Raw genomic sequence first — 264,944 nt, forward strand, 5'->3', positions numbered from 1 at the left:
TGTATGTATCCTGCCCTTGAGGCTGGAGTAGATCAGCAAAAGAATTCCTTACAGAGGATGGAGCCACAGCAGAGACTCCCAGGGGCCTAAGGCTACCAGAATCAACAGGTGTTTGCAAATCATCCGTAGTCTCTTTATGACAAGCACAGATGAATGACAGCATTGCCCTTGTCCACAGCTCTGCCCACACACACCCAACCTCTGAGCTGCCCTGTTCAGCACGCGACACCCTGGGAGCCTGTGACTGCCCTAAGAGCAGACACCTAACCAGAGGCCGGCTCTGATGTGGCCACACCTGGAAAGCTCCACCCAGAGAGAAGTGAGCTGACCAATCAGATTTTCACTCTGGAGAAGCTGAATTAAAAGATGTAAGGAAAATCCAATTACGAGTAGCAGAAACTCAGACAGGTGGGAAGCCAAGAGAAAGGCTGTCACGTAGAACAGAGACCCTGAAAAACTGATATGATGTGCAGACAAAAGTCATGATGATGTGGAAGTCTGGGTATGCAGAAGCTGTGAGGAAGACCATGGACAAGTGAGGGAGTGAATTGTTGGCAGAAAGAGAAGCAGAGAGAATCCAGTCCTTGGACACAGCTTAGCTGTGCTAACAACAGAACATAGTATGGACGCCAACCATTCCTTCCAGGAGGTTCTGCAGGGGCCCTGGATCCCGGCCACGACTGGGGGGCCCGGCCACACTCTGGTTCCTGCTTTTAGATTCCCAGGATATCTGCTTCTCTCTCACTGCCAAGCCCATCCTTACCGTGACACCCTGCCCGCTTCTTTCCCTTTTTGACGTTGTCTGCACAATCCTCTTTTCATTACAGCTAAGAGAGTACTGCTAAAACCCCTATCTCTACACACGTGTGTGTGCAGGGTAATTGGCTTATTTGTGTTTTATAGACTTGGAACTTAATAGATGTGAGAATCTGTGGGCATTTGGAAACCAAGAGGCTGCATGTGTGCCCTACGTGATCAAGGGGAGAGATTATTATGCATGCAGTTGCCTTAGTTTTATCTTTAATTCCAATGCACGCCCTGCTACGTGCTTAGTCGCTCAGTCGTGTCCGACTCTTTGTGACCCCATGGACTGTAGCCCGCCAGTCCCATCTGTGTCCATGGGATTCTCCAGGCAAGAATACTCAAGTGGGTAGCCATTCCCTTCTCCAGGGGGATCTTCCTCATCCAGAGATCAAACCTGGACTTCCTGCATTACAGGCGGATTCTTTACCATCTGAACCACCAGGGAAGCACATGCCCTGGTACCCATGGTTTTTAATTCCACTTTTTTTTTTCATTTATTTTTATTAGTTGGAGGCTAATTACTTTACAATACTGTAGTGGTGATTTCATGTGGTATGTATCCTGATAAGCTCCTTTATAAAACAAGATAATGTACAAATAAATCTTCACAAAGGGGTGATATAAACATCAGGGCCCTTGTGGAAGTCAAGATTCAGCTCAGGTCATTCAAAAAGAGAGATCTGAATGACAGGGCCTCTCAGGGAGGGGTGGACAGAGTTGAGGGAACTGACGAGGGTCCGTGAGGCACCTAGAGATTTGCAAGCGCGGGGAGCCAGCATCTCCCAGGTGACTGGAGGAAGGGTGAACACAGACGGTGTGGGGCCAGGAGGAGGGCGGTGGGGTGCAGTGATGGCAGAACCCCGCTGCTCCCAGCGGGGAGTGGGTCAGGGGAGAAACGCCCGACCTCCTTCTCATCTCACCTCCGGTGTTCCCACTGGCGCTTTACAACCTGACGATTCAGCCTGTGTGGGTCAGCCTCCGGGGCCCAGAAAAATGCTGAGGAAGGCGGGAGAGGGGAGCGGGGGCTGAGTCTGGGCAACTGTGACGGACATGAGTTCACAAACAGGAATGAGACCAGGAGTGGGAGGGAATAGAGCTGAGTGTTCAGGACCGGTTCTGAGGATGGGGAGCTGGCTCTGGGCTCTCCACACGGCGTGACGGCGGTCCCTGTGGCATGGGGCACCTTCCTCCCAGTTTTCTCTGAGGGCTGGGGTCCTGACCTGACTCCACCCCCACCCCCAACCCCCCCCAGAGTCCTGGTGATCACAGGATGCCTGCAATGCTGTCTCCTTCCAAGCCTACACTCCGCACGTCCCAGTTCCCTAGATGCTAGCTGAGGCTCTCAGTTTCACCAGGTCCTGTTGTGCTTTTCACACACTGGAGGAAAGGTGTCTAAGTAACCGCGGCAGCTGGTGGGGAACATGGGCTTTACCTGTTGCCACTCTCTCCTTCTTTGGTCCCTGTGCTTGAGAAAGCCTTCTCAGCTCAGCCAAGTGCCCCGGTGGCCTGGAGGCTGCACTCCCCAAAAAATAGGCTGCGTGGTCCAGAGCTGCAGAATTCAGGGAGAGAACTCCCACCGTGCCTTCTGAGTAAGTTCTCCAGAATCCAGGTCCACAGACTCAGAATTTGTGGAATTGTAGAACCAGGCTCCATTTAGACTTATTTGTTGCCATCCTTAGGAAAACAAGGGGGCTTATCAGAGTAGAAAGCTGATATTCACTGACCACTCATGATGTGATGATAGGTACTTATGTATCCCATTTCATTTCATCTTTATGGTTATTCTGTGAAATGGGCTTTGCAGAAACTGGGGATCAGAAAGGTTTTGCCCAAAGTCTCACTTTTGCTGGCCCACAGATGTAAGATTCAGGCTCTGTCTCTCTGGAGCCAGGGACCATGGTTGTCTCATCAACCCAGCCTGCTGCTTAGCCAAGTGCTGCTCAGGGGGTTGACTGGAGAGAGCAGAAGGGCCTGTCTTCACACAGCAACCTGGTTTATGAAAGCAGGATCTTCTGAGCTCCATTACTTGGTATGAAAATAATAGAACCATACTTCCTAAAATAAGTCTATAATGTTCATTATTTTATTTGTTTGGACAAGATTATTCTACCCTACCTCCCCTGTGCTAGGGAAGAGTAAGTCAAATTCACTGTGGGCACACGTGTGCACACACACAAACCACACACACACACACACACACATAACCACACACACACACAAAACCACACACACACAACCACACACAACCACACACACACAACCACACACATACACACACACAACCACACACACATACACACAACCACACACACACAACCACACACACAACCACACACAACCACACACACAACCACACACACACAACCACACACAACCACACACAACCACACAGACAACCACACACACAACCACACACACAACCACACAACCACACACAACCACACACAACCACACACAACCACACACACACACACAACCACACACACACAACCACACACACAACCACACACACACACACAACCACACACAACCACACACACACACAACCACACACACAACCACACACACAACCACGCACAACCACACACAACCACACACACACACACACACACACACAACCACACACAACCACACACACAACCACACACACACACACACACACACACACAACCACACGCACAACCACCTATACACATACTTCCAGCTACCTCCCTCAAGCCCATCCAACGCCACTGCCTTCAGGGCAAATATCTCATGTCCACCAGGGCCAGAATTCACATCCTCTGATTTGAGTTTCGAAGACAGAGATTTACACAGGATTACAATCTTTTTTTTTTTATTATGGTTGCTTCTGATTTCTATTGTCTGAATCATAGCCATGGAAATAATTGAATCTTTTCCTAGCATAGAATATATTACTCTTGAAATAGTAGGAAATGTTGATAATTGCCTTTTATTGGACTCACAAATAATTTATAAGTTGGTCCGATTTGAAAAAAAAAAAATATCATAGTCTTATTTCTTTGGCTTCTTCCTTGAGGCTAGAAGCAGCCTCCAAAAATAGCTGCCTGTGCAGGGATGGGTCTAGCGCTCCCCCTTGTGGCGACTGTGTGGGATTGCGGACCCAGTAAATGGACCCAAAACTGCAGACACTGGCATATGAATAATTCTTTCTCCCCTAAGTACACACAGAAATCTGATTTATTCTTCACAGTCATGTCTGCATTACAGAGCACTTCTCCTTATAAAGTCCATCTGCTTTGAGGATAAGTAAATGATCAATCCCTCATATATATTATCATGCAGAGAACACTTCTCCGAGATAGTAACAGCTTCTGTGGTTTTACCAAATGTCAGGGAAGCTGAGAGTTTCTTCTTTCCTTAAGAAGATACTGAAAAGAAATACAAATTGACCTTTATGTAACTGCTTACTGAAGGAATTAACAAAAGCGTGAATGTGTATGAGGGGGGAGGGGGTGTTAGACAAGGAAAAAGAAGAAACTGGAGAAATAGAAGACTGTGGGCATGCATTGCTTAGCTTAGAATCCTGGCCCTGCTAAACGGCAACCCACTCCAGTATTCTTGCCTGGGAAATCCCATGGTCAATCCCATGGTCAGAGAAGCCTAATGGCCTACAGTCCATGGGGTCACAAAAGAGTCAGACACGACCCAGCAAAAGCTCAGAATCCCGCCTCTGCTTACAAACTCTGGTAGGTAGGGTCCTGAGATGGCCCTCCACTGGGTAACAGACATATGGGCTCCTTTTTCCCTTCAGCTCGGAGGAAGACTATTTCCTAGCTCACCTTACAACTGGGAGCTACCCACTGAATTCTGGCCAATGGGATGCAAGCAGAATGACAACCCCATTCAGACCTTACTCCTGAAGCTCCCTAGTGATTTTTGACACTGTCTCTGTATCCACACCACCCGAACAGAACATTCCAGGATGTCAGGGTTAGGGAAGTAAGCCAAAACCGTGAGGCATCTGTGAAGGACACTCACTTAGGAAGAGTACTTGATAGCCTTCAAACTGTGACGTGAGCAAGAAATACATTTACATATGCTAAGCAACCACAATTTGAGAGCTGTGACAACAGCCAGTGTTAATTATCCTTCCAAAGCAAGTCACCTCTTTCAGCCACAGTTTTGTCAACTAAAAATAAAGATAATGTGTGAATATTTAATGAAACAATGTATGTGAAAACATTTGGCACAGGCTTGAAGCTCCATAAATGCTGGTTAAAAAGCAGTTGTTTCTCACAAAAGCAATATTTTCATTCTACAAAAGAATTTTTATTGTTATTACACAGGTTTCTATCACAGGAAAAAGACGACCCGACTCCAACTGGCAAGCCAAATGGGGATTTTATCGCCTCCCAGAGCTAGAAATTTCAAGTGTAGATTAAGCCTTAGTGCTAATTTAATCTATCCAACAACTCGAGGACCTGTGTTCTTTGTCTGCCTGGTAAGTTTAATTTTTTGTTATTGAATTGCAATTGATTTACAATGTTGCATTAGTTTCAGGTGTTCTAAACCCCCGCTCTCCTGATGGTCAAAGATGGCTGTCAGTAGTCCCCACTACTACATAATCCTAGTGTACTTTGAGAGCAAGAAGAAGTCTCATTCCAGCACTCTGAGAATCTGACTCCTCTATTTGGACTGGTTTAGATCACATGACCACCACTGAACCAATTGTTGAGGTTGAGGGCATGTACTGTTGGCCTGTCAATCAAGACCCATACCTGGAACTAAAGGTGGGATCACCTCTACTTTTCCCTACATCACTTGGGCTTATGAGGGAAGAACGAGTGCATACATTTCTTGAAGGAATATTTTCAAGCACAAAAAAAGAGGAAGCAGGGGGAAATGAATGCTAGCTACAAAAAAGCGTGTGCTTAAATTGGTATGTTTATTTTCCTTGAAGCAAAAAAAAAAAAGACAAGTTGTAGGAGTAAATGTTATTTTGTGATCACTCAAAGTGATCATCCAACCTTTCAGAAGTCTGTAAGTTAACTGGATGTTATGGTTTTCAACTTCTAAACCTCTGACAATGAGTTCCCTAAAATATCCTCAGATATTGACTTCTTGAAATATACTTGGATATTGACTTCCTGTCTCTCTTGACAGTGCAGTGTTAAAAAAACAAGTCTCTTAAGAATAATTTAGTTTCTCGCCCTTCTGCCTCCTTTTCCTATCTTTATTTCTTTGCACTTTCCTTTGATTTTGTGCAAGTGTTTTAAAAAGACTAAGATGCTATACCATTGGGAGGGGCTGTCCTTTTCATCTGTTCCTCATGCCTAAACTATATCATATGATGCTCAATCATAAAATAATGAGACTGATTTTTAAACAGACTCCTTAGATGTAAGAATGAGTACTGCACTTCTGAGCAGTCACCTAGAGAAGTGATCTTCACATTCCAGTGATGTAACCATAGCTCAGATTGCATTAATTACACCTCGGTTTTGGCCACAAAAGCACAGTGATGTGTCTAACCATACACTTCCTCTGATTGGATTCCCAATCCCCTGTGAGTTTTCAAAAAGGTGAATCTCTTGAGAGTCCCTTAGGCAGCAAGGAGATCAAACCCCTCAATCCTAAAGAAAATCAACCCTGAATATTCACTGGAAGGACTGATGCTGAAGCTGAAACTCCAATACTTTGGCCACCTGATGCAAAGAGCTGACCCATTGGAAAAGGCCCTGATGCTGGGAAAGATTGAGGGCAAGAGGAGAAGGGGACGACAGAGGATGAGATGGTTGGATGGCATCACTGACTCAGTGGACCTGAGTTTGAGCAAGCTCCAGGAGATGGTGAAGGACAGGGAAGCCTGCTGTGCTGCAGTCCATGGGGTCACAAAGGGTGGGACATGGTTGTGACTAGACAACCACAATCCTCCAAAGCAGAGCTGTGCCTTTTCAAATATAGTATCTTGAGCTCTGAAGACAATCAACAGGCCAGAAAATTCCAACCTTATTTTAAATAAATGTAAAATATGAACATCTAGGAGGATACCAGAGTTCCCCACCGGCTTAGTAGGAGGAGAGAGAATCTTGGGATATCAGACTCTTCCTCTACAATGGAGATCATCTGACTACCACCCTCTTTCAGTCACCCTACAGCTGAATTCCCCAGGCCTCCAGGCTACTCTGAGCTCAGCAGACCCTTCAGGCCTCGAGCTGCCGCTGTGTTGTGCTGTGGCCCCTCTGGTCTGCTTTTCTGCCCAGCCTCTCTGATTCTCTCTGCTCCCTGGGAACACCGGCCCCTCTCCTAAAGCCGAGGTCCTGTGCCTGCCATCGCCTCTCCTGGGTGTCCTTTGCCTGCTTTCACTTCATTCTCTCAAGGCTCACTCAAGACCTGACACATCTGTCATCTCCTCCAAGAAGTTTTCTAACCCCTTCCATACACAAAAAAAGGCACTTTGTTACTCTTTCTCTTTTTTTGATCTTGGAAGAAAAAAAAAAAAAAATTTGGCCAGTAGGAGGCATGACCGGAGATAGGATGGGAGGAAGGGAGAAACCAGGCTAATTGCCTCCTTTCTAGAAGCCCCAGGAGGTAAATGTGCCAGTGGCCATTTCTCTGTCATCTCCTCTGCCTGATCCAGCCCTGAGCCCTGATAACATCACCTCCTCTTTGTTATGACAGCCTCGCGGTTCCCAACTTTTGAGAATCTCTGGGTTTCCTTGTAGTCCTCATTTTGGTCCTATTTCTTCCATCCCTGGTATAACCAGTTCTTTGTGTTAAATCCCTTCTGTTTCAAACATTTAGAGTGATTTCAGGGAGGAGCCAAGATGGTGGAGGAATAGGACGGGGAGACCACTTTCTCCCCTACAAATTCATCGAAAGAACAATTAAATGCAGAGCAAACTTCACAAAACAACTTCTGATCGCTAGCTGAGGACATCAGGCGCCCAGAAAAGCAGCCCATTGTCTTCGAAAGGAGGTAGGACAAAATATAAAAGATAAGAGTGATTTCATTTTTCCTAACTGGGTCCTGACTGACCTGAGAATGGTTGGTGAAATGAATGACATCAGTGAATGGATGAACAGACGACCATGTTTATCTGTCATATACAATGTTTACGTTTCTACTTTCTGAGCCACTTTTATGACGCTTCCTGTCACTCTCTTTTTCCTTTTGCCACCCCTAATATTTGTTTTCGAGCCCTATCCACTTTCCCTAGCTGGACTCCCCCACCCTAAACCCCTCGTTCAAGTTTACCCACACTCGAGTCCTGCATGGCCTCTGTGTTGCTGACAGATGGTGAAGACATCGGGTGTAGAGTGAATCATCAGGATGAGAACAGCTGCAGAATCCAGCAAGCCCAGGCTGTTGGCCGGGACCCACAGGACGATGGTGGAGGATTCATAATCTCTCCGCTCTTCAGGTCTGTCTGTGACTTCAGCCAGAGCCAGGCCAATTTACAGTGATTCCCAGAGCCCAGTGCAATTTGCAGATAAAACGGAAGATGCACATTTGTGGCCAAACTGGGAGATTCAAGTATTAGCCTGGCTGCTAAAATGCTCCCCTGTGCGTGAGACCAGCACACAGCCGGATGGTCTCCTCAGCACTGCCCAGACCATCATTTTATTGACATGGTCTGGAGGCCAAGTGAATACTACAAACCAGGCATTTGGAAGGGATCTGGGAGTGGGGCAGGTTAATGCTTCTGCTCCAGGAAGAGGCGGGTGCCACCCAACTTCTTGCCCCCTCCTGCCCCGCACAGCATCTCTCAAATCAGTTTGACCCCACGTGACTTGGCTGTAAATGAGGCTGACCAGCTGTTGGGAAGAAGCTTAATGCTCAAGGGAGAAAAGGAAAATAATACAATTTCATGACATCGCCCCTGAAAGGTAACACATTTATGGAGGAAACATGTATTGTGGGCCCAGCATTCAGTTGGATACAGAGGATAAAAGTGAATAAGAAACAATCCCTTCCCTCGAAGGTGCTCCCGTCTACTCAGTGGAGACAGACCTGGGGAGAAAGGGCCAAAGGCAGTTTATGGGCTGAGCTGGAGCCCCGACAGTCTATGCAGGTCCCCGCTCAGCACAGAGGAATACGTGCCCTGGGTGAGGAGACTGGGCTAATCCCAGCTCACACACTCCCCAGCCTGGTGACCTGGATCTGTGACTAACTTCACTGAGTCTCAGCTTCCTCATTGTTTTTACAATAAAGTTAGTGAAGTTGGAAGAATGAGTTTATACGTGGAAAGTTCTTTCCACCTCGTCTGATTCAAGGTCAGCCTCAGGACACTCCTGGGTGGTGTGGTCACCCTGGGTGGTGGTTCCTCTACCCATTTTATAGGCCCTGGACTTTGCAAGGAGCAGCCAGGGCCAGAAAGGGAGCCCTCAATGGATACCACGTGGTGACTGCAGCTAACTCCATCCTGCTTAGTGGACACCTGAGAAGCCCTTTTTGAAGATTCTCAGACATCCCAGAGAGGTGGGGAGTTTGTAGTGGACTCAGAGATGTTATCTGATGTTTCTACAGGACCAGTTCTGTAGTCACAGCTGGGTTATAAAGCAAATGATGAGGGAACTGTGGGAATGGAGGGTTGAGTATGTCACCATGCCTGAAGTTATCAGGAAAGGCTAGATGCACCTACTCTGGAAGGCTAAAGTGCAGGGGTGCTCAGGTGAATGGCAGGGATGCCAAGGATGGCATTCCAGGTAGAGTAAATGGAATAGGCAAGCATCCAGAAGCGAGAAATAGCTCTGTGGGCCCAGGAATAAACTCTGTATGGCGGCGTGTGGAGTCGAGTGGTGGGGCCTGCAGAAGCTCCACGAGGCCAATTCTGAAGCCTGCGTGTCCTGGGAGAGTGTCTGAGGCGTCGGAGTCAGAGGAGGTTTTTGATGGTGGAGTACATACATGGTCAGAGGGGCTTCCCTGGTGTCTCAGATGGTAAAGAATCTGTCTGCAATGCAGGAGACCTGGGTTCAGTCCTTAAGTTGGGAAAATCTCTTGGAGAAGGGAATGGCTATCCACTCCAGTCTTCTTGCCTGGAGAATTCCATGGACAGAGGAGCTTGGCAGGCTACAGTCCATGGGGTCACAAAGAGTCGGACACGACTGAGTGACTAACACTTTCACTTTCACTATGTGGTCAGATTTGTGATGGGGAAGACCACTCAGGTGCCACTAAGAAAGCTTATCTGATGGGAGGTGGGATGTTAGAGGCAGTGTCATTAGATTAAGAGTCCTGCTTGTTGCTCGCTACTTACAAAATCAATAGAGTAAGTCCCCTACATACAAATGAGTTCTGTTCTAAGAGTGCATTCATAAGTCCAGTTTGTTACAAATCCAACAAAGTTAGCCTAGGTACCCAGATAACACAATTGGCTATATAATACTGTACTGTAGTACGTTTATAATACTTTTCACACAAATAACACATAAAAAACAAGGAAGCACACAAAATATTTTTAATACTGAAGTGAAGTGAAGTCGCTCAGCCGTGTCTGACACTTTGCGACCCATGGACTGTAGCCTACCAGGATCCTCAGTCCATGGGATTTTCCAGGCAAGAATACTGGAGTGGGTTGCCATTTCTTTCTGCATACAGTACGGTAAACTTGCAGGCCAACTAACTTACATGATTGAACATGCAAACACATCTCTGAAGGTTCACAGCATCTTTTCAAGTTCACAACTTGAAGTTTCGTTTGTAGGGGACTTGCTGTATTCACAAAAATTGGTAGCAAAGGAAAAGTGCCTTTAATCACAATGCTGGCAATGTGAGGAGATGGCAGACTCAGTGTCCCCCAAAAACTACCTCCAAAGATTCTGCTTGATCATGAAACTTTTATAGGGAAAGAGGAAGTAATCTCGGTTAAGAATTGAGATAGGGGGTCAGACTTATCACCATCCCCATCTGCAAGCAGGCTTGTTGACTCCTTGTGATCTTCTTTAGATGCTGTCTTGTTCACACAGTTTGTTAGGGAGATTACTGAAGGGGAAGCTAGGGAAGTGATCTGGTCATTTGTTAATTACTTATTCTTCATTCCTCCTTCTTTCAGTCTATGGAAAGAACTGATAAGTTGTTAGGCAAGGTATTATGTGATTAAAAGATTTGAAAGATGTGCTTGGGCTGGAGATGAATAGAGCCTGGGAGTGCCTGGTTTAAAGTTACTTACAATATAACTTTGCTAAAGTGACAGGAAAAAGGGCTTCTACAAAGAGAGATTTCATGTAAAGAGCATCTTACAGCAGGGGGACCACCAGCCTAAGCCTCCCTCCTCCCATAATAGGAACTCAGTCAGTTCAGTTCAGTCGCTCAGTCATATCTGACTCTTTGTGACCCCATGGGCTGCAGCATGCCAGTTAACCTGTCCATCACCAACTCCTGGAGCTTGCTCAAACTCATGTCCCTTGAGTTGGTAATGCCATCCAACCATCTCATCCTCTGTTGTCCCCTTCTCCTGCCTTCAATCTTTCCCAGCATCAGGGTCTTTCCCAAGGAGTCAGTTCTTCCTATCAGGTGGCCAAAGTACTGGAGTTTCAGCTTCAGCATCAGTCCTTCCAATGAATACTCAGGACTCATTTTCTTTAGGATTGATTGGTTTGATCTCCTTGCAGTCCAAGGGACTGTCAAGTCTTCTGCAGCACCACAGTTCAAAAGCATCAATTCTTCGGCACTCAGCTTTCCTTATGGTCCAAACTCACATCCATACATGACTACTTGGAAAAACCATAGCTCTGACTAGAGGGACCTTTGTTGGCAAAGTAATGTCTCTGCTTTTTAATATGCTGTCTAGGTTGGTCACAGCTTTTCTACCAAGGAACAAACGTTTTGTTAAATTTCATTGCTGCCGTCACCATCTGCAGTGATTTTGGAGCCCAAGAAAATAAAGTCTGACATTGTTTCCATTGTTTCCCCATCTATTTCCCATGAAGTGATGGGACCAGATGCCATGATCTTAGTTTTCTGAATGTTGAGTTTTAAGCCAACTTTTTCACTCTCCTATTTCACTTTCATCAAGAGGCACTTTAGTTCTTCTTCACTTTCTGCCTTAAGGGTGGTGTCATCTGCATATCTGAGGTTATTGATATTTCTCCTGGCAATCTTGATTCCAGCTTGTGCTTCATCCAGCCCAGCATTTTGCATGATATACTCTGCCAAAGCCTTTGACTGTGTGGATCACAATAAACTGGAAAATTCTGAAAGAGATGGGAATACCAGACCACCTGACCTGCCTCTTGAGAAACCTGTATGCAGGTCAGGAAGCAACAGTTAGAACTGGACATGGAACAACAGACTGGTTCCAGATCGGAAAAGGAGTACGTCAGGCTGTATATTGTCACTCTGCTTATTTAACTTAATATGCAGAGTACATCAGGAGAAATGCTGGGTTGGAAGAAGCACAAGTTGGAATCAAGATTGCCGGGAGAAATATCAATAACCTCAGATATGCAGATGACACCACCTTTATGGCAGAAAGCAAAGAACTAAAGAGCCTCTTGATGAAAGTGAAAGAGGAGAGTGAAAAAGTTGGCTCAAAGCTCAATATTGAGAAAACTAAGATCATGACATCCGGTCCCGTCACTTCATGGGAAATAGATGGGAACAATGTCAGACAATGGAAACAATGTCAGACTTTATTTTCTTGGGCTCCAAAATCACTGCAGATGGTGACTTCAGCCATGAAATTTAACAAAATGTTTGCTCCTTGGTAGAAAAGCTGTGACCAACCTAGACAGCATATTAAAAAGCAGAGACATTACTTTGCCAACAAAGGTCCATCTAGTCAAGGCTATGGTTTTTCCAGTAGTCATGTACGGATGTGAGAGTTGGACCATAAGGAAAGCTGAGTGCCGAAGAATTGATGCTTTTGAACTGTGATGTTGGAGAAGACTCTTGAGAGTCCCTTGGACTACAAGGAGATCCAAGCAGTCCATCCTAAAGGAGATCCGTCCTGGGTGTTCATTGGAAGGACTGATGCTGAAGTTGAAACTCCAATACTTTGGCCACCTGATGCGAAGAGCTGACTCATTGGGAAAGACCCTGATGCTGGGAAAGATTGAGGGAAGGAGGAGAAGGTGATGATGGAGGATGAGATGGTTGGATGGCATCACTGACTCAATGGACATGAGTTTGAGTAAACTCCGGGAGTTGGTGATGGACAGGGAGGCCTGGTGTGCTGCAGTTCATTGGGTGGACAAGAGTCTGACACGACTGAGTGACTGAACTGAACTGAACTCTTCATATAAGTTAAAAATGCAGGGAGACATACTTTACATACTCCTTTCCAAATTTGGAACCAGTCTGTTGTTGCATGTCTGGTTCTTATGGTTGCTTCTTGACCTGCATACAGATTTCTCAGGAGGCTTGTAAGGTGGTCTGGTATTCCCATCTCTTTAAGAATTTTTCATAGTTGTTGTGACCCATATAGTCAAAGGCTCTTTATGACACCATGGGCTGTAGCCTGCCAGGCTCCTCTGTCCATGGAATTCTCCAGGCAAGAATACTGGAGTGGATTGCCATTCCTTTCTCCAGGGGATCGTCCCAACCCAGGGATTGAACCCAGGTTTCCTGAATTACAGGCAGATTCTTTACCATCTGAGCCACCTGGGAAGCAATGATAGGAGATGGAGAGAAGAAAACTAGCTGAAGAAATGTTTTTGAGTAGTTTTGTCATTTTCTTAGGTGAAACTAGACTGTAAGCCTCCTGAGGGAAAGGACTGTCCGCTTTTGTGCCAGAAAACTTCAACTGCCTCACACCAAAATGAGCACCAAGTAAATACCTGTGAATGTTGCTGAATGAGGCACAATCAACTGCACTTGAAGAGTGAGGATTGATGGGAGGCAGGAATGGCAAGGTTTCGTGAGCTGTTTGTACATTTTGGAGATTAATCCCTTATTGGTTGCTTCATTTGCAAATATTTTCTCCCATGTAGCTCAATATAAAAAAAAAGTCAAATAACCCGATCAAAAAATGGGCAGAAGATCTAAATAGACATTAAACCAAAGAAGACATACAGATGGCCAAAAAGCATATGAAAAGATTCTTACCATCACTAGTTATTAGAGAAATGCAAATTAAAACTACAATGAAGTATCACCCACACTGGTCAGAAGAACCTTAATCAAAAAGTCTACAAACAATAGTGTTGGGGAAAGTATAGGTGGAATATAAATTGGCACAATCATTATGTAGAACAGTATGAAGATTCCTGAAAAAGACTAAGGCTTCCCAGGTGGCTCAGTGGTAAAGAATACACCTTCCAATGCAGGAGACACAGGAGATGTGGGTTCCATCCCTGGGTCAAGAAGATTCCCTGGAAGAGGAGATGGCAGCCCGAACCAGTATTATTGCCTGGAAAATCCCATGGACAGAGGAGCCTGGCAGGCCACAGTCCCTTTCGTCACAGAGAATCAGACATGACTGAGCATGAATCCCTGAAAAACTAAAATACAGCTACCATATGACCCAGGAATCCTACTCCTGGACGTGTATCCTGAGAAAGCTCTAATTTGAAAAGATACATGTACCTCAATGTTCAGCACTATTTATAATAGCCAAGACATGGAAGAAACCAAAATATCCACTGACAGATGAAGGAATAAAGAAGATGTTACATATATATACAATGGAATATTCAGTTCAGTTCAGAGGAATATTACTTAGCCATAAAAAAGAATGAAATAATGCCATTTGCAGCAACATGCATGGGCCTAGAGTTTATCATACTAAGTGAAATAAGCCAAACAGGCAAATATTATATGATGTTACTTACATGGGATATCTAAATTGATGCAAACTTATTTACAGAACAGAAACAGACTCACAGACTTGGAAAACAAACTATTGTTACCAAAGGGAAAGGGGGAGAAGGATAAATTAGGAAGTTGGGATTAACATGTACACACTACTGTATATAAAATAATCAACATGGGCCTACTGTAGAGTACAGGGAACTTTACTCATTATTCTGTAATAACCCAAATGGGAAAATAACTTGAAAAAGAACAGGTATATGTATAACTGAATCACTTTGCTCTAGACTTGAAGCTAACAAAGCATGCACATCAGCTATACTCCAATATAAAGTAAAAAGTAAGGTTTCTGCTTTGGGAAGTAGATGAACTTGATACCGTTTGAAGGGTTTAGGGGATCAAGTCACTGGCTTAGTTATGACTGTGTTGAGTATGGGGTGTCTATGGAATGCCCAGGTGAGCAGTCCAGCAGATAGTTGGATAAGTGGATCAGTGTTGAGTCCTCACTTTATAGAACAGTGCCTAGCTCAACACACTGAGGAGGTGCTCAATAAATGTTTGTGGGGTGAATGAATGAGTGAATGGGTCTGGCATTCAGTTATGACTTAGACTGTTTGACTACCGTCTGTGAAGTGGGGCTCCTTGTTATTGCACCCCTGTTGTTTTCCTTGACAGCACTTATGGTGTGAAGCATCAGATGACGATTCACTGGTTTGTTAAATGCCTGACGCCCTCATTAGACTGTGTGTTTTCTTCTCCACTAATGTCTTGGCCTAACCTAGCTCAGAGTCAAGATGAGGTCAGTATTTTTTTATTGAATGCAGGGCTGGGGATATGGATGTGGACACAGGATGTAGGCAGAAGCTAAGGGAAAGGATGGGTCTTGGTGAGCTGGAGCTTCCAGGTTCAAAGTTACTTGCTTGTAACATTTTTTCTCCAACCTTCTCAATTCCCTCCTCTTCTCCACATGCCACACCCTCCCAATCTAATCCTGATCAAATCCTTTCAGGTCCTTCTCTGAGCTTCTGTTCCCTCATCTGTATAATGGGGATTTATTTTGTGCCCTGGCTGTGAGCACTGAATGAGGTAATTCAATTCAACAAATGTTTATATAGGTGATTAAATGCCACGGTGAGAAGTGTCTTTGAATAAGCATACTGACCTTCACGCTCTGTTCCACCTGGCTTGGGGCAGCCTCCTCTGCTCTGGGAAAGAGTGGGAAACAAGTTCTCTTTGTTACATGTCACCCCCTTCCCCAGGAAGCCCTTTATTTCAACCACAAAAGACTCCATCTTGCAACCTGAACAGGGGCCAAATGGCGTGTCCCATCCAACACCCTTGCTCAGGCTTGATTGAGGTCTTTCACATGGGGCTGTGCAGGCGGGGGGCCCTGGCCGCACCCCACCTCCCTACAAGCTGCTGCACCTGCTTTTGGCAGCATGGAGCCTGAGGTCCTGGCCACTCTGACAATGTAGTTAGTGAGTGAGAAAATAGCATTAGAGCAGAAAAGAATGTGCCATCATGGGGCTGCTTTCCGGGTGATGAAGGGTCAGGAACAGCAACTCCTGAAAGTGGAGACCAAGTTTTTTAAGACTTTTCTCCCCTCTAAAGGGCCTACTTGGGAGGCTTGATGATTGAAGCCAGGGCTTTGCACAAGGCACGCTCTCCCCCTGGACGTCCCCTCCTTGGCCACTCTAGGACTAAGATCAAGACTTATTTTGACTCTGAAGCCTTTTTCCAACCTCTGGGCAGAGATAGATACCTCCTTCTCTATGGAGAGGGAAGAGGGGAGGGAAGCAGCCTTACTGAGTGCCTGTTAAGTGTCAACTACTGTGTGTTATTCTTTATAGTACCATGTACCATTTCATACCAGAACCATCTCTGGGGTTGAGTTTGTTAGACCCATTTTACAGATCAAAAAACTGAGAGTCAAAGACTTGAGTCACTTGGTTGAAGGAAAGCTTGCAATTGGCTGAGCCAGGATTGGTCAAAAATCAAACACCCAGTATATTTGCTTTCTCCATATTTGTAATGGGATATAATTGTGTTTTTAAATAGTTATTTATTTATTTTTATTTTATTTTATTTTTTTGGCTATTCTTGGTCTTGGTTGCTGTGTGGGCTTTTCTCTAGTTGTGGCAAGTGGGGGCTACTCTCTAGGTGCAGTGCGCGGGCTCCTCATTGCAGTGGCTTCTCTTGTGGAGCATGGCCTCTGGGGCGAGCAGGCCTCAGTAACTGCAGCTCAGTAGTTGTGGCACAGAGACTTAGCTGCTCCACAGCATGTGGGGTCTTCCTGGATTAGGGGTCGAACCCATGTCTCCTGCATCGGCAGGTAGATTCCTTACCACTGAGCCACCAGGGAAGCCCTAGTTGTGTTTGGTGGATCTGTTCACAAGTGAGTGCCTCTAGGGCCAGAAGCCCCTTTCATCCATCTCCCCTCCTGCCCCTGCTATATGCTGAGCAGGTCTAGAGGCCTTTGACAACCAGGCCCAGGTCCGCTCAGACCCTTAGCATCTCCTAACCAAGTAGGAGGCTGGTAGAGGCATCCACACCAGCAGGGGAAGGAGGGCTGGGGTTAATCCTGCAGCTCTGGTCTCATGTCCACTGTCTCCTAGGATAGATTTTCTATCACCAGTGTGCTGTTGTGCCTCAGCGGTCTCCCAGCCTTCGCTGTGTGTACCTTCTTCCACTGATGAAACATTTGCCTCTATTCTTGACTTTTACTCATTTTCTTTCCCTCTGTAAAGCCTTAGACCCTAGTCTGCCTGCCCACTGCCCTAATAAATTTTCTAGATGCTGCACCTTCTTTCCCTAGGTGCTGAAGTCTATCTCAGGATGCTGTCAATAATCCTTTAGCTAACTGATACAGTCCCTCTCCTAGAATCACAGTGATGCCACCTTTGAGCTTTAGCTTGGCTATTGCCTATAGCATTGTGATTAATAGCACTTGACTTGACTCCAATAGAACAGATGAATTTGAACCAAATTCTGCCTGTTATAGGCTGTAGAAAACAGAGGAAAAACTCTCAGTCTCTTTGTGCCTCAGTTTATTCATCCATATAAAGGGGATAATGACATCTAATTCCTAAGATTATTGAAAAGACTGAATGGTATATATATTTAATGTACCAAGGAAATTTGATATATGTAGTGACCATTGTGCCTGATACAAAACAAGCACTCAATACATAAAGGATGTCTGTTGTTATTTCTGACAGCCCAGATCATGACATTTAAGCATAGAAATCTGGTCTTCAATTCAATCCTCAAGAAGTTGGCTAAATCCCCCTAAGGATTCGTTTCCTTATTTCCTGACCCAACTCTTGCTATGTTCTCTTCTTTTCCTGCCTGCTCACTGCTGGTTTTACTACAGCTCACTAATAACTGCATTAGTCAGAATAAGATAGGTTGTGCTACAGGAACAAATAACCCCCCTATTTTAATAGCTTTATACAGCAAAGGTTTATTTATATCAAAATCTGATGACTACTGGACAGGTCTCCTTAGAAGCTCTCTTAAAAGAACAGACTTTGGGATCCAGGCTCCTTCTGTCTTGTGATTCCACTCTTCTTAGATTATTGCAAAAGGAGAAAAGAGAAAGTGGACCACTGAGCAGGCAGCCCTACAAGTAACACCTACTACTCTCCCCACATCCCATCAATGAGAACCTGGTCATCCACCTAAATCTAATTGCAAGGGAGGTTGGAAAATAGAGCTTTCTCAGATACTCAAGAAAGGGAGAAAGAATTGGGATTTGGTGAATACAAGCATTTTTCTCTGCTCATCTTACTCCCTTATGGAGGTAAAATAACCTCCATATTATTTAGGTACCAGAAGAGGTAGCTATATCTTAGAACCTTGAGTCTTCTATCCCTCCTCCTCCAGGCTCATCAGTACTGTGAGTCTCTTGTTAATCAGTACTATACCCATGCTGACCTCAGAGGACAGTGCTCTTTATTTAACATTTCATCCCAAATGTAGATAAAAGGTGCTTCCTTTTTCACTATTCCAAAGCTGAGGCTAAATATCAAATTATATTAGATTTTACCAAATACTGGGGAATGATATATGAGGAATAAATACAGAGAAATCTACAGTTGCTAATTTGCTTTTTTATAAATGGATTTTATGCATCTTCAACTGAGTCTTCCATAGGACCACCTCCTGCCACACTCCTGTCCTGCAGCCACAGGTCAGGGGCCATCTGACCCATCCTATCCAGGAATGCCATTCATGTGTCTCAAGCCCACAAAGTATAAGCCTGGCATTTGCGGGGGAGTGATTAGAGGCAGGGGGATGGGTACATGGGTGGAGGAGAGAAGCTATTCTTCCCTAACTCCTTGAAAGGAAAGCAGATCTCTCTCTTACCCTTTGATAGAGCTTTCAAATACATGTAAAATCAGCTAACCCAAATTATGATTCATGAGTCATCTGCCAGTTGACCTGTGCCACTCCTATACCTCAGTACTCTGAGCCTCCGAGTTGCAATCATGTGGTAATCCTTTGCCACATGTGGCATTCCATGTGGTATTCCTATGTTTTCCAAGGAAACATGACTAAAGAGAGACAGAGGGTTTCCTGATAGAATTGCCCACCTGAAGAACCCCTTTTCTGGATGATGGGATTTGCATGACTGATATTGGGAACAATTTCCTACTTCCAGGCAAGCCTTTCTCCTTCCTGCTGAGGAGTGGTATTCCTTTGATCTCTACAAGATAAGCAGATCAGAAAAACATATTAATAATTCATCTGAGTGATGCATACATAATGTAACTGGTGTTAATAGAGGAAGATGGCTTCCTTACAAGAGCCTAAAGGGTTGCTATATCTCCAGCTCCAAGCAAAACCTGACATAAACTAGATGCTCAGATTCTTGATAAAATGCTGTTAAAGGGAAAGCAACTTGCCTTAGTCATGTTTGTTAAAGGGAAAGCAACTTGCCTTGGTCATGTTTATTTAGCATCCTTCAAAAAAGCTCTTACTAAATTATGATATACTATTAAGATGATGACTTAGATAAGCACAAGTTTCAGATGTGAGCTTCCTTCCAGAGAAAAGACAAACCATCTGGCTTGTACAGTTTTCACAAACTGGTAGGAAGGAAGCAGACCCTTTCTTGAACCCACATATCTCCTGACATAATTTGAGGTATTTTACCCTTAAATGATTTCCATTTAGATAATTGCATACCTTGTAGTAATCATCTCATAGTCCACACTGTTCATCAATCCTTTCTGCCTTCCCGTCCACCCTGTCCTCTGTATGGCTTTTATCTTTCTGTTTAATCATCCTTTTTTATTTGGCTCTGTATTGCCCAGTCCTTCAAGTCCTTCTGGGTGCATCATGGAGGGGAGGAAGAAGCCATGGGTAGAGGTACAGTAGAGTCAAAACAGAGAGTCAGACTTGGACTTTGCATGGCCGGGGAATTTGCCTTGACCTTCCTGAGTCTCATGTGCTTCACCTGTCCACCAGAGATAACCTCTTTTCTCTCACCATTGTCCGGAGGAACAGAAGAAAATATACGCAAACCATGTAGCTTGTTATACAATGGATTCTCAATAAATTTAAGTTCCCTTCATCTTTCCTTCTCTCCCTTTTGAAAGTAGTCAGGATATAAATTATACATAAATAAATCACACATTGCACTGGAAATCCTCAGAAATGATTAATGTAACCAATAATAATTTTAATATTAATAATGGGTTGCTTCAGTGGCACATCCTGATTCTGACAATCAATCTATGTGCTCCAGCTTTGTCTTCACATCATGAACAGTGCTCAGAGTTTTACCCTACGAAGAGGTGAATGCACAGCACTTCCCATTTGTGGATATTACTTAAATCTTCCTTTTTTTTTAATATCACAGTATTCTGCTACAAACCATTACTTATGGTGCAAAGTGTAAGCAATATTTTTGCCAAGAAATGAAAAACTGAGACATGAATGGAAACACTAAAAAGCTACAAGTAGCATCCAGGACTGAAAGTAAGGTTTGGAATCATGAAGAACGTGCTAGAAATACCGATTTCTACTGCTCAGTATGCCCAAGAATGGACAAGACCTCATTGGTCCTCAGTGGTCCATTATCCCCACTACAAGGAGGAGCAAATTGAAGCTAGGGGCTTGAAAGACAGTAATACCTATAAGATATGGAGCCTAACTTTAGCCCAAGATCTGCTAAGCTTTCTCAGTGAATGATAAGAGGGTTCAAATAACCTTTCAAGCTCTCAGATTCTGTGTTTATGAGTCTCTATTTCTCAAGGATGCAAGTGGAAGCAACCAGAGGGGTGGTGAGTGTGGGCTCTGGAGCCAGACTGCCTGGATTGCAGTATCTGCTTTCCCATTTGTTAACTGCCTTAGCCTGGATCAGTGACTTTCTTCGATCTGTGGCTCATTTTCCTCCACTGGAAAATGAGAATCACAATAAAATCTAAATAAGGTGACATTTGTAAAGTTTGGGGCACTGTTCTTCAGGAGAGTCTGAACTCGGTCAGTCATTTCCTGCTCCATGATTAAGTGCAGATCACAGTGGGCCACCCACCACCTTGTCGGTATAGGGGGGACCCCACAGTTCTTTCTTTAGTTGAATTATTTTTCCTAAAGTGTTCAGTTCAGTTCAGTCGCTCAGTCATGTCCAACTTTTTGTGACCCCATGGACTGCAGCATGCCAGGCTTCCCTGTCCATCACCAACTTCTGGAGCTTACTCAAACTCATATCCATCGAGATGGTGATGCCATCCAACCATCTCATCCTCTGTCATCCCCTTCTTCTGCCTTCAATGTTTCCCAGCATCAAGGTCTTTTCCAATGAGTCAGTTCTTCTCATCAGGTGGACAAAGTACTGGAGTTTCAGCTTCAGCATCAGTCCTTCCAATGAACACCCAGGACTGATCTCCTTTGGGATGGACTGGTTGGATCTCCTGTAGTCCAAGAGACTCTCAAGAGTCTTCTCCAACACCATAGTTCAAAAGCATCAATTCTTCAGCACTCAGATTTCTTTATGTTCCAACTCTCACATCCATACATGACTACTAGAAAAACTATAGCCTTGACTTGACGGACCTTTGTTGGCAAAGTAATGTTTCTGCTTTTTAATATGCTGTCTTGGTTTGTCATAGCTTTTCTTCCAAGGAGCAAACATCTTTTAATGTCATGGCTGCAGTCACCATCTGCAGTGATTTTGGAGCCCCCCAAAATAAAGTCTGTCACAGTTTCCATTGTTTTCTCATCTATTTGCCATGAAGTGATAAGATCTAAACTTAGATCAAATCTCAAACTTCACATCCCCAATCCCCCTACCCACAGTGTCTCCACTATGAACCTTCTTTTCTGCCTCTCCCCTCCCACGTAAGCATGTGTGAGTTCTCCTACCAAGCTGAATGCAAGGGCCTGCTTACTCATGGGATGGGGGCTCCCGAGCAAACTGGGATGGTTATAGGGAAATTAAAGTGTTCCTTCATCAGTACATCCAAATGTAGCATGTGCATTTTGACAGTGACATAGCCACCATGAATTGAGGAGAAAAGAAACAAGGAAGAGAGGAACTTTTTGGTGCTTATTTAGCAGTAAGCACTGTAGAGGTTTTTGCCTGGCACAGTAATCCTCAAGCCAATATTGTCAGCCCTCTTATCTAGTTGTACACACCAGGAACATACATCCCAGGAGTTTGTTGAGAATCCCAAGGCCAACATCTAGTGGTGAAACGGAGTTTAGCACCTAGAGGATCGTAAGGTAATAACAGGGGATCCTACAGAGTTCCAAGAGTCACAGTTCTTAAGCCCACTTGCAAAACACTCCTAACAGCTACCAGTGAGTAGTGCCCACGACATCCTTTGATCTACCACTGTAACTTGTCCTAAACCAAACCAGAAGTACAGAGCTGTCAGTCCTGCCAGGTCCAGAGAGATGAAAGCCCTTCTGACCTACCTACTCCATCCCTTTGTCTTTGTAGGCTGGCCTGAAGCCACCAGGGGGTGCCCTAGCATTAAGAGCAAAAGGTATTTGGCAGCCTATTTATCACCTGGGGTTGGGAGGAGGGTTCCCTTCCTGAGAGCTTCTGCCCATGATTTCTCATCATATGGTGTAAACAAGTATGCGGAACATCCTTGCCTTTGACCTGAGTGGAGGCCGGGCTTGGAGGGACAGTTGCAGAGAAACTTGGGCTTGTGCCTCATTTAGCTTGAAGGAGTGGTACCCCCATCTGTTGGTGGGCAGAGCCCACACCACTACAGGTGGAGCAAGCTGTGAGTTATGAAATCAATGGAGTGGGTGAGCTGACCGTTGATTTTTTAAAATTAAATAGCACATCGAGGTTCAGAAAATAGGAAATATCAGTGTGATAACACACAGCAAGAGCAATTATTGTTTTGAAAGTTTTTAATTGTAGTGTGTATATGTCTGTGTTTTGACTCATGAGCTAAAAGGTAGACCTGTGAGTCATTTATTATTAAAACACCTTGACCTAAAAATTTGATTAAAATTCAGATTTCCAGCCCTTAGACCAGAAGACGGTGATCCTGTCTTCCTGTCTGCCCTGGGGCCTTGAAGCCTATAGTTTTAACACATTCCCTGGTATCTGTGATGATCAGCTCGGTATGGGAGCCACCTGTTAGAAGAAAGGGCACTTAAGTGAGTTTTCTCACCTGCTTCCCCGCCCCCCTCTTCCTCTGGACAGGGCAGGACAGGCTTTTCATTTCTTGTGAACTTGGCCTAACAAAGCCAGAAGAGTCGCACTGACTGCACTTGAAGCAGAACAAGCTGCCAGCTGCCCCCCCAACTCCAGGACAGCTGTGAGCTCTGAACAACTAGAGACTGGGTTTCCAGGACCAGCTCTGTCAGAAAACAAACAAAAGCGCGCGCGCACACACACACACACACACACACACACACACACACACACACACACACACACACACACACAGCCAGAAAAACAAAATCCTTTTAGAATTAGCCAGACCTGTGTTGAAACCCTGAGCCTTCTCCTTACCACCTATGTGACCATGGAGCAGGTTATTGGATCCTGTTTCCTCCCCTCGTTTTAAATGGAATTATAAGCCTTCCGAGGGCGGGTGGAAGTTTTGGGTAGAATAATGTGTCCACACGCTCGGATAGGGTCTGACCGAAACTGGTACCCCACTCTAACAGCTCTCTTTCTGGCTCCCTGAAATCCCCCGTGAGCTTGGGCGGGCTCTGTCGCCTTTGGGTTTTGGTTTCCCCGTTGTTAACCTGAGGGAAAGCAGCCATCCGCAGGGCTGGAGTGAGGCCGAAACTGTGACCGAGAAAAATTACATTGTATGGCCTGAGGCTTCTGCCCTAACCGGAGCCCGGCCAGCCCCCTTGTTCACCAACTACTCCCACGAGGGCACAACGTGAACTCCCTGCAGGGCGACGGGCGGACCAGCCTGGGAGAGAACAGAGGGCAGAGACGCTGGCTGAGAAGCTCCAGAGTCTGCGGACCTTTGGACGGAAAGATCCCTCGCCCCCTGCAGCTGCCGGGCCTGCGAACTCGGCGGATGGAGGCCGGCGCGCGCCCCGCCGCGGGCGAGAGCGCTCCAACCCCAGCCGAGGGAGGAGCCGCCGCCCGGGTGGGACAGGTGCGCAGCCTGAGCCCAGGCGTTTCCGCACCGGCGGCCAGGGGAAGCGACTGCTCCCTAGCCCGCGCAGGCGGAGCCAAACGCACCGTTGGCCTTAGGATCCAGCACTGGGAAGCCGGGTTTGTCTTTCAGACTCTACCTCGGAAGAAAGTCATGGAAGCGGTAAGTCGTGGTGGGTTTGGCCGTGGGCTTTCTGTGCGTCCAGTTCCTCTTGGGAGAAAGCGTGGGGAGAGGCTGCCTGCGCACCCCGCCTCCTGGAGAGGAGTAAACTTTGATGCCGTCCAGCTCACACTGGCCTGGCCTGGCGGGGGTGGGGTGGGGGGACGGAAGAGGGGTCTGTCTACCTGTCCTGTGCCACCTTGGAGGTCGACGGGCAGGGGTCTCAGGAGGGGTGGTGTGAGGGTCTCTACCTCCAGCTCTGTGAGCTAGGCTTCTAACCTCCGCTCCCCCGACTCAGCCCCCCAGCCTGGGTGACAGTGCCTGTCGGTCTCTGTTTGCTTGTCCTTTTGCCCGTCCTCTCGATATTCGAGAGCTTCCTGGTTGGAGGCTGGGGCTCTTCTGTGGCTTGTGGTTTTCCTGCGGGCTCTGCTTCTTATAAGCTGTATGGCCTGGGGCCAATAAGTTCATTTTCCTTAGCTCCTGGTTCTTCACTGGTAAAATAGGATTACTACTAGAATAACTAGTGAGATGATTGGAGTGTGTTTGTAAAAAAAAAAAAAAAAAAATCTGGGACGTGCCCTGCACTGAGCAGGTGAACATCTCTTCTGCTTGGATGGATGGCCACGTCCTGTTTGCCTAGTTGGAGAGTTTTTTCACTTGACTGACCATATTTTCCTCTTTTCTTTTCTAATTCTCCACTGCCTCCCTGCCTCTCTAAAATTAAAGTCAGTTTCTCTACAAGGGAGCAGAGCAATGATGGGTTTCACCTTCATTGTCTTCTTTATTATACATCTGGAGTCAAGTCATTTTCTTCTGTGAGTCAGGCGCTTCCTTCCCAGAGATTGGTTCTATGTGGGGACAGAGGACCCATTTTAGAGGTCACCGATCAGAAGAAGCTCCCCTTGGTCCCAGGGCAGTGGACACATGTCTCCCTGTGGTTGACCTTCCATTCCAGCTAGCTGAGTTTTGGGAGAGCAAAGGCACACTGGTATGGTTTCTGTCTCCCCTCCTCTGAATTCTCTCCCTATCCTACAGTTTAGCAATTTCCGAGAAACTCCTAATTGATGGGAAAAGGTCAGGTTGAATAGATCCAGTGTGGCTGTGAAAAAAAGAAAGAAACTTATATTTTGCCTTCTCTGATATGCCACTAGCTTCCGTTGTTTCAGTTTATCTCTGTAACAACACAGTGAGGTCTGAGGTCGAGGTCAGTGCTTTCTGCCCCAGTTCTTACAGGGAGGAAACAGAATGTTGTTCATTACTCAATATCACACAGCTGGTAAGCAGCAGAGCCAAAGTGCAGGCTGTAATTTGTCAATAACAAATATTGAGTGCCAACTATAAGCCAGGCAGTGCCGGCAAGGATGACAACTGGAAAACGGGTGGAATGTGAGGTAATTGGAGAGAAAAATGTACCAAAGGACATGTTAGCTCATGGCATTTTTATGGGATAAGATAATGCAATTATGGGATAAGCTGATGTGGTTATGCAACGTTTTCTGCTCAGAGAGAGGGGGGAAAAAGATCAAAAGAGAAATATGGGTTATTTCTTATTTTAAAAGGAAGATTTGTTTTTTTGTAAAGCTAACAAAATACCCACTCCATATACATAACTAAGCACCTGCATTGTGTTTTTAGGCCTGTTTCAGGGGCTGCAGATGCAGCAGTGACCCAGCCAGAAATGCTTGCCTTCATACAACTTCTACTGGTGAAGACACACACACATTAGGTCAAATGGCAGTGAATTCAATGTAGAACCACAGAGTAAGGTAGAGTTTAAGGACTTTGAGGCAGTGAGCAGGAGAGGCTGATATTTTAAATGGGATAGTTTCAAGAAAGGCATCAATACAAGGTGCCATTTGAGCAGAAGCTTGAAGCAGGTGAGGACATTGGTGCTGTGGATCTTTTAGGGAAAAGCACTCTGCAGAGGGATAAAAAAACAAGTGCAAAAAGGCCCTGGGGCAGAAGCTTGTCTGATGTGTTCAAAGGGTCAGTAAGATGCCCAGCATGGAGAGATCAAAGGAGAGCGTGGTAAGAAGCAGAGGTCAGGTCACTTAGGATGCTGGAGGCCATTGTAGGAATTCCAGGTGCTCCTCCGAGTAAGATGGAGAGCTCCTGAGTGTAATGAATGGCAGAAGAGAATGATCCAACTTGCTTTCTAAAAGGATCACCTAGCTGTTTAGAAACCAGATGGTAGAAGAAGCAGGATTAGAAGCTGGCTGGCCAGTTAGCAGGCTCTTGCCTGAATTCAAGCAAGAGACTATGGAAGTTCAGGCCAGAGTCTTAGCAATAAAGGTGACTAGAAATGGTTAGGTTCTGGATATGTAATAAAGGTGGATTTAACAAGATTAACTGATGGATGAAACAAAAAATGTGAAAGAAAGTGACTCCAGGGTGTGAAACCTAAGCACCTTGAAGAATGTGGTTGACATTGAACGAGATGATTTAAAGTGGAACAGGTTTGCAAGGAGACCAGGGGATCAGTTTTAGACATAGTAAATTGTAGGATGAGGGGCTGAGTAGACAGATATTGAGTTTAGAGTTTGAGGGGGAAGCCCAGGCAGGAATATGATTAAGATAAAAAATTTTCATTGCTTGGCATAATGTTGGGTGCAAAGCAGCATTTAGTATATGTTACTGTGATGGTTTTCAAACTTGGCTACACATTCTCTGACATTCCTCCTGTGAAGATGTGGAGTCTGTGTTCCCTTGCCTTGAATCTGGGCAGAATCAAGACTGGTTTGGCCAATAGACTGTGACATAAGTGACATTATGTGACTTTAGAGGCTGTGTCATAAAGGACTATGCAGCTTCTACCTGGTTTGGGAGAACCCTTACTCTTGCAGCCCTTAACCCCTATGTAAGAGGTCTATGGGGACATCTGTCAACCAGCTGCTCTGGTTGACAGTTCCTGCTAAACCTAGCCTTCTAGCATTCCTGCATGACAAAGAACCAGGGCTCTGCAGACCAGCCCATTTACTGGTGAGATACCACTGGGGCAATTTCCTCACCACCCTGTGGAACAAAAGGGTCACCCTGCTGAACCTAGCCCGAATTCCTATCCCAGCTAAATTGTGAGATAAGGAAAAATGGTTATTGTTTTAGGCCACTCAGTTGTGAGGTGGTCTGTTTTGCAACAGTAGATACCGGAACTAGTAATTTTTTCATTCTTTTAGTTATAAAAGTATTATTCTCCCCCATGGATATAAGGCTCTAGGGAGTTCTGTAAAAATATACTTTGTTACATAGTTCAGAGGTTGATGAAGTTCTGCCTTGGTGCCTTCCCTCAGTTGAGTAGTTCCCCAGTCTTGGCAAGAGAGAATCCTAGCATTTTTAAGCTGAGATTGCTTGTCAGTGGGGGAGCTTAGAAAGTGGTACTTCAATTCTTGATGAATGAGCATTGGCATTTGGAGTCGAAATACCTGTATGTATGTTTGCTTCTGCCTCTTACTAGCCAAGTGATTTGAGCCAACCATTGAATAATAAAATGTAGGAGTTGGGAGATTTCTCAAAGACCAGCCAGTCTAATGACTCCGGTTTTAGAGATGGGAAACTCAGAGCCCGGGAGGGAAAGGTCACACACTTTGTAACTACTTCTCTGCTGTGCCTCATACAGAGTGGATGCTCTTAAATGATCTTGTTGTTTTCTGAGAGTAAACTCTAGCATCAGATCATTAGGCTCTCCTCTTGCATTGAAGAAAGCTGAGTGCCGAAAAATTGATGCTTTTGAACTGTGGTATTGGAGAAGACTCTTGAGAGTCCCTTGGACTGCAAGGAGATCCAACCAGTCCATCCTAAAGGAGACCAGTCCTGGGTGTTCATTGGAAGGACTGATGCTGAAGCTGAAACTCTAGTACTTCGGCCACCTCATGCGAAGAGTTGACTCATTGGAAAAGACCCTGATGCTGGGAGGGATTGGGGGCAGGAGGAGAAGGGGACGACAGAAGATGAGATGGCTGGATGGCATCACTGACTCGATGGATATGAGTTTGAGTAAACTCTGGGAGTTGGTGATGGACAGGGAGGCCTGGCATGCTGTGATTCAGGGGGTTGCAGAGTCGCACACGACTGAGTGACTGAACTGAACTGAACTTGCATTGTTCAGCAGAAAATCACCAAACATCTTCTCTGAGCCAGGCCCTAGCTTAGAATTTCTGAGGGGGTTTCTATCATACATGTCTTCTAGTTGCTCAGTTTGGCAGGGGAGAGTGTCAAGAAAACAGACAATTGCAGTATTAATGAAAAGTAGGATAATGAAGAAAGGCTCAGGTTTTATCATGAGTACCAAGAATGGGGACCTAACTCTAAGTGGGACCATCCAGGGTCCGTTGGAGGAGCTGGTATCTGAGATGCATATCAGAGGAAGGATGGAAAGGGAAGGAGGGAGGAGGAAGGGAGGGAGGAGGGACAAGGGAAGAGCCAAAATCCCAAGAAGTAAATCGGAGCCAGATATTGAAAGCATCAGTATCTGGGTAGCATCACCAACTCAGTGGACGTGAGTTTGAGCAAACGCTGGGAGATAGTGAAGAACAAGGAAGCTTGGCGTGCTGCGTGCAGTCCATGGGATCGCAGGGAGTTGGACATGACTTAGTGACTAAACAACAACTGAAGCCCTCAGATACAGATGTACTTCATGCTGGAGACCAAGGGCGTCACTGAGGGCCAGCACCTCCCGGATAGGACTAAACCCAGCCCTGTAGTCTGGTCATGCCCTGACGTCATAGGACTGTCCTAAGGTCATAGGTGACTTATTTCTGACAGTTCTGTCTAGAACCCAGGTTCTGAATGCTAAGTGAGACCACTTAGCAAGCCCTCAAGAATGATTTCAGGGGTTTTTCCTGAGTATTCTGATTCTTAATAAATAGGTCATAGGGCAGGGTACCGTCTGGAAAGGGATGGGCCCACTGAGAACCATATTGCCATGAAGATGGTCTGTTGTTAATGAGCTTGTCCTTGGACAAGTGGAGTGCACAGGGATTCAGATCAGATGGTTGGGTGAAGCTTCTTGGGAGTTCCAAGAGGTGGTTCCAAGACTGGTCGCCTCCCTTCTGTCTTTGCAGAGAAGCTCTGCTGCAGGGGCCTCTTGAACAGTGTTGCTTAATCCCTGACCATGAGACGTGGAGTGACCTGCACAGCTGCAGGGCTGATGTTCAGTCTTAACCAGCAGCTTGTACCCTGGAGTTACCCACTGTTACCTTGACATTGAATCAAGCTTTCTCTTCCCCAAACCAGGCACCCACATCTCTCCACTGGAAACGTGGTTCTAACAGGCAAATTTGATCATGTCATACCCCTGCCAGATCCCCTCAAATTGTCCCCCACTGCCTGTGCAGTAGAGCCCAGGGGCTTCACCTGGCTGACATGGTCAAGATGCTCCCACTCCAGCATCCTGGTCCTGCATCCCTTATGCCCCAGCCTGTTCTGCACCATGCTCATTCCTCTTGCTAGAATCTTACTTGTCACTTCATTAATAGTCAGCTCAGCTATCACCTTCCTGAGAAGCTTTCCCTTACTCCTGGATGGTCATGATTGGTTTTTCTCCAGCTTGCAAGTTCCCAACCCTTTGACTAGCCTCAGGTCTGGACTGTGAGATCCCAACGGTAGCACAGCCTGAGGCTTAAAGGCATGGGCTCTGGGGCAGCCCAACTGATTAAAGTTTCTGGCTCCACCATTTACTAGCTGTTTGTCTTTGAGCAAGTTACCTATCTCTCTGTGCCCAGTTACCCCATCTGTAAAGGTGAGAATAGCATCTACCTCTCAGCACTCAGCTGAGTTTTATATAAGGAGCTTAGGTCAGCTCAGTGAGGTCACAGGGCAGGTAATTCTACAAGCTAAAATAGTGATATGGTACAGTAAAAAAATCCACCTGCAATGCAGGAGACCTGGGTTTGATCCCTGGGTTGGAAAGATCCCATGGAGAAGGGAAAGGCTACCCACTCCACTATTCTGGCCTGGAGAATTCCATGAACTGTGTAGTCCATGGGGTCTCAAGGAGTTGGACATGACTTGGTGACTTTCACTTCACTTCACAGTAATAATACATGGACCATTATGAATTGAACTCTGTCCCCTCCCCCAGTCCCGTACGTTGAAGTCTTAACCCCCACTGCCTCGGAAGTTGACCTTATTTGGAGATAGAGTCTTTACAGAAGTCACCAAGATAAAGTGAGGTCATTAGGGCAGGTCTAAGCCAATATGACTGACGTCCTTATAAAAAGGAGGGATGGACATGGAGATACACACAGAGGGAGGATAGTATGAAGATAAAATGAGGACATCTTGTGAACATGGAGATGGCCGTCCACAGGCCAAGGAGGAGGGAACAGACCCTTCCCTCGTATCCCTCAGAAGGCACCAAACCGATGACCCTTCATCTTTGACTTCCAGCCTCCAGAACTGTGGGGCAACACGTTTCTGTTGTTGAGTCCCACAGTCCGGGGTACCTTTTCAGAGTAGGCCTAGCAAGCTCTTACATGGACCTGACTGGGAAATTAAGGGAACTCACTTGAATACTCAGTGCAGTGCCCTTCTCCCGTCAACCTGGGAAGGATTTTGTGCCATGTTGTTGTTCTGATGATCAAAAAAAAGACAGCTGTGCTTAGCTCTTCAAAGAAGAAATCTGAGAAGTATTTATTAGAACCTGGCTTGGGAAATGGAGTGAAATGATCTCAGGACTGTGGTCAGTATTCCTTTTTGATCACTGAGCCCTGGGTTTGATTTTTCTCATCTGTAAAACTCTAATGTACCCAAGTCTTGGGGTGATTTTTCAAAATGAATACTCATATTTTGTTAGGACATACTAAATACAGGCAAGTTACAAATGATGTGCTTCAGAAAGAATAAGCGGTTTTTGTTTGTTTTTAATTTTTTTTTTAATTGCTAGATCTTCACTACTGTGCCCAAGCTTTCTCTAGTTGCAGCGAGCAGGGGCTACTGCTTGTGGTGGTAAATAGGCTTCTCCTTGCGGTAGCTTCTCTTGCTGTGGGGCATGGCTCTAGAGTACGCAGACTTTAGTAATTTGTGGCACAGGGGCTCAGTAATCATGGTAATTGACCTTAGTTGCTCTGAGGCATGTGGAATCTTCTCAGACCAGGAATTGAACCCATGTCCCTTGCATTGGCAGGCAGACTGTTATCCACTGCACCACCAGGGAAGTCCAGAATAAGCAGTTTTGGATTATAATACTGGAAAAAGTTAGTTTTTATTTCTTATTGCTCACTTTTACTGTTTTCATCTCCTCCATTTTACAGATAAGGCAGACTTAAGATTCAAACTCAGATATATTTGACTCAGAATCCCCATCTTGACCCTTGGTTTGGTTCAAATATGATCATATTGAATGGTTTTTTAGACAGAGATATTTAGAAATTCTTAAAACAGAACGCCTGATCAATTCATGTTGATGTTTAGCAGAAACCAACAAAATTCTGTAAAGCAATAAAAAAAAAAATACACCTGAATTCGAGTCTAGTTCTATCATCCCAATCACTCTACTTCTCTGAGACTCAGTGTTCTTATCTTTGTGTCTAATACCTATTTGATATTTTGTCCATCTTTTGTCCATTACATAAGATAATGTATGTAAAGTACTGTTGTAAATAATAGAATGCCATAAAAATATTCAGAATTGTTGATATTATCACAATTCCCCATTCCAAAGTTTGAGCAGAGGAAACAATAGAATTCAAAGCACTCTACTTTGTGAGAGCCGGTCAAGAGCTCACCTTAAAGATCAGTGTGTGATCTTCAGTAGGAATAAGGAAATCATAGTTGGGAACAATGTTTAACAATTCGAAGTTGATATACAAGAACAAACCAGCATTTTCCCTTAAGTACTTAAAGGATCGGACAGAGGTGCCATCTTCCACACCCTTAAAAATATCACCCCAAAGTCTCCTGTGTTTTATTTTTTACCCAATGCTGTTTCTCAGTACATGCCTAGGGATGTTCCCCCAAGCTGTGGTACCCAGGAAAGGGCACTGAATTGGGAGTCTGAAGATCATGATCTGAATTTAGTTTCTGCCACTCATGCCTGTGTGCACTGAGGCTGCATGGTCTGCCTGGGGGGATGGGGGGGGTCCTCAGTTTCCTCACTTATTCAACTCAGTTACTTAGTCGTGTCAGACTCTTTGTGACCCCACAGACTGCAGCACACCAGGCCTCCCTGTCCACCAACTCCTGGAGTCTACTCAAACTCATGTCCATTGAGTTGGTGATGCCATCCAGCCATCTCATCCTCTGTCGTCCCCTTCTCCTCCTGCCTTCAATCTTTCCCAGCATCAGGGTCTTTTCAAATGAGTCAGTTCTTCACATCAGGTAGCCAAAGTATTGGAGTTTCAGCTTCAGCATCAGTCCTTCCAATGAATATTCAGGACTGATTTCCTTTAGGATGGACTGATTGGATCTCCTTGCAGTCCAAGGGACTCTCAAGAGTCTCCTCCAACACCACAGTTCAAAAGCATCAATTCTTAGGCACTCAGCTTTTTTCATAGTCCAGCTCTCACATCCATACATGACCACTGGAAAAACTATAACTTTGACTAGATGGAACTTTGTTGTCAAAGTAATGTCTCTGCTTTTTAATATGCTGTCTAGGTTGGTCATAACTTTTCTTCCAAGGAGCAAGCGTCTTAAGGTCATGGCTGCAGTCACCATCCTCACTTACTAACCAGGATTAAATGAATGAGATGACATATTGGAAAAAAAAAAAGCTAGCATCAAATATATCTATGTGAAAAATGAAAGTGTTAGCTGCTCAGTCATGTCTCACTCTTTGTGACCCCATGGACTGTATAGCCCACCAGGTTTCTCTGTCCACAGAATTCTCCAGGCAAAAATACTGGAGTGGGTTGCCATTTCCTACTCCACGGGATCTTCCCATCCCAGGGGACAAACCTGGGTCTCCCACATTGCAGGCAGATTCTTTACTATCTAAGTCACCAGGGAAGCCCAATATCCGTGTACTCTTAGTCTAACCTGCTATTCACTTTAAAGCTGGGTGGTGGAGACCTTAAGAAGCACTTAAGATACTTCTGCTTCATTCTGGTGTACATGTCACGGACAAGGACCCCAATGCCTGGATCTATAGCTCTCAGAAACAAAGGAGTTACCAGCTCTGTGCTCTTAATTCCCTTTTAGTGCCGACCCCCATCCCCGCTTAGTGACTGTTCTGTTGACCGATAGGCCAGGAAGGAAGCAAGATAATACTGGGGGAGCACTCACTCTGTGCCACTCCTTGCATCTAGGTGCACTGTTTTGTTCAAACCTCACAAATCGTCTGTGAGAAATACCATCCCCATTTCACAGATGAGAAAACAGAAGTTCTCTGGGGTCACGTGGTTTCACTCTTGTCGTGATTAACAACAGCAGCTGACGCTGACACTCGGTGCTGCTTATGTACTTCCTCTTGGCCGCTCTAGGATGGGCACTGTCATTAGGCGGGAAGGCACTCCCTGGAGGTCCCCAGTATTACGAGAGACCCAGAGAGGGTGGGCAGCTTGCTGAAAGTCACACAGCCGGTTACGGTGGCACTGGATTCAAACCCAGAAGCTGAAGCTTTGAAGAACACATTCTATAAGAGTTTGTCTCTCCCAGAAACTCTCTAAAATAGTGGTGTCAGGGTGTAAAAAGGACAGAGCTAGCTGAAAACGGGAAGGCCTCCCAATGCCAACGCCAGGAAACCCAAGGACACAAGTAGCCACATTCTCTGCTTAGAAAAACAAAAGCATGTTTGACAGTATACCACCCCTAGGGGAAATGGCATAGTCGAAACATTCTTACCGTTCCTCGCGCCTCGCTTTCAGGCAAGACATCTCTTCATAGCATGCATTCACAATGAAAACCAGTGAGAAATCTCCTAGCAGAAAAATAGAACCTGGCTACACCCTTCATCTGAAAAGTTGTTTCTGAATATGTTGTTTTGAGTGCTTTCCAGTTAACTCCTTAAAATATCAACTGGTGAAGGCGTTCATCTTTGCTTCATGGGGTCTAAATCTCCCATATCTTTACTAGTGCCAAAGACAAATTTATACCGACTTTTGGCTTCACAAGTCTGATTTAGGAGAGAATATTCAACTTTTCGACTGTTGGGAACATTTCCTGTGTTTTCCTCCAATCCAGGAATGCAGCGTGAAACGGGACTGTAAAGGATAAGGAATTCCATTATTGCCTTTCCATGCCACCAGCACTGATGAAGAGAGGGCTGCATCCTCCCAGCGGAGGTGGCGTAGTATAGGTTAGGAACCCGGGCAGGGTTCCGGAGGCTCAAGGCTAAGCTCTGCTCCTTGGGACATTAACTCGATGGACCCATTTTTCTTCAATCTGAAAAGTTGGAATAATATCTGGATATATCACATCCTCCACTCAGTTTGGGCTCCCCTGGTGGCTCAGATGGTAAAGCGTCTGCCTGCAATGTGGGAGATTTGGGTTTGATCCCTGGGTTGGGAAGATCCCCTGGAGAAGGAAATGGCAACCTATTCCAGTACTTTTGCCTAGAAAATCCCATGGATGGAGAAGCCTGGTAGGCTACAGTCCATGGGGTTGCAAAGTGTCGGACATGACTGAGCGACGTCACTTTCTTTTTCTTTCTATATCTTATGGAAATGATTCACAGACGTACATGAAATGTCTTTCTCTGCTTCAGTTCTCCCACTCAAAATGTTAGGAAACATGTTGTTTTGAGAAACAGCTTGGCCTTGGGAGGAAATCTATGTAACTGTGGACAAGTCTTCAGTATCTTCATCTGTAAAACAATGGGTGGAATCAGAGTCTTCAGTTACCACTTTGAGACATGTGAAGAATTTCTGGTTCATGGGGGAGGTTAAAAGGATTAGTGATGTTTTTCTTCTTCATTATTGGTAAACCCACTGTTTTATCCCAAGTAGAATCTGAAGCAACTTAATGTTGTTTATGCTTCCTTATGCTTTTGCATATGCTTTATGCATTTCTTTATGCTTCTCTGGCTAATGAACTCCAAATATAGGATTGTAGTCAATACTGAGCATCTAATAGCTTCAAGTGAAACATTCGGTTCAAATTCTGGCTCTCTGACTTTCAAGGCATGTGTTGAGAGGGTGACATCATGAGTGGTGGGTCCCTCAGTGAGCATGAGGAGCAGAGTCGTTACCAGCTCATGCTGAACACGTAGTGTGTGTGTGCGTGTGTATGTATGAGGGAGAGACCCACCCTGACCTTTAGGTTAAGCCACTGAGATTGAGGAGTTGCTTGGTTACAATAAAACCTAGTCTATCCTAAGTGTTGTACACCCCCAAAGCCTTGTTTCAGAGCATGTGTGTGGGTTTCCAGTTGATAAGATCATGGGAGATAAGCGTGAACACGACTGAGTGACAAACAGCCACGCTGTGTCTAGCTCTTCCTTTGAACGTGTGCGCTAAGTCGCTTTAGTCGTGTCCAACTCTTTGCGGTGCTATGGACTGAGCCTGCCAGGCTCCTCTGCCTGTGGGGTTCTTCAGGTCAGAATACTGGGCTGGGTTGCCATGCCCTTCTCCAGGGGGTCTCCCCACCCCCAGAATTGAACCCAGCAGTCCTACATTGTAGGTGGATTCTTTCCTGTTTGAGGCACCAGGGAAGCCCTTCCTTTGAGTAATACAGTCTCATCTGCACAGCAGTCTGGCAAAGATGAGTACCCTTACTGTTTCTGTCTTCAGCTGGGGAGAATGGGCTTCAGTGAGTTTAAGTGACTAGCCCCCCAAACCACAAAACTGTTAAGCTGATCCAGCATTGAATCCATCTGACCCCAGAGATCTTTAATTTAACAGACAAGGTACTGAGGAACCAAAAAGAAAGTTGCTCAGTTGTGTACAACTCTGCAAGCCCAAGGACTATATAGTCCATGGAATTCTCCAGGCCAGAATACTGGAGTGGGTAACCTTTCCCTTCTCCAGGGAGTCTTCCCAACCCAGGGATCGAACCCAGGTCTCCCACATTGCAGGCAGATTCTTTACCAGCTGAGCTACCAGGGAAGCCCAAGAATACTGTAGTGGGTGGCCTATCCCTTCTCCAGGGGATCTTCCCAACCCAGGAATTGAACTGGGGTCTGCTGCTCTGCAGGAGGATTCTTTACCAACTGAGCTATGAGGGAAGCCCGAGGGACCAAAAACTGGAACACAATTTAGGCCTTCTGCAAATTGCTCAGAGTTTAGTAGAGAAGATCTATAAAAATAGCATGTTTTTAATACAGTGTGACAGTTATAATATGAACAATGACATTATGTTCAGATAACTAAGGGAAAAGAGAGAGATTCTTTTAACTCGACTTGGATGAGGCAGAAAAACCTCTCCCAAGGGAGGGAACTTCTGATTTTGGTTTTAAAAGATGAAAAGCGTTCAGCGGGCAGTGGGATATGGGAGAGGGAAAGGCATTCCAGGCATGTGTGCGTGCTCAGTCATGTCTGACTGCACAACCCCATGAACTATAGACCACCAGGCTCCTCTAGCCATAGAATTTTCCAGGCAAGAGCATTGGAGTGGGTTGCCATTTCCTACTCCAGGTATCTTCTGACCCATTGATTGAACCCACATCTTCTGCATTGGCAGGTGGATTCGTGACACTGGGAAGCCCTATTCCAGGCATGGGGAATAGCATTTATGAAAGAACTGAGGCAGAAAAATGGCATATTTGGAAACAAAGAGACATGAGGCAAAGGAAAACGTGGGGACCTGTGTGCCTCTGTTGAAGACTGCATCCTCCATACAGCACTGGATAAATACTGGGTGAAGAGTAGGGTGGGGGATGGGAGGGCAGCAGGAAGAATAGGGCAGATACTGAATTAACTAAGTCCTTCTCCCCTTCCTCAAGCTTATGATCCAGTGGGTATGTGGCTAGAGAACTGCTTGTTTCAAGGTTTCAGATAGAGCTTCAGAGAATCATTATAATGAGTCCTGCTTTAAGCCATTCCTCTCTTTTTACCCCATTCCCCCACCTTGAGGTTTATTCATCTTTTCATTAATTTAGTATCTAGTTTTGAGTATCCACCATGTGGCAGGTGCTGTGTTGAACACTGGAATCCATGCTAATTGCTTCTTCTCTTTGGTAAGCCCATTCCAAGAGTTGACTGCTCTTTCTATCTGGAAAATCCTTTTGTGTCAGATCTATGACATTTATATATATTTAATGTCTTAAATCTGTGTTGCATTCCATTTATTTTTTACTTTATTCAAAGTGTCCTTATAATTAATTTTATATTATATTTATAAGAACTTCACAGGGTAGATAGGATAAATACAATTATTTATATTTTAAGTATCACCCCAAAAGGATGCAATTTTATATCTTTAATTGGTCAACAAGTGTTTTAACTAACTTCCTCAAGCCATGAGAAGTACTGTGAGAAACAGTTTCTATATGGTTGAATAAGATTATGATTAACAAAGTTCATGTATGCATATCCCTTTAGTCAATATAAATTTATTAACTGGTTACTGTGTGATCAGCATCAAATGTTAGACTCGGGATTTCTAACCCTTACAACAAACTTTCAAAATCAAGGGTCCCCTTCTGTAGATGAACAAATTGAAACTCTGAGAAACTGAGGGACTTCTCAAAAATCACAGAGTGACATATTCAATCCTGGGCTGATTCAGATATTATTTTTCTATTCAGTTTGACTTCAACAAGTCAAAAGCTCACACATTCTTCGTAAGGATCCAGGGTGTTACACCTTAAAAATCAGCTAGACCACTTCTCTTCTAGTTATCATATTTCTTCTCTTGAAGTTAAGCAGTTGTCAATGACTATTTTTTGTTTGCCAGCATCATTTGTTATTAAAACCTTATTATGTTCTCTTGTCAATAATCCAAAGAAAAATCTCAGTTAATATTCTATTAAGTGCTACATTCACATCATTCTGCCTTGCAGTTATTCTGCCTGTTTCTGAAGATAGTATCCCCGAGCTAAGTGACAGTCTGACCCAGAAATCATGAGATCAGTACAAGGCTCTCTCCATCTAGTTGGCTGGTCATTTTTTTCCTCGCCAGGTGGCACTAGTGTTAAAGAACCTGCCTGCCAATTCAAAAGACTTAAGAGATGCAGGTTCCATCCCTGGGTGGGGAAGATCCCCTGGAGGAGGGCATGGTAGCACACTCCAATATTCTCCAGTGCCCAGAAAATCCCATGGATGGACAGAGTAGCCTGGCAGGCTACAGTCTGTGGGGTTGCAGAGAGTCGCACAGGACAGGGCACACACTTACTTACTAGAGAAACCTTCAGGACAGAGTGAAATGTGGATTGAGCATAAGTAAAGCCCAACTGAATGTTTGAAGCGTGAGTCTTGTGTTGTCCATTGTTCTGAACTAGTTTCACTGCCTGGGCTGGAGCACAGGTGAAGAATTGTGAGGGATAAGGAGATTGGAGAATCCCGTGGACAGAGGAGCCTGGAGGGCTATGGTCCATAGGGTCGCAAAGTGTTGGATGCAGCTGAAGTGACTTAGCACACACACACGGAGATTTCACAGAATGAGGAGAACTAGAACCAAGGGGTAAAAACCATGATTCTTCAAGTCAGTGAATGCAGAAGAAGAGGAAGATCAAAATGGAAGCATTGTTGGAAATTAGAAGACCACCTATCAGAAATAATGCAATTTTTCATCTGAAACCAGCAGGATGATTAATTCTGTACATATTTCTTAAGCATGTGCTTTTTGCCACAAACATTCATTTCGTCATTGTAAAACTCACCACAATGATTATAGTCATCAACATCAGTGTCCTCTCCCTCCTTCTCTTCATCATCATCATTCTCTCTATTCACATCACAACCCTTCTCATCACAGTGTCATTACTGGAGGCCTGCTTTGTGTCAGGCCCTGGGCCAGTCTTGATGTCCATGGCAGTTCTATGAGGTGAATAGTTGTATCTTCAACTTACTCATCCAGAAATAGGGAACAGAGAACTGAGATAGCTTTGTCAAAGTGACAGAGCCATAATTCATGGAGATAGGGTTTTAAGTTAAGACTCCACCCCAAGGCCCATGTGTTTATCCCTACTACTGCCCTTAAGGTAGCTCTTAGTCTAGGAAGGAAAGGGGAAATGTAGAAGACAGTAATTGTAATAAACACTGCAATTGAGAGAAGTACAGGGTTTCTTGGAGCAGAGAGGAGCCAGCACCCTCACTGAATACTTGTTGGAAGGCTTCCTCACGGAGTTGCAAGTGATCTGAGTCAAGCAATATATATGTTCCAGACAAGGAAAGGGGAGAAGAGAATTCCAAGCAGAGGATGAAATGTGTGCAAAAGCATGGATGCCTTCATTCTTTCAACAAATATTTACTGCCTTCTCTGCTTCAGGTACTGTTAGGAAACCCAAGGGTGAATTAAAAAAGAGGGAACTGTATCCAGTGCAATGGATGCACTGGAGAAGATAAGTCTGAAGCTTCAAGGACAGTAAGAATTTATAGCGGAAAATGAGAAGAAAACAAGCTGTTGATAATATCCTATATTATGATGCCTACAACACTACCTAGCACATAATAGGTACTTGACTAGTGAATGACCGAATGATCTCTGTTGACCTTTACCACAATCCAGTTGCTTACAATAAGTCCCATGAGGACAGAGAACATTTGTTCACCACGATCACCACTTGGATCTGCAGTGGAGCCACCGAGTTGCACATCTCCTGGGGACTCTGTCCGCAGCGTAGCCTTTGTGAATGGTCTGTGTGATCATAATGTGACAAATGCCTCTGGGAGTGTGCAGCTTGGCAGCCTGGGTTCACTTCTGCTCTGGGGGATTCATAATTATTGATTGAATTAGCTAACAAATGAAAAAGGCAGGCTCAACAGAGATTAATGTTCTTCAGCCTCTTAGTTATGTAGAAGGCATTAGTTACTTCTCATGCTGTAAATCAGCATGTCTTATTTCACAGGTGGGGAAGAGATACAGAAAGCCTGTCTCTAAACACACATTTAGGGAGTGTAAGAGCCGAAAGAGGAACCCAGGCTTCCCTTAGTCAGTGTTTTTTCTACTACAGCGTGCAGTTTCTCTGTACATCAGTCGGTTTATGGTTTCCTCCAAGGATGCCTCTTTCTGGGAAGCAGCTGGGTTACAGAGAGCGTCCTTGGCCCCCTCCCAATGGAAAGGAAATTGGGAGCTGTGTCAGGGATCAGTGTGTAACTAATTGCTGCTGTAAACCTCTCACAAGAGGCTCTGACTTCACTAGCTCTTTGAGTAAAGATGATCCTGAGGTTTAGTGAGCAGATTAGTAGAATACATATTTAGAAAGCATAAAGACTGCTGAGCATCAGTTTGAATGAAAAAATTCTGCCCCAGATGAAGGGCCTTGCATACACTCTTCAGTTGCATTTATCTTAACTGTTTTCAGACGAAAATTGAGGCTGCAGTGGTATGCTAGAAAGAACTGGGGGTTGAGGTCTAAAGGTCTAAGTCAGTCTTTTATTAGATCTTTGATCTACTTGGCCCCTCCAGTTTAGTTTCTTCATCTGTAAAATGAAGTTACCCTGTCTCCACTGCAGCATTGTGGGAAACTAAACAAAAGAATATATGAAGAGGGTCTAACCCAATGTAGTGGAGTGAGAAGAACTTGAATTTTGGAATCAGACTTGATTTTTAAATCCAAATTTACCTCTTTAATAATGATGCAAACTTGAACAACATCAGTAACAGTAATAGCAATCATGATAATAGCTAGCATTTATAGGAAACATGCTAGGCATCAGGCACTGTGATAACCTCTTAACAAGGATGGCCTTAATTAATAGGCAACAATAAGGTAAGCTCTACTATTGTCTCCATTTTATTGATGAGAACTCAGGTGATAAAGTTGGACATGGCCTCATTGGTAGTAAAAGGGCACAATCCAAAACAGATTCAGTTCAGTTCAGTCGCTCAGCCGTGTCCGACTCTTTGCGACCCCGTGAATCGCAGCATGCCAGGCCTCCCTGTCCATCACCAGCTCCCGGAGTTTACTCAAACTCATGTCCATCGAGTTGGTGATGCCATCCAGCCATCTCATCCTCTGTCATCCCCTTCTCCTCCTGCCCCCAATCCATCCCAGCATCAGGGTCTTTTCCAATGAGTCAACTCTTCGCATGAGATGGCCACAGTATTGGAGTTTCAGCTTCAGCATCAGTCCTTCCAATGAACACCCAGGACTGATCTCCTTTAGGATGGACTGGTAGGATCTCCTTGCAGTGCAAGGGACTCTCAAGAGTCTTCTCCAATACCACAGGTCAAAAGCATCAATTTTTCAGCACTCAACTTTCTTCGCAGTCTAACTCTCACATCCATACATGACCACTGGAAAAACCATAGCCTTGACTAAATGAACCTTTGTTAGCAAAGTAATGTCTCTGCTTTTCAATATGCTATCTAGGTTGGTCATAACTTTCCTTCCAAGGAGTGTCTTCTAATTTCATGGCTGCAATCACCATCTGCAGTGATTTTGGAGCCCAGAAAAATAAAGTCTGACACTGTTTCCACTGCTTCCCCATCTATTTGCCATGAAGTGATGGGACCAGATGCCATGATCTTAGTTTTCTGAATGTTGAGCTTTAAGCCAACTTTTTCACTCTCCTCTTTCACGTTCATCAAGAGGCTTTTTAGTTCCTCTTCTCTTTCTGCCATAAGGGTGGTGTCATCTGCATATCTGAGGTTATTGATATTTCTCCTGGCAATCTTGATTCCAGCTTGTGCTTCTTCCAGCCCAGCGTTTCTCATGAGGTACTCTGCATATAAGTTAAATAAGCAGGGTGACAATATACAGCCTTGACACACTCCTTTCCTGATTTAGAGCCAGTCTTCCAGTCCATACCCAGTTCTAACTGTTTCTTCTTGACCTGCATACAGATTTCTCAAGAGGCAGGTCAGATGGTCTGGTATGCCCATCTCTTTCAGAATTTTCCACAGCTTATTGTGATCCACATAGTCAAAGGCTTTGGCATAGTCAATAAAGCAGAAATAGATGTTTTTCTGAACTCTCTTGCTTTTTCAATGATCCAGTGGATGTTGGCAATTTGATCTCTGGTTCCTCTGCCTTTTCTAAAACCAGCTTGAACATCTGGAAGTTCACGGTTCATGTATTGCTGAAGCCTGGCTTGGAGAATTTTGAGCATTACTTTACTAGTGTCTGAGATGAGTGCAATTGTGTGGTAGTTTGAGCATTCTTTGGCATTGCCTTTCTTTGGAATTGGAATGAAAACTGACCTTTTCCAGTTCTGTGGCCTCTGCTGAGTTTTCCAAATTTGCTGGCATATTGAGTACAGCACTTTTACAGCATCATCTTTCAGGATTTGAAATAGCTCAACTGGAATTCTATCACCTCCACTTGCTTTGTTATTAGTAATACTTTCCAAGACCCACTTGACTTCACATTCCAGGATGTCTGGCTCTAGGTGAGTGATCACACCATCGTGATTATCTGGGTTGTGAAGATCTTTTTTGTACAGTTCCTCTGTGTATTCACAGATTACCTCATGCTAAAGTGCACACTGTGGCTTTTTATTGAAGTATAGTTGATTTACAATAAATATTACATTAGCTTCAGGTATACAGCATAGTGATTCTTTTGCAAATTTATTCCATTATAGGTTATTATAAGATATTGGGTATAATTATCCAGCTTATACAGTAAATCCTTGTTGCTTATATATTTTATGTGCAGTAGTTTATAGGAGTGCAGATAAATACTCCTAATTTATCTGTCAGCCCTCCCTCTCCCCTTTGATAACCATATTTTCTATGTCTGTAAGTTTATATTTTGTGTATGAATTCATTTGTATTATTTTTTAGACTCTGCATATAGGTAAGTTCAGTTCAGTCGATCAGTCATGTCTAACTCTTTGCGTCCCCATGGACTGAAGCACACCAGGCTTCCCTGTCCATCACCAACTTCCAGAGCCTGCTCAAATTCGTGTCCATCATGTCAGTGATGCCATCCAACCATCTCATCCACTGTCATCCCCTTCTCCTCCTGCCTTCAATCTTTCCCAGCATCAGGGTCTTTTCTAATGAGTCAGTTCTTTGCATCAGGTGGCCAAAGTATTGGAGCTTCAGCTTCAGTATCAGTCCTCCCAATGAATATTCAGGATTGATTTCCTTTAGGATTGAGTGGTTTGCTCTTCTTGCTGTCCAAAGGACTCTCAAAGAGTCTTCTCCAATGTTACAGTTCAAAAACATCTGTTCTTCGTCACTCTGCCTTTTTTACGGTCCAACTCTCACATCCATACATGACTACTGGAAAAACCATGGCTTTGACTATATGGAGCTTTGTCAGCAAGGTAATGTCTCTGCTTTTTAATATGCTCTCAAGGTTGGTCATAACTTTTCATCCAAGGAGCAAGCGTCTTTTAATTTCATGGCTGCAGTCACCATCTGCAGTGATTTTGGATCCCCTAAAATAGTCTGTCCTTTATTTCCCATCTATTTGCCAACTGTTTCCATTGTTTCCCGTCTATTTGCCATGAAGTGATAGGACCAGATGCCATCATCTTAGTTTTTTGAATGTTGAGTTTTCAGCCAACTTTTTCACTCTCCTCTTTCACTTTCATCAAGAGGCTGTTTAGTTTTGCATATCTGAGGTTATTGATATTTCTCCCCACGGTCTTGATTCCAGCTTGTGCTTCATCCAGCCTGGCATTTTCCATGATGTACTCTGCATATAAATTAAATAAGGTGACAATATACAACGCTGACATTCTCCTTTCCCAATTTTGAACCAGTCCGGTTCTAACTGTGACTTCTTGACCTGAATAGAGGTTTCACAGGAGGCAGGTAAGGTGGCCTGGTATTCCCATCTCTTTAAGAATTTTCCAATTTGTTGTGGTCCACGCAATCAAAAGCTTTAGCATAGTCAAGAAAGCAGAGGTAGATGTTTTTCTGGAATTCTCTTGCTTTTTCTATGATCTGACAGATGTTGGCAATTTCATATCTGGTTCCTCTGCCTTTTCTAAATCCAGCTTGAACACCTGGAAGTTCTCAGTCACATACTGTTGAAGCTTGTCTTGGAGAATTTTGAGTATTACTTGGCTAGCATGTGAGATGAGTACAATTGTGTGGTAGTTTGAACATTCTTTGGCATTGCCCTTCTTAGGACTGAATTGAAAACTGACCTATAAGTGATACCGTATACTATTTGTCATCCTCTGTCTGACTTACGTTACTTAGAATGATCATCTCTAGGTCCATCCATGTTGCTGCAAATGACAATATCTCATTCTTTTTATGGCTGAGTAATAGTCCATTGTACATACATATCACATCTTCTTAAACTAATCGTATGTTGATGGACACTTAGATTGTTTCCATGTCTTGACTACTATAAATAGTGCTGCTAAAAAAATTGTGGTGCATGTACATTTTCAAATTCGAGTTTTCATCTGTTCTGGATATATGCCCAGGAGTGGGATTACAGGATCATATAGAAACTCTCATTTCTCAAGGAACCTCCATACTCGTCTCCATAGTGGCTGCATTAATTTAGTTTCCCACCAGCAGTGTAAGAGGGTTCCCTTTTCTTCACACCTTCTCCAGGGTTTATTATTTTTAGGCTTTTTGATGATGGCCATTTTACCTGATATGAGGTGATACTTCACTGTGGTTTTGATTTGCATCTCTCTAATAATTGGTGATCACAGCATGGTTTTTAATCTCCAAACCTCAGCTTTCTTTTCCATAAAATGGGGATAGTAACACCTGCCCAGCCTGGTTAGTAGAAGGTGATATCTGGAAAACACCTGTTGCAGGGTTCCAAGTAGCTTAACATGTGGTATGGTGATGGGGCCGTGGTAGAGGGGATGGTGATACTTGTGAGGATTATTGGTGCTGCAGATCTTCAAGGTGACTTCTATGGCTGTTATTGGAGAGAGAAGATCCTGGATAGACAGAAAACCAGATAGGCGCTGCTATCTCTTCTTTAAAAAACAAAACAAAATCAATGAACACCTGTAAAATTGCTCCCTGCCCCCATCCCTCCATTGCATATAGAATGCTGTTTTTTATTTCTTTTACTATTTGTTTGTGCAGCTGGGACTCTAATATGAAAAGCAAACCTAGGAACTAAAAATGGCTGTGTTGGCGAAGGAGTTTGCATCACATGCTGTAGGGTGAAAGCTTATAAAGTGACTCAAAGAAGTTATTCAGCCCTTCTCTTTTCAGTGTTCAGTAAATTGCTCCTTGAGTAAAACCATCACAATCCAAAGGACACTGAATGGCTGTTCTGCCTGGTGCACGAGAGGGCAGCCCGGAGAGCAGGCGGTGCTCTCAAATAAGGACCCTCTGTGGTCGATTTTCCCAACTTGCCAGCAGTCAGTTTCTAGGGAACTTTCCCTGTTCTAGCCCCAAGTTTGAGTGCCAATCGAGCACGGAGAGTGTAATGAGGAGGCCGTAATGGGGTCGTTCAAGGACTAGTCTACTGGCAGGGTCATACATTTTGACTTCAGGCCCTTATCCCCAGACTATTAACTTAGTCATACGTTAGCCCTTCTGCTGGCATCTGAGGATGTATGATCCAGTTGTCCTCTGAGACCCTCACCCCCACCACAAAATGCCATTAACAACATTTTGGTATCTTAAAGCAATCTCTAGCCCATTGCCATTTTTCTGTTTTGGTTTAGGTTATTAGTTTTTTTTTTTTTTTTTTCTTCTTTTCCTGATTTCGTAAAATGCATCATAACCTTATTGGTTTGAAATGAATAGCTCTCTCCGTTTTCTTCATCCTGAAGGTTTCTGTTCTGCCGTACCTTGAATGAAGGTATGTAACTTGCAAAATTGATCTCTAACTCGGTATTTGCCTGTATAGCCTGTGAAGGTATTTAGAACCATAACAATGCAAACGTATGTTGATGTTTGTTTTTAATGGCTTTCGGGGCCTTTCAGGATGCAGCCTCAGTCCCATTTCTTACCCCTCTTTGCCTCACATTTCAGCCACGCTCCCCCTTTGGAAACCCACACATGCCAGACTCTCAGGCAGCATGCGTGCGTACCTGCTCGGTTACTGCAGTTGTGTCTGACTCTTTGCGACCCTAAGGACTGGAGCCCTCCAGGCTTCTCTGTCCATGGAATTTCCCAGGCAAGAATACTGGAGTGGGTTGCCATACCCTCCTCTAGGGTTTCTTCCCAACCCAGATGTCTAACTTGTGTCTCCTACATTGCAGGTTACTGCTAGGCTACCAGGGAAAAGCCCTTCTCATGCCTCAGGTCTTATAAATGTGTCCTCTACCTAGAATGCCCCCCACCCTTCTGACAGTCACGCTCCTCTTTGTTCTTCACACCTGGGTTTCTCCAGGAAAGACTTCGTACTCATCAAACCTGGTGTGGTTATCCCTCTGTCTGCCCTGGTACGGCCTGGTCACAGTGACCCTGGGTGCTGTTATCATCATTGTTTACTTGTCTGTTCTTTCCAGAAGACTGTGAACATCATGAAGGCAAGTCCTGTGTCTGTCTTACTCATTTATGTTAACCATTGTAGAAGTTCAGCAAGTAATTGCCGAATGAATTTGGGGAAAGACAAATGAAAGCCTGTCACAGAGAAAAGGCATGCTATAGCATTGAGTTCATTTGAAAACATCACAAGGTTTAGCTCTTTCCAGTAGATAAGACATGGAAACAAATGTCTATCAACAGATGAATGAATAAAGAATATGCGTACACACACACACATAGGAATATTAGTCATAAAAAAGAGTGAAAGACTCATTATCAGAGAAATGCAAATCAAAACCACAATGAGGTACCATTACACGCCAGTCAGGATGGCTGCTATCCAAAAGTCTACAAGCAATAAATGCTGGAGAGGGTGTGGAGAAAAGGGAACCCTCTTACACTGTTGGTGGGAATGCAAATTAGTACAGCCACTATGGAAAACAGTGTGGAGATTTCTTAAAAAGCTGGAAATAGAACTGCCATATGACCCAGCAATCCCACTTCTGGGCATACACACCAAGGAAACCAGATCTGAAAGAGACACGTGCACCCCAATGTTCATCGCAGCACTGTTTATAATAGCCAGGACATGGAAGCAACCTAGATGCCCATCAGCAGACGAATGGATGAGGAAGCTGTGGTACATATACACCATGGAATATTACTCAGCCATTAAAAAGAATTCATTTGAATCAGTTCTAATGAGATGGATGAAACTGGAGCCCGTTATACAGAGTGAAGTAAGCCAGAAAGATAAAGACCATTACCGTATACTAACACATATATATGGAATTTAGAAAGATGGTAACGATAACCCTATATGCAAAACAGAAAAAGAGACTCAGATGTATAGAAAAGACTTGTGGACTCTGGGAGAAGGCGAGGGTGGGATGTTTCAAGAGAACAGCATCGAAACATGTATATTATCTAGGGTGAAACAGATCACCAGCCCAGGTTGGGTGCATGAGACAAGTGCTCGGGCCTGGTGCACTGGGAAGACCCAGAGGGATCGGGTGGAGAGGGAGGTGGGAGGAGGGACCAGGATGGGGAATACATGTAAATCCATGGCTAACTCATTTCAATGTATGACAAAAACTACTGTAATGATGTAAAGTAATTAGCCTCCAACTAATAAAAATAAATGGAAAAAAAAAAGAGTGAAAGAATTCTATTTGCAGCAACATGGATGGATCTAGAGGTTATCATACTAAGTAAGGTAAGCCACACAAAGACAAGTATTATAGGTTATCACTTATATGTGGGAATCTAAACTATGACACAGATGAACATATCCACAAAACAGAAACAGATTCACAGAGATAGTGAACAGACTTTGGTTGCCCAGAGCAGAGAGTGGGGAGGGAAGAATTGTGAGTTTGGGATTTAGCAGATGCAAGCTATTATATATTGGATGGATAAACAACAAGGTCCTACTGTATAACCCAGGGAACTGTATTCAATATCCTATGGTAAACTTTAATGGAAAAGACTGAATACACACAGATACAGACACAGACACACACACAGACACACACACAGACACACACACACAGACACACAGACACACATACAAACACACACACACACAGACACAGACACACACACAGACACACACACAGACTTCCCTGGTGGCTCAAATGGTAAAGAATCTGTCTGTAGTACAGGATACCCAGCTTTGATCCCTGACTCAGGAAGATCCCCTGGAGAAGAGAATGGCTACCGATTCTAGTATTCTTGCTGGGAGAATTCCATGGATAGAGGAGCCTGGTGGGCTACAGTCCATGAGGGCACAAAGAGTTGGACATGACTGAGTGACTAACACTTTCACACTTTCACTTTCATGTATATGTATAAACTGAATCACTTTGCTGTACACAGAAAACTTTTAATAGGGTAGTGAGTTTTTTAGGAAACTGAAGGGTAGTTTCTTTACAATGTTGTGTTGTCTCTGCCGTACAACAGCGTGAGTCAGCTCTAAGTATACATATATCCGATCCCTCTGGGGCCTTCTTCCCACCCCCTACCCCATCCCAGCTCCACAGGTAACCGCGGAGCACCAGGCCGAGCCCCCTGTGCCCTGCAGCTGCTTCCTGTTAGCGAGCTGTTTTGCACATTTATGTGTCAATGCCAGTGTCTCAGTCTGTCCCACCCTCTCCTTCTCCTGTGTCCACTTGTCAGTTCTCTACATCTGCGCCTCTATTCCTCTCCTGAAAATTGGTTCATCATGTACTGTAGAAATTAACACAATGTTGTAAATCAACTACAGTTCAATACAATTAAAAATAATAATAATTAAATAAGCTTTAATGTCTGGACTGGGTTCTGCCATTGGCTAAGGTACTCATTAGCTATGTGACCCGAGCCAGCTACAGAAGACTGGGATCCTTGAATTTTTCCTCATCTTCAGGAGCATGGCTCAGAAGCCCATGATGAGGATTAAAATAATTGAGAGGAATACATGTTGTATACACCCTGCCTGAAAGCATGATAACATAATAAGGATTCATTACATCTTTCATATCCTTTTATCTGGAATTACTAACTTTCCCTCAGTTTCCTCCATCTGTAAGTACATCTAAATGCTTTCTAATCAACTCAGTTTAATTCAAAATAACTTGTTGTCCATCTAAACTCAATGTGCCCAAGTGTAGTGAGGCAAGAATGAGTAGAAAAGAATACATGAAGTCAGGTCTGTGACCTTGAGGACCTCACAGTGTGAATGGGATGTAAGTAAAGCAGACATAAATATGGAAGTTTTCTGGTTTTTTAAAAAAATAATTCCAGAATTGTTTATTCCTTATTGAAATTGTTTTAGTAAGTAGCCTTCTGATTCACAAGAAAAATATCTGTGATTTTATTACTCCTTTTTTAGAACCTTTTAGGAGCTCTTAATAAAATTAAATGGGAAAATAGCAGTAAGCTAAATGTGCCACAGAATAGGGATCAGGTACTGCTAGGGGTTCCCTGGTGGCTCAGTGGTAAAGAACCCATCTGTTAATACAGGAGATATGGGTTCGATCCCTGGGTTGGGAACATCCCCTGGAGAAGGAAATGACAACCCACTCTGGGATTCTTGCCTGGAAAACCCCATGGACAGAGAAGTCTGGTAGGCTGCAGTCCTTGGGTCTCAAAGAATCAAACATGACTTAGCAACTGAACAACAACAACAACTTCTAGCCTAAACTAAGAACTGGAAGGAGCTTTGGGGATAGACTGATAACTTGGCTAAATCTCAAAAGATGAATAATTTTAGCCAGATGAAGAAGCATTTAGAAGGCGTTCCAAGAGGGAACAGCATGAACAAGTGCACAGGGCAAGTTACGATTTGCTGGAGGGGATAGATAGACAGAGAGAGTAGGAAATGAAGCTGGTGATGGAGGCAGGAAAAGAACAGAGGGTAGTATGTGGATGGCTAAGGAAGGTCTGATTTATCATGAAGACAGTGGGGAACCACTAAAGGATTTTAGCAGGGAGAGATATAATCAGAATTGTATTTTAGATGCATCATTAGCATTAACTTGATTTGTAAGTCTCTAAGAAAGACTTTTTAAAGAGCATCCCCTCTAGATCATTACCCCTGAAAACCTATTTTTTTTTCTTTTAACATTCAGTAGTCATTTGGTAAGTACTTATTGAGTACTCACTGGGAATAAAGCATCATGCTTTATTCCTGTTGGCTCTATAGAGGTACATATGGTTTTCTACCTGTTGTGAAGTTCACAGACTTTTGGGGAAGATGAGGCATCTACTTGAGTAATTGTGTAGTAGTACATGGAATGTAGTAAGAAGCATAAGACCAGAAGAGATATGCAGGTAAAATTGTTTAGATATGTTTCCCAGTTTATTCCTTGGACCAGATGTAGGCTTCACAATAAGCCCTTTGAAATAATTCATAATATATGGGCTCTCCAGAAATTGTTTTAGTGCAGTAGGTTTAGGATTCCCCAGGACATTCCAGTACACTGTAAGATTTGAGAACCATTGCCAGAAGGGATCTGATGAAGGAGTGGTTACATTTTAAGGGGGGCCAGTGATGAGGGTTTCATGACATAGGAAGCATTTGAGCTGTGTCAGAGAACAAGGAGATGTGGGTTCGATCCCTGGGTTGGGAAGATCCCCTGGAGGAGGAAATGGCAACCTACTCCAGCATTCTTATCTGGAGAATTCCATGGACAGAGGAGCCTGGCAGGTTATGATTCATAGGTCTCAAAGAGTTGGGCACGACTGAGCGAGCTTATCCTTTCCTAGACATATGAGTAGAATTTGGACAGTAGATGTCTGGCAAGGCCATGCCAAGTGGCAAATGAAGCATAGGTTATGGTGGGATTCAGGAAAAGAAAGCACCTGTTGGGAGACCCCCAAGAGTTCTGCACAACTGTAACATAAAGGGGTATGATGGTTGTTTGGGGCCAGATTAAGAAGGCAAAGGAGTTAATACTTTAATTGCTAGATAATTATAAAATATTACTAATTTTTCAAAAATGGAAAGGCATAACCAGAACTATATTTGAGATCTATCAGGTCACTGAAAAAGTATCTAAAGAGGCCAGATGACCTGTTAGGAAGTAATTGCAAAAATCTAAGTAGATAAAGATAACCAGCTAGAAAGGGATGATTGGTGGCTCAGATAATTGGTGGTTCAGTATTTTCACCTGGAGAATCCCTGTGGACAGAGGAGTCTGGCAGTCAACAGTCCATGGGGTCGAAAAGAGCTGGACATGGCTGAGCAACTAGATGACCAGCTAGACAAGGGATAATTATAGTAACAGCTGCTATTCACTATGCTTGGAGTTAGAATAATTGTTGTGTGTTTTTCTTCTTCTATAAGCCTTGAAAAACTCTCAGAAATGAAGAGGAACAAGTCTATGATTTTCTTAACCATAATTCCAAAATCCAATAAACACTAAAAACCAGTGTTTTTTTTTTTTTTCTTTAACTCTTTTGGTGTCAGAATCCTACTTGAATCAACACAAGCCATTTAAAAGTCTTTACTTTTGCCATATTAGATGAACATTAATATGTCTTACCACAGAAACAGTACCATGTTTGATCACAGCCTGCTGCCTCAGACCACATATATATAATTTATAACATAAAACCTTTCTAAAATTGCAAATTTTCTGGATTTCAAAGTACATCTGGACCAAGGGTTTTGTTGTAGAGGGATTGTAGACCAAATTAGTATTGTTTTATAAAGGTGGAAACTAAATCTGAAAGAACCCAAATAACTTTCCAAGGAAAGAGAAAGCAAGGGGCCTGAGCTCCTATAAAGGGGAAGGCACAGATGGAAGAACCTTTGTGAGCTAACCTACAAGATTTCATGCTGAACACAAGGGAGATCGTTATATGTGTTGGTTCCAAAGTACAGTTGAGATTCTGGAATGAAAGGTCAGATGGCTCTGTAATTAGTGATGGTTGAGCAGAAATGCTCTCACGAAGAAAAGGACGTAGGCAGATAAAGGCAGGAAAGCAGTAAGGGGATTGGATACTAAATCCATCAAAAGGCTCTCTGCACCAATATATCATCTCTCTCTTATTGTCCATCAAATGCAACTTAAATTGTTTACATCTTTGAGTGAAAACTTTGCAGCACTAAGTGAGAAGGGCTTCAGGGACAAATAATGACTTTCTCCTTCCACTTCACCTGCTCTATCTACTGGCCTGAAAATTCCGTGGCCCACATGCTTCCCGCCTCGGCCTATACTGTTCCTTTAGACTTGAATGTCTCCAGAGCCCCACCTCTCTCCAGTGAGCCCCCATTTATACCCTTCAATCTTACCTCCTTGGGAAGGACTCCTTGAACGGACCAGTCCAAACTAATTTTTCACTTCACTGTATTTTCATGAATCCCATACATAGACTTTGTGAGGTTATTGTTTAGTAAGTGCCTTCATTATCCAATGATCGAATGTTTTGAATTGGTCTGTTTAGCTAGCCTAGCTATCAACAGAAGATACAGTGATGGGATGACATGGTCTTTGCCCTGGGAAAAGATCGAATTTAGTGGGAGAGACAGACCAGTAAGCAATTATGATAAGCTGGAGTGTGATAAGCACTGAGACGGACGTCAGCAGAGGGAGGCATTTGGCTTGGAACTGGGAGAGGACAGGAAGTTTGGGAAAACAGTGCCACAAATGAGACTTGAGTGCGTAGGGGTTACCTACTGTGTCTCTTTCCTGCTTGCAGTCTTTAGAGGCTTTCTAGTACCTACTGAATAAAATCCTAAATCCTTAACTCCAAGTTCCAGTTTTTATACACTGCAAGGTAGGAGCTACCGTGGGTAACTCTAGGTAAAGATAAAGAGTAGAAAGAGATTAACTCGGGAATTCTAGGCACAAATAATGTGAAATGGGAGGGAAGTAAGAGAGATAATATAATATACTCCAGAGTGATTACAGTGCCCATGCATAGGATCTAATTTGAGTATATGGGGGAAATGAAGACAGCAGGAACGAGTAGACAGGGAAGAAATATTGGGGTCTGAGGATTAATGTGCTGGGGTCAAAGAATTGCTGGAGTTGAGGTACCAGAATAGGCAAGTGGCTAAAATAGGAGGTGGTGATGCAAGAATAGGATACTTGAAATTGACATGTTAGAGATGGCCCAGTTTTGGTAAAGACAAATGAAGCCTAGGGTGTATCCATGGAAACCAGTGGCTGAGGTTGGGTGGAGGACAAGGTCATCAGCAATGAATCCAGGGTATTGAAAGGATTATCATATGGATTCTAAATTTGCTTGTTGTCATGGCTGTCGTAGGGAAGAGAAAGGAGTAAGCCAGCTGCTAAAATCTTCAGTAAAGAAGAGGAATGGCCAGGAGCATTGTAAATGACTTCCATAAGAAGCAGTGGGTTTAGTGTGGTATCCTGTTAGGTGGAGTTGGTATCTCTAATGAAGAAGAATGATCTGGAAGCAGCAGTGAGGAGCTAAGAGAACATTTACCCACCTCCTGGCCCAGGAGAAGAAGAGGGTGGCAAAAAACAGCCACACTTGGGAGGGCGTCAGGGGAAACAGCAGTTTGAGTTAGAGCGAAGAGGTGGAGAGCAGGTTCATAAATGAGATTGAGAACCTGAGGAATTTTCCTAACCACTGACTGTGATGTCCCCAGATTGCTTAATGAAAGGATTGGGGTGGTGAGGGAAGGGTGAGAAATGGGATTCAAGTGGGGACATTATTAATGTAAAGGTCTGTGGGAGATAAGTCCCTGTGTTAATGGACTAGCTTGGCCTTCCGATAATGACCAAGGTAAACAGGGATATAAGCCATGGTGACCTGTTGTTTTAGGAGAAGCTGGGTCATTGGCTAACTATTGCCCACTACAGTTTTCAGGATGATGCATGGGTATAGTGGTGAAGGAAGCAAAGCAGTCTCATTAGGACCCCATGGGACTCTGTGGACTGCTTTTAAAGGCAGCAGTGTCATGGCTGGAGGAGGAGAGGTTTTACAGGTAGTCTGGGGGAGCTCTAGATGCCTCCTTTTTAGCATGCAGCATATGGGGCTGCAACCAGAGGGGGGGCAGTCTTACCAAGAGCGCCGGCCTGGGGTAGACATTTACCAGGCTCTGTTCCCACTTGACTGAAAGCTTACAATAGCTCCATGTCACAGGCATTATTAGCCCCAGTTTACAGATGCTGAGAGATTTAGTAGCTTACTCAAGATTACACATTAGCAGAGCTGGGCTTCTTGCCCATATTTAACCTGAAGGATGAAAAGTACTGACATTACCTATTGGATAATGAGAGAGGGTTTATGCAGGTATTGGTTCTTGTACCTTTATGATGGAAGTTTTAAAAAATTTTTATTTTTTAACTGAAGGAAAATTGCTTTACAATGTTGTGTTGGTTTCTGTTGTACAACAACATGAATCAGCTCTAAGTATACATATATCCTCCTTCCTCTTGAACCTCCCCACCCTCCCCACATCCCATCCCTTTAGGTCATCACAGAGCACTGAATTGGGCTCCCTGTGTTGTTTAGCAACTTCTCACTAGCTGTCTATTTGACACCTGGTAGTGGGCATATACCCTGAGAAAATTGTAATTGAAAAAAGACACATGTACCCCAGTGTCCGTAGCAGCGCTGTTTACAATAACTTGGACATGGAAGCAACCTAGATGTCCATTGACTATGATGGAAGCTTTTAACCTTTTTATTCTGGGTCTGTTCAGAGGGCAGGTGGGAGGACTTTAAACAGCACTTTTATGCTCTGTTATCCCTACCCTTCCTGGGGGGTTTTGGAATCAGTCATTGATATCAAGAACACAGGCCACTTTTTCCCATTGTTAACAGCTCTTGTAGTATTTAATATTGAATTGAAGCCCTTTTATTTGTGAAGGATGACTCAGGTGCTAATATTAATCAACTTTTGCTTCTTTACTTGTTAGGGATGATCTGACAGCTCTTTTCTTGGGCTTATGATTTCTTGGCTTCTACTGCCTTCCCTGTGCTTCAGATTTTGAGTTTGTATTCTCCTTAAGGGTCTTGCATGTTCTTACCAGAAGAATCTTCACTAAATCTGTTGCCATTGATGTTGGTCACTGTTTCTCCCTGTGGAAGGCACTATTCCGCATTTGCAGAATTTGAGGAATGAATTCACTTTTGTTTTTAAACCAGCATCAAAACTGCCTTCTCCCAATATCCTATGACATCCCTTGTGTGTGGAATCTAAAAAGAAGTGATAGAAATGAACTTAGTTACAAAACAGAAACAGACTCACAGACTTCCAGAAGGAACTTTGGTTGCCCTAGGGAAGGAAGGGGGGAAGGATAGGGAGTCTGGGATCATCTTGTAAACACTGCTGTATTTAAAATGGATACCCAACAAGGACTGCATAGCACATGGAACTCTGCTGAGTGTTATGTAGCAGCCTGGATGAGAGAGGGCTTTGGGGGAGAACTGATATATGTATGGTTGAGTCCCTTTGCTGTCCGCCTGAACTGTCACAACATTGTTAATCAGCTACACCCCAATACAAAATTTAAAAAAAAAATTTTTAAACCTGTGTTCTCCTTTGGGAACTTATGTATATTCTGATGGTGACTTCCACTTTCTGAGTCACTGTGAATTCACTGAGCACCTGTAGTCCTTGTTCACTGCAGTTTGCTGTGTGTCGGAATGTATGTCATTGTAGATTAAACTCAGGGAGCTATGATGCAGGAGTGGGTTACCAAGCAGCCTGCCATAGCAGGGCAAAGTCCAGACAGGGTGGAGCAGCTCTCCATACCATGTTTTATAAATCAGAAGTCAGGACATGTGACTTGACACAGAATTTATTCTCATTTGCAGATCTCTTTTGAAAGGGTATTTAAATTGTATTTTGTTATCTGGTTCTGCATTTTCTTATCACCTTTTAAATTACGTTAAGTCAGGACTGCCTTGAAATGCAAGATACATGGACATGGTGTAATATAGTTAAGTGGTTTTTATTTCATTGGAGTATAGTTGATTTATAATGTTTTACTTCTGTACAGCAAAGTGATTCATATATATATATATATATGTAAAATTTGTATATATATTCTTCTTCATATTCTTTCCCTTATGGTTTGCCACAGGATACTGAGTATAGTTCCCTGTACTATACAGTAGGACCTTGTTTAACCATCCTGTATGTAATAGTTGACCTCTGCTAATCCCAAACTCCCATTTCTTCCCTCCCCTCCCCACCTCTCCCATTGGCAACAAGAAGTCTGTTCGCTTTAACTGTATTGTTGATTTGTATTGTATTTTAGATTCTGCACTTAAATAGTATCATATGATGTTTGTCTTTCTCTTTCTGGCTTATCAATACTTGGTACAGTAATCTCTAGATCCATCCATGTTGAGATATCTATGTCTCACATCTTTTCTATCCATTCGTCTGTCAGTGGACATTAGGTTGTCCCCATGTCTTGGCTGTTGTGAACAGTGCTCTGGTGAGCATAGGGGTGCATGTATCTTCTTGGAGCACAGCTTTGTCTGGGTATGTGCCCAGGAGTGGGACTTCTGGATCATGCAGCAACTCTAGTTTTAGTTTTTTGAAGACCCTCCCTACTGTTTTCTATAATGACTGCACTAGTTTGTATTTCCACCAATACTGTAGGAGGGTTCCCTTTTCTTCACACCCTCTCCTGCATTGTTGTTTGTAGACTTTTTAATGATGGCCATTCTGACTGGTGTGAGGTGGTACCTCATTGTAGTTTTGATTTGCATGTCTCGAATAATTTGTGATGTTGAGCCTGTGCCTGTTGGTCTTCTGTGTGTTTTGGAGAAATACCTACTTAGGTCTCCTGCTCATTTTTCAGTTGGGTTGTTTGGTATATTGTTGTCGTTCAGTTAAGTGTCTAAACAGTGCCTGGCCCATAGTGATGTCATGTAAAGCATGTATACCTCAAACAGGCATTTAATGGCTATCTTGGTTATTATTATTATTATCGTTATTCTTCCTTAGATTCCTGTAAAATAAATAGTGAGAGAGGTCTGTTTGGAGTTTCCCCCCCTAGTTTGGCCATGCATATTCTTATAGATATAATAATACCACATATAGAGAACTAGGGCTCAGACTTATAACCATTTCACTCTGTTCTCCCTATTCTCCTAGAATATCAAAGTCTTTGTTTTTCTTGGCTGGTGGCTATGTCCTTGATTCCTTGGTTAATTTCCATATCAAAGGAATAAATCCCTTGTGTTTAGAGGACACCACTGTCTTTTATCTTAGGTTGTTCCTACAATATCTGGAATTGTTTTGGCTTTGCTTCCCCGGTGAGGTATTTGAGTCTTGTTCCATCAGACCAGAAGTGCCAAGGCTGTCTTCCATGGATATTTTCAGGGTTTTCTTCTAACATTATAGCATATAGATAATTTATTTCTGTGTGCATTCTGAGCTGTCTGTGGGGGAAAAAAAATAAAATTCTGTAAAGTTATAGTGCCTGAATTATGTGAACCCACTAATTTTTCTAAATGTTCTCTTTTTTTTTTAACTAATTTATTCATTCAACAGGGCTTCTCTGGTAGCTCAGCTGGTAAAGAATCTGTCTGTAATGCAGGAGACCCTGGTTCGATTCCTGGATAGGAAAGATCCCCTGGAGAAGGGAAAGGCTGCCCACTCTAGTAGTCTGGCCTAGAGGATTCCATGGACTTGCAAAGGGTTGGACATGGCTGAGCAACTTTCACTTGTATTCATTCAACAAGTGTTTGGTGCTCCCTGGGACTGGGACTGGGGGTACCAAGATAAATGAGACACCTTCTCTTGAAAGGATTCTGAAAGACTTGTAAATCAAGAATTCATTCATTCACCTCATTTTTATTGAGCACCTTATGAGTCAAATATGCTTTTGGCCACTGGTGTTATCTCAGTGAACGCATGCTGACAAAGTGTGTGTGTGTGTGTGTGTGTGTGTGCACATGAACGTGCACACACGCACACTATAATGTCTGTTCTCAGAGAGTTTACATTCTGATAGAGGGAGTTATGGGGCTTCCCAGATGGCACTAGTGGTGAAGAACCTGCCTGCCAATGCAGGAAATATAAGAGATGTGGGTTTGATTCCTGGGTTGGGGAGATCCCCTGGAGGAGGGCATGACAGTCCACTCCAGTATACTTACCTGCAGAATCCCATGGACGGAGGAGCTTGGTGCGCTGCAGTCCATATGGTCACAAAGAGTCAGACACAACTGAAGCAACTTAGCACTCACGCATGCACAGAGGGAGACAGGTGGTATATTGGGCATTGATTGGCACTATGAAGAAGCAAAAAACTAAGATGTACTGGTTAGTGGTTTTCATTGTACAAATCTCTGTTGCCAATCTGAGCAGAAAAGTTTTCTAATGGGTTATGTTAGGAATCTCCAAAAGGGCCGAGGATGGGCTTGTATGCTATATCTAAGCGAAATGTCCAACATGGGACCGCTCCAATGGGAACCCATCAATAACTGCTGCCCAGGGCACAACATGGGATGTCTGTCACAACTCCTTCACAGGGGATCCACTGTCACCCTAAGTGGATGTATTCTCATGTACTTGTTTCCCTTGCCCTGTGGGTGTCTGTGCTTGGCAGAATTCAAAGAAATAGAGCTCTTTGCTTTCCAGGATCTGTACTGGTAAGGCTCAGTAGGAAGAAAAATTAATTTAAAACCTTTGGTGGATATTGAATCCCTTTCTAAGTATTCCCCTCTCCTCTCTTTGCCATGCCCGCTTCCTAAAAGAAAAGTTACAGGCATTTATTTTACTCCCTCACCTCCCATTCATCCTGGAAGCCACAGCAGCTTTGCTTCTGCCATGATATTCTTTTGCAGTGTCCATGCAGTGGTTTCCATCTTGACAGGTTCCACCAGACGCTTTTTCATCTTCATCTTACAGAATTTATCCGCAGGCATCGTTCCTCAGGAATACCGCCCAGCCCTTCTCCTTCTCTCCTAACCTCCCACCTCTCTGCTTCTTCTTGGCCTCTGCCATTGTCCCTTGACTCTGATCTCACTGCACATTCTCCTCCATAATCCCCTCCAGTTTCATGGCCTCAACAACCACTTCTAATAGTAACAGCTAGAGTTAATTTAACACTCAATGAGCATTTATTATGCCTTCTAAATGCTTTTTATGTATTTAACGATTTAATCCACACAACAGGTGTGTTAATTTCCTAGGCTGCTTTAACAGATTACCGAGTTTAGTAGTTTGCAGTAACACAGAGTGATTATCTTATAGTTCTGGACATGAGATGCCTGAAATCAGTGTTTGCCAATGGCATTCTTTCTGGAGGCTCTAGAGAAGACTGTTTCCTTACCTTTTCCACTTCTGGAGACTACCTGCTTTCCTTGATATTTCCTTGACATTTTCCATGGACATTTCCTCCATCTTTATGGCCATACATAGCATCTTCAACCCCTACCTCCTTATGTCTACTTCTTCCTTTATGACTCTCCTGCTTCCTTCTTATAAGGACCCTTGTTATTACATTAGACCTATCTGGATAATCCAGGATAATCTTCCCATCTGAAGGTCCTTACCTTAATCACATCTGTAAAGTCACAAGGTAACATAGTCACAGGTTCCAGGAACTAGGATGTGGACATTTCTGAGGTGCCATTGGCTTCCCTGGTGTCTCAGGTGGTAAGGAGTCCACCTGCAATGCAGGAAACTCAGGTTTGATCCCTGGATTAGAAAGATCCCCTGGAAAAGGAAATGGCAACCCACTCTGATATTCTTACCTGGAGAATTCCATGGACAGAGGAGCCTGGTGGGTTATAGTCCATGGGGTTGCAAAGAGTTGTATATGACTGAGTCACTAACACTTTTACGTTTTCTTTCAGTTTATCTTACCTATGACGTCTACCCTTTGAGGAATGCAATTATTATTTCAGATAAGGCAAAAAATATAGTGTAGTTAAGTAATCTGCTCTGAGTCATAAAGCTAATAATTGGCAGAGATGGCATGTAAGCTTATTTGGACTTCAGGGTCCATGCTCTTAAGCTCCATGTGAACCAATAAGCCAATAACTCCAAATCTAAGTTTCTATCTCCCTCATATTTCACATATATCAATGCCTGTTAGATGGCTTCCCTAAAAATGCAAACCATCACATCCCAAACTGGGCTTGCCCTCTCCTCCCGTATCTATATCTCCAGTCCTCAGTCTTAGTGTCAGATACTTGGGTTCATCTCTCAGTTTAGAACCTGGGTATCATCCCAGAGTCCTTCCTCCCATTCCTTCAGACCCAGTGGGGTCCCATATCTGTATCTCTAGTCCTCAGTCTTAGTGTCAGATACTTGGGTTCATCTCCCAGTTTAGAACCTCGGCATCATCCCAGAGTCCTTCCTCCCATTCCTTCAGACCCAGTGGGTCTCCAGGCCCAGGTCATACCACTCACTGCATGTTTGTCTTATCTATTCCCTTCTTCCAAGCTCACCAACACTGCCCAAGTCCAACCTCTCATCATTTTTACCTGACCGTTGTAGTGGCCTCTTTATTGGTTTCTGCTCTATAATCAGCATGAAATATAAGCCTAACCGTGTCATTGCCCTGTGTCATCAGTAGCTCCAGTTACTATGGAAAACTCTTCATCCACTCTGAAAATTAAGCCCAACTACTTAGAGACTTGACATCTACTTCCTTCTCCAGCCTTACATACTGAACATTGGGATTCCAATGATAAGGAATTCTTTTCATATATGTCCTCTTATTTCACATGCTCTGCCTCCTTTGCTGAAGTCCTTCTCTCATCTTAACTGCCATTCCCACTGTTCTTTGCTTGACTGCCTGTTTTATCTGAGGAGTCAACTCCAGGAAGCCTTCTTTGTACCCTCACCCACCCAACTGGCTTCATGATATCTTCTCTGTGTTCTAAGAGCAGACTTTATACCTTGTGTCTAATAACTTTGCTTAATGCTAGAATGACCAATTTGTCCCTGCTTCCCTCATTCAGCAAGCTCTGAAGGGTTAAGGACTGTTTTTGTTCTTTTTTAAATTGTAATACAATTGACACAAAACATTATATTAGTTTCAGGTATGTGACATAATGATTTGATAATTATATACACTGTATACAGTTTATACACTGGAAAATGATCACTTCAGTAGTTTGGAAACATCCACCACCATGCATAGATACAAAATACTTTCCTTGTAATAAGAACTTTTAAGGTTTACTCCCCTGGCAACTTTCAAATATGCAATACAGTGTTGTTAACTTAGTCATTATGTGGTATGTTGCATACCTATGGCTTATTTACTCTATAACTGGATGTTTGTACCTTTTGACTCTCTTCACCAATTTCTCCTACCACCCAGCCCCCACCTCTGGCAACCACCAATCTGTTCTCTGTATCTACAAACTTGATGGAGCTTTTGTTTCGTTTTGTTTTCATATTCCACATTAAGTGAGATCATACAGTATTTTTCTTTCTCTGTCTGACTTATTTCACTTAGTATAATATCCTTAGAACTATCCACATTGTCAAAAGTGTTAATATTTTATTCTTCTATGGCTGAATAATACTCCATGTGTATGTGTATATAACATTTTGTTTATCCATTCATCTATCAACAGGCATTTAAGTTATTTCCATATGTTGGCTATTGTAAATAATCCTACAGTGAGCATGGAGGTGCATGTCTTTTTGAGGTACTGTTTTTCTTTTCTTTAGAGAAATAGTCAGAAGTGAAATTGCTGGAGATCATATGGTAGTTCTATTTTTAATTTTTTGAGGCAGTCTCCATACTGTTTTCCACAGTGGCTGTACCAATTAACACTCCCATCAATAGTACACAGGGTTCCCTTTTCTCCACATCTATTCCGCCACTTGTTATTTCCTATCTTTCAGATAATAGCCATTCTAACAGCTGTGAGATAATGTATCATTGTGGTTTTGATTTGCATTTTCCTGGTTATTAATAATGTTGAGCACCTTTTCATGTACCTGTTGGCCACCTGTTTGTCTTTTTTGGAAAAAGAGCTATTCAGATCTTTTACCCATTTAAAAATTGGTTTCTCTGTTATATTGCAGTTGAATTGTATGAGTTTTTATATATTTTGGATATTAACCCCTCAAGTGTATGATTTGCAAGTGTTTCCATTCCGTTCATTGTCTTTTCATTTTGTTGTTATTTCCTTGGCTGTGCAGAAGCTGTTTAATTTGATGTAGCACCGTTTGCCTTTGCTTTTGGAATCATATCCAAAAAGGCCGCCACCAAGACTGATATCAAGGAGCCTACCACCTATGTTTTCTTCCGTGAGTTTTATGGTTTCGGGTCTTATATTCAAGTCTTTAATCCATTTTGAGTTGATTTTTGTGTATGGTATAAGATAGTAGTTTGATTTCATTCTTTTGCATGTGGTTGTCCAGTTTTCCAATACTGTTTATTGAAGAGACTGTTCTTTCCCTGTTGTATATTCTGGGTATCTTTGTTGTAAATTAATTGCCTGTATGTGTGAATTTATTTCTGGGCTCTCTGTTCTGTTCTGCTGATTGAAATCTATGCTCTTATGCCAGTACCATACTGCTTTGACTACTATAGCTTTGTAATGTTGTTTAAAATTAGGAAGTATGATACTCCAACTTTGTTGTTATTTCTTATTTACTTTAGCTATTTCAGGTCTTCTATGGTTCTGTACAGTCTTCAGAGTTTGTTGAAATTTTTATAGGGATTACATTGAATCTGTAGATTTCTTTGAAATTCTTTACATTTGTACAAATTGTCTTCTTCAATTTCTTTCATTATTAATGTCTTTTTTAAACTTTAATTCTTTTCAAAAAATTTTATTGGAGTATAGTTGATTTACAGTGTTGTGTTTAGTTTCTGCTAACACAAAAAAGTGAATCAGTAAAGTCAATCAGTTATACACATAACTATTGTTTTATAGAGTCTTTCCCCATATAGGCCATTACTGAGTATTGAGTACAATTCCCCATGCTATACAGTAGTTCCCTATAAGTTGTTTATTTTATATATAGTAGTATGTATATGTCAGTTCCAATCTCCAAATTAAAAAAATTTTTTTTAATATATTTAGTTTTGGCTGTGCTGGGTCTTTGTTGCTGCACAGGCTTTTCTCTAGCCTGTGGAGAGCAGATGCTACTCTCTAGTTGCGGTATACAGGCTTCTCATTGCCATGGCTTCTCTTGTTGTGGAGCATGAAGTCTAGGGCATGTGGACTTCAGTAGCTGGGACACAGGGCTCAGTAGCTGAGGCTCCTGAGCTCTAGAGCACAGGCTCAGTAGTTGTAGTCCACAGACTTAGTTGCTCCGTGACATGTGGGTATTCCCAAACCAGGCATCAAACCTGGTGTGTCTCCTGCATCAGCAGGCAGATTCCTTGCCGCTGAGCACCAGGAAGCCCCCAGTCTCCTAATTTATCCATCCCCCTGTTTTCCCGCTAGTAAACATAAGATTGTTTTCTACATCTTTGACTGTATTTTGTAAATAAGTTCATTTTACCATTTTTTTAGACTCCATGTGTAAGTGGTATCATACAATATTTGTTCTTCTCTGTCTGACTTTGCTCAGTATGACAAACTTTAAGTCCATCCATGTTTCTGAAAATTGCATTATTTTGTTCTTTTTTATAGCTGAGTACTATTCCATTGTATGTATGTACCACATTTTCTTTCTTCACTCCTCTGTCATTGGACATTAAGGTTGCTTCCATATCTTATCTATTGTAAATGGTACTTCAGTGAACATTGGGGTGCATGTATCTTTTTGAATTATGGTTTTCTCCAGATATATGCCCAGGAGTGGGATTGCTGGGTAATATGGTAGTTCTATCATTAGTTGTTTAAAGAACCTCCATACTGTTCTCCATAGGGGTCTATCAATTTACATCCCCACCAATAGTGTAGAAGGGTTTCTTTTTCTCCACACATTCTACAGCTTCTATTTATTTTCTGAAAGTTTTTTAATGATGGCCATTCTTACTGGTGTGAGGTCATACCCATTTTAGTTTTGATTTACATTTCTCTGATAATTAGTGATGTTGAACACTTTTTCATGGGCTTTTTGATCATCTGTATGTCTCCTTTGGAGAACTGTCTACTTATATCTTACACCAAATTTTTGACTGGGTTGTTTATTTTTTGTTATTGAGCTTCATGAGCTGTTTGTATATTTTGAAGATTAATCCCCTGTTGGTCACTTTCTGGCAAATATTTTCTTGCCTTCTGAAGGCATTTGTTTGTGGTTTCCTTTGCTGTGAAAAAACTTTTAAGTTTAATTAGGTCCCATTTGTTTCTTTTTATTTTTATTACTCTAGGAGGTGGATTGAAAAAGATCCTGCTGTAATTTATGTCAAAGAGTGTTCTGCCTCTGTTTTCCTCTAAGAGTTTTATGGTGTCTAGACTTGTATATTGGTCTTTAATCCATTTTGAGTTTATTTTTGTAAATGGTGCTAGGGAGTATTCCAAATTCATTCTTTTACATTTAGCTGTCCAGTTTTCCCAGCACCATGTACTGGAGACTATCTTTCCTCTGTTATATATTCTTGCCTCTTTTGTTATAGATTAGCTGACCATAGGAGCATGGTTTTATCTTTGGACTTTCTATCTTGTTACATTGATCTATATTTCTGCTTTTGTGTCAATGTCGTATTGCTTTGATTACTTTGTGTTATAGTCTGAAGTCAGGAGCCTGATTTCTATAGCTTTGTTTTTCTCTCTTAAGACTGCTTTGGCTCTTTGTAGTCTTTTGTGTTTCCATACAAACCATACAGTTATTTTCTGTAAGACATTTGTAAGAAATTTGGTAATTTGGTAATCCCATTGATAATCTGATAGGGAGTACATTAAATCTATAGATTGCTTTGTACAGTGTACTTATTTTGATAAAATTGATTCTTCCAATCAAAGAACATGGTATATCTCTTCATCTGTTTGTATCATCTTGGATTTATTTCATCAGAATATCTCTTATTCCAAGGGTCCTGTAACTTTGACAATCAGTAGTTAGTTCTCATTCACATTAATTCTCTGTAGATTTTTAAAAGTGGTGACAGGTACATAGGTAACCAACATATAGAGCTTATTTGATGAATTTTCATCCTCATTACTATACTATGGGCAACTATTCCAAATCCACTGAGCTCTAGTAGTTTTCTGGTGGCATCTTCAGGATTTTCTATCCGGTATCAGGTCATCTGCAGGGACAGTTTTACTTCTTTTCAATTTTGGAGTTATTATATTTATTTTACTTCTCTGATTGTTGTGGCTAGGACTTCCACATGTTGAATAGAAATGGAAAGAGTGGATACCCTTGTTTTATCCCTAATCATAGAGGAAAAACTTTGTTTTTCACTGTTGAGAATGATATTTGCTGTGGGTTTGTTGTATATGGCCCTTATTATGCCCACTTTTGAAGAGGTTTTTTTTTTTATCATAGATGGATGTTGAATTTTTGTCAAAAGTGCTTTCTGAATCTCTTGAGATTTATATGGTTTTTATTCTTCAGTTTGTTAGTATGATATGTCATGTTGATTAATTTTCATATATTGAAGAATCCTTACATTCTTGGGATAAATCCCACTTGATCATGGTGTATGATCCTTTTAATGTTCTGTTGGATTCTATTTGCTAGTATTTTTTTGAGGATTCATGTGTCTGTGTTTATCAGTGATATTGACCTATAATTGTCTTCTTTTGTGACTTTTGGATCAAGGTAATGGTGGCCTCATAGAATGAGCATGGGAGTGTTCTCTGTAATTTTTTGAAAGAGTTTCTAAATATTCGATAGAATCATCTGGTCCTGGATTTTTGTTTGTTGGAAGTATTTAACCAGAGTTTCAATTTCAGTACTTGTGATTGGCCTGTTCATATTTTCCATTTGTTCCTGGTTCATTCTTGTGAAGTTGTATCTTTCTAAGAATTTGTCCGTTTCTTCTAGGTTTTCCATTTCATTGGCATATAATTGCTTGTAGTTGTCTCTTACAATTTTTTTATTTCTTGTTTCAGGTGTAACTGTTTTAATTTTTAATTTCACTGATTTGAGTCCTCTCTCTTTTTTATTCATGAGTCTTGCTAAAGTTTTATCTATTTTGTTTATCTTCTCAGCTTTAATTAATTTTATTAATTTTATTAATTTCATTGATTGTTGTTGTTTTCTTTGTATCTATTTCATTTATTTCTACTCTGATCTTTATTATTTATTTCCTTCTACTAACCTTGGGTTTTGTTTGTTCTTTTTCTTTAGTTGCTTTAGGTATAAGGTTGGTTGTTTATTTGGCAGTTTTTCTTGTTTCCTGAGGTAATATTATTATTTTTTATTTCCTCTTTGATTTCTTCAGTAATCCATTGATTGTTTAGTAGCATATTGTTTAGTCTCCATGTGTATTTGTTGTTTTTCACTTTATACATTTTTTCTTGTAATTTATTTCTAATATCACATCATTGTGGTCAGAAAAGAGATTTGGTATGATTTCAGTTTTCTTAAGTTTAATGAGGTTTGATTTGTGGTCCAGTATGTGATCCATCCTGGAGAAGGCTCCATGTGCTCTTGAAAAGGAAGTGTATTCTGCTGCTTTCGGATGGAAAGTTCTATGAATATCAATTAAGTTCACATGGCCTAATGTGTTCTTTAAGGCCTGTGTTTCCTTATTGATTTTCTGTCTGGATGACCTATCCATTGGTGTAAATGGAATTTTAATATCCCCCACTATAGTTGTGTTCTGTCAATTTCCCCTTTTATGGCTGTTAGTATTTGGCTCATATTTGTGATGCTCTTAGGTTGGGTGCCTATATATTTACAGCTGTTACATTTTCTTCTTGGATTGATCCCCTGAGCATTATGTAGTGTCCTTCCTTATCTCTTGTAACAGTCTATTTTGTTTGATATAAGTATTGCTGCTCCAGCTTTCATTTGATTTTAATTTGTATGGGATACCTTTTTCTATCCTCTTACTTTCAATCTGTATGTGTCTCTAGATCTGAAGTGAGTCTCTTGTAGACAGTATAGGCAGGTCTTGTTTATGTATGCATTTAGTTAGACTGTGTATTTTGGTTGACACATTTAATCCATTTATACTTAAAGTAATTATTAATATATATGTTCCTGTTGACATTCTTTTAATTGTTTTGGATTTGTTTTTCTAGGTCTTTTTTCTTATTTTCCTTTTGCTCTCTTGTGATTTGATGACTATCTTTGGTGTTGTGTTTGGATTTTTCTTTTGTGTGTGTACGTATCTACTAGATTTTTTTTTTTTTTTGGTTTGATATTCCCATGAGGTTTTGATATAACAGTATAAGTATGAACATTGTTTTAAGGTGCTGGTCTCTTTCCACCTAGAGAAGTTCCTTTAGCATTTGTTGTGAAGATGTTTTGGTGGTGCTGAATCCTCTTAGCTTTGCTTATCTGTAAATCTTTTGATGTCTCCATCAAATCTGAATGAGACCCTTACTGGTTAGAGTATTCTTGGTTGTAGATATTTCCCTTTCATCACTTGAAATATATTGTGCCACTCCCTTCTGGCCTGCAGAATTTCTGCTGAAAAAATCAGCTGATAACCTTATGGGGATTCCCTTGTATATTATTTGTTGCTTTTCTCTTGTTGCTCTTAATACTTTTTGTCTTTAACTTTTGTCAGTTTGATTAATATGTGTCTTGGTATGTTCCTCCTTGGGATCATCACGTATGAACTCTCTGAGCCTCCTGGGACTTGAGTGACTATTTCCTCCCCTGTATTAGGGAAGTTTTTGACTGTAATCTCTTCCAATACTTTCTCAGGTCCTTTCTCTTTTTCTTCTTTTTTTGGGATCCTTATAATACAAATGCTGGTGCATTTAATGTTTTTCCAGCAGTCTCTGAGACTGTCCTCATTTATTTTCTTTGTTTAGTCTTTATTTTGTTCTATGGCAATGATTTCCATCACTCTGAGTTCCAGCTTATTCATTCTGCTGCTGCAGTTATTCTGCTATTGATTCTTTCTCATGTATTCTTCATTCCAATTATTGTATTGTTCACTTGTTTCTTTGTTCTTTAAACCTTTTAGCTTCATGTTAAACATTTCTCGCAACTTCTCAATCTGTGTCTGCTTTTCCCCAAGATTCTGGATCATCTTTACTATGATTACTGTAAATTTTTTCAGCAAGGTTGCCTATCTCCATTTCATTTAGTTGTTCTTACGGGGTTGTCATGTTCCTTCACTTGCAACATGTCTTATGTCAACCTTTCTGTTTGTGGTCTCCTTTCTACATGTTGCAGGATCACAGTACCTCTTGCTTCTGGTGTCTGCCCCCTAGTGGTGAGGTTGGTCCAGGGGCTCATGCAGGCTTCCCAGTGGGAGGGGCTGATGCCTGCCCTCTGGTAGATGGAGCAGGATCTTGTCCATCTAATGGACAGGGCTGTGTCAAGTGGTGTGTTTTGATGTAGCTGTTGGCTCAGTATGGCTTTAGGCAGCCTGTCTACTGATGGGTGGGACTGTGTTCCTGTCTTGCTGGTTCTTTGGCCTGAGGCATTACAGCTTAGAACCTCTAGGTTGTTGGGTGGGGCCAGGTCTTGGTGCCAAAATGGGGACCTCTGGGGGAGTTCATGCCAATCAATATTCTCTGGGGCCTCTTCCACCAGTGTCCTTGCCCTCACAGTGATCTACAGCCAAACGCCACCTCCCAGACCCCTAGTTAGGTCTACCCCAGTTCATGTGGAGGTACTGCTTTGTGCTGGTTCCCAGAGTATGTGAGACCTTGTGTGCAACCTCCAAGAGAGAAGTCTGCTCTCCCAGCCCTGTGGAGCCCCTGCGTGCAGGCCCTGATGGCCTTCAAGGTCAAATACTCTGAGGGTTTTTCGTTTCAATTCCTGACACTCACACTGCCTTGGAAGGCTGTTTTTTATATGGGAATGTCCCTGTGTAGTCTCTGTGTGTTTTATATTTTTTGATGTGAGGACTGTTTTAGTACGGATGTCTACTACCCCTTTCCTCAGTGTATGCTAGCCATTATCCCCTTGATAGGAGATGTGACTGACGTTGTGGTGACCTGAGCCTGTGATGGATATTGAGCAAAGCCCCCCCCCCCCCCTTCTCTGTGTTGTTACTGCCCTGTCAGGGGCAAGTCTGCTCCCTAGCTGTTGGAGTAGAGGTCCCCAGATCTGTCTCTGAGCTGTGTTTCTGATCTGCAGTGTGAGATAGGCAGAGTTGGAGCACTCCCACTGGGAGAAAAGTCACTGTGTTTTCCTCCTCTGGAGCTATTTACCTGTGTGCGTATTCTGTTGTGTCATTTTTCACCTCTTGTGCTGACTCACAAATTACACTATTGTTGGAACTGCTCTCAGCCCCACCTCAACCATGGTTATAGTGGCAATTGTTCCTGGTGTTTCTCAGGCATTGTTTTCACCAAGCCACCAGTGCAGATCCACCAAAGTCATCCCAGGACTGCAGTAGTCATGTGCCTGGATCCACTGTGGGAGTTAATGGAGACAGCTCAGATTCTGACCTGCTTCAGTCCCCTTGTGTATGTGTCCACAAAGCCCACAGCTGCTAAAACCAGACCCATCTCAGATGTGGGAGCATTCATCCATTCAGATATTCTGCAGGTGCTAGGTTTCCAAAGCCAGCAGCAGTGGTGTAAATCTATGGTTCTTGCAGTCATGACAAGAGAATCCAGCTCTTCTTCCTTCGCTGCGTGGCCCCAGGGGCTTCACTGTGGATTCAGCCCCACCTCTGCGTGTGTTGCTCCCACCAGCACCCTGAGACCCCTCTAGGGCCAGTGGGGGTGGAGGCAGCAATGGGCAGGGTGTGCAAGCCCACTGGGGCCAGCAGGCAGAGGAGGTATTGGCAGGAGGGAAGTGGGAGCCTGCTCAGGTGCACGCTCCTCCTAGTGCCCACCGAGGCAGGGGGCAGGGGAGGGGGCACAGCGGTGGCCCTGCCTCTTGTGCACCACTCCACAATGGCACTTTGCTTCTCTGGTGGCCCAGGTTTCTTCCACAAACATTCCTGACTGTGGAACTCCTTAGTCCTGCCCCTTCAGATCTGTCTCTTCACAGCCAGCAGCTGTTCTCTTCCTGAGCCCCCTCTCCAAACCCCACGTTCCAGCACCCAGCCCCTTCCACACCAGTGAACGTGACTCAGGCTGGGGCATGCAGAGCCGCAGCACAGACCATTCATGTAGGTCTTACACTGTCCTGCCTGCCACAGACCAGTTTCTGTATTTCCTCTCTGTCCCAGCTCTCCCCGGGGGAGAGGGAATGGCAAGCTGTTGTCTAATGAATACAGTGCTCCAGTTTTCAAGATGGGAAGAGTCCCAGACATTCACTACAGTGTGAGTGTACTGAACATTACTGTACTATACTACACTTAAAAATGGGCTATGGTGGTAAATTTAAAGTTAAGTGTATTTTACCACAATTTAAAAAATATTAACCACTGAGGTATATACATCTGTCATCTCATGTGAGCCTTGCAATAACCCTGAACTGTTAGTAGTATATCCCTATTTTATAGTGAGGAGCTTAAGGCTCAGAAAAGTGAAGGAAGTTGTCCAAGGCACAAGACTGGAGAATGGCAAAGCTGAGCCTCATCCTCGGATCTCCTGGTTCCATGCCCAATGCTGGCTGCTACCACATCAGGGGAGAGGAAGATCAATGGAATCAACTCGACTGCTGGTTGAAATATAAGAGATTAACTCTTGGCAGTTTGTGAAGAAAGCTATAAATGTGTGTGCAGGGGTATGTATGTGTGCGTGAGTGACAGAGAGAGAGGAGGAAGAGAAGGAAGGGGATGGAGGGAGGGTTGAAGAAAGAGGGAAGAGCATGCAAGCCTGCTTCCAGACACCTGCTTCATAGTCCTTGTTCAATATTCCTCCCTTCCTAAATCTTCAGAGGGCAGGTGTGAGTCAACTGTAAACACAGTGAGAAAAGGTGATCCAACAGTTATTCCTTCAGCAGGCAAAATCTGAAGTTACCTGCATAAAGATTGTATACCTAAAAGTAAGACCCTTAAGATGATTGGGAGAAGTTGGCAGCTGTTACTTCGGAAATGGCTCCATTAGATGTCCTTCTATGCTCTATCTACCCACCACCTCCTCTGAAGACAGAAAATGACAAAATGGATGTACAAAAGCAAATTTAGTGAGGGAAGGGAGGGGTGGGACTGGGAAGAGCACTGCACAGGCATCGAGCCCAATCCCACCTACCTAGACCACCCACTTACAGTACGATCCTGTGTGTATCCCTTCCTCTGCTCCAAGGGTTGGCCTGCTGTTACTACCACCATTTTCATTCACTGGATTTGAACAGAATTTAAAGTAGAACACAGTCTCCCAAGGAGAGTCAAAAGTACAAGAGCATCATCTCATCCCTTTTAAGTAGCTTTTATTTACTATGTGCCAGGCACTGTGATAGACTCTTTACATATGGCAGCCCTCATCCTTCTACTGCTTGCAAGTTATTTTTATGATGAGACTGCATTGATGATACCAAGTTTCCCAAAATATTTGCCTAGATGATAAAGAGTGGAGTCAGAAATGGAAAACATACCTGTCAGGTTCCAAAGATTGCTCTTGTTGCCACCCTATGATATTAAGTTCAATAGCCAGGCAACATGGAGCCAGGGAAGGAGTTAGCCTACCTGTCAGCCACAGGGCAAATCTTGTGGAGAAGGTGGGCATTATTGTTGCAAGAAAGCAGTTGACAAGTAGATAGGGAGATGCATTGGGGGAGCAGGAACACATAAGCAGAGTCAGGGTGGTAGAGAGTATAAAGTTTCTAGAAACTTGTCAATTATCCTTTTGATTTCAGTTCAATTCAGTTCAGTTGCTCAGACGTGTCTGACTCTTTGAGACCCCATGGACTGCAGCATGCCAGGCCTCTCTGTCCATAACCAACTCCCAGAGTCCACCCAAATCCATGTTCATTGAGTCGGTGATGCCATCCAACCATCTCATCCTCTGTCATCCCCTTCTCCTCCCGCCTTCAATCTCTCCCAGGATCAGGGTTAAGTGGTGGTTAAGAATCCATCTGCCAACACAGGAAATGCCAGAGATGTGCATTCAATCCCTGGGTTGAGAAGATCCCCTGGAGGAGAAAATGGCAATCTACTCCAGTATTTTTGCCAGGAAAATCCCATGGGCAGAAGAGCCTGGAGGGCTACAGTCCATGAGGTCACAGAATCAGACACAACTGAGTGACTAAACACACGCACACATGTTGATCTATGGCTGAGATCATAATCCCACAACTTTTGTTCTTAAATGCCGCATGAAGGGGTTTATTTGGACAGGCAGCAGAGAGCCACCAAAAGTTTATATCAAGGGGTTTATCAGTAATTGTTAGTGCTATCTATTTTATAAGCATTCTTTGTATGTTGTGACGAGATTAAGTATGGCTGCAGTATTTCAAAGAGCACATAGTTGTTTTCACTCTGCCTCACATTACTGATACTACTCAATAGATAAGCAATGGCATTATATCAGCACCTAGAGCCTCTTAGCAAGCACAGTGAAGTCAACTAATGGTGCTGCTTTTTTCTTTTCTTTTATGCTCCAGGAAAGATTAAGAAACTTCAAGGAACTTCGAGCCAAATTTCAAAATCTTGATGCATCATCTCTTTCAGGACCTATTAAATTTCCAGCAGATGTTTCTCAAAAGGGAGACTTTGGAAGTAGACAGTCCACAAAGACTTTGGCCAGTGGGAAACCTCCCTCATCCAGCCACAATCAGCACTCACTCAACTGTGCCGATGGTGATCCCCAGCCTCTTAAACCCCAGGAAATGAAGGTGACTCAGAAGAGTGAGACTCAGAAATGTTCTGATTACCTGGAACCTCCAAGTTTTTCTGGTTCTGCAGTAAGTTCACAGAAGGCTTCTCCGCAGTTAGATGTGTATCAGTCAAATGGTGAGATAGCCAGTAAGAAGAAAGTCATGGTGAATGATAGCTTCAGAAACAAGCTCTGGAGCTGGGAGGTTTTATCTCAGAAAAGTGAGACACCATCCGTCTTTCTCCCTGCCAGTTGTGGAAGCAGGGCCTTCCATCTAAACAAGCAGAAAAGTATCAAGCTGACTCCAGAGGAGCCCAGGGAAAAGATGGAAATAAAAGAAGCCCAGTCTCTACCTTCCCACAGGCACCTGATGGCCCAAAGAAGATTGTGTGCCATCTCTGAAGATCCCACCGTTCGACTTTCTCAATGTAGCAGGGAGAGTGGAACAAACTCCAGTCCTGAGAGGAGCCTGACAGGGAGTATCTGTCACCCTGTCTATGACAATGAGCTCACCAGCCAGACCCCAGGTGAGAAATCAAACCCCCACAGGCCTGGGGGAGGGATCACTGTACATTTCTAATTTAGAGCTTACTGGCATGGGTGGGCTCATATGTGGCCTGGGCAGTGTTTGTCCCATACTCTAGCACAGATATTCTAAGTCCATCTGCTAGATTATAATTTCAGGCTTGGATTAAGTGATTAATCCCCTGGAATTATATGGAGAGACAGGTGGAACAAACCTGGATTTGAATCCTTCAGCTCTACTTCTTACAAGATGGCTGAACTGGGGCAGTCTGCTTAACTTCACAAAGCCTGGTTTCCTTTACTATCAATCGATCCATTGCCAGTATTCCTTGTCTTAGTAAGTGGCACAACCACCCTCCTATTTGCTCAGGTCAAAAATCTAGGAATCATATTCTATTCCCCTCACCCACCCCACCTCCCTGTCTCTTTGTTTATAAGTAATCATTGTTTGCAGCAAGTTCTTGGCTCCGTCACCAAAATACGTTCTAAATCTCCTGACTTGCTTCCATTTCCGCCTTCTGCTCAGGTCTACACCACTATGGACCATCCTTTTCTTGGACCACTTCCAGGTCCAGCTGGTCTCCCTGCTTTCACAGCCTTGCCCTCTTGTATTCTATGCTCCTCCTCGCAGGTACAGTGATGCTCTAAAGCATTAATCCGATCATATCACTCCCCTGCTCATTTCAGCTTTAGCTGTCTTACTGTGGCTCATACAGTTTGCCCCTTGCCAACATCTCGTACTCTCTCCTCGTTCACCGCATTGACCTTCTTTCTATTCCTTAGATAGACCAAGCTAGTTCCACCCCAGGGCCTTTGTGCTTGCTGCTCTCTCTGTCTGGAGCACTTTTCCTGTAGGACTTGACATCTCACTCCTTCATTTTATCAAGGTCTCTGCTCAGTACCTCCTGCTGTGTGTGGACCTTGTGGATCACTCTATCTGAAATAGCCACCCACCTTCAACAGTCTTTTTCTTACATTGTTTTCGTTTTCTCTCACTTACCCCTATCTAGTTTGTTATGTATTTGTTTACCTCAGTAAATTATACGTTAAGTGAGAATAAAAACTGTCTTCTTTACCATTGTATCCCCAGAACCTAAAAGAACAAGGCCAGTTTCAATGAGTTCTCAGGAAAGTATTTTTTTGAATAAATGGCTGGCTGGCTGCCTGGCTGGCTGGCTCTCTTGCTTACAATCCTATTTGGTTTCTCTTTCACTCAGAATAGTGTCTAAACTACTTACTACTGACTTCACAGCTCTGCTTCTTTTGGTCCCTGCTTATGTCTCTGACTTACTTCCTGCTGTCTTTCCCTGGCTCACTAGCCTATAGACAACATCCTGGATTTCCTTGCTGTTTTGTGAACAGACTTCATTATGACTCAGGACCTTATGATTTCTGTTCCCTCTTCCTATACAATACTTTGCTTTGATCTTTCCTTTGTTACCTTTAGGTCTAAGTTCAAATGACACTTTCCCAGATAAGCCTTCCCTAGCCAAAGATCTCTATCTAAAGTCCATTACCTCACCACCAAGAATTCACATTCTTTCATATCATTCTGTTTTATTTCCTTTATAGAATTAATAGATTGCTGTGATTTTCTTTTTCTACTTTTTAAAAATTGAAGCATAGTTGATTTACAATGTTGTGTTAGTTTCAGATGTACAGCAAATGATTCAGTTATACATATATATGTATATACATGCTTCTATTCTCTTTTAGGTTCTTTTCCTGTATAGGTTAATACAAGATACTGAGTTTAATTCCCTGTGCTTTTCAGTAGGTCCTTGTTGGTTATCTATTTTATGTATAGTAATGTGTACATGTTAGTCCCCAAATCCTTATTTGTCCCCCATCACTGCCCTATTATGGTTTTCTTATCTGTTTATTTGTTTGCATGTTTATCATCAGCCTCCTCCTATTGGAATGAAAATTCTTGAGGGCAGAACTCTATCTTTTCTTGTCCTTAACTCTAGTTCTAGCCCCTGGAACAATGCTTGGAATGTAGTAAATAATTGTTGATGAAGGGATAGGGACGAAGAAAGGATGAAGAGGAGCAAGGAGAGATGGGAGGAAAGAAAGGTCTAGATAACCTACCTGACAGAGCTGTTGGGAGGATCAAATGGGATAACCCGTGTAAATTGCTTAGCACAGTGCCTGATAAAAATGAGGAGCCCAGTTAGTAAGTAACTGATCTTTCACTTTTACTGTCTTCTCTATTATTTGATAAAGACTAAAATCTCTGACTTTGAAGCTTATAATTCAAGTCTTAAAAGAAAGGAACTTTGGCCCTAACTATGTAACCCTTGCTAGTAGGGCTAGAAAGACACCCCACCCCCTCCTTGACTCCTGAGGATAGCAGGGCTTTGAGGAGGTTGCCCTCATGTTTTTGTAAAACACTAGCCAACTTTCTTTAGTTTTACCATGTGGTCAGCCACTGTATTATGTCAACCAAAAGTCAAGGCACTTGAATAATATAAGATTTTGTGCTGTTTTCAGTGTAAAAAAACATATGCAATATTTATGTATAATGTTGGAATTTCTGCTCATCAGTGCAGAAGAATAAAATACATAAAATTGGGACTGTCCTGGAAAATTACAGGATATAGAATCCACAGGTGCCCAGGTACCACAAAGCCAGCCTTGAAACCTGTTCTAGATGTTGGAGCCCTGGAAATCAAGAGGCCAGTTGTTACTTCTCTTCATGTCCCCCATGTTACTTGCCCATCATGAGCTCTTGTCAAGAATGCTTTCAGGAAATAGTCATTGTCCATCTGTCCACTGTCATTGTGCATTTCTGCTGACGCTGGTCCTGTGCTTGGCACTCAGAGGAGATCACTAGGGCCTAGTCCCTTCGAACCCAGGTCTCCCGCATTGCAGGCAGACGCTTTAACCTCTGAGCCACCAGGGAAGCCCCCCTTCCTTCTAGGAACCTACATTCAGTGGGAAGATAGACCAGCCCTGCTCACATGTCACAGCACTGATGGAGAGGTGGTAACAGTGTGCTAGGTGATACTGAACAAAGAGTGGTTGATTATGAGCTGGTTTTCTGGTAGAAATCTAGACAGGTATCATTGGAGAAGGGTCTTAACGAATGAGTCAAAGTTCACCAAGGGAGAAGTAAGGAAACAGCATACCAGAACAAGAATGGCATGAACAGTTCAGTTCAGTTCAGTCGCTCAGTCATGTCCAACTCTTTGTGACCCCATGAACCACAGCATGCCAGGCTTCCTTGTCCATCACCAACTCCCGAAGTCCACCCAAACCCATGTTCATTGAGTCGGTGATGCCATCCAACCATCTCATCCTCTGTCATCCCCTTCTCCTCCTGCCCTCAATCTTTCCCAGCATCAGGGTCTTTTCAAATGAGTCAGCTCTTCGCATCAGGTGGCATGAACAAAATCTTGGATATTTGAGAACTATTTAAGGCTTTTGAAATCAAATCTGGACTTGTAATAACCTAGAAAAGAGTCAGAAAAGGATCTTATATACATGTAAAAACTGAGTCATTTTGCTGTGTACCTGAAATGAACACAACTTTATACACATATACATGCACACACAAACGTATGGCTCACTATGCCATACAACTTTGTAAAATAACTATACTTCAAATAAAAAATGAATTAAAAATAGAATAAAAATAAAATTAAAAAGTAGAAAAAAAACTGCAAAAAATATTTATGAAATCTGGAAAACTGAGAAGCCAGTGGTGTGAATGAAAGATGTTGGGACTGAAGATTTTTGGGGAAGCAGGATGGTAAAATGTGGTAAGAAAAAAAAAGTGTAGGCTGTGTGGTGTTTTAACACCAGAGGACGGAGTGAGTAGACGGCAGCTGAGGAGATCAAGCTTCATCCTCTGGGCAGCTGGGATGGTGGCAAGCTTGGGTTCACATGTTGATCAGGACACTCTGGCTACTGGGTGGAGAACAGGTGGGAGGGGAGTGAGACTGAGGCCAACCATGAGATGGAAATAATAACCTATATTTTGGACTCTTTGTCCCCAGAGGAACAGCCAGATGTCAGGCATCCACAACTCCCCAATATCAAGCCACTGCCTTCCGTCGAGTCCCTGGGTCCTCCTCCCCCAAAGCCGCCAAGGCCCCCAGTCATGACCCTCCAGGCCTTCCAGAGGCAGGCAGCTGCTCTTTCCAAGCCCGATGGGGAAGGTAAGAAAACACACAGGGCCCGTGCACAGCCAGCCAGGGGGAGTCATGGTTCCCGTGCCCCCATCTTCCCGTCACCTCCCCCCGCTGCATCAACTCCCAGGGGACGGTGCCAAACTGCTTCTCTGTGGGGCTGGACATCCATCACTGCTTATTCTCAAATAGAGGCTGTGGCAGCTTGCCCGTGAAATGACAAATCTGTGGGAATTGGCCCCTTATCGCTCCTGGGCCAGCCTGCTTCCCCTGAGAGCTTTGCGTTTGATCACTGGGAATCTGTCCAAGAGGAAGAAAAAGAAAAGTAGCTGAAGAGGGAGGCAGGGAGTCTGTTTTCCTACAAAGCCTGTGTTGTCAACACAACCAAGAGGAGGAGGAGAGGGGGAGGGAGTGGAGAGAGGAAACTCAGTGTGAACCTGACCGGGGATCATGATGGGAGTCTCCTGGGCCACTGTGATCTGTGTTCAGGAATGAACTGAAGGGCCCCCACCCCTGCCGCCACTATCCTCCATTCCGTAAACTGCAGCATCTTTGGTTGGCAGCATTCTTTCTGCGCTCTTCTGTGTTTTCCTCTGCTATGTAAGGGAACCTTCTCACCCCCACCCCCCACCGTAGCCTGATCCCACTGACACTGTAAACACCTTAGCTTACACCTGCTCTAATGAAACACGAGGTGAACATACACTTTGGGGTGATGTGTGGTGCTGTGCTAGCATTTTTCTTACTGTGGCCACGCGCACCAGTGAACACTACACTGAAAGAGCTAATTCTTCATTCGTTTCTTCTTAGCTTGCTGATTGCTCATTTGACTGCTGTGGGCTACCTCAGGGTGAAATTTCTCTAACTCAGTGGTTCTCAAACATCGGCATGCATCAGAATCAACTGGAGGACTTGTTAGAATACAGCTTTCTGGGTCCGAACCCAGAGTTCTGAGTCAGTCGGTCTGGATTTCTGCTTAGTCGCTCAGTCAGGTTCGGCTCTGCAACTCTTTGGACTGTAGCCAGCCAGACTCTGTCCGTGGGATTTCTCTGGCAAGAATATTGGAGTGGGTTGCCATCTCCGCCTCCAGGGGATCTTCCCGACCCAGGGATCAAACCTGCATCTCTGTCTCCTGCATTCCAGGTGGCTTGTTTACCCGCTGAGCCATTGGGGAACTCCAGTCTGGGTTTGAAGCATTTGAGAATTTACGTTTTTAGCAAGTTCACTGGGAGACACTGATGTTGCTGGTCTGGGGGCCATGCTTTGAGAACCCCTGTTAAAAGTTACATTAAGTCATATCCTAAAAGGAAATTCTGTAACAAGAAATCGAGCTCTTCTAAGTATACTTTGATAATATGGCTATCTCCATATCAAAGAGGGTGAAGTTTGATTTTTATAAACATTGAATAATTCAGGCCTCAAACCATCTCTCCAAAAGAGAAAAAAGTTGTCAGAGAACAGAGGACTAAGTTTTGGGGAATAAAATGGGCTCTCCATTTTATTGAAAATCCCAGCTCCCCCATCACTGGCTATTTAGGTTTGGTCGTGGGACCCACTGAGCTTCATTGTCCTTATCTGTAAAATGGGGATGATAGTAAGACTCCTCTTGTAGGATGGTTGTAAGGAGAAATGAGATGAGGCCTGGGAAGACTGGACAGTGGCCAACACAACAGTAAGCGCTCAGTAAAGGCACTCTTACCATTACCTCAAGCATGTGTTGAGCAGCTGCACTCTTCTTTGCCAGACTCTGTGATACAAACAAGAGATTAGTTAGAAGTGCTGTTAGAGATAATGGACATCCGCAGGGCAAAGGGAAAACAAGAACATCAACCTAGGTCTCATACGATTGAGGAAACTGGGTAAAGAGTATATGGGGTCCCTCTGTGTTATTTCTTACTGCTGCATGTAAACCTACAATTGTCTCAAAGTGGAAAGTTTAATTTAAAAAAAAATTAAAGAAACAAGAAATTAAGAGATAAATCCCATAGGAGTTTCAGGGACCAAGGAAGTCAAAGTCTAATATAAGGAGACTGCAGTCATAAATAAGCACCATAAAGTGTGTGTGAACGCTGCATCCAGTCCCTGACAGTCCCTGGGTGCTGGGGTAGGGTGGGTTGGGGCACAGGTGAGCTGCCTCTCTACATTTTCTCTGGTGGTGGGAGGGAGTCAGGTCATTGCACAAACAGTTCACTTAAACAGACTGCCACTAGCATGTCTTTTTTTCGCCCTGCCTCTTGCTCTTTCAGAAGCTGCAGAAGAAGGCTCCCTGCCTCCAGCGAGGTGAGTACCCGTTTCTTAACTGTGCAGGAGTGCAGCCCATCAACGAGGTTGCTTAGCCTGCCCCAAAGCAGGCAGTAAGCACAGGCCAGGTGTCTGTATTTCTCAGAAGAGTTAGGGGAAGAAGAGAGAACAAACTGCAACCAACTGCAGCTTTCAATTAAATGAGAGATTAAATAAACTGCATTTAACAATCGTGCTGATGTTAAGTTGCAAAGATGGGTCTCTGTGGTCCTTTTATTTACGGTACAGTTGGGCTCAGTAAATTGAAACATCAGCCTCCTAGTAATAAATCTATGATATTAGGAATCAGTAATGGGACAAAGGACTTTCTGGCTTTGGTGCACTCATTGTAATACTTTTGCCATGGAAGTGTCAGTCTATGTATCGTGCCCTCTGATGTGTCATGCGTTGAGCTGACCACTTTATACCGAGGTTCTCATGTCCTCTTCTCAAGAAGGCTGCAAAGTTGCTGGCTCTGTTTCCATTTTATAGCTAGAGATACTTGGACTCAGAAAATTTGCCACTTGCAGAGCCACAATTCTAACCCACGTGTTCCCAAACTATTTTTTTTAAGCTGAGATATAATGGATATGTACAACTGTGTAAGTTTGAAATGCACAGTATGTTGGTTCAGTACACATATTTCACAATATTGTTACTGGGGTAGCATTAACTAATACTAGCTAAGACCTTTATCACCTTACATAATTATCATTTCTTTTTAAAACAGTTAAAATGATAGTCTCTCAGCAAGTTTAAGTTTATAATACAGCATTTTTTCTTTTACTATAGTCCCTATGTTGTGCATTGAGTCTCCAGAATTTATGTTGCAAGTTTGTACTCTTAACATCTCCAGTTTCCCCACTCCTCAGTCTCTGGTAACCGCCATTCTACTTTCTGCTTTTACAAGTTCAGGTATTTTATTCTTTTAAGATTCCGCATAGAAGTGATATCACATAGTAGTTGTCTTTTCTCTGACTTATTTAGCATAATGCCCTTGAGGTTCATCCATGTTGCAAATGGCAAGATAACCTTCTTTTTCAAGGCTGAATAATATTCCACATATATATATATCTTTACATATACACGTCACATTTATAATATATTACATTCATATATCTTTAATATTTGTTATCTATCACATTTACACACATATATATCTACTATATACACATATACATTATATATATATTATATATCTCGCACCTTCTTTACCCATTCCTCTGTTGATAGCCATTTAGGTTGTTTCCATATCTTGGCCATTGTGAGTAATACTGCAGTCTACATAGGAGTGCAGGTATCTGAGATCCTGTTTTCGTTTCCTTTGGGTGTATACTGAGGAATAGGATTTCTGGGTCATATGGCACTTCAATTTTTAATTTTTTGAGGAACCATGATGCAGTATTCCATAATAGCTGTACTAATAGGTATGCCCAAACTGTTTTAAGTGTATCACCTTAATTCCTTCACAAAGATGCTCCTGTTCTCAAGAAGGTCAGTCTTAGAAGGAAAACTAAACCTAAAAATTATCATACTACCTATTCACTCATTAAATGTTTATAATAGTAGAATGTATTAAATTTTATAATAGAGAAAGTTATAAGTTTCAGAGGTTGCAAAAATGTGGAGAGATCACTTTTCCTTGGGAAGTTTTTGTAGAAAACATATCAGTTAGCTATTACTACAGTAATACTACATAATAACAATATAACATCAATAGTATACACAGTGAGTATGGGTTCAGCTGACCTGGGCTAGGCTCAACTGACTGGTTCATATGTTGCAGACTATCCAGGCAATTTTGCAAATACTGAGTTAGAGTAGAACAGTGACACTTTACATGGCATTGGGCAGGGATCCAGGAAGGGATGAAGAATAGAGGCATTAATTCAATCAACATAACAGTGAAGATGCAAAACTTGAAATAAGTATTAAGTATAAACATCTGTCAGAAAACACAGGAAAAGATGTCATAAGCATAACCAAAAAGTGTGGCATATCCTGTCTTCTTTTGGTAACTGAACTAGTTGAGTTAGAGTATAGAAAGTATAGTAAGAAATGGGAAGAAATGTGTTAGAGGGAGATAGTAACCAAGTAGTGGAGGATTCTGTACACCAAGGATTGGATGAGATGGTCTGGTTCAACAAGGAATAAACTGCATGGAGCTAGGTAAAATTCATGTGCTTTAGGAACCCCTAGTTCAATTGCCTATTTGAAAGAGTTCAGTGATGACACAGGGTAAGTCAGCTGCCTTGTATATGCATTTGTGTGAAAGAGAAAAAATTAGACAGCCCAGGAGATGATCTGTACTCTGTACTCTATGAACATGGGCCCCAGTGTCACAGTTTGAGGGGACAATGTACTTCTGCTGGGCTCTAAGTCAGTCCTGGTTCCCTCCTGCATTGAATGCTGTGAGCATCTAGTGTGATTATGAGTGTGCTGTATAGTAGTGTTCAGCTTGATATGCATTTTCTCTACAGCTTGGCTCTGAACTAAGCTGACTTCTCTGGCATTTTAACCATCCATTTCAACATGCGGGGCGGTGGGGCAAACTTACTGTGATAAGCAAGTATTGGGAAACTGTAGTCAGTCTCTGGCGTGACACCTTCTTGCTAAGGGATTTACAAGCACAGTTTCAGTTTGACTTTAAACAGTTTCCTTTGACTTTAAAACTTAATCTCATCTAAAATGAGACTTACTATGCCTCAGTGATGATATGGGCCATCGTGTCGTGAGAGTGAAAGGCAAGAGATGAAGGACCAGAATACTTAGGTGTGGCTTCATGGAAGTAAAAAGAACTTGAAACGCATCCTGTGATGATAGGTCAGGATCACATAGGTTTACTTATTTGTTCCCTTTTGTGAGACTCTGTAACTCAGACTGTAAAGAACCTGCCTGCAATGCAGGAGACCTGGGTTTGACTCCTGGGTCAGGAAGATCCCCTGGAAAAGGGAATGGCTACCCACTCCAGTGTTCTTGCCTGAAGAATTCCATGGACAGAGAAGCCCGGCGGGCTATAGTCCATGGGGTGGCAAAGAGTCAGACATGACTGAGCTGCTAGCACTTTCATTTTCTAAGGTAGGTGAGGGTAGAGTATTATTCCCAGAAATAATAACATTTTTGACTTATAGTAGGTAGATGGAAGAATGGATGGCTGGACAGACTGAAGGACAGACCGATGGATATTCACTATAGAGCTAGGACATGATTGAAAGCAAGGTGGTAGAGAAGAAGGTTGCTATGTGGAAAAGTAAGACATGACATTGAATTCTGAAATACATTAAGTGCCATGCTAAGGGTTTTGAATTTTATCTTGTAATGCTAAGAAATTACCTTGAACAAGTAAATGCCATGATGCTGAGCATTCTTAGATACAAATTCCATGGAAACTGCTGCTTGTTTGGGAAGAACTTCTTCCATGTTCATGGTATTAATCATCAATAAAGATATTAGATTAGAAATAGAGTATGTCAGATCTCATTACTGGAAGGGGACCTGGCAACTATCTGATGCAACAGGCCATATAGCATAATATCAACAAAAATCTGAGCTTTTAATCTCAGTCTTGCCACTTAACATTTATGTAGTCTTGGACAAATGTCTTAACTTCTGAAAACCTCAGTTTTACTTATGTAAAATGGGATATCAGTAGTTCCTAACACATGCAGTTGTGGCATGGGTTAAATGAAATAATAGTTGTAAAGTGTTTAGTGCATTACCAAGTGTCTAGAGAGTGTTCAGTAAAGTTTGCTAAGCTGTTATATAACCTCTCACCAAGGGCAGGGATTCATGTTCAGAACCTTATTCTTTTCAAAAATCCTTTGATGGGGAGCTCATTGCCTCGAGATTTCAGTGTTTTTCTTTTGGGGGGCAGATTTTATTCATTTAACACATATTTGTTGAGGATCTACCATATGCCAAGTCCTCTTATATTGAGAATACATTGAAAATATAGCACTATATAAAACATATCTTACATGTGCCCCCAAACATACTTGTTTGTTTATTTGAAAGTCCTTGAAGTTGGGCTGGAAAAGAAATGACTTCCTTATTCTACACTCTCAATTATCCGTCCCAGATCTATGATTGATACAATGGATGTCATCTCTACTCCTTTCTTTAAAAAAAAATTATCTATTTGGCTGCATTGGGTCTTAAGTTGCAGCAGATGGGATCTTCATTGCATCATGCAGATCTTTCATTTCACTGGACGACCTTCTAGTTTTGGCACGAGGGCTTAGTTGCTCAGAGGCATGTGGGACCTTCGTTCCCTGACCAGGTATCAAACCTGCATCCCCTGAAATAAAGAGCTTCTCTCGGTTTTAGTGTCTGAATCAGAGATCCCCTGACTCAGGACTACCCTCTGACTCTTCTTAATAGGAAAAAACCCATAATTATAGCTAATGAGGATTAGTTATAGCTAACTATAACTGTAGTTATTCTTAACCACTGAATCAGCAGGGAAGTCCCCTTATTTTTTTCTTTATATGATGTTTTTTAAAATATCTAAGGACTACATTCTTCCTTAATCTCAAACTGTCATTGTTTTTAACCACTATTCACAAAACAGGGGTCTGTGTTTTTGCTGTATCTCTGTGGATATATTTTGTAATCCTCTTTTTAGGAACTCAGTGCATTTGCAATAGCCATTTTTACTTCTAAGCCCCTTTATACTGTGTATTGCATATAAGCGGCATTGTATAATGGAGCAAGTACAGGCCCAGGGTCAAATTAGCACGGGTTCAACCCCGCCTCTAATACAAGTCATTGAACAGCTCAGAGCTTTGATATGCACGTCTCTAAAGTGAACATAGTAATATTTACTTCATTGATTGTCACAAAGACTAAATGATATAGATTATATAAAGCTCGGGAGTACACAGAGGATGATCAATGAGTCTTAGTTTCTTCAGCCCTTGGCCTCTCCCTTTCTTCTTCTCCCTAGAATATTAATATCACATTAATGAAATGACTCTTTGGAGTTTATCCTTTGTCATCACTCTTTCACGCAAACCAGGCTAGCTGGCATGCCTCTTGAATAAGCAGCTTCTATTTGTGTGTGTGAGCAAAGCAGGTTAGTCCCAGGGCAGCAATTAGCCCTGGGTCTATGTCAGTACTTAGCAGAGTTGACTGTTGGCTAATATTTTATTCATTAGCTATAACTATGGGTTTTTCCTTATTAAGAAGAGTCAGAGGGTAGTCCTGAGTCAGGAAACCTCTGATTCAGACACTAACGCAGAGAGAAGCTCTTTATTTCAGGAGAATAGATTCAGACAGTACAATGTTTCTCTCATGTGAGGGTCTGTGGGTAGATCTTAGGAGTCTGCCATATTCTCTCCCAAACATTTAATTTTGATTTTCATTTTGACAATAGTCTTTAAAAGATAATATAAGCCTGTTTTCAATGTCTGGATGGCCTCCTTCAACCTAGTACTTTGGAACATACTTTTGTGTTTGTGTTTTGGTATTTCTACCCCACACAGAGTGGGGAATACAAGTGTCTTCTAAGGTTGAGAAGATTATGTGATCGTGTCTAGGGCCTATGTTATGACTAGGAAGAATAGATCCCAGGGAATGAATGCCTTTCCTAAGGCACTCAAGTAAAATAATGATAACAGAGAAATGACACGGTGGTTAAATAAGATATGGCTGTAGTTCTTGAACAGTGGTAAATGCTATGAGGAAAAATATATATATATAAGTTTTAAAGGTTACACTCCACTTACAGCTACTACAAATATTGGCTATATTCCCTCTGTTGTGTAGTATATCATTGTAGCCTACCTTACATCCAATAATTTGTATCTCCTTCTTCCCCACCTATATATTGACCCTCCCCCTACAACTGGTAACCACTAGTTTGTTTTCTGTATCTGTGAGTCTACTTTTATAAAGAAAAAAATTAAAGCATATTAGGATAATAAAATGGGATTGGAAATGAAACCAAGGAGGTGGAGGACCACCGGGAAAAGCCTTCCTGAGGTGTGACATTTGGGCTGAGACCTCAATGATGAGGACCCTGTCATGGGGGGTCTAGAAGATGTTCCAAGGGAGAGACAGCTGGGGTGCATTCTCAAGGAAGAACCACTCTGATGAGTTTCAAGAACCAAAAAGGCAAGGAGTAGAGCTAAAACACAGTGTTCTAGGGCAGTGGCGGTGGTGATTCTTAGAAGCCATGGACTGAGTCTGGATTTTGCTCTAAATGCATTGGGAAGCCAGGTAGTGAGCTGACGTTTACTTGGGGAAGATCAATTTGGATGCTGTATAAATAACATATAGTGGAGAAGCAGGTAGAAACAGGCAGATAGCCTAGGGAGCCATTGTGACAACAATGAAACAATGACAGTATTAGAAATAGCAGTCAGTGCTGATATAGTGTCGTTCTAAGCGTGTGAATGATTTCATTTGTGACCATCTTTAAGAAGTAGATACGACTATTATAGATTTTATAAATGAGAAAACTTGAGTCTCAGGCTAAGTAACTTGACATGGCCACACTTCTAAGTTGAGGCCTAGTGGTTGAGAGGCAGATGGCCATACAGAAACATTCCAGGAAGCAGGAACAGCATGTGCAAAGTCCTTAATGTAGGAGAGTGGATAGCATCCTTGTAAAACAGAGAAGAGGCCAGTGTGGTTAGGGTGTAATGAGGGAGGAAGAGGGTCATAGGAAGGAGTTTGGAGAGGTTGCTAGGGCTGAGATCATACGCTGAGGCATTCGATGGTTTTGCTGTTATTTTTTGTTTAATTAGAAGATAGTTACTTTATGACATTGTGATGATTTTTGCCATACATCAACGTGAATTAACATTGTTTTGCTGTTTTTATTTTTATTTTTTTCAACTTTTATTTTTATTTATTTATTTTTTTATACTGTTTTTTTTTTCCATTTATTTTTATTAGTTGGAGGCTAATTACTTTACATCATTACAGTAGTTTTTGTCATACATTGAAATGAATTAGCCATGGATTTACATGTATTCCCCATCCCGGTCCCCCCTCCCACCTCCCTCTCCAAATTAAGTAGCATAAGCCAGATTGTGACAAGGTCTAAGCTATCTTTTTAAAAGATCGTCCTGGCTGCTGTGTGGAGAATAGACTGTTGAAGGACCAGAGAAAAATGATACTTAATTAGTGTCTTAAAGAATAAGTAAGAGCTACTGTATAGTAGAGAGAATGCTACTTGATACTCTGTGGTAACCTAAATGGGAAAGAAACCCAAAAAAGAGAGGGTACATGTACATGTGTAGCTGATTCACTTTGCTATACAGTAGAAACTAACACAGCATTGTAAAGCAACTACACTCCAATAAAAAAAAATAATGTAAAAAAAGACCTACCCACTTGTTAGTCATCATAATAAAAGAAAATTACCAAGCTGGAGGAAAAAAAAAAGAATAAGTGAAAGTTTGTAGAAAGGACATTGGAGGTAAGGTTATTACAAGCAGAAGAACCACACATACAAAAGCACAGAGGCAAGAAACATCCTGGCGTGCTGAGGAGCCACAGTAACTTGTCATAATTAGAATGTACAGTGGCAGTCTGTGTAGCGTGTAATAATAGTTCAGCCAGTACTGGCCGAATAATATAATGGACTTAGATGGTTCTTAGCTTGAGACTCAATTATTTGCAGTCTGTTTTTGTTATTTTCTAGATTCTTGGGTGTAGTTCAGCTCCCTGTCTGAATTATAAATTCTTTGAAAGCGGGGAGAGAATCAAATACTTCTTTCTTACCAGCTACATAACTTTGAGGTTTGTTTAAATTGAACAACACAGCAATACTTGAAAACAAGAAGATCGACGGAATGTGTTCTAAGGAGTTAAAAGCATAGACTTTGCGGTCAGATAGCCTTAGGTTTATATTTTGAGCTCCACACTAGCTGTGTGATCTTAGAAGAGTTATTTAATATCTCTGGGCCTCCGAGTTCCTCACATGGGAAAATGGAGAAATCAATAAATCCTACCTTTTTTGGGTTGCTGTGAGGATCAAGATATGTATCTATAATTCCACAAAGTGCCCAGCAATGTTGTAAACACTTGATAAATGGCAGCGATTTGTCATGTGTTTGGAGTAGCAGGGTTTGTCTGTAACAAGGTCTAGGGCTGCAGGCAGTGGCTGGCTTCAGGAGGTCTGTTTCCTAGGAAAGCCTGCCAGTAGCTCAGAGGATGACCCTGCCTTTCACTTTTTAAAACAAATGCTCTCAGATATGATATCCCACCTCAAAGCAGACACCCTGAAAATTGAAATTCAGGTATTTTAAAGCTTGACCTTAATAATAAAAATGAGGACTTGGGGTTATCTTTTATTCATGCGGCAAAAGTTGCCACTGGATTGTTGAGAAATTGCTTAGTGGTTGCGTTACTAGAAGTCAGGGTGCGTTTAAAGAGTCATTCCTAAGTTCATCAGTGATTTCATTGATTTTTTTAAGTAATACTATTAAGGTTAAGTAATACTATTCTTATAAGTGATAATCTCAGGCATAGAGAAATATAGTAACTGCCTTGTCACATGTTCCCCATATAATGACTGCTATATAGAAAAATTGATCTGTAAAACCACTGGATCAACCTAACCAAATTTTGAAAAATATCATCTAAAACCCACTTTTAAGCTCCATGACCTTCACTATCACTCTGGGCTTCAACATTTTCATTTCTCATTTTTCCTTGTTCCTGTAGTTCCAAGGAAAAAAGCAATGGACTAGGAATTAGAAGGCCTGTTTTCCTGACCCACAGTGGTACTGTCTTGAGTGAGTTACTGAAGCTCTGCAGGCCTCAGTTTCCACATGTGCAAAATGCCTTGTCATGCTACTGAGAGGATTCAAGGAGAGAACGTATGTAACGTTAGCATGAATAGAGTTTGCTCCAAGAGGGAATGCGGGCGTGTGAGTGAGTGAGTGAGTGAGAAGTCTCAGCGCTTCTGCACCTGCCCATCTTCAGCACACACGATGGCCTCTCATCATGGCTCTGCTTCACAGCTGGGTTGGTCCTCTTGGGTCCTCTCTGCGCTGTGTGCCAATGACCTCCTCCTGTAATGACTTCCCCTGCTGTCGGAGCTGTTCTCGTCTGTTTGACCTCAGCTGGCTCTTCCATTTTTCCAAGAAATTCTACAACAGAGTGATTGGAACCCAAGATTCTGCACTCAGATATCTGGCTTCTCATCTCTGCTCTGCTGCTTACTACTGTGACCTAGGTGATGCCTCAGTTTTCTCACTTGAACATGGAAAAAGTGATAGTATCTTCATAGAGTCAATTGAGAATCAAATAAATTGAGAAATATACTTGGAACAGTGCCTAGCACAAAGTAAGGGAATAAAAGTTATTAGCTATTATTATTGTTGACATGCCCTCCTTATGAATGAGATCAGTGGTTTCACATAGTAGTTTCAAAGTTAATAATATTACTCCTAAAACTGAGATTACTGTAATAACATTTACGTGGTCATTGTATTAGTCAGGGTTCTTCAGAGGAACAGAACCAGTAAGATATGTATTTTATGCATTTATGCATTACATATTAGATTGCATATATTACATATATAATATTTCATTATTTGTTAAGTATGAGGAATTGGCTCACACAGTTATAGAGGCCAAGAAGTCCCATGATCTGCCATCTATAAGCAGAAAAGCCAGTGGTGAAATTCCAACTCCGACAGCCTGAGAACAGGGTAGCCAATGGTATAAATCCCAGTCCAAGGGCAGGAGAAGATGAGTTGACATGACCCAGATCAACAGATGAGCCAGGACAAATTGAGTGAATTCCTCTTTCCTCCTCCATTGTTTCTGTTCAGACCCTGAATGGATTGCATGATGCCTACTTGTATTAGGGAGGGCAGTCTTCTCTACTGAACCCACTGACCCAAATGCTAACTTCATCCAGAAACACCCTCTAAACAGTTCTAGAAATAATATTTATCAGGACACTGTGACCAGTCAAGTTGACACATAGAATTAACCATCCCTTTAGTCACTGTACTTTTGTGGCCCTCACGTAAAGAGAGTTGAGTTACCCACTTATGAATTAGAAATAAATACCTAATGTCCAGGGCTGAATGACATTCTTTGTTGTTGATGCTATTATAGAGTCATAGTAGAATCTGCAAAGTTATGAAACATGCAGGAGTAGGAATTGGGCATGCACACACACATGTGTATACATGTATATGTACATAAACATATAGGATACATAAAATCATGTATAAAATGATAGTAAAATCAAATACAAAGATGTATATATAGCAGTGTGTGTGTGTGTTCTGTAAAAATGGTAGAAGTGTAAGAACTGGTGGTGGAGGCAGTAGAAGCTGAAGTCTAGTTGGTTGATGTGCGTAGAGGGGGAAATGGTAGTATTACTGTAAATGGAAGTCATGAACTCTTTGTACCAAGCACTGTGCTAAACGCAGCATAATGACAATCATCTCATCCTCATCAGAAAGAGGCTTAAAGGAAGAAGAGACTTGGATCCAACTATGTATGCAGGGTCACAGCCAGGTAAAGCTGGCTGGAGGTGTGAAGATTCCACCCTAAAAGCCTCTATTTCCAGAAGTGTGTCTCTCCTTATAGCCATTCTGGTCAACTACTTCATCTTTAACCATTATCTAATATTTAGAAGACAGAGCTTGGAATAGCTTATGAGGAAACATATATTTAAAATTTTTCCATGCAATTTTGTAAACCTGGCACAAATGCATTTTGAGATCCAGTTTAGATGAAATGGATGCCATTGTTTGTAGTCTAATTACTGGTCATTTGATCCAATAATTAATTCTTTCATTCAGGAATTTCTTAGGGTAAAATCCTACGGGGAGGTTAGTCTTACAAGAAGTATTTATTGGAGATAGAAACTTTTCCACTTTGGGACTTTGGGTAGTCGAGAGATCAGATGGTCTCGTCCTTGTCACCAGGAACCTATAGAGTGTCACAGGGAGCAGCTGGCTAAGCTACAACCCCTCTTCCTATTTCCAGAACAGGTGGACCATCAGAAAAATGGAATAAGTTGGATTTTCAGCTTAGGTCCACATCCCTAATAAACAGATGAAAAGTAGGGCACACTCGTTTTGTTGTGTAAGTCTCATTCTTTCTATTTTAATGCAGGTTCTTTAGATTTTCCAGAATTGTCTTGCAGTGAAACTTTTTTGACTCATCCTCATGCAGTGTAGCATAGGAGAAGATGGGCATGGAAATGTACCTGTCAGGCACTTCCCACATGTTAACTCAGTTATTCCACCACTGAACTGCTGCTGACCCGGTGAAGAAGTGAAAGCTCCAAGAAGCTAACTGCTCGAGATCACATGACCAGTGAGAGGTGGATGGGATGAATCTAGGTACAATGTCCAGCATGTAGTACCCTCAACAATTAGCAGCTGATCCTGTCGTGGAAAGCTTCACTGTTTGACCAAGTGAATAGGTGTTTGAATATGCTATGTGAGCTGCTTCCAGCATGTACAGTCTGATACAGAGGTTGCTTAATTATTTTCTTCAAAGGAGAGTGGTGGCCCAGGGGTGGACATGGCAAGTGGAAACAACCATGAGAGGAGGTCACAAGTCTGTGTTTCGTCCAGAGAGTCCAAAAATCTGTTTAGAAGATATGTTTCTAAGGATCCAAATACAGTTAGAAAAAACTTGTTTTTATAAGTCATCTTTAACATTTACACTGCATTTACAGAGTTCTTGTTTCTCCAAGAACATGATGTTGAAGGTATCATTAAGAAACATTCATGTTTTATTATGTAATATTTAAATTACTAAAGGTTTTCTATAAGAAAGGCAGAAAAGATAAAAACCTGATGCTAAATGCTAGTAATAAAAGGAACTTTCCAAAATGCAAACCTCAACACTTCTTTTTAAAAATACTGTAATTTTAATAGTATAATAAATTTGCAGCACAATTTTGGTGGAATGCCTATATGCAGAGGGCAGATATTTCATTCAATATCTATAGTATACCTTTCAAGTAGATTTTATTATTACTGTTTTGTGGAGTAGGAAACTGAAGATTTAAAGTATTTATTTAATACTTTTAAAACTAGAAAATGGAAGAGAGAGGATTCAAATTCAAATCTGTCTGACCACAAGCTCCGAGTCTGTCAGTAATTCTGTGTTGCCTCACAATGACATCTAAAGTCCTAGATACAGACTGTACACAAATATTTTAATAAATGTGGAAACAAAGAAATTGAAGCATAGATATATTTAAATTATAGAATTATTTCTTCCCAGAAATCCAGGTTCATTATATTGAGCCATGTCATATTAAATCAAGGTGTATCTCAGATCTTATTTTAATGGACCAGGAAAAAGATAAAAGACATTCTCAGATGACAGAAAGGGAAGTTTAAATACATGTACAGTGTCATTTTCCCCTTTTACCATAAATCCTAGGACTGCCTTTCTATAATGACAACATCTGAAGATGACTTTTTTTTATGCTCTGTTGAAATTCTTTCTGATTATCTGAAGTCAGATATTTATTCATTTCTGACAAAAGTAGTCCAAGAAATTGATTAGATATCTGCTTTCAACATTTCCACAAATTGTTTCTAATTAATAAAGTTAATTTACCATAGACCCATGGAGATTGTTAGGTCACTGGAGCATAAGATGCATGGCATAGTCTATAATTTAAGAACATTTCTCTTGATTATTTTATGGAGGGAGAGAGGAACAAAATAGTGAGGGGAGAAATTACTGATGCATTAGAGTTCATAATTTTTCCTCTTCAGCAAAATGAACTGTTCATACATATTTTAAAATATTATAGAGATTATGAAAGAAAAACCTGAAATAACCAAAGTGGTCAAACACAGATGGGGAATTGAGTGGAAGATGCTTATAATATAAAATAAATGTAGGGAAACAGAGGAAGAAGTCCACCCTTTCCTTTGTCTATAACTATAGGAATGGGGGGGGAAACTGGAAGGATACTGAAATGTGAAGAGCTCACTTGTGTGACAGTGGAAGGATTATGGATGATTTGTTTGTCTCTCTCCTATCCACAGTCCGGGTGAAGAAGTGATTTTCCGTTTGCTGTAGACACAATCGAAGGAAGCCCTCTTCCTTCCACTCCCTAGTCCTGTTTCTTTCTTCCCAGAGCAACTCCAACTATGAATATTAGAGTGTATCCATTTGTATTTCTTATTCTTCAGCTACAAACTCAGATATCTGTTAAAGATACAGAATTTTACATTTTTGTATAAACAGCATCTTGTTTATCCTTCTGAAACTTGAATTTTTTCAAAGCTGTTTTCATATTCTATCTATGCTGATGCATGTACAGCTAGTTTATTCTTTATAATTGCATGCTATATATATTTCATCATGTGAGTATATCATAATTCGTGTATTTTCTGACTGAGGGACATTGAAATTGTTTTTTATCTTCACATTTTCCAATGATATTGCAGTGATCATCCTCATGTATTTCCAGGTGAATATAAGCAAGTTTCTCTAGGTTATTTAAAGTAGAAATTGCTAAGTAATAGTAAATAAGAAACTTCAGTTTTGCTATAATAAGCATTGAAAAATTATCTCCCAAAATGGTTGTCCTCTCAAACCAGTATAAAGAGTTTCTCCATGTTCTTGCCAAATGTGGTGTCCTTTTCCAGTTGGGGGATTCTTGCTAAACTGATGTAAATGAAATTCTCATTGTCTTGACTCCATCTCCCTGTTGACCATAAGACTTCAAATTTACTTTTGTAAACGATTCAAGTTTTTTCTTCTGTGATGTCTGTCATGTCTTTTTGTTCAATTGTCTATGGATTCGACTTTTTCCTATTTCAGGCATTCCCAATAGAGTTTAGATATCAACTAAAGTTGATTAGACTTCATTTTTAAGTGTGGTATTTGTTGGCATTTAATCTAGTTGAGAGCGTTTATCTACATGGAAATTTTGTTTATATCTATTAAAATAATTATGAGTTTTTCCCTCTCATTGTTTCACTGTGATTCATTGCAGTGATAGATTGTCTGATGTTGAGCCATCCTTGAAGTCCTGGAATAAATTTTAGTTATTCTTAAGTTGATTTTAATACTAATTTATTTAGTACTTAGTGAGTTTGGGTTAAAGTTTCTTACACAAAACTGGGCTTTATTTTTATTTCATTGTTTGATCTTTCTGTGGTTTTCATATCAAAATTACACTATCCTCTGAAAATGAGTAAAGTAGTTTTTCTCTTTTTCTATCCTCTGAAACTTCGCTAAAATTTTCTCATAAAACAGAATGGACGAAAGGGAGAGAGATGCATTGAGTGTGGAGGTGGGTGTGAGTACTATTGATTTGAGCCCTTTAATGGTTTGTTGGCCTACTAGTCTTTCTAGTTCATCAGTCACTGTGATAATTTTATATTTCCCTACTAATTTGCCAAATTTCCCTAAAATTTCAAATTTATTGGCAGAGAGCTGATCTTAATATTTTCTTAGATTTCTAAAAATCTGAAACAAACTGTAGTTTTGTCCCCTTTCATATCTGTAATTTGTGTGTGTGTACGGATATGTGTGTGCCTTCCCTCATTGTCTTGATCAGTCATGCTTAAGTGTGGTCTGATATTAATAGACCTACCTAAGCTTTCTTTTGGAAAGTTTACTTTACACTCTTTCTCCATTGATATGGGAGCTTTGGTTTATCTGGTAGTTTTTAGCAGCATTAGCAAGATTTTTGCAACATCCAGTCAGATACTCTCCATTTTCTTTACAGTAGACTAAGCTGTGTGCATTTTATGTGATTCTTGATCAGTCTGGATTTTTTCCTATTTTATGTTTTAGACTTACCATGCAACTCCCTTATGTGCATTTTTTCCTTTCCTGCCTTCTTAATATTTAAGCTTTCTCATTTAGTATTTTCCTTCTACCACTTAGAAATAGAGGAAAACAACAGAATGGGAAAGACTAGAGATCTCTTCAAGAAAATTAGAGATACCAAGGGAACATTTCATGCAAAGATGGGCACAATAAAGGACAGAAATGGTATGGGCCTAACAGAAGCAGAAGATATTAAGAAGAAGTGGCAAGAATACACAGAAGAACTGTACAAAAATGATCTTCATGACCCAGATAATCACAATGGTGTGATCACTCACCTAGAGCCAGACATCCTGGAATGTGAAATCAAGTGGGCCTTAGGAAGCATCACTATGAACAAAGCTAGTGGAGGTAATGGAATTCCAGTTGAGCTGTTTAAAATCCTAAAAGATGATGCTGTGAAAGTGCTGCACTCAATATGCCAACAAATTTGGAAAACTCAGCAGTGGCCACAGGACTGGAAAAGGTCCATTTTCATTCCAATCCCAAAGAAAGGCAATACCAAAGAATGCTCACACTACCACATAATTGCACTTATCTCACACACTAGGAAAGTAATGCTCAAAATTCTCTAAACCAGGCTTCAACAATACGTGAACCATGAACTACCAGATGTTCAAGCTGGTTTTAGAAAAGGCAGAGGAACCAGAGATCAAATTGCCAACACCCGCTGGATCATCGAAAAAGCAAGAGAATTCCAGAAAAACATCTATTTCTGCTTTATTGACCATGCCACAGCCTTTGACTGTGTGGATCACCACAAACTGGAAAATTCTGAAAGAGATGGGAATACCAGACCACCTGACCTGCCTCTTGAGAAATCTGTATGCAGATCAGGAAGCAACAGTTAGAATTGGACATGGAACAACAGACTAGTTCCACATAGGAAAAGGTGTGCTTCAAGGCTGTGTATTGTCACCCTACTTATTTAACTTATATGCAGAGTACATCATGAGAAACGCTGGGCTAGATGAAGCACAAGCTGGAATCAAGATTGCCGGGAGAAATATCAAAAACCTCAGTTGACACCACCCTTATGGTAGAAAGTGAAGAAGAACTAAAGAGCCTCTTGATGAAAGTGAAAGAGAGGAGTGAAAATGTTGGCTTAAAGCTCAACATTCAGAAAACTAAGATCATGGCATCTGGTCCCATCACTTCATGGCGAATAGATGGAGAAACAGTGGAAATAGATTGAAACAGTGGCTGATTTTATTTTTCTGGGCTCCAAAATCACTGCAGATGGTGATTGCAGCCATGAAATCAAAAGACGCTTACTCTTTGGAAGGAAAGTTATGACTAACCTAGACAGCATATTAAAAAGCAGAGATAGTACTTTGCCACCAAAGTCCATCTAGCGAAGGTTATGGTTTTTCCAGTAGTCATGTACAGATGTGAGAATTGGACTATAAAGAAAGCTGAGCACTGAAAAATTGATGCTTTTGAACTGTGGTGTTGGAGAAGACTCTTGAGAGTCCTCTAGACTGCAAGGAGATCCAACCAGTCCATCCTAAAGGAGATCAGCCCTGAATATTCATTGGAAGGACTTATATTCAAGCTGAAACTTCAATACTTTGGCCACCTGATGCAAAGAGCTGACTCATTTGAAAAGACCCTGATGCTGGGAAAGATTGAAGGCAGGAAAAGAAGGGGACAACAGAGGATGAGAGAGATAGATGGCATCACCAACTCAATGGATATGAGTTTGAGTAAACTCTGGGAGTTGGTGATGGAAAGGGAGGCCTGGCATGCTGCAGTCCATGGGGTTGCAAAGAGTCGGACACGACTGAGCAACTGAACTGAACTTCTACCACTTAAGGAGTTAAATATTCTTTTTCTATTCTTTTTGTGGTGACAAATTTTGACATCCACAGTTAACTAAGTCTAATGATAATTAAAATCTCTATCCTGCTCCTGAGAATAATTCCCATAGCCCTGTTTCACAATCTTCCATAATTATTATTTAGCATTTTAATTCTACTTTATTCTTTTTTAAATTTATTTTTTAATTGGAAGGTAATTGCTTTACAGTGTTGTGTTGGTTCTTGCTGTAAAACAATGTGAACCAGCCATAACTCTTTATATATATCTCCTCCCTTGTGAACCTTCCTCCCTTCTCCCTTCCACCCCTCTTGATCACCACAGAGTGTCTGGCTGGGCCACCTGTATCATATAGCAGCTTTCCAGTAGTTACTGCCCGATAGCCCAGTTGGTAAAGAAATCCACCTGCAATGCAGGAGACCCTGGTTCGATTCCTGGGTCAGAATTTGGCAAATTAATCGGAAAAGATCTGCTGGAGAAGGGGTAGGCTACCCACTCCGGTATACTTGGGCTTCTCTTGTGGTTCAGCTGGTAAAGAATTTGCCTGCAATGTGGGGGACGTGGGTTTGGTCCCTGGGTTGGGAAAACCCCCTGGAGAAGGGAAAGGCCACCCACTTCGGTATTCTGGCCTGGAGAATTCCATGGACTGTATAGTCCATGGGGTCTCAAAGAGTCGGACATGAGTGAGCAACTTTCACTTTCTCGCTAGCTATCTGTTTTACACATGGTAGTGTATATATGTCAGTGCTACTTTCTCAATTCATTCTACCATCTCCTGCTGCTGTGTCCACAAATCTGTTCTTTATGTCTGCATCTCCATTCCTTCCCTGCAAATATTTTCATCAGTACTATTTTTCTGGTTTCCATATAAGTGCATCAATATATATTTGTTTTTCTCTTTCTGGCTTACTTCACTCTGAACAACAGGCTCTTCATTTGATCTTTTGACTACCTATAGTGGCTCATCTTCTTGTGTGATTAGCATTTTCCATTATAAGCCTGTTTTGAGTGGGGATTCTTCCCTTGGGGAACCATAGGCACTATGGGAGTGGGAGCATTTTTACAGAATGACTTCAGGTTTCCTTCACAGGGGAGCTGGTGGTGGCAGTGGTGGTGGGGATTTGGCTTCTAACAGCAGGTTGGCTTTGGGTCTCAGGAACACACAGGTAGTATGCATTTAGAACCCCGTCCCCTCGGTGCTGGGCTGTAGATTTTCTGCCTTCTCCTGGGTGACTCTTGGAGCTACAACTGCCCTCCTCAGATGGGAGGCTTTCCTGCTTGCTCCTTGGGAGAGTGCATGGTTATTACAATTAGTTTTACAGATGGGATGGTGTTTTGTGACCTTGGACCTTATTCTTTTAGCTCAGTTCCAGCTTCCCATTCAGTTGAGGCCTGTGGCTCAGACTGAATTTAAATCCCCAGCCATCCAGTCACTGGGATCTTTTTTTATTTGCTCCCAATTTCCCATGGAGTCCCTTGGCTGCAGTTCTCACTGACACATTAATTGCAAATTTCCTCTCTATGTCTGGCACCTGGGGGGTTTTACCTTACTGATTTCTAGGTAAATTGTGGGTTCTTTATATAATTCTTTACGTTGTTATATTTCATCCAGAAATCTTCTGTATTGAAAGGGGGGGTAGTGTGCCTTCCGTATTGGCCATAGGTCACCACATTGGCCAGACTTATATTAGTTCTCTAATGAAGGAAAAAATACCCAGAGTTTGAAACTGTGTTTTTAAAATGTTTTGCTTTAAGTAACCTGTTTTTCTCCACACTTCTCAGTGCTGAATTTGAAGACCCACATAATTATGAGGCAACAATTTCCTATCTGAGACACTCCAGCAGCTCCATTAACCTGTGCTCCGCAAAAAAAATTGCCGATTGTAAGTGTGCTAAGCCAATTAGTATTGTAACCCTGTACAGTATGAAAATATGTTCAAAATGGTATTTCCCCCAGCTAACTCTGAGTTTAAAAGTTAACAGCCATGCTGCTTTACTGTCATATTTCTCTTTTCTCCCCCTCTTCTAGCCCCTTAAATATATAAATAAACCCCGCTGTGCATCAGTGCTATCTCCCAGCTCCTGGTGCTGCCTTCTCATTACTTTCTGCTTTCCTTCACCAATCTGCTTAGACGCTTTGCCTTTTGTAGATACATGGGAGGGAAAATCAAATTATGGTGATTCACTTTTCTTCCTTCTCCTCCTATGGAAACTTCATCTCTCTTCTCTTGGTGTCTGTGTGGAAGTCCCCTGGTACCTCTGTGTGTGGAGAAGGGAGATAGCTGACTAGAGAAATGAGGTCCTTGTGTTTAACCTGAATAGGAGCAGAGGATTCATTCAATGGATCTGACCACTGGTTCGGAGCTGGGTCTTCCTGTCTCTGGTATTACTGACAAAGCTCAGACATTTCCGTGAAAAAAGAGACTATCTCAGGCAAGATAGTGAAGAATCAGAAACTCATAGCATTTCTTCAGGTTTCCGTGTCTTTGTTCTGCCTGTATCAATAGAATCAACCAGTTCTCTACAATAGGCATAAATATTAGTGCTAGAATAAACACTAGCACTTACTGAGCTGTGCTGTGGGCCACAGTCCTGTTAAAGGTCCTCTGTGCACATGCCCTTTGATATAGCCATTGTATTCACCCACTTTTATAGACAGAAAACTGAAAATTAGACTGAGCTGCATAAGTTCACACAAGTAATATGTGGAAGGGCTATACTGTGTAACAGCTCAGACTGCCTCTAAGATCCATGCTTTTCCCACAGTTTTATGCTGCTTCTCATTCAAGAGTGTTTGACTTCCCTGAAAGGAGAGTTAGAGATCCCCTGCTTCAATCTCTTTATTGTACAGACAAGAAGCCCAGGGCTCTGGGAGAGGAAGTAATTTGCCTGGGAACACGTGCTTAGGAAGTTCATGAGTAAGAGTTAGAACCCATTGAAATTTCCATTCTCCCCCCAGGAAATAAGGGGTCAAAGAACTACTGGAAAAACTTTCTCCTAAATTGGGTAAGCTCTTGATTCTCCAAACTGGCTTGTAAAATACTAACTTAAGAAGTGGAACTCCTGTCTGTATCAACCCAGAAGGCAGTACTGCCTCGTAGTTGGGGTGCCTGGGCCCCTGCCTTAAAAGCAAGGCTTCTTAAACTCTAATATTCACGTGAATTTTCTGGGAATCTTGTTGTAACGTAGATTCTGGGTCAATTGCTCTGGGTTGGGCCAGAGAGTCTGCATTTCTAAGGGTGCCCCGATGCCACTGATCCAGACTACACTCTGAATGGAAAGGTTCTGAGCCCCACTTGGACTGCATTCCAGCCTCATGTTTCCCTACAAAGCTAAGTGCTCACAGGGCCACGGGTATGCTCCCCTGCAGCTTCCCTCTGGACTTCATGAGACCCCCAGAATGTCCTCCTGCAGGTGGGTCTCTAAGATGCTGCTTGGGTCTCTTCCCTGGGTCCTTCCATCTCAGGACAGATGGAGCTGCAGAGAGATCTGTTTGTGATGGGGCAGGAGAGGATGAGGGTGACATAGGCAAAGTCCTTCTTGTGTAGGGTGAAGCTGAGGTTTGGAAGGAAGGAAGCTAGACTGGAGGCTTGCATGTGTTCTCTCCAGGCCACAGATGTTCAAGGTGGGTCTGTTGGGGATATCATTTGGGGTACCCAATGAAGGAACCGCTAACCCAGGCCTCTCCTTAGTCTTTCACTAAGGAATCCTTTACATCCCTCAGTGCTGCTGAGGAGACAAGTGTTTATGACTGAAAAGAGAAAGGGCTCCAAAAATAAGCCACTGAAGCAATTGAGAGGTAACTGTGCAAAGGATGATAGGAAGCGGGGAGAGAGGGAGATGGGCATGGATGGTGAGGGCTTCCCCAGCCAGGATGGCTTCCTGTGGGGGATAGGCTAGAAGCCTGCCAGGAGGTTCTCTGAGGAAGCCAGAGAGCCTTAGGCTGGGATGGAAAGGATGCTGTTTTAGCCCACACTCTTTTCGCTGCTCCTCTCTAAGGAGGCAAGAGATAGTTACCCTATAGGCAAAAAAAGGGAAGGAAATAGGGTATTTTACCCTCACTTGTCCATGTTCATTTGACTTTTCCCCACGTTTCATCCTCTTTACACTTACTGTTTGAAAGGTGTACAAATCTCAGTTTCTTCATCTACTAAATGGATATAATATCTTCTCTGTTTAACTGTTCGGTGTGCTTGAGAAGGTAATACATGTAAAGTCAAGAGACCTCTGCTCTGAGAGGATAGAGCACATATACTTTTCCCTAGTCCTCCTGCTAAGTACAACTAAAACCCCTGGATATTATATATTTAAAACAAACATATACATGTATATTTATATTGTATATTTTTATATACAAACATAAGAAAACTAGAATGCTGTGAAAAGGTGGAAGGGAGAAGGTAGACCAGCTAGGCACCTCTGGACCCAAGGAAGGATATGTGGTGAGTTCACTGGGTTTTCTTCTTGCTTCATATATCCCAGCCTTGGCGCTGAAGAAGCTGGCGACCCAGAAACACCCCTGGGCACCGACAAAGCAGCTCTAACAGAGACCTGCTCTTTCTAGCCACAGGACCAGTAAAAGGGAAGCCTAGAAAAACAGAAAGCCTCTAGACAACAACTACTTTATCCCAGCTAGATGTCACAGAAAATGATAAACTGGCCCTACCGCCACCAGCCAAGGCTGAGTGGGGAGCCTGGACATCCACCCTCATCAGGCTGTGATGATGCACCCCAACCCTTCTGCTGGTCAAGAACGTTAAGTAGGGAGCTGGGACTTTCATCCCTGCCAGGGTAACAAACTCCACCTACAGTGAAGGTCAGTGAAGACCACATGTGGGCAGGGACTCCAGCCCTCCACCCAGCAATAACAAGGTGTCCCTTCCCCTCCCTGTTGGGATAGGACCAGAGCAGACCTTATGGAGAGTCAAGACTTTCACGCTCTCTCAGCAAGAAGGTGCCCTCTCCCTCTGGGATCAGTAGAGGCTATGTTGGGAGTGATAACCAGCACTCCCACCCCTCCCAGCCAGAGTGTTCCCAGCAGAAGCTTAGCAGGGAGCCAGAGCACCCACTCCTGCTCAGAAGTGATGAGGAGTCCCTCCCTTACTTGGGTATCAGCAAAACCAAGAAGTGGGCCACCTACACTTCTACCCACCCCTGGCAAAAAAAAGGCAGCCCTCCCCACTCCTGCCACCATGCTAGCTAAAACAGAAGGTTTAAATAGTATCCAGAGTCTCACAACATAATACTCTAAAAGGTCAGGGTTCAATCGAAAATCACTCATCATGTCAACAGCCAGGAAAGTCTCAACTTAAACAAAGAGAGATGACTGACAGATGCCAACATTGGGGTGACGGAAGTGTTAGAATTGTCTGACAAAGGCTTTAAAGCAGCTATTATAAACATGCTTCAGTGAGAATTATAAATATGATTAAAACAGATTGAGAAAAAAAGTCTTATTCCAAAATAGGGGGTGTCTCTGCCGAGAAATGGGAGATGTAAAGAAAACACAAATGGAAATTTTAGAACTAAAAAATACAGTAAAGAAAAAAAGCTCAATAGCAGAATGGAGGGAACAGAAGAATCAGTAAACTTGGGGGAAAAAAATTAGCTCAGAATGGATTTCTTCCTTCCTCTGCTCACCAAGGGTGAGAAATCTGTAAATACTGCCTTTCTAGGAAGAAGAGAGGAGAAGGAAAGAAAGGGAAGGAGGAGGAGGCTTTTGCCATCACCTTTGGGTGAGTCTGTCTCTTGAACAATGCCAAGAGAAACAGAAGATCACCCCCTCAGGGTGCGCAGCTCAGCACAGGTGACTTTCTGAAACTTCACCCTTTCATGCTGACTGGGTGATGGGTAAACAGGATTTAGGCTGTTCTGGAATCTCTGTGGAATTGTCCTCAGAGCTCATCAGACCAGTGCCTTTCTGACTGTGCTTCCTAGGGCCGAGGGCTGTCCTAAGGGGTCCTGGAAACCCCTGGGAATAACTTCAACCAGAGAAGTTTCGTTTATGCCCCTGTAATATTGTGTTTAAATGAATGAATGATTCCATGGCTAGGAGACAGGTTGAAAGCCATTTCCTAACTGAGAAACCCTGAGCAAGTTACTTCACTTTTCTGAGTGTCTGTTTCTCATCGGTAAATCAGATATAGTAGTGATTATCGTGAAAATAACAGCAACAACAAAAACTGTCAGCTATTTTTTTTTATTATTGTTCTAATATTAGTAATAATTGTCTCACCTCCTGGTGTAAAACATGGGAAAGGGACTTTTCCAAAGTGACGCAGGGAGTTAGAAACTCACACAGGGAATTTCCCGGTTAGTTAGTCTGGATGAAGAGCTGAGGGTCTGGAAGACATGACCGTGGTGTGGTACTAGTGTACCATATTGGAGTACAGGTGGAGGGTTGCTGAAGACCATCTTCTGACATTTGTCAATTTTCTCCCAGATGGGACAAAGCTATTCAGTGGAAAGAATTATATAATTCCCTGTGGAAACTAAGTGAGGGCTCTGATACTTTGGGTTATATCCTCCTATTATAATTCCTAGTCCTTTCCTGACCCCCTGAGGTGTGGTCGTCTGTACTTTATATTCCTACCTTGGGAGCAAGTTTTGATGGCCACACTTACTGTTGAGAGAACCTCCACTTTGTTTAAATAAAAAAAAACAGTATCAAGTTATGAATGCATTATTAATTGTGTGTGTATTATCTTTTTTTATTAGCCTTAGCAAGTAAGTTCTCTCTGGGCCTTGGCTTTCTCATTTCTAAGAATAATAAAATCTCCCTCCCCATCAGGTGATAGGTAGAAGCAAAGATATCGTGATTTATTAATTCTTTTAAAAACACAGAAGGGTGAATAAATTGAAGGAGGGAGAGAAAAGGAGATTATCATTTTTTAAAATTAGAAAATAAATCCATACTTGAAAAGGATGAGGCCAACTGTATCATAAGCAGATATTCTTAACTGTTTCTAAAGCAAGTAATAGAATAAAATGTGTTGATTCAAAAATTGGTGAAAATAAGTCTATAGTTACCAAAGTTGAAGTACAGGTTATTAATCTGCCACACAGAATTTTAGGTCCTTGTGTCAATAATCACATGCAGATAGTCCCTAAAGAGAAACTGATTTCATTTAAATAATTTGTAAATGAATTGTATGTGTAGAGTAAAAGTGGCTTAGAAATGTGTGTTGTTGTTTGGTCAGTTCTACAAGCTAAACCTTTAGGACTCCAGCAGCAAGAAAGAGAAAAGGAACAGGGTAAGTCTTATTTATTATGTACGGGTATTCACTATCGGTGAATGTAGGTGAAATGTTTATAGAAAACTTTTAAGCAAAGAAAAATTAAATTAGCAATTTTATTTTAAAAATATCATTTTCTATACAATGTCTGGTGCTCTGCTAGGTTTACATCATTTTACATCATCTGCTTTAATCTTCCCATGAACTCTGGAGGGCAGATACCAGTTGGCTCCATTTCACCAATAAGCGATCTGAGGTTCAAAAAAAGGAAGTAAAAGGAAGTAATTTGTCTGTAATGCCGAAGGTAGGAAGTGGCAGGACTGAGCTCTGAACCCCAATTCTTGCTACCACTTGTATTAATTAATGATTAAATTTGGCATCATGTCATTAAATAAAATCCACAAAACTTTTGGAAAAATTGAAAGGTATTTGAGCCTTAGCTGACAGCCGGCTGTACTGTAGAAACAAAATGCTTACGGAGCCACTTTTAGGCATACTGTAGAGTTGGGTTTGATGAAGTGGGACCTGGGCTTCCCTTTCCTTTCAAGTCTGCCTTCTGATTGCTACCACTCAATTGCAGTACTTTCGCTTTGTAATGAAGTATGAATCTGTTTAACACAAGGGAAACTGACAATTGTTTCAAATGTTTTCATTGACTGTACTTTCCATCCTAGAAATCCCCAAAGGAAGGATACCATGATCAATGACCTGAGAATTTCCTAAACCTTGTGGACAAGTTTCCCATACATTGATTGTTCTGAGGGTTGAGAATATTGAACTCTGCCACGGTCTATAATTGCTTTAATCTGGGGTATTGTATAAGAAATGAATGCTATGAGAAATTGCCTTGAAATAATTGTCTTATGTTTATTTTAGCAACTTATGAAGTCAGAATTGAAGAACTCCAAAAGGTAGAGTTTCTTTTCTTCTTATCAGCTTCATAGCTAAAGCAAGTGTGCAGAGTTGATTCTGAAGTAGTTTCTTTCATGAGGGAGAAAAGCTCTTTGTTTTGTGTTTCCCTTCAATTTCAGAGGCATTTTTAGACTTTACCTGCTAAAATTCTGAAGTCTGAGCCCTGTATGATCAGTGATAGAAAACGTGTTAGGATGGAGAAGGTGGTAGTAACGCATTCCTGGCACCTGATGTAAGGTGGTCAGTACCAACTGGCCTTTAATAACTGTCCCTTCAGGAGAGCAGAGTTCCTCATCACACGCCAGATTTGTATATCATGTGCTTTCACGAGAATGACCAGACCTTTGAAGGCATATTTTTTGGACTTCTGGTGGGCATAGTGCTAGCAACTTGATTAGGGCCCAAGCAGAATCACGGGCTTTGATTCTGGCTTCTGGTATGTGAACTGGAGCCTCCATTTCCTCACATGTGGTCATAGGAACACCCCCATCAGAAGTCATTGTGAGAATGAAAGGTAAATTCAGGTAAACAGTTTAATAGTAAGTGCTGGAATCTATCCCAGGCACTTTACCTTTTTGAGCTTCAGCTGTGTCTTCTGTAAAATGGTGTGTTCTCTGGAATGGCAGGAAGCATAAGCCTTGTGCAGTAGTAGATGCTCAATAAGTAATGAGACCAACAGTTGTTACACTGAATTGCTGAGTGAACTAAGCTGGATGAAGCAGGTGAGCACCTAGTCCAGCACTCAGCACACAGTAGGTACTTACTTACTGTTTAACTGGGTCAGTTAAGGTACTACTCCTTCCTCACTGGGTGCCTTTACTCGAAGTCCTTCATCTTTCCACTTTGTTTTTCTTATGATTACTGAAAAGGATTGTTAATTTGTGATTCACTTTAGAGATAGAAAACTAGAAATGATTATTATTCCTATTAATGAAAGCAGAAAGATGCTTCACTTACCTGGCAGTATCAGCAAATGACACTCTTTTCTGCACAATGGAGCTTTCCAAATGACCACAATTTTATCGCATTCAAAATTTAAAAAACATGAAAGTATTTTTCTTTCAACCTTCAGACATATATTATGTTCATCTCATGTTTTCGAGCTTGGTGGCTGGAATCTGATTTCTCCATTTCTTGATGACTTGGAGTTCTCTGAAACATAAGGGCTGAATTGGCACTGTTCATGTTTTTCTTGAGATGCTCTTAGGCCCTGGTAGGGGTTCAGAATGAGTTGCCTTCACACCAAACTGCCATTGTCTATATGCTGTAATTGTTTTATTTCTATCAATTTATTTCTATCAACTTGTTATTTCCTTCTGCTGTCAACCTCTTTGTGTCCAGCAGTGAGTTTCCATGTGGTCCAGCACACACCAGGTCCCTGTCTGGGGGCAGGTACCTGTGTATCTGGTGGCCCAGATGCAAAGAATACACCTGCAGTGTGGGAGACCCATGTTTGATCCCTGGGTGGGGAAGATCTCCTGGAGAAGGGAATGGCTACCCACTCCAGTATTCTTTTTTGGAGAATCTCATGGACAGAGGGGCCTGGTGAGCTACAGTCCATGAGGTCACAAAGAGTCAGACACGACTGAGCGACTAACACTTTCACTTTTTCATTTTTTCACCTGTGTATACCTGGCATCATGTAATCCTCACAGTCACCCTGTGAGCTGGCATCATTGCTTTTTACAGATGATAACTCAAGGCTCAGAGAAGTTAAATAACTGTAAGTAATATAGCAGAAATATAAAGCAAGGTCCATCTAACTTGTCTTTCTACAAGTGTTGCCATCCAATCTGTTAGAATTGTATGGAAGATGAGAGCCAGTCGTCCCTGAATGCAAACTGTGAGGCTCTCCCCAAAGGAAGGGATGTGAGCTCTTGGGCGTGGACTCTGTGGCAGCGTTTTGGATGCTTATTTTCTGTTTCCTTCGGGTTCTTGGCTAGATTCCAGATTGTGAATGATATGTGACAAATGACTAAATGAGGGGCTAGGTTGTGGTCACTGGGGCCTAAATTTAATGGTGCCAAGTCTAGATCACACATGACCTGATTTTTGATCAGGTGGTATGTGATCAGGAAAGGAAGAATGCCCGGCATGGCTTGCATACTTGCCTGTACCAATTTTGCTCAGTGGAACATTGCTCAAATATCACAATTCCTATTTGCTCATGAGGTTTAAAAGTTCTTTATTCTACAGATGCATTCCTGGATGGGTATGCAGAGGACAATTAAATTTTCTAAGTCAAATTATACATTACCTCTGGCATGTACTGGGACTTTAGAAATGCCTGTTTTTTTGTTTTGTTTTTTGATTGATCTTCAACTCCACTGGCAACAGTTCATGAAGCATTCTGTTTTCAGCATCTACTTTGCTCTGTACTGAGACCTCACTTGCCTCACCCTTTGGTCATGTCTCTAATGATCTGTAACCAAACAACAGAGGCCTGGTTGGGGTTTGACTTGGGTAGATTTATGAAAATGACCATTTTTCTCTTTACTTTCAGGCTTCGAAGAGTTTTTGCCATCAAGAACTTAGGTGAGTTTTATCTTCAAAAGGAAAAGCATTAATTAGCCACTGACCCTCTGATGACAGAACTGTTTTTCCTTAATGGGCCAGTTGTCTCTAGTGTCCGACCTGGTTCAGCACCCCTAGTACCCTGCAAGGTGTTTGGTACACAGAAGGTGCTCAAGGGTCCTGCCTGGCCTGACCTTGTTCTAGCTCATTCTACATTCACTCAGCAAAGTCTTGCTGAGTCCCCAACATGCTGGCCATTTGCTAACCACAAGGGCTGGGGGTTCCCTGGTAACTCAGCTGGTAAAGAATCCGCCTGCAATGCTGGAGATCCCAGTTCGATTCCTGGGTCGGGAAGATCCCCTGGAGAAGGGATACGCTACCCAGTCCAGTATTCTTGGGCTTCCCTGGTGGCTCAGCTGGTAAAGAATCCACCTGCAATGTGGGAGACCTGGGTTCGATCCCTGGGTTGGGAAGATCCCCTGGAGAAGGGAACAGCTACCCACTCCAGTATTCTGGTCTGGAGAATTCCATGGACTGTATAGTCCATGGGGTCACAATGAGTTGGACACGACTGAGCAACTTTCACTTTCAAGGGCTGGGGCAGTGACAGAGAGCTAGCCACTACCCTTGGGGGTTCCCCAGTGAGAGAAATACAGTCAAACAGGCATATGACAATCACATGGGTCCCAAAGAATTGACAGTTTCCAAAACACACTGTGCTGTTTCAGGTCTCTTTGCCTTTGCTCATTTACTTCATTCAGCCCAACTTAATGATCTGTCAGACTTCTACTAACCATCAAATAACCCTTCCTATAAGAAGCCTTCCTCATTCTCCTCTAGTCCCTTCCCTGTGGTGCCGCTGTAGGACATGCACACATTTGCATTAACATCATGTCCATCCTTTGTCTGCTAAAATGCCAGTTCCTCCTCACTCTCCCCTTCTCTGAGCTCCTTGTGGGCAGGGCCCATTTTTCTCGTCTTGATCCAGACATGGGCTTGGCATGTAACAGTGTTTTTGCCTGATCCTTCAGAGTCTGCCTGTCTTTCTCACCACCTGCCCGTGGAAGTTATTTATAATGCATTAAAATAAACATGGCCTGTGAGCTCTGGAGGAACATGTATCACCATTTCCTGGCTGAGGCTAAAAACACACAAGCTGGATCATGGAGGAAAACCCTGCTTCATCTCTGTCCTTGAGTTCCTGCCTGACCTTGAATTCATGAGTCCTGTGATTACCCTTTGGCACTTAACACAGTATTGGGCAGAGTAAGCACATGTCAGATGATTAGCGACTTAGTTCAACATTTACTGACCTTTTTCTCTGTTCAGACACTTTTAAATTCTCAGGTACAGAAATGAATAGAATGTATTCCCTATACTTAGTTCAGCTTAAGAGTGAAGACCAGAGTGGTAGGGGTGAGGGGGTCACTTGGAGGGGAAAATGACCATGGAAGTAGGACTTTACAGTTATCAGATGATCACTGTTAAAAGTTATGAAAACACAGAGGTGATGTAGTAGCCATGCTTTCTCCAAGAGTGACAGCTGAGCTGAATAATGAAAACATGTAGGAACTGGCCGGGTGAAAATGGCAGGATGCATGTTCTAGGCAGAGGACAAGGTGAGGGGCAAAGACATAGTGTTGCACCGTGAGGCCAGTACAGGTGTCCACGAAGAGCTGGGTGATGCCTGGGCATAAAGTGCGGTGTGGAACAGCAGGAACGAGGCCGGGGGTCATATGCAGAGCAAGATCCAGGAGGACCTGCATTCCCCAATTAATCATTCAGAGCAATCTTGTCCAGTGGAAATACAATGCAAACCACATATGTCACTTAAAATGTCTCTAGTAGCTATCTTCTAAAAAGCAAAAAAAAAAAAAAAAAAAGATCCGAATATATCCCAAACATCATCATTTTGCCATGTAATCAGTATTAAAGTTTCCACTGAAATATTTTAGATCTTTTTATTCACACCAAGTATTAAAGATTCAGATGTGTTTTACATGAACAGCTTCAGTTTGGACCATACACATTTCAGATGTTCAAAAGTCACATGTGAATAGTGACCTCTTGGATGAAACATTTTTAAACCTTATTCTATAAGTCAGTGGAAGCCACAATAGAGTTTTAAAGCAGAAATAGTATACCCCTAGCATTCCTAGGAGTCACAACATTCAATGTAATTTGACAGTTGTTTATGGAGATCCAGCCATGTAGAAACTACCGGACAAAACCTGGGGGATAGAAAGATGGATTACAAAGGACATGTCCATCAGCAAGGCAGGTAAATGCCTTAGGAAAACTGTCAGCAATGGGAAGAGAAGCCTTGGGTAATTCTAACTCAGCAGATGCTGTGATGAAGAAAAGGACACTGACAGTTATGGAGCCAATTACATGCTGTAAGCAGTGTTAGGCTTTCGTTTTTATCACATTTCACTTTCATGGAAACTGTGGAGACCCTCATTGTGACTTTTCAGTTACAGATGGAAACATTTGACTTTTAGAAAGGTTCATCTTAGGTTTTTGGAGGCGGAATAGGGGCTGGATCCCAGCCCTCCCTACACAGCTCCTGTTCTAGAACTGGTGGCCTTAATGGTGGTTAAGAGTCACCAATCATTGGATGAATGAAACTCTTTAAAATTCTTCCCATTGTCACAGAATATTTCTCTCTCCTGGTGTTTCTCCTTCCTGTATGACCACCTCTTCTGCTCTCCTTTGAGGGCTCTCTGTCTCTGCCTTCCATGTAAAAGTGGTTGTAGAACTATCTGCTTCACTGTGTTGCCAGAAACAGATGTTCACATCTGGATGCTGGTGCTCCTCGGTGTTCTGTTCCCGGTCCTCAGCTCGTTGACTATACTCCTTCTCTATTCCTCCACTGCAGCTATTGTCAACATACAGGTGTGCGGCAGTCATGCCTTTCATGAGGGAATGCTAGCTGGAGGACTTTGCCACTGTGGGTTACAAAGCATTAGTGCTGGGGGCACACACATGAATTAACAGAGCTCTGATTTTTAGGTAGTGTCAAGGAAAAATGGAAGAGCCAGAAGCAGATCTGTAGACTGTACATTTTAATATAAAATAGAGGGGTAAAAGAGAGTCAGGCAACACTTCTCAGAGAGGAGCTGATTTAGAGAGACTGGAAAGGGTGCTCTGTTTCTCTGCAGCGTAAGATGTGGAAGGCATGACTGAAAAAAGAACTAGCAAATATGAAGGAAGAGTTGCTCAAAATAAGATGGAAAGTTTGGGGAATTAGAGTGTAGATTAGCATAAACTTGGAGAGAAGAAGCAGAGAGGATGGAGTTGGAAAGAAAGGTGGGGCCAAATCACAGTGGGGCTGATATTTTATCCATCAGCCAATGGGAAGTTAGATTTTAAGCAGGAATTCACTCTGGCATTGATTGGAACTGCCAGAAACTCGGGGAAATTTTCTATGGTTGACTTGATCTTGGTCCTCTCATCTTTAAAGAAGAAGAAAAGGAGGAGAAAGGGAGGGAGAAGGGAGGGAGAAAGGGAGGGAAAAGGAAGAGGAGGGTTCAGCTCTGTTTAAATTCATTTCCCTCACTCATTTCATTTAGGATTGAGGGGTACACTATCATCAAAACTCTCTCGTCTTCACTTTTTCCCTGGTATTGCTTCACATTTCAGACCCGAAGATGAAGACAAACAAATGAAGGAAAAACAACCATACCAATTGAAACTTCAAAACACAGAAGATCTACACTTAGACCATCTTTTCAAGGTATCTGTATTCCAGGGTTCCAGATCAAACAGTCCAGGTCATCCATATAATAGGTTCAGTTCATGGAGTGACTTTTTAGAGGCTGAGCCATACAGCTCTCCAGAAAGACAGAAGATGAAGTGGGTGGTGGGTGTCTTACAAAAGAAATTGTCGGGACAAGAACACTGAAGCCTCTGATTTCTCACTTATTAGCTGTGAAGCAGGTCTCATAAACCGGGCTGAGATTAGTATGAGTTCAGTGAGACACCCGGAGGGCAAATTCAAAGAGACAACTCAGGTGCCCACCCTGCTCTTGTAGAACCTGGGGAGGGCCTCCTGAAGTTCTGTGCTCTGAGACTCTGCTTAAGAGGGACTTAATCTCTGAGCTTAGGCATCTCATGTGTAAAATGAGAATAAATAACCTCTATCTGATTACCATCCCCACTCCTATCCTAATTGTCTTATTTTTGTTAATGAAATAATGTAGACGAAGCTGCTTTGTAAGCTGTAAGCTACCATGAAAATGAAGTATATTGTTGTTAATTAACTGATCAGTTAACACTGTTTGTTGATATGAAACACTGTATATCTGTATATCCACATCCAATGGACGCTATCTCCTTCAAAACGGTCAGTGGCTTAAACAGTAGACACCACCGGGGCTATTACCAGGGTTCCAAACACCTGGGATGCCTGTTTGAGATGTGCCTATCACATAAACATCAATTGTTCCAGTCCCACGTGCAGGGCTTGGGTAAATCAGACATCTTGGTGGTGGTACGGGCCTGAACTGAGGTGTAGGCCCAGGGCCCCGCTGGAATAGGTTGAGTGTTTACAGAATATAAAAAAGCAGCATAATTCAGAGAAGTCATTAATAATGAAAGGTAGGGACCAGAGACGGGAGTGGCATGACGTGTTAAGATGGGTGGTGAGACCAGAGATCAGGAAGGGGTTTATCGGGACGTTTCATGATGAGAAAGGCAGCAGAGGATCATGATTAAGGATGTGTGCACGCTCAGTCGGTCAGTTGTGTCCGACTCTGTGCAACCCTGTGGACTGTGGCCCGTCAGGCTCTTCTGTCCGTGGGATCCTCCAGAATACTATAGTGGGTTGCCATGTCCTCCTCTAGGGAATCTTTCTGACTCAGGGATTGAACCCACATCTCCTGCAGCTTCTGCACTGCAGGTATATTCTTGACCATTGAGCCACCAGAGAGATCTGATATGACTGAGGATACTGACCACGAAAGAGCAAAACCTGGATGCGCCCTTTTTCAGTGAATCCCTGGTAGCCAAGAGCACAGGGCTCTGGGATCCAGTCCTGCCGGGGCAGATGACTAGCTGTGAGACCAGAGGCCAGTTATTTAACCTTTCTAAATTCTTTATCAAGGGAAATCATGGTATTTTTTGAATAAGATGTCATGAAGATCAAGTAAGATAAGATATATTAAGAGCCTATTCCATGGTTAGTCTGTCATTATAGCCTGATTGCATCCTGTGGGCCTGCCTCCGAGCCAGACATCTATGGCTATTCAGAGGGGAACAAAAGACATTGTATGTGCCCTTGTGAAACTTAGAGAAATGAGATTGTGTTAAATAAAACAACAAACAATGGCTAGCTGGGAGGAATGAATGAATACAGAACAGCATTAGTAAGCAAAAAGCCAATAGCTAAGTCAAAACAGTGCCGGACTGTCCTTGTTGCTTGAGTTTAGGTGGATATCTATGAAGAGATACCTGGGAAAACCCAGATGGCAGAAGACCACAGAGGTGGGAGAACCATGCCGGCCAGAAAGCAGGATGCTGCGATGGACATCATCCGGGTGGAGGCTTGCCCTAAGGACTTCCAGCTGGCCGGGCATTCCGTAGACTACTGTGAGTTTCATTTTTTCCTGGTTCTTTTTACCCTTACTGAATTATTTTAAAGCTGTGCGTGACCAAGATTTTAATTGATTTTATAAATATTCACGTAGCATCTATTATACATCAGGTCACTTGCCTGAGTGAGGCAGCTGTACTAGATTTAGAGATAGAAGGCCTGAGTTCAAATAAAGGCTCTTATACTTATTCGCTGTGTAACATAATCCTTCATATTCCTCAACTTCTTCATTTATAAAAAGGGATTATAATATAGATATCACTGGGGTTTGGCATGGACCAAATCTGACAGTATTTTGCGTAATAGGTACACAGTTGAATGTTTACTCATTTCTTCTTAATCTCCCAAAACCTGTTCTTTTTTGTAGACACAAGACATTGACACATTGATGACATAGTATGATACTATTATTTGACTTTATTCAGGTTGAATTTTATCTTCATGTGAGTCAAAACTCGTGATTGCAAGTAACTGTAGTGAAATCATACTGTGTTAAGCAGAAGAGGAGAAGGAGGCTCACCTAGCAGACGGTCTGGACAAGGCTGGACTCAGGGACACAGACAGCATCAGTGTTCCTTTTTTTGCTCCTGGCTTTGTCCCCTTCCCTCTTGGCTTCATCTTCAAGCAACTCTACCCTTGTGGAGACAAGTTGGCACCTGGAAGTGACAGATTTACATGCTATCTATCCTCTTAGGAACCCCAACAGAAATCTGGAAGTGGTTATCCTCTCAACTGTTTCAAGAAAAGGCCCAGATTTGAGTCTTACTGGCTTGATTGTGTCACCAGCCAATCTCGATCCAATCATCATGAATGTGGGATAGGATGCTCTGACTGACCCAGGCCTATGTCATAAATTCACATCCGGAGCTGGAGGCAGAATTAGTTCTATCAAAACAGTATCATTTCAGATTGAAGGATTTCACAAGTTAAGAGCGGTTATCACAGGGAAAAAAGTAGACACTGGATAGACAAAACAGATGTCTACTCCAGTCCATTAAGCCACGGCAAACCACTGACATGTCATAACGTGTTACAATCAAAGTTATGAGAATATATTACAATCATAAGATTGACTCACTATATCCCTGCCATGCGCCTCCTTCCCTGCACACTGTTTGTTCTAAGTTAACTGACTGTGTCATGTGCTTAAGTGCCCCATCACTTTGCTGAACTCTTTCCTGTGTCTGAAATGCCTTTCTGCCCACCCTCTAGCTGCTGATGTCTTAGCCATCTTTCAGGATCTATCTCCAAAATCAGTTCTTGTGAGGCCCTCCTTACCTTCCTTACATCTATACTCCACTTTCCCACTCTTCAGGGACCATAATTGCTCACTCCTCTCTGTTTCCAGGACACCAAAACAGCAAAGGAATGACCAGTTTTCCATATTAGGTTTTCATTCTTCAGTCACTAAGTCGTGTCATACTCTTTGCGACCCCATGAACTGCAGCATGCGATCCTTCCCTGTCCTTCACTATCTCCCAGAGTTTGCTAAACTCACATCCATTGAGTCAGTGATGTCATGCAACTATCTCATCCTCTGTCATCCCCTTCTCCTCCTGCCCTCAATCTTTCCCAGCATTAGGGTCTTTTCCAGCAAATCTTCTCTTTGCAAGGTGGCCAAAGTATTGGGGCTTCAGCATCAGTCCTTCCAATGAATATTTAATATTGATTTCCTTTAGGATTGACTGGTTTGATCTTCTTGCTTTCCACGGGACTCTCAAGAGTCTTCTCCAGCATCATTCAAAAGCTTAAATTCTTCTGTATTCAGCCTTCTTTATGAGATCCACCTCTTACATCTGTACATGACTACTGGAAAAACTATAGCTTTGTCCATACTGACCTTTGTCAGAAAAGTGATTGTATTTGCTTTTTTTAGATTCAAGCATTTCTGGGACCCAAAACCACTATGTATTAATCCTACAACCCTGGGAAGTTCACTTACTTTTATGTACACATGGGGACAGTACTATTTATTTCCCAGGGCTCTTTGTCAGTGCATATAAAGTATCTGGTTCATTGCTAAATAACTGTCAGTTCTCTTTGCTCATTTGCTTTTCTAAAACAATTACATCATGCTTTACTTTATAACTCATGGTGTACACACTTGTTTCCCATGGTTCACTGTGAACACCTTGGGGTCAGAGACCATTTGACATTTTTCTCTGTATCTCTGCAACCTGCAACCAACAAAACTTTGTTAAAGGAAAGAATGAAATAATAAATCAGACTTCAGTGAGGGAGTATGGTAGATCTGACAATCTTAATGATTCTTCTGACTAAAACAAAGTGAAGAAGAAAATTTGGGGGGTGGACAATTCATTAAAGCATCACAGAATCGACTTAAAAAGAAGTATCCATATGCCTGCAGGAACCAGGAACCCTGAGAAATGAGTGAGCACCAAAGCTGCTCTTGCCCTGAGGCCTTTCACTGAATCTTTTGTTCTCCTGTTTTGACTGCATGGTGTGCAGAGGACAGGAGCTATATCCCAGGGCCTGCCTAAAGTGAGTGTATAGTAGGAGCATGCATGTGTGCATGCCCAGTCATATCTGACTCTTTTGTGACCCCATGGACTGCACCTCACGAGGCTCCTCTGTCCATGGGATTCTCCAGGCAAGAATACTGGAGTGGGTTGCCTTTTCCTCCTTCAGGGATATCTTCCTGACCCAGGGATCAAACCTGTGTCTCCTGCATTGGCAGGTGGATTCTTTAACACTGAGCCACCAGGGAAGCCCATACAGTAGGGGACTCCTATATAAAGTTGGGACCTCAAAGAATTATGTCCACATAGAACGGATAGCACTATGCCTATTGTTAACAATACTATATTCAGTACTTATAAATTTACAAGAATAGACCTCATATTCTCTTAAACCATAAAAAAATTTTTAAAAATTAAGAAATAGGACAAATATAGACATTTCTGATGAGATAAATGACACATGAGAAAGCACAGAGGCAGTACTGAATCAAAAATCACATCTTTAGATGAAAAATGGATAGACTAATTTGGACTACAGAAAAAAAATGGAAGGGCGGAAAGGGAGGAAAACAAGCTGAAGTAAATAAGAGTTAAAGGAGAGGCCTAAACGTGGGGCTGAAAGCCATTTTCAAGCAATTATGTATTGTCCTTGAAGAGTTACTACAGATTTCGGGATTACACTATGTTGAAAACAGTCTGAAGAAAATTCTTCTGAGTAATCTGTGAAGCGAAGTGAAGTGAAGTGAAGGTCGCTCAGTCATGTCCGACTCTTTGTGACCCCATGGACCATACAGTTCATGGAATTGTCCAGGCCAGAATACTGGAGTGGGTTGCCATTCCCTTCTCCAGGGGATCTTCCCCACCCAGGGATCGAACCCAGGTCTCCCACATTGCAGGCGAATTCTTTACCAGCTAAAGCACAAAGGGAGTCTGTAATAAACTTGTGCTAACCACCCTGAATAGTTCTCTGCAATACTTGTGATGAGGAGCACAAAATGCTTAGTCAAGGAGAGTGGGCATGAAAACAGGAAAGTTTTGAGGGAAAAAAAAATACAGTTGTTTTTCTAATTCCTTCTATACAGATAGGTCTCTTTCGAAAAAAATGAACAAAATAAAAAAAACTCCTTCCTTCCATTAAAAAAAAAAAAAAAAGAACATTAAAGACAAACCCCAGGGAGCAGAAGGAAATTTGCTCATTTGCTCCTGGTGCTGGGCAAAGGGAAAAATCTGTTAGCAGACCTGACTCTCATACTCACTGTGGGAAATTTACTGAGCTCTGCTCATGATTTGTGTCCTTTCCTCTCTGTCATGCTGTAATTTTACTAAAGTAAAAGACAGACACAGAATGTGTACTTTCCAAACAAACAAGAAAAACAGGATGAAGAAAAAGAGAAGAAATCTTAGTCAAACACAAGGAAAATGAGGGAAAACCAGAACAAATAAAATGTATGTAATAAAACGCTAAATATATATTTCAAAATATCAGTAAATACTATAAGCATAAAACTCTCTCATCACAGGACATATGCATTCAATTCAGTTCAGTCGCTCAGTCATGTCTGACTCTTTGCAACCCCATGAACCACACATGCCAGGCCTCCCTGTCCATCACCAACTCCCAGAGTCCACCCAAACCCATGTCCATTGAGACAGTGACGCCATCCAACCATCTCATCCTCTGTCGTCCCCTTCTCCTCCTGCCCTCAATCTTTCCCAGCATCAGGGTCTTATCCAATGAGTCAACTCTTTGCATCAGGTGGCCAAAGTATTGGAGTTTCAGCTTCAATATCAGTCCTTCCAATGAACACTCAGGACTGATCTCCCTTAGGATGGACTGGTTGGATCTCCTTGCAGTCTGAGGGACTCTCAAGAGTCTTCTCCAACACCATAGTTCAAAAGCATCAATTCTTTGCATTCAAATCATTCAATATTAAAAATATTTAAGGGCCTTTTATGTCCCCAGAATTGTTCTAGGTGTTGGGGATATACCAGTAAACAAACCAGACAAAAATTATGGAGGTTGCATTCTGATCAGAGGAGACAGATGATAAATTTATAAATAATAAAATATTCACTATGTGGAATTTTAATAAATATAGAAAAAATAATAAAGCAAAAAAGAATTGGGGAAGTAGATAGAGGAAGTGGATGTTGTAGTTTTAAAGGGCTGACAGATGACCTCAAAGACACAAAGTAGATGAAGAACAGAGCCATATCTATCCAGTAAGCTCTAGGGAGAGGGGGGAAGGAACGCAGCTATCCTGGGCAAGAGCCTATTTGATGTGCTGGTAGAATAGCAAGGAGGCTGGTGTGGCTGGAGCAGTGATGAAGGAGACTGTGGTAGGAGATGAGGTCAGAGATATAATAAAGGACAAGGGGCACTTGTAGACCATTAGAAGAACATTGGCATTTATTCTAAGTAATATTTAAAAAACAACAACAGTGAAAGGTTTTGAGCACAAGAACAGAAATGATCTGACTTGTATTTTAAAGAATCATCTTGGCTGCTGTCTTGAAAGAAGAATGTAGAGGAAGAACCTGGGACCTGTTATGAGTTTGTTGCAATAATTTAAGTGAAAGACAATGGTAGCTTGGAGGAGGGTACCATGGTTGAGTTGAGATGTGTATTTTTGGATTCAGGATATAAATGTGAAAGTCAAGCTGATGGATAACTGTGATTGGAGGTGGGATATAAGACAGGAGTCAAGGATGTCTTCAAGGTTTTGGACCTGAGCAGCTAGAAAAGGTGGGTTGCCACTCATCATTGAGATGAGGCCGACTTCAGGATGAGCACATTTGCAGAAAGTAAAGAGTTTGGTTTGGAACGTAATATGTTGAGACAACCAAATGGAAGCAGTGTGAAGGGTGATGAGGTATCTAGAACTCATGAGAGAGATGTCTAGGTTAGAGATGTAAATTTGGGAGTTGTCTATGTTTTTTTAAGGCTTCCCTCATGGCTCAGACAATAAAGCATCAGCCTGCAGTGCGGGAGACCCTGGTTCGATCCCTGGGTTGGGAAGATCCCCTGGAGGAGGAAATGCAACCCACTCCAGTACTCTTGCCTGGAAAATGCCGTGGATAGAGGAGTCTGGTAGACTACAGTCCATGGGGTTGCAAAGAGTTGGACACGACTGAGCGACTTCACTTTCTTCTTTGTTTATGTTTTTAAAATGAAGCCATAAAATTTTGCTTCAGCCAAAAGGAAAGATTAAGAAAGAAAAAAAATCCTGAAATACGAGCATCTTTGTTTATAAAATTAAAAGTTAAAAAAATAAGTGGATTCTTCATTTTTAAAAAATATTTTTGCTAGAGAAACTTACTGATAACTCTGTAAGGAAAAGCAGGGCCTTTGTGCCTCTGGGAGCTGACATTCATTGAGATGGTTTGGGGCTGATGTGCTAATTGACTTCTTATCAGAAGATAAAATCTTGTTGTCTGGTGCTTTTAATTAACAGACAAAATTCAATGTGCCTGTTGCTGTTTATCAGATATATTACTACTTATTTCTGATTAATAGTTCATATCTGAAAATGGTTCTGAATCACCAATGCTCTAAATATTAACCTATGCCAACTGATAAAAAGGTGGCAGTTTTATGGCTATGACAAGTTTACAGCCCTGTGAAATAAACCAGCTTCTGCAGTTAACAGGCTAGCTACTTGTGCAAACAATCCCTAGACATTTTTCAACCTGGCATACTATCTCGCTGTTGCTATCATTAATGAATAATAAATGTTGGCATGTACTCAATCAACCTAAGAAATTTTACTTTAAGGAAAAAAAAATGCTCCAAAACTAGATAAAGGCATCTAAATGTAGGAAGAGAAACCCCAGGGGCTGTACCTTGGCAGACATCAGCATTCAAGGTTGGGGATTAGAGGAAGAACCCTCCAGGAAGGAGGAGGGGTCATTGGCTTACTGGGCAATTAGCACCGTTCATGAAAATGTATTAATCCTTGCCACAGTCATCTAAGAGTAGGGGTTACCATCATTATCCCAGCTTGAGAGAACCACAACTGAGGCTCAGTAAGGTGAAGTGGTTTGCCACAGGATCATCCAAACCAAAGTTATAATCCAGTGTTAGCATATTTAATATGACTTTTTCTATTCTTGATGTACGTGAATGCATTTAGGAGAGTGGTTGATAAAATATTCTCGGGGGTCCTCTGTTTTCCTTGCAGGTGGTTATGTGAAGGCCTTGGAGATGAATAAAGAAACCCAAGGCCAAGGAGCCATTAAGCCAAATTCCACTTCAGAGAACTATGATGATGTTGAGTGCTCTGGGAGTAGGAGGTAAGCATTTCAGCCCTGCAGCGAAATGAATGTGCTGAGACTTTAAAATACATGGACTTCTCTGGTGGCCAAGTGGATAAGACTCCATGCTTCCAATGCAAGGGGCATGGGTTTGATTCCTGGTCAGGGAACTAAGATCACAAATGCTGGCACGGCCAAAAAAAAAATTACAACACTATAGGTCAGTGGTCTTTGTATTTTTTCTCCCCATAGAGCAAAGTCGGATTTCTCTAACTCATTTATCTCACATAATGGTAAGTATAAGAAGATATTTGAAACTGTCAGTAGGAATTGCTGAGTTTCTGTGGCACATTAGTAATAAGGTATCTAATATTTATATACTTGTATTAATGCCATTTGGGCGAAGTGATGATAAACTAATAGAAGTGGTTCAAGGTATGTGTGAATAGGTGCCTTTAGAATCAGGAAGATTCTGGTAATGGGTGTTCTGTGACAAGGAAGCAACTTTGGTATGAAATTTTCTGATCCTCACAATCCAAGACTGATGATAGAATATGTTTTATTTAAAACACTTCTATGGATTCTCAATGTTCTTAATTGAAGTATAGTTGATTCACAATGTTAGTTTCAAGTGTACAACACAGTATATTCAATATTTTTATAGATTATACTCCACTTAAAGTTATTATAAAATATTGGTCATAGTCCCTGTGCTATATATTATATCCTTTATCTTATATCTTGTTTATTTTGTAGCTAGCAGTTTGTATACCTTAATGCTCTTCCAATCCTCCCCAGCCTGCCCCTTCCTCCCCTCTTCTTCCCTCTGGTAACCACTGTTATTGCTCTTCATTCACTATGTTGTGTCCAACTCTTTGCAACACTGTGGACTGCAGCACATCAGGCTTCCCTGTCCTTCACTATATCCCAGAGTTTGCCCCAACTCATGTCCATTGAGTCAGTGATGCCATCCAACCATCTCATCCTCTGTCACTCCCTTCTCCTCCTGCCCTCAATCTTTCCCAGCATCAGGGTCTTTCCCAATGAGTCAACTCTGCATCAGGTGGCCAAAGTATTGGAGCTTCAGCATCAGTCCTTCCAATGAATATTCAGGGTTGATTTCCTTTAGGATTGACTGGTTTGATCTCCTTGCTGTCCAAGGGACTCTCAAGAATCTTCTCCAGCACCACAGTTTGAAACCATCAATCCCTCAGCATTCAGCCTTCTTTATGGTCCAACTCTCACATCCCTGGTAGCTCAGACAGTAAAGCATCTGTCTACAATGCAGGAGACCTGGATTCAATCCCTGGGTTGGGAAGATTCCCTGGAGAAGGGAATGGCAATCCACTCCAGTACTCTTGCCTAGAAGATCCCATGGACGGAGGAGCCTGGTGTCCATGGAGTCGCAAAGAGTCGGACATGACTGAGCGACTTCACTTTTCTCACATCCATACATAACTACTGGAAAATCATAGCTTTGACTGTACTGACCTTTGTCAGCAAAGTGATGTCTCTGCTTTTTAATATGATTTCTAGGTTTGTCACAGCTTTTCTTCCAAGGAGCAAGTGTCATTTTATAATTTCATGGCTGCAATCACCATCCTCAGTGATTTTGCAGCCCAAGAAAAGAAAATCTGCCACTGTTTCCACTTTTCCCCATCTGTTTGCCATGAAATGATGGCACTGGAGTCCATAATTATAGTTTTTTGAGTGCTGAGTTTGTCACCTTTTTCACTCTCCTCTTTCAACCTTCACCAAGAGGCTCTTTAGTTTCTCTTCATTTTTCTGCCTTTAGGGTAGTATCTGCATACCTGAGGTTGTTGATATTTCTCCAAGCAATCTTGATTCCAGTTTGTGGTTCATCCAGCCCAGCATTTCACATGATGTACTCAGCACAGAAGTTAAATAAGCTGCGTGACAATATACAGCCTTGATGTACTCCTGTCCCATTTTTGAACCAGTCTATTGTTCCATGTCCAGTTCTAACTGTTGCTTCTTGACCTGCATGCAAGTTTCTCAGGAAGCATGTAAGGTGGTCTGGTATTTCCATCTCTTTAAGATTTTCCCACAGTTTGTTGTGATCCACACAATCAAAGGCTTTAACATAGTTAACGAAGCAAAAGTAGATATTTTTCTGAAGTTCTCTTGCTTTTTCTATAATCCAACAATGTTGGCAGTTTGAACTCTGTTTCCCCTGCCTTTTCTAAATCCAGTTTGAACATTTGGAAGTTCTCAGTTCACATACTGTTTAAACCTAGCTAGAAAGATATTGAGCATGACCTTGCTAGCATGTGAAATAAGCACAATTGTGTGGTAGTTTGAACATTCTTTGGCATTGCCCTTCTTTGGGATAGGAATGAAAACTGACCTTTTCCAATCTTGTAGCCACTTCTGAGTTCCAAATTTGCTGGCATATTAAGTGCACTTTCACAACTCATCTTTTAGGATTTGAAATAACTCAACTGGAATTCTATCATGTCTAGCTTTGTTCGTAGTAATGCTTCCTAAGGTCCACTTGACTTCACACTCCTGGATGTTTGGCTCTAGGTGAGTGACCACACCACCATGGTTATCTAGGTCATTAAGAACTTTTTTATACAGTTCTTCTGTGTATTCTTGCACTTCTTAATCTCTTCTGCTTCTATTAGGTCCTTGATATTTCTGTCCTTTATTGTGCCCCATCTTTGCATGAAATGTTCCCTTGGTATATAATTTTCCTGAAGAGATTTCTAGTCTTTCCCATTCTATCGTTTTCCTCTATATCTTTGCATTATTCACTTAAGAAGGCTTTCTTATCTCTTCCTGCTGTTCTCTGGAACTCTGAGTTCAGTTGGGTGTATCCTTCCCTTTCTTCTTTGCCTTCCACTTCTCTTCTCTTCTCAGCTATTTGTAAGGCCTCCTCAGGAAACCATTTTGCCTTGTTTCAGTTCTTTTTCCTTGGGGTGGTTTTGGTCACCACTTCCTGCACAAAATTATGAACCTCCATCCATATTTCTTCAGGTACTCTATCAAATCTAATCCCTTGAATCTATTTATCACTTTCACTGTATAATCATAAGGGATTTGATTTAGATCATACCTGAATGGTCGAGTGGTTTTCCCTACTTTCTTCAATTTAAGCCTGAATTTTGCAATAAGGAGTTCATGATCTGAGTCACAGTCAGCACTAGGTCTTGTTTTTGCTGACTATATAGAACGTCTCCATCTTTGGCTGCAAAGAATATAATCAATCTGATTTTGGTATTCACCATCCGGTGATGTCCATGTGTAGAGCCTTCACTTGTGTTGTTGGAAGAGGGTGTTTGCTATGACCAGTGCATTCTCTTGGCAAAACTCCTTTAGTCTTTGCCCTGCTTCAGTTTGTACTCCAAGATCAAAGTTGAATGTTACTCCAGGTATCTCTTGACTTTCTACTTTTGCATTCCAATCCTCTATGATGAAAAGGACATCTTTTGGGGGTATTAATTCCAGAAGTCTTGTAGGTCTTCATAGAACCATGCAACTTCAGCTTTTCAGCATCAGTGGTTGGGGCATAGACTTGGATTACTGTGATGTTGAATGGCTTGCCTTGGAAATGAACTGAAATCATTCTGTCATTTTTGAGGTTGCATGCAAGTAATGCATTTTGGACTATTTTTCTTGACTATGAGGGGTACTTCATTTCTTCTCAAGAATTCTTGCCCACAGTAGTAGATATAATGGTCATCTGAATTAAATTCACCCATTCCCATCCATTTTAGTTCACTGATTCCTAAAACATCAATGTTTACTCTTGCCATATCCTATTTGACCACATCCAATTTACCTTGATTCATGGACCTAACATTCCAGGTTCCTATGCAAATTGTTTTTCACAGCATTTGACTTTACTTTCACCACCAGACACATCCACAACTGGGGATCATTTCCACTTTGGCTCAGCTTCTTCATTCTTTCTGGAGCTATTTCTCCACTATTCCCCAGTAGCATATTGGACACCTACCGACCTGGGGGACTCGTCTTCTGCTGTCATATCTTTTTGCCTTTTCATACTGTTCATGAGGGTGCTCAAGGCAAGAATACTGGTTTGCCATTCCCTTCTCCAGTTGACCACATTTTGTCAGAACTCTCCACCATGACCTGTCTTGGGTGGCCCTGAATGGCATGTCTCATAGTTTCATTGAGTTACACAAGTCTGTGATCCATGTGATTGTTTTGGTTAGTTTTCTGTGATTGTGGTTTTTGTTCTGGAGGCCATGGGATTATAGTTCTTCTTCTGTCTGCCCTCTGATGGATGAGAGGCTTGTGCAAGCTTCCTGATGGGAGGGACAGGCTGTTGGGGAAACTGGGTCTTGCTCGGGTGGGCAGGGCCCTGTTCAGTAAATCTTTAATCCAGTTTTCTGCTAAGGGGTGGGGCTGTGCTCCTTCCCTGTTAGTTGTTTGGCCTGAGGTGACCCAGTCCTGGGAGACTGCAATCTCTATGTTAGAGCTAGAGGCTCTATGGTAGGGCTAATGGCGACATCCTCCAAGAGGACTTATGGCAACACACCACGCCTCCCAGTACTGCTGCTGCCGCTGACCCCATCGCAAGTCATGCCTCTGCAGGAGACCCCCAAACACTTCACAGGCAGGTCTGGCTTAGTCTCTTATGGGGTACTGCTCCTTTCCCTTGGGTCCTGGTGCACACAAGGTTTTGTTTATGCCCTCCAAGAGTCCCTGTTTCCCCCAATCCTGTGGAAGTTCTATAATCAAATCCTGCTGACCTTCAGATTCCCTGGGGATTTCCAGTCCCTTTGCCAGATCCCCAGGTCGGGAAGTCTGATGTGGTGCCTAGAACCTTCAACAGTAAGAGCACTTTGTTATACTTGTTCTCCAGTTTGTGGGTCACCCATCCAGCAGCTCTAAGGTAGGGCTAATGGTGACCTCCCCCAAGAGAATCTATGCCACACAGCGTGCTGCCCAGGACCGCCGCTGCCAGTGCCCCTGTCCCTGTGGCAGCTCATTGCAGACTCACACCTCTACTGGAGACCCTCCAACACTTACAGGCAGGTTGGTAACCATTGGTTCTCTGTATCTGCAAGTCTGTTTCATTCTTTTACTTTTTATTTCAAAGATTGCACATGTAAGTGAAAACATACAGTATTTGTCTTTCTCTGTATGTTTAAGCATAATATTCTCCAAGTTCATCCCTGTTGCTGAAAATGGCAAAATTTCATTCTTTTTAATGGCTTAGTATTCTTATGTGTATGTGTGTACCGTACATCTTCTTTATCCATTCATCTGTTTATGGATTCTGAGGTTGCTTCTGTATCTTGGCCATTGTAAATAATGTTGCTATGAACATTAGGGTCCGTATATCTTTTTGAATTAGGTGTCTTCATCTTCTTCAGATATATACCCAAGTGGAATTGCTGGATTCTACAACAGTTTTAATTTCAATTTTTTGAGGAAATTCATACTGTTTTCCATAGTAGTGGTAGCAATTTACATTCCCACCAACAGTGTGAGGGTTCCCTTTCCTCCACATCCTCACCAACATCTTTTGCCATCTTTTTAACAATAGCCATTCTGACTGATGTGAGGTGATATCTCACTGTGCTTTTGATTTGCATTTCCTTGATGATCAGTGATACTGAGCATCTTTTCTTGTGCCTATTGGCTATCTGTTTGTCTCCTTTGCAAAGATGTCCATTTAGGCCTTCTGTTCATTTTTAATTGGGCTGCCTTTTTTTTTTTTTGATATTGAGTTGTAAATGCTTGTTATATATTTTGGATATTAATCCCTTATCAGACATATCATTTGCAAATATCTTTTTCCATTTAGTAGGTGGTCTTTTTGTTTTGTTAATGTTTCTCTTTGCCATGCAAAAGCTTTTAAGTTTGATTAGCTCCCATTTGTTTGTTTTTGCTTTTGTTTCCCTTTCCTGAGGAGACAGATCCAAAAATACATTCCTTAGACTTATGTCAAAGAGCCTATGTTTTCTTCTGGTTTTCTCAGCACCACTTATTGAAAAGACTGTCTTTTCTCCATTGTATATTCTTGCCTTCTTCATCATCAATTAATGGACCATAAGTGTGTGGGTTTGTTTTTCAGCTTCCAATTCTGTTCAATTGATCTGTGTGTCTGTTTTTGTGCCAGTACCATACACTTTGATTAATGTAGCTTTGTAGTATATTCCCAATGCTTTTACAATTGACCTTAACATGGTATAGAGGACTTGAGTGTCCCTCTCTACCCCTCCAGCCTCTTCTCACACATACTCAGTCTTCATCTTTGAGATGCAGTCATGGTGACCTTTTAACTTCTCTGACTTGCTAAGCTCCCACTGCAGAGTGTTTGCATATGCTACTCCCTCTTCCTGGAATGTTCCTTCCTCTTCTGTGCCCCCTTTAAGTGACTCTTAATATTTCTTCTGATCTCAGCTCAATCATTATTCCCTAGGGAATATTCTCTAGGTATGTAGTCTTATAGTATTACCATTACCCTTTCTTTAATAGCACTTGTCAGAGTTATTAATAATTCTATATTTATGTGATTCTTTATTAGTTGTCTTCCCTCTTAGATGATTTTCTTCTTTGCACTTACCATTTTTCCTGACCCATGTCATAATGCCAGGCACATGTTAAGATATTAAAAAAATATTTTTAAATGAATAAAAAGGTAATGGAGGAGGGATAATCAAATGCTACTGTTTTTTTGTTTTGTCCTTCTTAGAATGCATAGATGGAGAAGCAGTCTAGAGAGCATTAAACACAGTACTCTCATTTTTAAAAAAGGAAATTGAGGCATAGAGAAGTTAAGTGACTCTCCTAAACTCAATGTGAATCAAGTTTTGAACTTGAAAATCCTCCATTGCCAGGGTAGATTCAAAGTATATCTGTGTATTTTAAGCCTATGTGTTGGATTAGGTGAAAGCCATGCTATGAGGAGGAAGATTGTTCAAGATGTGTCTGGTTGTCTCCATTACTTCTCCATCATTTAGCACAATGTCTGGTGCTTAGTAGACTGATTGTTATATGTAAAATATGCAAAGGGGGAGGGCCAAGGAAGGAATCTGTTAATAAATTAACTTTCTCTCACTAAATGAGAACAAACTTGGAAACAGGGTAGAAGCAAATATTTGTTTTGTTTATACACACTTTATAGAGTTTATTGAATTTTACCACCTGCTTGTAAAGACATGTGCCTATGTTTCCATAAAAACTATTTCACAAACAAAAGATCAGAGTACCCAGCACCTGGTAGGTATCCATAATTTTGTGTCAAGTATGAATCTGTATCACTACCATTATAAATATTTTTTAATTTCAAAAGAAAATAGTGAAGAAATGTATGAAGATGTCTACAAAACAAAGAGCAACTACCCAAAGATAGAGCAAGTGTCTCTTTTTGTTGACTTCATACATAAGGGTATTTCCTGCTAGTCTAGGAAAACCGAAGTTTAAGAAATGACCTCTATCACTACCCACCCCATCTTTAGGGAAAATTTTCATAGAGAGTGGAGATAAGCTGTTGTAATAAAATACTGTTAACAGTAGGGTATTTGTAATTGTATATAATCATATAATAATTTTTAAGCATGTTGCTTTTTCTTTTGAGAAAATGTACATCTCCCCAAGTAGAAGACTTTGATATTGCATTAGGGAGTAAGTGAGAAAGAATAAATGAAAAGCAATAAAATGCTTCAGTTTTTTTCCAGGAAGAAATCAATGGTTATGATTTACCTGTGTCTTTTCAAGCTAATGAGGCTATCTCTGGGATTGGGGCTTAATTTAATATGTAATAATTCAGTGTTATCAATATTTGCTCAAATGAGGATTATTAATCAAATTCAGTTATTAGGGGCACATTGTGGGAAGGAAAATAGCAGCAGTCAAAAGCAAGAAGTTTGAAGGTTGAAAGGAAAATAGGGCATTTATGCTGGGTGGGATGATGTGGGTGTATCATCCACTTTCTCTAACCCTTCCCCCACCCCTGAAAATCAGGATATATTTGGAAAAATTTTAATCATCAAGCAGGCAGCCAATGTGGCATCACTGTTATATTATCATCCCATAAGTTAAAGATCAGTGATATGAATTTCAGGAGCCAAGAATTTCACTAACGTATGAGTTCCTGAGCCATGACTTCTAAAAGGAAGACTTTGCTCCATAAACTCTATAAAATAAAGACCATTTGGAGTAGGTGAAAGTTTGTACTGAAATATAATAATTTCCTTCATAGCTGGTATGTGCTAATTCCTATCAGCATCTAAAAAAAGAACATAGGGGTTGACAAGGCATTTTCCTGCTCTTCCTTGAGTGGGTGTGTTTTATTAATAGTAATGAGGCTGAAGTCTCTGATCGTTTTTACTACAGCAGCTTCCCATCCCCAGTACTCTCTCAAACAGTATTTATGTTTGTAAATATGTTTATTTTTTTGTGTTATGTGTTTGTTTATGTTTATGTGTTATTTATATTTTGATTCCTCTTAGTTCAGATGGAAAAGCATCACTTAAAAGACTGCAGAGGTTCTTCAAGAAAGAAAAACATAGACTTAAAGTGAAGAAAATCAATTTAAGAGAAAATATAAGGTAAAAAGTCCCTTTATATTTCTTTTTCTAGGAGAGGATTAGCAGTGCCAGCCTGGTAGTTACACAGCTGATGGTCTCCATCCTGTCCTTCTAGTGAAAGGGGTACCAGAAGCGAAAACCACAGCCCTGGGTATCACCTACCTCCTCCTTGCCAGTATTTGAGTGACTCACACACACACACATGCTAGTGAGAAAGTGACAATGCCCTTTTTGAAAAAAATTGACAAGGGAAGATTGTGAACAAAGGTAGAGGGAAAGTCTTAAAAAGTCCAGGAAAGGAACTTCCTTGTCATCCTTGGCATATATTCCTGTTGTTACTACTGAGCATTACGTTATTAATTACATTCTTTTATGCTTTCTCAGTCCTACAGGTTCCAGTGGTTTTTGTCTATACTTCCATATTCCAATTTGCCTCTCTTGAGAGAGGTAGTGTGTGGAGAAGGGAGATGAACTTTTCAGCTGAATGGTCCATGTGTCTCAGTCTTAGCTCTGGAAGGGACCCTCCAAGTTCTCCCTAGCTAATTACCGATGGGAATTGGGAAGGTTACAATTCACGGGTAGGAGAATGAGACTCGACGCCTCGATTCCGGATTCTAGTTTCAGCTCTTCCCTTTATTCAGTGTACAACCGTGGGCAAGTCACTTCCACTTTGCATCCATAGGGACCAAGTTTCTTTTAGCATATAATAGGAGATTTCGTGATCTCTGAAGGCACTTAAGAGAGGGAGGGAGAGAAACATAGACATAGATCTGTATTTTATGAGGGCAGGGGATGGTAAAATAATTTGCCCCAGGTCACTGTATATATTGACATGGAATTTGTTATTTTACCTTGAAGTTCTTTTCAATTATAAAACCTTGAAGTAACATGAATTTAAGTCTAATTGTATGTTGGATCTAGATCTACCAAGATATTTATATAGTATATGATGTTTACAAATTCTAAACAGTCCTAAACATGGAAGACAGAGTCTAGTTCTAGTGGCTGGTGAGACCCTTAAAGGCATACCTTACTTAGCAGGTTAGATGTTTCTGACAAAAATTATTAGCATGGTGCCTGCAGCCCCTTAGAAATTAAATCCAGGTGAGAATGCTGATGTTTTTTACATGTAAATGTGATTTCCTTTTCCTTAGAACTATTCAGTGACTGTTTATGACTTTTAGAACAAATATCCAATCCTTTTTCATTGCAAGTAAATACTATTATGGCAGTCCCCTTCCTACTTGTCCAGCTCCATCTTACTCAGATTTACTCTCAGCTCTACCCCATAACACATACCCTATGTGTAAACCCTGGTGTTTCATGCCTCCTTGCTTTTAACCATGACATCCATTGGTCTGAAATGCATCTGCGCTTCTCTGTCTTCCTTTATCAGTGTTCTAGCTTTCTCTTAAAATTTGGTCAAATATTATCCCTTCTGGGATGCATTCCATGAATCCCAAACCTGTATTACCGGTTTCTCTTCTGTGTTTCCAAACATCCTGTGCAAATCTTGTAAGATCTATTACAAGAAATCCTTTTCCTTACAGTCAGAGAATCTCAGGGTAAGAAGGGTCCATATTACCTAGTCCAACCTACTACACAAGCTTCTCTGCAGCTGTTCCTGAGAGGCCAAATCTCTGTGTCTGCACACCTCTATAGAGGTAAATTCACTACATTCAGGGGAAAATCTGCCATTTTTAGTAAGGTCTGAAAAGATCTTTTCCCCTTAAATTTTGCCAAAATTTGCCTCTTTGCCTTAAATTTTCAATTATTGCCATGGAGACATACCAAGATATCACAGAACTATGTTTACCTTTTGTCCCCAGGCCTATAGGACTGAGTTTAAATGAACTGCTTAAAACACATGAATTTTTTTTCTACCACATCATACTTCCTTCCATATGATCTCCTTAACTATGAGATTTGAGGAAAACTGGACAATCTACTTAGCCAAGTGTCCTCCCCTACTTGGCACATTTACCATCTTCTGTTTCCACCTGGCCTGGAATTCTCCCCTTAAGTCACCCCTCTGGTTAAACCTGTCCAGCGTCTCCAGAGGGTCATCTCTCTTACCTTGTGTCCCACACAGTGGATGCATCTGACTGGCACCCTGGAGGGTTAGAAGGGAGAAACAGGATCCTATGGACAGAGAAGGGCTGTGAGAGAGCCTGAGGCTGCCCCATTAGGAAAGTGGGTAAGGACAATCACTGGGGGTAAATGAGCCCATTTACAGGAGGGGGAGAGGCGCTCAGAATAAAGCTGCAGGGAAGGTTTGCTTCATATTGACATTTTCCCCCCAAAAGCATCCAAATCAAGAAACCTAGTCATCACTGTGTTGTTTGAGATGTATCAATGAACATTTCGGAATATGGCTTTTCCCTTAACCCTTTGTGTCTTTTGTCAATTAACAGGACATTTTCCCTTTCGCTGCCTGATTTAGGTAAGTGACATTCGCTTATTGCTGGAACAAAATTACTCAGCACTGACATTTTCAGTCTGAGAAAGAAGTAGTAATCCTCCCTGAATTCCACATGTAATGAAAAACTGATACATTAAAATCAAGGAAGCTATTTTACATCATAATAATACTTTGGGGAAGATGGGTGACATTTCTCAAGTGCCTCCTATAGACCAGGCGCCCATTAACATCTAAGAAATAGATGCATTATCCCTTTGTAGGAAGACTCTCGGACTAACATCCATATTTTAGTGACCTAGGATTTGTACTCGAGTCTCCGAATACACAAAGTGTGTGCATTTTACATTTTACCACAGGCAGCTCACCCGAATTAAGACACAGTAATTTGAACATGAACACTTTCCAGTATGCATACTAACTGAATCAAGGGTGAGTCACTAGAATATTGTTTGCTTCGCTGTAAAAGCAATAGTGCACAAATCGGCACGGTGCCTGATATAGACTGTGCTCACTCTCAATCACACTCTGTAAGAGGCCCATGTGTTTTGTTGTTTGTTAGGGCTCCAGTGATAGTGGCTGCTTTGATTTTACTCTGACTTGGCACTTAGAGTGTATTTTATATTCCACAAATATGAGTTTGCTGCAGTAAATAACGAATAATTATATAAACCTGGTATAATTACATCTCCCAAAATAATCCTTGGTCTATTTTTTTTAAGTCTACTTAGAACAGGCATGCATTTTACCTCCATCCAAATTTATGAATAATTGAACATGAATTGTGAATAATTATGCCAAAAGTTTTCTAACTAGTTCAAGTGGTGAGTCACTTGAATGTTACGGAGTTCTATGTAGAGAGCACCAAGGAATTTGAATAGCCTAAACTGAAAATGTCTAATTATGATTATGTACTAAGTTAGATTCAATTTTACACAAGATTATTATAAAGAAGCAGTTGTCAATGGTTTGAAATAAAAACCATGGAAGAAAAATCAACATTACTGTCTATTAAGTTGGTCTTTTCCCCTGAAATTCAGCCCTTTGTTCTAGCAGTGTAACGTCTTTGTCCAGTTCCAGGTTGATGGGAACCCAATCTAAAATGATCCTTTCAGCAACTCATATTTTTAATAAATCTGCATGAAATGAAATTGATATAAATATTTATGCATGTGAGATACCAGGACATCTCTTTTTTAATCCTCAGCTGAATTTTTCCCAAATGGATTCTTTTTTTGTTTCTTGATCCTTTCAGCCTATCTATAGTCTATGATCAGATTTTGATAAAACAGGCTCAGAGATACATGTGGATAATTAAGTAATTGTGTATAATTTGGAAAGTCAGAGATTGTATAAACTGTATCAAATAACAGACTATTTTTATCCTATCTTGACCCTAGACCTTAGGTCTCAGGAAGTTATTATCTACGATGATGTGGCCATAAACGGAAAACAGCCAGAGTAAGTCAATTTACTGCATTGGTCATCTCTGCTGGTGTTTAACCCATTTCCTGATGTTTTGTTAACTATGGTCAGAGGGCCATCTCTTTAGATCCTTGGTTACTGGGTGAAAAGTCAAGTTGTAATATATTGCTTCCACTAGGAAGGGGGAACAATGAATAATACCGATGACCTAACAGTGGTAGGTGTTTCAAAACTCACTGGAGCTTTGTTTCTTACCTTTGAATCTATAGGCTTGAAACTCCTTTCAATACAACACTTATTTAATAACCTCCTATGGAGGATGGCAAGCACCGCCTGGCAGAACCAATGTCCTCAAAGCCTAAACAACTCAAACCTATCAAAGTGTTCCTGCATCCCATCCTCACTGCCAGCCACAGGCAAGCACCGATTGTTTCTCAGCTGCATTACTGCAATGGCCAAATGAAATCCAAACTGCTTAAGAAAACATAAAAGTCATTATTGATGCAGTTCTGGCAAACTCTCAGCCTCGACTGTACTTGCCACTCCACATTATTCTTGTGCTGCATCCATATGGTATTCTCTGGGTGGTCCTTGAACTCATCACGCTATTCAGCATGTCTAAATTGTCATGTTTGCCCCAACTGCTTCAGTTCATCCAACAGATATTTACTGAGCAGGTACTATGGGCCAGGCACTGTGCTAAGTTTTGGGTACAAAGCAGTGAACAGACAGCTATAATTCCTATTCCTTTCTGACTGGAGAGACAGATAAATAAATGATGGATAATTAAACATAGGAATTTGATTGCTTTGGATATTTCGAAAGAGACTGGGAATATGCTATGTGGGTTGAGAGGAGGCTGACAGTCGTTTTAGGGTAGATAGATATCTGGGGAAAGACTTTCTAAGGTTAGAATTTAAGAAGGAAAGAATTGTTCTACCCATAACACACTTTGCCATGCTTTTTGCTTGGCTGAGTACTTTATCCTTTACTATTTAAACCTGAATTCAAATTTTGCTTTCCCCAGGAAGCAAAAGCTCTCTGAGCTTACCTATTTTGGGTTATGTACCTCTTTTTATCAGAACATTCTTTTCACAGTTGTATTGGTCTTATTTCTTCCCTGTCTCCTCCTCTTAGATGGAAACTTCCTGAGGTGGGGCCTTGGCTTTCTAATCCAATGTATCATGTGGCCTCATACCAAAAGATAGTTTGTTAAATCGGTTAACAAAGAAAGACCTGCTTTCAAAAAATTTGCAAAATGATTTAAGGTCAAAATAGGCAGACATTTCCATTTTTAGGGGATCCGGAAAGCCTGTGCCAAGCTGAAGCAAGCAACCAAGGATAGGAAACATTTTTGTCAGCTGGAGATCAGGGATTGAGAGAGAGAAGTGGGGATGGTCTGCTGTGGGAGAGAGGTGGACAGCTGTGTAAATGGAAGACATGTGTGTTTGTAAGCTTCACTGGACCATGAGTCACGTGATCAGGAAAGTGGTGTTATGAGCAGGAAATGTTAACTTGGCAGGAGATGGAGGAGAGCCCTGGAATACAAAATTGGAGTTGTAAGAAAACAAAATGTGGCCACACTTTTTGGTGGAAAGACTTCATATTCAAAGTGAATATTTTGAAAGCTTTTTTGATTGGTGAAAGAAACAAACTTGGAATAATGCCATCACAGACTGAGTGGGAATTACCCTTTCACAGGTACCATTCTAATGAGTCAAGAATTTGGTGTTTAAAAGTTTATCTTGAGGGAATAACATGTAATATACTTTGAAATAAAGGTATAATAACCTTATGAAGAAGAGCATTTTAAAACTGATACCATTGTGAATGGGGTGAAATTATTAAAGGAATGACTTTGATAAAGTTTTTTTTTTCCTTTATATTTTTTTAATTTTTATTTTTTCCATTTATTTTTATTAGTTGGAAGCTAATTACTTTACAATATTGTAGTGATAAAGCTTTTATACACAGGCAAAATCTATTCACTACGTTTCTACATAGTGATCTACTTTTAGCTTGTAATTTGTAGTCCTCAAGACTTTCAACAAAAAATAGAAGTCCATCCTTACAAAAAAAAAAAAAAGAGGTGGAGACACAGAGGTTAGGTTATTTGCCCAAGCTCACAGCCAATAAGGATTCAAACCCTGGCAACTGGACTCCCAATCCATTCTCTTCACTGCAACACTGAGCTAATTTCCTAGTGATACTTTATCTTGATCTTTCATGATCTTTACCTTGATCTTTTAGTTAGTATTTCCCTAGTATACATTTTTTAGCTTTTTTCTGATTTCCATATTCTTGTTCACCGTGTCTTGTATAAATAAAATATAGCTGAATTGGCTTTTTAAAAAAAATCTACTATAATGACTTGTCTTAACTCCTACCTTGCTCTTGACGTAAAGTTTAACCTTCTGAAATATCGTGGTGCTGATAGCATTTTCCTCAGGACAGACTTGTCTTCTGTGCTTGCATATTGCTTACTGCTCTGTCTAGTTTCAATTTATTTGCTGGAGGTTATTAGAATATAGTATGCAGGACTTCATACAAGGGCAAGGTATAGCAAGTTTGTTAAAAACAAACACACACACAGACAACCTTTATCCAGGACCTAGTAGTTTTGTATTGGGAGAGCCCTATTTATAGAAAATTCTTTCGCCTGACTGCCAAATAGGGCTTCCCTGGTGGCTCAGTGGGTAAAGAATCCTCCTGCTGCAGGAGACACTGGTTTAATCCCTGGATTGGGAAGATCCCCTGAAGGAGGTCATGGCAACCCACCCCAGCATTCTTGCCTAGAGAATTCCACAGACAGATGAGTCTGGCAGGTTGTAGTCCATGGTGTCCCAAAGAGTCGGACACGACTGAGTGACTAACACTTTCACTGCCGAATAAGGGAGTCCAGAACTATGGTCAAGAGGGCAATATAATTAGAGTCACACTTTAGTAAGAGTAACTCGACATAGATCCTTCTGCAGAAAGCTTTGGAGGGAAGGTTGGAAGCAAGATATTTATTGGAATATTATTAAAGTCGCTCAGATGGAACAATGATCAAAATGTGTTCTGAGATGGTGAAAAAATGAAGATACTTTATGATTAAATGATACTTACCAAGTCACTTAAGCCTATCAAAACCTGACCAATTTCTACTTCATGTGATAGAATATATCTTCTGTAGTATGGCCTCAGATGAATCAATTATTAAAGACATTTGTAGCAGATGGAATACTGATGGAAAACAGCACAGTTTGGGATGAGGAGGGAGACAGAAGATGATATCTGAGTTCTTGTAAGCTTGGGTAGTTTGTATGTCATGTCCTGGTAGGTATTAGGTTGAAGAGATGCCTAAACAACTCTGGGTTAAATTGTTGCTGGATAATCCAGACCTCTGCTTTTCATCTCCTTTTGTTCATTAGAATTCCTCCTAGAGAGTCAGCAAGGAAAGGAAGAAGAGGGGGATCTTGAAAAGGACACTGGAACAGCTTCTACAGTCTGGTGCTAGTGGGGCCTGTGGCATGTCCTCTTACTTCTCTGGATCTTCGTTTCTTAACCTGTGATATGTCAAAAAAGCAATCCTTGTCCTGTCAAATTCATTAAGCTCTCTAACCAGATCCCTATAAAAGCTAAAACAAGTTGCAGAGAGGCAAAGAGTTGACCATAATGGTCACATGGCTAGCAGGGGTAAAAATTGTTATGACTCTTCCAAAAGAACAATATGGTACTGTGTATCTACAATGCCCAAACCCTTTCTGTAATTCTGCTACAAGCAATTAGCTCTAGTAAAAAATAAAGGAAACATTAAAATTATATATAAAATGTCTATCTCAGGGCTGTATATAAAAGGAAATGTTTAATACAACCCAAATTCACTAGGAATATTAGTCAACATGACCACTTAAGTGTATGTAAAATAGTTTCCAGTGACATGGGTAAATGGTCTCACTATAATTGAAAAATAGCAGAATGCAAAATTATATATACAGTTTTGATCACAATTCAGTTTCTAAAAGTGCTTAGAAAATGTTCAGAAGGAAACTTGGACCTTTGAGAGGTCAGATTATGCTTAATTTGTCTTTCTTCTAGTTCTGCTTCCAGTTTTTTAAATACCCAGAATACACTGCTTTATAATCAGCAAAGAAAATAAACTGCTCAGAAGGCATTTGCTTTGCCTATTCCCTGCCCACATGGCTCCTTCCTAACAAGTCCATGTATGAATTCTCACTGAATACTTCCTCTCTGCCTAGCATTGTGATAAGCTTGTAGTAGATACATCTAGAATGCTTGTCTGGATCCCATCTTTTGCGAACCAAAGTAACTGCTGAGCTCCTTGTTATAGACTCCAAAGGCAGTGGACCTTGAGCAAAGAGTGATGGGAGATCCCTAGGCAAGTCCTGGAAAGCCTTCTAGGCAAGATCCCTAGGCAAGTTCTTGAAAGCCTTGGCTAAGCTGCATCTATTTTACTGAACTATAGTTGACTTACAATATTGTGTTAGTTTCAAGTGTACAGCACAGTGATCCAGTTTATTTTTTTTCAGATTATGTTCCATTTCAGGGTATTATACAGAATATAATTCCCTATGCTATACAGTATATCTTTGTTGCTTGTCTGTTTTACATATAGTAGTCTATATATGTTAATCTCATATTCCTAGGCTGCATCTTTAATGCTGGTTAGATACTGAGTCCTTGGTATTCTGTTAGGCACTTGGACCATAATCTGAAGGGAATGGTGACACAGTGTCACTGAGAACTTTTTAAATTTCTCTGACATAGTAACCTTGTGGTTATAATTTACCCAGTGAAGAGTTCCTGTGTTCTGATGTGCAGACACCACATACATACAAATGATCGACAAAGGAAGGGTCAGTTTTGCTCACATCAATGATGAACATATAAATTGCCAACATCTGCTGGATCATTGGAAAAGCAAGAGTTTCAGAAAAATCTCTATTTCTGCTTTATTGACTATGCCAAAGCCTTTGACTGTCTGGATCACAATAAACTTTGGAAAATTCTGAAAGAGATGGCAATACCAGACCACCTGACCTGCCTCTTGAGAAATCTGTATGCCGGTCAGGAAGCAACAATGAGAACTGGACATGGAACAACAGACTGGTTCCAAATTGGAAAAGGAGTACGTCAAGGCTGTATATTGTCACCCTGCTTATTTAACTTATATGCAGAGTACATCATGAAAAATGCTTGGCTGGATGAAGCATGAGCTGAGATCAAGACTGCCAGAAGAAATATCAATAATCTCAGAGATGCAGATGACACCACCCTTATAGCAGAAAGTGAAGAACTAAAGAACCTCTTAATGAAAGTGAAAGGAGAGTTAAAAGTTGGCTTAAAGCTCAACATTCAGAAAACTAAGATCATGTCATCCGGTCCCATCACTTCATGGCAAATAGATAGGGAAATAGTGGCAGACTTTATTGTTTTGGGCTCCAGAATCACTGCAGATGGTGACTGCAGCCATGAAATTAAAAGATGCTTACTCCTTGGCAGGAAAGTTATGACCCGCCTAGACAGCATACTAAAAAGCAGAGACATTACTTTGTCAACAAAAGTCCGTCTAGTCAAGGCTATGTTTCTTCCAGTAGTCATGTATGGATGTGAGATTTGGACTATAAAGAAAGCTGAGTGCTGCAAGAATTGATGCTTTTGAACTGTGGTGTTGGAGAAGACTCTTGAGAGTCCCTTGGACAGCGAGGAGATTCCACCAGTCCATACTAAGGGAGATCAGTCCTGAGTGTTCATTGGAAGGACTGATGTTGAAGCTGGAACTCCAATACTTTGGCCACCTGATGCCAAGAGCTGACTCATTTGAAAAGACCCTGATGCTGGGAAAGATTGAAGGTGGGAGGAGAAGGGGACGACAGAGGATGAGATGGTTGGGTGGCATCACCGACTCAATAGACATGAGTTTGGTTAAACTCTGGGAGTTGGTGATGGACAGGGAGGCCTGGCGTGCTGCAGTCCATGGGGTCCCAAAGAGTTGGACATGACTGAGTGACTGAACTGAACAAGTGAAGAAACGTTTTAAAGCAACAAGCATGATCAAAGACTATAGACTTTGTTGTCAAGCACACTTGGTACAAAGTCACTGGGTTCAAAGTACCCTTTCTGTGACCATCATAAGTTACAAATATCATCTATTTCCCCCTTTGTAAAACTTTATGAAACACTGATTGTTGCAATGCTTCCTGTAAAAAACACGTTAGTTAACATATGTAAAATACCAAGCATAAGACTTGACACACAGGTGCTCAAAAATACTGTTTCTTCCATAATACCCTCTCCACTCTTTGTATTCTTTTCTGCTAAACATAATTGGGATAGTCCTGTTTCACAGTGAGGGTCCATTTTATCATTCATGTTCTATAGGTGAAGAAACTCAGGCTCAGAAAGGAGAGAAAGTATGATTATGAACAAGTTGATCTCTTGCTTCTGGGTTCTAATTTGCTTTTTGTTTTCCGATTTTTATTTTATATCGGAGTACAGTTGATTTACAATGTGTTAGTTTTGGGTGTATAGCAAAGCAATTCAGTTATATGTATATCTATTATTTTTCAGAGTCTGGCTTCAAATTTGGATTGCCACAGATCAGGCGTTAGCAAACTACGGCCTGGGAGCCAGATATGGCCAGACACTTGTTTTTGTGAATACAGTCACAACGGCAATGTCAAATTGTTACAATAAACAGCATGGCTTGCAAAGCTTAAAATATTTACTCTCTGGCCTTGCCATAGATTATCAAAACATGCTTCAAGATGACTTTCTAGTTTTTTGGTAAAACACAGTTGCCCAAAAAGTATTGATGTTTCCATGAAACATCAATTGAACTTTAGTTCAATCTTAATTTAGTTGCACAAAATATTTTTCTTCTCAGTGATGAAGATAAAGGAAAATCTTGGAAGCCCAAGTTTTTGGCATTGAAAGAAAAAAAGAAAAAAGGTGCTAAAGAATCAGAAAGGTAAGCATACAAATGCACTCACACTACAGTTTTTCTGTTGCAGTTTATACATCTTACTAGCTGTGTGATCTTGGCAGTTTATTAAATTTGATATTTGGATTCGTCATCTACTGAATGAGAATATTAACATCTATATCACAGTACAACAGAAAGGATTAAAAGAGAAAGAGGATATGAAAATGTAAAGTGTCACACACATTTATCATTCCTGCTTTTGGTAGATAGGGAGCAAGAAGAGAATTCTAGCCATCATTTTTTATCAAAGAATGAAAAATTTCCCATCTTCCTCTACACTGTAGGAACCTTTTCCCTGTAAGAATGAACTTAAATAATATACCATTTAGAACTTGAATGATGCCTTGAGAAGAGAAACTGGGTATCATATAGCAAGGCTGATTTCCCTAACATATTGATACAATATAGTTCTAGTGATCACTACATTAATGTTAGAAATAAAACAATGTTTTATTGACTCAAGATCTATCCTTTATTCATGTGATTCAAATTCCTAGGTGGCTGTGGAGGGAGGTGATGTTTTTTACTATCTTTGATGATGGCTTCGTGCTCTGTGCTTCAGTCTTCTCAGTTGCTGGGATCTAGGGCAGGAGCTGAGGCACTTTAACTAATGTCTTGGAGAAATCCTTGTCTAAACAGTCACTGAGCTGAAAACATTATATAGTCTGTCTACTCTGGGAAATCTGTCCAGAAAAGTCAAAATCAGACATCAGTCTGTACCAAATTTAAACTCAGAGAATGGCAAAAGGGGAGGATGGTCCTTCTCTAAGTTTTTAAGTTTAGACTTGATTTACTTTTTCCAAGTTGGAAAGATGTATTCAAGACTAGAAAAGCATCTTTCTACCTTTAAACATCACACTTCTACTTTTGCATTTTGTTGTTCAGTCACTCAATCGTGTCCAACTTTTTGCAACACCATGGACTGCAGCACACCAGGCTTCTCCATCCTTCACCATCCCCCAGAGTTTGCTCAAACTCATGTCCCTTGAGTCAGTGATGCCATCCAACCATCTCATCCTCTGTTGCTCCCTTCTCCTTCTGCCCTCAGTCCTTCCCAGCATCAGAGTCTTTTCCAATGAGTCTGCTCTTCACATCAGGGGGTCAAAGTATTGGAGCTTCAGCTTCAGCATCAGTCCTTCCAGTAAATATTCAGGGTTGATTTCCTTTAGGATTGACTGGTTTGATTTCCTTGCTGTCCAAGGGGACTCTTAACCATCACCTCCAGCACCACAGTTTGAAACCACTGATTCTTCAGCTCAGCTTTCTTTATGGTCCAACTCTCACATCTGTACATGACTATTGAAAAAACCATAGCTTTGACTATATGGACCTTTGTTGGCAAAGTGATGTCTCTGCTTTTTAATATGCTGTCTAGGTCTGTCATAGCTTTTCTTCCAAGGAGCAAGCATCTTTTAATTTTGCATAGCATAGCAAAACAAAATTCCAAGAAATGAAGTATCAGTGAAATTTTTTACTTTCCCCATCTCCTGCCAAAAAAAAGCTTTCCTCAGTCCATGGGATTCTCCAGGCAAGAATGCTAGAGTGGGTTGCCATTTCCTACTCCAGGGGATCTTCCAGATCCAGGGATCAAACCCACATACCCTATGACTCCTGCATTGCAGGCAGATTCTTTACCCGCTGAGCCATTGGGGAAACCCACTATTTTAATGACTATACATAGGAAACAATCTTCTAGTGCTTTATTTCTTACAACAAACTGATATATTATAGTTGTTTTCCTCAACTGAGTAATTTGAAAATGCAATACTGAGTTTAACATTATTCTTGTAGATTGATGTATCAATTTCTATGCATTCTTTGTTCCTTTTTATTTTTATATATTTATTTTTTTCTTTGTGGGAGTGAGAGAATGTGGTGAAGTATGGAAGTGACTCCTCTGATCATGTGGAACTTCCTCAGTTTAATGTAAAGTGCTCCTGACTCCCTGTCTGAGTCTTTGTTCCTTTTTAAATGATTTTTTACCATAACTTACTCTACCAATAAGTAAGGATTACTTTTTTAGTGTAATTTTAGTGCAACCCTTTTATTATCCCTTTATTAATCAGGATGATGGCCAGTTCTCAGAGAAGTTTGAGGGCGGTTTTCTGGTATAAAGGCATGGAAATGACAGCCCACCTTCTAAGATGTTCCATGTAGACTCTGAATGTTATGTGGAAAAGGACAGCTGAAAAGGGGGGTTGGGCCAGATTATAAAATACTCTGTGTACAACACAGTGGGATCTGACTTTATCTTACAGTAAGGGCAGCACAGACAGACCGGAAGGTTTTAAGCAAGGGAGTGATATGATCAATTAAATTTTAGAAAGATGACTCTGGAGGCAAGTATGCAGACAGATTTGAGAAAGAAGAGGCAACAATAAGATGGTATAAAATTATACACATAATTATACCTGAATATATCCTGAAGTAGAATGAGTTTATAGCTTTGGAAGATAAAGAGTTTTATTATATACAGTAACACTTAACCCTACCTGCACATTTCTTGCCATCTTCTAGGAGTTTCTTCAAAACCAAGAAGCAAAATTTAGAAAAGGACAGGATGAAAAGAGAAGAAAGACTTTTTAGAGAAAGATTCAAGGTATGTTCTCTGAAGGTAAACATTAACAGAGGAATTAAATTTTTTTTTAAAGATTCTGTTAAGTGCAGTGTACATCTGCCTCTCTGGGACTGTCATGATCTTTGATTAAACATGTGATAGGTTAATTTTTCCTGATACATTTCTGTATTATCATGCCTTTGTACATGCTATTTCCTCTGCCTGGAAAAACTGCTAAGTTGTTCTTTAAGACTCTGTTCAAATGTCATCTACCCTTCCCTGACTCCTTGAGCCAAAGTGTGTGTGTGTGTTTGTGTAGTCTGAACTAAAGTCTGAGTCACTTTTAAAGGACAGATTTTTGTCTTGTTCATTTCCCCTTAGCTCCCAACATAAAAGTGGGTACACTGAATGATTAATCAACTCTGTCACTGAGTCCATGGAGCGTTTTTCTGTAATCTCAAGGTTCAGACACCTCCCTTTTGGTTTCATGTACTGTCACAGTGAGCATTATTAAGGAACATACACTGAACACCTCCCGCATACCAGACGTTGGATGGAGAGAGTTACAGAATGCTCCTCACATCATGACCCCCGTCCTCCTGGTTTTATTTCTCGTCATTCTTCTGCCGTGCTCTTTGTGCCTTGGCAGCAAGTTGTTCATCGTTCTGTCTCTTGAATGAACATCCACCCCCATCCTCGTCCTGCTGGTCCCTTCCTCAGACACTGACCTGAGCCCTTCCGGACACACATCTCCATCTGACTAGCACCTGTTCACTTGTGATGACCTAGTCGGGGCATCGCCTCTAGGAACTCACGCTTGCTGATTAAAGAAATTACTCTTCCTCTACAATACTTTCTACCTGAGCAAACCTCTAGCTTATCACAAAACATTAGCATTGTTGCAATACATGTTCATCAGTTAAACTATGAACTCCTGGAGGACAGGGTTTATATTATGTATCCTGTCCATGTAGCGAGCATAATAGTAGTACCTACTGCTAAGTCTCTTCAGTCGTGTCCCGACTCTGTGTGACCCTATAGATGGTAGCCCACCAGGCTCCCCCGTCCCTGGGATTCTCCAGGCAAGAAGGTTAGTGTAGTACCTAACACTGTATGAAAATGTTTTTGGACTCAACTTAGGAATAAGCACAAAAACTTCTTAATCATTTATAAGTTCTGCTTGAACCAAGCTAATTAGGGTTACTAGATCTATAAATTGTAATATGAAATTACTTACTGTAAACCATGACATTATTTGATTAGTTGAAAAATGAGTGTGTAACAATTACTTGTTGAAAGGACCCTATGTTCCATCTAGTGCTTTTATTCCCCACTGTATTTGTGACACTTTCATAGGCAGCAGAAATTCCCATTCTCTTGAGTCCATTCTTCCCAATCACCTGTGGTGAGTCTCCTTGATATATCATTAGGAAAACTATACAGTTTCAATAATTTTTACTCACCTCAAATCACATCCAACCAAAATATTGGGTACTTCATTTGTGTGAGGCACTGAGGGTGCAAGAATGGATAAAATTTCCCATTTTTATTTTACGAGAGACAATATGTTGATTAAATGCCATCATGGGGTACACACAAAGTACAGTTAAAACAGTAAATTATACAGGGCAGTCATGAACGCCTTCATGAATAGTGCTTAAGAGAAAAAAAGCACTTCAGGCAGAGAAAACAGCAAGTGCAATGGCATGGAAATATGGAAGGTACACAGTGCGTTCAGGATTATCATATAGCTTGGTGAGGCTTCAATGAAGGGAAAAGAAAGAGAGGGGGATGGGGAATGATGTTGTGCAAAGGACCCTAAATGTCAAACTAAGAAATCTGAGTTTGAATGAAGAGTTTTTAGAATTTTATCTTAAAAAACCAGATTTGCGTTTTAAGAAAGCATTGTGAACAGTGATCTGGAAAGGGTAAGATCAATTAAGAAGCTATTACTCTAGTAGGCAAAAGAAAAACCTATCTTGTGGATTAGATCGCATTTGGTACCCATCATAATTCATCATCCAAATCCAGGACACTTCTGAGGGGAAGGAGGCACAGTTAATCACAGTAAGTATTTATAACTTGAGACATTAAATATAGAGACTATCCTGAGCAAAGGAAGATGTGTGGCTACCCTAACTTAGTGAAGCAGACATCTGCAAGTATAAGCTACATATTTTAGAACTTTTTCCAAGAAGTGGATTTCAATACATTAAAAGGTGGTGTACCTGTACATGGGTAGATTGGCTAGTTTTATAACACAGAAAAAAAAAAAATACTCTCCTAAGGTTAGAAATCGAATCCCTCAGTTGTTCCACAAGTAATTGTCTTTAACCACCAAGGGAGAGTGGGACCTGTTCCCACACACCATTCCTAAAGTGAAAGTTGCTCAGTCGTGTCTGACTCTTTGCGACCCCATGGACTTAGTCCATGGAATTCTTCAGGCCAGAAGACTGGATTGGGTAGCCTTTCCCTTCTCCAGGGGATCTTCCCAACCCAGGGATTGAACCCCGGTCTTCCAAGTTGGAAGCAGATTCTTTACCAGCTGAGCACAAGGGAAGACCAAGAACACTGCAGTGGGCAGCCTATCCCTTCTCCAGCGGATCTTTCAGACCCAGGAATCAAACCGGGGTCCCCTGCATTGCAGGTGGATTCTTTACCAACTGAGCTATCAGGGAAGCTACACACCATTCCTACCTCTTTAAAATATGTGTGCTGCTGCTATTAATACATGTATGCAAGAATATATGAACCCACTAAAGAGGAAGGGTGGAAAGAGTGCCATCTAGAATGCTATATATATAAGAACATTATAAACTCTAAAGCACTACTACACAAAGAGGTTTTCTGTTTCCCTCTTTTTATAACTTGTCCTTTCCTGGGTTTACTGATTGACTTCATTACTGGAACAATTAATATACCATTCACAATACTTAATTTATACCAATGTTACCACCTTCTCACCTCCCAGAATTCCTTCTACTACAATTAGATAATGGATATGAAAACATTTTGAAAATATCTTACCAAACAAATGTAAAGGTTGTGATAATAAATAAATGTACTATTATTTCTTTAAATAACCTTTCTTTCCCTAAATATCTTGCTATTTTCTTTTTCCTTAAACATTAGTTAACAAATATCTGGCCTCTTGAGTTTATTTTGAGGTTACCATAGTATGTCCTCCATTAATGTTGTTATAATGAAAAAGAATAAGTCTATGCAAGCATGTTCTGATTAGTAATTTTTTCTTTCAGTATGACAAAGAGATTACTGTCATCAACACAGCAGTGGTGTGTTCCAATAATTCAAGAAATGGAATATCTGACTTGCCAATAACCCCGGGAGAAGAACTGGAAGTCATCGATATCTCTGACGAAAATCTAGTGATATGCCGCAATTCTGAAGGCAAATGTAAGTTACTAGGTTATTGCCCATAATATTTCAATCACTGCTTTTGAAAAAAACTCAAAGCATTATAACTTTCAGATTAGTAATAGTGACTTTTATTTCTATAGATGGACATGTGCTAATTGAACATCTAGATTTCAAGTAAGTGGTTTGACTTTGTACTTTAAATCAAATTCTGAATACTTAATTCATTACTGTGTACATGAGTCTCAAGGAAAGACTACTGCATATATATACTTCAGGAGAAGTTTGTAAATATGCAGTGCTCTATTCTATAAGGAGGACTTCCCTGGTGGCTCAGATGGTAAAGAATCTGACTGCAATGTGGGAGACCCAGGTTCAATCCCTGTCAGGAAAATCCCCTGCAGAAGGAAATGGCAACCCACTCCAGTATTCTTACCTAGAGAAGCCCATGGATAGAGGAGCCTGGCAGGCTACACCAGTCCATGGGGTCACAAAGAGTCAGACACAACTAAGCAACTAATTCTTTCTTTATTCAATAAAAATTACTTGGAAGAGTAAATTTTTTGCCTGCCACTTCTGAGTATGTTATCAGACTTCTCTAAAGAGCATATTTGTAAACATTTTAAAGGAGTATAAGAATATTAAACTGAATAAGAAATCCCCCCCAAATCTCTTCCTCTTCCATGGGCCTGTATTTCAAAGTGTTTATTTCTCCCTTTTTCCCTCAGGAAACAAGTTTGGTCACCTTAGAGAGATCAAGATCAAGTGGTATGGTCTGCTCAAGTGTGAACTAGTTCTAAGGTCTCAGCCCTGCTTTACATTAGTTTATGTTGCCAGCATGAGACGGTGGAATCTGTGGAAATTTTCGTTAACAACTTAGAAAAGAAAAATCCTCCATATTTAGATGTTGGTTTTACTACTAAACGGTTATCTTTCAATGTCTATTTCAGTATGTATTTCACTACTGGCTCAAAATGTGAAACAGTGTGTGTTGGCATTTGAGCACTTGTTTAATGAGCCATGTCCAAAGTTAGAAATCATGCCTTATGGCACCTAGTCAGTTGTGCAGATGGTTAGTTTGCTTCTAATATTAGTACACGAGTGTTTATAATTTCAAGATGATGTTGTGCATTTAAATTGGGTGTAATTTAATTCTGATAAGTAAATAGTGTAACCAACATCTTTCAAATACTCCAATTTCAGGTATAATCCTAAAGCAGGAGGACATTTCTCATTGATTTTTATAAAACTAAAAATCTAACAAATGTTGCCAAAAATTAGTTTCTTTGGGAATAGGATGCTGAAAAGTAGTTTTTTCCTAAATTCACCCAACATTTTCAGAACTGCCTAAATATGTTTAATAACATTTAAATTATATACTGTATCTGTTTAAAATAACCATTTTTTACTTTAGACAACAGGATATTATTTTGTTTATGCCTTAATATGTATTAAAATAATTTATAAGTATTTTTACTTACAGAGAATAAAAATAAGCTGAGCTGTAAATAACATTCTATTTTTCAAATGATGTACACGGCATGTTAGGCAGGGTGACTCTGACCTTCAAGGGCATGATCCATGGCCTCATCCTCTATACTGTGACACTATTTTTTAAGCTTGTAGGTTCTTTTATCTTTTTTTTTTTTTTCTTGTTCCAAACGGCATGTGCCAAGAAAGGCCAGGCTTATTCCAGATGAAAAGTATCAAAGGTATTCATAGGGCTTAGAGAGGAAAATAGGTGGAGAGATTATTACAAATAACAATTATAACAACATATAGGGGACACCGAAACTTGGTCTTTAAACATAATATATTTGCTGGACAAGACACAGAGAAGTCGATGCCCACCCTGGTGACCAGGGAGAAATTCAAAGTAGAAGGCGCCTAGTGTATCTGGTAGGAAGTAGCAAGAGCTGAAATGGGGTAAACCAGGGCTAGAATGTAACAGAGGTCACTTGGACTTTTTCCTCTAGAGAGTAGGAACCATCCAGTGGTCTTAAGCAGGAAGACAACACCAGATGTCTAGAGAGAAAAGGAAAAAATAATCATGGTAATATGGCTGACTGATTATGGATGACAGATAACGAGGAGAGACTAGTCATCTTTGCAATATTCAAGGCAAAAGAGCACTAAACCTTAATTTAAGACAGCCACAATAGAAGTATATATAGTACCGGAGCCCCATTAGAGGGAGAGGTGAGAGAGAAACAGGATTGAGACATGATTATGAAATTTCTTTTTTGGGAGATGACATTAAGGCTGACACCAAAGACCCGGAATATATTTCTGCGTGGACCACGCCCCCCCCAACCCCCCAAATTAAATTTACTCTCTGAGAGGCAGGGCAGCCAGGCAACTGCAGCCGTCTCCCACACCGCAGGCACTGTAGGAGAGACAAGGAAAGGTGTGGCCCAAGCGGAGTGAGAGGGAGTGCAAGGCTGTGTTGAGCAGAGACCATTCATGCAGTGCTCCTATACAAAGAGGACCGAAACCTACATCGCACTCTTGCCACCTCACCAAAACATGACCTTAGATCCTGAGGTGACAGTGGGACTCAATTTTACCTGACACAGCTCTGTCCCATTCATGTTGTCTTGTGGCATGGCCTGTATTCTGAGTCCATGACTTAGCTCTGAGTCTCTTATTTCCTCATCAGTAAAGCAGCGCTAATAGCACTCACCTTGTCTACATCTCAGGACTATTGTCAGGCTGTAATAGAATAATATAGATAAATAAGTGTCCTAAAACCCTTAATACAAAATACTGTATAAGTGTGGTTATTTTAGTACCTGGCCTTTTGTGAAGTTGGAAGATGTTGAACACAAAAACAGGTTTTTGAAATTAAGACTTGAAAGAATGGCTAGGATATCTTGACCTCTCAGATTCAGAAATCATCTGTAAGGGAGATCAAGGCAAAAAGGCTGATGTGTACATCACTGCATAAACCCTGTGAGTGTGATATGGCCTCATAATCAATCCAAGGTGTCCTTAGGTGCATCAGGCCATCTGCTCTATTTCCTAAGGAGTGCAGCCACTTCTGATGGATCCCACAGCTACCAGAAACATTATTAGGGAAAAACTGTCATCATTACTCCCCAGAGAAGGATGACAACCCACTCCAGTATTCTTGCCTGGGAAAGAGAGGAGCCTGATGGGCTTCAGTTCATGGGATAGCAAGAGAGTCACTATAATTTAGCAAGAAATCTTTTATGCTAGTAAATCTACTAGCCAAGAAAAGAGGATAAAAATCATATAATGAAAAAGAAGCATGTTGGTTTCAGTAAATTGTTAAAATTGGATGATACTAAGATGTTAATAAAATAATCCAGTCTTTAAAAGAAAAAAGAATGGCTAGGATATAAAAATTTTACATAAATATACTTAATAGGTTTTTGAAACAACACTTTTCTATATTTTTAAAGTATAAACCATTTGGTCTAATATAGACAAATACCTAATAACTACTGATATGGAATATATTTTTAGGAAAAACATTCCATCTACATCAAAGTAGTTATTTCTATTTCATGATCAGCCACATTCCTTCCATTCTTTAAATCACAGTGTATGAAGTTCAGTTTCAATGCTACTAATCTACAAAGTCCCTTAATGCAAACATTATAATTTCAGTGATGTCTCAAGCAGATGTCATCTGTCTCCTAGAAACCCTAATCTAGCAAAACATTTCAATGTAAAGACTAGTTTCTATTTAACTTTTTAATTTTGTATCAAAAGATATCATTAGAGATGACAATACTCTGTCAGAGAAAAACAGCTTGCAAAAGGACCTGAACCTAACAGAGATTAAAGACACCCTCATTCATGTATAGGCCAGGCCACCAGCAACCTGCTAACATGCACCGACAGAGCCGTCCCTTCCTCCTTTCCAGTGCCTCTGAAACACGTGGTCTTCTAAGCCACCATAGCACTCTCTCCAGCAGGGCCTCTCCCACATATGTTCAGAACTTTTAAAACATAGGATTTTAGAGGGAAGCAGAGGAAGAGAAAAAAGTCAATACATAAAGACAAACTGCTAAGAAGTGGTTGTTTCTGGGTAACAGGGATAAGACTTCAGGCTTTCAACAGTTTTTACACTGCTGGCTGCTAAGAACAGAGAACAGCAATGTAGATGCGGTCCTATGTGCTTATGATGGTCACCTCCTGTATACTTTCTGAAAAACATCCAAGTTGAGATTTAAAAGAGTTTATTTTCTTTATCCAAAATTTGAAGAGAACATATTTGTTTTTGTTACTGAATATCTCTTCCCTTTATTTCCTAAATTGTATAGGTAATAGATGCTTATTGTAGGAAATCAGAAAAGTTTAGAAGTTTGAGGAAGCAAATAGAAATCTTATAAATCTCAACTTGGATGATTTTCAAAAAGTATATGGGAGGTGACCATCATAAGCACATAGGACCACATTTACATTGTTCTCTATTCTCAGCAGCCTTCAGGGTAAAACTCTGTTGTAAGCCTGAAGTTGTCTAGGCCTTTCCCTTCCTCTCCTATGATAAGCAGAATTTTGGCTTCAGTGATCTTCTTATCCTGACTTTAATACCTATAAATATGTTATGTGACTTGGGGAAAAAGAAACTTTTTACATGAAATTAGGTTTGCTTACCAGCTGACCTTAAAATAGGGAGATTATTCAGGTAAGCCCTATTTAATAGCATGGACCTGATAACCAGAGCAGTCAGAGAAGTAGTGAAGAAGAGGCAGGAAATGTCTGAAGCATGAAGCCTTTGTTACTTGCTTTGAGTATGAAAGAAGCCATGGACCAGGCAATGATGCTGGTCTCTAGAAACTGCAAGTGATTCCCAGTGAAGAGCCAGAAGGGAAACAGGCCTGCAGTCCCACAGCAGCGTGGAACTGAATTCACCACCAACCTGAATAAGCCTTGAAACAGATTCGGCCCAGAGCTTTTCCCTACTGCTGCTCTGGTTGTCGGCCTGTGTTGACTTGATGCAGAAACACCAGCTAAGTCCACAGAACTTCTGACTTACAGAACTGTAAGATAATAAATTTGTGTTGTCACTAAGTTTATAGTAACTTCTTATAGCAGCAATAGGAAACTAATACAGTGGCTAAAGTTAGAAACTACAGTTCACAACAAGGAAGACAAAAGTGGACAAAGATGGTATGGAATCTCCAAGGGGTCAGCGGCAACCAAGTTCTACAACAGCTTTGTCTGCAGCTATTAAATGACATGCAGAGTATCAATGATTGAATAGAAACAAAAGAGCTTTCAAATTAACCACAGACTTTAATTTGATTTTGTGAAAAAAGCTTGGAAGTAATCATTTCTCTTTTGTGTTTGTTACCTGTGAGCTTGTACAGTGCAAATATTAACTAGGGAGAACCTGTAACTATGAAATGCTGTGTAATTCAAGAGGACACCCATAGCACACAGTTGCTTGGAAGACAGATCCTTCCACTGATCATTTAACATTCACAAAAAATATATATATATATATATAACAAAACTGAAATTTTCATCTATGGTTATTAAAACACAAAAGCACTAAGAGTCTGGTCTTTTTTTTTTTTTTCTGTTTCTTAAATGAATTATAAAACATGATCCCAATTTTAACAGTTAAAAAAATTACCTTACTAGATATGTAATCAAGTGCTTTGATGGGTAAATCTATCAGCCTATGGAATTTTTTCCCCAAAGATGTTCCTGAAGTTTTTTTGAACAATATCCAATCTTATATTTTCTTATGATTGTCACGGACACAACAACCTAACGGCTGTCAACTTTCAGTTTTGTTTGTTGCACTCCAAAGTCACTGTGTGATATTTAAGCATATATGATACAGAACACAAGCATTCTTCCTAAAACAATATTAAGATTACTATGCTCAGAGTTCACAGTTCTATAACAATTTTACATTAAACACTCAAAACATTTTACAACCATAGATATTTGTGAGTAGTCTGGAGAGAAAGCTGTAATTTGGTATGTTAAGGCATCTTCAGCCAACATATTAAGAAGTTCTGAATATCTCTTGCAACAAAAGACAAATTTAATATTTGAATATTTGATATTTTCAAGAAATTTCAAGTCACTTAAAATAAGAATGCCATGATTTGTGAAATTGTGTTCCTAAACATTTTTCTACTACATTCTTACCACATAACTTACCTTAAAATCAAGTTACTCATCCTATTAGTATCAAAGATATCTATTAAAAAAAAAGGAATTTACATTAAATATGATGATAAACCCTGTATTTAAACAAGGGCCTCCAAACAGTTTCTCACACATATCTGTGAGGTAGGTTATTACCCATATTTTATAGATGAAAACATTAAATGAGGTTAAATGACCTGCTGCTGCCACAGCAGCCAAACTGAGAATCAGATTCCAAATTAGATTTTGTTCTTTGCTCTGCATTATTTATTTCCCTTACAAACTTTTTAAAGGGTTGAAATATAAAGATTGCTATTCATTGCTTTCATTTTAAAACCATGAGAAGGCAGCCAAACATTTACCAAGGTGACTTAAAGAGTGAACGACATAAACAGACACACCTAGTGAACAATTTCTGACAATGACAGTGAGGTCTGGCCAAAGGAACCCAAAAACAAACAGGCAAAAGCAAACAATGTGACTGTGGAGGACAGACAAGTAAAAATAAGAAGAATTAGGGAAAAAACACAGTTTAAATAAGTTTTTAACTAATTATTATTCCTACAATTTAAGAGAGAAGGCACAATTAATTAAGGTGTTTTGCTTCTTTAGTGGGATCTATTTCTCTTTTCCACCTTAGGAAATCATTACCTGTCGAGAAAAATGGTTTTTCTTTGTAACAAAATTTAAAAAGGACTTTTACTTGTGAAAAATGCAAGCTTAAATTAACAGCAAAAAATTAACTGTGTAGTTCTCCTTGGGTAGAATGTTCCTATTCCTTCCTTGAAATTATAAATCAACACAAAGTAGCAAACCTTGAATTAAAAAATTCACACTGTATGAACCTTGTCAAAATTCTATATATGTTTTAAAGTGTTGTCATGCTAGAATGTTCTATAAACACTTCACTTTTTCCTCCAAAGAGCTTTCTACTCTAGAATTTCCTTAATTGCACTTTTTCAAATGTAACTTAAATTTACCTACCCTGTTTGTCCAGATAAAATCATGAGCTACTTCCATAACATCTGAACTGCTTTATATATAAACAGTAGTTACAGAAAATCACATACACAACCATGGCTGCAAACTGGCATTGCTGTGCAAGGCTGGCAGTAAACACTGACTCGCAAAATTAACACAGTCCCACAATCTGATCACTTCTAGACCCAGACTGATTCTTATCAGGTTATGGCTGAAAAAGCTGAATTAACACTTAATCTAGTCTATACTGTGGGTCCTGTTCTTCATGTTATTACTGTTCAGTGGCATCAAATGCATTATAATTCTATATGGAAAAAGCTGGTAAGGATGCCAGCAACTTGTGTAAATAAGATATACTCTTAAAAGCTCAAACATAAATTACATTTTAAATTTCTATAAGGTCTGGAAGAATCTGTATCAAGCTGATAATACTTGGTAGTTTATGAATAGAAATATACTTTATGAGAGTAGTATCTTATCATCTAATATACATATGAAATGAAAAATTACCAATTTGTATATGAAATTTAGACAAGCCTAATTTAGATTAATAGTCAAAAATTATGATAATTTAAGATAGGAGTTGGGGCTGGTTTTACTTTTTAAAAAAGCACTGTGCTATAAGAATCACATAAATAAAGTTAAAGAATCATGGCCTAAAAAATTTCTTCAGTAGTTTTAAGCACCCTCAATAACTTAGAAGTACTTAACAAAAATCAATATATAATCATAAATACATCTAGTTAGTACAATCAACTCACTCAAATAAACTAAAAAATATTAAGACTACTTCATGTCACTCTAAGACTTGAAAGCAATGCGTCTATGTTTATTTTTATTACTTAGCTACTAAGATGTTTCAGTGATTCAGACTGTTTCCCCCAAGGGAAGGGGGCACATAAAGAACAGTGATCATCATTGAACATTATATGGCATTAAAGCTTGTGAAAAGCTTTCTGGTCCTGCTTTCTCATCTGGAAAATCATTAACACACAAGGTGGATAATGTATTAAATAAATTAAAAAATATGGAGGGTCTGTGGATCTAAAGTGACATGAAAAGTCACTCAGTCGTGTCCGACTCTTTGCAACCCCATGGACTGTACTGTCCGTGAAATTCTCCAGGCCAGAATACTGGAGTGGGTAGCCTTTCCCTTCTCCAGGAGATCTTCCCAATCCAGGGATTGAACCCAGGTCTCCTGCACTGCAGGCGGATTCTTTATCAGCTGAGCCACAATCACTATTAAAATGTATGGAACACTTCCATCATTCCAAATTTGTCATCTTTTGCAGTATGGCAAATACACATACATGATATTAATATTTTAACATGTTTGGTTTCTGGATGATTTTGTCATTTATATTCCAGGGGGCAGCTGCGTTTAGAAAAACATTCAAGTATGTATCTTCAAAACACCTTGCCAAGCAAATATAGATCATTCACATTAGTATACAATCTCTCAGCATGTAAAAAGTGAATACTAATACAAATCATATGAAAAGGCAGAGAAGAGACAATTTTAAAGCTCAAAGGTAACCTAGGGGTCTTTTAATCTCTCCCTTCCACTTCAGAGGTTATAAAAATGAAGCCCAACACAGGATGTGACTTACAAATTGCACAGATCCCTCATCCAGAATTTTAGAGTCTCTGAGATCTATTATTTTAAAAAAGTACATTCTCTATTTAAAAAGTCACAGAGTGACAAAAGTATCAGGTAAAGAAACGCCAAACTGAAAACGTGGAGGTCTTTTAAAAAGAAATAAAAACAGACAAAACTGTGAGTATGTCTAGCATTTAGATACTTAGATTTCACAGTCATTAACAAGACTTTAAACTATTAATCAGTGAAGAGACAAAGATGCAGTGCCTATGGCAGGCAGATTCCACGATCATTTAGTTTATAAAATCGAAGGTACATTGCTTAGATTAATTCAATAAAATGTACATTTTCAGATAAATCCAAATAGTCAAAGAATCTGTAACAGTTGTTTATGATTATTTTCTCAATTATGTCTCATCTAATATAAAAATCAATTTGTATTCCCTGAGTACAAACTGGCTAGGGAATAAGAGAAAGCAAGCCCAGGATTATGTAACTGTCACAGGAAACCTATTTGCAGAAAGGAAAGGGGAGAACCGTCTGTCCTACATATAGCCAATTGCCTGACATGGAATACTGTTACTTCCGAATAATTTAGGCTCCTGGATTCTCTTTATGGCTAGCAAGTATCAAGGAATGCAAACACCAGAGGTTACAAAAGAGTCTCAAATGTCTGTTTATCAAAACAAAAGCCCAACTTGTAATAGTCTGCCTCCCACCCTACATATGTAATTTGGGATGTTGTTTGTTCCTTCACTGAAGAATAACTGGAATTAGATCTAAATTTGGTGTGTTCTTATATAAAAAGTGTTCAGAAAATGTTCACTGAAATGTACACTTTCTGAAAGAAGGAATCAAAGCTATTGACTCATTACCCATTGAGCCAAAGCATTAGTCACTAGTCTCTTACACCATTTTTACAAGTAATCTTATTTAAGGTTTTTAAATTATCCATTCAACACAAAAAAAGAATAAATTTTGCTCTCCACAAAATACCAAACCTGATTAAGACAATCAAAGTGCTATGAAATAAGTTGTAGGCATGCAAAATTCCACTAACCCAGTGTTCGCTCAAGATGAATATGTATACAGGTTAAAATAATTCTGATTTCGAATCAGATTCTCTCCAACAACTGATAAGGGCAAATGAAATCCTACTTTTATTTTTATTTACCTAATTATGGCAACCTGGTAGATAATTTTCTTAAAATCGTATTTTCCAAATATGCTTTTTCCCCCAAGGGATAGTAAGTTTAAAACAATGTTTAAATTAATTTGGACAAAGCAGGATTAAACAAATTTAAATGATTTTCTTTTTCCACAGAAGGACTGGTCAAAGTCTTTAATGGTCACATCCTTTGTCATCTTTAAGCAGGAGAGTAACATGTTTCATTTATCAGACTTGCTCAATGAAACCCCCTTTCTGCAGAGCATCTCAAAGAATGCAGTTTCAGAAATGCTGTTCTAGAACCATTATGGACTCCTTTTCCATGATATAGCTAAGACTTTATCTGTAGCCTAATAATAGAGTTCTCCTTCAAAATCATAACATGAAGAAAGTGTTCCTACCCCAGGTCTGTCTACCACATGCCACATCCACACTCATCCAGGTTACAAGACTGAAATGTGGGAATTTAGCAACTGATTCTTTCCCTTGTCCTGCATGAGCTGCAGAGAGACTCCTATGAAGATGTTCTAGACCTATCATGCTGGACTGAGCCTCCTGTAATCTTCTCTCTGCATACCAATGAATCACATCAGCTACATTCACAGAAGAGCTGTCTCTAAAAACTTCAGCATACAAAAACCCAAACTGTGACCCTTGGTTCTCTGAAAACACGTAGCTATCGAAACATAGATATTCATAAATACTGGCAAGAATGAAAAAATAGTATATAATTTTTTAACTTTAAAAAACATGATGGCCATATAAAGCAATTTTAATATGTTTCTAACATCTGATTCATTAAACTAAGGAAGTTAAAATGCCACTGGATTCCTTCTTATTGTTTCTCTGCCTTCAAAATTATTAGGGATTTTGTCATTGGGAGTAAGGAGTCAGATTAATTTATTTTGAAGGTCATCCCATTATGAGGTGGCCCTGTGTTTCCCAGAAGAGGTATTTACACATTTGTTGGGGCCAAAATTTTGCCAGATGTATATACACATCGAGATTAATGCAGCAGGACTGCTTATCCCTATAAAAATACACACAAAAAAGTATACTTTGATGCCACTAGATGGCAATCTTTCAAAGGTTTAAATTTTTAAAACACCTTAACTGCAACCCCACTCTCTTTTTCAAATTGGCAAACAAGGATTCCTTGTATTTTGATATTAAGTCATACTTAAAGTTATGTAACACCATTTTTTAAACAATACCAAGCGGCACACTGCAGACTCCTGGCTCGACCCTCTTTAGAGACGGACGTACTTGTCCTTCCCAGACACGAGAGAGATTTGGTTTAACATCCTCATCTGCTTCTTGGTAGGAAACACGTTACTTTTGGCAAAGAGAGAGCAATCTGTCAAGGAAGTGTTCACTTTTTGTTTTCAAGAGCTTAAACACTTAATCATTTCTAGGGTAAGTCAGGTGAATGAGACTGTTAATTACAACATATTGAACAAGACGAATAAATACAAATTAGATAAATTACACATAATTTAAAAATTAAATATTTTTTACTAAAACAGAATATAATCAATGGGCTATTATCTACCCTGCTTTTTATATAGGGTGTTTTTTTTTTAAGCCTTAAAAAAACTTGCACAAAGCCAAAAAAGAAAAAAAAGTTTGGTTTTCCTTTAAAAGCACTGGTATACAAATACATATATGTATATATGTAAACAACACATATATTTATTCAAGAGAGATTTTTTTTTTTAATGTTTAAGGCTTCCCTGCCCTAACAGGTTCAACAGTGAAGGTCACAAGCCTACCAAGCTTTGGAAGTACACAAAAGCCCTTAAGGCCAGAACAGTGTTTCAAATTGGATGGCTAGCAACCAAGATGTAGAACAAAGACAGAGAACCAGAGAAGATTTCAAAACTAAGTCCATCAGCCACTAAGGATCAAACAATAAGCAAAGACAAGGGTGATTAGGGAAGGTGAGGGAGTGGGGTGACTACAATAACAAACTTCTGATGAGTAATTAGCATTACAGGATGCAAAAGGACAGGTACACACTCCTCACCACCACACACAGTAAGAGACCAAAGGTAAAAGTTCTCTTTAAGGGACGTTGACATTTTGCTTTGTTTCATTTAACTATTTTATCATGCTCGGTGGAGTACAAAAATAAATACAGTGAAAAAGAACTTGAGAAAGGTAGATTTTGAAGGCATGTTGTAAAATGATACAAGTTTATGAAAAAGACAAAAGTTATAATTCCAGATGTTCCAGTACTGAGTAGAACCTTGAAGGCTCTCTTATATGTTATTCAGGAAAATCTCAAGATAAAACCTCTGGTTGGTTATAGCTGTTTTGAAGGAACCTGGAAATAACCATTACCTGTTTCAGGACCACAGCCCTTCTGTTGAACACTGGGCAATATCTGCAGAAACTGCTAGTAGAATTTGGTTCTAAAATTTGGGGGAGGGGGAGCTGGCTCTTAAGATTTCAACATTTAAATACTATCTTACCAATATTTATGTTATTTTTAAATCTTGTGCATAAACACAGCTTAAAGCCTGCTGAAATTTACGAAGCAAACAGGATTTACCTACACTAAACAGTAAAGCAGGATGTTGCCAAACTACCTGTTGACTGAGATAGTTCACCAGTAAAGGTATATTAATCATCTATAGTGAATCCACAATTTTAGGTTAACAATAACCTTCATAAGTGTTCACATATTAAAGACACTGCCTACGTGAATTTATAATAGGCAAAACAGAATTACAGATGTCTACGGTACATAAAATGTCAGACTTTTCCTTTTCAGTAAATTTCAATGGTACTGTGTCCCCTGAAGACAGTCACGGCTCTCAACCAGTACTTCAGAGTATGTGATAGCCATAAGTAAAATAATAATTTAAAGAATATATCTGATTTTCACAGTGCAATAACAGAAAGAAAAAAACTAGGGAAAGATCATCAGCGTGCTAAAGTAGTGATCAGACTGGCACACATTTCAAAAAAATCCATGGTGTGACTGCCCAGGCGAGGTGAGACAGAGGACGACATGCTTCCAGTCAAGGAGCCCGTGAGAGAGCCAGGGAGTGAATGGCCCTCTGCAGTTCCAGAATCCAAACTGGACCGTGGTCTGTGTAAGCCAGCAGCAGAACAGGACCGCTGAGGCGTTGAGGAACCAGACCTCTGCTCCACCACCTCATCTGAAACGGACCAAAGAAGAGCAACTTACATGAACAGTGTAGTCCCCCCAGCCCTTCTATGAAGGTATCTTATTCAGAATATTAAGTGAACACATCTGACCTAGAGCATCCTGGGAGCCAATGTCATGTTGCAGTGTTTTAGGAGTAGGGGTGGCAAAAGCTTTTCCCTCCCACAACTGTGAAGGACATCACTAACCAACTGTAACACTGCCACACAGTCAAAATGTGACGACTAAATCCTTCTCAACGTACTCTTTGACAGCAACCTCGAAGTCAAAGGTCCCTGATACCCTTTTATCTGAAGAAAGCACACCTTTGGAGGATTATTTTCTTGCAGTATATCACAACAACAAAAAATAATTAATATAAAAACAGAAGTTACAATTGCACTGATTCTTCAGAGCACACTGCAATTGCCTGGGGGAAGGGGCAAAGGAAATCTTGTGAAAAATGCTGATTCCCAGTTTCCCAAGGACCCATCTTCAGAGATTCAGATTTTCTAATTTGGGAGAGTTCCCAAGAATCTGCATTTTAATAAGAACTCTGGATAATTTTGAAAAAGGTGTTCTAGGAACCATACAGATACAACTATAGTTGATGGCAGTTTAAGAATAAAGTTTAAACTGTTGAAAACAGCTTCCTTAACTCTGAACTCGGTTTTCCTCTGATTCCATCCAGCAGTGGATTCTTGGTTTATTCTGCTCACATCCTACTTGGGCCTCTGAGCAGAATAAGCACATTTGCTCAGCCAAGTATGACTCTCAACTCATACTAGATCCTTGGACATGACCAGCTCCCCTGACTCCTTTGTCTCTTGGATGGCCATGGGCATAAAATCCAACCCAAATCCCAGGAAAGGACTATCTAGACACCAGGGCTACCCAAGATAAAAGAAACTAATCAACAGGGAATTTTAGCTATTATAAATAATAATGCTTGCTGATAAAATATAAAAGGAGAAGTGTGACAACCTAATTCAGCTAGTTGTAGGTAAAAATTATTTCCCTATTATTCCTTATTTTCCTCCACAGTCAACACTTCAAATGACTTTTTTTTTTTTTAAAAAACGAGGAAGCACTTCTCCAGAAGAAGTGCTAGATTAGAGATTTTCCTCATCTTCAATCCTTTTGTTTCACTTACATTCTTAGTTAAATCTAGATTACTAAAAACCAGTATAGAAGACTACCCACCATGTCTTTGAGATGATTTAATATCTTGTCAACTAGTGCCAAGTTTTATCTTCTCAGAGCTCATGCTTGCATGGCTTCCTTACCATCAATGCTTTTAAAGTCCAAAAGATAGCTTCTATTGTCAACCAGGTACAGCTGTAAGCTCATTTTCACATAATTGCCAGTCACTGGATTTCTTCTTCTTACACGTAGATGGTATGCATTCACTACCTAAAATGAAAAATCTTCTTTATAAAAAAACATTCAAAATAAAAAACTATAAAATATTTCCATTACTTTTATTGCAAAGAATAATATCTAAACAAATAATTGGAAGGGTTGGGGTAGAGAACAAATTTCTGAATGATTGTGTTTTACATTACATAGTAGTTTAGTATTTATTTAATCCCCACTAACAGTACTGTGTGGGGAACTGCTGCCCGCTCCCGTATTCCTTCCTGGAGAACTCCATGGACAGAGGAGCCTGGCAGGCTACAGTTCATGGGGTCACAAAGTTCATGGGGACATGACTGACTGACTTTTGCTTTCAACAATACTGTGTACAGCAATTAAAATTGAAAGGGAACTCAGAGATTCTAAGAGTCTAGCCTTCATTCCAGACACGCCTCCACTCTAAACCATATTTTGGTTGCCAAAATATTTTGGTTTCCCTGTCTCAGTTTGAATACCTTTAACTATGAATATAGAACAGACAGAAAAAGGAGATATAACATGTTAATGGTTTGAATCAGGCACTGTTAATAGGTACTGTCACAAAGTTTAAGTATCATAGTAATCTTGTGAGGAAGGTATTATTTGCCTTTTGAGGATAATAAAACTGCAACTCAGATAAAGAAGATTCTAGTGTTCAAAATACCTTATCAAATTAGTTCCAAAAATTTCTCAGTAAGGACTTTTAAAGACACTAACATGTCTTTTTTAACTAACTAAATAAAACTGTTCAGAAAAGGGAGCTCTTTCTTAAATGGTATTAAGGAAATATTATTGTTTATTCCCTCATTGTTCAGTTGGTAAAGAATCAGACTGCGATGTAGGAGACCCTGATTTGATTCCTGAGTCAGGAAGATCTGCTGGAGAAGGGATAGGCTACCACTCCAATCTTCTTGGACTTCCCTTGTGTCTCAGCTGGTAAAGAGTCCACCTACAATGTGGGAGACCTGGGTTTGATCCCTGGATTGGGATGATCCCGTAGAGAAGGGAAAGGCTACCCCCTCCAGTATTCTGGCCTGGAGAATTCCATGGACTGTATAGTCCATGGGGTCACAAAGAGTCAGACATGACTGAGCAACTTTCACTTTCACCGTTGTTTATTCATTCCATATACAAATAATGAAATAAAAACATGTCAAATGAATATTTACATGGTATGTTTGAATATGTTTTTCTTCCCTTAAAAGTACATTCACAGTCCTCAAGAAAGGAACAACAGTAAAAGACACTTGAAAATGAAAAACAGATCCCCCCAACATATAGTCAAATAGAACTGAAATGAATTTGAGTACTAATAAAAAACAAAAAAATACTAATAAAGCAAAATGTGGGATGAGAGTAACAAAAATACATCACAACTAAGGACTAAAAATACTAGCCAAATAAGTTTTCTCAACTTACAGAAAAGTATTTGTTTACTAAATAAATATGCCCTGATGGTATAATGTGTATCAACCACTTGTGCTACAGCTACTGGCAAAAAGAAGAAAAAAAAATCTGCCCTTAAAAAGACAGAGAAAGGTAAAAATATACTATCTTTGAAGACACATGACCTGTTACTATTATGATGCATGCTAAAACAGGTGGACTATTTTCTCAAGGGATTTCAAGTTGATTAAAACCATGTTTCTCAGCCAAGAATACCATTCTCTATTCAAAAATATATAGGTCCCCAACATCGACAGTTCATCTTTATGAAGATTTGTTTTGTTTTGAATGCACATGGTACATTACTGGAAAGAATAGGATTTATCAGTCCATTTATTTATTAAGACCACTAAATTCATATCAAAATCAACTTTTTATTGATCTTAGTACTCAATTCAGCAGCTCACACAGGCTTACTATACAGAAAATGGCTTCTACAAATGATCTTCATATACTATGATTTCCTACCTTCCATTCAAAATCCAGTTGCTTCATAGCTCGGTAAACTTCAGCCATAATGTCATATGGTTTGCTTTGACTTCGGATTCCAAGATGCCACTTGGCTTTTTTCACAGCTAAAGATTTGGGCTTAGTTGTATTCAGTGCATCCAGTGGACATCGTGCTTTAGGGCTGTCTGCTATAAGAGGTGGCATCCTTTCCGGATGAGGTTTCAGGCCTGGGGGAATATGCATGGTACTATCATCCATAAAAGAACCAGTTGGGGGACTAGAGGCGAGGTAGAACTCACTGGCTTGGTTCATTATTCTCCGATTGTCAATGATAAGATGATAAGCCACTGCAAGCTGGTCTTGAGGGTCACCACTATATAAACTGTTCATTACTTCTGATTCTGTACACTCAAATTTTTCACACACTTCTTTCACAGCCTCATCATCAATGACGTTAGCATCATAGGAGGGGTCTTCAGGAAATAAGTAACTGGGCAAATCTTGTTTAAACCATTCATGCTCTCTAGGAAAGATACCACAATACACTATTGTAAGAACATGCTTTGGCAAGTCCCAAATAATTTAGACATGGGGCAATACAATATATCAGAATCAGAAAGACCTGGGTCTCTAGTCACTTACTAACTATGGGACCCTGGGTAAGTTCATTAACCCTTGCTCTAGAGTAACTATGATTATTCAGACTTGGGTATTTTGCTGACATTTTCACACAAAAAAATAAAATAAGTCTGTCACTTCAAAGGAAACAACTGGCAGTATTTGGTGCCAGTGATGAAATTCAAGCTTTCAAGTAAAATGTTAGAATTCTGCTTATAACGGAATTCTATATATATACAGAATTCTATATAACAGAATAATTTATGTATGTTTCCATAAGTTTGACAGCTTCTCAATATTTAAGAGACTTTTCTACTTTTAGAGTGAAGAGAACAATGACCATGATTTGACAGTATATAATGAAATGTGTTACCATTCTGAACAGCAGAATGGTAACACTAACCCAATGTTTTCCATATGACCAATGCAAGATGTTACATAATCATACACAGGCAGAAGCTCCACTCAAAATGCAAAACAGACCCTGTGGATTTCAATGTAATAAAGTACAAAAGTTCACTGGTATGTTTTCTGATTTGATATTGCAATTAACATATTAATCTTTGATTTAATATCAAAGAAAAATATCTGTAACTATCTGAAAGGTTATGAGAATGTTCCTCCCTTTTCCAGCAATATCTGAGATCAGATATGTTTCCTAGACTTCAACTAATATAATGTATTGCAACAGATGAATGAAGAAGTAGGTATGAAAACCTAGCTGCTGTCTCTGATTAAGAGGATTTGAAAAATGTAAAATAATGGTACTCTTGTCATCATATTTTGTTTTGGAAAATAAGGTTATTTTTCATGGGAGACATATTATTCAGAATAAAATTGTAGTAGGTTTACTAATATTTTTAAGTGAATTAATGATTTAAAATTTTTTTCACTTTTGATTTCTAATATGAAATTGATAAAAAATAACCTGCATTTCAAAAAAAGACCCTCTGGAGTCCTCGATTTTAAGACTGTGGTGGATGAGGCGGGGGGCCAGTATTCAAGCCAGAACATTTGAGAACCTAGTCTCCTAGATCTTATTTTCACACTATTCCAGGCCTTTACACATGATGTTTACTACTGACAGCCTAGAATATCCCATCCCTTTTCATTTAACTAACATATACTATTTCTTCAAGACTGTGTAACCATTGCTACAGGGCAAACTGGGCACTCTCTAATCTAAATTCAGATCAGTGTATATTTTACCTGAATGCCTTCTACTAATTCATTTATGAATATTTACTAAGGTCATACAATGGTAAAAATGCACACTCATTCACACAGAGATTACATTCTAGCTGAAAACAGACTAAACAAATACTCTCAAAAATAAACATAGAATTACAAATACACAAATACAAAAACCCTGTGATAAAAATTATGACTGAAAAGCACAAGGTAAAATAAGAGTATATAACTAAGAATGGGAGGTGAGTGCTTAAGGAAGCCACTCTCAGTAATATTTAAGCAGAAATCAGAATGATTAGAAGTCAGCTAAGCAGAGCTGGGGAATAGATATTCCCAGCAAAACAAACAATATATGCAAAGATTCTGAGGTTAAAAAAATGTTTCCTATGTTCTGAACTGAGGCCAGAATCATGAAATCATAATAAGTTACTGGTTGGAGTGGCAAAAGATATCAGGTTTTTCTGACAGCTGTAGGCTATAAAAATGGTTTTGGGACTGAACCTATGGTTGATGATAATAATAAAGATGTTAAAGAGGCAGGGGTGACATGATCTAATTTGCATTCTATGAAGATCATTCTGCTTGTGATAAAGTAACTGAATTGAAAAGATAAAACTAATAATGATGATGAGGAGGAGGATGCTAGTGCAATAGTCCAAGTGAGAAATGATGGTGTGCCATGTCTTATGGATATATACAGAGGTGAAACTTCTACAGCTGCTAGTAAATGATACTATTATAACACTCATACTTTCTCACAGTTGTTACAGATTTTTATACTAAACTGAGAGCTCCTTGAAACAGGGACCATGCCTTATTCACCTGCATTTCAGTAGCCAGTATAGAGCAAGTGCTCAATAAATGCAGAATGATGAATAGACAAAGAAGTAAAAAATGAATTCATTATTTAATTGCTATATCATGATAATAATAAGCACCTACATAAACATTTGGGCTTCCCAGGTGGTGGGAAGATCCCCTAGAGAAGGGTATGGCAACCTACTCCAGTATTCTTGCTTGGAACTCCCATGGACAGAGAAGCCTGGCAGACTGCAGTTCATTGGTTCACACAGAGTCAGACATGAGTGAAGTGACTGAGCACTACTATCACAAATAAACATTCAGTAATAAAATGTAAATACCAGTAAGTACTAATTTTTTGAAAAGAAATAACATAAAAAATAAATTGCTACATATCTAGCATTTTTAAAACATCAAATTTTAAAATAGGGTAGATAAACACTTTCGAATAAACTCCAAAAATTCATTCTTCTATTAAAGCAATGAGATTACTAGCAGAAACTGTCAATACTAACTTTTTTCAGAACTCTGGAAATTAACCAAAGGCTTGTAATAATCCAAGGAGTGTTTGTTTTTAAAAAAAATGGTTATGTCTCAGTAATAACAGTGAGATTTGTGACACTTTAAGTTACCCAATATCCATTTCCTCTTCCCCATTTCTATGGTGGCCTTGAAAACCTACAGCCTCACAATCATTTTAAACCCCCGAACCAGCACCTAGAACCACTGGGAGGCAAATAGGGAGAACAGGCTTAGAGTTCCCCAAAAGTCCTATCCCCAGAGAACTGTCATTATTAGACAGGGCCGGCAGATCTCTGGAAACCTCTTCTGTCAAGCCCTGTCTTCATCTGACCTTAGAGTTCCATCTGCAAACAGCCTTTTGTCCAGAACACTTGTCAGAAACAATCAGTGGCAACTGTCTATAACATCCCAGCTGCCAAAGCAGCAAAAAGGATTGGAGCAAACAAGAAGCTGATCAAACACCTCCACAGGAGTCCTTAAAAAATACTCTTAAAATCCTAGAACTCACAAATGCAGGACTGTTGTTCATGCCCAAGAAAGCCCCTGATTTCTCATCAATGATTGACTCTGAGGCTCTAAGCTAGAAGGAATCAAGACTAATGCAGAGTTATGGACTTCTTATTAAAATGCTGAAGACACACCCCAACATGGACACAGAATCCCTCAGCAAAGGCTGGGAGACTGATTAGATCAAGGCCTTTAAGGAACTCTTTCTCTAGCAATTAGCTGACCATTAAGCTAACGAAGCAGAGACTTCAGTGGCCACCCTTGACAAAGAATACAGACTTAACAGAATTAGTTAAGTAAAATCACTAAGTAAATTAGAGCAACAACAGTGTACAACAATTACAAATTCCAGGCATCTATGCAAGAGAAATAAAAACATATGACCATTTAAAAACATATACATAAATGTTCATGGCAACATTATATGAACCGAAATTAGAAACAACTCAAATATCCATTAAGTGATAAATGGATAAACAAAATGTAGTTTATCTAAACAACGGAATATTTTTCAAGCAAAACATTAGTTAAGTACTGATATTCTACACCATGAAAGAACCTTGAAAACATGCTAAATGAAAGAAGCCAGACTCAAAAGGCTATATGCTGTGATTCTATTTATATGAAATGTCCAGAAGAGGCAAATCCATCAAGAAAGAAAGTAGAGGAGTGGCTGTCCAGGGCTTCGAGGAGGAGGAAGTGAGTCCAGAGCTACTCTGGGGGATGAGAAAAGTGTTCTGGGATCAGTGGTGATGACCATACAACTTTGTGAACATGCTAAAAACCACTGAATCATACAATTTAAAGAAACAAATTTACGGTATATGAATTATATCAATATAATAAATGCTTAAAAAAACAACAGGAATAATCTAAATTTTCATTTCTAATTAATTCAGAAAAAGAACCACAGTTCTTCATAATAATAACAGTGCCCATTAAAAAGCCATACCTTGGGATGGGGGGAGGATAAATTAGGTGATTGGTATTAACATATACACAGTACTATATATAAAATAGATAACCACCAAGAACCTACTGTACAGCACAGGGAACTATACTCAATATTTTGAAGTAACTTATAAGGGAAAAGAATCTGTAAAGGAAGATATGTACATGTGTGTATGTGTATGTCTGTGTCTGTGTGTGTGTAAGTCACTGTGCTATATACTTGAAAGTAACACATTGTAAACCAACTATATTTCAATAAAAATTTTTTAAAAATTTAAATGATAATAAAGCAACCCCAAACATGTTAAAAAAAAAAGTCATACACCCAGCTTTTAATTTTAAGGAGTCAATTTCTAAACAAGGTAAGTAGTAACCAGGATGTTTATGAAGGTTCACCTGAAACAAAATCAATTCATTTCAGATGGGTTACTACACAGCCTCCAGAAGCCATCTTTCTGTCACTGCTGCCTAATACCTGACTTTCATATAAGACTTAAGACTAAATGAGCTATAATGACTCCAATCAAGTTGTATAAATTTCACAATGTGTGCAAACTTCTTTAAGTGCAGCTAAAAGGTCCTTATATATTCACTTTAGGATAGTATTAATGGCTAATATTATATGCTGGGCATTATTCTAAAAATTTGAATTATATTAGAATGAATATTTGTAGTTTCTAACATTCAACTGTGTCTAGACCTACAGAAATAGTAAATTCTTATGTTTTAACCTAAGACTAAACCCCAAACAAATCCACTATAAATGATGTAATTAAAGCACAAAGAGGTAGGAAATATGCTAATAGCTAGTAAACAAAGAATCAGAATTTGTGATTAGACAGTTGAACTTCAGATCTTTCATTTTAACCATAACAACATTAACAGCAATACTAAGTTTAAAGCGCTTAAAGATGTGAGTTTCCTGAAGACAATGTCTTTCTTGCCTACCAATATTTCCAACAATTAGCACAGGACCTTGAACAAAGCAGATGTTAAATAACTGTTAAGTAAATAAAAGTGATTAAATGAACAAATAAATACAGATATATTTTCTAACCTCCAATAGCCTACCATCTTAAGAGAAAAAAAAAAGATAGTTACACAAATAAAAGCATACCTTAGAGATATTGAGGGCTTGGTTCTAGAACATTGCAATAAAGTGAATACTGCAATAAAGCAAGCCACCGATATTTTGGTTTCCCACTGCATATAAAAATTATGTTTATAGTGGGGCTTATTTATAGGATAAGGTCAAAATTGATGTGTGATCTAGTAGGTAAAGGCTTAGGATTCTCTCCCTCAGTCCTCAGATTTAGGTAACTCATTGGCCTTTTCTCTGACCAACATAGCACATATCAAGGCAGTTAAAATAGCATCCTTGAAAATATATATAAAGTCTCTTTTACCTATAACTGTTTAAGCCAATGAAACCTTTCAAATTTTATTACTATAGGGCTTTTAGGTAGCACTTTACATTTTCATGTTGCTAATAGTTTTATTCTACTGAAATAAATGAATGTCATAAAAAATTATGCTTAGAGTATCTTTAAACTATTAAGTTTGCAAAAACATTATGCCCAAAAAACAATGTATGTACCTTGATTAAAAAACATTTTATTGCTAAAAAATGCTAACCATAATCAGATGTGGATTCCACAAACCTTTAATTTGTAAAAAAACAAACAAAAAAAACACAGTATCTACACAGTGCAAAAAAAGTGAAGCAGAGTAAAACTAGGTATGTCTGTAACTATAAAAGAGAACGTCATAGCATGGCAGAAATATAACATTATCATGGTATGTTGGAGAAAGGATGGATGTCATAGGACTGGTGTAGCAATATGGATTAGTTGAATAGTTCAGGTTCTGAAATCAGGCAATTTCTGAGCCCTACTTTTGTAAAATGAGAATAACAATAGCTACCTATTAAGACTTGTAACTTCCCCAGTGGTCCAGTGGTTAAGAATCTGCCTTCCAATGCAGGGGATATGGGTTCAACCCTTGGTCCGGGAACTAAGGCCCCACACGCCACAGAGTAACTGAGTCCACACACAGCCAGAAAACCCGAGCACCAGAACTACGGAGCCCTTGTGCTGCAACTAGAGGATCCTGCCCGTCACAATGCAGAGCTCATGTGCCACAGCTAAGATACGACGCAGCCAAGAAGAAAATAAATGACGTGTATTTTTAAAAAAGGAAATACTATAAGCATTTAAAAGAAATAAGAGCTATCTATTAAGAATCAGTGCTTCAATATTATAAAGTAATTAGCCTCCAACTAATAAAAATAAATGAAAAAAAAAGAATCAATGCAAGAAAATATGTCAAGTATCTAGCAAAATGCCTGTTATATAAAATCATTCAATTAGTAATTCTTGCTGAATTATATTTTGTCAAATGAATAATTTCCAAACATTAAATACAGAATATGAAAAAATTTTAAAATGATGAAAACTAAAAATTCAAGTTACTACTGAAATTAAAAGACACCTTCTCCTTGGAAGAAAAGCTATGACAAACCTGGACAGCATATTAAAAAGCAGAGACATTACTTTGCCAACAATGGCCCGTCTAATTAAAGCTATGGTTTTCCAGTAGTCATGTATGGATGAGAGAACTGGACCATAAAGAAGGCTGAGAACCAAAGAATTGATGTTTTTGAACTGTGGTGTTGGAGAACACTCCTGAGAGTCCCTTAGACTGCAAGGAGATCAAACCAGTCATTCCTAAAGGAAATAAGTCCTGAATATTCAGTGGAAGGACTGATGCTGAAGCTGAAGCTGAAGCTCCAATATTTTGACCACCTGATGTGAAGACCTGACTCGTTAGAAAAGACCCTGATGCTAGGAAAGACTGAAGGCAGAAGGAGAAGGGAACGACAGAGATGGTTGGATAGCATCACTGACTCAATGGACATGAGTCTGTACAAGCTCCAGGCGATGGTGAAGGACAGGAACGCCTGGCGTGCTGCAGTCCATGGGGTCACAAAGAGTCAGACATGACTGAACAACAACAACAATTTTAAGTACTGAGATGGTTGCCACTCTTTCATACCACCCACATATGTGTAAATTAACTTATCCTAGTTGGTTTTTATTTACATTGTTCTTCTAAAGATTGTGAATATACAGGTACCTGTTCAATACAACAGAATCAGTACTTTTATTATTATATGTGCTGATGTGAACAGGTGCAAGTATATACACATATTAGCATATTTAATGCTCTAAGGAAAAGCCAATTAAGTGACTTATTTACTCTAAAGAACTATGAACACAAAAGAGTTTTCCCCTGCTAAGTTGTTCATTTCCATTCCAAAACTAAATATGGTACTAATTTACAATTTTACATTTTTATGTATGAGGCCTGAACACTAACAGAGGCTGAGGGAAGAAGACACAGGAATGCAAAAGAGATCAGAAGCAGTTACACAAACAACTGCCTCAGCCATCATTTAAATATTTCAAGAGTCATAGTCTGACTTACAAAGACAAGGCAGAGTATTCAGGAAAGATGTTAAAAGAATGCATTTGCAAATAAATACCTGATGAAATGTTAGGTAGGAACAAAAAACCCTCTAAGAAATATGACTGATAAATAAAACACAGAGGGCGATGAATCATCCTGACTTGTGTGCGCTATATAAAGGTCATATTCACAGTAACACCAGCAACTGCACTTTCCAAAGTTTCTCACATAACAAGAAATCCTTCACAGCAAACCCACTAGCGGCTATTTTTGGATTAAAAATCTTAGCAAAATTCTTTATGGTTTATTTCATCAACTCTATGTAAAATATATAACTCTCACCCTGTTTTTTTCCATTTGAAACGTATTCAAATACTTTCTGAATGTTTACTGTATTTCTAGGCCTTCTAGCACTGTATATATAAAGATGCTAAGACATTCTCTCTACCCTTTTATAGTTACAAGAGAGGAGAAAGATACACTGAAAACAGCTAGATACAAAATGAGAATGAAAGCATGAACAAAATGTGGAAATCACAGAAGTGCAAGCAACCGACAATGCCCTGGAGAATCAGGAGTGATTTCACAAGGAAGGTGTTAAGTGAACAGAATTTTAAAGGATGAATGGAAATCTTTCAGGTCCAAAAGGGTAGAAACGGTATTAGAGGCAAAGGAATAATATAAACAAAGACATGAAGGCATAAAATATGTATCATTATATTTGAGGAACAAGGAAAAGTTCACTGTGGCTGGAGCTCTGGCACAAGGGGTAAGAGCAGGAAGAAGTAAGCGTAGCCTTACTATGACAGGCCTTGTATGCTTTGCTACTTTAACTGAAAAGCTTGGGACACAATCTGAAATAATTAAAAGTTGAATGACAGGGCCAGATTTATATAATAAGGAAACTAAAATTCATGTAATACTTTAGTGTTACAGTGCCTATCATAAAGCAAGCATTCAGTTAGTGGTACTAATATTAATACTAGAATATGTACTTAATAGTCACAAAAAGAATATTCACCTGATGTCTTTGATAGTTGCTCGTTTCAGGGGATCAACCTGCAGCATATGCATCAGGAGAGTGGCAACAGAACGATTGAGATATTCTGGGATGTAAAAAACACCCCCTCGGATCTTCTTAAACAGTGTAGGCACATGCTCATCATCAAATGGGAGGGTGCCACAAAGAAGAGCATACAGAATAACACCACAGCTCCAGATATCAACTTCAGGACCTGCATACAGCCTAGGGAAGATGACAACACAAAACTGAAATGCAAGTGTCACTTCTCAACTGCATGTACCCTACTTCTTCTCTGTGTACCTATACACACAGTGCAGACTCCAAATGTATTGCTTTCCAAGCTCTGTAATGAAATCCATTGCCACTCCCCAACACTCAATGGTTGTTCCCCAGAAAGAACAATTGGTCTAACCCATTGCTATTCAAATTTCCCAAGAGAAAATAGTACTTATGTGTACTTGACACAAACTAAACTAAACTTACTAATTAAAAAGTATAAAACTTTCTATGGTTGATTTTTGATAGAAACATCAAAGTAGATGACCATAAACTTTAAGAAAAGCAATAAAAACTTTCTATGGTTGATTTTTGATAGAAACATCAAAGTAGATGACCACAAACTTTAAGAAAAGCAATACTATATAGTGTATAGGCTAAATCTTGTTACACAAAGCAATTAAAAGACAAGACAATGCATAAAAAATAGGCCTGACACACCTATTTTAAAGAATATTTGAAATAGTAAAGTACCTAAGTAGTTCTATAGCAATCTCTTTCACGGTATTCATGCTATATCACATTATCCTGCATACCTACTACTTTCATTCAAATCACCTGGTAGCTCATGGGGCTCAGAAGACCTTTATCCAGAAAACCTATGCCTAGAATGTTGTTCCTTTTCTCTCTCACCTTTCTACAGTGTTAAAATTGTCCTGATGGCACATTACCAAACTCAAACCTGAGCCTCAGGTAACAGAGTAAATCTCTACAATTCCAATTACAACAGTATAATCCATTTCAATATAAATCACTATCCAATGTTTACAGTGTTTGCTATGTAGCCCAAGCTCCTGTATATGGAATGATAACTGTTTTATATTTTCTCTCACAGAATTCTGTTAACTTAAGATCAGACACTGGTCACCAAAGAAGACTTGAGTTTATCACTGCAATCTGTATAAACATTTAAAAAATGTATCAATGAGTAAGTTACATGAATAATTAGTCTTCTCTTATGCAGTTTGCTTTCATGAAATGACAATAATGTCTCCCCTCAAAACCTCATTCTTCCAAAGACAACATAAATATACTTTGCATGCTTTATAAGAGTATATAAAGTATGATTAAAAGACTGTGTCTGATAAGTAAATAATGACACTAGCAAATGCTTGCTTTCCTAGCTGCAATTGCCTAAAATGAAAAAAAAAAAAAAAGATTTTTTTTTTCAATTTTAATGGAAAAACTCTTTAAATACATTCATAACAAAATCAAAATTAAATGTTTTAAAAAGTGTTTAATGTAACTCTTCTGTCTTCAATGACAGAAAATTAAAGGGACAATGTGCTTCTATTAAAAACCTTATCTTCCAAAGATAATATATTAAAGTTAAATGTAATCAGAATGAACAAAACATTACAAAAAGCTTACTCTTCACTGATATACTATATTACCTGCCTGAGATGACTTCAGGTGCTGCATAATTTGGGGATCCGCAGCTAGTTCGCAGAAATTCACCATCAGACATCATGTTAGATAATCCTAAAAATAAGAGTAGTATGTTTAGCTGCTGCTAGATATGTTTAATGTAAATATGGATATATGCAAAAGCAATAACATCAAGTCTGTAGTACCTCAAATATCATAACATTTACTTATTTTAAAAAGCAGTATGAAGTACTTGTTAGACTAGAAAGAGACCATTTCAGAGTGCTTATACATGACAAAAAAGCTAAAGCACATCACACATAAGACTGAAATTCCTTTCCTAAATAAGAATGTTGATTCACTTCACAAATATGAGGTTATTCTAAATTATGCGTACTTTTTCAAACATAAAAGCATCAAAATATTACTTACCCATTTCTCCAAGTGAAAGAAAACAGAGATTACTATCACTTTTTTATACTCTGCTTTCATAGGCCTTTTAAAAAAATCTCTAGGTAGAAATCACGTAGGCTCCAATTTATAAAGATTATGTTCCAAAAGTTTTTAATTTGGAAAGCTTTAACTCAACATAAAAAAATATCCTATTGAACCAAAATCTAGTTGAACTACAGCACTAAATGAGCTTTATGATTTAGAGAAGAAAGAGAAATAGGAAAAGGAATTTCCTGACTTTTAGATTAAAGACAAGGTACAGACAAAAATGTTAACTAAATAATGCTGAACTCTGGTACCTTTTCATCTCTTTCTATAATCTCTCACTTCCTAAACCCTTTCCTCTACTATGGCACCCTGTCCAGGTATGTTGATCACAGAAAATGTTTGGTGATAAAAATTACATTTTATCCTTTATTTTACCCCCAACAAAAACTCCTATTCTTTTATCAACAGCTGTTAGATGTTACTCCGCAGTCTACTGACATTCCTCTTCCATCAGTTCAGAAGGATTACAATGCTTCACAACTGCATGGAAAATTTCACAAATCTCCGTTTAAGTGCATTTATCAGGGAAAAAGCCTGTACTTTCATTAGATTTTCAAAGGGGGTTTGTAACTCTCACAAAAAACAGTCAAGTCTCATTTCCTCAGGAGGGAATGCAGATTGAGTAGGTTTATCTTGATACCAGCTCTCTAACTGCTCTAGATGTACTTGCATTTTTAGGAAGTGGTTTAAATGAACAGAACAAGCTAGTGTGCAGACTGTGCGACTAATCCTTTTTCACAATATAGGATTTACATCCTTGAAATTGAAAGTTTTAGCTCATTAAGAACAGACTTGTGGACTCTGGGAGAAGGCGAGGGTGGGATGTTTCAAGAGAACAGCATTGAAACATGTATATTATCTAGGTTGAAACAGATCACCAGCCCAGGTTGGGTGTATGAGACAAGTGCTCGGGCCTGGCGCACTGGGAAGACCCAGAGGGATCGGGTGGAGAGGGAGGTGGGAGGGGGGACCGGGATGGGGAATACATGTAAATCCATGGCTAATTCATTTCAATGTATGACAAAAACTACTGTAATGATGTAAAGTATTTAGCCTCCAACTAATAAAAATAAATGGAAAAATAAATAAATAAATAAACAAACTCTGGAAAAAAAAAAAGAAAATAAAAAAAAACAAAAAAACAAAAAAAAAGAATTGGTACTGTCACACTTGCAAAGGCGGCTAGTACACTTCTGAACAACTCTGGAGTTACATACCAAAATCAGCTATCTTGGCATTCATCTGTGCGTCCAATAGCACATTCTCTGGTTTCAGGTCTCGATGAACAACCATATGCCTATGACAGTAATCCACGGCAGACAGAATCTGCTGAAAGAGCCGCCGAGCTTCCATCTCTTCAACCTATCAGGTATAAAAGAAAGTATACCAATAACATTTGGGACATCTACATAGCAAGTTTTAGTTTCACAATCAACCTAAATATAACTGAGTAATAAGCAATTAGAGTCGTGTTAGAATTCTTAATAAATCAGACAAACAAGCCAAAAACTTGCAGTCAAGCTCAACGTATCAATCGACAGGCTTTTCTTTGCTGCTAGATGTTACAGTTCATTTTCAAATAATATTACTAAATGTGCACAATGTTTCACAAGTAAAACAATCTAAAACAGAATTTACATGAAACTGCTAAGAAAAGGAAACATCTGAAGCTTCAGCATGATGTTATGGAACTGATTTTGTACTTTGAAAAGCATAGGCTTTTCATGTCGGCAATTAAGTGAAATAAATATATTTCCTAAAATCAGTATGTCATAAAGTGCATGTTTTAAGAAAGAAAATACATCTAATACTCTGTATGTTTAGTTACACATTATTACAGAAACAATCTCGACTTTGAAGATATCTTTGTGGTTTGCTATTTCCTGCTACTTCCCTCTTTTTTTTGCTTAAGGGCTTATTGTACTAAATAGAATGTTACTTACCCGTCCATGTTTACAGATGTAGTCAAATAATTCACCACCAGACACATATTCCATTACCATAAAAAAGTCTGTTGGAGTGCTGATCACCTGGTATCTTTTTTTGTCAATGAAAAATATAATAAAAATATTACTTTAACCAAAATCAGCCTAGTATGTTCATTCCTACTATAAATTGATATTCCAGTGTTTTATAATACTTTAAAATACTTTTGATGTCAACAAATTATATAATGTTATCAAAATAATCACAGAGTTATAAACATGGAGGTTCATAAAACTCAGTTAGGTCTTGGAGCTTACAGACTTCCCTCCAGATCCCGCCTTTCATGTTTACAAAATCTAGGAAATCATCCATTCCTTGACAACTAAATTAAGCACTAATTTTTTCCATTTAAGCAAAAATGTGTTTGTAGTCTATGGAGATGGACTATGACCAACCCAGACAGCATATTAAAAAGCAGAGACATTACTTTGCACACAAAGGTCCATCTAGTGAAAGCTACGGTTTTTCCAGTAGTCATGTATGGATGTGAGAGTTGGACTATAAGGAAAGCTGAGTGAAAAAGAATCGATGCTTTTAAACTGTGGTGTTGGAGAAGACTCTTGAGAGTCTCCTGGTCAGCAAGGAGATCAAAACAGTCAATCCTAAAGGAAATCAGCCCTGAATATTCATTGGAAGGATTGATGGTGAAGCTCCAATACTTTGGCCACCTGATGCTAAGAACTAACTCATTAGAAAAGACCCTGATGCTGGAAAAGATTGAAGGCAGGAGGAAAAAAGGACAACAGAGGCTGTTGAGACAGTTGGATGGGATCACCGACTCAATGGACATGACTTTGAGAAAGCTCTGGGAGTTGGTGATGGACAAGGAAGCCTGGCATGCTGTAGTCCATGGGGTCACAGAGTCAGACATGACTGAGCGACTGAACTGAACTATGGAGTTGAGGTGTGTTATATTTAGATAACAGTGAAAAATATTCTTGGAAAGGAAAATGTTATCAACATAGATACATAATCATCAAAATCTTAAAGTTGACAAATGAACCTGTCTTCAAGATATAAAATGCAAAAAAAGGGAAGGAAGGTATAGATTAAAAGTAAATTAAGAGACATGTTGTATAGACTAGTTTTGATTCCAGTTCAAACAGACCAACTTTAAAAACTATTTATAAAACAAGAAAGTCTGAATGACTGGTTGATAATATTTTAACTGTTTAAAATATTAGATGATACTAAACTGTGCTAATTTTATTAAAATATAGCCTTTATCTTACAAAGTAGATATTGAAGAGATTACAGATTAAAAGGTGACTCAGACTTTGTATCTGCCTGCAATACAGGAGACCTGGGTTCGATCCCTGGGTCAGGAAGATCCCCTGGTGAAGGGAATGGCTACCCACTCAGTATTCTTGCCTGGAGAAGTCCATGGACAGAGGAACCTGGCGGCCTACAGTCAGTCCATAGTTCACAGGGTCAAAAAGAGTTGGATACAACTGAGTGACTAACACTTTCACACTTTCACTTTACAGATTAAAAACATACTATTTGGGATTTGCTTCAAAATAATTTGGGATGGGAGAAGTAGGAGGAAGCAGATAAAATAATACACTGATAACTGCTGAAGTTGAATGATAGACATATAAGGCTTCATCACTTTACTTTTTTTTGTATGTATTATGAAATTTCCATAATACAAAATTAAACAGATGTATGTATGTACATATGTGTGTGTTTATATGTGTGAAAATATATATGTTCTAGGCACTCAAAGCTGGGCACATAAAACAATAAAGAATCTTAGCTCTATTTGTCAAAATTTTTCCTAAAAAATTATAACTTCCACAACCATACACAATTTTACTAGAGTTTTGAAAACTTTAAAAACATGTTAACTATAGTATTAATGTTTTAAATGATGGTTGCATCTAACGCATATAAATGAACAATTGTTCTACTCTGCTTTGTTTCTAGAAGATTAGTTATATCCAGTTGATTACTAGAAATATCTAAATTACACTGAGTTTCTATTAAGAGCTGCTATGTATAGCTGTGTGGTTGTGCATGGCTTAAAGGCACCCAATGGAAGGCACAAGCAGGGGCTAAGAAGCGGCCCAGACGCCACCCTGTAGGCAGGATGTGTCGGAAGCAGGGGAAGCTTTTGGTAATTAGTCCACCCAGATGGGCACTGTTTATTATTAATGTTCAAAAAAGAAAGTTCTAAATGGTGGTCCTGGTAACTATTCTTCTTTAAAGAGGAAGGAAAAAATGGCCAGGAAATTGGTGACATAACTACATAGTATATATTGTAAGAGAGGACACATCATATATAAATTAGTGCCTGCAAAAAGTAAAATTGTTAACAACATTGTAAACCAACTATACTTCAATTTTAAAAGAAATAGAAAAAAAGTAAAATATAAAAGCTATACTACTGAAAATGATTACAGATATTCATAAGAAATATTTATAATAGCAATCACTAGTCTTTGGGATGAAAAAGGTACCCCACTTTCTATAGATTAATATAACTGGCAAATAAGGTTGAGTCTTCTCAAATGAATTGTGAACAGGGAACTTACCCTAAGAACTCTAGGGGCATAAAAGGGTTCTAAAGAAGCAATCTTAACAGGCACTAAACTCTAATAGAATAAGATGAACAGTAAACAGCAAGAGCACCCATGGTGTAACCTCACGGTAGGCTGATCTGATTTATCAACATAAGTCTCAGCCACTTTTCTGCTCTGTACATTTTTGGGTATAAGAGAAAAGCAGTGGTTCCAATAAATTTACCTGCTGATTCCTCTGAGTATATCATAGGTCTTCAATAAATATTGTTGGACCCAGAGCTTGATAAGATATCAGTTTGATTTTTGTTTTTTATCTAAAGACTAGATGGTGGTGTGTGCTTCCAGCCAAAGGTGTATGATGTCTGTCTCTTTTCTGAGATATTAGGAGCCATTACTGATCACAGCATAGATCTTATTAAGTCACAATGAAATTTTAAATGCTGGCCAATTTCCATAGTCTAGTAATGAACTATAGTCTATAGGAAATACTCCCTCAAAAACCTCCATTGTCTTTGAAGTGCAGGCCATCAGGTAACACTGCCCGACACTTTCTCTTGTTATATTCATCAACCAATCTCCTTATCATTTCCCTGTCATTCTGACTTAATGTCTTTTTTCCCACTACTAACGTTGTCTATATGCCAGCAAATCTGGAAAACTCAGCAGTGGCCACAGGACTGGAAAAGGTCAGTTTTCATTCCAATCCCTAAGACAGGCAATGCCAAAGAATGCTCACATTACTGCACAATTGCACTCATCTCACACGCTATTAAAGTAATGCTCAAAATTCTCTAAGCCAGGCTTCAGCAATAGTGAAGCCTGAACTTCCAGATGTTCAAGCTGGTTTTAGAAACGGCAGAGGAACCAGAGTTCAAATTGCCAACATCCGATGGATCATCAAAAAAACAAGAGAGTTCCAGAAAAACATCTATTTCTGCTTTACTGACTATGCCAAAGCCTTTGACTGTGTGGATCACCACAAACTGTGGAAAATTCTTCAAGAGATGGGAATACCAGACCACCTGACCTGCCTCTTGAGAAACTGTATGCAGGTCAGGAAGCAACAGTTAGAACTGGACATGGAACAACAGACTGATTCCAAAAAGGAAAAGGAGTACATTAAGGCTATATATTGTCACCATGCTTATTTAACTTACACGCTGAGTACATCATGAGAAACGCTGGGCTTTATGAAGCGCAAGCTGGAATCAAGATTGCCGGATCAATAACCTCAGATACACAGATGACACCACCCTTATGACAGAAAGTGAAGAAGAACTAAAGAGCCTCTTGAAAGTGAAAAAGACGAGTGAAAAAGCTGGCTTAAAGCTCAACATTGAGAACATTAAGATCATGGCAGATGGATGGAGAGATAGTGGAAATAGTGGCAGACTTTATTTTTTGGGGCTCCAAAATCACTGCAGATGGTGACTGCAGCCATGAAATTAAAAGACACTTACTCCTTGGCAGGAAAGTTATGACCAGCCTAGACAGCATATTAAAAAGCAGAGACATTACTTTGCCAACAAAGGTCCATCTAGTCAAAGCTATGGTTTTTCCAGTGGTCATATATGGATGTGAGAGTTGGACTATAAAGAAAGCTGAACACCGAAGAATTGATGCTTTTGAACTATTGTGTTGCAGAAGACTCTTGAGAGTTCCTTGGACTGCAAGGAGATCCATCCAGTCAATCCTAAAGGAAATCAGTCCTGAATATTCATTGGAAGGACTGATACTGAAGCTGAAACTCCCAATACTTTGGTCACCTGTTGCGAAGAGCTAACTCATTTGAAAAGACCCTGATGCTGGGAAAGACTGAAGGCAAGAGGAGAAGGGGATGACAGAGGATGAGATGGTTGGATGACATCACTGACTCAATGGACATGAGTTTGAGTAAACTCTGGGAGTTGCTGGTGGACAGGGAGGCCTGGTATGCTGCAGTCCATGGGGTCGCAAAGAATCGGACACGACTGAGTGACTGAACTGAACTGAACGTTGTCATCATTCTGGGTGAACAAGATATCCATGTAGATGATCTGTCCAATACATGCCCTCTAATTTCCTTGACTCCCTAGTTTTCATTCTCTTTTCCTGTACTACACACAGCCACTTACTCCATGGTCGCATGCTAAGACTAATTCCTCCGATTACGCACTGGATTCCTTTGTCCCACCTACTGAAGAACCTGGTTTCTACAATTAGCTATTCTTCCTCCTGTATTCCTCTCTTACACACAAGCATTCTATAATATCTTCTACCTTAAAAAACAAACAGTTTAGGTCTCACACTTCCCTCTAGATACCACTCCTGCGTCTCTCCTCTCTAAAATCCTTGAATGCTCTGTTGTTACTATCTCCCCTTCTATATCTCAGATTCTTTCCTGACAGGTTTTTGTCTTCACAATTCCAACAAATTTCAAAGACACCCGCAACTTCCACCTTGCCAAATCTAATGGTCAATTCTCAGTCTCATCTTACTCAATATTCAACAGTATAAGGAAAAGTTAATAATCTCTCTTTCTTCAAATATGTTTTCCAATTGACTTCGAGACACCAAAAACTTTCTTGGTTTTCCTCCAACCATTTTATTTTTTTTTCCATTTATTTTTATTAGTTGGAGGCTAATTACTTTACAACATTGCAGTGGTTTTTGTCATACATTGAAATGAATTAGCCATGGATTTACATGTATTCCCCATCCCAGTCCCCCCTCCCACCTCCCTCGCCACCCGATCCCTCTGGGTCTTCCCAGTGCACCAGGCCCGAGCACTTGTCTCATGCATCCAACCTGGGCTGGTGATCTGGTTCACCCTAGATAATATACATGTTTCAATGCTGTTCTCTTGAAACATCCCACCCTCGCCTTCTCCCACAGAGTCCACAAGTCTGTTCTATACATCTGAGTCTCTTTTTCTGTTTTTGCATATAGGGTTATCGTTACCATCTTTCTAAATTCCATATATATGTGTTAGTATACTGTAATGGTCTTTATCTTTCTGGCTTACTTTGCTCTGTATAATGGGCTCCAGTTTCATCCATCTCATTAGAACTGATTCAAATGAATTCTTTGTAATGGCTGAATAATATTCCATGGTGTATATGTACCACAGCTTCCTCATCCATTCGTCTGCTGATGGGCATCTAGGTTGCTTCCATGTCCTGGCTATTATAAACAGTGCTGCGATGAACATTGGGGTGCACGTGTCTCTTTCAGATCTGGTTTCCTCGGTGTGTATGTCCAGAAGTGGGATTGCTGGGTCATATGGCAGTTCTATTTCCAGCTTTTTTAAGAAATCTCCACACTGTTTTCCATAGCGGCTGTACTAATTTGCATTTCCACCAACAGTGTAAGAGGGTTCCCTTTTCTCCACACCCTCTCCAGCATTTATTGCTTGCAGACTTTTGGATAGCAGCCATCCTGACTGGCGTGTAATGGTACCTCATTGTGGTTTTGATTTGCATTTCTCTGATAATGAGTGATGTTGAGCATCTTTTCATGTGTTTTTTTGCCATCTGTATGTCTTCCTTGGAGAAATGTCTGTTTAGTTCTTTGGCCCATTTTTTGATTGGGTCATTTATTTTTCTGGAGTTGAGCTGGAGGAGTTGCTTGTATATTTTTGAGATTAATCCTTTGTCTGTTGCTTTGTTTGCTATTATTTTCTCCCAATCTGAGGGCTGTCTTTTCACCTTGCTTATAGTTTCCTTTGTTGTGCAAAAGCTTTTAAGTTTCATTAGGTCCCATTTGTTTATTTTTGCTTTTGTTTCTAAAATTCTGGGATGTGGGTCATAGAGGATCCTGCTGTGATTTATGTCGAAGAGTGTTTTGCCTATGTTCTCCTCTAGGAGTTTTATAGTTTCTGGTCTTACATTTAGATCTTTAATCCATTTTGAGTTTATTTTTGTGTATGGTGTTAGAAAGTGTTCTAGTTTCATTCTTTTACAGGTGGTTGACCAGTTTTCCCAGCACCACTTGTTAAAGAGGTTGTCTTTTTTCCATTGTATATCCTTGCCTCCTTTGTCGAAGATAAGGTGACCATAGGTTCGTGGATTTATCTCTGGGCTTTCTATTCTGTTCCATTGATCTATATTTCTGTCTTTGTGCCAGTACCATACTGTCTTGAGGACTGTGGCTTTGTAGTATAGTCTGAAGTCAGGCAGGTTGATTCCTCCAGTTCCATTTTGCTTTCTCAAGGTTACTTTGGCTATTCGAGGTTTTTTGTATTTCCATACAAATTGTGAAATTATTTGTTCTAGTTCTGTGAAAAATACCGTTGGTAGTTTGATAGGGATTGCATTGAATCTATAGACTGCTTTGGGTAGTACAGCCATTTTGACAATGTTGATTCTTCCAATCCATGAACACGGTATATTTCTCCATCTGTTTGTGTCCTCTTTGATTTCTTTCATCAGTGTTTTATAGTTTTCTATGTGTAGGTCTTTTGTTTCTTTAGGTAGATATACTCCTAAGTATTTTATTCTTTTTGTTCCTCCAACCATTTTAATTGCTCATTTTCATTCTCTTTTGCTGGTTCCTCTGCTTCTCCCAGACATCTTAGCATCATGGTGCCCTAGAGGTCAATCCCTTGAATTCTTATAGAAGAAGAAGTGGAGTGTGGAATTCACACTCCACACCCACATTCTTGAGGATCTCATCTAGTCTTTGGGCCTTAAATATCTTAAATACCATCTATATGCTGATGACTTCCAAATTTATCCCTAGTTTACAGCTCTCTCCTTAACTTTAGATTCACATATCAAATAAACTACTTGCATTTCTACTTGGATAACTAATAAGCATTTCAACTTAAAAAAAAAATCAAATTCTTGATACCTAAAACCCCACTTCTGGTCATAGCAAACACCCTCTTCCAACAACACAAGAGAAAACTCTATACATGGACATCACCAGATGGTTGACACCAAAATCAGACTGATTGTATTCTTTGTAGCCAAAGATGGAGAAGCTCTATACAGTCAGCAAAAACAAGACTGGGAGCTGACTGTGGCTCAGATCATGAACTCTGCTGCTGCTGCTGCTGCTAAGTCACTTCAGTCGTGTCCGACTCTGTGCGAACCCACAGACAGTAGCCTACCAGGCTCCGCCATCCCTGGGATTCTCTAGGCAAGAACACTGGAGTGGGTTGCCATTTCCTTATCCAATGTATGAAAGTGAAAAGTGAAAGTGAAATCACTCAGTCATGTCCAACTCTTCAGGACCCCATGGACTGCAGCCCACCAGGCTCCTCAGTCCATGGGATTTTCCAGGCAAGAGTAGTGGAGTGGGGTTCCACTGCCTTCTCTGGATCATGAACTCCTTATTGACAAATTCAGACTGAACTGAAGAAAGTGGAGAAAACCACTAGACCACTCACGTATGATCTAAATCAAATCCCTTATGAGTATACAGTGGAAGTGAGAAATAGATTTAAGGGACTAGATCTGATAGAGTGCCTGATGAACTATGAATGAAGGTTTGTGACATTGTACAGGAAACAGGAATCAAGACCATCCCCAAGAAAAAGAAATGCAAAAAAGCAAAATGGCTGTCTGAGGAGGCCTTACAAATAGCTGTGAAAAGAAGGGAAGCAAAAAGCAAAGGAGAAAAGGAAAGATATACCCATTTGAATGCAGAGTTTCAAAGAATAGCAAGGAGAGACAAGAAAGCCTTCCTCAGCGACCAATGCAAAGAAATAGAAGAAAACAAAAGAATGGGAAAGACTAGAGATATGTTCAAGAAAATTAGAGATACCAACGGAATATTTTATGCAAAGATGGGCTCAATAAAGGACAGAAATGGTAGGGACCTAACAGAAGCAGAAGATATTAAGAAGAGGTGGCAAGACTACACAGAAGAACTCTACAAAAAAGATCTTCAGAACCCAGATAATCACGATGGTGTGACTGCTCACCTAGAGCCAGACATCCTGGAACGTGAAGTCAAGTGGGCCTTAGGAAGCATCACTATGAAAAAAGCTAGTGGAGGTGATGGAATTCCAGTTGAGCTATTTCAAATCCTGAAAGATGATACTGTGAAAGTGCTGCACTCAATATGCCAGCAAATTTTGAAAACTCAGCAGTGGCCACAGGACTGGAAAAGGTCAGTTTTCATTTCAATCCCAAAGAAAGGCAATGCCAAAGAATGCTCACACTACTGCACAATTGCACTCATCTCGCACGCTATTAAAGTAATGCTCAAAAGTCTCCAAGCCAGGCTTCAGCAATACGTGAACCATGAACTTCCAGATGTTCAAGCTGGTTTTAGAAAAGGCAGAGGGACCAGAGTTCAAATTGCCAACATCCGATGGATCATCAAAAAAGCAAGAGAGTTCCAGAAAAACATCTATTTCTGCTTTATTGACTATGCCAAAGCCTTTGACTGTGTGGATCACCACAAACTGTGGAAAATTCTTCAAGAGATGGGAATACCAGACCACCTGACCTGCCTCTTGAGAAACGTGTATGCAGGTCAGGAAGCAACAGTTAGAACTGGACATGGAACAACAGACTGGTTCCAAATAGGAAAAGGAGTTATGTCAAGGCTGTTTACTGTCACCCTGCTTATTTAACTTATATGCAGAGTACGTCATGAGAAACGCTGGGCTGGAAGAAGTACAAGCTGGAATCAAGATTGCTGGGAGAAATATCAATAATCTCAGATATGCAGATGACACCACCCTTATGGCAGAAAGTGAAGAAGAACTAAAGAGCCTCTTGATGAAAGTGAAAAAGGAGAGTGAAAAAGTTGGCTTAAAGCTCAACATTCAGAAAACTAAGATCATGGCATCTGGTCCCATCATTTCATGGCAAATAAATGGGGAAACAATGGAAACAGTGACTGACTTTATTTTTCTGGGCTCCAATATCACTGCAGATGGTGACTGCAGCCATGAAATTAAAAGATGCTTACTCCTTGGAAGAAAAGTTATGACCAACCTAGACAGCATATTAAAAAGCAGAGACATTACTTTGTCAACAAAGGTCCATCTAGTCTAGGCTATGGTTTTTCCAGTGGTCATGTATGGATGTGAGAGTTGAACCATAAAGAAAGCTGAGAGGAGAAGAATTGATGCTTTTGAACTGTGGTATTGAAGAAGACTCTTGAGAGTCCCTTGGACTGCAAGGAGATCCATCCAATCCAACCTAAAGGAAATCAGTTCTGGGTGTTCATTGGAAGGACTGATGTTGAAGCTGAAACTCCAATACTTTGGCCACCTGATGTGAAGAGCTGACACATTGGAAAAGACCCTGATGCTGGGAAAGATTGAGGGCAGGAGGTGAAGGGGACGACAGACGATGAGATGGTTGGATGGCATCACCGACTCAATGGACATGGGTTTGGGTGGACTCTGGGAGTTGGTGATGGACAGGGAGGCCTGGCGTGCTGTGGCTCATGGGGTTGCAAAGAGTTGGACATGATGAGTGACTGAAGTAGACTGAAAACCCCACTTCAAATCTGTTCCTTCTACAATCTTCTCTGTTTCAACTAATGGCAGCTCCACTTTTTTATTTGTCCACACCAGCAAACCTTGGAGTCATCCTTGACTTCTCTCCTCTAACAACCTGTGCTGTGTTTAGTTGCTCAGTCATGTCTGACTCTTTGTGACCCCAGGGACTGAAGCCTGCTAGGCTCTTCTGTCCAAGGGATTCCCCATGCAAGAATACTGGAATGGGTTGCCATGCCCTTCTCCAGGGGATCTTCCCAACTCAGGGATTGAACCCAGGTCTCCTGCATTGCAGGCAGATTCTTTACCATCTGAGCTACCCAGGGAAGCCCACAACCTACATCTGTCAGCAAATCCTGTTCTCTACCTTGAAAATGTATATAAAATATGCTTACTTCTCAACACTCTCCACACTATGTTTTAATCCAGGCCACCATCTCTTTCACTCAGAATACTGCAACTGACCCCTAATCTGATTTCTCTGCTTCAACATAAGTCAGACAATATCACACCTCTGGTCAAAACTTTCCAGTGGCTTCCCTTTTACTCAGAGTTAAAAACCAAAGCTCTTACAATGGTCTGGTATACCCTTACCCAACCTGGCTCCCCTCTGTGCCTCTGACTACACCTCTTACTCCATTTCCCCCAGATCACTCTGCTCCCATGATATACCACCTGTAGCAATTTCCACCTCATAGCCTTTGTATGTGCAGTTTTCACCATCTGTTATTTCCTCCTTCCAAATATCTGCATGCATATTTCCTCACCTCTTTACTGTCTAATACATATCATATTTTACTAATACAGGATTTATTGTCTGTCTATTCAATGCCACAAGCATACAAGTGCACACACACACTCACACACAAATATAAGCTCCATAACAGCAAAGATTTAGTTGCTGACATCTGTTGGTTTGCTGATGTATCCCCAGTGCTATCTGCTGAATGAATGTATCAACAAGCTGACTTTCTGGCCTTATTTTCCTCCATGTCCCTATATAACAGCCTGTGCATTAGACAAACCAGACTACGTGTTCCCACCATACCATGTTCCTTAACACTTTCATTCTTTTGCTTCGTTGTTTTTCTAGAACCATCAGGACCTTGTTCATATGTCACTTCTTTATACACAGAGCAACCACTGAACACCTACTACTGTACTAGGTGCTGAGGTGATAAAGATGATGCTGACAGCACGAACCTTCATTATCACTTAGATAACTAATGGGATGCTCAACTTAACACAGCTAAGGCAGACCACTAACATTCACTTGTACCCCCAACATGGTTCTCCTCTAGTCTTCCTATTTCAGAAAATGGTATAATCACCTAATTGCTCAAGTCAAAACCCCAAATTCCAGTTGCTTAGGCAAAAAGAGAAGATTCCTCATTCCCTTTCTTTTCCTCAGTAATTTATTAGTTTTACCTCTAAAATATACATTGAGTTGACAGGTTTATCTCCAGCTAGACCAGTGCCATCAAACAGAACTTTCTACAGTGATGGAAATATTTTATCATACTGTCCAATATGATAGCCACTAGCCACACATGGCTATTAGAACACCTGAAATGTGGCTAATATGACCAAAGAACCAAAACTTTTAATTAAAACTTATTCCATATATGGCTAGTGGCTACTGTATTGGACAGCACAAATCTACACTATCATTTTGGCTAAAGCCATCATTAATCTCCCAGCTGGACCATAGAAACAGCTTCCTAACTGGTCTCTCTGCTTCTACTTCTGCCTCTGTACCCATTCTACACTATGGCCATGGTCACTCCTCCAACTTTCTCACTCCCTCAACTTCTTGAACAAAATCCAAACCTCTCAGCAAAGTCTTTAAGATCCTATGATATGTGGTCCATGTCTACTCTCTGACCTCATGAACTACCTCTCTTTCCATCACTCACTCCATTCTCGACATTAGAGCTATCTTCTTTTTCCTACAATACTCATTTTTTCTTTCACCTCCCTGAGGTTGCTTTACAAATACTGTCCCCAGATTTTCAAATGGCTAGATCTTTATAATCCTTAAGGTCTTAGCTTAAGCCTTATCTCTGCTCAATGAGGCTTTCCTAACAGCCGAAACTAAATTAGCACCTCCTCCTTCCTTGTCACACCCTAGGACAGCACCATGTTTCACTCTTGACACTTATCAATGTCTAAAATAGTCTGGTTAATTTGTTTATTTACTATTACAAACTGCTAGATAAGGCCAGCCATAAACGTCACAAGGACAGTGAGAGACCCTGTCTTTTACTACTGTACCCCCAAAGCCTTAGAACAGTGCCTATCAGATACTAGGTACCCGATAAAAATTGGCTGAATAAAAGAAGAAAACAAATATTGTTTTTGCACCTAAAGAATTCAATCTTGTGGAGATACTAAAAAGAAAATGAGCAATTACAATGTAATGTCCAGGGCTTTGGAAAAGCTGAAATTCTGGGTGCTCTAGGAACAGAGAGGATGAAACTTGACCCAGTGTGTTACGGCTAGGGCAAAGTAGTTTTTCCAGAGGTAACTTTATTTAAAAGCTGGTATTTAAAGGAAAAGTTGGAATTGGAAGCCTAGAGGAAGGGAGATATAGGTAAAGTTTTCCAAGCAGAAGCAACACTTGAAATAGAACAAGTAAGAAAATGGTAATAAGGGCAGAGAGAAATGGGCAGATTTAGTAGACACTTGAAAAAAAGTAGTAGAACTTAATGATCAATTGTATGTAAGGGGTGAGGGAAGAGGAATTAAATATCATGCTCAAGTTTTAGGCTTTGGAAATTGTGTGACTGGTATTTTCATTCATGCACACAAATACATATAAACTAATATTCATGCACAAAAATTTATTTCATTCATGCACACAAACATATATATAAACTAAGCTGAATTATATACATATATAAACTAAGCTGAACTCAATAAACTAATATGAATTTTTCATATACATGAAAAAATTCAACTTAGTTTCAAATGGCTTTTTGATTTCAGAATGGAAATACTCAATAAATAATTCAATGAATATGTTCAGAATTCAGCAGAAACAGATTTGTAAACTTTTAGGACAGAGATGACAAATCACACCATGGTAGCAGATGAGGTCACCCAAAAAGGATTCACTAAGATTACAGTAGCTCGAAATGCTGAAGTATATCAGTATCTAATGGCCAGGCAGATAATGAAAGGCCCATAAAAGAAAGTTTTAAGAAAAGGCAAGAATGTAAAAAGAAAATCAGAAAACCGTGGTACCATAGAAACCTAGGGACTACAACATTTTCAGGTAGTGCTCATGAAAAATGTTAAAAGTTGTCTATGGGGTGGATAAGATAAAGATATTTAAAAGCTGGCAGACAAAAACCTGCTTTTCCAAATTAGAAAGTATTGATCCTTTGACCAGTTAAAGTGAAATTTCCCTAAGAACCATGGGGAAATGAAAAATCAGGACAAAAACCAATTCAACAAATTCTAGTTCATGGGAAGTTTGGAGTTTCCTTTCAATCCTGTTTATTCCTTTTAATTTTCTCCCCATGGGTTTTTTCAATTTGAGTTAATAGAGAAATTGGGCAACATACAACCTTCATTTTCAGTATTTAGTTTTCAAACTTCCTTGCTTATTCTAGAAGCCCATTCTCTAGCAAGGAAACTATTCTTGGCTCACTTGCGTAGTCCAAGATTGCAGAAAACAAACAAAACCACTAAAAGGATCAGGTCTCTCTCCCTGTTTAAATCACTAACACTGTTAGAAGGCTGTGTCAGCAAGTTTATTCTGAAGCAAGAATACATGATTGCCTTTTTAAAACAAAAAATCAAATCCACAATTAAAGAGGCAATGTGGTTAAATGAACTAAGCTTAGGCTGGTAGCCAGAAACTTTAAACATTAAATTCACCTCTGTCAGTTACCTTCTGACCAATCCTGAGAACATTCTAGTACTCCTTCACAAAACAGAACATAATGAAATAATTCTGAAACAGAATGGGGTAAGTAGTCAAACCAAGGTCAGACAGCTATAAACAGTTATAGAAATGGAAGCAAGAAAACACTAGTAGCTATAACATCAGAAAATAAGCTTTTAAGTCCTTTTGACAATTGCAACTGCTTACTGACAAAATGATTTATTTATAGGAACAGAATAGCAACTAGAACTCATGCTCTAAATGAACAAAGCTTCCTTGGCACCTTTCAAGGTTTGCATCATATAAGTGATGAGGTCAAGAAACAGCAAGAACACAGAGATCTCTCCCTTCTCTACTCTCACCTTGGCATGTCACAGTTCCAGCCTGACTTAGCAGCTTTCCCCTCTTATAGGAAGTGACCAGTCAGTAAGGAAGAGCAAAGAGATTTATCTCAGAAGCTAAATTCATCCACTCAGTCATTCATTAACTTGAATAAAATAACTATTAACATGGAGTTGAAGTCAGACATGAACTGGTTCAGTTAACTGAAAATCATTTGGAATCATGAGAGGAGTGAAATCACTGACCCTGCTTCTGGGTCAATGCACTTCAACCAGCAGGCATTATAACAATAAGAACACAATAATTCTCAAACAGCACCATGAGGTATCCCCATTTTAAAGTTAAGGAAACAAAGAATAGAAGAGTGAGTCATAGATGATATTTTAATTCCTGTGATATCTTTAAAAACCTGTATATACAAATTTTGGATCATCTAGACCACAGGTCCTAGATAATATAACCTTAAAATCAAGTATAGCCATGCAATTTCAGGGAGCTCATTTCTTATTTATGCTTATGATCAAGTGAACTTCAAATGAAGATCAAACAACACTGAAGCTTATTGTTAGAACGAAGTCTTCATCATAGTGATGAGAGAACTGAATCATCACAGGTCATCCAATGGCACACGAAACCCCTGCAAAAGCCTCCTCTGAACAGTTAGTGGCATATTCATGCTGTTTAGTAAGATATACTGAGGGGGCCCCCCTCATTTAAGATACCAATTTGCACTGGTTCCCTAGCAATAAATACATCTAGTTATAGAAAAGACTAAATGCGTGTCCCAAATCCTAGCAATAACTGGATCAGCCATTCACTTAAAGATTTCAAGAATGCTACTCTATTGGTTTTCTGTTGCTGCCATACTAAGAACTTAGTGTGCTTAAAACAACACAAATGTATTCTGTATTATGTCACAGTTTTAAAGGGAAAAGTCTGATACATGTCTCTCTGGGCTAAAATCAAGGCACAGCAGGGCTTCATTGCCTTCTGGGGGCTCTAGGGGAAATCTATTTCTTTGTATTTAGAGATCACCTGCATTCCTTGGCTCATGGCCCCCTTCCTCCACCTTCAAAGCCAGATACAGCCAGTTGAATCCTTTTCATATCCCTTCTCTCTAACCTTGCTTCCATCTCAAATCTTTTTCTCTGGCATATGATTCCCTTGTCCACTTTTAAGGACCACTGAATTACCCTAGAACCACCCAGATAACCAAGGAAAATCTTTCTATTTTGTTGGCTGATTAGCAAACTTAAATACATTCATAACCTTAATTCTCCTTTGCCATGTAATATAACATACTCACTGGAGATTAGGACATCTTTTCTTTTGGAGGGGGAGTGTTTGGGGGGCACTACTGTCTACCACAGCTGTTATGCAACCTTGTTACAGGTAAACAAAGTACCTCTACAGGGCTATCAGATTGTTCCTCATCAACGCTGATACCTAAAGACAGCTAACTAAAAAAGTTGAAACTAAATATAACCTCTGACTATATAACAAACTAGCAAAGTCTCAAAGACATTAATATGGCTTTTCTTCTCAGTTTTTTCAGTCCTGGAATAGAAATTAATAGCATAGCATTTGAAATCAGATATGAAGTTAACGACTAGCTCTGCAACTTACTAGCTATTTGACCTTGGTCAAGTTGCAGATACTCTTTAAACATGTGATTTTCTTATCTGTATAATGAAGATAATAATATCCCTTATACATTGATCAAGAGGATGAAGTGAAATTATATATGTAAAATGCTCAATACAGTTTCTAGCCATTATCAGGTACTCAATAAGATTAATATTTACTTTATTAAACCCTGTCCAAGCTTTAAGATAAAAAATAAAGACAGTTTTCAGTGTTTTAGCATATTACACTTTCACAATTAATATTAAACACAACTTCAGTCTAACGCTATCCCAACTGAGCTACTTAGGCCACTTTAAACACAACTTCAAATGACGTAAAAGAATAATGCTGCATACTTAATGTCTAAATTTTCTATGGGTCTAGATGATGTTAAATTATCTTTCAAATTAATTACTTATTTATTAAACTCTTAATTTATTTATCTTCTAAGTTTATAACTTGCTTTATAAAAAAAATTAATTTGCCTTCCTAAGGACTTTATCAGTAATTAAAGTAATGATGGCAGTTTTGCAAATAATATTATGGCAGATAATCTTTAACAGTTACTTTCTACCTTTTCCAAAAAGAAAATACCCTGTTCATTAAAAGTGACTAGAAAACAATTATAAAATAAATCTAGAAATAGTAAAGTCCCAAATTACCTTCAACATGAATACTAAAGATAAGAGTCAATTTACAATTAGACTTTTAATTCTAGACCAGACGCATGCAAAAAAGGATAATGAGGTTAAATGAATTACATTTGTTAAATATAAATATGAAAAATTGTATATTTATAAATGTTTAACTAAAAATAAGTAATTATTTATAAATTCAAATATGATATTTTGAAACAGTTTCTCTTATGTAATCAGGTGCAGAAATACTTACAGTTTGATAATATGAGGATGACGAAAGAGTTTTAGATTTTGAATTTCTCGTTTTATTTTTCCAACAACATCTAAACTGCGAATCTTCTGTCTATTTAAAATTTTAACTGCCACTTTATGGCCTGTCAACTGATGCTCTCCAACTAGAGAAAAGAAAAAGGAAAATAACTTTGCCATCATAGCAATGTAATCATTTATTCATGCTCCCTTCCACTGGAACCCCCGATTTTCCCTCATATTTACCACTTTGACACCACTTATCGCATAGAACAGAAAGTAAACTCTTTTCATGTCTGTCTGCTCTCCTGGACTATGTGCTCCTGGGACAGCACCTGTGTCTTAGTCTTTTCTGTATCCTCAGCGCCCAGCACAGAGATGTTAGTCAAGTATCCGTGGAAAGCATTACTGAATTCCTTTTTCATACCTAAACCTATAGGTATGAACTTGAAACATCTTTTGGATAGAATAGAATTACTATGTTTTGTTCCTCTCTTCTTCTTCTCTGGTTAATTCAATCACTGTATTATGAAAGAATAAATAATTGCTATAGTAAAGTAAAACTCATAACCAGTTTCAATACCATTTCATCAGAAAATTCACATGCAGCCCTTTTTCACCTTTTCTATAAAGGTTTCCTGTTTTCCCACATTTGATGGAATCTCTATTTCTTTCAAACCTTCATAGTATACTGACAAAGTTCATGTTCCTTCACCATTTTTAGGTTGTTATATATATTTGTGTTCTTGAAAAATCATATGGTAAGAGCTACCAGCTCTAACCCTCCCCAAATAAGACAGTCAGTATTCATGTGAATCTGCTAGGAAGTGTCTAGCACAGTATTTTGCACATACTAGATGTATCACACTTCTTTATTTCAAACTATCTTACAAAGGTGTAATGACGAAAAGAGCATAGTCTTGGCATAAAAACAGACACAGAGATCAAGGGAATAGAATAGACAGCCCCAAAATTAACTCATGCATAATGAAGGTCAATTAATTTATGACAAATGACTCAAAAACATACAATGGGGAAGGGATGATCTCTTCATAAATGGCAGTAGGAATATTGGATAGCCACATACAAAAGAATGAAAATAGACCCCATCTCATACATTATACAAAAATCAACTCAAACTGGATTAAAGACTTAAATTTAAAACAAAAACCATAAAACTTCCAGAGAAAAACATAAGAGGTAATCTCCTTGATATTGACCTTAGCAATAATTTTTTGAACTTGATAACAAAAGCAAAGGCAACAAAAGCAAATATATATGAGTAGGATTAAATCAAACTAAAAATCTTCTTCATGGCAAAAGAAACCATCAACAAAATGAAAAGACAACCTACCGAATGAAAGAAAATATTTGCAAATTACACATCTGACAAGGGGTTAATATCCAAATTATGTAAATTATCTAACAATTTAATAGCAAAGAAACCAATCTAATTTGAAAAATGAATCAAGAAGCTAAATAAACTTTTTGCCAAACAAGGTATACAAATGGCCAAATACACAAAATCTTCAGGTAATCATCAGGTAAATCATGAATAATTATCAAGTAAATGCAAATCAAACCTACAATGAGCTATCACCTCACACTTGTCAGAATAAATGTCATTAAAACTGAAGAGACAACAATGTTGGTGAAGATGTGGAGAGAGGGGAACCCTTGTGCACTGTTGGCAGAAATGTACATTGGTGTAACCACTGTGTAAAACAGTACAGAGGTTCCTGAAAAGCTAAAAAATAGAACTACAATATGATTCTGCAACCCCTTGTAGGTATTAGAAGGAAATAAAATAGGATATCAAAGAAGTACCTACACTACCATGTTCATCACTGCATTATTCACGAAAGAAAAGATATGAAAACTATCTAAGTGTCCATCAACAAATGAATGAATGAATAAAGAAGAATGGTGTGCATATTTTCTCCCTCCACCACACACACACCACCACCACCACCTACAGAAGCTCCAGGGACAGGCACAAGCCATCACTACCATCCTGGGCTCTCAGGGGTCCCAGAAGGAGAAGAGAGAGAGAAAGGGCCTGAGAAAATATCTAAAGCTATTACAGACAAAACCTTCCCTAACCTCAGAAAAGAAACACTCACTTAAATCCAGGAAGCTCAAAGAGTCCCCTATAAGATAAACTCAAGGAGGAACCTGCTGAGACACATATTAATCAAACTGACAAGAATTAAAGACAAAGAAAAATATTAAAAATAATAAGGGAAAAGCAACAAATAACATACAAGAGAATCCCCATTAAGTTATAAGCTCATTTTTCAGCAGAAACTCTGCAGGCTGAAGAGAGTACTACAATATATTCAAAGTGCAGATGGGGAAAAAACTAAAACCAAAACCCTTCAAGGCTATTGTTCAGATCTGACAGAGAAATCAAGAGATTTTACAGACAAGCAAAAGTTAAAGAGAGACTTCAGCACCATCAAAACCAGCATTACAATAAATACTAAAGGTACTTTTCTAGGCAAAAAATAAAATGAGACGACTAGAAACAAGAACAATACCAATTAGAGAGATCACTGGTAAAGCAAACATAAAACAAAGGTAGGAAATTACCCACACATAAATCTGATATCAAAACCAGGGATTGTGAGAGGAGTACAAATGCAGGATATTGAAAATGTATTGGAAATGAACAGACCAGCAATTTAAAACAATCTTGTACATATACAGACTGCTATACTAAAACCTCTTGGGAATCACAAACAAAAATCTATAATAGATACACACACAAAAAAGAAAAAGCAAACACAACACTAAAGATAGATATCAAATCACAAGGAAAGAGAACAAAAAATGAAGGGAATAAAAAAGACCCCTAGTGGCCCAGATGGTATAGAATCTGTCTGCAATTCAGGAGACCTGGGTTCAATCCCTGGGTTGGGAAGATCCCTGGAGAAGGGAATGGCAACATACTCCAGTATTCTTGCCTGGGGAATTCCATGGACAGAAGAGCCTAGCAGGCCACAGTCCATAGGGCCACAAATAATCGGACACAACTGAGTGACTAACACTTTCACTTCCAAAAATAAAAGCTAAATCACTTAAGAAAATGGTGATAAGAACATACATTATCAATAATTGCCTTAAACGTAATTGGATTAAATGCTTCAAACAAAAAACACAGACTAGTAGAATGGATATAAAAACAAGACCCAAATATATGCTGTCTACAAGAGATCCACTTCAGAACTAGGGACATACAAACTGAAAGTGAGAGAATGGAAAAAGATATTCCATGTAAAGAAAAATCAAAAGAAAGAGAGTAGCAATACTGGTATCAGACAAAAGAGCCTTTAAAATAAATATTGTTGCAAAAGACAAGGAAGGACAAGGATCCATAAAGATCAAAGGATCAATCCAAGAAGAGGTAACATTTATAAATCTATATGCACCCCCCATAAGACTACCTCAATGTATAAGGTAAATGCTAACAGCCATTAAAGGAGAAATTGCCAGTAACACAATAATAATAGGGGACTTTAACACCTCACTTTCATCAATGGACAGATCATCAAAACAGAAAAATCAATTAGAAAACAAAGGCCTTAAATGATACATTAGACCAGATGAACTTAACTGATAATTATGGAACACTCTATGCAAAAGCAATGGAATACACTTTCCCCTCAAGTGCGGATGGAACGCTATCCAGGATAAATCATATCCTGGGCTACAAATTAAGCCTCAGGAAATTTAAGAAAATTAAAATCATATCAAGCATCTTTTCTGACCACAACACTAGGAGATTAGAAATCAATTACAGGGGGAAAAAAACTGTAAATAAAAAAAAGACACGTTCATATGGATGCTAAACAATGTTACTAAACAACCAATCAATCATAGCAGAAATCAAAGGAAAAAAAAAACCTAAAGACAGGTGACAACAAAAACACCATGATACAAAACCTATGGGATGCAGCAAAAGCAATTCTGAGAAGGAGATTTGTAACAATACAATCTCACCTCAGGAAACAAGAAAAATTTCAAATAAACATCCTAATTTTACACCTATAGCAACTAGAGAAAGAAGAACAAACAAAACCCAAAGTTAGCAGAAGGAAAGAAGCCTTAAATATCAGAGTAGAAATAAATGAAACAGAGAAGAAAACAAAAGAAAGGATCAATGAAACTAAAAGCTGGTGTTTTAAAAAGATAAACAAAATTGACAAACCTTTAGCCAGACTCGTCAAGAAAAAGAGAGAGGGCTCAAATCAATAAAATTAGAAATGAAAAAGGAGATGTTACAATGGATACTACAGAAATTAAAAGAAAAAGTCATTTAGGGAGACTACTACAAACAACTAATTATATGCCAGTAAAATGGACAACCTAGAAGAAATGGACAAATTCTTAAAGGTATAAAATCCCAAGACTGAACTAGGCTGAACCAGGAAGAAACAGAAAATATGAACAGATCAATTACAAGTAATGAAATTGAAACTGATTAAAAATCAGCAGAAAGAGAGTGGAAAGAAAGAAACCCTCTTACACTGTTGGTGGAAATATAAATTGGTACAGCCACTATGGAGAACAGTATGGAGGCTTCTTAAAAAACTAAAACTAGAGCTACCATATGACCATGCAAGAGCTTCCCAGGTGGGGCTAGTGGTAAAAGAACCTGGCTGCCAATGCATGAGACTTTAAGAGACGCAGGTTCAATCCCTGGGTTGGAAAGATCCCCTGGAGGAGGGCATGGCAACCCATTCCAGTATTCTTGCCTGGAGAATCCCATGGACAGAGGAGCCTGGTGGGCTACACTCCATATGGTTCCAAAGAGTCAAGCATGACTGAAGCGACTTAGCAAGCACATGACCCTGCAATCCCACTCCTGGGTATGTATCTGGAGAAAAACATGGTCCAAAAGGATGCATGCATCCCAATGATCAATGCAGCACTGTTTATGAAGCAAGACCTGGAAGCAACCTAATGTCCATTGACAGAGATGGTACATATATACAATGGAATATTACTCAGCCTTTAAAAAGAATGAAATAATGCCATTTGCAGCAACATGGATGGACCTAGAGACTGTTACATTGAGTGAAGTCAGTCAGGCAGAGAAACGGAAACATTGTATTGCATCCTTTTTACACAGAATCTGAAAAGACAGGATACAAATGAACTTATTTACAAAACAGAAACAGAATCACAGACTTAGAGAATGAACTTATGGTTGCTGGGGGAAGGATGGGAGGATGGAATAGTTAAGAGAGGAAGAAATAGCACTGTACATACTGCTATATTTAAAATGGATAACCAACAAGGACCTACTATATGGCACAAGGAACTCTGCTGATGTTATGTGGCAATCTGGATGGGAGAGAAGTATGGGGGAGAATGGATACATGTGTATATGTGTGTGTGTGTGTATAGCTGAGACCCTTTGTCACCCACCTGAAACGGTCACAGCATTGTTAATCAGCTATACTCCAAAACAAAATAAAAAGTTAAAAAAAAAAATCTTCCAGCAAATAAATGTCCAGGACCAGATGACTTCACAGGCTAATTCTACCAAACATTTAGAGAAGAGTTAACACCTATCTTTCAGAAACTCTTCCAAAAAATTTCAAGGGAAGGATCACTCCCAATCTCATTCTATGAGGCCACCAACACCCAGATATCAAAACCAGACAAAGATGCCACCAAAATAAAGAGAAAAATTGAAGGCTATCACGGATGAACATAGATTCAAAAATCCTGAACAAAATACTAGCAAATCAAATCCAGCAATACATTAAAAGGATCAAACAACATGATCAAGGGGGATTTATCCCAGGAATGCAAGATTCTTCAATATATGAAAATCAATGTATGATACACAACATTAACAAACTGAAGAATAAAAACTGTATGATCATCTTAATTAAGATGCAGGAAAATCTTTCAATAAAATTCAACAAATGAAAAAAATGCTCCAGAAAGTGAGCACAGAGCAAAGTTACCTCAACATAATAAAGGCCATATATGACAAACCCAGAGCTAACATCATTCTCAATGATGAAAATCTGAAGGCATTTCATCTAAGATCAGGAACAAGACAAGTATGTCCACTGTTGCCACTTTTATTCAATAGTTTTGGAAGTCCTGGCCACAACAATCAAAGAAGAAAAAGAAATAAAAAAGGAATCCAAATTGGGAAAGAAGTAAAACTGTCACTGTATGCAGATGATATGATACAATACATAAAAAATCCTAAAGATGCTACCAGAAAACTACTAGAATTCATAAAGTTGCAGGATACAAAACTAATACACAGAAATCTGTTGCATTCCTATACAGTAACAACAAAAGATTTAAAAAAGAATTAAGGAAACAATACAATTTATCACTGCATCAAAAAGAATAAAATATCTAATAATAAGTCTACCTAAGGAGACAACAGACTTGTAGTATGTAAACCATAAGATACAGATGAAATAAATCGAGGATGATATAAACAGATGCAAAGATATACTATGTGCTAGGATTGGAAATATCAATATTGTCAAAATGACTACACTGCCCAAGGCAACCTAGAGATTCAATGCAATCTCTATCAAATTACCAATGGCATAATGGCATTTTTCACAGAAATAGCAGAAAATTTTAAACTTTTATAGAAACACAAAAGGTCTTGAACAGCCAAGGCAATCTTCAGAAAGGAAAATGGAGCTGGAGGAATCAGGCTCCCTGACTTCAGATGATACTACAAGGCTAGAGGAAACACAACAGTATGATACTGGTAGCAAAAAACCCAGAAATACAGATCAAAAGAACAGCACAGAAAACCCAAAAATATGCCCATGCACCTATAGTCAATTAATCTACGTCAAAGAGGCAAAAGAATACAATGGAGAAAAGACAATCTCTTCAATAAGTGCTGCTGGGAAAACTGGACAGCTTCAAGCAAGAGAATGAAAGCAGAAAATTTGCTTATATCATTGACAAAAAAAAACGCAAAATGGTCAAATACCTAAATGTAAGACTGAGCACTATAAAACTCTTACAGGAAAACATAGGCAGAACATTCTTTGACATAAATCATAACAAAATCTTCTTTGATCCACATTGTTGAGAAACTAAGCAAAAATAAGTAAATGGGACCTATTAAATTTAACTGCTTCTGCACAGCAAAGGAAACCACCAACAAAAGACAATGGGAGGAAATATTTGCAAATGATGTGACCGACATGGGATTAATCTACAGAATATAAACAGCTCATGCAGCTTAATATGAAAAAAAAATTTTTTTTAATGGGCAGAAGATCTAAATAGACATTTCTCCAAATAAGACACAGAGATGGACAAAAAGCACATGAAAAGGTACTCAACATCACTCTTTATCAGAGAAATGTGTATGAAAACTACAATGAGGTATCTCCTCACACTGGTCAGAACAGTCATCATTATCAAAATGTCTACAAATAATATACACTGGAAAGGGTGTGGAGAAAGGGGAACCCTCTTACACTGTTGGTGGGAATGTAAATTGGTACAACTATGGAGAACAGTATGGAGGTTCCTTATAAAACTAAAAATAGAACTACCATACGACACAGCAATTCCCACTCTATATATCTGCAGAAAAGAAAACTAGAAAAGATACATGCACCCCAATGTCCACTGCAGCACTATTTACAAGAGCCAAGTCATGAAAGACATCTGAGTGTTCATCACCAGAGGAATGGATAAAGATGTGGTACATACATACAATGGAATATTACTAAGCCATAAAAAAGAACAAAATAATGCCATGTGCAGCAACATGGATGGACCTAGAGATTATCACACTAAATGAAGTCAGTCAGACAGGAAAAGACAAATACATATGATATGACTCATATGTGGAACCTAATTTCTTAATGACATAAACGAACTTATTCACAAAACAGAAAAAGATCTATAGATACTAAAACAAACTTACGGTTATCAAAGGGAAACCTGGCAGGGAGGGATAAATCAGGAGCTTGGGGTTAACATACACATACTACTATATATAAGACAGACAACCAGCAAGGAACTAATATATAGCACAGGGAAATCTACTCAATATTCCATGATAACCTAAATCACAAAGGAATCTGAAAAAAAGGAGTATATGCATTAATATAACTAAATCACTGTGCTGTACACTGAAACTAACACTGTGAACAAACTATACTCCAGTAAAGAAAGAAAAAAAAGAAAGAAATGGCACCGTCCCTTGAAAGAGTTAAGCACAATGATAAGCTAATTGGTTATCTGCAGTCAAAAGATTCAAATGCATTAAGAATGCCCCCTTTTTTTACTCAAATACAATAGCCTCTATTACCTTATAACTTAAGTGAATTAGTACTTAGTGATAATTAAATAGATAGTTCTCTCATAATCACATCCCACCAGAAAGCTGAATGAATATTTCTTAAAATCTTGTAATATAAACAAATTTAAGACCAAGAATTCCTTTTATGTGTATTACAGCGGTAAACTTTTCTAGGGAAATAACTGAGAAGAAAGGTTTGGATTCATTAACATTTAACATCCATTTGGGCTTCCCCCTGTGGTTCAGTGGTAAAGAATCCACCTGCACTGTAGGAGATGCAGGTTTGATCCCTGGGTTGGGAAGATCCACTGGAGAAGGATTGGCAACCCACTCCAGAATTCCTGTCAGGAAAAGCCCATGGATAGAGAAGCCTGGTAGGCTACACTCCATAGGGTCGTAAAGGGTCAGACATAACGGAGCACAGCAACATTCATTTATTCAATCTAAATACATTTACTGAGCACCATTCACATGGTAGGACTATGCTGATCAAAGACACATGCTAAGAGAGATTCAATAGTTTTCCAAGTTTTAGTGAGAAGAAACATCAGCAATAAAGGATTCTGTATGGTAGCAAATCTACATGAAAAGTCTTAGGAATACCTTAATTATGAAGAAAGAACATAGATGAAAAAAAGCAACACATTTTTAAAAACCAAGGGTGAACAAATTTGCCACTATTTATCATGTATATCATGTATATAAATATCCAGATCAATATCTAGTTTGACAGAAGCAATAAAGAACAGTCATCCACGGAACAACTATTTAACGAATGCCTACTATGGCACACTCTGTATCAACTGCAATTACAAGCACTTGGGATATAAGTGGTGAACAAATTAAATCTGTCACATTGCGAGGTATTCCCCAGTATCTATTCCAGTCTTCCTTCCCAGACAGATGACTCCCAAATTACACCTGAATATATATCCACCTAAAGTAGAGACTGCCTCCAGTATCTCTTGTAACTAGATATGGCCATGTGTATGCTCTGGCCAATGACATGCCAACAGAAATGTCCCTAGAAGCAGCTTCTTCAGATCCTTCCACCATCCTGAAGCCTGGAACTACCTGCTCAGACTGTTAAAAGAGAGTAAAATACTGTCTTGTTTAAGCTGTTCTTATTTTGAAAACTCCTGTCATTCACAGCTGAGTCTCAATAATACCCTGTCTAGAATATTTTTTTAAACTTTTTATTTTGTATCAGGGTATAGCTGTTTAACAATGTTGTGAAAGTTTCATGTGAACAGCACAGGGACTCAGTCAACATATACATTTATCCATTCTCCCCCAAACTACCCTCCCATCCAGGCTACAACATAACATTGACCAGAATTCCATATGCTATACAATAGGTCCTTGTTAGCTATCCATTTTAAATATAGCAGTGTGCACATGTCCATCCCAAACTCCCTAAGTCCCCCTTCCCCTCAGCAATCATAAACTCCTCTGTGAGTCTCTTTGTTTTGTAAGTAAGTTCATTCATAAAATGCCCATCGACAGAGGAATGGATAAAGAAGTGGTATGTATCTACAATGGAATATTACTTGTCCATTAAAAAAGAATGAAATAATGCCATTTGTAGCAACATGGATGGACCTAGAGACTGTCATACTGAGTGAAGTCAGTCAGAGGAGAAATATTATATGGCATTCCTTATGTGTGGAACTAAAACAGAATAATATGCAAAATGTGTTAACTTATTTTAAATTTCCAATTTTGCTGAACTGCCATCCGTGGACTAATGGAAATGAACTATAACTTATAGCTCATACAACTTCTTGGATTAAGGGATTCTACAAAATTATCACTCAGTGGTCCATTTTGTTTTCCCCAAAGCCAAGCCTAATTGTACAAAATTCTCTCTAAAGCAACTGAAACAGCTAGACTTACCCCATGTATCCTTTTAGAATTTTACATTTGATAAGGTGAACAACTGTTATACAGAAGAGTGAAACTGTTTTATATTGTTCTGGGAGCAGAACTGGGAATAATCAGTACAAATTCTTTCAACTAACAGAGTCATCTGCTCCATGAAGCCCCTCTCATCTCCACCTTTCTCACCGTTCAAGCCAATGAAAATTTCTTTTTTAATATTACTACTGTACCCTGAGTATACTTTTTTGACAGGATGTGTAACACTAACATCTATCGATTTTTTCAGTTCATATCTCAATACTACAGGGGAAGAGATTGGAGGTCAGGCCCCCTGTAGGGTTTTCCTATTGCCAAGGCTGGAAATGATAAATGATAAACCAAGACAATGGGGCACAGAGAGGTTAAGAATTTGCCCAAAGACATTCAAATATGAAGGAGCAGCATCAGGATTAAAACTCAGAGGCATGCACCATCCAATATCCAATCAGAGAAAGCTCAGCCATTAGTCAAGATCATCATACAATAAATTCCTGCACTAAGTAACAGGTTGAACTAGATCAAGTCTAATTCCCCTTCAAAGTCTAAGATTTTTCCAATTACACCCTCAAAATCACTCCACACTAAAAGGTGTAAGTCTTTTGAGCCACTCTAGCCTCTTGACTTTAGTTGCCATTTTCTGGAGGCTTTCCAGCTTTTCTTGATACAGAAGACCCAGGATTTTATATAACTGTATTATGGAATTGTAAATACATGATTGTTTTGCACAAAGACTATACATTTTCAAATGTCCAGTACCACCTCCACTGAAGTCAAGCATTTTTTACCAGAAGCACAGATCCTATAATTTTATGAAAAATAACTTGGAACACTTCTCTTCCTATACATTACTTCTTATTAATTCATTTAAATACTTCATTCAATTTTAATATCATATAATTTAGAACATTAACACATCTAATGAAGTAAAGAAACAAATCTAAGATTTATTAAAATTTTACTAAAATTCATATAGAAATCCTTTATTAAAATTGAATAAAGGAACAATTAAGCACTATTGTATATTTTAGGTCTAAATTACAATCTATTTGTCTTTGAGGCTCAAGCAGAGCAAAGAACTGTCAAAATGTCATTCTGCTGTAAAGGTTACAAACATACTGGATAATATGTATAATTTGAGTTATATTCTTATCATACAGTATATATAATGTATAGCCTTAATGTAATACTATACAGCAATGGGAATAAATGAATTACAACTACATACAAATGATGTACGTAAATCTCACAAACAAAACCTCAAGTGAAATAAATGAGACAGATATGCCTATATATCTATGAAGTTCAAAAACAGATAAAACTACAATCCATGGATAGTGGTGACCTTTGATGGGGGCAGAAGATGGAAACAGTAACTAAAATGGGACACAAAGTGGGGGGTTTGTGGGAAACTGGTCATTTTTTGTGCTTTTAAGTAGTAGTTACATGGGTACGTTCAGTCTGAAAATTCACTGAGGATTTATCTAAGAAATCACTTAGAATGTAGGTACTGCCTCACATATATGGTACAATTCAATTTAAAAAGTTAAGAAAGAATGTTTGGATGACACTATACCCTGCCTAGGCTTTACAAGCCAAGGGACACCATGTGCCAGCAAGCAGGGCCGTGAGGGGGCATCAGCCATCCCTTACTCATTGTATCGAGTCTTCACTCTGGGAATCAAGACAGTCATCTGACTGCACACATGTTCTGACCCCTACTGTCACCAGACTTCTGCCAAAATAACACAAGCCTCCTTTCTTCTTCACCTGTGGTAAGACAAAACAATTTCATTGCTCTCCAAATTTCCTTTCCCTGAAAGTCCTGTAAAATTCTATGAAGGACAGTTCTGAACAGGAAGCAGAAGACTTCCTGTTTTGATATAGCACTGATTAAGCAAGTGATATGAGCACATTATATACAAATCTTATTTATCCCCCAGAACTCTAGAAGTAAACATTACCCCAAGTTTACAGATGAAGAAACTAGAATTAAAGAACAATGAGGAACAAAATGGTTCATCTGCCTCTAACACACAAGCTCAAAACTCATATTACTTTACTTTCCAATAACCAGGTTCTCTTGATTACAACACATCAAGAGTGCTTACTTGCATGTTTATCCTTTTACATCCAGCATTTCAGCTGAGAAATTTGGGCACAGTGAAGGGATGGAGTAAGAAAAATTAAGGAAGAATTGATATGTTCAGGTAAAATGGAGGCTGGAATAGGGCTGTGGCCTTTCCTATGGATCAGAATATATGAAAGTTGACTACCTAATTTCAAGAAAATAGAACATGGACTGAAACAATCCCATTATAGAATATATAACATGCACTAAATTTTTACTGAGAGAACAAACTCATATTTCCTTGAAGACCTTTTTCTCTTAATTATTTTTACTCCCTGTTGGCCTGAACATTCATTTGTTCATTCATTCAAGAAATATTTTCTGAGTGTCTAATGTGTGCTAGCCACTGCTCTAAATGCTGAAAATGCAGGTATAAGTGAAACTTGCATTCTGGAGGAGAATCTAAACAATAAACAAACATGATATAATGGTGATATAATGACAAAAAATGAAAATCATGCTGAGTACTGGAAATAGCAAGAATGACTGGGGTTAAGGTGGGAAAATTATTTTAAATAGATCAGGAAAGGCCTGAGGATGTGATTTTTTTTTTTTTTTTAAGCAAAGTGATCAATAATAAAGTGAAAGTTTACGCTCAGTCATGTCCGACTCTTTGCAACCCCATGGGCTGTAGCCTGCCAGGTCATCTGTCCGTGGAATTCTGCAGGCAAGAATATTAGAGTGGGTAGTCTTTCCCTTCTCCAGGAGATCTTCCCAACCCAGAGATCGAACCCAGGTACCCCACGTTGCAGGCAGATTCTGTACCATCTGAGCCACTGGGGAAGCCCTTTTTTACGCAAAGACTATTCTAAAGCAAGTTTTCCCAAGTGGCGCTAGTGATAAAGAATCCACTTGCCAATGCATAAGACATTGAGATGAGGGTTCAAACCCTGGATTAGGAAGATCCCCTGGAGGAAGACATGGCAATCCACTCGAGGATTCTTGGCTGGAGAATCACATGGATAGAGAAGCATGGTAGACTGCAGTTCATAGCGTCACAAAGAATTGGACACAACTAGAGTGACTGAGCACATACATGTTCTAAATCTACCTTTGAGAACTGATTACTGATGATGATATTCTGTATTCTGCTTCATTTTTAAAAACATGTTGGCTTGGATTATAAATTTAAAGTACTTCTTTAAAACTTAAGTTAATCAAGAATTTCACAGGAGAATCAACTTTTTATAGAATCATTTAAGATGAATTATCTACACAGAGCCGGGGAAAAAAGTTTTCCAGTATAGAAGAGATTATTTAAAACTGATGGACAAAGTACTGGATTGGCTAAAAGTTCATTTGAGTTTTTCCGTAAGATGTTGGGGGAAGACTCAAACTTTTTGGCCAATCAAGTATTAGCATTCAGGTCAGAGATAAAAGATTTGAAAAAATGTTCACGTATGTAGTCACTCCAGATGAAAAACAGAATCCAGAAACATTCCCAAAGCTTCTTAAATCATCCCCTCTTAATCTTTCCAACTCTTGTCCTTACGTGTCTCCTCTCTTCCTGTGTATCTTATTTTCCATGTTTTGTCTTCCTCCTGTTTACTCCCCTTTCATTTCCTGCCTTCAGACATCTCCCCTTCAAAGCCCCCAACTGAATAATTTCTGTTGTTGGACATATTTATTTAACATAATTTTATGTTCCATAGACATATTTTAGAGACATACTCTCTCAGTTTATCCTTACCTGAGAACATATTATGTCTTTATTTTTGAAGAATATTTTTGCTGAGTACAAAATTATAGGTTGGCAGTTTGTTTGTTTCACCTCTCTAAAGATATCACTCCACTATTTCCTTGCTTTCATTAAGTCAGCTTATTTTCATTCCTTGGAAAATAATATGCATTTTTTATCCTCTGGCTACTTTTAAGATGTTCCCTAAAAATTTTCCCCCATCTCTGCATACACTGAAGTCCACTCCAGTGTAGGAAAGTCTCAAGGGAAAAAAACCAAACAATCTTAACCCATTTTCCAATGATATACCTATGAATGGTTTTCTTGTATTTATTCTGCTTATGGTTCATACATCTTTTGAATCTGTGGCTTGATGTGTTCATCAGCTTTGAAAAGTTTTCTCCTACTATCTCTTCAAATATTGAGTACAAAATTATAGGTTGAAGCTGAATCTTCAATACTTCGGCCACCTGATGCGAAGAGCCGACTCATCTGAAAAGACCCTGATGCTGGGAAAGACTGAAGGCGGGAGGAGAACGGAATGACAGAGGATGCCCTGTTATCGTCCCTCTGCCCTCCTCCCTCTCCCTTCCTCTTCCAGAATGATCATCAGTAGTACTGGGTTCAAAATAACATTCAAATTCACAGGACACAACAGGTAGTCATCTTATCACCGATTTTACTTAGCTATTTGGAAGGACTTAGCATTGGAAATATAGCCTGTCAGTATGACAAAAATCAAACACATCTTTATCCAGAGTCCTTAAAATATCCAGTTGCTGCTTCCCAGACCCTTAATCAACCACACAGACTCAGAGCATTCGTAAATTTCAAACAGTAACCACATGAAATAACAGCCCATGCATGCAGCTTCTAACCCCTGCACAAAAGGTGCAATGAGTTAGAAGAGACGTCATAAAGGGGAGCTGGAGGTCTACTTCCCTACAGATTTTTATGCTAGTGAAACAATAAAGCAGTGATGTAGGTCCTGAGAGTATAGTATGTGTTTCCTTAATCCTCTCAGCCCAGACGTAATTCACCAATCACAGATAATTTTCACCATAAATACTGCTGGTTGGTAACAGAACTGAAATAGCACATTTATCTTGGTATATGTGCAAGAGAAACTGTATCAAAAGAAGGTAAACCTAAGGTCATCTTTCCACAAGAAATTTGGATGCTTTTTATTTCTTTGTCTTGCCTAATTGCTCTAGCTAGAAATCCAGTACTGATTCAGTCTTGGTCAGTCAGTCAGTCAGTCAGTTCAGTCGCTCAGCCATGTCAGACTCTTTGTGACCCCATGGACTGCAGCATGCCAGGCATCCCTGTCCATCACCAACCCCCACAGTTTACTCAAACTCATGTCCATTGAGTCGATGATGCCATCCAACCATCTCATCCTCTGTCATCCCCTTCTCCTCCCGCCTTCAATCTTTCCCAGCATCAGGGTCTTTTCAAATGAGTCAGCTCTTCTCATCAGGTGGCCGAAGTGTTGAAGTTTCAGCTTCAACATCAGTCCTTCCAATGAATATTCAGGACTGACTTCCTTTAGGATGGACTGGTTGGATCTCCTTGAAGTCCAAGGGACTCTCAAAGAGTTTTCTCAAACACCACAGTTCAAAAGCATCAATTCTTCAGCTCTCAGATTTCTTTATAGTCCAACTCTTACATCCATACATGACTACTGGAGAAACCATAGCCTTGACTAGACAGACCTTTCCCATGAACAGTATGAAAAGGCAAAGATAAGACACTGAAAGATGAACTCCTCAGGTCAGTAGGTGCTCAATATGCTACTGGAGATCAGTGGAGAAATAACTCCAGAAAGAATGAAGAGACGGAGCCAAAGTAAAAACAACACCCAGTTGTGGATGTGACTGGTGATGGAGTCAAGGTCCAATGCTGTACAGAGCAATATTGCATAGGAACTTGGACTGTTAGGTCATGAATCAAGGCAAATTGGAAGTGGTCAAATAGATGATGGCAAGAGTGAACATCAATATTTTAGGAATCAGCTAACTGAAATGGGTGAATTTAACTCAGATGGCCATTATATCTACTACTGTGTGCAAGAATCCCTTAGAAGAAATGGAGTAGCCATCATAGTCAACAAGAGAGTCCGAAATTCAGTACCTGGATGCAGTCTCCAAAATGACAGAATGATCTCTGTTTGTTTCCAAGGCAAATCATTCAATATCACGGTAATCCAAGTCTATGCCCCGATCAGTAATGCTGACGAAGCTGAACAGTTCTATGAAGACCTACAAGACCTCTTAGAACTAATGCCCCAAAACAACAACAACAACAAAAAGATGTCCTTTTCAGTCTTGGTACATTCTGTGTTTCCAGAAATGCATCAGTTCCTTCTAGGTTATACAATCTGTTGGCATGTTATTCATAATAGTCTCTTATGAGTCTATATTTCTGTAGTCAGTTGCAATGTCTCCTTTTCTTTTCTTATTTTACTTATTTGAGTCTTTCTTTTTTTTCCTTAGTTCAGCTAAAGGTTTGTCAATTTTTATTTTTTTCAAAGAACCACCTCGTAGTTCCATTGATCCTTTCTGTTGTTTTTCCGGTCACTATTTCATTGATTTGCCTTCTGATTTTTATTATTTCCTTCCTTCTACTAACCTTGGGCTTAATTTGCTCTTCTGTTTTGAATTCCTTGAGGTATTAAGTTAGGTGGCTTATTTGAGATCTAATTTCTTAATACACGTGTTACTGTTGTTGTTCAGTTGTGTCTGACTCTGTGACTCTATGAACTACAGCACACAAGGCTTCCCTGTCCTTTACTACCTCTCAGAGCTTGCTCAAACTCATGCTCATTGAGTCAGTGATGCCATCCAACCATCTCATCCTCTGTCACCCCCTTCTCCTCTTGCCCTCAATCTTTCCCAGCATCAGGATCTTTTCCAGTGAGCTGGCTGTTCGCATCAGGTGGCCAAAGTACTGGAGCTTCAGTTTCAGCATCAGTCTTCCAACAAATATTCAGGACTGATTTCCTTTAGGATTGACTGGTTTGATCTCCATGAAGTCCAAGGGGCTCTCAAGAGTCTTCTCTAGCACCATGATTCAAGTGTCAATTCTTTGCTGCTCAGCCTTCTTTATGGTTCAACTCTCACTTCCGCACATGACTACTGGAAAAACCATAGCACTGACGAGATGGACCCTTGTTGGCAAAGTGATGTCTCTACTTTTTAATACAGTGGCTAGATCTGTCATAGCTCTTCTTCCAAGGAACAAGTGTCTTTTAATTTAATGGCTGCAGTCATCATCTGCAGTGATTTTCGAGCCCAAGAAAATAAAGTCTCTCACTGTTTTCACTGTTTCCCCAAATATTTGCCATGAAGTGATGGGACCAGATGCCATGATCATAGTTTTTTGAATGTTAAGTTTTAAGCCAGTTTTTTCACTCTCCTCTTTAACCTTCATCAAAAGGCTCTTTAGTTCCTGTTCACTTTCTACCACTCGGGTGGTGTATTTCCTGCATATCTGAGGTTATGTGTATATATTACTATATCTTTCCTCTCAGATATACTTTTGTTGCCTCCCACAAAATCTAATATACTATATTTCCACTTTCATCTGTCTCAAAATAATTTATTTCCATTTTGATTTCTTCTTTGACTCAATGGTTTCTTATAAGTGTGTTGTTTAGTTTTCACATGGTTTCAGATCTTCTTACTATCTTCTTGTGAATTTCTAGTTTCATACCATTGTGATCAGAAAAGATGGTATGATTTCAGTCTTAAATCTGCTAAGACTTGTTTTGTAGCCTATCATATGATCTATCCTGGAGAATGTTCCATGTGTACTTGAGAATAATATGTATTCTGCTGGACAGAATGTTACATATGCCCATTTGTTTTCAAGTGTGATTCAATTCCAATGTTTACTTGTTGAATTTGTTTGTATGATCTATCTACTCCTGATAGTGGAATGCTGAAATAACCTACAATTACTGTACTACTGTTTACTTCTCCTTAAGATCTGTTATTATTTGCTTAATGCATTTTGGTGCCTCTGTGTTGGGAACATACATACTTATGATTGTAGGGAAATGGCAACCCACTCCAGTATTCTTGCCGAGAAAATGCTATGGATAGAGGAGCCTAGCAGCTTACAGTTCATGGGATCACAAAGAGTCAGACACGACTGAGTAACTGAACACATAATCTCTTGATACACTGATCCCTTTATCATTATACAATGACCCTTTTTGTCTCATTATACTTTTTGACTTGAAGTCTACTTTGTCTGATATGTGTGGTTATGCTCACCTTCTTTTGGTTTCCAATTACTTGAAGTATCATCATCCATCATTTCCTTTTAGCCATTCTGTGTCTTTAAAGCTAAAAAGTGTTCTGTAGAACACATATAATTGGGTTTTGTTTTTTTTTTAATCCATCCAGCCACTCTGTGCCTTTGGATTGGTGAATTCAATGCATTTACATTTAGGGTGACTATTTGACATGTAAGAACATACTACTGCCATATTGTCCTTTATCTTTTATTATTTTACTGCTCCACTATTTCTTCTTCTGTTTCTGCATAGCTGGTGGTTTTTCATAGTGATTTTCTCAGTCTCCCATTTTTAAAAAATATTTCATTCTCCACTCTAGATTTTTTTATGGTTACCATGAAAGTTATATAAAACTTATCATAGATGAAAGTTATTTTTCTGCTGATAGCAACTTATCTTCATTTGCCTATAAAGGTTCCATTCTTTAGCTCTTTCCTTTTTACATTTTTGACATCACAAATTACCTTTCTTATGATGTGATTACAAGTTGTAGTAGCTATACTTCATTTCCTTTAATTTCTGTGCTATAATTAGGATAAATATATTAAATATTAAATTATATTAAATATATTATTGCAAAAAGTTACTTTACTATCATCATAATCAGAGTTGTATACTTTCATCTTTTGTGCACTTTCAACTTGAAGAGCTCTTCTCAACATTTCCTGTAAAGCCGGTCTATTGGTGATTAACTCAGTTTTTGTCTGGGAAAGCCCATATTTCTCCTTCATATATGAAGAATAATTTTGCCAGATTGAGTATTCTTGGTTGGCAGCTTTTATCTTTCAACATTTTGAATATTTCACTCTACTCTCTCCTAGCCTACAGAGTTTCTCCTAATAAATCTGCTGATAGCCTAATGAGGGTAATTCTGTAGGTTACTATTTTTCCTTGCAGTCTTTAAAGTTATCATTAACTTTTGTCAGTTTTAATATAATATGTCTTGGAGAATGTCTTTTTGTGTTTAAATAAGTAGAGGTTCTATTAGCTTTGTGGATGTGTATATCCAGTTCCTTCTCCAGGTTTGGAAAGTTCTCAGCTATTATTTCTTTAACACACTCTCTGTTCCCTTATCCCTCTCTTCTTCCTTTGGCTCACCAGATGAAGTCAGAGAGTTTTTGCAATTTCTTCACTTTTTAAAAATCTTATTTTTCTTTCTCTCTCTGCCATCTGAATCATCTCTAGATCCCTGCCCTTGAGCTTGCTAATTCTTCCATGTGACCTGCTCTATTTCCATTGCATTGTAATTCTTAATCTAATTTATTGAGTTCTTTAGCTCCATAATTTTTTGGTTTCTTTTTAGAATTTCAGTCGCTTGGGTAAAGCACTCCTTCCATTTATTAATTTATTCCTGAGATCACTGTATTGCCTAAGTTTTCCTACAGCTCACTGAATTTCATTTTAATAGCTATAAAGTTAGATCACAATATTCCAGGTCTTTGGGTTTGGTTGTAGGAAAACTGTCACTTTCTTCTTGTGATAACAAGATTACAATGATATTCTCCCATAGTGCTTGATGAAATGAGACTTTGCTCTCACATTTGAAGTAGCAAAGATTTTTCTTTATTTAGGCAAGATTTTGCTTACTTTACTCCTAACAATTTAGTAGGTTGGCAATTAGAAGTCTTCCTTTTGTTTTCCAGAAGGTAGTGGTATAGCACAGGTTATTATTATTATTATTTTCATTTCTCTTACCAGTACAAGGTTGGCAGTTGGGAATGTGCATCAACAACAAACATAAGTTGGCAGAGAAAATAAAAGAGGAGAGGGTAGCTGGTAGCACACTGGGGGAGATGTATGTTAATCTTTGGGCTCTGGGTGTGCCCACAACCTAGTAGAGGGATGCCCAAGTTTGGGGTGAGGGTCCCACCAGCCCATGGGTAGTCCTATGGCCAGAATCATAGGCCCAGTGGACAGGAGATGCTTTCTTTCAGTTCTCTTTGCCGTTTTCTCTTTCCTTTCGCTCTCTCCACAGCACTCTCCACAGAGACAGCAACAGGTCCCTCCAGCTGCGGCATGCACAGCTGGGCCAACCCCCACTCACCACCATCACCCTCCACTTCCTTTGCCAAAAAAGGTCTGTGCTGGCCCACTGCAGACCCACTGGCAACATTCCCTCACTCCACAGCCTTTTCTGCATTCCAATCCACCCACTTTCAGGTACAAAGATGGATGGATCTTGAGTGTCCTGGCATGTTATGCAGAAGATTTTTTTTTTTTTTTTTGGTTATGCATGTCCAATTAGATGTACATTGAAGGGGAGAGGAAAAAAATAAATAACTCATACCATCATGATACTGACATCACTTCAATCATAATTATTTTAAAGCCCATGTCTGATAGCTTTAATATCTGAATTCCTATGAGTTTTTTTTCTATTGTCTTGCCCTTGTTTCCTGGAAAGTTGAACACTGTGTGTGAAAAACTATAGAGAGCCCACTTGATTTTATTATCCTCCAGAGAATAAAGACAGGAGGCAGATCATCTTAATATGTCTAGTATTAAGCTGATTCTAAGGATTTCAGTCTTCAGGGGCTTGCAACCAAAAATCCAACTGCTTACCTGCGACTCTCCTCCTTGGTAAGTTATGAACTCCAACTGCTGTCTCCCCAGGATTCAAACTCTGCCTAGCTTTTCTGCCTTTTACCCACTGTTCTCTGTTTGGCTTCTTACATTTACCATCTTTACAAATAATCAAATGACTCAAAGAGAAAAGCCAAACAAAATGTCAGACTCACTCCAATGCATTTTTCTTCTCATAGGGATATCAACCACTCAAGTCCTGGCTGCCTTCAGATTTTTAATTTTCTCCAATTTCCAATTCCACCTTAACTAGAAAGTTGATGTGATGCAAGTTAGAAATCGTAGCCAGACAGGGAAGACAATCATATTACATGTGTAATCACATGTGTGTGTGTGTGTGTGTGTGTGTGTGTGTGTGTGTGTATCAATTCAGTTCACTGGCTCAGTCATGTCCGGCTCTTCGGGACTCATGACCTGCAGCTCGGCAGAATTCCCTGTCCATCACCAACTCCGGGAGCTTGCTCAAACTCATATCTATCGAGTCGGTGATGCCATCCAACCATCTCATCCTCTTTCGTCCCCTTCTTCTTTTGCCTTCGATCTTTTCCAGCATCAGGTTCTTTTCCAGATAAAATCTAGAAAAATATTCTTTACCATACCTCATATGGCATACTTTCTGAACTCCCCTAGTTACAATGATCATTCTCTGAATGAAATATAAGTGGCTAAGATTTTTTTCCAAATTGTGGAACCAAGAACTAAAGCCAATATTCAACATTTAGCTTAATACAAAGTACAGAACTATACTATTAATACCTCTACAACTATCTACTAACATGGTTCATCAATATCAATCTATATGTCTATTTTCTACCCAATAACAATCTTTACACTTAAGTATTCATAATATATACTTCAAAAATTCATGGTCAGATAAAACTTCAATATCTTAGAACTGCTATCAGCTGTTCTACTCTCTTATATACCTGCTTTTCAGTTTTGTTTTTACCCTAGATTTGACACTTATCCCTATCAAATTCTACCTAGCAATTCAAAGAGTCAATGCAAATTTAAATTCTCATTCTGTGATTTGTCTATAAATTATCTCATCTAGCTTTGTATTGTCCCAAATAGGAAATCTTACTATATGTATTAGAGTAAAGGACCAAGATTTCCCTCAGAATGACACCTAAGTTTTTTGGGAATAGTTGTTCAGCAGCAATAAGCCCTCTAAAGCACATTTCTTTATCTTAACCAAAAAGTTACTGTAAGACACAAAGCCAAATTTCTTACTAAAAGCAAATTAATAGTACATAGTATAACCATCATACTACTTAACTGTGAATTAGTAGAGCACTGAGAAGGCCTGGTATAAATCTGAGTAAAAGGCAGATTCATTATATCATATTTGACATAGAATTCAAACATGAGAGAAGAATCATTTAAGTAAATTCTGTTTTGAATATTTCCCTCTTCCTTCTTTCCAGATACTCCCAATTTGTAGTATCATTGCCACATTTTTGACAATGAAATAAACAGTTTGCTTAAAATCTTGTATAACTAAACATGGTAGGTCCTTAAGATATAATTGGTTCTATTATCTCATTAAGTCTGGCAGAACTCAACTCAATTATGGAATACACATTGTATCAAATTATGCTCCAACACATTAAAAACAAAACTTAAATAATATTTATGGTATTTATCAAGTAAAGTAAGAATGTAGAAAAAAAATTATGGCATACTTAAAACTTTAATTCCATTATTTTCAATTATGATAGCTATATAGCCATCTTATAACTAATTTATAATTTAGAAATTGAGATATTAAATGAGAATATATTGCTCACTATGTTTTTAATAGTGCATAAAATGTAAACACAAAATAATATGAAGAATAAAGATTTCAAAAGAAAGTATTTCAATAAATTAATACACTAACACTCAGGATAAGAGATGTTATAGCAAGATTTGATGATTCTATAAAAGCCATTTAAATAAACTAAGGGCAAATTTAAAAAAGGATTATTAACACTCAAAAATAAAATCACTACCAAAAGAAATACAGTAAAATTTATCAGAGGCACACCCCGTCAACCATAAGACACCACTTAAGCAAGAATACTGTTCCCTTGAAGGGGTGCAGGTTTCTATTATTAGCAGAGATAAGAGCTGCCTCAAATTCTTTCCTTAATAACACTATACTAAAAATAAAATGGTTGCCACTTTTCAAAATAAACACATTGCTTTGCATATGCATTTCAATGGTCTAAATAATAGATAAAAATCTATTTAACCTGATTCAAAGTGTTTTCTCTTACATTTGCAACTAATAAACACACCAGGGAGACTGGCTCTCACTTTCATAACACATTCAATATTTTAGGGGTCTTCTGCCACCCACTTTCTCATTTGAGATTAGATCTTCTGTTAGATCCAATTAAATTATCTACCTGGCTTCAAAATATTAACTACTTTCTCTATAAAGTACTTTCCCTATCATTAAGGAAACCACAAGAATCTCAGAAGAGTAAACACAACAGTATAATCACTACAAAGCAGTACAAACGCTTTAAGGAAAGCTAACATGGACTAATATTTTGGCGCATTAAAAAAAAAAATACAACTAGATAAAGCAGTGCTGTGTCAGCATGGGAAAGGGAGAAAGTCCACGGAATTGAAGTAAGTTCCTCAGTATATGATCAACTACAAAAATCCTTTCTAACTCACATAGATATGTGTGGAGAAAGAGTGCAGAAAGGCATTTTTAGCTCAGAGTCTACATTTTCCGAAGTTTGAAAAAAATTAACTGAGTGTATTATTTTGGTTCTACTCCAAGTAGAACCTTGACAACAAACTACACATAAAAACTGCCAGCTGCCGCTCACATTCTCCTCCCTTCCCCAGTTTTGCCTCCTTTATCCAAGAGTTCTGTGATCACTACCATGAGACCTGGAATAGATATCTGTTACCTGTTTGCATATATACATTGCATATATATACATGGTATACAGAAGAGGGTGATAAGTGAGCAGTGTCTGGAGAATTAGATTAACAAACATACACAAATGAAATATGAAAAAAGGCCAGAGAAAAATAAAACAGAACATAGTGAACCCTTTCTTCTCAACATCAAATAAATCCCGATCTCAGAACCACATCACAGATTATTCTCAGAGTTCAGCTAATTACAAGTTTAAGGCCATAATAGGGTCCATAAAAGTTAAGTACTTGTAATCTTCACCTACATTTTCTCCTGTATTACTCTCAAAAGTATAAAAGAACATATAAGTCTTATTCTCTTTTTCAGAGATCAAGTGACTTTGACTTGTAACAGCAAACTTCCACACAGGAGGCCTTCTAAATCCAGTATTCTCTATACTGTATAACATCCTGTCTTTGTGGACTTCCTCTGAATCTGTCCATCATTTATAATATTGTTTCCTATGGAAAAGTGTCTTTCAAGAATCAATCCATTACACAAAATGAACAAAATCCATTCAGCATTAAGGACAAAACACTGAAATCATAAAAATAAGATAAATCAGGTGCAAAAACCCCTAAATAGCATACTATTTACTTGATTATTTAAGAAAGATGAAGAATTCATTTTCATTCCAACATTAACAGTCTAGTATTTCAGAAAATATATAGCTTCATTAGTTGGAAGTATTGCTTAATAGCAGTTTAGAATTACTTATTTTCAGAAGTAAAACCAGTTCAGCTAGCAATTTATATGAACATCAACAGTTATTCCCATTTCATTCTTATTTTATTCATTTTCCATATTTGTGAAAAAACAAATTTCATGACTTAACCCAAAAAGATACTGGATTTTTAATATAAACACTAAAAACTAAATATCATATAGCACAAATGAGTAAATCATTAGGAACTTTCCAATGCAGGCAACCAAAACAATTGGGGCAAATTATTAAAGTTAAGTCTCAATGTTGCAATCAGAACCACAATCAGTAAACATTTATTATTAATAACACCTCACACAGGGTACAGGATTCACTCAAAATGGCCATGTATCTAGTCATCTCCACAACAGCCATCTATCTGTAAAGTAACTCATTTTCTCTTAAGCCATTTTATGTGCCTCAATTCATTTAATCCTTAAAAAAAACCTAGAATGTAGGTAGCCAAGTATTGTTATTGTCATTTTACAAAAGAAGAAATAAGCTCAAGGAAGTTTAATGGTTTCCCAAATTCATATAACTGGCAGTAGCATGAAATGAAAATCCCCAGCTAATGCCTTCTAAAACCAATGTTCTTTCATCCTAGGACATTGTTATTTTTAACAAATTCTTTTTAGTCTGATTACTGAAGGCCACTGGCAATCTTTAGTCAAAGTTATTTTCATAATGGGGATGGGGGAACCCTGAAATACCTGGTATTTTAAAGAAATCTGGGTTAAAAGTGTCAGAATTCAGTAAATTTATGGAATGGATTGAGACACAAGTGTAAAATTTATATGAAAATATAATTTTTAATCATCCATATGTAATTTACCTGCCTGCCAATGCAGGAGACTTATGAGACAGGGGTTCGATCCCTGGATGGGGAAGATCCCCTGGAGGAGGGAACGGCAACCCGCTCCAGTATTCTTGCCTGGAGACTCCCCATGGACAGAGGAGCCTAGCAGGCTACAGTCCATTGGGTTGCAAAGAGTGGGACAGACTTGCATCAGAGAACCCTAAATTTGCCACTTCTGCAACTTACTAGCACTGTGACTCTAGGCAAATTAAAGTATCTAATTCTCAATATCTACATTTGCAAAATGGAGATAATACCAAGTCCAGGATTACTTTGGGGAATAAATAAAACCCAAGTGCATATATAGTAAACATCAGTCAGTCAGTTCAGTCGCTCAGTCGTGTCTGACTCTTTGCGACCCCATGAATTGCAGCACACCAGGCCTTCCTGTCCATCACCAACTCATGGAGTTTACTCAAACCCATGTCCATCGAGTCAGTGATGCCATCCAACCATCTCATTCTGTGTCCCCTTCTCCTCCTGCCCCCAATCCATCCCAGCATCAGGGTCTTTTCCAATGAGTCAACTCTTCTAATATCAACTTAATCAAGTTGTAGCTTTTATCACTAAATTGTTAAAAATATGTTTCCCTTTTCTTTTGTTTTACATTACATCTTTATTTCAGCTCTGGTCTTCAGTAATTCAAACTTCTACTAAGCCAGAAAGAACAAATAAACGTATCCATTTTTTGAAATTAAATCTCCAAAAATCAGGTGCAAATAAATTTCACATTCCAGTGTTGTTGCTAAGGAGAAGAAGAAAACAAAGCCCAGAGAGGTTTCAAGTATTCTTTAGGGCCTTGACACTACAGTTCAGTTAAGCTGCTCAGTCATGTCCAACTCTTTGTGACCCCACGCACTGCAGCACGCCAGGCTTCCCTGTCCATCAGCAACTCCTGGAGCTTGCTCAAACTCATGTCCATAGAGTCTGTGATGCCATCCAACCATCTCCTCCTCTGTTGCCCCCTTCTTCTCCTGCCTTCAATCTTTCCCAGTATCAGGGTCTTTTCCAATGTCAGTTCTTCACATCAGGTGGTCAAAGTAATGGAGCTTCAGTTTCAGCATCACTCCTTCCAATAAATATTTAGGACTGATTTTCTTCAGGATGGACTGGTTTGATTTCCTTGCAGTTCAAGGGACTTGACACTACATGAGGGTCAAAAACAATGCCAGTGTGGGCCAGAAATACCACAGGTATAACTCTGAGGTCCACCAACTGACCAGGTAGTTGTCTGAGATCTAATTTATCACTTACGACTTGGTATTTATATTTCTAGGGCTTCCCAGGTGGCACAGTAGTAAAGAATTCAGGAGACACAGGAGACAGGAGTTCAGTCCCTGGGTTGAGAAGATCCCCTAGAGCAGGAAATGGCAACCCACTCTAGTATTCTTCCCTGAAAATTTCCATGGACAGAAGAATCCGGCAGGCTACAGTCCATGGAGCTGCGAAGAGCCGGATACAACTGAACAACTGAAAACAAGCTCTACATTTGCTTATCTTTCCTGTTATCTTACACAGAAGTGAAGACTTAATAAAATATTTACTTAATTTCTTGAAAGTCAATTCTGTGAGCCATTCACATAACTATTCGAAAAACAACAAAAAACAAAGCCTTGATGAGACCTTTCTGACTAGAAAAGGCTACTTTGACTGAAAGCATCCTATGAGATGGTTGGATGGCATCACCAACTTGATAGACATGAGTCTGAGCAAGCTCTGGGAGTTGGTGATAGACGGGAAGCCTGGTATGCTGCAGTCCATGGGGTTGCAAAGAGTCAGACACGATTGAGCGACTGAACTGAACTGATCCTATGGTGCACAATTGTAATGAAGAATAATGATTTCATAAATCAAATCTGTCAGTTCTCACCCTGAAAATACAAGCTTCTTTTTAAAATGTAATTACCATTATATTTAAAACACTTTTTTTTCTTCAACTGGTCTTTGTAGAACACATACACAAGACCTATTCTTCTAGAATTTCTATGACCGACATTACTTAGGTGAGAACTAAGCAAGTCTAATTACAAAAGTTCTTAAACAGCAGTTATACCTTACCTGGGAAAGAGTAAGAACCAAAACAGTACAAAGAAAAACATTCAAGTAGATAAAATGCACTACTTCAAACTCTGATAGCCAACATAATCTGTTTCCATAAGCACTCCCCTAATACTCTTACATTAGAACAATGGAGAAAAATCAACTCAATATTTTAAATAAGGTTTCAATTATTTATCAACAATTAGAAGGATTTCCACGTTTTTAAAAGTAGCTTTAAACAAATGCTATTACGTGAAAACTAGTTATTTCCATTTTTGTTCATTGTACCTAACTTTGATCTGTAAATTGATACATTAATAACTGAAGTTAAATTTTCAATATCTATAAATAACATAATAGCTAAAGAGAGAAGGCACATAAAATATTCAGCACTTCTCCATTTCCATGTTTTTATAGCCATATAAAACTAAACCATCTACTACTGTTTTTTAGTAGAAATTAAATTTATAAAGTCTAAATCAATAGCAAATCAAAATGTAAGTATTTTCTTTCTTTCTTTTTTTGTTAATGTAAGTATTTTCAATAAATGGCCCTGGAACAATTGGATATCCATATTCAAAAAGTTGACCTTAGAATCTCAACTTAGACCATACTCAAATGTTAACTCAAAATGAGTCCTAGATGTAAATATAAGAGCTAAAACAATAAACCTCTATTTAAAAAAAAAAAAATGTGAAGAAATCCTTGAAACCCAAAGCAAAGATTTCTTAAATATAACACCAAAAGCATCATCCATAAAAGGAAATAGTCAATAAGCAGGACCTCATAAAAATTCAAAACACATATACATGTCAGACAACTGACGTGAAGAAAATATCTGGATATTTCCAGAAAATATCTGGAAAATATCTGAAAATATCTGGATACAAGGAACTTGTATCCAGAATTTATAAAAAAATTCTTATAAACTCACCTTAACCAATCCAACAAATAACTAAAGATATGAAAAGACATTTCACCCAAGATACACAAATGGCTATTCAGTATATGAAAAGATGTTCAGTATCATCACTAGGAAAGCACAAGTTGAAACCCCAATGAGTTACCATTTCACACCTACCAGAAAAGTTATAAGAAGACAATAAACAAATGTCAGTGAGGATTTGGAGAAATAGGAACACTCATACATTATTGGTGGGATTGTAAAATGGTACAACCACTTTGGAAAAGTGTGCAGTTTCTCCAACAGATAAAAATAAAATTATGATACAAGCCAACAATTCTACTCTTAGGTATCTACCCAATATATATGAGAACATATATCCACAACAAAGACTTGCATACAACATTTGTGGTGGCATTATCTGTAACAGTCCCAAACTGAAACAGAGATCATCAACAAGTGACTGCATAGGCAAAATGTGGCATTTTCATGAGGTGGAATATTATTCAGCAATGAAAAGAAACCATGCTGTGTCATGCACGAACATAAAAAGCCTTGTTAAAGGAGTCAGACATGAGAGACTTCATATTCAATGATCTCATTTATAAGAAATGTCCAGAGAAAGCATATTTATTCAGACAGAAAACAGATTAACAGTTTCCTAGGACTAAGGGTTAACTATAAATGGCATGAGGGATTTTATTGTGGTGATGAAAATGTTATAAATCTATAAAATGGTTGTACCATTCAACAAAGTCACTAAAAATCACTGACTTGTACTACACATGATACATTTAGAATGGGTGACTTTTATATGTTAAACATGCTTGAAAAAAAGTTGTGTTTAAAAATAAACGTGCTTTTGTTTCTAGTCCCTTAAAGAATTACAATGGACCCTTGAACAACACTGGAGTTAGGGGCACTGGACCCCAGGAAGTTGAAAACTTGTGTATAACCTTATATTCAACCCTCAGTATTCATGGTTCCACATTTTAGGATTCAACCAACCTGGACTGTATAATACTGCAGTATTTATTTAGAGGAAAAAAGTAATCTGTTGTAAAAGTAGACCTCTGAAGTTCAAACTCATGCTGTTCAAGGGTCCACTGTAAATGAGTAAGTTTAGACTGCTGCAACTTACATAATTTTTATTAAGCAATTGTACTGATTCTAACTTTGGATGGGAGAGCACTGCCTAACTTTGGAGAGGAGCTCAAACAGTGTTAGGAAATCACCCCAGTTGGTTGCTCACTGGGATGGAGTCTTCCAGGAAAAGGATTTCTCATAAATCCAAGTACCTTCTGTTGGTTTATATTTTAAGTCAGTGCCTAAAAGCAGTTCAAGGATATACACAAAAAGAGATTTAAGCTGTCCTGTGACAATGGACCAAATGATCTAATGGGTATTTTAGCCAACATTCAGATTACACAAGAATTTTTTAAAAAACAACAATTTTTAACACAATTTGAAAAGGAACAGTATACATTATATAACCTGGAAAGTGAACATGCCTAGATGGTGAAGACTTGAGTGTATAACATCAAAACACAATAGTCCTTAGTAATGTCACAGCATTAATCCAGTTCCTGAATCTTCATATATTCACTCTAAATATATTCTCTTCACTTACCACTTTATGAGGTCTTGCAAACCTAAGCCAGGACTTCACAGCCCTCACAGGACTTGAACAGATTTTACAAACCTGAGGTCTTTACACAAATATCAGCCTATCAGTAAGGCCATGCCTGACAATCTCACTGAAAATTACTAACTGCACAAAACTCTGATTCATTTTTCTTCACAGCACTAAAAATACTACACACACACATACACACACATATATATACACATAGTGATTACTCTCTTCCCCTACTAGAATATAAGCACCACAAAAGGAAAAATTTTACTGATTTTGCTCCTAGGGTATCCCCATTACCTAGAACAGTGCCTGGCTCACTGTAGGCACTCAGTGTTTACTGAACAAAAGAAAGGGTATCAGACATGTGCAAGTAAATAAAAGCTGATTCCTGCCATCCGAATGAACGAGTCTCTTCTATCCACTTACAGCCTGGTCTCAAGGTTAAAATAGGATTTTTGGACGAACTGAAAGAGTAAGATTGATATATACATTACCATGTGTAAAACAGCTAGCTAGTGGGAAGCTAAGGTATGGCACAGGGAACTCAGCTGGGTGCTCTGTGATGACCTAGCAGGGTGGGAGGGAGACTCAAGAAGCAGGGAATACATGTATACTTGTAGCTGATTCACAATGTCATAGAGAAGAAACTAACACACAATTGTAATTTACTCTCATTTTAAAAACTTAAAATTTTTTCACTATTTTTTAAGGGAATAGAAGCCTCAATAAAATCTTCAAGCTGCCTACCAAACATTTTCCCAGCAAAATGAAAAAAGAAAAAAGAAACAACCCAAAGAAGTATTTTTAATAAGTTGGTTCTAGTTCTGGAGAGAGGACAAGTTAATTAATCCCACATGACTCTTATTAACAAGAAAAACACGAAAGTTCAATACTTAACTAGTAACCAGTAAAAAAAAAATCAAAGCAGCCTGTTTTTCTACACGCAAAATGAGATCCCATCACCTAAGAATACAGGGCTCAGCAGAGTATGTCTTAGCAGTTCTGGCTTCAGCCCTACATCCTCCAAGATCCAACACCCAAATCCCATTTTCCTCTCCCTCCATCCTAGAAGCCTTCCTAGAACCATTTTACACACACCAACCAAACTTCAGACCTCCCAGTTCTAACTAAGCCCTGACCCAACCCAGATGCATCCCAGCGTTTCCCACGGCCAGCAGAAAGACCCACCTACCTCGCGCCCCGGGATCCCCCCCTAGACTACCAGCCCCACTAATCCAGAGTCAGGGAGAACGCAGGAATCCAGACAGCAGCACTTCCTAGCCTGGCCAAAATTGGAGGACATTTTAGACCTTCATCCCGGTTCTGCCAATTTCGGTGTGACCTTGAACACGTCCCTCCGAGGGGGTCCCCATTTTCTCACGTTAAAGGCGAAGATAACACCTGCACCTGCTGTAATCACACGTGAAGCACTTAACGGGACACCTGGCACGAAATGGGAACTCCACCATCAGGACCTTGGGTCGTTCCCCAGCCCTATCCTTACAGCCTCCCAGCTGAAAGGCACCTCGCCCAACAACCCAGTCTCCGGGTTTCAGAGGGGGGCACTGAGGTCGGGCGGTAAAAGCCTGCTGGACGCCAGTCCCAGGACCCCGCGACGCCCCCGCCCGAGCCTCCTCGCCGGGCCCCCGCCGCTGCCGCGGGGCGAAGCGGTACCCACTGCCTTCCCTGGGCCCCCAGGTTCCGCGCGGCCCGGGCGCTGCCGCTCCACCTGCCGCCAGGCCCCGCCACCCGCTGCCCGCTCGCGGGCCGGCGCCCCAGGACTCCGGGGCTCGGCCTCCCGCGAGGCGCAGCGTACTCAACTCTTCACTTTGCCGAAGGTGCCGACGCCCAGCGTGTCGCCCAGCACGTAGTGGCCGATCTTCACCCGCCCGTCGTGCTTCTGCTTCTCAGCCATGTTCGGCGCGCGCAGCCTCGCTCCGCCGCCGCGGGATCCTGTGTGCGGCCGCCGCCGCCGCCTACCCACAGTGCAGCGGGCCCGCGGGGGGCGGGGGCCCGAGACTTGGGGACCAGGCGGGGCGGGGCGGGGGGAGGGGGGACGCGAGCAGGTCGGGGTCGGGGCGTGGGCGTGTGCGCGCCGAGGCCCCGTGGGCGGGCGTCAGGCCGGCGTGGGCCCGGGGCCAGGGCCCTGGGGGCGCAGTGGAGGGAGGGTGGGCGCTGGGTGCGGGGGAGGTCCGAGGCCCACAGGTGTGCGCGGAGCGGGGTGGGGGATGGATGTCGCCTCGCTACCTGGAGGAGGGGCCCGGGGGTGGGAGCCGGGTTAGGGGGCCCGCGAGCAGAGCCTGTCAGAGTGGAAATGAGAGGGTGAGATTTGGACCGAATCTTCGCGAGTGGAAAGAGATGGAAGTATTAATAGAACCTGGAGAAGAGAAACAGGCCTGGAGTGTGGGGAGAGAGAGGCGTGAAGAGCCGCGTGTGGGTCTGAGGGAAGTCAGCGCTGGCGGCAGTGGGGAAGGGCCGTGATCGAAGGTCAGTCGGAGGAGAGTCACAAGGAAGTTTTTGGAGTCACGGACTGTTTTCATACAGGTCACCACAAACAGAAAAAGCCAACTCTGTCCTGGCTTCACTGGTCCTCCTCCACGTACTGTCTAATTCTCAGTTATGGAGGACAGACCCTCTCCTCTAGAGCTCCCGGTTCTAACTAGTTTGCACAAAGTTCTCCGATCAGTCCCAGTATTTGCTCAACTGTATTTTAGACATACTTACATAAATATATGGGCTTTCTAGGCGGCTCAGTGGTAAAGAATCCGCCTAGGAGACAGGGGTTCGATCCCTGGGTTGAGAAGATCCCAGGGAAAAGGAAATGGCAATCCACTCCGGTAGTGTTGCCTGGGAATTCCCATAGACTGAGGAGCCTGGTGGGCTGCAGTCCATGGGGTCGCAAGAGAGGCAGACAGGACTAAAGTATATATAGCATAGAAATTGTGGTAGAGCGGCACAAGAGGGAAATAGTGAAAGAAATTGAAGAGGGAAACAACGTAGTGAGCTTGGGGGGTAAGCTACCTAAGGAACAAGGGCAATGTAAGGGCACAAATTAAAGGTAAAGATTGAAGGGGGAGTGAGGAAACTGTAAGAGGAAACTAGAAGCAGGCAGAGCCTTAAAAACTGCTGAGATACAGTAAGTACAGTGATTATGGCTTCCTCCTCCCGCCCTCCCTTCTCTCTTTTCTTCTTTCTTTCCTTCCTTCAGTCTCCTGGTTTCCAGTGTTGCCTGTCTCTCAATGCTTAAAAATCATTTGCCTATTGGGAATAAATGTTTGAGGATTAGTTGAACATCTTTTACCTTTGTGTATGACGGTAGAATTTCAAGGTCACATTCCTCAAATAGTCTCATTGCATTATTTATACGTAAAGAGAGAAATGTATTAAAAAGGATAAGACATAACAAAAGTTCCTTTTCTGAGAAGTGATGGATATGCAAATGGAAAACTTGCATCTATTCTGCACACCAAGCCAGTCTGATGAGAGATGATCATGGCTTATAAATTATAGACATCACAGCTGTTGAACAGAGGCTATTTCTGTTCATTCTTGGGATCATCTTTCTTGCTGACAAGAAGTATCATTTAAGAATCACTCTACCTAGCTGGCAATTGGGGGAAAATAGACAGTTATTTTGATACTGGTATTTGGTTAAGGATCACTCCTTCGGTATTTATTCAAGTAAGAAAAAATATCTGTTCTGTTTTTGAGAAATAAGATGAATGTGTCACTTGTTTTAACATCCCAGTAAAAGATGTTAAAGACTATTAGTTTGCTTTCTTGAAGCTTTATGAAGACAGCCTATAAAGAAATTTTAAAGCATTCTGCACTGTCTTAACTATTGGTGGATAATTAAACTTTAATTATTATATGCCACATAACTATGATCCTTACCTAGCAACTATGAACCACTTTGTAGTTTTATTATTATACCAAACAAGTAGATGATACTTCATAGATTAAAAAGCTCATTTAAATGCAATTATCTCAGTTGTCATAAAAGAAACTTATTATTATCCCCATTTTATGATAAAACCTAGATTTTCCCTTTCTGATTTGCCCAATGCTAACCAATTAAGTGGCAGACTCAGAACTCATATCCAATTCTGACCTGTCCTTTTGTGTTTCTACTATGAAACATCTGCCCATATAAAAAAGAGTATGTGATGCTCTAAAAACATAAATTTTTTACAATTATGGTTCCATTGTCATGTTTCTATTATTTTTAGGGGATGTCAACAATATGTACTTTAAACTTGTATTTTTATCTGTTTTCATGACTTTCGTTTAGAGGCTAGATGGAATGCTAAGTGGGTGATGACAATGGGAAAGGACAATTTTTTGTGGCATCACTCAGCCTTCTGTTGCCTGAATAATTTCAACTGTGATTCCATATTTGCCTCTCTTACCCAACAGTACAACATGAGAATTCATCAGATTCAATCTCCTTAAAGAGCCATGCCACTTGGGGAGGGTCTTACCAGCCCCCAAGAAGTCCTAGTAAATACAATAGACCCCATTTTATTGTTTTCCAGTGATGTTTTAGTGTCCGTTTGTTGTTCAGCGCCAGTCTCTAAAATTACTGTCCCCTAGGAAGCTATTCAGTTCTTAACCAGGTCCAGCTATTACTGCTTTACCCTCTTACTAAAGTGACTTTGGAGTTACTTGACTTCAGATCCTCTCTACTGGGAACCTGAGTGAGAGAATAATGGAGCACCACCTAAACAGATACACTTAACTAGATTCCATTGGTATTTTCAATAACCACTTTCTTCGATTCTTTGCTTCTCCTTGAGGCTTACCTACTCTGACCACCCACCTGCGCGCTCTATTCTGCATTCTCCATTCCCCTAGCCCTTCTCTGCTTTTTCCATGGCACTAACTTTCTGACATACTGTTGAATTTACTTGTTTATGACATTTTTGTTTTGTCTATCTCTTGCAACTAGAAGCTAAGCTTCACCAAAGAGTTTCTTCCCCTCTCTTTTTATTCACTGATGGATGTACCCTCAGCACAGATGTACCCTAGTGAGTCACAGGCTCCTTCTTCAGTAGATTAAGCTTGTGTGGCACCTGAAGTTAATACGATAAGGCAGAACCTCCTTAATGAAAAAATACAAAGTTGGGGATGTAAGTAAATATTTGAAATTAAATCTACAAAATTTTTGAAGTTAACAAATAACACAAACTTACCAAATCCAGAAAAATAACATTTTTATAAATTAACTATTCATCTATCTCTATAATACTTGCTTTCTACATATTTTGGCTGTGTATTCTTTGATTGCCTCTTCATATTTTATATTCTTATAGAGAGAATAGAAAGATAATTCTGACCTTCCTCTAACATGATTGATCAAATTTTTGTTCACATCTTCCTCTTCAGGATCTGTATAGCACTTTTTTCACAGAATTAATATAGCATCATCAATTCTGTTATTATATATGTGAATATTTCATATACCTTTCACATTTCATATACAAACTAATATTTCATATACATGTGAAAATAACATACCGTTTCTGCTGCTACTGGGGCTTGACAGAACCTAATGTATCATTCCCGAAATATTTATTGAATTGGATTAAAAGATTACCAAAATGCAGAACCAAGGAACAAGAATACAGGAAAGAGAATTTGAAAAATAAGTCAAACTTAATATCAATTTGATTTCACACACACATGTATTAAATACAAAGCAGAATTTTTGGTATAGCAGTCATTAGTGAGATTGGAGATGGACAGAACCCAGAACATATAGGACCTTAGAAATTCATGACAAGGTATTCTTTCTTATTATTGTTCTCCAATTTAAAGTAAAAAGAAAGTTGGACACTCACTGATTAATAAAATGTGCTGATGGTGTCTTATAGGTAGTATTAGTTCAGTAATTGCTTCTTTTTTATTTTTATTATGAAAATTTCAAACATACACCAAGGTAGGATAAATAACTCCCACCCTTAATGATTATCAGTATTATTATCATTTACCAATCTATTTTTTCACTTGTTTTGTTTCATAGGGTGTTTTATTAAAATTATTTGTTTGCTGTTTCACTGGTAAATACTTCAGTATACACTGCTAATAGATAAGGACTTCTTATTAGCATAACAATGCTACCATTATCATATCTAACAAAATTAACAATAATTCCTTACTATTACAAACCACCCATTCTGTGTTCAATTTCTCTTGATTGTCTTAAGAATAACTGTACATCTGGTTTATTCTAATCAAGACTTTTGAATAGCATTTTATTGAGATGCATCTTTTGTTTCTTTTAATCCATGACTTTTTTCCTCCCTCTTTAAAAAGTGTCATTTGTTTGTTTAATAAGTAGGTCATTTTACCTGTTGAATATTCTAAACCCTGTTGGATTTAGTTTAACAATTATTCTTGATCATCAAAGGTAGTATGGTGTTGTAGGAAGCATAGTATTTAGAAACAAAAATCCTGAATTCATGTCTCAGCTTAATCACTTAGTGTGTCCTTAAACAGATCGACTTACATCTCATTGGTAAAACTAGTAGTGTTAGGAAATTCAATGCCCAAATCCAATGCCCATTTCAGAATGAAACTGTCAAAGGAAAAGGGAGATTACTATGAAGTACTATAGACTATAGTCCAATGTATCTCAACAAACTGATCTTGGTACATGATTTTCCCTGCACATGTTTTACCTCTTGACATTTATTATTATTGGTGTGTAAGGTTGAGAGGATAATATTACCTGGCCCAACAGTCTTCCAGAAAATAAGTATATACAATACATGTGACAACCGTTAAAACCCTTTAAAGGAAGTGTAAAACTTTGTGCTGTTACTTTTATAGCAGGTATTCTAATAACAAATATTAAATTTAATGTAATCCATTTTCATTTTCATCTAAGTATGTTTCTAAATTGCTTCAATATGGGTCAACATTTTTCTCAGTGTAGTTAAGAAAAATATAAAACATTTTGGATCAGATTTTCTCCATGGCCAGATGCATTAATTGGAAAAACAAAGGTTGTTTGCTTTGCTGTATAAACATTATGGATCTAGCAGCATTTTTAGAATCTTGCTTTCATGTGTGTGTTGACAGCTTGTCTGAAGAAAAAAAAAAACAACAAACTCAAACATACTTTTAGATCAATTAAATCAATTCTTTCCCCCCCTGGTATGGATTCAGTGCCTAGCTATACTGTGCTTTTAAACTAGTGAGGTTTGAATAAAGTGATACCAATGTCACCTTGACATGATTAGCATCTATATTATAGCTGTGTGTTGGAATTAAAACAACCCTTGACAGAACTATAGCACATACACATTATTTGAATATAATTGATTATAATATTCAAATATAATTATTTGAATATAATACACTTTTAATGACCCCCAGTGGGTGTTGATGCTTTGGCTTTTTGGTTCAATCCTGTGAACATTAACTACAAAGCTTTAACATGATTAATTAGTGCAAACTTAAGACCAATTAGCTAATTTCAAAATTTCCTAATGCTCCATATATATTAAAGTAGCTCTCCCTCCAAGATTAAAGACCTAAAAAAATTAGCCAGAGATTTCTATTTCTTTTCTGTGGGCAAGCACTAGGTGCCCTTCAAGGGCTCTTAACTCTGAGGTTCTGATTCTGTGAAGTTAACTGTATTACATTAATTAAGGGGCTTCCCTGGTGGCTCAGTGGTAAAGAATCTGCCTGCAAGGCAGGAGACTTAGGAGATACGGGTTCGATACCTAGGTTGGGAAGATCTCCTGGAGGAAGGAAATGGCAGCCCACTCAAGAATTCTTACCTGGAGAATCACATGAACAGAGAAGCCTGGTGGGCTACAGTCCATGGGGTCACATAGAGTTGGACACAACTGGAGTGACTGAGCACGCATGCATTCATTAATAAACTTTTCACCCTTTATTTTTTAAATGTTGAAATGTTTTTAAAGTGGTATAAAACTAGTGATCTTACCAAGGAAAGATTCCCAGATTCCTTGGGTATATTGCTCCTTGTTCTAAATATATGCATTCATTGAAAAAAAGATGTGCTAAGTGCCGACTGTGTGCTAGATACTGTTTTAGGCACTGGGGATATAGTAGTGAATTAGACATCTGCTTCCTGTCTCATTTATCACTCATAGTGTTAGCATTTGTTAAAGAAAAGCTGTTCACAGCAGTTTTAAAGAAGCTAAGTTGACTATATTTGTAGGGACTAGTCTAATGGGGTATTACAGGAGGTGAGAGAGATTGGCTTGGTCTCCATTCTGAATACAGCAAAGAAAAGTGGGGATTTGTAGCCAAGGAGCTGCGTGGCAATATTGGTGAGTAGAAAATTACTGGGAGGGTAGGGTAATTCTTTGTTTGGTTAACCTAACAGGATCCTTGCTGATAGAAGGCCAAGGTGATGGCGAGGATAAGGAATTTTATTGGATATTGAGGATGATTATTCTGGGTAAACCAAACTTAACAGTGTGTGTAGGTGTATATGCTTAGTCACTCAGTCCTGTCCAGATCTTTGCAACCCCATGGACTGTAGCCTGCCAGGCTTCTCTGTTCATGGGATTCTCCAGGCAAGAATACTGAAGTGGATAGCCATTTATTTCTCCAGGGGATTTTCCCAACCCAGGTATTATACTCTGGTCTCCTGCATTGCTGGTGGGTTCTTTACGACTAGTGCCACCAGCTTAACAGGATTCTTGCTAAACCTGGGCTATTGAGAACATGTCCAAAGATTGGGCCTAATTGGGCTCAGAGGAGCCTGACAACAGTTAGGTCAAAAAGAGAGTCTTTTTCACATTCGAGAGGAAGAGGCAGACAATAAACAAGCAAACAGATGTATCATATAATATACTGTTAATGACAAGAGCTGGAAAGGAAAATAAGCAGAATAAATAAATACAAAGATGAAAGTGGGGAAGGGGGAAGGTTGAGTATGCATTTCATATAGATTGTCAGAGAAAGTCTTGCTGAGAAAGTAGAGAGCAGGGACCTGATAAAGAAGGAAAGAGTCATTGAAATATCTGGGGTAAGAGCTTTCCAGACAGAAGGAAAAGCAAGCCCAAACGCCCTGAGACAGTACAAATAGCATATTGGAGGAACAGTGAGAAGGTCAATGTGTCCAAAGTGGTAAGTACAAGAATGAGAATGGTGGGGTTTGCAGTTAGAATGCCTGGAGCTAAGTCATCTGGGGTAGGCTATGGTAAAAAATTTGAGTTTTCTTTCAAAGTGTAATCATATATTTTGGGAAGGTTTTTGAACAGAAGAGTGATGTGATATAAATTATAAATGTAAAGGATCTCTCTAGATGGCTGTGTGGGAAAGAGTCTAAGGGGACAAAGTGGAAGAAAAGCAACTAAGAGGCCATTGTAGTAGAACAGACGAGTGCTGGTAGTAGTTAACACAATGGTGGTTACAATGAAGATGGTGACAAGCATTCAGATTTGGCCTATGTTTTGATATTAGCACCAAGAGAATTTGCTAATAGTTGGATGAGAGGTGAAAGAAAAATCACAAAAGAGGAACCAAAGACTTAGGTTTGGGGGTCCACGCAAGTAGATGAACAAGGGTGCCATAGACTGATGTGTGGAAACCTTCATGAGAAATTAGTTGGGAAGAAGGGAAGGATGACGGACAAAATTCTGCTTTGTTATGTGAAGATGAGATGTTTAATAGAAATTCTAAAGAATATGTCAAGTAGGTATCTGACCATAAGACTGAACTTCCAGGGACAAGTCCAGTCTGAAAATGTTTCACAATAGTCAGCTGAAGATCACTTAGGAAATAAATATAAACAGCAAAGGGAAGATGTTCTCAGACTGAGATATCCCAGGTTTAGAGATATGTAAAAGGAAGAGAAGCTAGCAAAAGATGCTGAAAAGAGGAAGGAAGGGACTTCCCAGACAGTCTTGGTGGTTAAGGTTCTGTGCTTCCAATGCAGGCAGCATGGGTTTGATCCCTTGTCAGGGAACTAAGATCCCACATGCCATGTGATCAAAAAATAAAGTGGGAGGAAATTTAAAAAACTATCATGAACCATTTCAACAAACTTATCAACCATGTCTGGTGATACCAAGAGATCAAGTGAAATGAGAATGAGGAGTTGCTGGTTGGATTTGATGACCTTGACAAATGACTTTGCAGCAGAATGCTGAGTAGTAAAGAATGGAGTGAGCTTATGAGAAAGTTGAAGAAGTGGAGAAGTTGATTATATACAATTCTTTTGTCTTTTGTCATGAAAAGGAGCAGAGAAATTTTTGAGTTTTGCTATGAAGGGGCCATAGCAAAGGTGAATTTGGATACAGAGGTGGGTTTTTTAGGGTGAAGAAAAGTACAACATGCTTATATGTTGATGGGAATGATCATGTAGAAAAGGAAAAAATGATGGTGTGTGATAGGGTGAATAATTATAGAAAGTTTATTAGTGGATCCCATGGTGGCAGTCCTTAAGAAACTTCCATACCTGCTTTCAGGAACTTATACTCTAATGGAAAACATATACACTTAAATTAATAAATTGCAAAATGTTAAATTAGTAAATTTCAAAATGGTGAAATCAGTTCAGTTCAGTCGCTCAGTTGTCTCTGACTCTCTGTGATGCCATAAACTGCAGCATGCCAGGTTTCCCTGTCTATCACCAGCTCCCGGAAGCTGCTAAAACTTATGTCCATCCAGTCGCTGATGCCATCCAGCCATCTCACCCTCTCTTGCCCCCTTCTCTTTCTGCCTTCACTCTTACCCAGCATCAAAGACTTTTCCAATGAGTCAGTTTTTCACATCAGGTGGCCCAAGTATTGGAGTTTCAGCTTCAGCATCAGTCCTTCCAATGAATATTCAGGACTGATTTCCTTTAGAATTGACTTGTTTGATCTCCTCGCTGTCCAAAGGACTCTGAAGAGTCTTCTGCAACACCACAGTTCAAAAGCATCAATTCTTCAGCGCTCAGGGTTCTTTATACTCCAACTCTGACATCCATACATGACTAATGTAAAAACTGTAGCTTTGACTAGATGGCCCTTTGTCAGCAAAGTAATGTCTCTGCTTTTTAATATGCTGTCTAGGTTGGTCATAGCTTTTCTTCCAAGGATCAAAGCATCTTTTAATTTCATGGCTGCAGAAATGGTGTAATAAGTAATAAAAAGTTGTGGATAGGATTGACTGAAGAGTGTCGGACAGTTAAAGGTTTTTATGTTTAACCAGAAGAAAACTAATGGCAGTGACAGTTCCAGTAGGAAAGGAGAGGAATGGATGAATTTTAGAGATATTTAAGAAAAAGAATGAATAGGATTTAGTATGGTTATTTATAAATTAGAGAAATGGGACAATTCTGGATGATGAAATTGTGATGGCTGAATCTTCTAAAAACTTTCTTAGCTTATCACTTCCTTCCTTCAAAATATTCAAACACGTTACATTGTCTAAAGATTAAATGTTTAAAATTCTATACTAGAATTCATGGACCCCTAAAATCTGCCCTTTAGGGGAAGTACCTTCATCTTCCTGAGAGATGTCCTTGGAACTCAAGGACTTTGTGAAATCCAGTTTAAAAAGTACTGGTCTACAGCATCAAGTTCCAAGTCTTTAAGTCTGCATTCAAGGCCCTCCATCTGATCCCTGACAACCTCGTGTTCCTTACCCAGAGCTGTATTTGTATCAGATTTCTTTCTGTTCCTTGCTGTACACCAAGCTGTAGTAAGACCATACCCCTGCTCCCTTTGTTCTCCTTGTCTGGAACCCCTTTGGTTCTTGGTACTCTAAGTCACAGTCTGCCTAACATAATTTCAACACTTGTTGCAGAGAAGAAGCCAATTCTGACTCCATGTTGGAACTGTTCATATGACTTGCTTTTTGGTTGCTTTTGTTATTGTAATCATACAGAATGGCCTGGCCTTGGAGAATCCTGCCCCTCTGCCTAACTGTTTAAAGTGACTTTGTTCAAAACCCTGTCCACCAGTGGATGGCAGGAAGGAAGAAATTAACACATTCCCTGCCTGAGGCTTGCCATTCTGGGAGATGTGTGCAAAATTAGTGGCCTTTTTGCTTTGCTTCCTCACCTGCCCCCATTTCTGATCTATAAAAAAGTCTGGCATTCAGCCCCCATAAAATGATTATTTTGAGGTGCTCTCCTGCCATTTCCTCATTCAGCCAGCTCCCCCAATTAGTCTCTTCCTTACCTCAATCCCTTTTCTCCCAGGTTCATTGGCCTGTTGTGTGTCAAGCAGAGCTAGTAAGCTTGGACTGTGTATCAGTAACACATTCACTTCCTGTATTCAAACTTCATCTTCTCTTGGTAGGCTTTTCTCAACTTCCCAGATGCATTTGACCATCCTGCATCTATTAATAATAATACTACATTACACTTAATTGGATCCATCACTGTACTTATCTATATGTCTGAGCCACGATTTGACTATTAATTCCTTGAGAGCAAGCACTGTGAAAATCATAGGTGCTTCATGCATATTAGTTGAACAAGTAACATAGGAATGACATCTTAGTTCCTGCATAAGTTTATCTCAGTTTGCCTGTTCCCTCCTAGAAGCACTGAAGGCCGCTTTTTGTTTATCCCTGTGAGGCCCTCTGTTGTTTCGCTTTCAGCTCTGTGTTCTGCTATAACATTGCGTTTGTTTTGTGGCACTGGAAAACATTTCTCCCTGCCTGAAATAGTCAAGGGTGTGGGTTTTATCCTGTTTATCTTTGTATCCCAAGTACCTAGGTTCTCAATAAATGTTTTAAGAATGTATTGCTCAATAATTAAAGAGTTATCTTACCTTTTAAAGTCTTACATCATGTAATCATGCCCATCTTTTTCCACCTTCACAAAGAATTCCCTAATCACTCTTGGCTAGAATTAATCTTTCACTCTGGCATTCTATTACTAGGGCTTTTAATATATCTCTTCTGTGTAATTATCACTTTTGGGGATGTTATTGATATAGAGTATCAACAAAAGCCTAAGAACAAGAAAAGTTTTATTCTTCATTGTTTGCCCGTGTGTCGTGATTCGCAACTTTCCTGTGCACGGCTGCACTTGGGTAGCACACACCACTACCAGTTCCTAGATCACTTGGCATAACTCCCCTTTCCCACTGGTGAGAGCTGTCAAGCAACACTCTCCTATTTGTTATGGCTTATTTTATTAAACAATTAATATACTGCATTTGCACAGTATTTGCATAAATTAGTAACTATTTATGATGATCTTTTTGCTCCACTGAGTCTTATTCACTAGGTATTCTTTAAATATTTCATGAATGAATAACAGAAGGAAGGAAGGAGCATTATTTCCACTACCAAGTCCAAAGGGAATTCAGACTTGGCCTTTTGTACAAAGTAAGTCCACTCATTTAAACTATTACTGTTTACAGCCAGAAATAACTATTTGTGTGAGCTAGAGCAAACAATAAAGTCATTCATAAACTAAATTCTAAAGAAAATAATAGTTTTACTTTTAAAATGATGCACATTTCCTCAAGTCATGCTCGTCTTGGAAGCAAACAGAACTATTTCAGAAACTCCCTGAGATTTTGTTGAGTTCTGACCTCTGTGGCGCTCACCTGACCCACACTTGTTTTCATTTCCCAGTGATGCTCAGCACTGCTTGCCCACCTGGCACCCCCTACTGCCATCCTGAACCTCCAAATTGAGGAGGAAGAGTTTTGTTTTTATTTTCTCTTCCCAGCCACAGCTCTAATAATTGAGAAGGTGACTTTGTTCTCTTAGTCTGTAGGCCCTTGTTACAATGTAGAACTTGCAATGGCTGTCTCAGGGAAAGGACTGAGCAACATCCTGAGGACATCAACCCCACACAGTCATAAGCAGTATCACTCTCCCTGCACGTAGTAGCGTGTAAATGAGTGCATGTGTGTGTGTATGTGTGTGTGCGCGCCCAGGGGCTCAGCCGTGGCCAGCTCTTTGTGACCCCATGGACTGCAGCCCACCAGGCTCCTCTGTGGGATTCTCCAGGCAAGAACACTATAAGTGGGTTGCCATTTCCTCCTCTAGGGTATCTTCCTGACCCAGGGCTTGAACTTGCCTCTCCTGAGTCTCTTGTATTGGCAGGCAGATTCTTTATCACTGAGCCACTGGAATACCCCATAACCGAGTAGCTCAAGTCAATTGTATGTGTCTTTTCTGCTTTCTTATACCATTTGAGTTACCTTCACTGGGGACATCTTCCACTTTTCCAAAGATTGGAGGCAGCTTTAATTTCCCCCCTCTGTAGGAAAAGAGCAAATTAGCCATGATGGCTTGTGTGGTCAGGCTCTCTCACCCCACAGCCTCTTGCTCTTTGGAAGAGTGGAAGATGTCCCTGGTGAAGGTAATCCAAATGGTTACGAGCTGGTCATGAGCTGCTTTGTGCAGTATGCCTGTAGGAGTTCCACCATGACAGCCCTGGCTGCTATGGCCTTGGGGCTACGTTGGAGTGGCGTCATGGTTATGTTATATGAGGTTTTGTTATGGCTGCTGTGACAGCTGTTGCATCAGCCGTGAGAGAGGCTGTGTTATGGCTGCCATGCCAGGCAGGAGAGAATAAAAGCGTCTGCAGTTCCTACGGCTCCTCGAGTCTCCTTCGAGCCTCTCAGCTCACACCTTGCCTACCCTGGGTTCAGTGGACAGTGCGGACAGTGTGAACAGTGCAAGTCAATTGGCGTCACAAACAGGATCAATGATACATCCACTTTGTGTTTTCTCTTTGTGTCATCATTCTAGAAGGCTTCTCCTGTTACTAGGAGAAAGGAAGAAGGGAGAACAAGGCATGTTGCAGGGAAGACTGCCTGCAAATTGGACACTTTGGTGCCCTTGCCAGAATTCGAAAAGTGAGCATGTGGTTGGCATCTCCACAATGATTCTGCTCCTTTACTCTTTCATTACTTGATCTACCTGATATCTCACATAGATTATGTAATAAGTTGTGTAGAATTTCAGGCATACTTAGCTACAAACATAGGGAAATCCTAACAGTTATGATGTATAATGAAAAACATCATAACATCTCTCATGAATTTTTCCAGGAAAAAAAAGAAGAATTCAAAGCTATCTTTTACCATATTCTTAGAAATATGGCTTTGAGTTTACCCTCATAAGGAATAAAAAAAAGCACTTTAAGTATCTGCCTAATAGCTCAGTTGATAAAGAATCTGCCTGCAATGCAGGAGACCCCAGTTCGATGACTGGGTCAGTAAGATCCCCTAGAGAAGGGACTTCCCTGGTGGCTCAGACGGTAAAGCGTCTGCCTACAATGCGGGAGACCCAAGTTCGATCCCTGGGTCAGGAAGATTCCCCTGGAGAAGGAAATGGCAACCCACTCCAGTACTCTTGCCTGGAAAATCCCATGGACAGAGGATCCTGGTAGGCTACAGTCCATGGGGTCACAAAGAGTTGGACACGACTGAGTGACTTCACTTCAGTTCAGTTCACTTCAGGATTCCCCTGGAGAAGGGAAAGGCTACCCACTCCATTATTCTGTCCTGGAGAATTCCATGGACTATAGTCCATGGTGTTGCAAAGAGTCGGACATGACTGAGCAACTTTTACTTTCTCTTTTTAAAAAGTACATTTCAAGCCCTTTACAAACTATTTCAAAGGTTTGTTTTAGGAACAGTGAAGTTTTTTTTTTTTTTTTTCTTAATTGGAGGGATTTTTTAACTGATATAATTCACTTGTCTCAAATTTACAACTACTTTTAAAACATGAGTTTTTTTCCAGTTAATTGTTTTTTGGCTTATTATAAAATTGAATCAGAGGACCTTTTGGAGTAAGTTAAATGCTATTTTTCAAAATATAATTCAAGCCTCAAGGATTTTTGAATGCCTACCCTGCTAGATACAAAAGAACTATCTCATGAATAATGCCCTGAAGGCTCTTAACCTTCTCAAGGAAATTTGTACTCTGGAAACAATTTAGAGACCAGTAACTTGTTTTTTAACTCATGGATTAAAACTGCTCATGGATGAGAACAGAAGCTCACTATATTTCTTTCACCAAACTTTCTTTAGTAACATAGGAGAGAAGTTACATGATTTTTGGTATCTACTTTTGTTAAGTCTAATATAAATACCCTCAGAAACATAGACTGTAAAAAAAAAAAAAAAAGACCATGATTATACATTTTTTCCTGCCCTTTTCTTTACTTCTTTAATTTAAAATCTAATGATGGTTTTATGATGCCCACAGAACAAAAGCTGACTGGTATGATGATTTCTTAGTGAAAACAAGCTGGAAGGCAAAGAAACATTTTTTGAGACAGAATCAATCAAATCTGTCTGTAATAAATCTAAGTCACAACATTGATTATGTTCCTTAAATCCAGCATTCAGTTTCAACCCTGAGTTATTGCCGGAAGTGCTCTCTGCATCAGTCATAAATCCAAGCTCACCAGTGGTTCTTTACTTTCCCTCTCAGTTTGCCAGTAAATTCTACATTTTTGATGTTTACCCCTGTTTTCCATTCCTGTTTAATCCAGAGTCTAAAGGTCTCAAGAACAGTTTCAAGAGTCTAAAGGTTTCTGGCTTATCTTCACAGATTCAAAATTCATTCTAAAAACATTGGGCTCACCCTAGCAAACTCCAGGTTTTCACCTGAATAAAAGGTTGCCATAGTATCAAATAAACCAGGAACATGCCAATCTGGCAAGTTTCTTGTCACACCAAATGACCCCCAACCTTGTCACTCACTAGAATCTATCAGCTTTGAAAAGAGATGGCTTTTTGTCTCTTCTTCATGCAAGAAAATGGCAAAAACATTTATTTTTGAGCTTGATTAAAGAGTCCAGCCTACTGAGAGGTATCAGATGAGAAAATGTTTGGACTGTTAGTAGAAGCAGTGAACAGCTTTTATAAATTGGAGAAATGAATTCTTAGTTTGGTTAAAAGTACATTGGACACCTTATTTCCTATTCAATAAATGGAGCATTTTCATGGGAATAAGCCAAAGCTTTTTTGACTAGCTCCTTACTTTTTCCCATCTGTTAGAAACATTTTTCAAGTATAAATTAAAAAATAAATCCTGTCAGGAATTTGTATGTTCTTACTCCTTTGCTGTGGGGAGTTCTACATCATGAGTTTATGTCATGAATCTTAGCTGAGTTTATATTTGATAGCATCCTTAGAATAGAGTCAATGATCAAATAAAAACAAAACTTTCTCATTTACAATCTTACTGTATTGCAAATATTTCTCAACACCCAGCAAAGAATTTTGAGATTTCAAATGTTAACTATTTTTAATCACTTTACTATTCCTGACATGATATGTCCAAGTTCCAAAGTTAAAGTCTTCTGGATGTTCATGACAAATCTGATATTTCATGGGGCAAGCTGGCTTTGCTGTGTGATTTTGGGTACTTCATTTAGTCTCTAAAATGTTTTCACATTTTAACTTATGAGGGCAAAAGAACAAGGTCACTTGAACTGAGAAATTACATCCCTTTGAGTCCTCAAAAGTTTTGTCATGAGCAATTAAGTTTTCTGTAGATATACATTTGTAAAAATCATGAGTAAATTCTGTTTCTTTTTGTGTAGATACATTAAAATGGTATTTTACACTCATCACATACATAGTCTATCTAAAACGAGCTACAGAATTGGAATGTTGTAGTTTGGGGGAACTATAGAGGTGATATCTATATTATTTCTGGATGACTTGCAAAGATGGGAATTTTATGAACTTCACTTGAAAATACTTCCATGTGAAGTTTAAATCATGAAAAGTACACAATTTAGCCAAGTGAATTTAATAATACTTTTAAAGGTTTGTTATTTTTGTTGAATGGTAATAGAAACCAGTTGGCATTCTGCTGTTTCCATTTTCACTTTTTTCTGAATTATCATCAGCTTTCTCATTTCTTTATGTTGCCTGCTATTTATTATGAAGGCACTGCTTTATACAACCTGTTTGAAATCTTTTTATCTGTATGGTAATTGTCCACCTGACAGACTCATAACTACATAATGTGAAGGTTATGAGGTTTTCCCAGTAAGCAAATCACATAAGAAATAAATGTGGCAAGAATTTGGTTCAAGAATTGATTTTCAGAGATAGTATAGTGAATACTCTAAAGTTATATCCTGATTGTGTAAAAATTTCACCGATCTCTCTCTCCCTTACACACATACAAACACACTCATACACACCCAGGTGCGCACATGTGTATGCATAAAGTTTGTCGGCAAGAAAACACTTGAGATATATCAAACCAAGCATGTTCAACTTATTTGATTTAAAATAACCTCCTTGAAAAAAAAAATAAATAAATAAAATAAAATAACCTCCTTGAGAGAAGGAAAAATAAAATGTCCCAGGTAGGAAAAGAAACCAGGGAGCAGAAAAAAAATTATGTCAGTTCTACAATGTTATAAATAATTTCACATTAAAAAAAGAAACAATAGAACAACATAGTCTGGGTTATGTATGCATGAATTCATTCAGTCATTCAAAAAAGAGTCCTTGAGTGCTTACTCTATGCCAGGGATTTTAGTAGGTATACAAAGATAATCAATAATGCTCTGTCTTAGAAATGAACAATCAGAAAGCAGAGTGATAAGCACATGATAGAGGGAAGCACAGGTATTAAGGAAGCCCCAAAGAGGAAACAATGTGTTTCATTTTGTACTTTTATAGATTTAATTAGTTATTGGACTTTTTTCTCTCACCTTCCACTCTGGCTTCCAAACAATAAGGTCTCTGGTAAGTAGCTGTTTAAAGAGATGTTAAACTTTTACTCACATTTGTGATGATATTTTAGTATTTACCTCTTTTTGTAGCTCAGGGATATGATTTAACTTTATAATCTGTTGTCATGATAGAGTGTGTTAATATTATTTTAACTCTCCAGTTCCTCCCCCCGCCCCCGACAATGGGAGGAATGTACTTCCCCAGAGACTTGCTTTGGCCAGTGGAACATGGGCAGATGTGACCCACACCCCACTTTGCAGAGGTATTAAATATACTTGCACAGTTTGACAAGGCCTCTTGAATTTCTTACGTCTGCCAAAAGAAGAGTTGTCCTCAGATATCCCTAGACTGAAAAAATAGAGAGCCCATCAAAGCTGTAGGCATTATGTAGTGTCCTTCCTTGTCTCTTGTAATTATTTTAAGGTCTGTTTTATCTGAGTCTTGCTACTCCTGCTTTCTTTTGACTTCTGTCTGCATGGAATATCTTTTTCTAGCCCCTCACTTTCAGTCTGTATGTGTCCCTAGGTCTGAGGTGTGTCTCTTGAAATCAACATCTATAGAGATCTCATTTTGTATCCATTCAGTCAATCTGTGTCTTTTGGTTGGAGCAGCAACCTAGACGTCTGTCGACAGATGAATAAGTAAAAAAGTTGTGGTACATACGTACAATGGGATGTTATTACTCACCTGTAAGAAGGAATGCATTTAAGTCAGTTCCAATGAGGTGGATAAATGTAGAGCCTATTTAAACAGAGTGAAATAAGTCAGAAAGATAAAAATAAATATTGTGTATTAATTTATATATGAGAATCTAGAAAGATGGTACTGATGAACCTATTTGCAGGGCAGCAATGGGTTGGCAATGTTGGTGGCTCAGACGGTAAAAAAATCTGCCTGCAATGCAGGACACCTGGGTTTGATCCCTGGGTCTGAAAGATCCCCTGGAGAAGGGAATGGCTACCCACTCCAGTATTTTTGCCTGGAGAATTCTATGGACAGAAGAGCCTAGTGGGCTACAGTCCATGGGGTCGCAAAGAGTTGGAAATGACTGAGTGACTAACATTTTCACTTACTTTCAGTGGAGATGCAGACATAAAGAACAGACTTCTGGGCACAGTGGGGAAAGGAGAGGGTGGGATGAACTGAGAGAGCAGCACTGAAACATATACATTACCATATCTAAAATAGATAGCCAGTGGGAATTTTCTGTGTGACGCAGAGAGCTCAAATCTGGTGACAACCTAGAGGGGTGGGAGGTGGGAGGGAAGTTCAAGAGGGAGGGGAAATATGTATAACTGTGACTGATTCATGTTGATTTATGACAGAAACCAACACAATATTGTAAAGCAATTATCCTCCAATTAAAAATAAATTGTTTTAAAAAGCTATAGGCAATTGACTATGACTATGACTATGAAATAAATATTTTCAGTTCAGTTCAGCCGCACAGTTGTGTCCGACTCTTTGTGACCCCGTGAACTGCAGCACGCCAGGCCTCCCAGTCTATCACCAACTCCTGGAGTCCACCCAAACCCATGTCCATTGTGTCGGTGATGCCATCCAACCATCTCATCCTCTGTTGTCCCCTTCTCCTCCTGCCCTCAATCTTTCCCAGCATCAGGGTCTTTTCAAATGAGTCAGCTCTTTATATCAGGTGGCCAAAGTATTGGAGTTTCAGCTCCAACATCAGTCCTTCCAATGAACACCCAGGACTGATTTCCTTGAGGATGGACTGGTTGGATCTCCTTGCAGTCCAAGGGAGTCTCAAGAGTCTTTGCCAACAGCACAGTTCAAAAGCATCAATTCTTTGGCACTCAGCTTTCTTCACAGTCCAACTCTCACATCCATACATGACCACTGGAAAAACCATAGCCTTGACTAGATGGACCTTTGTTGACAAAGTAATGTCTCTGCTTTTTAATTTGCTGTCTAGGTTGGTCATAACTTTTCTTCCAAGGAAAATTCTAAAGGACAGTAATTCATTTTTACAGTGAAATTTATTGCCATTAATCTAATGCAATGCAGAAAGTTAAGTGAAGTAAGGGAGCTTCAGGGCTTCCCTGGTGGCTGGGATGGTAAAGGATCTGCCAGCAGTGCAGAAGACCTGGGTTCAATCCCTGAGTCAGGAAGATCCCCTGGAGAAGCAAATGGCAACCAACTCCAGTATTCCTGCCTGGAGAATTCCATGGACAAAGGAGCCTAGCGGGCTACAGTCCAGGGAGTCGCAAAGAGTCAGACACGACTTAACGACTGAACAACAGCAACAAAGGGAGCTTCACCCTAGTAAAATAGAACTTTAAATTTATCACATGCTTCCGTTTCACTATCCACCCATGATCACAGGAAACAAAGAAGCCATGTTTGTGAATATAATGTCATATAATTATACACTTGTATATGTGTGATAATAAAAATATCGATAATCATAGTAAACATTAGCAATTTTCTCATTTGGAGTGAGGTTCTAGTTCTAACACTGATAAAGAGTTCTTCAATGCTGTGCATTAGAAAACTTGAAAATCATCTACAGCTCATTTATGACACTTATTTATATTTCTTCTATTCTCACTACAAAGTATTTGTGTATCTTAGTTATGTGGCTATCTCAAAGCAATCTCCCTGTTCCAAAGTTAATTATAATGTTGACAATTTAGATGCATGAGTGGAGATAATGTAACCATATAATACATAATGATATTATGCCATTTCCAGTATGAGTATTTAATATCCTCTAAAATCATGCAAGGAAGCATATTTTTAAAAATTGAGAAATGTTTTATAAGCACCAGTGGGATGCAAACTTCCTTCACAAAGACACATATTGGCTAATTCCTGAGCTATCTGGTATTTTTCATCTAAATGAAGATTATTTTTATAGCTGATTTTGCAGTAGTTTTTCATTGTACCCTGCAGATGTTTTAATGTGTTTTTATCATGTTGACATCTTATTATAAACAAATCAATTTTAAGTTAAGCTTATGGTGTTTCCCTTATGTTTATATTAAGAGGAAGTAGGGGACTAGTTTGAATCCAAGAAGTATCTGATATGGTCCTTCCAGGAGTCCCTAGTCCCTGTAGACCCTTGTCAGCTTTAGGCTGAGTTTTGGGTTTGTTTTTTTTTAAGAGTGAGGGATAGGGGGAGTTGAACACAATTATGTAAAATACAAACAAATGGGTTTTCCCAAATTTCCTTGAACCAGAAAGGAAAAATATGTTTGGGATACACCACACAGATTTATTTGAATTCCTTTGCCCATTTCAAGTGAACCTATAGCCAAACAAATGAAGCTTATAGTTGCATAGCTGGAGGCATATTACCTCCTCATATCATAAAATAAAACCAAAAGTGATTGTGTACCATTGGTCTGAAATCATACGTGTAGCAAATCGGTAATGAATTACTTCCTCCATTTTCTCTAGGTACCGAATGGGAGCTTTTATCATAAATATGTCATATACTGAATGTAGGAGACTGGATAGTAAGGCTGAAAATTACTTTTTGAGCAGTCATTTTGTCATTTCATTCCTTGATTTGTTCCTTTGTCCTTTTCTTCATTTATTTATTCATTCACTTAACAATAAATATTTGTTGAGCTCTTCCTGTGAAGTAGTCACTGTGGGAAGTTCTGGGAATACAGTGGTAAATAAACAAACACAGGAGGAGCTCAAAATACAATTCCAGATCCTTCTCAAATTTACTCATCCATTTATTCACATTTATTTCCAACACACAGTACAATGGAAAGAGTCAAACAAACATGGATTTAATTTACAATTAGCTGGGTGATCTCAAGCAAGTTATTTAAATTCTCAGAACCTCAGTTTTTGTATCTGCTATCTACCTCACAGAAAGATAGAGTGGGTAACAAGCGTAACATATAAAACTGCTTGACATTTTATTCTCCCCCACACCCACACCAAATCTCACCTGTTGCCGATATGTTAGGTCCTAGGGAAATAAACTGGATGGTTTAAAAAAAATGGGTGGATGAGTTTCCTATGTGCTTATCTGTAGCTAAGAATAAAGAGAAATATAAAATGTGACCCCTGCCTTTTAGAAAATTAAATTTAGAATAATAATGATTAACATTTATCAACAAAACAGAAAGATTCCCTAAGGATTGGGAGAAAGTATAAACAATGCAATCGACAAGGGCTTGGTTTCCAAAATATACAAACAACTCAATATAGGCAAAAACAACCAAACAACCCAGCCAAAAAAGTGTGCAGAAGATCTAAAAAGAATTCTCCAAAGAAGAATATTCTTTGTATTTCTCCAAAGAAGACATACAGATAGCCAAGAGTCACATGAAAAGATGCTCAACATATAATTATTAGAGAAATGCAGATCAAAACCATGTTGAAGTATCAACCTCACACTGATCAGAATGACCATCATCAAAAAATCTACAGGGACTTCTCTGGTGATCCAGCGGTTAAGAATCTGGCTTGTAATGCAGGGGATACTGGTTTGATCCCCGGTCCCGGAAGATCCCACATGCCTGAGGGCAACGTAGCCCCTCACATCTGGAGTCCTCGAGCCGCAACTGCTGCAGCGCTTGTGCCAAGAGCCTGGGCTTCTTGAAAAGAGAAGCCACTGCAAACAGAAGGCCGTACATTGCACCTAGAGAGTAGTCCCCACTCTGCAGCTAGAGCACGCCCACACGCAGCAATGAAGGCCTAGGGCAGCCAAAAAATAATAAATAAATAAACTTCTAGGTCTACAAATGGTAAATGATGGAGACGGTGTAGAGAAAAGGGAACCCGCCTACTCTGTTGGTGGGTATGTAGATGGATGCAGTCACTATGGAAAACAGTGTGGAGGTTCCTGATAAAACCTAAAAATGGAAATACCATGTGATCCAGCAATTCCAGTCCTAGGCATATATCAGAAAAGACAAAAATTCCTATTTAAAAAGACACCTGCACGCCAATGTTCATAGCAGCATTATTTACAATAGCCAGGGTATGGAAGTAACCAAAGTGACCACTGGCAGATGAATAAATACACAAGATTTGAAATGCACATATACGCACACACACACACACGCAATATTACTCAGCCATAAAAAAGAATGAAATAATGTCATTTGTGGCAATATGATGGACCTTGAGATTATCACACTACCTCTCAAGGGGAGGCTACTGATACAAGAAAATAAATGATAAGCATCTTATGAGTGGTTTAAGCAATAAGTGAGTGGGGGAAAGAAGTCAGGCGTATATGGGTCGGAACTGAAAAGACTGGTAACATATTAACAGAGGCGTGAATAATGTTAAAGAGAGAATACAGGACATTTCAGGAGGGTTTATTTTATCTCTTGAGAAATGATTCTTATATATATCTAACACAAATATATTATGCTGGAGACTAAGCCAGTGTAATTAGCTGTGATGAAAAACATATTGAGAAAAATAAAGTGTTTATTGTTTCTGATTTATAAAATATATGCTAACCATAGAAAAACTAATAAAAATAGCAACATACAAAGAAAAGCACTTTAAAAATTATTCCTAGATTCACCAACAAAAAAGATAGTCACTTTAAAAATATTTCCTCTGATTCACTTTCTATGCATATTTTATAAATGTATTTTTTACGTAAAATAGGCAATGTACTTGTATGTGGTTTTCAGTCCTGCTCATTTCACCTAATATTAAGCCTAAGCAGCAAATGTTATTTTTTCCTTTGATGCCCCAAGTGTCTACCTTCTTTCCTGCTTAACTAACTCAGTAACACAACACTATTAACACACTGCACTTTTTTTTACTTCTTTATTTTGTGTATCTATCTTCTCTTCCTCCCCTCCCCTGCCTTATGTACACATGAGAAAGTAACCTCCATGAGGATAAGAATATATTTATTTTGTCCACTACTGTATCACTAGTGCCTGGAATGCTGCCTGGCACATAGTGGGTGCTCTATTTGTTGAATAAATGATGTCAAAGAGGTAAGTATAAGAGCACCATCACAAAAGGTCATTCCTGATGTAAAAGCTGATCAATACTAAGACTATGAAAACAGATATTCATGCACAATGCATAGTGAACCATTCTTACCTGTTATATCAGGTGGCCATTTCTAGTTATTCAGACTAACAAATGTGGGTAATTGGATGGACAATTCTTCACAAATAATGAATTAGTAGTAGTTTTGTTCTCAAGGAGTTCTCAAAACTCTTGTTTTTTTTCAGGCTTTTCTCAAGTATTATCTTTTTTTGTCCTGTCTTTGTGTACCTCATGCCTTCTCTATAATCCTATGTCTCTAACTTCACTATTGTCTGGTTTATTTTCACAGATAATCTGCAAAGTGTCAGGAATATATACTTTATTTTTGAATTTGATTTCACTCTGATGGATGTTTTGTTTGTTTGTTTAGCTAGCTAAGTCTCACAATACATACCTCTGCCTTCAATTAATCAGTTCTCTACAGAGCCCAGATGTTAGGTGGTCAGGTACGGGGCCCATGTGAATGCCCATCTTCCTACCTAGTTAAAATTTGGTCACTGGATATGTTTGTATTCAGAGGCTCTCTTCCTCATTTTTATCAGTAATGTTTTTTTCTAGTCTTTTACATATGTATATAACAAAGTATATCTAACATTGACATTTTTTACCTTGACTCAGTATTATAAAAGTTAGTAAAATGAAGTAATATATACGAAAGTGCTTGGTAAGATTTCAAGTGCTGTGCAAGTGATACTCCAATACAGTCACCATGAACTCGTACTAGCTCAGACTCTATAGTCACATAAACACACCATTCTCTGTGTGAACACCCTCACATGCTAGAAGGTGTTTTCATCATCAAATCCTCATTCTGAATTTTAGGCTCAATAACTATGTTTGTTTAAAATTCCCTCCCACAAACTCTTTCTCAAACTTTCAGTGATCTTTGTATTTTGTTACTTTGATCTCTCAACTGTTCTATTTTGCTTACCCTGATGATCTTACAGTTGAACTTTACCTTCTAAAATACAGCCATGTGAAAATAATTTTTTTAATGGATTGTGTCATTTTATAAATGCGCTAAGAATGCTTCCCTGGTGGTTCAGTCAGTAAAGATGCAGGAGACTCGAGTTGGATCCCTGGGTCAGAAAGATCCCCTAGAGAAGGAAATGGAATACACTACAGTATTCTTGCCTGGGAATCCCATTGATAGAGGAGCCTGACGGGCTACAGTCCATGGGGTTGCAAAGAGTGGGACATGACTGAGTGACTAAACGACAAGAATGCTTAAGTTCCCCTCTGCGAAGAGAAAGGTAGGAGTTAGAAGAGACTCGTGTGCACTGAGCACCTGCTTTTCTCTAACGTGACCTTGTCAGTTAGCTTCTCTGAGCCCTGGTCTCCTCATCTGAAAAGTGGGGACTCACCATCAACACCTCCCATAGTGATTCTCGATGGCTGAGGTCCCGGGGCACATTTGAAACTGTGGGGGAGTGCTTTCAGTCCTCACAGTAACTGGGGGTGGTTACTGCTATTAGTAAGGGGGTGGGGTGGGGGGAGGGACACGGATATTCCCAAATGGGGATGACTCCTCATAACTAGAAATTGTCCTGCCACCAAATGTTGTTAGTACTGCCTTTGCGAATCAGATAAAGCCACTCCTTACAAATTCGATAAACTAGTGAACACTAGTGTTTACGATTAAGGGGGCCTTCAGAATATGAAAGAGTCTTCTGCTCTATTAAAATAATAGTTATAAAGTTGTTTCCTGCATAAGCCTCCCCAATGCAAATCTGAACCTCCTGTCATGTTGAAAGCATCTTAAAAATCTCTAATCGGCTCACCATCCAGATTAGAGAATTTAGTATGACAGAGACAGACTAGTTGACTTGCATTTTTGTCTGTGATTCTAAAGTAGTAGGTGAGTTTGGTCAAATCAAGGAAGCTATATTCTTAGTTGTAAGTTGTATCATTTCCTTCTTTGGAGGTACCTGTCTCTCATTCTAGTTGCTGTGGGGTCAGCCAGCTCTGCATGGCTCTGACAAATTTCAAAAAAGCCGACGTGGAAAGCACTTCGCTTCCTGGACTTGCCTGGCACCTCTCTCTTCCCATCCCAGGATTTCCTTGTGTTACAGCCCCTTCTGGCCCCTACTAGGGACTGATACCTAGACATATGCATGTGTACGTGTTCAGTCGATCAGTCGTGTCCAACTCTTCGTGACCCCATGTACTGCAGCCCGCCAGGATCCTCTGTCCATGACATTTTCCAGGCTAGAACACTGGAGCGGGTTGCCATTTCCTACTCCAGATAACTTGCTGACTGGAGGATTGAACCCAGGTCTCCTGTGTCTCCTGCATTGGCAGGAGGATTCTTTACCACTGTGCCATCCAGGAAATCCCAAGGGCTGACGCCCAGACATATGCAACCTGGAAGCATAGTGGTGAACCAAGGATCTCACAGATTATAGTCAGTGGCCAAAATCTTTCTTCTACCAGATTCTCTCCTAGGTAGACAGCCCTGAGACACACTGTGTCCTGATCCTTAAGAGCATAGTCTTTTGAAACTAGCCATCAAACATACTTTGCAGTAACTAACATACAACATCCTCACATTGGCTTCCTTGTCTTCCTTGCTGCACTCTGCTTGTCTTCACTCTTCTTCCCTGGAATTGTAGTCCTTAATAAAATAAGAGCACTTAAGCCCTCTGCTTCAAGCTCTGCTTCTGGAAGATCCAGACTAGGACATAAATAAAAGGGAAAATTGAAACCATCATCTGTTTAATTCAGACCAAACTCTTTTAGAGATCAATTGAGATTCATTTTACAAGCTAGGAAGTTAAACACAGAAGAACAGCAATGTTGCCGATTGACGAGTAAAATGATCTGTCAGCACTGTCCAACCATCAGGCTATTTTTCTCTCATAAGCTCTCTTTCATATTGTCTGAGATATTTGTTTCATAGACTACCTTCAAACTTCCCATCCCCATCGCTGTCATCTTCAACTGATGACCACTCTTCATTTTGAGTTGGGAAGGTAGAAACCATCAGATGGGCACTCTTCATAAGCTTATCACTAGATCAACAAACCCATCTGTGTTTGCCCACCTCACCTCCTTCTCTTCTCTTTCATTTGATGAAGTCTCCCTTCTGTTGGTGGCTGTTTCCTCAGAGCACATCTGGACTTCTCCAGGGTTTGGTTCCTTCTTATTTCTCTCTGCTCCTTGCAATGATCACCTGTCTCACTCAACTGCATTCAGAATGCGCTTCCATCTTTAAAGTGCTAGTCACTCAGTCATGTCCGACTCTTTGCAACCCCACGAACTGTAGCCCACCAGGCTCCTGTGTCCACGGAATTCTCCAGGCAAGAATACTGGAGTGGGTAGCCATTCCCTTCTCCAGGGGATCTTCCCGACCCAGGAATTGAACCCTGTTCTCCTGAATTGCAGGCAGATTCTTTACCATCTGAGCCACCAGGGAAGCCCCTCCCCCCTTCAAAAGACCTCCCTTTACTGTAAATTGTCCTCAGCCAATCCCACAGTTAATGTACTTCCTTTCCCAGTCTACAGAGAAAGCTGATTCCATTTTTCACCTTCCATCCACTCCTCAACTCACTTTAATTGGGCTTCCACCTCCACCACGTCACTGAAACTGCCCTTATAGAAGTTACTAAGGAATTCTCTGTTGCTCAGTGTAATGATTATTTTTTATGGCTTTACTTTAACTCAGCCTTTCAGGCAGCAATCAACACAATTCAGCCTTCTGTCCTTTAAACACTCTCTTTTCCTGGCCTCCTTTTAACCCCACTTACAGGCTGCTATTTTTCTGTTACATTTGTGTGCTCCTCCTCCTTTTTCTGGCTGTGAATGCTGTTAGTTCTCAAGATTGGCCCAGGCTTCTTCCCTCCTCATTACACTCTTAGACATTCTCATATACACCCATGATGCAAATTATGTTATTTGCAGATGACTCACAAATGTGTCTCATCAACCAAGACCTTTCCTCTGGCATTTGTTTTGATTCTGTGCTTACTATCTTGGAGTCTCAAATGCACTGCAGTCTCAGTATGTCCAAAAAACCAGCTCACTTTTTCTAACCCACCTTTCACTCTGCCCAACCTGGTTGTCTTTTGGTGTTCCCTGTTTCAGTGATTAGTATCACTGACATCAAGTCTAAGCAGCAAAACATTTAAGGGGGAAGGACCCACTTAACCAGTTCATCACTAGACATGTCTATTTGTAGAGTTTTTAAATATCTTTTAATTTTTATTTTATGTTGGAGTATAGTTGGTTTACAAGATTGTGTTAGTTTCAGATAGATAGCAAAGTGATTCAGTTGTACGCATACATGTATCTGTTGCTGTTGTTTAGTCACGGAATTGTGTCTAACTCTTTAGCTACTCCGTGGACTGTAGTCTACAAGGTTCCTCTGTCCACGGGATTTCCAGGCAGGACTACTGGAGTAGGTTGCCATTTTCTTCTCCAGGGGATTTTCTCAAACCAGGGACTGAAACTGCAACTCCTGCAATGGCAGGCTTATTCTTTACTGCTTAGCCACCAGGGAAGCCCATACATGTATCTGTTCTTTTCTTCAAATTCTTGTCCCAATTGTTTTTGTTGTTCAGTCACTCAGTCCTGTCCAACTCTTTGGACCCGGTGGACTGCCTCATGCCAGGCTTCCCTGTCTTTCACTATCTCCCAGAGTTTGCTCAAACTCGTGTCCATTGAGTCCGTGATGCCATCCAACCATCTCATCTTCTGTTGCCCCCTTCTCCTCCTGCCCAATTTAGGTTATTACAGAGTACTGAGCAGAGTTCCCTGTACTATACAGTAGGTCCTTGTTGGTTATCTATTTTAAATATAGCAATGTGTACCTGTCAATCCCAAACTCCCAGTGTATCTTCCCCCAAAGTCTTCCCTCCTGGTAGCCATAAGTTTGTTCTCTAAGTGTAAATCTGTTTCTGCTTTGTAAATAATTTCATTTATATCATTTTTGTTTAGATTCTGCTTATAAGCAATATCACATGACATTTCTTTCTCTGACTTACTTCTTTAAGTATGATCATCTTTAGGTCCATCCATATTGCTGCAAATGACATTATTTCATTCTTTTTAATGGCTGAGTAATGTTCTATTGTATATATGTATTACATTTTCTTTATCCATTAATCTGTTGATGTACATTTAGATTGCTTCCATATTTTGCTGAATTTAATTTCCATTAATTCCATTTAAAAATGCTTCTTGAAGCTGTCTACTTCAAGTTTTTTTCACCTAGCAGCCAGAATGATGTTTTAAATCTCCAAATCCAATTGAGTCACTCAGTTGCTTAAAATCTTCAAATGGTTTCTGTATATTTTAGGATGAAACAAGGAGCCCATAATCTAGTCTACAAATTCTTCATGTTCTGGCCTCTAACTACTTCTCCAGTTTATTTTCTTTTGCTTTTTGTGCTTCTAACTCATTGAATTTCTTTTAGTTCCTCCCAATCTTCATGCACTCTTCTACCAAGTACCTTAGGATATGCCTTTCCCTCTGCGTGGAATCCCCTTTCTTGCTCTTCCTCTAGCTAGTGCCTATTCAGTATTCAGGTATAGAAATCATCTTTTCAATGCAAGTATTATTTGACTTTCCAATGAAGTCAAATTTCTATTGCACACTCTGTCCTAGGCACCAAGAAGCCAATAATATGATGTAAGAGACAGCATGTCTAAACAATCCACAGAGTTTGGCAGAACAACCAACATCCAGAAAATCCTTACTATACTGCAAAGACTGTATTAATGTCAAAAAGCAAAAGAGGAAATGTAACCCTGGGGAATTGTGAGTGTATCTAGTTGTCTATTCCATGTGAAGCATTCCAGTCCTTTTTCTTGACTGAAATAAAAAAGAATACGTCCTTTAAGTTAGTGATCAGGTACTATATACTTGAGGCCATAATTAACCTGCTCTCATAAATGTTCAGTATGATGACTGAAATCGGGGTTGTAACTTAGTTGAGCTTGCAGTGGTGTGCTATCATTCTCCAGAACCTGACTGGCTGGACACATGGAGGCCTGGGGGACTACCACTCCTGCATCCCTGAGACACTTCAGAGTGGTACTAATCCACTCAATCTTCCCTGGGATGCAGTGTTGTTTCTATCTAGACTTGTGGATAGAAGTGGGGGAACTTTAGAGACCTCCACTTGGCCCTCCCTGCTGTCATATCCTTACCCCACGTGCTAAGTGTTATTCCAAATGCCAAGTATGTCAATGCCAATTATCCATTCAGGAAGTGGGGAATTAACTACCAGGGTGGGTGCACAGACCTTGTATACAGATTTTAAGTCAGACTGTGGCCAAGAAGTTTTCCCTGGTGGTTCAGATGGTAAAGTATCTGCCTGCAATTCAGGAGACCTAGGTTCAATCCCTGGGTTGGGAAGATCCTCTGGAGAGGGAATGACAACTCACTCCGGTATTTTTGCCTGGAGAATCCCATAGACAGAGTAGCCTGGTGGGTTACAGTCCATGTGATCACAAAGAGTCGGACACGACTGAGTGACTAACACTTTCACTTGGCCAGTTCAGTTCAGTTGCTCAGTTGTGTCCGACTCTTTGCAACCCCATGGACTGTAGCACACCAGGCTTCCCTGTCTATGTGATGCCTGGCCAAGAATCCACTTATCGTTTGACTACCTTTTGTATTCACTCTACAGAAAGTTGTGATGATACTGCATTTCTAGGTATCCATATTAGTCTGGATTTTCCAGAAATAAAAGCAATAGTGTGTAAGTGTGTGTATATATAGAAAAAGATGTGAAGGATTAGGCTCTTGTGATTATGGGGACTGGCAAGTCTGAATTCTGCAAGGCAGGCTGGCATGCTGGAGACCAAGCAAGGGTTGATATTGTAGCTCAAGCCCAAAGACAGTCTAGAGGCAAAATTCCTTTTTCCTACAGATGACCCTTCTTTTTATTCTTAAGGCTTACAACTGATTGGCTGAGGCCCGCTCAGGTAATTTGCTTTGCTCAAGGTCTTCTAATTTGAATGTTAGTCATATTTGAAAAAATGCCTTCACAGCAATATCTAGACTAATATTTGACCAACCATCTGGGCGCTGTAGTCTTGCCAAGCTGACACATAAAATAAAATATTACAGTATTGATGCCAAAAGTCAGATCCTATTCCAATAGTTTTCAAAATGTATTGCTATTTCTCTTTCCTCACTATACAATCACTCAAGCAAATGGCTCAGGATCCCTTTGGGAAAGGTCTGGGGAATTTGAGTATGTATTTTGTGTGGTATTTCTGGTCCTTCTTCCTGAAGATAGCCACCTCTTTATTCAATGGTGTACTAGTTATCAATTTATTACCTCTCAGCTCTAAATTTACACATTAGTACTTATTCTATGCAGCCTGGCGTGCTGCAGTCCTTTGGGTCACAAAGGGTCAGACATGACTGAGCGACTGTACTCAACTGAACTCACTCTATGAAATTGGATGGAAAGCTTCCTTTTAAGCGTTTGTTCTTTACAGGGAGCAAAATGCTAAGTTTTCTCGGTAGAGGGCATTAGAGTGACACTGCAGGATAAAAGGGCTTCTTTCACTAGTTCTAGCTACTGTGCATGGGTCAGTGTCTTGCTTTGCCCCAGCCTGCTCCCAGAACGAGTCACCCCAGCCGAGTCTGATGCTCTTCCTGTAACTCTCTCAACACAGACGCTGTGCCCTCCAAACATCTTACCTGCACCAGCCCCTCAGTCCTGCTGGCTTCTACCCCTTCCCCAGAGGTTTGTCTCCTACATCCCTGAAAAATGTGTGACTTTCCTGATATACTGTGGTCTCCAGACATCCCACCTCCACACTCCATTTACAGGCCACTCGCACTCCCAAATGGTTGTGTCCCCGTTTGCCCAGTTCTGGCCTGGGAAAATCAGCACACGCCTCTGCCACTGTGTGTTGCCACTATACCTTTCCCAACAAGATCCAAGCCCAGTCTTCAGGAGAGGACTCCCTTTGTACAAGTTTGTCTTTTCTTGGGTACCTTCCCTCAGCACTAGGGTACTGACATCTTATATTTAGTCTTTTATTATAGCTTGGCTATTCTTAATATTGAACCTCCCCTTTTCAAGTCAGGGCCTGGTTTCTGTGTCTTAATTGGACTTAGACTGATATAGAATGGGAATAGTCCCAGAAATTCAGGATTTGGGGATTGGATTGATCATGGGCTTGAGTGCTAGTGCTGAGCACGCAGCTGATGGAGAATGGGATGCTAGTAAGGCATGACATGCTGTGGCATCACAATTAATCCAGCTGTGGTTGATTGTGATGAAAGGCCAGATAGAGCACATGCCTTGGAAACTTGATTGTCTACTGTGTTTGACCATTGTGGCAGTCATGACAATTATAAGGACTGTTTTGGTATGGGATGGATTCTTTTAAGAGCACATCAACATTTATAGAGGAGAAGTGACAAACACAAGCTAACTCTAATCTCCCTTATTCAGGGAAGTAGCTTTCTCCTATACCCTGTGCATGCCAACTGTCTTGCCTATGCCCCAGAGGGTTGCTTCCTGCTTTCCCAGTGACGATGGACCAGCTGGGTCTGGGAAATCAGAGAATTTTTCATCATCTAGTGGACTGCTGCTACACATTCTCCAGTGAGGTAGGACCTCCTATACTTGTTTGTCCTTTCTTGGTTACTCTCCCTCAGCCCCAAGGTATATTTATATCTTATACTTATTGTTTTATGATAGCTTGAAAATATTTTGTATTGAACTTTTCTTGTTTAAATCACACTGATTTAAGGACTCAGATGGAAAAATCAGACTCCAGGTTTGGTATCTGCTGCAGGTCCAGAGACGGATCAAAGAATCACCCACTTTTACTGAGGCCTTGTTCTCTCAGCTCTGTTTATTCATTCTTGCTTTCTTTTGATTAGAGGCATAAAGAACTGTGACAGATTTTCTTTTCTTGGGTTCCAAAATCACTGAGGATGGTGACTGCAGCAATAAAATTAAAAAAGATGTTTGCTTCTTGGAAGAAAAGCTATGACAAACCTAGACAGTGTATTAAAAAAGAGACATCACTTTGCTGGCAAAGGTCTGTATAGTCAAAACTATAGTTTTTCCAGTAGTCATGTATGGATGTGAGAGTCAGACTATTAAGAAGGCTGAGGGCCAAAGCACTGATGCTTTCAAAATTTGGTCCTGGCAAAGACTCTTGAGAATCCCTTGGACAGCAAGGAGATCAAACCATTTGATCCTAAAGGAAATCAACCCTGAATATTCATTGGAAGGGCTGATGCGGAAGCCAAAGTTCCAACACTTTGGCCACCTGATGCAAATAGCTGACTCACTGGAAAAGACCCTGATGCTGGGAAATATTGAAGGATAAGAAGCGGGCGACAGAGGATGGGTTGGTTGGACAGCATCATTAACTCAATGGACATAAGTTTGAACAAACTCAGGGAGATAGTGAAGAATGGAGAAACCTGGCATGCTGCAGTCCATGGGGTCACAAAGTTTCAGACATGAATGAGTGACTGAACAATGACAACAACAAAAATTGATTTGAATGCTATAATTTCTTTTAAAAAATTATAATTATGAGTGGAGTACTTATAATACATTAAGTGAAAAAAAAACAGTAGAAACTTACATTCATATACATACAATGATGATTAATTTTTAAGACTCAAAAGCATAGGAAATAATATTAGAAGGAAATACTGTATACTAAAATGTGAAAAGTGATGGTACTTATGTAGTGGGAAATGGGTAATGTTTTTTCCCCCTATTCAATGTGAGTGCTTTCACTGCCCCAGCCCAGCCCCAATCTTTGGCTGGGAACCCAAGCCCCATTCCAAGCCATTGCAGATTGAGGCCATAGGAGATCAAATGTTTTTGAACTGTGGTGTTGGAGAAGACTCTTGAGACTCCCTTGGACTGCAAGGAGATCCAACTAGTCCATCCTAAAGGAAATCAGTCCTGGGTGTTCATTGGAAGGACTGATGTTGAAGCTGAAACTCCAATACTCTGGCCACCTGATGTGAAGAACTGACTCATTGGAAAAGACCCTGATGCTGGAAAAGATTGAGGACAGGAGGAGAAGGGGACGACAGAGGATGAGATGGTTAGATGGCATCACCGACTCGATGGACATGAGTTTGGGTAAACTCTGGGAGTTGGTGATGGACAGGGTGGCCTGGCGTGCTGTGGTTCATGGGCTCGCAAAGAGTCGGATACGACTGAGCAACTGAACTCAACTGAACTGAGAGCAAATGTTCCAGGTCATCTGTACTTTGATAGTATATAAAAGCCAACATGTAAATATACACATGCATACATACGGGTAGGTCTTCCCCTCAGTGCCTTGGTTTCCTACTGTGTAAAATGAAAATTTTGATAGTATCTGACATACTGATGTGGGTTTCTCAGGTGGCACTACTGGCAAAGAACATGGCTGCCAATGCAGGAAATATAAGAGACACAGGTTCGATCCCTGGGTCAGGATCCCCTGGAGGCAGGGCACAGCAACCCAATCTTACTATTCTTGCCCAGAGAATCCCATGGACAGAGGAGCCTGGCAGGCTATAATCCATATAGTCGCAGAGTTGAACCAGACTGAAGCAACTTAGCATGCATGTATGCACATCATACTAATACATTGTGTGAATTAAATGGGATAAAGTGTATTTAAGCATTTAGCCATCTCATGCCTTGAACATAGTCAGTACTTCCCGCCCCGCCCCAACAGGACCACTGTTGCTCTTGTGCGGAACAATTTATTACACTGTATTAAGAAACACTCCTGAGTACCACCCATTAAATACATATAACAACCTCTAGTCATAGAGACTACTAAAAAATATTATCTCATGTTTCTAAACATCTCTAGTTGAAAACCACATGTATAAGAGTTATGGATCTGGAGGCACAGGAATAAATATGAATGTAAAGGCTCTTTAAATCCTTTACATTCAAAACCAAACAGGAAAAAAATCAATGTGGTTTAGTGAAAAATCACAGGACTAGAAGTGAAAAGATCTGGGATTTAAAAAAAAAAATTTATTTAAACTAAGAAACAAAAACAAACAAAAACCCAGAAAAACAAAAAACATCACCTCAAATCTGGGATCTTGGTCTTCCTTTATTTTAAGCAAGTTCCTTAGTGTCTCTAAAATACTTTGCTTCTTATAAAATGAGGTCCAAACTACAACTGAGAGCACTTCTGACTCCAAGATTTGATAATTTTTATGCATTAAAGGAACAATTCTGCTGAGATACCTTTTTTTGTGTGGCAAAGGTAGACACTCAGACCAGTTTCGCAACTTGTAAATTACAGAGGGGAGGAGTGTAGATTTTATCACCCTTCCTCCTATTTAGACATAAATAATCTAGAGGTCAGATGACAAAGCCTAGGAAGAATGTCAACAGCCTCCCCAGCTTTTTCAGATGAAGATTTTTATTGGTCTGCATGAACTCACAGTCTTGTGTTTTCCTCTTTAGCTCTCTTTCTGTTTGGATGACTCTGTTTGCCTGGTTTAGAATACTAAGCTTCCTTTCTCATTTGCCTATGCATCTTAGAAATCTGAGCATTTCAGTTAGTTACTGAATGTGAAGCGTTAATTCTTCATGACAGCATGTAGTTTCTAGGGAGTTCTCTCATTACATTGCTGAAATGTAAAACTCTTACTATGAATTGATTGTCTTATTTGGGACTTCATATACATTCTTTGGAGGGCTTCCCTGGTAGCTCAGATGGTAGAGAATCTGCCTGCAATGCAGCAGACCTCGGTTTGATCCCTGGGTTGGGAAGATCCCCTGGAGAAGGGAATGGCTACTCATTTCAGTATTCTTACCTGGAGAATTCCATGGACAGAGAAGCCTGGTGGGCTACAGTTCATTGGGTCGCAAAGAGTTGGACATGATTGAGTAACTAACACTTTTCCTTTCATACATTCTTTACTTAATCTGCCCAGGAATAGAGCAAAGCAGAGCTAGTCTCATTCTATGGACCAGGAAACAGGGACAGGGAGATGAAATAACTTGCCCATGATGACACATGCTAGTAAATAGTTCAGTCTGTCTGATTCTGCATAATCCTAATATTGACAGTAATCAAATGAATCATTTAGGTTGTTCAAGGTAGATATCACTAATCCTCCAAATTTAAAAATAAAATAGAAATGTGTCCTATTAAGGGTTAAGAAACTTCCTCAAACCTTAGTCCTAATATTTTCTCCTGTGTCTCCTGCCCTATTATAAGAGAATCTGTATCAAATCTTAAAACTTAAATAACTACTGATTATCCCAGGAGAATGACCTAGAAAGAATACTCAAGAAAAGACACAAACTTTTACGTGTGATTACCTTGAGGCAGTGACTTTATTTTTATGCCAGCTCACAGATTAAGGCAACAGACAAAACATTTTGCCCAGATTCAGTCGTAAGATGAATCTTCTTTATGACTATATTGCAATCTGGGTTAAAAAAATGGTAAAATGAATTTAAATAATGCTGTTTAAAAAAAAAAGAAGACCTGAAAAAAAATAGCCTCGTCTTTCTCATAAAAGATCAAGTGACTGTAAAGTGACTTTGTGTAGACCCTTCCTTCTTGTTACTATGGGACAACCATTAATATTGTTAAGCTTTCTCAGTGGGCTCACCAGGATCCCATGTCCCCAGGTGTCTGCCTTCCCATTGGGATCCTAGATGAAGTTCTTTTCCTGGTGCTCCAGCTGCTCCAGGCGTCCCTGCTGTTTTGGCACTTGCTCGGCTCATTCTGAAGCTGCTGTTGCTTCCCTTGCTGGTATCATCAGTCATGCCTGGGAATGGAAAAAGGGTCCTCTCCTTCCAGCATTTATGGGTTTGTATTTGGCTCACAAGGGGCTTTATCATTTTTTCTCCATTGGCTGGAATGAAACACATTTGACGGTGATTCAATGTCCTTTTTTTTCTTTTTATTTTGTTCAGTCTCTCAGTTGTGTCCAACTTTGTGACCCTATGGACTGCAGCACGCCAGGCTTCCTTGTCCTTCGTCATCTCCCTGAGCTTGCTCAAACTCATTCCCTTGAGTCGCTGATGCCATCCAACCATCTCATCCTCTGTCATCCCCTTCTCCTCCTGCCTTCAATCTTTCCCAGCATCAGGGTCTTTCCTAATGAGTTGACTCTTCCCATCAGGTGGCCAAAGTATTGGAGCTTCAGCTTCAGCATCAGTCCTTCCAATGAATATTTGGATTGATTAAAACCATTCCAAATTGAACCCCAAGCTCTCTTAATTTTTTCTGACTTCAAGTTGATTTTACCTCATAGAAATTAGAGATGGTCTTTATCTCCCCTCGCTCCTTTTAGCTTGAGGTTTAAACACCCTCATGCTGGATTTCATGCAATCACATTTAAAGTTTACTTCATGCTTTCTCAAGAGCCCTAGGATCCACAGCAAATATCTGTGAGCATCTCAGGGAAAGATTTTTTTGTCCTAAAACCTACCAAGAGTCAATGTTCAACTGATGTTCATTTTAATGAATGGATGATTTGATGAAACATAGCTGTTACGTAAGCATAGTAGTTATGCTACATAAGTGTGGGGCACAGTCCATGGGTGCGAAAAGAGTCATACATGGCTTAGCAACTAAACAACAACAATAACAATTTGTCTTAATGATAGTTACTTCACATTTTTAGTATTAGTAATGATAAAGATCAAAATCCAGGTGGTGCTAGCAGTAAAGAACCTGTCTGCCAATGCAGGGGATGAAGGAGATGTGGGTTTGATACTCTGGCTTGGGAAGATCCCCTGGAGGAGGGCATGGCAACCCACTCTAGTATACTTGCCTGAGAATTCCATGGACAGAGGAGCCTGGTGGGCTACAGTCCACGGGGTTGTAAAGAATCAGACACGACCGAAGTGACTTAGCACAGCACAATGGTAAAGAGTGACATATACAGTTAAAGAATTCATTATAAATATATTTCTGAAAATATTCTCAGAATTTATCTGCTGTTTCATGCTAAGGCTCTCCATATTTTTAACCACATGGCTGCCTACTAGGACTGCTATGCTTTACAAGCCCAAGAGCCTTCATGTGTATCCATGTGGATGGAGACCCTGAGATTGTGTGGCCATGTGTGGTAGCCCTAAGGTTACATACATTTCCAGAATTTTTATGGACCTATTTCTCTGTCCGCTTATTTGAAAATTATACAACATACCTCTCTAGTCCAATCCCTATCAAATCTTAGCATTTACTAGAACTCAGCTCAACTATTCCATCAAAGCACTTGATCATTTTAACAGTAAAAATAATAAGACTGTCTTCTCAGAAATTAGGTTTTTAAAAAGATGATTTCTTTTTAATATGGTCATTTTACTTTGCAAAGAATTTCCACATTCATTATTTCATTGTATTTCCACATCAACCCAGCATGTAAGATCTGTAATTCTCACTTAATCACACTGGGAACTAAGGCTTAAGAAGAGACAGCAATTTGTCCAAAGCCACGCACCTACTTAGTGACTGATTGGGATTCAAACTGCCATGATATTTGTTATGCTATTTCTGTTATTCTAGTTTTTTCCAATATCAGAAATACCTTATCTATGCCAGAGAGAATTCCAATGTTCTCATAGGTATATATAAAATCAAAGGGTGTAGAATGATAAAAACTCAAAAACAGCAGAAAAACTACTCACAAACATCAGAAGGGTCTTCCTGGGAAAATTTTATTTATTGTACAGTAAATGTTTTAAAATTCATTTTGCTATAGATAGTTGATTGACTCATTCATTAATTCAGTATAAACTTTGGGGATATCTGTTATCAACAAAGCAATGAACTGAACACTATGAAAACTGTAAAAATGTGTATGACACGATCACAGACCTCATGAAAATGTACAATATTCTAGTGCACAAATAACTATAACAGCAGATAGGATGTTACAGATACTACCAGAGATATGAGTACAGTGTTACAAGAAATTAGCAGAGGAAAAGGGGAGGCAGCATAATTTTAGATTTTAACTTTCATCTACATTGATATGTATTACTCTTGTAATAATAATAAAAAGATCCACTTTAAAATATTTATTTCTTTTTTTCGCTGCACTGGGTCTTCGTTACTGTGTGTGCGCTTTTTCTAGTTGTGGCAAGTGGATACTGTTAGCTAGCTGTGGTGCAGGAGCTTCTCATTGTGGTGGCTGCTCTTGTTGAAGAGCACAGGCTCTAGGACGTGCGGGCCCGCAGTTGTGGCACACGGCTTAGTTGCCCTGTGGCATGTGAAATCTTCCCAGGCCAGGGATTGAACCCGTATCCCCTGCCTTGGCAAGTGGATTCTTAGCCACTGGATGGCCAGGGAAGTCCCATTTGCTTGTTTTTTAAAGAAGAGATTGTCACACTCATGGAAGAGAAACAAAGGTATGAAAGTGACCATATAGTCCAACTTCTCTTATTTTTGCTCAGTGAATTAGCAGGAGGAGGAAAAGTAGCTTCCTCCCCCAGCAAACTTTCAAGGAAATGATGTAAACTGGGGAAAACTAGGTTTCAGTTAAGATAATCAAATGGAAAAGACTTTTAGAGCTGGGAAAGGGATCTTGGTTATTATCTTGCACAACCTCCTCCCCCCTCCGTTTTAAAGATGAAGAAATTGATGAAGAAACTAATGAAGATACTTACTCAAAATCATATAACCGGTTGGAACTGAGGCAGAACTAACATTCATGTCTTCATACCCCTTGTTGTTTTCACTGATTCATTGACAGTATGTAAAATACTGTCAGAGACATAAAGAGAGTTAGATTATCTTTATTGGATACTTACAGGTGCACCTTATACATACTAGGCATTCACTAATTGTTCACTGAATTAATAAAAAATTGGTAATATCTTATTTGATGTTATAAGGACAAATAAGATGATATCTGTAATATATATCTGTCTACTTGACATCCTGAATAACTAATAGGTTATTAAATAATAACCATCCTGAATAACTAATAGGTTGTTGTTGTTGAGTCACTAAGTTCTATCTGACTATTTGTGACCCCATAGACTGCAGCATGCCAGGCTTCCCTGTCCTCCTCTGTCTCCCAGAGTTTGCTCAAGTCCTAATTGCTCAAGTTACTCTAGTTATCCTGAGTAACTAGAAGGAGGGGGCTGTCATCCATATGTAAGAAGAACTGAGAGGAAGCAGGTCTCGGGAGCGAAGACCAAGAGTTCAGTATTGGACATGGACCTATTAGTTAGTAGTTAATAACCTATTAGAATTTGAGCAAACTAGTTACTCAGGCTAAAAGTCCTGCATCATCTTTGATGTCTGTCTTTTTTTCCTCCTACACATCCGTCTTGTCAACAAATTCTGATGGTTCTACCTTCAAAGTATCTTCAGAATTTGACCTCTGTCATCACCTTTTATTCACTACTGCCTTAAATCAACCCACAACTGCTTTCTCTTGGATTACTGCAATAGTCTCTGAACTAGATTCCCTTCCTTGTACCTTTGCCCACATCCAGTCTACTTTCAAACAGCCAGAATGAGAAATATCGTATGACATCCGTTATAGGTAGAATCTAAAAAAGAAATAATACAAATGAACTTATTTATAAAACAGAAAGAGATTTACAGACTGAGAAAGTAAATGTATGGTTGCCAGGGGGAAAGATGGGGGGAAAGGAGAGTTGGGAAGTTTGGAATGGACATGTACAAACCGCTATATTTAAAATGGATAATCGATAAGAACCTACATGGATATAGCACATGGAATTCTGTTCAATGTTATGTGGCAGCCTGGATGGGAGGGGTGTTTGGGGGAGAATGGATACGTGTATACGTATGGCCAAGTCCCTTTGCTCTTCACCTGAAACTATCACAACATTGTTAATTGGCTATACCCCAATACAAAATAAAAAGTAAAACAACAACAACAACAACAAAAAGCAGCTAGAATGATCTTTAAAAAAATGAAGTTAGATCATCACTCCTCCAATTACAGCTCTAACATAGATTTTCATTTCACTCTGAAAAAAGGCTAATGTCCCTTTCATGAAACAAATGTTTAAAGCAGCTTTAGTCATAATAACCAAGAAGTGTCACCAAATAAAATGTGGTGTACCCCTAAGGTGGAGTAATAATTGGAAAGAAAAAAAGTGAAAGATTAATACATGCTACAACTTGGATGAGCCTTGAAAACATTGCCCAAGTGAAAGAAGTTAGTCAAAAAAGGCAATTTCCTTTACATGAAACATTCAGAATAAGCAAATCCATAGATTAGTGACTATTTAGGGCTGGAGGGATTGGAGGAAATAGAGATGACAGCTAAAGTGTATAAGTCTCTTTAAAAAAATTATTAAAGTATAGTTGATTTACAGTGTTATGTTAATTTCTGCTGAGCAGCAAAGTGATTCAGCTGTATATGTATATTTGTATATATTTTCAAATTTCTTTTGAGGATGATAAAAATGTTCTAAAATTGTGGTTATGACTGCTCATCACTGTGCATATATTAAAACCATTGAACTGTACACTTTAAATGAGTATATTTTATGGTGTGTAAATTACATCTCTATAAAGCCATTAAAAATAGAAGTATTAAAGGGTGAAAGAACATAATAAAAGGGGCAGTGCATGTAAAGACCCCAAATTGGGACGGGACCTAACATCTATAAGGAATAGAGGGAAAGCCAATATCCCCAGAATGTATGAACAAGGTGGGGAATAAGCTGGAGAGTTAGGGGCCATATTAGGCAGGATTTTAAATTTTATCATAAGCCTCAAAGTTTAAAAAGCAGGTAAATGACATAATCAAATTTATGTTAAAAAAATCATTCTGGTTGTTGTGTGGAAAATTGTGTGTGTGTGTGTGTGCTCATTCATTTAGTCATGTCCAACTCATTGTGACCCCACGGACTGTAGCCCGTCAGACTCCTCTGTCCATAGGGTTTTCCCGGCAAGAATACTGGCGTGAGCAGCCATTTCCTTCTCCAGGGGCCCTTCCTGGCCCAGGGATGGAACCCATGTCTCTTGTGTCTCCTGCATTGGTAGGTGGATTCTTTACCACTGAGCTACCTGAGAAGCCCAAAGTGGGCAAATGTAGAAACAGAGCAATTAAAAGGTTATTGCAATAGATTAGAAAGAAAGGATGGCTGACATTGAGACAGCGATTAGAGACAGATTTTGTGATCTACTTTGGAGGGAGAATCAATGCAAGTAGGTGATTGATTGGATGTAGGGCATGAGGTAGCTGGAGATTCTGTTTACTTAGATGGAGACTCCTAAAGGTAGAGTGGTTTGGGATAGTGTTTTTCTGGACATGCTTTATTTGAGATGCATTTGAGAACAACCCAGTGTCTACGTACATGGGTAGCTTGATAGATGGTTTAGATTGGGTTCAAATATAGGCTCTGCCATTTACTAACTCTGTGACATTGAGAAAAATTACTTTTTTTCCTGATCCCTTCACCTGTTAATGGAGATAACAATAACCTCTAATAGCCAAATAATAGCATACTGGGTTATTAGAGCTTGGTGGTTAAGAGCACAGATGGTGGACCCCAACTCTCTGTTTTGGATCCTGGCTCCACCATGACGATTGTTGTATGACCTTGGGCAAGTTATTTAACCTCTTTGAATCTCATTTTCTTAAACCCCAAATGGGGTTAATAAAAGCCCTTGTCTCTTAGGGCCATTAATTAGTATATGCATTAGATAATGCCAAGCAAAGTGCTTTGAACTTGGCATATAAGCACAATGTAAGTTGTAGCTATGTCTATTATTTCACAGGGTTAACATGAAGAGTTGAGCTAATACATATGAAAAGTACTAGTGTATTGTCTGAAGAATGGGACTAAAATTTCTTTATTTGTCCACCTGAATTTTGTCTTAATCAAAATTTTACTTTTATCCTGATTGGATCAACCCAAGATATTCTCTCCTAAGGGAAAGCCCACTACACTGCCCAACAATTTAAGATGGGAGAGAAAGGCCAGTTAACATTGTTGAAGAGGGGACAAAAGATGGAAAAAAAAAACAATGTCTAAGGGGAGAAACAGTCTGGGCTGGGGAGACAGAATGCCAATAGCAAACTTGGAATTCATCTTAAACAGTGAAGCAGACTATAGTTCCTAAGGAACTGTAGTTTGTGAGAAAAGGAGAGTTGGGCTGGTCTGGGACACTGCTGCTAAGAGATGAAACCCCACAGCTGTGTCTTGTATCTAATAAATATCAATAGAGCAGGCCACCTCCAGTGAGGACTCTGACTTGACAATATTTAAAATTATCATTAACTCTTCCTAAAGTGTTCATGGGTGCCATCCCAGGTAGTCATTCATTCATTCACTTGCTTTTTGATTATTCACTAATTCAATTATTTACTAAGTTAGTTGTTTACTAATTCAAACAAGTATTTGCCAAGTGCCAAACACTAAGGAGACACTAGGCAAAATAAAAAAATAGAGACATAAATTC

The 264,944-nt window shown here is 39.9% G+C and overlaps 2 protein-coding genes across 4 annotated transcripts; one reads left to right on the plus strand and one right to left on the minus strand.

Annotated features, from left to right (window-relative positions):
• The first annotated feature begins 72,589 nt into the window (after window positions 1-72,589).
• On the plus strand, window positions 72,590-150,175 carry FYB2 (FYN binding protein 2). The gene is made up of 17 exons (XM_020904309.2): window positions 72,590-73,337; window positions 77,337-77,498; window positions 79,715-79,748; window positions 98,145-98,245; window positions 104,474-104,508; window positions 107,013-107,044; window positions 110,666-110,759; window positions 112,453-112,612; window positions 119,278-119,389; window positions 127,804-127,902; window positions 130,296-130,324; window positions 131,701-131,761; window positions 138,615-138,698; window positions 141,231-141,312; window positions 144,528-144,684; window positions 144,789-144,822; window positions 145,374-150,175. Exons 1-17 carry the CDS (start codon window positions 72,590-72,592, stop codon window positions 145,393-145,395), a joined length of 2,046 nt encoding a protein of 681 aa, XP_020759968.2. The 3' UTR covers window positions 145,396-150,175.
• On the minus strand, window positions 149,894-222,905 carry PRKAA2 (protein kinase AMP-activated catalytic subunit alpha 2). 3 transcript variants are annotated; one of them, XM_020904411.2, is made up of 9 exons: window positions 222,722-222,901; window positions 190,908-191,049; window positions 174,148-174,241; window positions 173,422-173,566; window positions 171,730-171,817; window positions 170,057-170,281; window positions 160,996-161,500; window positions 158,973-159,099; window positions 149,894-157,699 (listed from the first exon to the last, which is right to left on the minus strand). In XM_020904411.2, the coding sequence occupies exons 1-9, from the start codon at window positions 222,813-222,815 to the stop codon at window positions 157,461-157,463; spliced, it is 1,659 nt and encodes a 552-aa protein (XP_020760070.2). In that variant the 5' UTR covers window positions 222,816-222,901; the 3' UTR covers window positions 149,894-157,460. The 3 variants fall into 3 exon arrangements, with proteins under 3 accessions (XP_020760070.2, XP_070324214.1, XP_070324215.1); XM_070468113.1 differs by lacking the exon at window positions 190,908-191,049 and having other exon boundaries at window positions 222,722-222,804; XM_070468114.1 differs by lacking the exons at window positions 149,894-157,699; window positions 158,973-159,099 and having other exon boundaries at window positions 161,062-161,204; window positions 222,722-222,905.
• Between the last annotated feature and the right edge of the window lie 42,039 nt (window positions 222,906-264,944).

This window comes from Odocoileus virginianus, chromosome 5 (assembly GCF_023699985.2).
Source record: "Odocoileus virginianus isolate 20LAN1187 ecotype Illinois chromosome 5, Ovbor_1.2, whole genome shotgun sequence".
Lineage (NCBI taxonomy): Eukaryota > Metazoa > Chordata > Mammalia > Artiodactyla > Cervidae > Odocoileus > Odocoileus virginianus.

Excerpts from the sequence above, each read along its gene's own strand:
- FYB2 (XM_020904309.2), top strand. The coding sequence starts at position 72,590 with ATGCTCCAGGAAAGATTAAGAAACTTCAAGGAACTTCGAGCCAAATTT. Across the intron at positions 144,685-144,788 it reads CCGCAATTCTGAAGGCAAAT|ATGGACATGTGCTAATTGAA; the intron begins GTAAGTTACTAG and ends TTATTTCTATAG. Across the intron at positions 144,823-145,373 it reads ATTGAACATCTAGATTTCAA|GAAACAAGTTTGGTCACCTT; the intron begins GTAAGTGGTTTG and ends TTTTTCCCTCAG.
- PRKAA2 (XM_020904411.2), bottom strand. The coding sequence starts at position 222,815 with ATGGCTGAGAAGCAGAAGCACGACGGGCGGGTGAAGATCGGCCACTAC. Across the intron at positions 174,242-190,907 it reads CATCCTCATATTATCAAACT|ATACCAGGTGATCAGCACTC; the intron begins GTAAGTATTTCT and ends TGACAAAAAAAG. Across the intron at positions 171,818-173,421 it reads TGCCAAGATAGCTGATTTTG|GATTATCTAACATGATGTCT; the intron begins GTATGTAACTCC and ends TCTTATTTTTAG.